This window comes from Cyprinodon tularosa, unplaced genomic scaffold (genome assembly GCF_016077235.1).
Source record: "Cyprinodon tularosa strain WSP-4 unplaced genomic scaffold, ASM1607723v1 ctg811, whole genome shotgun sequence".
Classification (NCBI taxonomy): domain Eukaryota; kingdom Metazoa; phylum Chordata; class Actinopteri; order Cyprinodontiformes; family Cyprinodontidae; genus Cyprinodon; species Cyprinodon tularosa.
In genome coordinates this window covers 1-230155 of record NW_024039576.1, presented here as the reverse complement: position 1 = coordinate 230155, position 230155 = coordinate 1, and the positions used below count along the sequence as shown (strand labels likewise).

The window sequence follows — 230155 nt, the reverse complement described above, 5'->3', positions numbered from 1 at the left end:
TATTGCTTTTCTTTTTTTTCTCAATAATCAATATACACTCACCGGCCACTTTATTAGGTACACCTGTCCAACTGCTCGTTAACACTTAATTTCTAAGCAGCCAATCACATGGCGGCAACTCAGTGCATTTAGGCATGTAGACATGGTCAAGACAATCTCCTGCAGTTCAAACCGAGCATCAGTATGGGGAAGAAAGGTGATTTGAGTGACTTTGAAAGTGGCATGATTGTTGGTGCCAGAAGGGCTGGTCTGAGTATTTCAGAAACTGCTGATCTACTGGGATTTTCACGCACAACCATCTCTAGGGTTTACAGAGAATGGTCCGAAAAAGAAAAAACATCCAGTGAGCGGCAGTTCTGTGGGCGGAAATGCCTTGTTGATGCCAGAGGTCAGAGGAGAATGGCCAGACTGGTTCGAGCTGATAGAAGGGCAACAGTGACTCAAATAACCACCCGTTACAACCAAGGTGGGCAGAAGAGCATCTCTGAACGCACAGTACGTCCAACTTTGAGGCAGATGGGCTACAGCAGCAGAAAACCACACCGGGTGCCACTCCTTTCAGCTAAGAACAGGAAACTGAGGCTACAATTTGCACAAGCTCATCGAAATTGGACAATAGAAGATTGGAAAAACGTTGCCTGGTCTGATGAGTCTTGATTTCTGCTGCGACATTCGGATGGTAGGGTCAGAATTTGGCGTCTACAACATGAAAGCATGGATCCATCCTGCCTTGTATCAACGGTTCAGGCTGGTGGTGGTGGTGTCATGGTGTGGGGAATATTTTCTTGGCACTCTTTGGGCCCCTTGGTACCAATTGAGCATTGTTGCAACGCCACAGCCTACCTGAGTATTGCTGCTGACCATGTCCATCCCTTTATGACCACAATGGACCCAACTTCTGATGGCTACTTTCAGCACGATAATGCGCCATGTCATAAAGCTGGAATCATCTCAGACTGGTTTCTTGAACATGACAATGAGTTCACTGTACTCAAATGGCCTCCACAGTCACCAGATCTCAATCCAATAGAGCATCTTTGGGATGTGGTGGAACGGGAGATTCGCATCATGGATGTGCAGCCAACAAATCTGCGGCAATTGTGTGATGCCATCATGTCAATATAGACCAAACTCCCTGAGGAATGCTTCCAGCACCTTGTTGAATCTATGCCACGAAGAATTGAGGCAGTTCTGAAGGCAAAAGGGGGTCCAACCCATTACTAGCATGGGGTACCTAATAAAGTGGCCGGTGAGTGTAGTATGTATTCAATCTCTTTAGCCACACAGTTGCGTACTATTGTGTGGCGGTTGGTCACCTAAATTATAAAGTTTGTTGTCAGAACAACATGAAATTTGACAATAAATGTTTAAGAGGTCAACATATATTCCACAAGGTTTGTTAAAGTTGTTTTCAGAGTGTTTGGTCATATTAATAGTCATTAATTCATATTAATTTAGGTGAATCAATCTGTCACTTAACAATGAACTGAGCAATAGGGTGTTATATAAGAAAGAATTTAGCAATTTGGGTTAAAATGTCCTCACATATTCTCTTTATGTAAAAGATGAACATGAGGTCTGAATACATTACTGCAAGTTTGAGCCCCTTTAACATCATATGTGGTGTTCTTAGAACAAAACAGCTCTTTACTCTGCTGAATTTGGGTTTTTGTGAGCTACATTCCAATTTTTTATTTTTACATAATTTACACCACTTTACCTCTAATTTTTAAGGCATGGAGCAGTTTACTCTAGTTTGCAAATACCAAATAGCTTCTACCAAAAGCATCTTTGGGATGAAAGAGGGTATGCTTTGGAGGAATGACAATGATGGTAACCTGTCAAATCACTACAAATAAAAAGTGTTTTAGGCCATAACCCTATTACCTTCCTAGATTTTATTTAAGCAAAAGAGAAATAACTGAATTAGATTAAAGGGGCTTATAGCTATTCAATGCCTTCAGGTGTCTGTTTATCATACAATGTGTTCATATATGAGCTGCACATTTTGTAAATTTTGTTTTGCATTTTGTAATTGCAAAATGTTTTGCATGGTGTTGTGGATCCAGTAGTATTAGCTCAGCACTTTCACAGCTATGAGAATAATGAAATGCAAGTTGTAATGCTGAACAAATTAAGCTCCTGTCAAAAAAATACATAATGCAGTTTAATATCTGTTATCTGATCAAAGTGATTCTGGGCTTTCTAAGCATTTTTACTACCTCCATCAATAAGGTTATGTTTTTAATCGAGCTTGTGTGTGTGCGTGTGTGTTTGTCTGTCTGTCTATCTAACTGTGTAAGGCTAACTTGAAAAGTTATGAACGGATTTTCATTTTTAAAAAATACCAAAGTTGCACCTCAGTCCAAGGAATGATCAATTACATTTTGGTGATATCCGCATCCTAATCCAGACCGAGGAATCTCTTAAATTAAAGGATTATTTAACATTATTTGACTGAACAAGTAGTTCCCCCCAAAACCAGAGGGTGGCAGCAGTGACTGACAGCTTCAGCATCATAATTGAACTTTATTGATCTCACACTGGAGAAATTTACCTCTGAATTTAACCCATCCCCTTGGGGAGCAGTGGGCTGCCATTGTGCTGCGCCCGGGGAGCAGTGTGGGGTTAAGGGTGTTGCTCAGAGAGCCAGAATGCAGGCTGTGGGGTTCGAACCAGGTACTTGCAACCTTCTCAGATCACAAGGGCACTGCTCTAACCACTAGGCCAACACTCCCCAGACTCAAAAAAGTTAAGTGGTATTTAACTGAAGGCAAAAACACAGGAAAGGTGAGCCATGTTTCGCTCATAGTCTCTATTTGCTGAACAGAAACAGAAAGCAGAGAGAATGAAGAAGGTGAGAGAAGAGCAAACAGCAGAGGATGCAGGCACAAACTGTGCCTTATTTATAAACTGAAAGGATTTTAAGGAAATTGTTACCAGAGGTGTGCCTCATGCTGCCTGTCTGTGCTCTCAGAGTGCTTTTCTAGTTTGTTAATGGATGAAAACCAGTATTTTCACAGTTAAAGATGCTTTCATAGCTGTTTCAAAGAGGTAATAAAAACTTTGCATTTGAACCAAGTTAAAGAATCTATTGTTTTGTTGTTTTTATGAGAAAACAAAATTACTAAGACATCACCTAACGATGGCAACCTATTTCTGGCCAACCATCACAAGCATAATCATCTGAACTTGGCTTATCTCTGCTAGCCCTCTATATGTAATTGGGTGTTAGGGTCAGAGGAGACATACAGTATAAGAACACTGTAGATCCTTAAAAAAAAAAAAAAACCAATGTAAAAGATCGCTGTTCCCACTGTTAAATATAGTTGAGTGATGTGATGCTGTGGGCCAATATCTCTTCCAAAGGTCATAGAAATGTAACTCTTTAAGGCACCAGGACTTTTAGCATGAATGTAGTTGTTGCTGTGTCATAAATTAGATGCAGATGATTGCTCTGTCTGTCAGATTGTGATTTAAACATGTGACCAAATTATTATGAATTCATTATAAGGTTTTTTCATGGGTATTGTGGTACACTACTTTGTGGGATCATATGATACTGTTTCTATTAACTCAACAAATGCAGTTAAATTAAATCTTATTTTCTTTCTTGGTTTATAATACGTTGCTGCATTTAAGTATAAAATGAATAAAGCATTTACAAATCTTACCAAGAGGTGGGAGAACACTTCAACTATCCATCTGCCTGTCTGTCCCATTTTTCATTTTAGCAAAGTCAGCATTCAAGAGTTTTTCTTCCTGCTCTCAATATGAGTTTTCAGATCCCTGTCTAACAGAGAGAGGAGCACAGAATATAAAGGAAGCATCAGAAAGAAAGAGAGCAAGAGAGAGAGGATGGAAGGATGGAGGAGTAGTTGCATGCATTAATTCAGGCTTCACAGACGATTATATGGTTACAGTTCACACCTGACTGGGAAAATGAGTACGAAAAAGCAGCACACTAACATGCATGATGCAAATGTGGGAGCGTGTATACATATATTGCATTTGTACTGTTGACTGATTCTTTCTCAGACTGAGGGTAACATAAATCAATGCAATTCCTACCATTGATGCATATTTGCAGCTGCGTTTTTAGCATTGTATTATCACATAGTGATTTACTAAGCAGCAATCCTTACTAGCTTACTTGGAAAAAGGAAAGATTCACATTTTAATCTACATGGGAACCCTGTTCTGCACACGAAAAGGTCTCAGTATGACCAAGAGCTACATTAACTTACAAATAAAGCAGCATTTCGGGAACAAGGCCGGAATATTAGTGTCACAGAATGCCATAGTGGCATAAAAAAAAATGCCAGAGGGCTCAGATAGGTCAGCACAAATACATTACTGCATATTACAGATAGAGTTCCGGTCAGAAGTATACAATATGTTTTGGTTGTGTAAAGGTAATAACTTTTTTTAATCCAAAGACTCCAAATAGGTAATACAGTCATAAATATATACTTAGACATTCATTAGGATTTGAGTTAGGACCCCTGGCAGGCTACTGAAATACCACACAATTTCTGTAGCCATCAACAAACCTCTGTAATAAACATAGCTGTTGGATTCACACAACTGGTAGAGTACATTTGACAGTTATAATAACTGTAATAATACATTTCACTTAAATTGGGATTTTTATTGAATATAGTGCTATCTTACCTAAATTAAGTCATATAAATTGAAAATCAAAAAACATAAGTAGAAAATTAGATGGTAAAATAGTGTTGAATAACCAGACTGAAAATGATTGGTTCAACTAATGCATTTTCAGCCAGGATGAGTCGCAGTGTTGGTCTCTCTGATGTTAGTAGAGAGGCAAGGGACAGATTAGCTAGACCCTAATAAACCCTATACCCCCTGTCCTGCAAGTCTTAAATATGTCTCTGCCCCAGCACACCTAAATAAAATGATTGCATTCCCTCCTCAGCAGCTACCAATGGCTGTAAAGGCCACAATCTCCAGTTCATTTAAGTCAGGTGGATGGAGACAGGAAAACACCTAAAACATACAGGAAGACAGTGGGTCCTGAAGGCCACTGCCAGAGGGGCCGGATGGGCAGGAGGCACAATGGGGCTGCTGCTAATATAAGAGGTGGTAGATTCACCAAAGAGACCAAGATGAAGTGTAAATGTGGAGGAGAAATTGGACAGATATACAAAAAAGAGATGTAACAGATGGGCAGATATGTATGGACAATGATTAGAAATTCCATGCAGAATCTGATGGGGAACTTGATGAGCTTTTTAAGTACAGGTTAAATGTGACTGGTGGGACACGAACTGGAGGTGAAATGGGTTACAGTTATCTGGATGAAGCTTATGGGTGAAACCGAAAAAGAAAGAACAGCAGTATTCAAGGAAAGACAGGATTGTGGTTGTACTGTAGCGGGAGTGAGTGATGATTACTTTATTTAAAAAAATTATGGACTCTACTTGACAATTCAGGTTAGTCCCAGGAAATCAAACATTTAATATCAAGTCCATCAATTCTGAAAAAAGTAGAGCTAAGCACTCCAGCGGAGTTATGTTGGTGTGGACAAAAGTTTTTTTTTTTTTTTATGATTTAAAGGTTGCTCATAGGGTTGGATTGGATTGTAGTTTCTTCACATTTTAAATTCCTCCCATAAACACATAAAACACAGTTCTAGTCTGAAAACAAATATCTTCTTACTGTACATCAGTGAATGAAGTAGTGTAAAACATGTGGTCTACAGGCTGGACAATCTGCTGTATCCTCTTTAGATAATGATTTGACACAAATATCTGATACAATTGTCAGCATCCAACCAGTGACCTGTTTATTCTCATCGTTTATTTTGCTTTAGGCAACAGAATATGTACAGTTTTGTCATTGGTTAAAGAGAGGGTGTAATGTACAATACTGCAAATATCACTATTTCACCATTATTATCCATTTTAAAAAGTAAACATAAAATTTCTATCAGTTGTTTAAATGCTGCCATCTTCTCAGATGTAATGACATATATGATATAAATATTATATCATATATGTCATTGTTTTCAACTGTTTTCACGGTACAGTTTTGAAAGTAGAGCCGAAATAAAAAAGTTACCATGACATTTGCCAATTTACTTTCAATGCAAATTGTAAAAGCTGAAGTATTTTAATTACCTTTTGAGTTAAATATATCTTAATATCTTCCATTTTTTATTTAAATGTTTGGTATTTTTAACTACACATTTTACTTTATGGCCATCCATTTAAGAAATCTTGACTTTTTTTTTTATTTCTCAGCTTTACAAATCAAAAGCCTTCTTGCTACAGGGAAGAAAGTCATAATGTAAGTTTGTAAGTAGATCTGCAGCTAACTTTAAAGATGATTTAGCAAGGGATGCAAAAGGAATATAGAACATGAACATTTTAGGCACAATATAATCTAATACTTCATTACAAAAAAAGGTAAACACTAAGTAATTAGCATTTAACTGTGAAAGTTACATCTATCTCCGCTCAGAGTGTTTAATATGTTGTATGTTTTTATGGGAATGGGGATCTTTTTATCATGTTTCATATTTCATTGTGACATGTGGGGCACTGGTCATGGTTGTCACTGCGTCTCACCCACCCTTGGCCTTTGGTTAGGTCAGGGGTGACAAACTGGTGCCAGAAATGGTTGTGTGGCTGCAGGTCTTCCTTCCAACCAAGCAATAGTACACCACACTCCAGTCATCTCATCAAGTGAGTCCAGTCTTGAGTTAGTCAACATGATGACTTGATGAGATGAATGGAGTCTGGTGTGCAGTTGCTTGGTTGGAAAGAAAACCTGCAGCCACAGAGCACTATTTGGAACCAGTTTGACATCCCTGGGTTAGGTGGTCTTGACAAAAAACACTGCTTTAAGGCATATGGCAAACTGCAAGCAGGCATTTGTGACTTTCTTTGTAGTCTTCTTGACATACCAGATTGTAGAATTCACCATTAACAACCTTTTTTTTCTCCATTAGATAATGGACTTAACATTGTCATTTAAAATTTTTCTAATACTGTTTTCTTTACTAAACCTGCACTAAACCTCAGCAGATCTTTTATATTTCAGGACAGCTGTAGGGAATGTTTATTTTTAGCCAACTTCACAATTATGTTTGTCTTTGTTTTGGTCTAGAACAGAATAATTCCACTTAAATACAATGAAACAGGGATAATAACATGAGTAAATCTGAAAATGTTCAGGAGGCAGTAATACTTTATTCTGTGCATGGAATTAATAAAGAAAAAATTTAGAATTTTTATGTTGCTCCAATATCTTGTTTTCTTATCATTATAGCTTCCAACTCTGATTTAGACTCTGTTAAAAGAAATTAAACTCCAATATTCCTCAGTAAGCCCTTCATACTGTATCTACAACAGGGACATGCCAACATTTGCAGCTGTCAATGCTTTCTCAGCCATAGTAATACTATTAGTAATACATACTAATGTTAAAATAAGAGCTCCTGCTCCACTTAGTATATAAGAATATTATGAAATGGCACTCTTATGCCTTTGTACTGGCTGTATTCCAGGTATTTTGGCTCCTCCCCTTTATGCTTACATACCAGAGTCAGAAAAAGAAGATTTTCATATCTTTCCTGGATCCCATGTGTAGTATAGCAGTGTTTGACCGAATGCCAAGAATGCTAAATCAGCTGTTATGATTTCTGCACAGCCTTTGCATCAGAAGTTTGCATAAACACACAAAGCTAACAGAAAACTGGGAAATATCCTTCTGTGGAATACTGATTTACAATTTGACCTACTTTAAGAATGCAAGAACCGAGGTAATTTTTTATTTATTGTAGTTTTTTTTAAGGTCTCTGCTGACCTAATTTAAGAGAGTGTTAATGTTAATACTTTCTGTATTACTCTGCAGTTTATGAGTTGAGAATTACATGTGAAGGCTAAGTGTGGAAAATAATGAAGTGTCATAGTGATTTTTATAACATATTTGTACATTTAACAAAGATTTTTAAACATATATTATTCATATAATGTTTATTTTAAGATGCCTTTGGCCGCAGAAACATTTATACTGATCATGCATATTCCCATCTAAGAGATGGATTTCTACCTCCTTTTAAAGGAGGCCATTTTATTTAAGGAAATATTGCTATGGAGTTCAGTAAAAGTCCTTTACCAGCAGAAAGTTACTTATATTTAACTATTTTGGTTATAATCTGTAACAGTTTGTAATAGTTCAATGGGATCAGAGGAACAATATGAAAAATAAGCATGTTATAAATTCTTTAATTAAAGTTGATTGAATATAATATTTCAGGATTTCTATCAGTTTTCATCACAAAAAATCCATTAAATAATTAATACAATGAGGAAAATACTTATGTGGAATTGTGAGGTTCATACACTGCAAAAAAAGTAGATCTAAATAAGTAATTTTTTCTTAAAATAAGTGCATTTTTTCTCTTGAATTGAGGACTTAAGTGAGACACTTTAAAAATGTACTTTTAAAATAAGAAAAAATAATTGTATTGCCTTATTTCAAGTGCATATTATCTTATTATCCTATTTTAAGAGTAAAAAATCTAATTCCACTGGCAAATCCTCATATTTTCCTACTCAAACAAAGGGCAAATATACTTCATGTGAAGAATTTCTACTTATTTCTAGATTGTTTTTGCGGTGTAGGTTCAAAATGGTTTGTTTAGAGATGAAAATAAAAGAGCTAAGAGCTACATGTATTGGCAAAGAGTTGAATTTGTCATAAAATGGGACAGGTGGACCCAGTATTCAGGCAAGTAAGACAAAGGAAAGTTTCAAAACATTTAATGACAAAATAAACAAACAGAACAGAAACGTGGTCGGCAGTGGATCTGTGGACCTGCAGAGGCTGCAGTGGGAAGGCGGAGCATCGCTCATCAATGGCACTCTGGGTGTGGGAGAAACAGGTATTTGGCCATGATAATCTGACAGAAGATAATTATCCATGTGAGACACTTAGCTGGTTTACCAGTTGAGTCCATCCTCTCGTCAACGGTAGGATCAGCTGAAGCACTGCCAACAAGCTGTGGCCCTTAGCAGTCCAGAGTGTCCCCGATGACGCAACCCCAATGAGCAGGCAGAAGACCGATCCTGGTCAGAGAAACAGTTTAAAACAGAACAGACCGTTCTGAGAGCCTGGAATCCCTAGCCCGACCAGGGGTTCAGATCGAACGGGAACTGGCAGAACCAGGGTTCCAGGAATCTACAGAGCGTTCAGGCATTTTCAGACTTCCAATGAGTCCAGCAGCGAGCACAGACAGACAGATGGAGACAGGTGGGCCCAATGATTCAGAGGAACAGAAAACATTGATAACTAATGATCTGGCCCTGATTGCTGGGCTGAACCGTAACTAAAGCAGTGGGAGCAGGTGAATAAGATCAATGATAATAAGAGCGTGGAGGGTACAGCAGGTGAATGAAGTGAGTGATTAGATCAGCTACCGGGGCTGCGATCATGACAGAATTGACCTATGAGATTTAAACAAATAACACGTGCCAAAAAAGTTGGTTGGTTTTTTAATTTATTATTTTTGACTATAAGTCAATTTAAATTTTTTTTGCCACAATAGCTGTATGGTTGGGCAAAGTGGCTTTCACAATTCAATTCAATTCAGTTTATTTATATAGCGCCAATTCACAATGTCATCTCACGGGTCTAAACAGAGACAATTCAACCAGAACATACAGTCAGATTTATTCAATCTATCTAGGAAAAACAATTGATTGCATTGACTTATTGACTCAAAGTCAATCCCTCACACCCAGCATTCTTGTAGCGACAGTGGAGAGGAAAAACTCCCTTTTAACAAAAAGAAACCTCCAGCAGAACCAGGCGCAATGTGAGCGCGATCTGCCGAGGCCGACTGAGGCTTTCACACTTTTTTTTATATATTTTTTTTTCTTTAACAGGTCTAAACGTTAGGAGATTTGTGAATTTATTTAGATATGGTTCCTTAAAACGTTTACGTATCTGAGTCACTTTCTGATATGCCTCCAGTTTGTTTAGTCCTTTGTTTAGTCCGAGTTGAGAAAAATGGTCAAAACTATACATTATTGCTTTTGTTAGGCTAGGGTACATTAACAACAATTTCTACAAATAAATATCCCAGTTAATACAGTAATAATGCAAAATGTTGGTAACATGAATAAGTTAAAGACTGAAATGTGTATTTCAGTCTCAGACAAGGAAAATTATGATCCCATTGTGATGCTGGGCGATATTACAACATCTGTGCAGCATCTATTTTACACAATACACCCTTTTTTGAAGAGTTTAAGTATTTTGATCTTAAATATATTTCTAAAGTGACTTTACCTGCCCTCACAGCCAGACATAATTGGAATTTAATAATCTAAAGTATAAGTAGACCCTGACTGAATTACTGTGGTTGAGCTGCAAATCCATAGCCCTCAGTCCTATTGCTCTGGTGTCTTGATCTGTTCCAGTGCTCTTCACAACAAAGATTCATGAATCACACTAGACAGTCTGTTGCGTGTCTGGCTTTGAGCCACAAAAAAATTAAAACTTTAAGCAATCTATAATGAAAATGCACTCTTGGATGAAGAATGGACTGTGTTGAATCATTAGAGTAGTGAGGGAGCCAGACTAAAGGTGTCTGTGAAAAGTCAGAGGGCCTGTGTGAATAAGATGGCTCAGGGATACAAACAGCAGCACACCAACTGGGCTGCAATTTGTATGGGAGTATGCTTAGTATGTGTGTGTGTGTTGGAATCATCACAAAATGAAGGGGAGGGGTGTTACCAGGTCAACAAACAGCTGTCTGAGAGAGGGAATAGCCGTAAGGGCTATGCCATACACAGACACATAAAACAAAAATGAAAACATTAGACAGACATACAAGAAGACAGTCACTGCTGCATTTTCTACTGATGCTTGTATGCACAGCAGAGAAACCAGACCACATAAAATTCCACCAGTTTTTCTTATATGTTTTGATCTTTTTGAAGTAGGTATGATACCAACTTCTTGGTATTTTGTATGTTCAGTTATCTGGTAATAATAAAAAAGAAATCTGCTTTGCTCCCACACACTCTTGTGCCATCCACCTTCCAATTGATGCCTTGGCTGGTCAAGGGGGACCAAGACAGTAGTCTGAGTAGTGACTACCAGACTTAACTCCTCCCAGACACCTCCCCAAGCTCTGCTGTGGGAACCTCCAGGTGCTTCCAGACCAGCAGAGAGACACAGCCCCTATAGCATGTGTTATGGGTTGTCCTCTGAGGCTCCTCCAGGAGAGACGTCCCTTGAACAACTTCTGGGGGATGTGTAAAGGGGGCACCTGGAAAAGAAATCCTAGCCATAAGCTCTACTCCAAGCCTCTCCTGAATGGCCGAGCTCCTCACCCTACCTCTAAGGAACTTCCCAGCCATCCTGTAGAGAATGCTAATTTAGGCTGCTTGTATCCATAATGTCGTTCTTTTGGTTATGACCGAGATTTCATTACCATAGCTGAGGGTAGGAATGTAGACCAACTATTAAATCGAGAGCTTTGACTGAACATTGCATCGTCTGCATTATACCAGCAGACGAACCGATTGGTCCATTGATCTCCCTCTCAATTCTCCACTTGAGGCAGGAACTCTCCTCCAACCTGAAGGGGACAACCCACAGTTTTCTGGTCGAGAACCATGACTCTGCAAACCACCCCAGTGCATGATATAAGTCTTGCCGGGAGGGAGCCAGCAGAAACACGTCATCCGCAAAAAGGAGGGACGAAATCCACAGGTCCCCTAATCCTCTTTGGCTCTTGAGGGCATCTAGAAAACTGGTCCATAAAGGCTATGAACAGGACCGGTGAAAGAGGGTAGACCTGTCTGACTTAATGGTAGCAAAGTGGCATTTTTTATTATTAATTAAATGCAAACAAACAATAATTTATGTATTCAATGAATGCATTACCTGGATCTCTGGCATCTGAATCATTTCTCCTGTCAAACCCCACTTTCTCCTACCAGGTGGGCTCCTTGGCTTTAATCTGTAAGTTTCTCTCAAGCCACATACTGTATAAGCCATTGTCTGCATTCCGGTTTAGAAAAGTCTGATTTTCATGGTTTATAAAATAAACCATGAAAATCTGACTTTTCTACTAAGTATCTGCAGGTGTCTGAGTTCTAAGTAAAACATAACAAAGATCTAGCTCCCATTTCATTGTCGATTTCTTTCAATCTCAATAGAGACTTACTAAAGAGTTAGGAGAGGGATATAAATCAATAATATTCATCCGAGGAGAGTGAGATTAGCCAAAAGAGAGTCAAACAATGAGTGAAGGTGTGCTTACTCTGTAAGAGAGTGACACAGATAAAGAAAAGCAAATAAACAGATATGAATAGAGAAACAGATTTGTGATTTAACTGTTATCAACAGAACAAGATGAATCCCCATGTTTTTGTTTGTCAGAAGTTTCAGAGCCGTCACTTCACAGCAGCTCTATCACTGCAATCGTTTTGGAAAAAAACTGCTGATCTTGCTTAGTATAGAAACTTTGGGTTCAGATTTGAGCACAAACTATTTTAGAATTTGAAACTGATTTTCATAATTACTTTGAGGATTTAGCAAAATAGTGAAATACCCTTTCTGTTTTAATATGCCTGGATTGATGACTTTTTGACCAACTGACCTCACACTTTGAGATTTGGCTCCCACCTCTCCTCCAGCACCACGCTGAGCATGGTTCCCCACAAGACTGTGTACTGAGTCCCTTCCTCCACTGCCTCTACACAGTACTGGAGACCTGCCCACAAGGACACCCTTATTGCTATAGTGGTCAAAATCATCTCCAGGGCTGATGAAGCTGCTTACAGTGAGGAAGTCCTTAAGCTGGAAGTCTGACGCCCAGAGAAATGCCCTACATTGAACACCAACAAAACTAGAGAGGTTAACCTTGACTTCAGGAAGCACATCCCTGACAAAAAAACCCTTCACATCAACAGCAAGCTTGTGGAAAGATTCAGGTATCTTGGGGTTCTCATCTCTTACAAAGTCTAGTAGTCAGAGAATGTCACATCCACATACTTCCTGAAAGTTCTCAGGAATAATGACCTCAACACTAACCTGCTGCTGACCTTTGACAATTGAACTGCTTACGTACTGCATCACAGTATGGCATGGCTCAAGGGGAGGGTCTGCAGAACATTTTTAAAGCTGCACAGAAAATCTTCTGCCACCCTCTCCCCTTGATAGACATTTACCTTCCTGTTTCTTCAGACCTAGTTCTTCAGGAAAAAAAAAAAATGTTAGAACTGTAAATTTACAGTCATTTTTACTATTTTTCAAGGCTGCACTTTTAAAAAGATGAAATTGTCCAGGGAGCTGTTTCCAAACGAAATGTCTTTTTGTTTTACACTCGTGTAAACAAAATGACAAATAAAATCTGTCTAAACTCTAAATGTCTAAAGTCTAAAGTTCAGGGAGGCAGTACAGGAACATTGAGACAAGCAAAAGCAAACTTAAGAACAGTTTTGTTTTTGTTTTTTAAAGCTATAATAATTCTAAACTCTGACATACACCATTATGTGCAATTTATATTTGTTCTTTTCATCTATATACACCATATTTATCACTCAAGACTGTGCACCTTACTCCGAAGTCCATATGTTTACATTGTACATATTTTGCATACTTTTCACATTGTCATATATTTTCTACTCTGTCTTTGCATTGGTATTGGTGGCTTTAAATCTCATTGTACTGCATATGATGACAATAAGAGCATTTTTATTCACTGATTCCGAGTCTGAATTAAACTGGCCCTGGATCTGTACTACACATCTTGCAGAAAAAAAGGCACACTTAAGAAAATGAAAATGTGGTTCCTGCAGTTTGATTGGTCAGATTACAGGCTGCGTGTCACTTGGGCAACTGAAGAAGCACCATCAACAAGCAGCACAAGTGGTGATGAAATGAACCACCATAATTTGACAGAGTTAGGGGGAAAGCCATCAAGCCAGACAGAAAGGGGAGCCTGTTGAGTGTGTGCGAATAGAAATGGATGGAAGCAGCATAACCCAGGCCGAAGTTAGTAGTAAAATCTGAATGCTGACGCTTCCCAGAATTGGATGATTATAGTTTACAGCTATTTGCTTCTTTTTACCCTGCAAGTCATAAGATGGGAGGTTTACTCTAATAAGTATCACCAGGGTGATCATGAGGGACAGAAGCAGCGGAGCTTTTATTTAAGCTAAGAGAAAAAAAAAAACATTTAATTAGACAAGATTACCACACATTTTCTTATTTCTAGAGCAAGTCCAATTCTACTAATGACAGAAAGCACAGTTTTTCTAATTAAACTTGGAACATGAAACAAAATTATTGGTACCATTAAGTCTTCCCCTCCACATTTTCTGTGCTAATTCTAAACATAGAGCTCTTGTTCGAAGGTGCAGTATTCAAAAGAAGCCATTCACTCTTTGACCACCCCTGATTAGATGCCTACAGCGAAGCCTTTTTTTTTAAAAACGGCTTGTAAACGTTGATCCCATCTAATCCTGAAAACTTAAATTATCCAGATTCATAACTAAATCCATTATCAGTCTATAAAAGAAAGCAGCTAACCAAATAAATGTCTGCACATTTCATAATAGCTGATTTTAGAAAATCAAATTTACTTAATGTGTTTCCAAAATAATTTCCAGAACTTTAGAATGCAAAATGAAAAATGAATAAATTGGAATCTCATTGTAAGCTACTAACTGAAGTGAAACAGGTGTTATTTTGTGTGTCATTTAGTTGTGGATATCATGTATTTAGCAGCATCCACTCACGCTGCTCTCTCTGTATTTCTCCACCTAGCTTGTTCAAACCTCATTAACCACCAATGGAATATGTTCAGACAAGAAATTCATCCACTCTCCTAAGATGTATGACTATATGTTGGATGCTGCTTTTTAATTTAAAATTGAATAAGTTATGAATGTTTTCTTGGACATTAGGGCACCTACTCTTGTCCCCTACATCTAGATCTACTGGTATATAGCATTGTGTTCCTAGATTGCTTCTTGGGTGCTCTAAGCAGCTCTCTGCTTGCCAAGAGATGGGTTGAAAGCAGAAAGAATATTGTAATAAACATTGGCAGTGCAGTTTATAGCTCTCCCTTATCCTCAACCTATCCTCATTTTGAATTTTCATTATTTTCCAGAATCAGTCCTATCATTTAGTGGCAAAATAAATTGCCTTGAGAAAGTTTTTATTCCAGGAAACACCAATAATTGTGCCACAATCTTACAACATCTTCTGAAGGGAAACTACATAGATGTGATAAGATGATAACGTTGCATAGAAAACTTATTGCATGCTTCATAGCATGCTGGGTAATGAGTTCTCAACACTCTTTAAATTGTTTCCTCAGTTACAAAGTTGGACAGGTGAACTGACAAATGGTCAAACATGTCCGAGTTTTCCCTTTTATATATTGCACCTTTTGCTTTTATTTAAGGTGGGCCTAATGCTAAAAGCATATTGATTGAATCTCAAATATAGCTTTAGAAAACTCCGACTGTTTGTCAAATACCAGCTTCAGCTTCGTAAGCTGCAACTGGTTTACTATACCTCCTTAGAGTGGTTACACTATTTGACCCTTTACATTTAGTTAGCCATTAGATCACTAATAAAAACCATTATAGGCCTAAATGCAATCAATATAAATATATTTTTTTCTTATGTATTTTTATTTCAGCTTGTATTCCCGATTTTGTCCTTTTGGCCATTACCCAGATCTCATGACCATAGGTGAGGGTGGGAACGTAGATTGATCGGTAAATTGAAAGCTTTGCCCCCGACTCAGCTTCCTCTTCACCACGACAGTCAGATACAGTGACAGCATCGCTGCCGACGCTGCACCAATCTGTCTATCAATCTCACGCTCCACACGTCCCGAGATACTTGAACTCCTCCACTTGAGACAAGGACTCTCCACCGACCTGAAGAGGGGAGTGCACCTTTCTCCGATGGAGAACCATGGCCACAGATTTGGAGGTGCTAATCCTCATCGTGAATACAAGCAGCCTGCGAGTGTCCTTAGCAGGGTGGCTGGGCGCACCCTTCGAGATTGGGTGAGGAGCTCAGTTCCCTGGCAGGAGCTCAGAGTCATTGCTGAAGATAATGGATGGATGGATGGATGGATGGATGGATGGATGGACGGACGGACGGACGGACGGACGGACAGACCAATGGATGGAATTTCATTATATTTGTATTGCTCTGCAGTCCTAGCAACTGCTCTCTCATGTTAAGGGCCAAATCCTGATTTGACCCAGCAGTACACAAGTACAATATCCCAGTGGAGCTGTTGAATTGCCGGGCAGCATCACATAATTATATTGTTATCTGGGGAAAACACCCTTTGGTTGATATTATGTGATGAAAATAAGAAAGGAAAAAATATCTTAAGAACATCATAATGCAAGGTGAGTAGGGGTTTCTTACATAATGGTATGTGACTGGATTTCTCCAGTCTGGTGTGAAATAACATAGAGGATTAATGTTAATGCACATCTTGACATGAATTTAGAATTATGTATTCTCATATGAGCTGAGAAATAAATTGTATTCTGTTGTATAATTTAGTACAGTTCCTGTAAATGTTATAAATTAAACCAGCTCCATAAATTATTGAAACTGATATTTTCTGTTGTCTGTTTTTATTTTCCCCTACTGTTAACACTAAACTTGATGTGAAAAAATATTGTTTCAGCTTCATATTTTCAGTTTATTATAGTATAATCACTGCCTAAAACAAAATATTGGGTTAAACTTCAACACATTTTTTGAAGATGCATACACTACATGTAAATAGTTTGCGGACGAGAATTAATACATGACATCTTTCTGCAGCGTCCTTCTTGGTTATAAAGATCTAACCCAGCTTTTATTGCTAGCTGCGGTGTGTGCTCTACTATGCCCATATAATAAGCTAATAAGAGACCAGTTCTGCATGAACACATTATGCATAAACATTAATGTTTCCACATATGGTAAATGGTAAATGGCATGTACTTATATAGCGCCTTTATTCAAGTTAGGAGACTTGACCAAAGCACTTTACACTACATTCATTCACCCATTCACACACACACTCACACACTGATGGTGGCAAGCTACATTGTAGCCACAGCTGCCCTGGGGCTCACTGACAGAAGCGAAGCATGTACACTGGCGCCACCAGGCCCTCTGACCACCATCAGTAGACAATGCAGGTGAAGTGTCTTGCCCAAGGACACAACGACAATGAAAGTCGGAGTCGGGGCTTGAACCGTCAACCCTTCGATTACAGGGCAAACTCCTCCATCCAACGCCACTGTCGCCCTTATGCTTGGATTTTGATTGAATGCGCGCCCTCATGTTTTCTAGCTACTAGCTCAATCAAAGAAAGATGAAATTAACTTAAAGTTATTGGTTTATCATTGAGCAAATCCTTCAATATAACAATGCAAACAATGTTTAATTCAAGTGTTGGATTGGATTTGCGTTTTGAATTGATTTTAACACATTCTAATTGCTCTAAATTAGCCAAAAGCTAGTTTAACCACATTCCAAAATCTTCAAGATAAAATCTGGTTCTAAAACATAAAATAAATGCTGAACTGTGATATTATTTTATTTGATCATAATTCTCAACCATGCTTTTCCTTCTTCTGTGTACATAGTAGCTTAGTTTTCTTTAGTTTCAGTATTTTAGTCAAGTGTTTTTAAACGAAATATGTTTGAGTTTGTGCCGAATGATTTTTGTTAAGCAACTCATATTTTGAATGGAAGTTGTGGTGACTTTATTCTATCTTAAAAAAAATACATGCGCAGAGTTATTTGTTTAACCATGACTTGGGCTCAATTCACACTTTTATGTGTTGTTCTAACACACAATAGGACATGTGTTTACAAGCAATATATGACTAAATACTGTATATGACCGAATATTATCTGATTAAATAACATATTTACCAGCCCTACTGGGGTGGGCAATGCATGTATTTATTATAGTTGCACAACACTGCTAACAAGGCTAGAAATGTAATCTCTTTTGCAGTTACAGAAGCACTACACTGAAGGGGTGATCCACTACTAAATTTGATCTGCATTTAGTTGTTTCAAGTTCAGAACCTGGAATACCAATAATGAATAAACCTTTTGTGAAAACATGAAAAATTTGTGTTTTATGTTTTTATTGTCATCAGAACACCCTCCAAATAAAACAAGAAATAAAAAGTATAGATTTTTTGCTAAATGCAAGGCTGGATTTAATTATTTTTAAATTCAATTCAATTCAAAAACACTTTATCGATCCCAAAAAGAAAATCAAATAAAACCAGAATTACAGGCTCTCAACAAGTGTGATCCAACACGATCATATTCGCATTGATACCTCAGAGCAGATCAGAATAACCATATCCTACCTTAAAAGATTAAAAATAGCAAAAACTCCTGAAGAGCAAAAATCATGTTACTCTATCTAAGCAGATAACCAGCAGAAATTTGTCACCAGTTTGCTCTGTAGATCAACATTACCACATCTTCTGGCATCAGCACCCGCAGAGAACCTGTACCATAGATTCAACATTTTATCTGGAAAAACAACCCTCTGAAAAACAGCCTAATCATATTCCTGCTCCACATACTGTACATGTTCTTGCTTTCCTTGCACTTTTACACCACCTACTTCTTACATAGTGCTGAATCATAATTTATTTATATTGTTCACTAAGTAAACTTGCTGAGCAAACAGCAACTTATATTTAAGGTATGTATAAAAAATAACTAAACATCAATAAAAACAAGGACTTGTAAAAAGGAAACACAACATGATCAGGTTCTAATATTATACAGTTTATGTGCGTTTTTGTGTTTTTTTCTATGCATAAAAGGCATCATATTAATGGTTAAAAAAATCATTATAGTACAGGAACCTTAAAGTAGTCAACCTTTTGAGCAATCCCCCCCCCCTCTTTTTTCATCCATCCATCCATCCATCCATCCATCCATCCATCCATCCATCCATCTTAATATTGCTGGGTTGGCAGGGTAGACTGGTACCTATCTCTGGCAGTCAATAGGTAAAAGAAGGAATAAACACTAAATGGGCTGAAAAAAAAAAGATTGTTTTTTTTTAATACATATTTGTACATGAAACACCTTTTTGTGGCAGTGTCTCCAAAAATTGTCACTGTACTAAAGAGAATGTTTGGTGCTGAATGTTTTGTTAAATAGCTATTTGAATCCACTTAAAAACAATTGAGATTTTCTCTTTTTAATTTGAGCCGATACCAATTTAAATGTACTCAGCCAAAAATCTTTTGTTGCAGCTTTTGATTTTATTATGGCAACCCTAATAGAATGAAAATCTAGATGGATGAATGGATGGATGGGTTGATGGACAGCGGACAGATGGACCGATGTCCATTCCACAAAAGGAGGTATAAGATATTGGTTTGCAATTTTTTTTTTATAATACAGACACCAGCTCCCAAATAAACATGATGTTAGCAATTGATGAGTGAAAAATCAAACGTTGTTTGTAAAAATCGAGTCTTATATTCTTGTCAGGCTTTTTAGCTGTTTAATGGAACTGTACATTATGTCATGACCTTGGCACTGACAACTGGATTATTGGCTCATTTCATCCACCTGCCTAGCTGCCTACCTTTTCATTATCACTCATCAGATACACCTGTTCAGGTTTCTATTTAAATGGCTTGGTCCCATCAGTGCCAAATTATTCAAGCCGTAGGTGAGATTTCTCTTGGTTACCCAATGTGTTTTTCTGATTGCCTGATCCTGACTAGTCTCTGCCCCTGGACTTCTGAGCCTGCCTGCCCCTTTTCTGATCTGTTTGCCTGACCTGTCTTTGGACTTACATTGGATTATGCCATGCTAGCTACCTTGGATCTGTCTCCCGACCCCGGCCTGGATTTCCTTTCGGTACCTCTTCGAGCTCTGATCTTCTGGCCTGGACTTCTGCTTCTTCATCAACACTGGCTTGGGATTCTCCTTCAGGATACTTCTGCTCTTCCTCATCAGCTGGCCACTACGCGTCATGTCTGCTCTGAAGCCTTTGGCTTCTATTCCTGGAACTCTTTGGGCGGCCTCCGCCGCATGCTGTGGAAAATGATCTGACTGGAATCTACTCCTTCCTCTCTGCTTGGACTGATCTTAATAACAAGGTTAGTGACTCACATGCTCACTACGTTCCCCGTCAGAGTTACGTGGTCGCCAGGCTTGGGGTGGGAACGATTTTCAGCCCTGGTATTTTTCCATCTACACCAGCCCATTTATACCCTGCACCCCCCACCACCCCCACACCCACCAAACAATTAACCAATCTATCTTCAATCATCACACAACAACCATCACCAATACTTCTATAATGCGGTTTTACCGGCTTTGGTTATTAACCTGGACACAACAGTGACTGCTGCTGCTGCATTACGTCCACACTCACCACATCAGCAGGGTTATCAGATGTCACTGACTCCCGTTCAGAAACTGCCTGGATATACAAAATTGTGCCCAATTTGAACCAAAGTGTATTGATCTCTTAGGCCATAAATTTAAAGAAAAAGATTTTTTACCTAGAGACGACCATCCTAAACTGCCAGATTGGGAAACATCCCAACCTGGCAACATTGCATGTAGGACAGGAAATGTTAGCCTTTAGATGCAAAACCCTATCATGCACACATTTTTGCAAAATATTCTAACATAAATTAAATAAATAAATATGAGAGGAACATCATAGCTTGGTTTAAAGAAAGCATTTTAGTTTTATCATAATTTAGTTTGTTGTAACGATTTAAAGAAAGTTAGAAGACATAGAAAGTTACACCATATGCCTACCGTCACAAAGATTTGCATGACAAGGAAGGCCTTTATACATACTGCATGCATCATTTAATATTGTATTAGTTCTTGAGCTCCTTGGGTTACGGTCACAGGTAGGAGCTTCGGCCAGAGAGTAAGTGTTGGGGCCAGTATGATTTAATATTTGCTGAAATTAGGACCGGCCCACCAGGCAAATGCCTGGAATCACAGATTACCAGGCCAAGCCTGGTGGTCACTAACCTGGGTTTCTCTCTCTACAGAGATTCCAGCAATCTAATCCTAGCTGTCTAACTCCAAGCAATTAATTAAATGCTGTTTATAAATCCCTTCAGAGTGTTTGACTTAATTCTGGTTCCTGAAACATTATTTCTGTTATTTTTACAATTTGTGTGGCATATAAAGCCATTTAAGTTAATGCAGTGTTTAGAATTTAAACTGTGATTTAGAGCTCTTTGTATTATGTAGCAGTATATAAATCTATGGCCCAGAAACAGAAAGCATCAGTTCAGTTGTAAATTTGGAATACAACATCATATAACAGAAGGTGTGCCCTGCATCTCTGTGACAGTTTCTGTTAGACCTTGCTACATATTACCTACATCACTGTCACTCACTGACACGACTAATACAGGAGGTTGCATTCTTTTGAAGACCATTTTACTGTCTTTAATCTTAGTTGCCGTTAAAGAGATATTCAGATTATTTATTTCAAGGCCTGAGTATTTTATATGTTTGTAAGGCACTATAAATTAGTTATTTGAATGAAGTGTGCTGTCCTTTAAGATGTAATTTGCATATTTTGATCTGTGGAATATTCCAGCACTGAGGAATAAAGAAAACTTTAATGGAATGGTAGCAAAAGTATTTGCTTCCATTTTAAGTGTAAGTTTCCAATCAAAAGCATTATCTTGGGAGCAGATCATTAGACAATGAAGGATAGCTGAGAGAATCAGAGTGCATAAGCATTTCAGCTGTGTTTCTGCAACTCTAAGGTTCTACTGATGTTTAATTTGAGATTAAGTTTTGATCATATTCCAAAAATCTTTTAATCTGCCGCTATAAATTAAACTTTTAAATAGTAAAGAACTCTGATATAGTTGCATTTGGAAACAACTTGTAGACTCCTATTATACATAAACAGAGTTGACATGCACAAGACAGAGGCGGTTCAAAGCACAAGCAGACTATGCAATTTCCAAAGTCATACCTGACTTAAATGTGCCACACTTTCCAATCTTGTCATAATAATATAAAAATGTTAACGTGAGTCACACTGTATGTTAATGTTAACATGTCGTATTGTAAGAGGGAAGATACCACATTGCACAGCTACTTGCTGTAGCAAAAACACGTCAGGAAAAATAATCAGAGATAGCTAAAGGCCAAACTACAATTTTACAACAAGTTCTAAGTCTTGATGCATTTTAGCCTGTAGCTGTAAAGAAGCAAAGAGAGGAGTGGGATGAAAAGGAAAATATGAGGCTCTTCATTGGCTGTATGGTTAGTGCTAAATCAGTGCTCAATGGGATGGCCAAACTAAACCACCATATGCCAGAATATCAAGCCAGTGGTGGCAAACATCTAAGAATCTAATTAATTGAAGAACATGACCCAGCTTCAGAAACCCCAACTTTTAAGCTGTTTTGTGTATTTCCAAGTTTGTTTTGTATATAACAACAGTATCATTAGTAAGAACAGATGGAAGCCAATTGATATTAATTGAATAACAAATATAAGATCCATAAGCAAGAACAGTGAACAGTTTTACATCAGAGGACTCCTTATTATTTATAAATGACACCTTATTAGGAAATTAATTTGGAAATTTACTAGTTCTGAATGAGTACCTTGCCAACATTAACAGAATTAAGATACTTACTTACCAACCCCCCCATTTAAGTCCCTATATATATATATATATATATATATATATATATATATATATATATATATATATATATATATATATATATATATTAGATTGACTGATTGCTTTGCTGCATTATTTTGCTCTATCAGATGGACTTTCACAAAGAGTAATCAAGTGAAGCAACAAAGACTGGTGTAGTTCTGTCTGAAAAGCTTTTTTAAATGCACTTTAGAGCGAACACGTGAGATGTTTCCTTAATGCTTGGAGGAAAAGTAATTCTTTGAATAAAGCTTTGATGGGCTAATTTAAATAGCTGAAAAACTGAACTGCTTTCAAAGGCTGATTTTGTTAATACATCAGAAGGCGGGGTTGTCTGACCTCAACAAAAAGCCCAGTGACTGATGGTGTTACAGCAGATGATAAATTGAAATGGAGTTTGTAAAAAGTAAAGCCAATTACTTGAAAATAGGCGTAGATAAATTTTGCCGCCTAAAAGAAAAACATTTCTAGCAGCTGCTGCTTTTGTCAAAGGAGGTGGGAATCTGTCATCTTGACCTTTACTTCTTACAGCAACATATTATAGCTGACATTGCTTCCCTATCAAACAAAGTTAAAACATATACTTGATAGTGGGCTGATGGGAGCATCTAGTAGTGTATTTTTGTCATAACCTGTAAATGTGTAACACCGATATGTACATCCAAATTTGTCTTCTATAGACATAATATCCTAAAATACATGCTAATATGTAAAAATTCATATGTAAGGTTTTGCTTTATTCTCAGAGGACAAATGACAATGACCAAATGAACCAAACCATTCCATCTGACCACTGGTTAACTGCTGAACTGCTCACACAATCACTTGTGAAAATCTGAACATTTAACCTACTAAAAGTTGATGACTATGGGAGAGTTTAAGAAATCTACAACTTGGTTTGGAAAATTTGCAGGAAAACTGATAGTTATACCTCTGACATATCTGACGTTTATCTAAGACATGCAAAAACCGCTTTAATGTTTTGGCTACAGTGTAAAAATTGTGGCAGAAATCTCACTTGCCCTGAAAAAAAATCCCTGCAGTGAAACATGAGTGTGGAAGCTGCATCTTGCTGGGATGCAGCTTTTGCAGCTACAACAGGGAGGATAATAGAGTTCAAGGGAAAACGAAGTTGCATCAAGGATTTGGAGGATGCAAATGATTTGACGCAGGGTTGAATATTCATTACTAAATAGCTTTATCGCTAAACATCTTTAACATCTAAAACTTTAATGACATACAAATGTGGCTCTAGAAATTGACCAAATATAAACCAAAACCATAATTTTGTATTATTTTTTTTTTTTCGTAATTGGGTTAACATGTTAAATGTTGTCAACTCTTTTATGTTTTTTTTTATTGTAATATAATAAATTAATAATAAAATAAAGATCAAAAACAATTATAAAAAAAATATATGTTGACTAAATACTAAATCCAGTGATGATTTCATTTTTAAGGCCAAATTATCAGGGCTCCATTGTGTGTGTACTTGTTTTTGTGCTCCTGTCTTGGTATCAGGGTGAGAACCAATGTTCTGATTTTAACATCAAATTGAGGATGGCTGTAAACTTAGGACATTTACCTGCTCCTCACGAGCTACTTTACTAACTTAAGTTCATGGCTAAGGAGAGGTATACACTGGTAATGATTAGCTTTAGCGTTATTGTCAGAGTACGAGCATAGAAAGGCTTGAAAATGACTGAGACTCAATGGAAGACAATAGGAGTCAGTACATGGTCCTCACTGAGTAATGCATTCAGTCCAGAGAAGATCGCTGTTGGTGATCCTATTGTCAACTGCTTTAGATTAGATCCTCTGTTGGAGGATCTCATCATCCTTATTAGAGGGCTGGGGATAAATGAGGCACTGAGCTTTCACTCCATGCTCGATGATTAACATCACTGACAGCCTCTCAGCCTCATCTCTTATTTCTGAGTTATCTCTCTCTACTATCTAAATTTGTTTCTTATATTCTCACCTCATTACTGAATTTTACCTGTTTGCCATTTCCAGATTCATGTCACCAGACTAACTGAAGCATTAAGGCTCCCGAGTCATTCAACCATTTGTCGGCCCATCACCTGCAGCTACTAACACACCTTTAATTCTGAGTGAAAAACATGTTTCACATATATTTCAAATCAAATATAATGCTAGAAAATGTTTTGGCCAATTTTTTTCTCTCTTTTTTTTTTTGGACCATTCAGAAATGTCCTATCAATATCTAGCCGTATAACGAAAGTTTTTGAGGTTACTGATAGCTGTATACTCATATCCTGGATTTTCAAGTAAGAGAACTTTTCTGCAATTGTAGTTTTGGTTCTAAAGCAACAACAAATCTCAAAATAATTACACCAGGAACACATTTGACAAGGTAATTGGTATTAATACAAATATAGTAGAACCCATGTCTTCTGAGTTGGTTTGCTATTGCATCAGTTGTCCACACAATACTTTGACCAAAATCTTTGGGTCATCAGGATGTTTTGTGCAAAAATGACACATACTTTTTGCTTTTTTTTGGTCAATATCAGATTTTAATTTGAAACTCTGTTATGGATGTTATTTTTTTTTTTTACTTCCATGTGTTTGAAGTGTGAAGACTTACCTTACTTGAGGCCAGTGAGTCTTTTGGCCCTTTAAATATTGTTCTACATTCTTTTGTGACTTCCAGGGAGTAAGATGGCCATCCACTCCTAAGGAGGTCCACTGCTGTTCCATGTTTTCACAAATCGTAAAAATCACCCTCACTCTGATTCCCTGAAAATGAAATGGCTTTGCAGTGTTTTCGAAACAGAAATGTGTAAGTTTAGTTCTCAAATAGATTTTATGGGGTGGGGTAAAGTGGGATGCTTTTTAAATATCCTTTTGGTTAGTTCAAGTTCTTAGATAGGCTTTGTTTAATGGAGTTCTTGAATCTACAGAAGAAGTTACCTGTAGCTATGGAAATTAGACCTTCTAGCAGGTGATCAATCACACTTATACAGTATAATGATTCAACTAGGGGAGAAACTGATTTCATTTGATAGAAGTGCTAATGATCAAATCATCATTTGAAATCTAAATACCAATGTGCATTCAGTAAATGAGAGGGGAGAATATAACATCATGATTCTAAGCCCAGTGTGTCTATACAGAAGTAGTTATAAGGCTAACTGAACTCAACCTAAAATATTGCCTTATTGACTTGTCTCAAATACAGTTCAGGGAAAACACCAATTCTTAGGACTCACCTTCAGATCATTTTATATTAGAGCGTTGCATCTTTTACGAAAAGGTTTGACATTGTTTTTGTTATTAATGCTGTATTCAATCCATTTCATGTCTTTTTCCATTGAGCGTCTCAACATTTTACAGTTGAGCGTTGCCATCTAGTGGTTACTTTATGCCATCCTCATCCCTACATGGTGCCATAACAAAGTGGAAGGATGAGATTTTGTACTTCCTGTTTGAGGAACTACACAGTACACCTTTGCACAGGCTTTCTGTCATAGGTCAACACAATTTGATTGTGATTTAGAAGAATTATTTCCAGTTTAATAAAACACATTTTGGATGTATTAGAAACATTTCTACTCCTAATTAGCAGGATGGGTTTGATAAATAACTTTCTTGATTCCTCTGTAGAGGGCCCCTAGATGACTTTAATATGAAATGGTGATTTCCAATAATCTTATTTAATTTACATTCTTGTATAACCTTGTAAAATACGTGTGCATAAGCTGCATTATTGTTCAACAAATCAAGAAAAACACAAGAGATAATTAGACTGAGTGAGAAATAAAAAAAAGAACCTTTTTTTTATACTTTTTTAATTGACAGGGAAACAACCTTCAGGACAATGGTTGGTCATCACACAGTAATCAGCAACAAGACATTTGGTAGTTTCCATTTGCTGAGCCTTAAGATGCATCCTGTCCCCTTTCTTTTCCTCTAAACATAGGAATAAAATCTTATTGCAGACAAACAGAGTCTCATCAAATAGACAAAAACAGCAGCTCCCCTTCTTGTAAGGCCTGGGGGGAAGGGATGGGGAGGGGACGCTTGGGTCAACCGCTAAAGGGCTGAAAGAAAAAACAGGCAAGCAAAAAGCAAGCAAGCAAAAGAAAACGAAAAAGCAAACAGAGAGAAAAAAAAAGAACAAGGCATTTATTTAAATAATGTCATGTTCTGTCACAGTTTAACTTTCAGGTTGTATTTGTGAAAGAATTATGCCACATAAAGAGCATGATCATCACTTCAGTGTTGACCAACAAAATGCAACTAATCTAATCGGTCCTTCAAAGAGCATCAGGGCCAAAGCTATTCCTATGTAAAATATATAAGTTTCACTATCACCAGAGTTTTAAAATGTTCAGAGTATTATAAGGAAAAGTGAAAAAAAGCTATTTTTCTTTGCTTTTCTTTCTATAAAACTGTATAAAGAGGACAATGGGCCTCCTACAGCAACTGATGACGCCATATTGCATTGGACCATAAAGAATACGGTCATTTGATCACGATCTTGTCAGATACAAATAATCAGAGCCCAAAGCAATTAGGTAATCAATCTACAAATTGTAACATCTGAAAAGTTAAATATCAAAATCTCTAAAACATCCAGATGATTCCTCCCCAAAAGTTTTTTTTTTTTTTCATCAAATCAGAACATGCAATATTTAAAAGCGCTTTCCTCAAAAACGGGATTTATATATCAAGATCCAAAGATCTGTAAATCATAAAAAAAGATTCTGCTATCTTTCTATCAAACTGTATTAATTAACAGGGCAATTATACCTTTAGAAAGGGGCTGTCTGTGCTCTAACAAAAACAGGGAGGTAGAAAAGAAGCTGTCCTAACACTACATAAAATCTCCCCATTGCAGATAATCTGTGCAGAAAAAAGGACAAGAAACAAGACGGCCACATACAGTACTGTATAAAAATGTCAGGGAGAATTAAGAACTGTGCGATGTTCAGGAAGCAATGACAATCAATCCAAGTCCATGTTCTTACCTGCCTCCCAGTTTGGAAGAACAGTTCTATAAAGGAATGCACCAGCACTCAATCCTGCTCATAGGCAACAACATGTGAGGCTGACACACTCTACTTATCAGTTACCTATGTTTATCTTTATTTAGACCTCAACATGCATACAGAGTGGGAGAGGAAATGCTAATGAGCGTGCAAAAAAGTAATGACTGAATGTAATTATGACGGCTATATTCATCTTTACTACTGATCTCTCTTTAGGATCTCCAAGTAACCTTTTTATATAAGTCACGTCTCTATAATAAGTCAGATTTTTTAAAGGTATAGTGGGGGATGTTTTTTTTCTGGGTGGATCATCAAAATTATTCAACCTCCTCATTGTCAATCATTCTGGTGATACGTTTACGTAAGGCCGTCCTATGTGCTCGTCCATATTTGTACTGGTGAATCTGACATGGTGGAAAAATTGCAAATCTTCTTTTGGAAAGTAAGCCTGTATGAGTGATGCCAACAGCAACTTTTAAACAGAGGGTGCACGAGGAGAAACAGGCTTGTGCACGCTCTCGCACGCGTTTAATAGGCGTTCCTCCTCGGGAGAGCGTACAGTGTTCTGCATGTGTAGAGGGCGGGTCTTTTCAACAATCCTCCACTATACCTTTAAATATTCATCAACTAAGATTGCTTGAAATATTTTTTTGCAATTTTCCCAAACACAAATTAGCAGATATTCTGCTCATCTTAAGGGCAAATATCATCAAAATCTAGAGTTCGGATTCGGAGGCTTAAAAATCTTGATTGTTTGAAGCATTAAATATTTTAGTTTGCAGTGACCGCCGGGATGATGACATCCAGACCAAATATCCTTAATTTTTGACTGCCATATAGACTTAGAGTAGTTACACAACCATAACCATAAAAGTTGGACTGATTTAATGTGAAAAAACATAATATTTTCAACAATTTCCCTTTACTGCTACTTTATTGTAAACATCCAATGAACAGCTCGCTAATATAAAGTATTGTGTTGATGCCAAGGGAGGATCAATTACAATGCTGGTCAGAACTAAAGCAGAAATTACAGTTAGCTAAATAACCGCGAGAAAATAACCAAATTTTAGATTCTCAAATATTTTTTCAGGGTTCATTTTGGCTGCAAATTACTGATCAACTGGATTTGACATAGAGCATTATTCTAATGTAAAACAGCACCTTGGACACCTGAATTCCTCCTCCTTATTGGATATTTACTCAATAAATGCTCACTTTAGAAGCTTGAGTTTTAGCTTTATAGTCTAGTGAAACATTACGATGGTAATTTTCAGTTGTACTTTATAAATATGGATCTAGATATAACTATCAGCTATAAGCTGAAACACAACTGAAGTAGAAAAGTTGTTAGACATGATGACATTTACCCTTTAATGTTTTGATTTGGTTGATAAATAACATTTTTAAACCTCTAATTTATTTAATCAATGACAGTATTAAAGCACTTTGGGTTTCTCTCGGGTCGCTGAGGACGTGTGCATGCATCATGCTGACCACTACAAGACATTCAAAATAAGATACATGGAAAAAATAAAATAAAACAAATGTCGCTGTCCCAGCCAGCTGTCTTTAGACATTAATGAAAGTGTACTTCTCATGCACATATGCCAAACCAGACTATGCTGAAAAACAACTGTATCAATTACAATTGTGCTGTGTCAGAGAAGAAGTATGGCTCTGTACAATAACATCCAGACTCTTTCTGTGTTTTGTCATCAACCAGTGTTAATGTAAAGCTGATGAGGGAAATAAAGATGATCTATTCTGAAAGGTGAACTGCTGGTCTACCTTGGAGGGAAAAAAAAGGAAAACAATGTTGGATGACAAATGGCTTATTGAGTCCTCAGTAGAGATGCATGTCACTCTTATGCGTACAGTAACACCTCAGGCAGGTGGGCCGGAGCTTTTGGAGAAACAAAATCTGCAGTATCCAACTCACGGCCACACCCGCCTCATCACAGCCACAATAAGGCCGTGCGTACCTATAGTAGCATGACCGCTAGAAATAGTAATACCCCTTTACCATCATATAAAAAAATTTGTTTATATATCATATACTTATAACAGTTCTACAGTATGTATGAATACAAGGATGTGGCTGTCTTATGTAGTGTGGATGTCACTATATTTTCCACATGTATATATTATTATTGCACTCTGGCTACACATATTTAGAAAGTCAGTTTGGTTGTCTTTAGATGTACAGAAACACAGGTGTCAGAGCTGATCCAGCCGAAATACAGCCACAGAAGAGAGGCTCAGTGATGCCACTTTTAAGCCTTTTTTTTTTTTTTAGTTATGCATACTCCTTCAACTTTTTCACATGTAGTCACATGACAACCACCAACTTTATTTTTTTATGATGGGATTTCATATGATAGCATTTTAAAATGAACCTTTGTAAATAAGACTCTAAAAAGTATAACAATTTTAACCTTCTAAGTAGCTGTGATGACAGATGCAAGTCTTTCAGAGTGTGTTGCTACCAGCTTTGTCCATTTTTCTTATTTTTGAAATAGCCCAAATTCAGTTTAACTGCATGGAGAAGATCTATATAAAGTTTGCTGTCAATTTGTTACATTAATCTCAATTGGATTTTGGACTTTGGGCACTATTTAGACTTTGTTTGGGCCGTTCAAATACATTTTGATTGAAACCATTCCATTAAACCTCTGGCTATATGTTTAAGACTTTAAACCTCTGACAGTTTTTTCTTTCCAGGTTTGTCCTTTTCATGGCTGCATCCATCTTCCAACAATGCCCAACTCTCTTTTCCTTAATGAAAGAAAAAAAAAAAAAACATATGCTGGTACTAATGCTACCATGGGTATAGTGGTTTCGGGGTAGGTGCAGTGTTATGTTTCTGCCAAACATTATGTTTTGCAATGATTCAGTATTTTGGCTTCATCTGATCAAACTTCCTCTTGTTCACTGTGTGGTGTGGAAAACTGGAATTAAGAACTAATGTGAAAAAGTTAAATGGATAAGAAGATTTTAGAAGGACAATACAGATGGTTCCAGATTAGGTATTTGTAATTTCATAAAGTGTGTCATAATCATTTGTTCACTAAACCCAGCTAAAAAATCCCTTATTTTAAAAATCAACTCATAAAAAGTTATTCAAACTTTACCTAAAGGATCATTTTAAATATACATCTATTTATTTCTCTATATTGATTAGACCCATCTAAATGAAACTTGTTTGCACCACTGAGCCTGCTTCTCCAGACTCTTGTTGAGACACCAGTTACACAAAAAGTCTAAGACAAAACTACAGAAAAAACACATCACACGCCAGTTCTCCTCTGATGCTTTGTCAAAATAGAAAAATAAACTCCCTCCCCTTGCAGTTTGAGAGGAGGGTCAACCGTCTTCACAACTCTCTCTAGATCTTTTACAAGAAACATACATTCACAAGAGGACACCAGAGGAAATACGAGCAACTTGAAATTCAAACTTGTGTGCAAAAACATTATATGTAGACCTCTATAAAAATATGTGCATATGGATAGAGCTATCTTTAAATCTCACCAAATACAGTATTTTTTTCCTTTTATTTACACTTGACAAAAGAAAGCTATAGCTCTGCCATGCCCCCCCCCTCTCTCTCTGTTGTCACGAGAATGAACAAGTTCGACTTGGGTGAAGATGGATCTGACAAAACTCGCACTTAGCACAGCTCATTTACACACTCGCTCTCTCTCTCTCTCTGATCAATGTGATCGAGGAGCAGAGAAGGGGTGAGCAGAACTTCTGCAAAAAACCTGAAGTTGCATATCCCACTGTTCCCCCTCCCACGTTTGCGTTTCACAAACCGCCTGCCCCGTTACAAAAAAAGGGGAAAAAAAGGGTCGACGGTCACCAGCCAGACGCTGCTTCCTGATTTGCTCACGTGGGTGAGGACAGTATGAAAAAAAACTTTGGCTACAGAGTAAGGTGGCTTCAGTCCTGTTGCGTGGTGAAGGGGATCAGCCATTGACACAGTACAGTGAGTGATACTTATAATAGTCCGGCCTCAGTGGATTTCTTTTTTTTTTTTTTTTTTCCCGCAAAAGAAAGAAAACCTTTCCCGTCAACTGTTTTTCCATAAGAAGTTTGTACCCATGTCTTTCTGCAAATATTTTTTTTTTCAACTAAACAAAATATTATCTCATTCTTTCTTCAACATGAAACACTGCTGAGGTCAGCTGAGGGGTTTCTAGTTCACCTTTAAAGACTTTATAATGCATCTCCTGAATGCAACTCTGAAAGCTCACTGGGCGGTCCTCCGATTCTTTGCGCTAAAACCAGGACTGCTTCCCAGTCTGTTGTTGAAAGGGGAAGAGCAGGCAGCAGATTCTGGCTCGCCTGTGTACCTGGACTGTGGTTGGTCATAGGTGAACCGGGGTAACGGGATGCAGTCTCCTGCGAGGGGGGAGTGCCTCATGACAGGCTGTGAGAAAGGCATAACGGTTGGTAGAAGAGGTGCATGGGGTTGAATGAAGACATTTGGGCTGATGGGGATGTGAGGCGGGGGTGTGTGTGTCTGGGTGGATCCCTTTGATGGGGTCAGTGTGTGTGACGGTGAATGTGCGTCCAGTGGCACGTGGATTGGTGTTAGTGGTGTTTGCATCTGTGTGCGGAGCTGCCCATCTGCAGGCGTGTCTGAATGCAGCGTTAAGTCGTTGGATGGTGTCCTACGCCGAAGCATCATGCTGCAGTCAGCTAGCTTTGGAGGTGAGGGTAGCAGGGGCTGTTCCTTTTCTGCAGGTGGGTGGATGGATATGCAGGGAGGGCTTGTCTTCTTCTTTCGTTGCCTACCACCAACTGATTGCACCCTCACTGGAAAGGCCTGAGTGCCTTTATCTGACCGGTGGGTCTCCAGCGTAAAACTTTGGCTGTCAGTGGTTATGACGGCCTTTGGGAGGCAAACCTCGATAGAGTGACGCCGCTGTTCATCCAAGGGACCTGCTGGCTCTGACTGAGGTTTCTCCAGGAAGCCATGGTTATCAACACTAAAGCCTTTCTTGATGTCTTTTGATCCTTCCCCGAGCAGACTGAGGGTGCTTCTGTTGGATGGAGGGGGCAGCGTGGGAATCAAATCTAGGGAGTGTGGTGAGCCGTAAGGGGACAGAGAGTGGCTGCGGCCTGCCTTCCGTCTGTTGTCCTGTTCCCCTCCCTCCTCATCCCTCCACCTATGGCGAGCGGAGCTGGTGATATGATACACCTCTGCGTCGGCCGGGTCCGAAAGTGAAATGGCAGATGGGGCCCTGGGCCTGCGAAGACTGCTGGAGCGAGAGGGCAGGCGTGTTGAGGGAGGTGGAGGGAGTAGAAAGGATGGAGTGTATGGGAGAGGCAGGAGAGAGGATGGCGATGGAGGAAGAGAAGAGGGAGATTTGGAGCATGGGGGGAGGGCTGAGGAGGAAGAGCACAGAGGGGGTAATGGGGAGAGAGAGGAAGATGAGCGGGAAGGTAGATGAGCTGAGCTGGACCTCTCCTGTTGCTCACAGCTCTGGGATTCCACAGAATCGACTTTAACTGCCCCCTGCATAACAAATAAAATGGCTTAGTTAGCAACTATCAGTGGCTTTAAACTAAACACAACTTCAAGATAATGAGTCATGGAAATCATTCCAAAGAAATAACATAAGCATTAGCATAAGCATTATGATTCAAAAGACCAATCACATAGCCCATGCAAAACAGAAGACTCCAACAATCCAGAAGAACAAGGGATGGTTATCTGATTTGCATCTGATTTGGACAGTTTGCAGGAGGATGGACCTCCATGCTGCTTAAACTCATCAGTGCTCCAACTAGAGTTTGCTTTGGTGCAAGCCAACAGAATTGATAAAGACTCCTGAATAGGTGTTGAAATGTCTTTAAAAACTGAGTGAAAGTCTGGTGCTTAACTTCAGGATAAGTTAAGAAAATGAAAGTGAATTGGAAATAAATTAAGAGCTTTACATTGACTCAGCAGTATGCTACTTTCAGTCTCATTGGCTTTATGAAAAAAATGCAAATATATTCCTATATTTAAACCTTGCAGTTGCCAATATACAGTAAATTTCAAACATGTTTTAAACATATTGGCATAGAGATCCATCTAAAAAGTGATTTAAAGGCATTTTATGAAATAAACCGCCACAAAGCAGCCCATAACTGTGTAGTGGGAGGAGAATGATTGACTGTTTTTAATTGTATGGCTACAAATCAGGAAGATTGATAGTATTTGTATTCATGACCCTGATTAAATCCTATGTGAAACCTTTTGCTCCAAATCCAAAATCTATCAACTGAATCTTATTTTTATCTATGGCTGCACTTTGAATGTGGGAAGTTGAACCTTCATTTCAAAGTTTAAAGTTGCATCTGCTGAGAAAATATTCAGCACATTATGTAGGAAAGGTTTTTGATGATTACTCTCACTGGTGATCGCTGTAGTCCAATAGCCCCAGTAGCAGCGTTGTTACCCTTTCCAGTCTGATACTGTAGATGTCAATTAAATCCATTTCACATCTGTTTTCAATTCTTTCAGTTGAGTCCTGTTGTGCTACCCTTTGACATAAATTGCCCACTTCATGCTGTTAGACAAGTTCTATTTAAGTAATTTTGGATTCTATAGCCAATCCAGTTGTCAGGCCACGAGGGTCTAGCAAAAATAAACCAAAAACATTCGGCTTGATTACAGTTAAATCGAAATGACTTAATATTCTTCTTTCCTAGAGAGTCCTGTTGGTTTGGATAGTTATTTCTTCTGATAATTGGAATCAGGTTATACATTGAATCAGGTTATACATTTTATACATGTTAAAGTTTGTTTAATAATCTAGAATTTTAACTGACAAAAATAGGAAAGCAGAATTAATCCATAAGTGGGAAAAATAACTGTTTATGATACTGCATGACACCAAATGTGTTTGCTGGTACTTTCTCACCTGTCTGTGCAGGGCCCGTGGTGAGGGGCCAGGTGTTGGCGGGGCAATGCGGGGTAAAGTGAGGGAGGGAGTAGACTGGGGATGAAGAGGGGATGCATCTGGAACCTGCAGCAAAGAGCGGCTCTCACAGGGCTGGGATTGGACCGACACTACAGAGGCTGCAGGATAAAAAAAATAAAGAGTTTATCGCTCAAGATCAGATCAGATCTATATCACTGTAGAAACATGCAACTTTGGAAAAATGTCATGCATGATTAGTACTGTGCAGAAACATATATCAGCTTCTAATAGACTGTATAAATTACACATATAAATAAACACTTTATCAAGATAGAACATCTGGATTTAGAGCAGTAGAGAGAAAGTTCAGATAAACCATTATAAAATTTTAATCATACTGTTGAAACATCAGATGTGCTATCAAAATAAGATGTTTTTTTTGGGAATAAGGGTTTCTAAAACATACAGGGCCTGATCTTCAAAGATTTCAAACATGGCAAACTAATTTGCGTGAGAAAAAAAAGTATTCCACGTGCAATAAAAGGGCAAGTTGCTGGTGATCTGCCATGATTTATTTTAATATATTCCTCAGGCCAATATACAGTGCTTGAAACTATCGATGCTATGAGCGGGGTTCCCCTCTTGAAATACTGACTATGTAGGTTTGGAGATGACACACCGTCATTAAGCAGGTCATGTGACCTGGAAGAACGTATCGCTTTATGGTCACAGGCTCTTATATAGTCATAAAGCGAAGGCCTTTGTGCTACTATTTTTTTGCCTGATTTACTTCTGGTCATGGCTGAGGCAAGGGAAAACTTTAAACCTTCTGAGGAGGCTAAAAAGAGAAAACGTGAAAGGGACTGTGCACGAGGAAAACAAGAGTCTATTTTGGAAAGGACGTTGTTCATTGGCGCAGACTGAAAGAAGAAGCTGGGTGTAAAGCTGATTATTGGTTATTATTTTCAATGTTTAGTAGAAGCTAGAATCCTACAAACAAAAGCTACGAGGGGTGTGAAAGATTTGAAAGTTATAAGTCTAGAGCCCCTAGGGGCCAAAAGTTACATGCCGTGCCTTTAAGTGTAAAAGTATTAAAATATCAGTCACAAAATCTAGAAAAGCTGATTCCGTCTGCTCATTGATCCGCCCCACCGCCCCTCCCTGACAGGGCCTGAGCTATGGTTACATTTACAAACAACTCAATGGCCAACTCCTCTCAAGCTGCTTGACCCAACATACTGAAAAACAGTGTAGATAATTTGACAAAATGCAACTTTACTTTGTGTGTAGAGCCGTTAAAGAACATTGAGGGTAAAACAAAAATCTCTCTTGCCACAAGTTAGAGACGCACACAGTTACACACCTGATATTTAAGCTAACGCAAATAAGCCCAGAAACTGTGATCGCCATTACATTGCGGTGTGATAAATGACCTTGCAGCCGGTCAGTATTTTACGTTTGCATACCCTCCACCCATATTTTTGCACATTTTGCTTATTAGAATATGCTCTGCATTATATGAAGACACACATGCCAAGAAGGTTTGCACATGCTGCAGGCTGAAATACACATGCAAATCAATTTGCATCAGACATTAAGATTGTTTTTGAATGTGCAAACAAATTGCAATGTGTGTTAATACAGAAACTTTTTGAAAATCAGGCCCATAATGGATTGCTTATCAGAACAGAAACTCTATGATGTAGTTTTTTATCAATTTAATATCCACGGATTAAAGTTTGCAAGGATAGTAATAAGGATTTAGATTCGGGTTAAACAAAATGCTTTACATTACTAAAAGTTGTAATGTTATGTTTAGCTCTTAAGAGTTTATAAAAATAAAATAATATTAAAACAAGGCCAATTTGTCAAGCACATTCTGTGTAACCAGAATCTTTACTATTTTGAACTCACATATCCATTGAACCTGTGGGTCCAGATGTAATTTAAAGCCATCATAATGTTCATTCTAATTTAATACCTTCAGATCAAGCTCCAAAGTCAATTATTTACAAAAGAATTTTGTAATTATTATTAATTAGTCTTTTTCCTTAAATACAACTTTGTGACTTTGCAACTTGCCCTGAAAGTTAACTGTTGTCCTCTTTAATATCCATCCTCTCTGAAGCTGAGCAGATGAGCCTGTGTGAAGGTTGTAGAAATTCACATGGATCGGCTCATCCACTACAGTCAGTACCTTGGGACAGAGCTCGGTCTGCCCTCAGCCTGGCCACAACATGCCCTTAGAGTCTGACTGTAGATGAAACAGTTTTTGTCAGTGAAAAAGTTTTCCCTGGGCAGTTTATTCCTGCTTCTACTTTGTTTAGAGGGGGAAAAGTATAGAAAGGAAATGAAAACACCCATGATGTTATCTAAAACTTACTTTTATGTAATGTATACTTCTAGAATTTATAAAATAAAACAGATGAAATAAGTACTGAATTGAAATGATTATTTCCGAATTATTCCTTATTCAAAATATGTTTTACTGTTATAGAAGTAGAATTTATTGTATTTACAGTTATCTCTTAATGTTATTTATCAATTTTAATAGGCCGTAAGCTTTTTTCTTTAGCTCGATTTCATCCCCACAAGAACTGTGCTCACTTCAGTCTTTTTTAATATCATCCGGTGCTGAATAATTCAGAGGCAAAACCCATACATCCATTATAAGTAATGATAATAGCAAAAATCTCTAATAGATCGAGCTTTGATCCTTTCATAATAGAGCCTATATATAAATGACATCCAATAGAAAATATATTGTTCCCCTGAAGGGGGAATTCATAAAGCAACACCAAATACAGACAAATACCAACAAAAAATGTAACAGTAAAACTGTTCCTGTGCAATCAAATAAAAAACTACCAATAATAACTAAAAACAAGTCTGCATTTATTAGTGCAGCATCTTTGTATCCACATAACTACAATGTAAAACTACAAACTTAAATCATAAGATGTTAACCTCAGGTCAACATTTATTTATAGCAGAGCTTGCAAAGCACTGCCATTGTTGAGATAAATGCACCATGGAGGAATATAATCCATATAAAGTTTAGTAATCTGTATTACTGGTAGTGCAGCAATCAGTAACGTGTTAAAACTAAGATAAGTTGAATAGAAATATCTCAAATCATGTGGGAAGATGTTTGAAATTGAAATGTTACCTGCATGCTGGTACTGGGAACTGACATCTACCTCCTTTAAAGGATAGGGGGCACTGGCAGGGCGCACAGGTTGAAACATATAGCTGTCATTTGGCAAAGAATGCATCCTAGACACAGACATCTTGCCTGACGACAGCTGGTCCTGATCGCTGTACTGCAGGTCTTCTTCCTACAGAGGGCGACAAACACCACAAGGTTAAATCAGGCCAAATTCTGTATGAAAAAAATGTCATGCTATGTTAAAACAGGCTAGGAAATTCTTTAGTTCATGCTAAAAATATTTTACAACTCTATGCTTCTACATACTGACCTCCTCAAGTGAATTTGGGCATGGCCCAATATAAGTCCCTCCCATAGAGCTATTGTTGGATCCTGTGCTTTGTCTGCGTTGCCTCTCCTCTTCCATTTCCAATGCAATTTCTGCATCCATCTCTGCATCCTCTTTGGCTTCCTAGGAGGACAGATACATTTGTAACACACATTTTGCAATCACTTTTTGGAGAATTTTACAAGAAAACTATATATTTAGTTAGCTTTTTTTCTGTGTATTTACCTTGTTGCTTTCCTCTAGATGTTTCATCAAAACAGCCACCACCACATTGACCAAAACAAACTGGGCCATGAGCACGAAGGTGACAAAGTATATCGGAGACACCCAGGGTAGGTATGATAAACAGTGGCTTTCATGTGGCTGGCACTCCCTTAAAGTGTCCTTAAGAAACCAAGAGTAGAATTTAGACATGGAAACACAAAAAAAAACACTTTTAACCTCAGATTTGAAATTTAGAAAGGACGCTGCCAGTTAAGTGTTAGCTATTTAACAGCCATAACAGGTGATCAAGTCCCCTGGCTCAAATCTATTTTGTTGGCAGATAAGCTAAGCTGCAACACATTTCAACAATTTTGGAAAAAAAATATATTTTACTTGTTCATTAAGTGTCTGTGTAATCAGTTAATCTCTTCAAATGAGTAAAAATATAGGAAGCTGCTTTTCAGAAGCTTTTGAGTTATTTGTAGTTTAAGATTTTGGGAAAAGGCCTTAATTCAAAAGGGTTTATAAATGCAGTTTTCCAGGATGATATTATGAACTGTATATTATGCTCAGTGGCGCAGTGGGTAGCACTACTGCCTTGCAGCAAGAAGGTTCTGGGTTTGGTTCAGGGTCTTTCTGCAAGGAGTTTGCATGTTCTCCCTGAGCAAGTGTGGGTTCTCTCCGGGTACTCCGGCTTCCTCCCACAGTCCAAAAAAATGACTGTTAGCTTAATTGGCTTCTCTAGATTCTCCTTAGGTGTGAATGGTTGTATGTCCGGTTTGTCTCTGTATTGCCCTGCGATGGACTGGCGACCTTTCTCATCTGTATTCACAATGGGTTTTTTTTTTGCATTGGGGCTGTTATCTTTTCCAGGTGTGGGTAAAGCATTGATCTTATCTTATAAAAATTATTTTGAAATTACTTTTGTCAATCTTCTACTTTTGTCAGCATCCTTTTTAATCAACAAACACTTAAAGTATAAACAATCTTATTAGCCAGAAAGAATTAAGATTTCTATTTTACATATTTTAAGTTTATGAACAAATATGTTTCATAAATTACCTTCTCTTATCAGACCATAACTTTCTAACAATTTCAGTTAGATACTTCAGGTAAATTGAAAAGATGTTAAATTGTTGACATTGCCATGCTCTAAGCTGCTTTACTTCCACATAATTAGTTTTAGAGGTCAGCGCTCTCTCTGAGCTTTCAGATGATCTAGTCATCAAGTATGAGAGTTCTCCTTGTGTGCATGTCTTTGTTCATACTTTCATAATCCCGTTCCAGTTGTCTCCTGTGGAAACTCGAAACAAAGTGAGGAAGGCCATCCCGAAATTCTCAAATGTGGCGTGACGACTTAGGCCCTCACATGGGTTGCTATCGCTGCACTCTAATCAACAGAGACAAAAATAAATATTTTGACATTATTAAGACAGCATTACTCTACACAAAGATTGAAAGTCTAAAGAGGTAAAATCAACAATGTATAACAGGAGTTTTTTTTAGTTTTTTTTTTTTTTATCAAGCCTAAAGTCTTTAATGACTGAAGTTATCTCTTTAACATACAAGGCTTCACTATGCTTAGGCCCACATAAACAATTATCATTTTTCTGAACATAAACATAAACAAGCAGATATATTAAATTTTTACATTAAGAACCATAAAATGTTTTTGCCTTATGAGAAAATTGAAAGAAACTGATTCACACCAGTTATTCCAACATTTCTGAATTTCTGAAAAACATTCAAATACGTCAGTTTTTTGTTTTTTTTTAGAATCAGAATAGTATTTGAGAATTTGGATATATTGTAGGTTAAATTTACTTAACATTTTTAATAGACAATTTCGTTAGGAAAACATTGACGCCGTCACTTTTATAAAGCTAACATGAACAGAACAGGAATTTGTGAGCCAACAACAGCCAAAGGTAAAAGGTAAAAAAAAATACCCCAACAACATCCAAATTCAAGATTACTAATAACCTCTGTCACTGATAAAATAGTAGCCATTCAAAATGTCCCAACTTTCCTTGGCTGGTCCCCTACAATTCCTTTTTAAACATCAATCTTTGTACTAAAATATTATTTCTGTCATGATTTGTGGATGTTAAGAACTGAGGAGAAGAGCCATCTCCCTGTAATTCAGTGAAAGGGTGGAGTCAGAGTAAAAAAAACGCACACCCAGGAGAAGGAGGGGTCACTCCAGTGGCTGGAAGTTGGAGGAGATTTTGCTGGGAGCTGCAGGGAAGTGGGCTGCCATTCAGCTAGCATTTGACTGGGAAGGGCCATGTTGAATGGCTGCTATTGCATGTACTGCTGAACAATCCAGAGAAGTAATAACTAGTACATAAATGCTATGCACAGTGTTACCATAACAACCAGTCATTATTATTCATTAAAGTAATGTGGAAGGAGAAGCATCAAATGTTCTACAAATACCGGCTTACTTTCAGATATTATTCATAAGCCTTCAGTCTCATATTTTGAGTCTAAGTGGAGTCGTAAGTCATGTGAGCATGACTGTAAGACTATACATATTTCCTAAAATTGGAATATACAAGTCTACAAATAAAGCCTCCTGTTTTTAAGTTGACAGTAATGTCTGATGTGTTTTGTAGCTTAGGTTTGACTTAAATCAATCTTACAGTACAAACTTGGGTCCCAGATCCTCCTGTGTTCTCGCGTCTGATTAATGACTGATTTTACATTAGCAAGAAAACTTTATTTAAGGCAAACATTTTATAATTTTCCATATTTTATTTTTTTGAATAAGCACAGAATGAAACATAAAAGGATTTCCCCACGATAAGGCACCCAGTCTAATAAAAATAGATTTTATAAAAGGAAAGTATGGCTTAGCCAGTCAAGTTTTGATTTTTTTTCCCCCTTCCTTGTGAGGTAATGCATAACAACCCAGCTGGTGCTGTAAATTAATGTTTAATTGAACATTACTGGCTTCATTTAGGAAAATGCATAGGCAATTCCAAACCAGTATTTAGAAAACCCATGTGGTTTAACTATATAAATAAATTAAGATTAGGAGAGAGGTGCTGAGTGTTGGACACAACAGAATGAGGGAAAATATGCATCTTTGGTGGACATAGAGCCCTTGAGTTGATTTTGAATGAAAAAAAACAACAAATTATTTTGTACAAAGAATGAAACCAAAATATATCTTTAACTGCTTCAAATGAGGGTCGGATGAATGATGAATCTTCCCTTTTTTGTTAGTTCAAAGCAGAAAACGAAGAGGACTTAACAACAAAATGATTGAGACAGTTTTGAATAAAAGGAAAACGGAATCTGGCTTCACACTGAGGTTATTTTTAATTATAACCATTTCTGTGAAAGAAATAAAAGACACCCAGCAAGGTTTTTTTTTAGATTGAATCTACAATTTCTCCGGCAGAAAAAGAGATCCTCATTTCCCTTCCTCTGTATGAGTCACACAGGAGCAGCATGAGGACAGTGTCAGAGATGATGATTCATCTGGGTGTAGATCAAAAGAGATTACTAATAAGATTTAGTTTTGGGGATCAAATGAAACAGCTTTGGTATCTGCTGTACTGAAAAAGACCTTTATAGCAATGTTGAGTCATGCATGTCATTGCTGGCATGATAAACACACAGTTAATTCCTGTAAAACTCCACTTCTAATGAAGTATTTTTTAGGATTTCCTTTAAACATCTCTGCAGGAAACTCTGAGCCTCCAGGGCTGCAACTTTTCCTTATGGCGCATAGAAATATACATAAACCTTCAAATTATATCTGCTTTACTGAAAAATAATCTCTAATTTTTTTTCTTTCAGTCAAGGTGTTGAAAAAAATGTTGTAGAAGTAGCAGCTTTTTCTAAATGTACAAATTGTTAAGAGAGCAATTGGCTGTAACGAGAAGTTAGAAATGTAGCTACAGAGAAAGCAGTAATGCCTTATTTTATAACTTTATGCAGCATTTTATTCTTTTATGTGTCTTTTATTATTTTAACCATGTTCAGGACTTTGTTTACAGCTGTAGCAGTTTTAAAAAGCTATAAAAACAAAGTTGATGATGATGATGAATACTACTTAATCAACGTACAAGTGATGCTCTATACAAGGGATCAAAGTTTCAAATGATAAATTATTATCTATAAAATTACTTTCAAAACAAGAATAACCTAATAGAAACCTTATTTTTATTTTACAAACTAATATTACCACTGCAATACAACTACTCTAGCTATAAATAAAAATTAGACAAATTTTTGTAAAAGTCTTAAAGCTACAGTGTGTAATTTTCAGCGACATCTAACGTCCAGACTGCAGACCGCAGCAACATGAACATCTCCCCCCCACCGCTTCTCCCCCCCAACAGTACGGCGAGCGTTACGGGACAAAATGTCTTCCACGACGTCCGCATCACCTACCTTCTCAAGTGATGAGGTTTGTTTACATAGATAATTTTACAGATAGTATTTCATTAGTCTGTGTAGGGTATAGATTTCATGTAGACTTAAGATAATAAATATACCGTATATATATATATATAGCGTAATGGGCGATCTCGCAATCGCTAGTTTGTTGGCTCTGCGCTGCTGTAGCGCAAAGATGTCTGCCTCCATGGCTGCGAGACCCGCTCCTATGTAATTATAAATAACGAATTCTAAGGCAACGCAAATATTAAGGTTAAGAGGCTGAGCTCGTAGATGATGATAAATAACATAGTTATGTATAATATATTACATTTCTCACTGTATATCCCTGTAATTATTACACACTGTAGCTATAAGTGATATTTGCTCCATGTTAGAGGTTGGTAGAGCAGCCAGCTTGTAATCGAAACTTTCTTTCTAAAAATCAGCACTTTATCCAAGTATTTGTTGTTAATGATATAACTTTAATTGAAATGTTAAAAAAATAACAACAATCTAATGAGATCTAGTATGATGGGAGTGGGTGGGATGTGCCTCCATAATGCTACATTCACGCCGCACTCGATTAAAGCAGCAGAAGCAGCTGGTTTCCATGCAAAGTCAATGGTTGACACACATCGAGGCGCATCAAAAGGTCCTGCAGCGCATCTCGAGCAGCAGGAGCAGCAGCGGTGTTGAGTAACGAAGTAAAAATACTTTGTTACTGTACTTAAGTAAGTCATTACATTTTCACACAAGTATCTTTACTTTCTATTTCTTACATTTTTTAAAACAAACCTTACTCATTACTCTTGGCTTTGGTTTAATGTTTATAAATATTTATTTCACGTCATGTGCTCCATCCAATGCAGATCATTGCCGCCATCCACATCTAGTGAAAACTAGTGTGATTGGATGAGTCATATAACGCAAACACTCATTGGTTAGCTAAAGGAAATCATCAGAAGCAAGCAGGTGTTCTTCAAACTGCAAACGTGAATTGTCTATGCCATGCTACGATGTAAAATTCAGAAAAAGATGTCGAAATGTCTGACAGGTTGGACACTGGAGACAGACACAGCCCTGCTGATGCAGATCGCTATGATCACTCTTCTGAAACAATTTATTAATGACTAAATTAACTTAAAATATTCAAACCTGGTGGTAAGATACATTCATTTTTATTATTCTGGTACCTGCAATTTATCCCACATACCTAAAAAACGCTAACATCTACTTCACGCTGCAACTAACAGTAACAGAAACCCCCCAGCTGCTGCTGGAGATTCCCAGTCATGGTACATGGCAGTCTGAGCGTCTCCGACAGCAAAATACATTTTCAAGGCAGGATTGTAATCTTGATTAACTAACTACACAGATGATGTTTTGAGGTTTACTTTCTCGCTTAAAAAAATATTAAAACTAGTTTTTACCCACTTATAACAGCAAATATAGCAAAGCTGCTCTCTGCCATTGAACATACAGTAGGAGCAGCAAAGGCATCCAATGCATCTGGACACACTTTACTGGACGCACTTCAGGAGCATTAAGGATGCTCTTGATGGGTGTCTGACCTTAATGTGTACAAGCTTAAAAAAATGAAGCAGCAGACACATTTTTGCTGCCCAAAACGCTTCTGGCGTGAACGTAGCATAACGGTTTTCTTAAAGACTTTGTACTCCTTTAATGTGGGTGCCATTGAAATATTTGTAGAGTTTCTTATTGTTTCCTTCAAAAGTCCTGATGATTAACAACATTCCAAATGTTTAAGTTTTTTTAGAACCCAGTAAAGATCAGATTTGCCAGTTTTTTGCCATAACCTTTATATTCTCTACAGGTACAATGAAGGTTTTTACAAACCAAAAGCTTATATTAAGACAATTCAGAAGCATCTACATAAAAATCCAGAGTTTTGCCAGCAACTCAGACCATATAAGAGTCACAAAAAATATAAAATGAAAAAATGGGAGGTTATTTTTTCACTTTAGAAAACACATTATTTTCTTCCAGCGTATGCAGCAGGCGGTATAATGACATTTCCCAGAAAGCATACTCTGTCATCAGCAAGTTGTTTCTATTTTTCATCCCGGATGAATGATGTGGCTAATCCTCTCACAGAAAATGAGCTGGATGTAGCAGGCTTATCAGTGTGCATATAAACATGATCATGCATATGGGATGTGTTCTTCCTACAGAAAAAGAAGGTCTATAATGTAACAGAGTGGTAGAGAGGCAGAGTAAGTATTCAACAAAAACGATTCAGCTGGAAAAATATACTTTGAGCTGTGACTGCAGTAAAACTGAGGGGATCTTAAACCACTTTTCGCTGAAGCATGGAGACCAGTGAGTGTGTGTTGTTTTTCTGACTGAGACGTGTGTGTGACTGACCCAGTTTGCCAAAGAGCTCCACTCCCAGAGCAGCGTAGATGAAGAAGAGCAACATGAAGAGGAGACCAAGATTTCCCACCTGGAAGCAGTACACATGTTTAGACTCCCCTCTACGCACACAGCACGACAGTGTAAATATTACTTGTTTGAAACTCAAGGGGATTCAAGGATTAGGATTTATTTCAATGTTTTCTTGAATCTAGTGCATCCACGACATATTTGACTTTATTTATGGTGAGACCACACTGAAAAGAATGCTTTCCTAGCACATAGATTCTTTGCTGTCTGACATGTTTTACAAATAGAGCAGCAGACACGTGCTCAAAATGCTGCTCAAACAAACTTTGAATAAAACTACTTGCAGTTACACTGTGTTCTATGATAAGAGAAAGACATCCTTCTTTTCTTAACAACATGCAGGGGAAAAAAAACTACCTCATAAGAACAAGGAGGAGAGCTGTTAAAAATTATACTTTTTTGTCCATCTGTAAGTTATGTGACTAACTAAGGTCTAATTGTGTCTAAGACCTCGCTATGGTACTTATTTACCTGTGGCAGCGCCTGCATGACAGTATCCAGCAGAGCTCTCATTCCTTTTGCCATCTTCAGAAGTTTTAGCACTGCAGGAAACACATAAGAAGATCTAAAGTAGTTTTTACAAGTTTCAGCCAGCATGCTTAAAAATACTGGCATAAAAATTTCCTTCTCATTATACCACACCAGAGGGATGGTAGGATGTGATTTTAAATCTTAAGGAGTCTAAGATGTCTTTTAAAACAATGTTACTAAATAATTAAATACAAAGTATATATCCTTGATTTTATTTTGTGTGTGTTTGATTGTACCTCGTGCAATCCTCAATACTCTCATGATTCGGATGATGGTAGGATTTATTGGCAAAGCAGCTTTCATCTTCAGTTCTTCCAGAGTGATACCCATTATAGACAAGGCAACTATCCCAACATCTAGTTGATTCCACCTAAAAATACATTTAAAGGCATTATTAAGACAAAAACAAACCCAAAAAACCAATAAAGTAACAAATATATATATATATATGATACAAAAAATAAAATGTTAATTTCTTGACAGTATAGGAGCTTGCAAAACATTTACAACCCTTCAACCTTCTTATTCTGTCATATTAAAGCTTCAGACTTCAGTATATTTGAATATTATATAAGTTTCAACACATTGTGGAATAAATGGGAAGTATATGGAAAATAATACATAGTTTATAAAATTTAGAATCAACAAAGAAAAATGTGAAAACACACAACAAACTGAGAGCATCCTTCCTGCTGTGAAACGTGGAATTTTGTGTGGATGCAACACGTATAGGAAAGCTAATCATGGCTGATGTTAAAATAGATGGAAACTAAATTAGGAGTAAAACTAAAGGTCCTTAAAAAACTGTAAAATAATGTAATAATCTTGATTAAAATATATTTATTCTCATAATATTCAAATATTTGAATAGAAGTTCAGACTTAAATTATATTAAAACTGTGTAATATTAAAAAATGAATAAGCAGTGTTTGTCTTTAGGTCCAGAGTTGGTAGAGAGACATCCCAAATCACTTGGCTCTGATGGTTCTACAAAGTATTGGCCATCAGGAACTAAGTGCTGTTATAAATCACACTTTTTAGTTTAATAGTTAAACATTGATACAAAGTTTAATGAAATACTTTAAATTGCTTTGTTGGTTTTTATGTTGTTGTTTTTTTACTTTTTTTGTTACTCATTTATCAGCTAAAAATAGAAAGAATCCCTAACTTTATTTTATGGAAATAAACAAGCTAAAAATACTCTGCCAGCAATTACCATTATATATATTTGATATATTTAATCCAACTAGTTTTTGGGCCCTTTCTTTGTTAGCTCAAGTAGGCAAATCATATACTTTTTTACTGTTATTGTTCTTAGAGATAGAATACATTTGACGGCCCATATGTTTTTGTATTTCTTGTATCAGGATTAACCAATATGCACATGTGTTGGTAGATTCATAAGTGCTTTTAGCACATAAGCCTTGAGATAATATGAAGTGCATGTATTGCCTCTCCCTTCATTTGCAAACCATTGCTAGGGTTTTGTTTGATCTGTTCATAAAAAACATTTTTATATAAATGTAGATTTGTGTATCATTGATGATTATTTTGTCATTTTAGTAATGTAAATGGAGGAAGAAAGAAATTCTTACCCTTAAAGAGTTAGGTAATGTGCAGAGTTCCTTTATGTCAGAGGAACTCTATAGTAAGAAAATCCTTAAAACTTCAATAAAGCATGCTAAATAACTTGCTGGGAATACTACTGGTGTTAAATAATAATGATATGAGCGACTAAGATAGTTTTTTATTAAAAGGACAGTGTTTCTTTCAAAAATAGATATTCTTCCTAAGTCTAAATAAATAATAAAAACCTTTAAAACCTTTTAAAAGTGTAAAAAATGTAATCCAGAATGAGTTATTTATAAATACATACTCTAGGTGTTGGTGCACCTTATGGAAGACAGAAAGGTTTTCTAAATGTTTCTGTGTTTTATCATTATGTCAGGGAAAAAATACTTTATCCAAGTCGGTTCCAAGCTACTCCAAAGTACTTAAGTAGCTCACATCATCTCACCAGTCAACAATGCTGGCTTACAACCAAGTGCTTTTCCAAAACATTGCTCTTAATTTTATATTGGCAAGGTATACTGTTATTGTTCACATAGAAATACTAGAAGTACAGGCCTGCTGGGTTTATTTTTTACCCTAGGATTGCCTAGGGTAAAAGGATTGTGACTCCTGTTTAATTTTATCACTGTGTTTTATTTTTTGTTGAAAGGCTTTAAAAGCATTATTTTTCAGCATTATACCTAGTCTAAATCTTTTAATCTGCATACATATACAGTTCTAAACCATCTAGTTTGCTTCATTGTTCTTTTTTATACATATAAAACAAAATAATCTAACTGTATACATAAATATTATGCAGTCTAGTCTCTACTTGTCCAAACACAGACATAACAATGGTGTAGATCACTATCAGTGTTTTAAGATAAGTACCATATTTTCCAGACTATAAGTGGCTACTTTTTTCGCATGCTTTGAACCATGTGGCTTATAATATATTTCTATGGATTTTTCCTAACCACCAGAGGGGGAAGTCAAAGTTGGAAATGAAAGAATAGGGGGGATCATTTTCATTTAGCACAAGAACATGCTAGCACCAGGCATTAGAGAGAACAATAATTCTCAAATTCACACATTTTGACATTTATGTTCCACGATAATAATACAGTGAGGTGTGCTCTATAGTCCGGAAAATATTGTAGTTATTTTTATTAAATTCATTGAGTTCGCTAATTATTGAACTCATTAATCAATATAAACATTTTAAAGTTGAACTCTTACTTGTACTTCAGGTTCCAATAACAGGAAAGTCCTCTCCAGATTTTGTTTTTTTAACAATTTAGACCACAAAACTACTTAGCTACTTTGCCTATTAACTAACCCAGGTACTACTATTATCAAGCTTACTTAAGTAGTTACTTTTTTAGTAGTTCTGTGCTGTATTGTTTTTTTAAATTTCTATAGCAGTACCTTACTCTGGTTCCTAATAAAGGCTTTCTAAAAAAAACAATACGGTGCCCCGTTGGCTTCTAATATTTTAACTCTGTGCTTTATACTTTGTCTTTGCTTTATTTGTTAGTAAGCTTGAACACTCTATGCAATTACAATGAAAAAGACCATGTGACTGATGGTACTAAACTGTGCATGTGCACAGTGTAAACAAGGAATCTATAGGGCCCAGAAAGTCACCAACTCTCAACAGAGCTGGGAAAAGAGAGGCAAAGTTCAACACTATCAGGATGAATACTTGGTGTACATTGTTTAATTTGAAGATGATTTATTATGTGTCATTTCCACAGGTATAGTATATGACTAGCCCCTATAAAAGTAATAAAGAGTTACATAACACCATGGTGCAAAACTCATCCATTTTTTTCAACAAACCACTTGTTTAAAACTGACTTTGGCAGCGTCTGCAGAGAAAACCCTATGCACCCCTAATCCTTGATGCGTTCCTTAGGGTGACAATGACCCAGGTTGGAAATCTCTGACATGAAAGCATAAACAAAGTAATAAACTCTACTTCCTTCAATATTTAAAGAGCTAAAAGAAGAACAGGGGATGGAAGACAGACCGAATATTAGTTCTGCCAGACCGTTAATGGTAAACAGTGAGCTAGGCATTTAAATTAAGGGGTAGACCACCCACTTATGTCTTCGGGAGAGAAAGCCATAAATTTAGCCCTCAGACAAGTTGAACACCCTCACCAAACATGTTGAGACTGCACTTTACTAAAGCTGAGGCCAAGAAAGTGGAATAAAATTCACGTTCCAATCAAGATATTACGTTTTAAAATGTATAACGCTTAATGGATGGAGGAATAATTAGTGATGTTCTGATCTCATATTGAAAATCTGTTTTCAGCCAAGAAAAAAATATTGGGATGAATTAGTCTAAATCTAAACTCTGCTATATGAGCAGGCTAATACAAAAATCTAGTTCATAGTTTATGTAATGATTTTGTATTCTATATTGGTAAAGGTCAGTTGTTCTCATAACTATTGTTGTTAACTAATATTCTCTGTTTGATTAATTGTCACTTATCAAGCCATATTAAACTGTCCACATAACAAGATAAATAATACAAGAATGCACTTTTTGTGCTGATCTTGTTTGAGGTCAGTATCAGTATTGGTCAATACTTAAAGCTGCAATATTGACATTAATTCGGATATTAAAAAGTTCCATCATGATATCACTAGAATAAATGTAAGGATCAGAACACAGAAAAACGGAAAATGTGTATACACACACACACACACACACATATATATATATATATATATATATATATATATATATATATATATATATATATATATATATATATATATATATATATATATATATTTACACTCATACAGTTTGACTAACCTGTCTTTGAAGAACCTGTGGAAGCCAAAGGCCACAAGTTTCAGCAGAGCCTCAATGACGAAGATGATGGTGAAAACATAGTTGCAGTACTTCAAAACCTCCTCCAAATACTGCAGAAATACCAACAGACAATTATGGTCGTTCCACTCATTGAATACGTTTCATTTTTTGACTATTGCATAAGCACTCATTTGACATCTTAAAATTTGCTTTTGTTTACAAAAACAAGTTTCAAGACAATTTAAACGTTGTAACTACAGGTGCTGGTCATAAAATTAGAATATCATGAAAAAGTAGATTGATTTCAGTAATTCCATTTAAAAAGTGAAACTTGTATATTATATTCATACATTACATACAAACTCATATATTTCAGATGTTTATTTTGTTTAATTTTGATGATTACAAATGACAACAAATGAAAATCTCAAATTCATCATATCAGAAAATTAGAATATTGTGAAAAGGTTCAAAATTGATGGCCCCTGGTGCCACACTCTAATCAGCTAATTAACTCAAACCACCTGCAAAGGCCTTTAAATGGTCTTTCAGTCTAGTTCTATAGGCTACACAATCATGGGGAAGACTGCTGACTTGACAGTTGTCCAAAAGACGACCATCGACACCTTGCACAAGGAGGGCAAGACACAAAAGGTCATCGCTAAAGAGGCTGGCTGTTCACAGAGCTCAGTGTCCAAGCACATTAATAGAGAGGCGAAGGGAAGGAAAAGATGTGGTCGAAAAAAGTGTACAAGCAAGAGAGATAACCGCACCCTGGAGAGGATTGTGAAACAAAACCCATTCAAAAATGTGGGGGAGAGGGGAGATTCACAAAGAGTGGACTGCAGCTGGAGTGAGTGCTTCAAGAACCACCACACACAGACGTATGAAAGACATGGGTTTCTGCTGTCGCATTCCTTGTGTCAAGCCACTCTTGAATCACAGACAGCGTCAGAATCGTCTTGCCTGGGCTAAAGAGAAACAGGACTGGACTGCTGGTGAGTGGTCCAAAGTCATGTTCTCTGATGAAAGTAAATTTTGCATTTCCTTTGGAAATCAAGGTCCCAGAGTCTTCATCCACGTTGCTTGAAGTCCAGTGTAAAGTTTCCACAGTCAGTGATGGTTTGGGGTGCCATGTCATCTGCTGGTGTTGGTCCATTGTGTTTTCTGAGGTCCAGGGTCAACGCAGCCACATACCAGGAAGTTTTAGAGCACTTCATGCTTCCTGCAGCTGACCAACTTTTTGGAGATGCAGATTTCATTTTCCAACAGGACTTGGCACCTGCACACAGTGCCAAAGCTACCAGTACCTGGTTGAAGGACCATGGTATCCCTGTTCTTAATTGGCCAGCAAACTCTCCTGACCTTAACCCCATAGAAAATCTATGGGGTATTGTGAAGAAGAAGATGCAATACACCAGACCCAACAATTCAGAAGAGCTAAAAGCCACTATTAGAGCAACCTGGGCTATCATAACACCTGAGCAGTGCCACAGACTGATCGACTCCATGCCACGCCGCATTGCTGCAGTAATACAGGCCAAAGGAGGCCCAACTAAATACTGAGTGCTGTACATGCTCATACTTTTCATGTTCATACTTTTCAGTTGGCCAACATTTCTATAAATCCTTTGTTTTTATTGGTCTTCAGTAATATTCTAATTTTCTGATATGATGAATTTGAGATTTTCATTTGTTGTCATTTGTAATCATCAAAATTAAACAAAATAAACATCTGAAATATATGAGTTTGTATGTAATGTATGAATATAATATACAAGTTTCACTTTTTAAATGGAATTACTGAAATCAATCTACTTTTTCATGATATTCTAATTTTATGACCAGCACCTGTAGGTTTAAAGATGCAGTTAACCCCAAAGACAGGCATCACTTAAAAGGATATTAAACTATTTAAGGGTACATTATATACACTATGTGTTCTCAATTAGAATTAAAATTTTGAAAATTGAAAACATGTTTTTACTATTACAATAGTTAAGCTATTCTTAACATGTACTTTTTAATAACTGTTTTACATGTTTCCTCTAGTATTCTTAAATATGATAATATAGCACTACTCTTACTTAAGTACATTTTCTGGCTACTACATCCATTGTCAGTGACTTCACTTAATGAAAGCAAGCTTGTTCTAAACAAATATGCACCAATAATGGTACGTTTAGACCAGAGGCAGTGAATGCAATGATTTCCACGAGCCTCGCAGGTAGTTCACAGCTCTGCATATCAGTTGCACTGTGTTTACACCCTGGATCGCATCACCAAATAGGAGAAGCTTCAGCTGCATGAAGCTGACACCCCAATGACGTGAAAAAAAATCAGAAAATAGAATGAATGCTCGTCGCTTCTTTAGTGCAGGTTTGTGCATTTTAAATTGTCATTTGTAAAAAAAAAAAAAAAACAATAACAGAAGATCAGATGTGCTGCTGTTGTTTTTGAGATATTAAAGATTATGTTTGAGGTCATCCGGAGGTCAACTATTCTCCCATTAAGCTCCAAATTGAATCAACATTATCTAGCCTAATTTTTCAGCGCTAACTTTTTTCTGCAGGTAAAACTATTGTTTGTGCTAATTTGATTTTTAAGATAGAATTATTTTTAAATACGGCCAATGACATTGCCATCCCAGCAGACGTTAGTGCTGTGGTCGTTTCTGATATAAAGTTCTTGCATAACGTCATCCCTACGCTGATAATGAATATAACAGTGGACATGCTTAACTTAATTAGTGGCTAGAATGATTATTTAATATTTAGTATATCACCTGCCTTCCAGACCCTTCATTTTGGACCTGCTGTTACCCCTGGCAACCCCATATAATTTCCTGTTAAGATCTCGCTATCTGGCCCTGCGATGGACTGGCGACCTGTCCTGCCCATTGACAACTGGAGATAGGCACCAGCACCCCTCACGACCCCACTTGGGATTAAGCGTGTTAGAAGATGGAAGGATGGATGGATCTTGCTATCTGTCGGCATTTCACAAAAAAAAGCACAGGTAAAACTAAGCATCATGGACTAATGCTAATTTGTTCAGTATAAGAAACTTTTGAATCGCCTTGGGGGACCATTAATTTTTGGAAAAGATCCAACAGTTCTGAAAAAAAAAAGTCCACTTCTGTCTATCCAGAGCTTCGTCTAGATGATTCGGCAGGACCATGGGCAGCGACAGACTGGCTCTGTGCTGGAGGTAAGTGAGGATGATTAAATGTTCCTCTAGGATATTAAAACGTCTTTTTTTAAAGCCAACTAAACACCTCTTGAGAGCATTGCTTTTTTCTACCTTTGTTACCATTATTTATCTCTGTATTCTGTTTTAAGTGAAAAAAAATTCACCTAGAAACAGTCCCTGATCGGTTGCCGTGTCACAGTTTCATAGAAAAGTTCAGCTCTGTTCAACTTCAGTGATCACCGCTCCTCTCTCTCAATGCTGTGCTGCTGTTCGACAACACTGCAGTTCTATCTAGTAGCACAATGTGAGAGTGGAGCAGTGAACGCTTTCATCACATGGAGTTCACCGCTGGCCACTTTACCGTGTGATTTGTATAGTAATTGTATGTGAATCCACTGCAGTCACTGCCTCTGGTCTGAGCACACCACTTTCTTTTTGTACTTAAGGGTTACTGGTTAAGTGTTTTTTTCATTCAATCTGCTGAGTCTGCCATGTTATTTGAAGGAAATATAGTAAACAGTATTCTGCAACTTAACCTATTCCTACATATAGTACTGCAACTGGAGATTTTGTAAGTTTTATAATTCAAACAATATAAAATCTTTTGTTATCATGAGTAGCAAATAGACCAGTTACTAAGTACCTGAATAGCCTTTCAACCAAATACTTTTTTACTTTTACTTGAGTAATTTCTTTAAAGGCTACTTTCTAATTTTACTTGTGTAAAAATATGATGAAGTAGTGCTAGTGAAGTAGTGCTCTGATTAAGTACCATTTTTTGGTATTCTACCCAACTCAGTAAACATATCAATAAGTTTTAAAGAAATCTATAAACCTAGTTTTGCCTGGATATTGAAATATTAACTATGCTTAAGGGAAATGCCCACTATGTTAAAGAACACAGTACCGTAGGTTGTAGTTCCACTGCTTTTAGGTTTAGCAGAGGACTGACTGAACAGATATTCATTTAAACATTTTTTAAGAGGCATCATTTTTGAAATACAAAGGTTAGATGGTGTAGATGTATCAAAAGCTAATTTGTGTGCAGGTGCAAACATTACCTGTGGCTGATTGTAATGCTCAATGCTCATTGTGAAGACATTAATGCAAATGATAAAGGTGATGAAGAGGTCCAGGTAGTGGCTTGTGCAAAGAGTATGGATGGTCAGCCGCAAAGGTGAGTAGTCGGCATAGTAAGGTCTCTGTTTAGCCTCTGAAATACACAAACAAACAGGACAGAAGCAGTGAGAGAGGCAAATGAGAGAAAACAGTTCTCTTTAATGACACATGTTCAGACGTGTGCACAGGGAGGCAATAACTTTATTCAGGATGTAAAAATATGATTTTTAAATCGATTTTCAATAAAAATGTATTTTGTGCCTTAAATTGAATCCAAAATCCTAATGCTTCTTGGAGTTTCACAAAACCTAAAAACCTGTGCACATGACTGTTTTCTAATATGAAAGGACATGAAAGTAACAGGTTGACTCGTCTTTTATTCACAAAGTAATATGTTGTTTTTTCAAGTGGCACATTACAGCTTTAAAATGATAGCTGATATGCTATAGATGTATTTAAACTAATACACTAAAGTGTGATTATTGGTTAAAGGGTTTCAAAGAATGTTTATATTTTGAAGAAGGTTCTTCAAAGAAGAAGGTTTTTTTTACACAAAATGTTTAAGTAAACAAATGCTCTATAAATAGAAAAAGCAGTGGATTGTTTATTCCTTATAAAGCTTTAAAATCTCTGACATAAATTCATGTTTTGCTGAGATATGAATTACAATCTCCTATTTTAACATTTATTAAAATTCAACCTTAAATTGAGCACACTCTTCTGAGGGAAAATTATGTCACAGAATACCAGATATTACAATTATTGGCATTCATAATAATTCCTCTAAAAAGTATCAATCTATTTTATTTTTGAAGTTTAAATTTGATAGACAGAAAGGTAGATATTTTCCATTGGCCACCAGGTGAAATGTTGACCATAAGATTTCATTTCATTTTAGAGTCAATCTAATGATAGGATGGTAAAAAATATTTTTAAACACTTACTGTTAGTCACCATAATTTTTGTTCTATTCTATTCTTTTCTATTCTATTCTATTATATTCACTCTACATGCTTACTACATGTTTTAAAATGCATGCCAAGAAAATAACTGTCAAATTTGAAAATTTGTTCAATTTGATGGAACTGGAAATGCATTCCTTAGTCAGGTGGGACTAAGATTGAGCCTTTCAGTAAAAAAAACACAACAGTTCTATGTGGGGTGAAAAACAAAGGATAATATGTAAAAATCCAATGATGCCTGTATTTCAAAAGTATGTGTGCCAAGGGCTTTTTTCTTTTTTCCAATTGCCATGGAAACCTTCCTAGAGAGCATATCCTTATGAACTCTTTCAAAAGCCATGGCATTTGAAATAAAACTGTTTTCTTCTTTTGGGAAACTGGGCATAAATTGTTATTTAGTATTTTAGAAGACAATGATAAGAAACACAAGGTCAGATTAATCTAGAAATGGATACAAGGCAAAAACCAACAACCTACCCTGGTCCTCTCTCATATGGGAGACATATGGGGCTACAAAAACCAAACAGACCTTAAGAAAGGATCTAGGACTCAGGACAGTCCAGAGAGCGAACTGATCTTGTAAAAAGCAGTTATTTATCACAGTGACCCCTCCATCCCACTGGATATATCTATTTCTTTAAAATATTTGATTTTCAAGATTAGGCAAAACTAAAAGAAGATAAGGCTTCTGCCATTCACATCACAATCTTCTTTCATATGTTCCTCTAAGATTAGATAAAGTGCCTTAAAAAGTAGACACAGGGTTTCCCCCCAACATTTTTTAATGTTAAAACCTAATTTATTGGGGTTTTATATGACAAACCAAATCACGCACTGGGCATTATTGGAAAGTGGAACAAAAAAGGGAAATATTCTCTTTTTTTTTATACCCAAATGTCTTATTTGTATGTAGTTTCTACCATTGTCCCTCCATAGACCTAATTCAAAATACAGATTTTGACAAAAAATAAATGATCATAAGACAAGTTCCATCTCTGAATTGTGAAACCATGTGTATTCTAGACAAACAAACAACCACCAATTAAAATCAGTAAAATATTAAACCTGTCTTGAAATTATGCTAAATACTGAATAATCCTGGAAGAGAAATTGCTAGAGATCTGTTAGAAACTTCTGAAGGGCAGTAGTTCATTTTTCTAACAGCACAAAAACCCTAAACATACACCCGTAAGTTCAGTTTAAAGTTTAGAACATGCACTCTAGATTTGTCAGATTATACGGCCCATTTAAAATTCACACTTAAATGAAGCTGGAATTTTGTCATGAAAGCTGATATATATTACCTTACTCAGCTGAAATACATAGAATGTGCAAGAGTTCCAGTTTGTCAAATAATTGATGAACCGGGCTGAAGGCAAATACAAGGTACTCCTTATCTCTTTTTTCTTCTGCTTTGCAATTATATATATTTTTGTCTGTCACAATACTATTAGGAAGCATTACTATGTGCAAACAGCTCAGCTATTCTACAATTTTGGTATAGATCTATGTTGCTATTGTACTTTGATCTGTACTTTTATTAAGACTGGAACTTAAATGTTTAAACAGCTCCATTGCTTAAGATATTACCGAAGTGATTAATAGTTAGCAGCCAAAGCGTCTGCTATGTTTCTGAGTCTGCCAGTCAAAGCATGTTTGGAGTAAATATCTTTTTTTTCTACCAGAGTCAAGAGGTATCTCAGGGTTGTACACATGCATTGGAAGGAAATGGAGGGATAAAGGCAATTCAAGGAGGAAAATTTTTACCAGATAAAAATTTTCAGGGGTGTACGAAGAAACTGATTACTGCACATGCAAAATGTTCCTCTGATTTAAATTAGACGAAAGTGATACACATGTTGAATTTGATTTAAAATTTAGAATTGAAATTTTGGTTCTTTATTCCATGCAGGGTAAAGGAAGGTTCAGGGTTGGGCTGCAGTCATGCTGTTACATGCATTAGATTGGCATAGCCGACACCCTAAAACAGTGATAAATTATATCATGTGTGAGCCAGCCAGTCTTATAATCTGTTCCTCATTCCAGTTGTCATTTTCTTTTCATAACCCTTTTTTTTTTGTTAGGATTTTTTTTTAAATTTTTTTTTTCTTTCAAGCTCTGAAAGCAGGCAGTGCTCAGAAAAATAGACTACCGACCAGCCCCTCCATTCTCCTTACTCCTGCGCTTTTTATCTATCATTTTGAGCCTCTTCTCCTCTCGTAAACGGGCCTCCTCCTCCTCCTGGTCCTGCCGGCACTTGTGGAAGTTTTCCACAACCACTCCAACAAACATGTTGAGAACGAAGAAACTGACAATCAGCAGGAAGGAGATGAAGTAGAGCAGCATCCAGGGGTTGTGGTTCCTCACAGGCTAAAGAGAGGGAAGAATAAGGACATTAACTTTCAAACTTTAAAAAGTTAGGCTTTAAAAGCTTATGAATTTTTATGAAAAGATATGTACAACAAGATATAAACGTACAATGATTTGATTAATAAATGTGGTTAAGTTGTCAGTCTATACAAGTTTTAAAGTTTGAGAATAAAACAAATACATTGGTTGGTTTTATTACATTGATGTAAAATTATTTGATACCGTATGCTACATCAAGAAAAATAGTAACATGCAGTCAGCTTTCAAAGTTACTAGTATACTATTTAAAACATTAATTTATTAAGTTTTTATATATTTATTTATATAATATATTATATATATAATATATTATATATATATATATATATATATATATATATATATATATATATATATATATATATATATATATATATATATATATATATATATATATATATATATATATATATATAATATATTTAGATTTTTAAGCCTATATTTCGGTTAACTACGAAGATGTTTTAGTTACAGCGAATGAAAGGATCCAATTTAAGTTTAGAATGTTATATTAGACCAGCAAAAAAACATTTCTGATGTTAACTGTATCATTAATATTTTAAACTTCTTAAATTCTGTTTGTGCATTATTATGATTAATTGTTCAATAATATTTTCTAATAAATTTTTTCTATTGAGAGGAATTTTTTTTCCCATTGTAATTCAAGAAGTATAAGTTATGTAAATTGGTGAATGGGTCTCAGATTTACAGATTACATAACAACAAATGTATTTTCTCTTGCTGGATGACTTAGAGGGAAGTGCAGTGGAAGCAGGGCACATATGTTAAAAGAGCCTCTGCATTTAGCAGTGTACTGCAGATAAAATGTAAAGGCCTACCTGCTGATCGACCCCAACTGCATCCAGTCCATCGTACATAATGTTGACCCAGCCATCTTTACATGACAGTACAAACAAAGACATCAAAGCCTGGAGACAAAACAAAAAAACTGTTAAAATTTATCAGACTTTCTCTGCTTTAAATGACTTTTCTTTAAAAGTGCAAAAATAAATCGAGCAAGGCTCATGTTTTAGTGTGACTGAAATATGCATATTATGAAAAAAGTCATTAAAAGCTTTATACTGTCGCAGTAAAAGAAACATTATTGTCCAGCATTCCTACATTAATAAAAGTAAAATTCTATGAGAAAAAGTTTACAGTAAAACAAAACAAAAAAAAAGACCTGTGCTGATTTTTAAGATTAATTATACAGTATATGTTTCATGCTATATTACTCATTTCATTAATTCACACCTGAATCAAGTTGTCAAAATTGTACTTCCTTCGGATCCACTTGTAGTTGGCCTGTAGACAGTCTGACTTGTTTGTGATGTTCCTGGTGTCCAGACCCTCACAGTGGTAAAACTTTCCTTTGAACAGCTAAAAAGAAATAGGCAAAAACTTGAAAATCAGACATCTTAAAGAAAATATAATCATCATGTATCAATGATCTGAGGTGGATTTAGCCAATAATGTCAACAATAACAGCACTTTTCACAAGACGTCATGGTTCAGCTGATAAGTGGTGCTAAAGTAATATATAAGGACTTTGCTTTTTTTTAACATAATGTTTTTTTTAACATATAATCTTGCTGTTTAAATTTCAAACTGGCATCCTCGATGAACATTCAAAGATTTCAGATACTTTACAATTACCTAAAGCTATGTTCCCATTTGCACTGCTTATCATTGAAATTAAGCAAAAATAAGTAAAACAGCTCAGGATAGAGGTGGAAATAGCAGGAATAATTTGTGTAGGTCTTGCAGCTGGTTCATTTTAAATTACCTGGACCCCCAAGATTCCAAACACAATGAAGAAGGCGCAGCAGATCAACACAATGTTCCCAATAGGTCTAAGAGATGTGATGAGTGTCTCCACAACCAGCTTCAGTCCTGGGGCACGGCTGATAACCCTGGAATGCACAGTCATACACTTAGGCAGAACAAGTTGAACAGAGTAGTAGCAGTTCATATCAATGAATTATAATAATGGAAACAGACAATGAATGTGCATTAAAAAAGGCTTTGTTTTTTCATTTGGTTTCTGTGGACATTCTTGCTTTAGGAGTTGATGTCATTACAGATATGGCAATATTTCCACATTCTGCCATGTTAACCTTCTCAAATCATGTTAAATCAAGTTTGGTTCTGGATTCCAAATCTTAAATTTTTCCTTCAGAGAAGTCTGTAGTTGACTCATATTGAGGCTGAATGAAATAGCTATCTATCTTTTTGGAAAGGCCACCAGTATCAAAACTTCATGAGACAACACAAGTCAGGGTAACCCAAATGCATGATGCATTGTCAAGAAATGCAGTGCTGTTTTGCTGAGCCAAACATGCCCATTAGAATTAAAACTAAAAATTAGATTTTTGTTTAATTAAATCAAATCACATTTGAGGCTAAATGATGATGCAGCACTTTTTTTTATCACTTTCAAAGAAAACTCTAAAGTTTTTTTGTATTGTACCATTAATTTCTTTACTTCCTGTATCATGGTATTCATTCAGTGTTCTGTATTTCTTTGTACCCTTCTCCTACCTAACTCTCTCAGTGTAGACTGTGACCAAAGAATGTAAATGAGCAACTATGAGCAATATCCCTTCAGGACAGATGAAGTTGCAGTTGTGAACTTGAGACTAAGTGTTGAAAATGAATTAAATAGAGGTTAATTTGATTATTAGTTCATTAGTGAAGACTATAATACCCTCAGTGCATTACAGCTTATTTGATCTTTCTGCATTTTCCCTCAAACAGCTTTGCTTGATCAGTAGTTGAACTGCACAGGGTCATTTTAATATGGAATTTAAAAAAGGTTAGGAAATTATTTATGTATATTTGTTCACCTCAAAGAATGAAATTATTACAGAATCCTGTATGTATTTCCCACAGTAAAAGCAAGTAATTTCACTGTACCTTAGAGGGCGAAGGGTGCGTAGAAGACGAAGGACTCTGAGAATCCCCAGGATCCTGTTGGTACCAGTGTAGGCCAGAGAGACCAGGATGTCCACCATGGACACAAAAACCAAAACTCCATCCAAAATGTTCCAACTTGACTTAAGGTAGCTCTGATCCCCGAAACAGAAACCAAGAGCTACAACCTGCACAAAGAGTTTAAGGGGTATGCAATTGCAGGTTTCAACTTTACCTTCAGATTTTTGCACCTCTGTAAGGTTTTATTAACACATGAAAGTAGGGCTGCTAATGTTTACCTTGACTGCCATCTCTGCCAGGAAGATCACAGTGAAAATATAGTTGGACACACTTAGAAACACTCGCTCCTAAATGGAAAAAATAAATATTCAATCCACGTATACATTAACCGAAAAAAGACTTTTAGGAAGCAGAGACTTTCTGCTCTAGAAAGCTTAATCATTTTCATTTTTTTTTACGTAAAAAAAACTTATTTGCAAGTTTAGGGCTTTATTAAGATAAGCAATCACTGTCACAGGTTTAGAAACTACAAACTATTTTTTCATGGGATGTAATTAGCTTTTTTGATATCAATAAAATATATGACACCTTTAGCTATATAAACAGGATATATGCTTTGTAAACATCACTATGTAAACATAGTTAAAAAAAATAGCATCACACAAGAAACTCCTTTCATGGCTAAACATATTTTTAGGGTGTATATAAAAACCAAATTTAAAATCAAAACATAAACTTTTTTTGTTTATTTCATCAGTAATTCACAAATTTAGACACCTCAAATGTAAAACTACATTCACACTGCAGGTTTTGAGGCTCAATTTCTATTTTCTTGTTGAAATCCCCTTTTTTTCTGCATGGTCGTTCAGAGGACCATTTAAACACTGCCGTTATCAGACTCTAGTCTGAATGTTTCACAGCCCCAACCTGACCTGCATGCGCAGAGGGACAGCTTAGACATCATACAGCAGCACACTGTTGATAGAAGTAATAGTAAATGTCAGCATCTCTGTGTTATCATAAGTTGTTGAATAATGGGAACAAAAAGAAAAAAAAAAAGAAACTGACTATTTATAATGTGTTTTTGTGAGGCAGTGACAGCTGTGCTGGAAAGGAGTCTGTATGAATGAATAGTAAGAGCCTGGATGACATAAACGTCAGATGAAATGCAAACTGCAAACACTTTGAAAACTATTGAAAACATATCTGAATCTGTACCTCATATGGAACTGACAAAATTCTGGATATTTTGGGAGGTGAAAAGATCGGAATTTGGCCGTTCTGACTGCCATTAAAAAGTCAAATAAGAGCTACATATGGGCAAAAAGGGTCCTATTTGGGCTGCATTTGCCTGCAGTGGGAACATAGCCTAAGAGAAGGCTGACTGTATGAAATACACTGTCTAAAATAAGAAGAGTGGACTGTGTGTATAAAAGCAATTATGTAAGCCATGCTTGTCTTTGGCTCACCGTGCTATGAATCTGTATATCAGGCCTCTCCAGAGCGATAGTGATGCAGTTGAGAAAGATGAAAACCAGAACCACATGGTCGAACAATTTGTGAGTGATCACCGCTTGGCACCACATACGGACTCTAAACAGACACAGAGTCATATAAAAATACCTTCTGTGGTTCTGACATATAAACCAAACATTTGTACGAAATAAAACAAGAATTTACACCTAAACTAGAAACAAATTTGTAAAAAAAAAATAAAGGTCAACAACATTAATAACAATCTGAATATATTAAATTCCTTTATTTGTGTTAAAAGGCTAAATTCACATAAAATTGGAAGGTGACTAGATTCAGGCAATTTCATCTTTATATTTAAGAAGTAACAGAAAAATCTGATGTTTTTTTTTCCAACAAATTGAATGCCTTGTATTGCATGCATTTGCATTATCCTACCACATTGTCAATGTTGTTTTGGCTTATCAACCATTCCAACCATCTTTGGTATGGCTTTGATGTTAGCCAGTTTCAACATTATTAAAGAGATAAGGATTTTTTTGAGAATAAAAGGAAATTGTATATTTTATTCTGTATGTTGACACAGGTCTGCCCTCTTCAATTCTATCAAAGGGTTGAAATCTGAGCAAACAACTAGGAAGCTGAAAATGTAAATCCAATGTTGTTTATGTAATCCCACAGTACTTCTGCTAATCACTGATGTAATAATTCCCTAATATAGTCAGCTAGCTAGCTATCTATCTATGTATCTATCTATGTATCTATCTATGTATCTATCTATCTATCTATCTATCTATCTATCTATCTATCTATCTATCTATCTATCTATCTATCTATCTATCTATCTATCTATCTATCTATCTATCTATCTATCTATCTATCTATCTATCTATCTATCTATCTATCTATCTATCTATCTATCTATCTATCTATCTATCTATCTATCTATCTATCTATCTATCTAGTTTTTCATTTACGGTTAATCATTGTGTTTCAACAAAGACCCACTGAATTTACTTACTATTTTTTTTATTTCTATGATGCAGTCAGCTTTTCATCAGAATATCACACTTGCAAATAACTCAAATAATTTAGCAGTTTAGTTTAATCTTTAACACCTGTAAATAGCTTAGATTGTGTAGTTGTGTGAGGTTGTAGGTCTTACGGGCTCTCTGGTGAGAACAAATATAGTGTCCAGTTTTCGTGTTCCTTACACCACCGGGGTTTCATGTTATGGAGCTCCCTCCTGATCCAGTAGCAGAAAGGACTCTAGAGCAATGAGAGGATGAACATCTATGTAAGTGTCAGCAGCAACAAGCATATTCTCTGTTATTCACTATTGCATTCTATAAACCTTGATCACAATCCCTATTAAAATGCTGTTAAGATCATGATAGAATGTAATTAAATCTTTGCTACAGCCACTTTTATATGGTTTATTACCATCGGTGAAAATCTACCAAATTCAGATAACATGTAAACAAACTGCTTATCAAACAAATCCCTTAAGCAGCTTGAACAGAGCTCAAACAAAGGTTTGATTCATTTACATTTGAGTGTATTGGGTGACTGCTTAATTTTTTTTCTCAATGCAATTTGAATTAAAAATAGGCACCTTGTTTTATGTAGCTAGAACGTTATATCTAGTCATGTTTTAGAAATTCTCCCTTAAAGGTATACTGGAGGATGTTCTTTTTCCGGGTGGATCATCAAAATAAGTGGTCATCCTAACTGTGAATCATCCTGGTGATATGTTTATGTAAGGCCGTCCTACGTGCTCGTCCCCATTTTCATTTACCGGTGGTGAATCTGACATAGTGGATAAATTGCAAATCTTCTTTTGGAAAGTAAGCTTGTATGAGCGATGCAAACAGCAACTTTTAAACAGAACATGCACGAGGAGAGATGGGGTTGTGAATGCTCTTGCACATGTTTAATAGGCGTTCCCTCTCAGGAGTGGTGGAGATTTTTCTTAGATGTCAAATGTGTGGGTCTTTTTTATAATTTGTGAAATCTTTATATATACCATCAAGTTACATTAAATCATCGAAAAAACTGATTATATACATAATTGTCTCGTTAAGCAAAGTTGTTTTGAGGTTCTAAAACCTCAAACACATATCATATATATAATCATATTGTATGAAACTGTACCTGCAATGTAAATTAAGGTGAATGCATGCCTTTCTCAAATGATACCTTTACATAGTTCACTTCAGAAGCCTCTTTTCCATTACTACTAGAAGCCCAGGCTTTTTAAAGCCCAGGTAGCAATTTGATACACGTTTACCTGGGTTATTTTATTCTTTTGTGCTGTTACTTTCCCGGGGCTGTGGTTCCACCAGAGACCCAGTACTTTTCAAATGACCGAGCCTTGTTAAGGTGCAGGGGGGTAGAAATATCTATCTCTATCCCCCTGCACCTTGGGGGCAAAGAAGTGAGGGTAGAGACCAATATTAGTGATGTCAACTTGGATGTGTGTGCAGAGATATGATCTATGTTAGATGTAAGACGACCTGCTGAATTTCTGTTTCTGCCTTATTTGAAAACTTTGTGGTCGGGTTACGTACAACTGCTGCAGCTTTTAGAGATTTTGATAAAACCAGTTAGAGGCAGGTTCTGATGTTCTGTTTTCTGTTGTACATATTGATACATGGAGGAACCAGCCTTGTATGGTGTCACTTGAGGATTAATAGTGTGAAAGTCTTTTGCTCAGCCCACGCTACTGTCTGTACTCCTAAAGAATGACTGTCGTCAGATGCTGCTGGAAAAATTATTATCTGTATTGAATGTTCGTTAGTAAAAGTTTAGCTTAACTTAATTTGAATAAATTCTGTCAATAATCAAGTATGTTTCTTTTTTCTCCTTTTGCAATGTTCTGAGAACACTTCTTCTCGATTAAAGAAAATGGTTTCTACAGCATGATATACTGCAGCACTTTGCTCTACCAGTGGCAACAGTACCTTTAATTTGTCAAACAAATGTTTAAAGATTTATTTTAGTAAGACAGTAAACTTAGAGAATTCATCCTTGTAGTCAGTTTAGCAGGAACTACCCTAGTTTTAAACTGTGTATTTGGGGGCAGAATCAGTCCTACAAAAAGTTATTAGACATATATAAAATATATAATACAAAAAACAAAAAAAAACTTGTTAAAAGTAGATGTATGATAACATTTCTTATGGCGCCAAGTAATAAATTAACTATACACACAATTATTTAAAAATGCTGTGAATAAACACGTTTTTCAATGTGTTTGAAAATTAAGGGACATGTGATATAATGAGTAGAGTGGAGATGCCCTAATAAAGATTGCAGCATAAAAGTAATCATAAAATTATTTTGTTTTAAAGTTCTGCTGAAGGTAGTTAGTCCATATTTACATCTATGGTGCATAATAAACATGTTCCTTTTCATTATAAGGTGTAGATAATTGGACCATAACAGGAGGAGTTTCTACTCAGGAAGTTCAAAAACTCAGAATTAGACTCATTAAAGCTTGCATTAAAATAAACAAGAAAGCTTTGGTCCACAGCTTTTGTACTTTCTGATTTTAAATAAAAAATCACCCAGAGGCAAGCAGACTATGCTTTGTGGCCACACAGGCCCTTATGTGAGCATGTGTAGTGTATATCTAAGTGTGTTCTCTGTTTAAGGAGGTAGCTGTGTTTGTGTGCTAAAGTCTGAGTGTGTAGATAAGAAAGACCTGCTACTTGGATATTCTTGGAACTGAGATGTGAAGTCTTTTAAAGCGCATCCTGCTCACATGGATTTTAGCAAACCTTATGCACAGAATAACACAGTCTCCATACATCCACACCCATACATCATATACTGGCGGTGATAAGCTGCATTCAGTGTGGATTTCATGGTATTATGAACTCAATTTGGAGGCAATAAAATCCTGAGCAATGTCAGAGCACGGGTCAAATAAAACCAACATGGGAGTAAACAGAGCTAAACATTTTCAACACGCACGCATTCATGCACACAACAATGAATGAGTTTAACTGCTTTCGACCCGTGACGAAACAATTATCTCCCAAATCAATCAAGTAAAACATGACAATAAGCCTCCCTACAGCAATTACATTATGAACACACAAACACACGTAAAGTGCAAAGCAATTCAAAGAGATCAATAAAACAACTGCCAGAAAAAAAAAAACTGAAAAGGTGTGAATGTGGTCAAGAACAAAGTTAATCTGATCCTCTACAGATTAAAATTACATCCTATGATAATAAAAAAACCGCAGTGTATTAATTACTGATACAGCACTAATTAGAAAATGATTTAAATGCATTTTCATGGTAAAGGTGGGCTGCACAGTGGTACAGTGGGTAGCACTGGGTTCAATTCCTGACCGGCGGTATTTCTGCATGGAGTTTGCATGTTCTCCCTGTGCATTTGTGGGCTCTCTCCGGGTACTGCAGCTTCCTCCAAAAGTTCAAAAACTTGGCTTCTTTAAATTGCCCTTAGGTGTGAGTGTGTTTGCATGGTTGTGTGTTTTTGTGTGTCTGTGTTGTCCTGCGACAGGCCCGGGACCTGTCCAGGGTGTACCCCACCTCTCACCCATAGACTGCCAGAGATAGGCACCAGCCCACTGCGACCCTGACAAGGACTAAGCCGGAGATGATGGATTGATGGATTTATGTAAAAGGGTAATTAACTATGATTAAAAATCTTCTAGAGTGTGCAAATGTCAATTAGCTCCTTTTTGCTACAGGGATTCTTTAGATGTTTTTTGGGGTCACAAATTCAGCCCAATACACCAGTTCTTGTGAAGTTCTATATGTTGTACAGTGGCTTTGAAAGAAACTTAAAATGTTCAGATCTTTTTTCCATATTATTACAACAACAAACCTTAATGTATTTTGAATATTTTTAAATGACAAACTGGAAATAACAATGAAAAGATTGAACATTTACTAGACTTTTTAAAAAGTGATTATGTTTGATGAAAAATCAAAGCCCTGACTATGTGTTTGTTGTCACTATTCCTGTTAGAATAGAAACCTTCAACCTAGACTCATGCTTTTTGCAACCTCTAATTGCTGTGTTCCAGGACTTCCTTTTAAATAACTCCTTCCATCTTCCCAAAACTCTGACCAGGTTTTCCATCTGAGCTTAAGAAAAGCATTCCTAAAATATAATGCTACTATTACTATGTTTATCATCGTAATAAGTTTGCTCATGATGTTTTCTTCAACTCACCATATTTTGCTTCTATACCTAAAAAAATGAAATGTTACCTCACCCTTTCTTCCAGAGGTTTGTTACTGTATGTACTCTGCAGTGCCTTCTTTTATAAAGCCAGTTTAAACACAAATAACTATTGCTTTACCAATGGATTTTTCCACCTTGTTGTATATTTATCAACGCACAACATGCTTTGAGTCATTGTGTTATTATGTAAAAATGACCAAACTATAAACAAGCTTTCGCTCTCACACCAGAGGATTCATATTCACTTCTTTTGTACATGGAGGGGCAATCTGATGAACTCAAAGATGGTTGACAAGAAGTTATTATTTCTCCACCACCATGCTTGGCAGATGGTATTATTTGTTTATACTGTTAAGTCTGCTGATAATGCCATCGTTTCAGTTCATAGGTCTGATTACTGCTGTTTTCCAGTTTGAAAGACAATATCAACCCTCCTTTTGGTTAAAAACAAATAAGTTTGGAATTGGTATTTAATTGCAATCAAGCAAACATAAGGCTGGTATAATGGAGACCTTTGAAAACTGCACAAACGTTACTGCTTAGCTCCTAAATGTTATTTTGTAAGCTGGTAGTCTTGATAACTTACATCATCATCCAAGTCATCCTCGGACGTATAGTCATCTTTAGGGTCTGAGTTTCCGTTCGGATCATATGTCACAGTTCTCCCATTGCAGTCGCCATACTCTGCCATTATGGCAGGGCAAAGAGAAGATGCTTGCAGCGGCTCCAGGTTCTCCAGCCTCAATCTGTTCTTTACCACACCTTCCTCCTGTTGATCTTGGCACTCTTCCTCTTCACCACCTTCTCCGGACAATAAACTTTCCCTCTCTCCACTGGTGTCTCGCCTTTTCAGGCTTGGTGCTCTCCCCAGACTGTTCCAGCTGGAGCGGCGACTTCCCCATGAGCTGATGGAACCACGGAGAGGAAGAGGTGAGCGCCGTCCAGGGCTTGAGAGATTCTGCAGAGGGAAGGTAGTATAAGATTCAGATTATGTATGCATTAGCTGCTGTTTCCCAGTCTTTTCTAAAATAGAATGACAAAAAACAGAATCCAAATTTCCATGCAGTCCATAAAACTTTACAGGCAACTTTAGACATTTGTTCATGTCTCTATTTTTCCTATTGTTTTTGGTTAGCTCACGGATTATCCATCCATCTTCTGACACGTGGGATTAAGGGCTGTTTGAGTACTAATTAAACAACTGCTATTACTGCTAGATACATGTATTTGTTGGTGAATTTAGTGCTCTGATCACCAGTTGTTTTTAGTGACGTGCTTTACCTTGGCCAGAACACATTTTCAAAAGAGATATTTAATAGCAATGGCATTATTCTTAAAAAAAAAAAAAAAAACAGTTACTAAAGGTACAAATAGCAAAACCAGTAAGAAATTAAAAAAGAAATCAGGTTCAATGTCACATGTTACTATAAAAAGTTTGCCATAATAACTATACATTTTCAAATGTTTTAGAAAAAAGCAGCATTCTGTTAAAAGTCCCAGATAAAAGTTCACTGAATGAAGATATAGTGGCTTTATTTTATCTTTTATTGCAAGGGTTGACCTCCAATTTACCCTACCTTTATGAAAAGCCCAGATGAGCACCATGATGCATGCACAGTTTGTACAATAAAAGGAGATGAAATGGCTAATCATTTAAAAAAAAATTTAAACATAAAATTGGTTTAACTGTAAAACTGCACTAAACAGATACAGCCTACAAAAAAAATAACTTTGAAATATTTATAATTTAAAAACAGTGAATGAGAAAGCAAGGTTTTTTGAGAGTTACATAAGACTTCTTTCCTAAAGTTTAAAACTAGGATGCGTGCACTGAAAACAGCATAAAAGACTTAAACAATGGGGATTCAGTGGCTATTCTACGCTTTGGAGACCAGTTTGCTGACATAGGTGACCTGGTTAATTTTCACTCATTCATGGTTTATGCCTTTCACTTTCTCCACGCTACCTATTAGGGACATTTTGGGCCAGAAAATATCCAGCCACTCATAGCAGTTATTGGTGGAATATCTTTAAATAAATGGGGTTTGCAGATCAAATCAGATAAAACTGCAGATTCTGTTTGAATTTTGCACTATAATAGGTTGAAATAACTTACAGGAGAGCGCTGGTCATAGGTTGATGGGTCCATTGATGTTGAGCTTCCACGCCGAGACTCCGCATGACTCCCTATTTCAGAAACGCCCAGTCCAGCTTCTCCATGTTGATTTATTCCTTCTCTGTACATCAGTTCCTCCCCTAAGACAGACTCAGGACCTAGGGAGCCCTTAGGTGTTGGCATGGGAGTGGCTGCTGTGTGCATTATTATGGGTGGAGCCATTATGCCACGAGGGTCAACATGACCGTTGGCTGTCAGCATCAGAGAGTACATTTTGAGCTCTTTGCAGAGTAGATAAAAAGAAAAGAAAAAAAGCTAACTTATTTTACAATAGATATATGATTAATTTTCAAAAGAGCAAGGAAAAACAAAGCAAAAAATTGCATCATAAATTGGGTGTCTTATCTACCTGTATCTCTGAGTTGTTCGACTTTTTCATCTTCATCAAAGTTGTCAGATTTCTTTTCGTCATCTGACTCTGACCGATTGGCATCACCCTAAGAGACACATATGTTTGTACATACAAGCAAGCAAATGTTTTTTGTATTTACATTTTCTCCTGACAGTAGAACACCAAAGAGCCTTTTGACACAGAAGAAGAGATGTTTATTTTTCATCTCTTATTCAATTTAATCAAAAATCATCCAGTCACCTCTAGGACTCGGTTATCTCATAAAAATGCTTACAATAAATGTACCTTAACGATCAAAAAAATATTTTTATATTTAGACATTTGTTGATATTCCGAAAAAGGTAAGATTTTCTAAATATAGAATGCTTATAGGGAACTTTTATTTTCTTAGGCTTTCCCTCCAAACTATTCCACACTAGCATATTACTTCAATGCATGTGTAGTAAATGTGTGTAAAGTTAGTGCATTTGTCCTACTACTCTATGAACAGGCATTGTACCTGAGTACAAGTGATGTAAGTGATGAAGTGATGTAAAATGAAATAGTTCCAACTGTCACCAAACTCCGAAAAGCAACACAGTTGTTCTCACCTCAGCCTGGAAGCCTTCAACCAAAATGGCAACCAATAAATTGAAGAGCACATAATTGCCAAACGTCATGAGAGCTACGAAGTAGAGAGCTGCCCATGGAGAGGTAGAAGCCATGCCATTATACAGCACCACGTTCCAGTCCTCCTGGGTAAGGATCTGGATGGTGGATAAAAACATAGACAGAGATCGAGGCATGAAGAAGGAGAGAAAGTAAAGAGGAAGAGATGGGTGAAAGTAGAAATAAGAAAGGACAGAAGAAAAAGGAGGTTTCAGAAGATGTTTAATTAAAAGGCAAGGAATAGTGAGATGAAAGAAAAGCAGCATGATCTAATTTTATTATACAGCCCAGAAATCAATTATATGATTTATAAAGCCCAGTAATGAGCAATTTAAATTATGACAAAATTTTATTTTAAAAAATCTATTTCAACACGTGAAAGCAGCTGGATGTAAAAAAAAAAAACAAACAAAAGAAACAAACAGTGTTTTTCTGCCTGCAGTTGGATAAATATGCCTGTTGGAAGAGTCCAAGGGTACGCATTCATGTAGGCTGGCTCTGCCTACTCATTTCCCACTCTGGGCAAAAGGCAGTCCCTCTGTGCTGTTTCTGTGAAATACGATACGCAATTCTGCACAGATCTGTTTGTTCTGCTTGCACTCCTTTATAACTATAGTAAAAGCATACAAAGTGTGAAATGAGTGGAACTTTTTCACACGACGGTTGGCTCTAGATAAAATGCTTCCTCAGCACCAAAGAAAGTCCGCTGCATTGTGTGTTCCACTCTTCTGCTGACGCATCCCGTGTGGAAAAAAAAATAACTGTGGAGCAATTGAACAATATCTCCATGGGGAGGTGGAGCAAAAAATAGAAATCATGGTGAGGCAAAGATGCTATATACAATTAGATACACTTTTTGCACTTAGGAGTAGGCTTTGGGTGACATACACATGAGGACACTTTAGAAGTGTAATGACATGGTTTGATTTGGTATGAACAACTTAAAACCAAGAGGTAAATAAGGTGGAAATACAATGACTTGAAGGGGATTTTTTGTTTTTTGTTTTTTTTATCCTGGGAAAGTCTAGATATAGGTACCGTATTTCATTTCATGACAAAAAAGAAAAAGAAAAAAGATTTTCTAAAGATATTGGCTAAAGCAATTCAAAAATTTCCTAATCCAGAATAAATCGACTCCTGTTCCATCTTCGGGAAGAAAAAACTGTCACTAGATGCTGGATAAAAAAGATTTACCAGGAACACTCAGGGTGAAATATCTTTACAAATGTGTTGTGAGGAAACCAAAATTTAAGAATATTGCTTTGTTACAAGGTGGACATTCACTTTACAATATTTTCAATCGTTGTACTCAGGTACAGCTCAAACTGCACGACGAAACCACAGGTTTTAAAAGTTCCCAGCTCACAATGTCTGTTCTTAAACTGTACTGCCCGATGCTCTGATGCTATCTACAGTAACTGCTTACGCTGTACGTCCAAAAACCACACGTTGGACGCAGTGCCAAGATATGGACTCATCAATCTGGAAGAGGAAGAATTCCCTTGTTTGCACATGTGCAGGGTGCAAGGTTCAGGTAAATCGGCTTGGAATTTTTTTTGACGAACCTCTCACGAGAGCCAACTGAATTTCAAACATGTTTGATTTTCTCCTAATCTTACAATTCCTGATCGGGAGGTGGTCATGAGAGGCTAATCTCCCCTCATTACCAGCTGTATACTACACATCGCAGGACGTATGACAAGGCTGAAATCCGGCCCGATCAAAAAAAAAATTCTCGCACAACTGGAGAATCGGCCTGAAAAAGGCAAAAACTCATACAGTGTATGCCCACATACAGAGAAAAAAAGGGAAGCTTACACACCTATGAGCTTCATCCAAAATAAAACATACAGTGGTAGACAGTTGTTAAGCTAGTGTTTTGCAGCAAATCAGTATGATAGTTATCCTGAATAGCAAGTGTAGATTTCAACCAAGATTCTGAAGCCGAAATTTCATGTAAGGTGCTATGTTACAAAGTTTATCTTTAAAAGCTTATAAAGAAGTACTGTGAAACATAAGAACTTGGACTCACCTGAAATACAGTGACGATGGCCCAGAGTAGAGAGTCAAAGTTTTTGCGATCAGGAATGGTGTCCCCGTTCTCCATTCTTAGACTAAATTTACATCCAAAAAGATGCATGCCAAGAATGCTGCAGAAACCAGAAATACATTGATGAATTATTGAATGCAAAGGAACAGACAACAGACAGACGGCACCCCTAGTTAAATCTTTTTTGCGAAATTATAGAAAGTAATAAAGAACTGCGATTACATAAAATGTCATTGCTGCAGAGTATTTTCACAGTAAAATATTACACACATAAGTACATATATAAATACACACTAATAATATTCTAAACTTATTAACAAAAACACTGGTGAAAGAATTGATTGTCCACCTAAAATCCTTTTAAAAATATGTATGTATCAATGACCTTTTTAGGTTGGTAGAATTATCTAGAACCTTTTAAAAAGTAATCTATGCTTTTTTGATTCCTTGGATTTTAAATGTGACACAGGGACCTATTTCTTTTAGCCACTGGTCATGAAGTGGAATTTGGACCATGCTCAAATTTGTCACTACTAAGATTAAGCAGGATCATGAGGGCAGTTAGGAAATGGAATATTACAAACCTGTTACTGTTAGAGAACTTTAGCAAAGAATATCTGTTGTTTTTGTTAAAATTTTTTGAGTTATTTACAGTTTAAATGTGTACAGTTGACGTAACATTTTTTTAAATGCAAATAAAAAAAATGTATAAGGATCAATTAAAATTTTCTAATGTACTTAGTTATAAGAATGTTTTGAGCAAACAGTATTTGAGAGTCTTGTTTGGGTTTACAATGAGCAATTACTTTATTAATCCAAAATGGCTGTTATGGACATATGCCTGGCCTAAAACCCTTTCTGCTTCACCACAAAAATGCGAAATTAGGAAAACACACTAAATTTGAACTCACCATCCTAAAAAAGATTTTGGACAATCTAGAGCAAAGGTTCTTAATTGTTGGCATAAGTGCTACTAATGGTGCTTTTTTAACTTTAGTGGTGAAAAGACAACTGTTTGCTTAATAAACTGTAAGCTACATTTTAAAAATATAAATTTTAAAGGAGTAAAATGACATAAAAGAAAAAAATTTGAAAGCTGCTGCGACTAAGTCTTATTTATTTAAACTCCAAAACATTGATTTTGAAAATTGCTCTAACAAAGCTTAATAAAGTACTAGTTCCAAATTGGATGGCCGTTTGCATTTTTTTACCTAGACAATCTACAGACCAGCTGACCTATTGAGAGCTATAAATATTTTGTATTTTCTAAAACTACCATCATGTCTCTAGAACATTTCGTGTTTTCAAGGTGTTTGAGGTTTGGGGGGTTCATTTGTGTTCATCATTTTAGCATGTTTCTATTATGTAGTATACCTAACAGGTCCTGCCTCATTATGTTGCTAATCTTGCAATAAGTGTTGTGTCATATTATGGATCATTCTCTTATATTTATTTTCTTAGTTTATTTTGTGTAATTTCCTTTATTTATTGGGATTTTATCTGTCTTAAATTCCTGGTTACCTGCTCCATGAGGAAATCAGGAACAAGTAAGCACAAAAAAAGTGAGAAAAACACTTAAAAAACACATTTGGGGGAATTAAGTGATGTTTTAAGTACAAATTGAAGATATCAAGCACTTTGGTAAGCACTACCTTCTGTAATTCTAAGCAAATTCTCTAGTCTGTATAAGATAATGATTAATTTCAAAATCTGTTGTCTTGACTGATGGGTATTTAATAAATATACATTATGAAGTGTAATTTAAAGAGTTTTAAAGAGATTTACTTTTTGTGTTTTCTTACTTGATTGAATGATATTCACTTTTTTGGTACATGCTATATTAAGTTTGAGAACCAGTGAACTAGAAAATCTATAGATGGTTAAAGGTTTCGTTTATGTGTATTTGAGGGAGAGACTAAGATCTAATGTGGTGTTATATGAAATATTTGTGACACTAGGATCAAATTCTTTGTTAACTAGGAAAATTCCAATATCTTGCTGGAAACTCTTGTTTTAAATGTGTCCAGTACATTTTGTTTAAAAATGTCCTTTTTTTCATTACCACGGGTAAGAACACAATTCTCTAAGTCTCAATATGTTTACAGGATGAAAGCAATGACATTTTATAGACAAGCAAGTAGGAGGTGCAGCGGATTTTTCCATTTTTGCACCTGAAAGTGAAGATGAAAAGCATCAGCAGCATGCAGAAGGTGGCCACATTGTCCATGGTCTTCATCAACACCACCAGCTGCCTCCTCAGGGCAGGTAGAAAGCGTACGAGCTTCAGCACTCGCAACAGGCGAAAAGTCCGCAGGACTGACAAACCTCCATCCGCTTGACCAATTATCTCCCACACACTAAGAAACATAAACATAAAACAATCCCATCTCCAAATTGAACAGGCTAGTATTTTCACAGCTGGAGTTTTTTTTTTTTTTACTGTTATTTGAAAAGATATTATGGAATAACCTTACCTTATGATGACAATAATGCTGTCAAAGATGTTGTAAGGGTTTCGAATGTATCCAAACAAACCGAAAGCCAGAAGCATGAAGCCCATCTCCAGCACAAACATGCTGGTGAAAACAATGTTACTAATCTCCAACACATCCGTCAGTTCTTCAGGCTGTAGGGTGAGAAAAACAAAGTGAGATTAAAAGAAAAAAGACGACTCAGGAGGAGAAAACAATTCACACAAAAACATAAACAAATGAAAAAAAAGCAAATCTTCACTGTTTTATTCCTGAACTATGGAACCCATGAAGCATTATCAATCAAATTCAGAGCCACGGTCAGGCCCAATCAATCAAATGGGACCAAGGGCGTTGATCTATCACTGCTGATCTACCTCCCTCGCCACATAGAACCTTCATTGATCCAGAAAAGATTTAACTGACCCCCCTCTGCTCCTTATAAAGCTTGTAATAAATTCTTTTACGATAAAATCAGCATTTTTTGTCCCCTGCTAAAAGCCTTGTGGTATCACCAAAATATGAACATATATTTCAGAATCCAGTAGTAGCATTTCTTTGCGTTAGTAAAGTTAAAACGTAGATACATGTAATAAAAAAATTAGAATTCAATTGCATGAGATAAAAGATGTGATATCAAACTAATCATGGGATTAAATACATTAAATAAAATCTATGTAATCTGTTAAAAATTGGAGAAACAAGCTCTTTTTTATGTATAGGTATAACCTCAATACAAATAGATCAGACTGATTAAATACATTGCAGTTAGAAAAATAAACTGAATAGCATTAATTTGGTCAACTTTAAAAAGATCAACACTATGTATTGAGAAACCCCTCAAAAGTATATTTGGGGGGAAAAAATCTTTCAGGAAATATTGTAGAATATCCTTAAAACTCAAACTCTGCTTTTGAACTTAATAAAAATACAGTGAATACCGGTAATGTTTAAAAACTTTAAAGACAATCAATATAGTTACTTCAGTTGGTGATTTTTCAAAAACATATCTATACTATACGATCTAAATGTTTTCCTTAATGAAAATAAATTTAAAATGTAAACAAATTGTTTAAAGCAGTTTACACTGAAAAAATATTTTGAACAGAAAACCTTTGGCTGGAATTTCTGTTACATTATTCTATCTTTTCTTTCTCAGCTGGACAGTATAATGATCATTAAAACAGGCCTAATGCAATTCCAAAGATTTACATGTAATGAATAATTATGACTCCCCCAAATTACTTAATCTTTCTCAATCATAAATTATTTAACTTTGTTTTCTGCTGCAAAGTGGGTGAAGCCCCCAAGCCAAGGGTTCAGAGCTTCATCTAATGTCACGCAAGGGAGACTCATTAAAAAATATTACTTTTCTTTTCATGTGGGGATCAACAGACCACTGTTGATGCTGCATCCAGACCAGTGCCCCAGAAAAGCACATGGAAAATGGTTAAAATTAAAGCTGAAGGGATCCATTTACAAAAATCCTATTATCACATGAATTCAGTTAATTCTTGTCCTATGGGTGATTTTGTTCCTTCATTACCCTGCACTATATTTCATGCATTTAACCGGCTTTAAATGTTATATTAGCTGTATGGATCTGTGCAGCATTATGAGTTTTGTGCTACAGAGCATATATAGCATTAGGGTTTCACCTAAATCTGAGTTCACTACAAACAAAACAGAATCAAAAGAAAGATTAGGGATTTGCATGATTTAACTTTCCACAATGATTTGATAATGTTTTGTATAATTTGCTTATCTGAGTCTTACTTTCTCTCTATAACAGTAGAACTAAACCCTCTGTTGCTTTCTAAATATTGACGATTTGATTCCTTTACCTTATGGTGATCTGCTTTATGATAAAAATATTCAAAAGCCTGCTTAAAAAAGCCACTGCGAATGGATTTTGAATTAGAAGTCCACTTTACAGTGTATTGACAGATACTATGGCTTACACAGTGGGTCAAATCAATACAAAATGGCTAAAAAGGCACCACCATGAGAGCTGAAGAGAAAATGACATACACTATTAATGCTTGGATAGTTTTGCTGATTTTGTCTCATCGAGAACTACACACAATAGTCACACACAATATTATTTAAAAGAGCTGGAATAGTTTAAGACAGAATTTTTTTTTTACATTGTTGAGTTTTTTATTGTCATTCATGCATATAGCTTAATTTAACACAATTTTATTAGTCCTACCAATATTATTAAGTGATCTCAGGTACTGTCTCTCTTCTTTTTATTAGACAATTGAGTCCTTACACAACAGTGTTTCTAAATAAAATACTGTTAACAGCGTACAACAGAGGAGACCTTGTTGAGAGCGCTGAATACAACTCTCAGCGTGACCTTGCCTTTCGGATATATTTTGAAGTCCCAACGAGACGAGAGATTCACACCCACACATGCAGCTTCTCTTGCATTGCAAACACTGATGATGATCATCATGTATTTGGATTTTATGGGACCAGAACCACTACGTACATCAGTCTAAAACAGAGTAAAGACAGTTGTAGTATTGAAACTCATGTTGATTTTGATGTTAAATATATTCATTTTAAAGTTATTGTAAAGTAAATGTGAAGTCACAATTCTTAAGACACTATATTTTATGTTTAAATTTAAAAGTCATTGAATATGTCATTAAAAAAAAAAATTTTCCCATATTTTTTTTGTTTTTAATGTGGTCATACAATAATACCATTATAAAGCGATTCTATCCATAAACAGATTATATCCCCCATTAAAACTTATTTATAGATCCTAAAATGGCATTTTGTATATATTTTGCATTGTGAGGTTTCCAAGAATGGTTTAAAGAAGACGTTTACAAGACAATACCAAAATCTCATAATATTATTCATGTAACATGGGTCTCAAGAAGAGCTGTCTTGTAGCTTTATTGTCACCTTATCTGCTGAAGACATTGTAAGGTAATATTATAAGCATAGGTTAAAATAATTGAAGTGCAGTATTATCCTGTACAATGTTTGAGACTGATTTTGAAGTAAAAAATATGTTAGACTTTTCAGATGCTATCTGCTAACACTTGTAAAGAAACACGATTATACAGTAGTACCCATTCAAAATTACCCTTCCCAGTCAAACGTCAGCCGAATGTGACTCACAGCAAAATCTTATTAGACTTCTAACCACTGGCCTTCTCCTGGCCATGCATTATTTTTACTCTGACACCCTTTCACTGAATTACAGGGTCTGACCAGGAGATGACGCTTCTACTTAGATATTAATGTCCACAAATCATGACAGAATATTTTAGTACAAAGATTGATGTTTAAAAAGGAATTGCAGGGGACCAGCCAAGGGCCCATCAGGGAAAGTGGGGAAATTTTGAATGGCTACGACCGTAAGTCCAGGGCTAGGGGCAACAAATGCCGGGGTTAAGACATAAACCAAAACAAACCAACAATAAAAAAATCCTGCTGTCTGTATTTTTTAATTAGCAAGTTTTTTAAGGATTTATTTATTTTCTAAAACCTATTAGGTTAAAAAGAACTTTTGCAAATAGTTTGTTCCAATGACAAAATTGTAATAAAAAAAAAATAAAAAAAATCCAAGTTTGACTCAGTCTAAACAGAACCATAATTCGCTCATGGTGAACCATCAGTTCAAGGTCTTCTACATTCATGCACACATACACCCTTAGGCTGAGAAAAATTGGCTAGGAGTCACAAATGGGGGGTTTATCAGCGCCAAAGTGAGAAGGAACTCATAAATTACACTTCACTGTGTATATCTGGATGTAGTATTGCCCTTAAAAGGCAACGGCTCACCCAGTCTCTCCCCATGTTTACACCACAGAGATACAAGTGCAGACACTTTGCCAGGAGAGAAAATCGGAGGAGACTGAGGCAAGGACAGCAAAGAGGAGAAAAGAAATGAGGACACGTCTGAGAACCCAAAGTATCCAGATCTTTGCCAGAAAAATAAAGAAGGAACATAAGCCAGGAGCCTGTGATGCTAACTTAGTCTGGATGTGTTTTTATGTATGAGAAATGGAAAATCTTTTTTTATTTTCTGTAAAGCACTTCGGTTAACAAAATTCTTCTTTTTAGGTTTCTTTTAGGTGGTTAAGTGTTCTGTACACCCAATCTGTAAAATAGCATTCTCAGACATCCAAATGCAATTTAAAGAAAATATGATGCGTACAACTTCAGTGTTAATCTTACCTGTTCATGGTACTCTATTCCCATGCTGAGGGTATTGACGAGGATGGCAATCATAATTCCCCGGTTGAAGTATTTACTTTCAACAATTCTCCTCAATTTTTCCCTAAAGTCCTTCCAGGCCCGAAACACTCCGTTTTTGTATTCCACAACTTCACACCGTCGAAACCGACGTCGCAGTCCTCTTAGATCACACCCCTGAGAATTGAGATTTGACCACATCAACACATTTCAGTTTTTACTGATCTTTCAAATGTACATGAACCAATAATTACAAATATAAGCTTATGGGCCAGAAATGAACACATATTTTGTTTTAAACTATAATTCGAGCAGATTAAGGACTATTTCTGACCTGTTGAAAGTCATGTAGTCCATCTGCCTCTGCTTTACCCCCTTCCAGGTCTCCCAGTTCCAGTTCCAGGGTCTCTAGACTGCGGGCACACATAGGGCAGCTAAGCAACTCCAAAAGCAGAGGGCTGGGCACCACGCCTGCCAGCTGAAAAAGCAGTTTCTGACGACCTTCAGGAAAACAGTGATAGAAAAGGTCAGAAATCTCCGGAAAGCATGTTTCTGGCTGTTTTCATTTTGTTGTCTTTTTGGTTTTATGTATCATTTTGCAATTGAGAAGTGTTGGCTTGGCTAATAATGGCATTTTTAAAGTTAAGTTCTGTGCTCTAAGTTGGTAAACTCACTTTTCTAACCTCAGTTTATCACTGTTAATGGTTAGATGTTGATGCATGTTTATTTAGGGCAGTCTGTGCTGGCATAAGTCAGGATATAATTGTACCTTTACCTACATTTCTCTGATAAAAACAAAAAAATATCTGGACTGAATTGATCTGTTTCAAGTCTGAGGAGATTATCTTAACTTTAGTACATAAATGGTGTACTTGATGGTAAGTCTATTTTAACAAAGTGAGCTTGCCAAGTACAAATCTCTCATTAACTTGGACATCCCAAATATCCATATGAAAATGGCTACCTATGGTGTTTAAAATAATTATAGTTTTTTGTTTTCCTTGTTTTACACTGGAGAAATGTTGCTTTAGGAAGACAACCAAGACTTACTGATTAAAGCTAATAGATCAACGACTGATAAATCAAAAATAACTAGTTATTAAGCAAAGTAACTAAGCATTTACATATCAAAATCTAAACTCACAATGAATTTGAATGCCTTTTTTGTTATGGGCTTTTTTTAATACAACTGGGAGTACAATTATTAAATATAGAACGTTTAATATTAAACATCAATACCTCCAGTTTAGAAATATTCATTGGCTGTGCAGATTTGCCCTCCCTTCACGTCTCTCCTCTCTGTTTGAGCCCCCATTGCATACATAACACCCGCCCACTTTACATCCACTCAACAAATCATAGGCCTGTATCACATCTGCTGCTTCTTCCCTGCACTGAAAGATCTTTCTCCTTGCAACAGAGAAAGTGCCTTTATGAAAAGTTGCTCCGATTGATCGAGTTACAGTAAAGTGCCAATTTGGATTGCAAGCAAAGTTACCGCGTTAAGTAATCAATTAGATTACTTTGTTACTGAAAAAATAACTCTGTTACCACGGATGTTATTATGTAACACTGTTACACCTAACACTGCTAGAAAATCAGTTATTATTACCACAAGTCTGAGAAAAAGAAAAGGTATATTTGATTTGGGTTGCAAGAATTTCACAATTACATTATTTTGCTGTATATATCATAAGATATATTGATATTTTCTATAACCTAAACATGACAGTCATATCAGAACAATATAAAAAACAGACCTTGCAAAGACAAAAGAACAGAGGAGATACAGTAAGTGAACTTTTGCACACAAAAATAAAAGGTTGGTTGGTTTCCACCAAGAGCCTGCAGACACTAGCCGTCACAGTTAGTACTGCAAGCTCACCTTTCATCATCAGTCTGGCTTACTGCTCTTACCTGCTGTTCTCTGACGGCAGACTTAAAATAAGACTAGAGAAAATGCAAAGCACACCATAAGCAGAGCTTAACGAGTGGAAACATCAGCGATTTAAAAGCAGCTTAAACAGCAGGTAATTTTCTCTAGGATGCTGCCTGACATCTAAAGGGATAAAATGTGTGAGGATAATGTGGTACACATTTCAGAGTATTTTCTTACTATAACTGTTGTAAAGTGATTGATTGCTCCATTTTTTATTAAATATCTTTAAAGACTGTGCATATTTTCAGAGATTATGGATCCAATAATACTTACTCATTAATTTTAGAACATTAATGCGTGAAATATTTGTTTATATATAAAAAAAAAACATTTTGTTTTTAACATACTTCAGAGGACAGGCTGTGCTTGTGTGCAGGACACATTCACCAAAATCTAGGATGCTTTAATGCAATTACACTATGAGGTTTATTACCAATGAGTGACCTAGCTCTGACACCTATTAACAACAGGGCTACAAAAGAAATCTGACTTGCTGAAAGAGATGTAATCTATGAACCTTTTTTCCCTATGTTTTCTTTATGCATCTGCATCTCGTTGTTTGACCCAGCTTAAAAATCCCACCATGGAGGCAAACTTTCAGAATTTAACCATTTTCTCGACTGATCCCTGATTAAATAATGGTTGTGCTACATGAGCTTTGGTTTTGTGTCTCTCATCAACTGAGGTTGCATCAAACATTTGGGAATTAGGATTTTCACTAAAAACAACACATTATATTTGGATCGACACATGGCCTTTATAAGCAACTCATCTTACAGTGCGAAGGAAAGAGTGGCTACCAAGAAGGAAATAATTGGTCCTATGAGGTTTTTAAAACTAATTAATTCCATGTCAGTCAAGTATTGTGCATTTACAACTCTATTCTCCATAAAAGGCAGACTGGAAACTGGGAAATACAAATGTTAAATCACTTTCACTACAATTCATATATCCTTGAAAATAGTTATAATTATGTAAAAAAAAAAGGGGCTAAAATCAGTACAACCTATGGTGTATTTTAGCTCCTCATTTTACTGGCTTTAGCCTTTATCACTAATGCTCCACTTAAAAGTATCACATGCCACGTCTCTTCTCTGCCAGGCACCAATCTATGTGCACTTAATTATGTTTAGAGTGTCAGCAGCGTGAAAATGAGCTTGCATATCTAAAGTGGGGGTCGTCACTGGCAGTCTCACCCCATTAGGACAGAAGAGACGAATCTATCATCCTGCTTTTGCCTTTGAAAATGTTATTATGTAACACACAAGAGCTGTTCTCCATCTTTCTCTCTCTGTCTTTCATGCTGTCTCCCGAATTAACTTGTTATTAATTAATAATTTCTCTCTTTGCATTCATCTCTTGCTTTGTCCCACTGGATAGCACATATTTCATACTACATGCTTCTTGTTTGAAGCTCTTCTGAATCATCATTTATTTTTTTGCAGATACCCTTGCATACCTGTCAGTGTTGACACTGCTTTGCACTGTCTAATTTCCCAACTCTGTGACACTCTCCCCAGACTATGTTGACCCACTCTATCCAAGCTCTTTATCCCACTCTCTGAACTGATCACTGTAACACTGGACAAATGGATTTCCTGTCACAGCTCTAAGTGCTGCTTAAGACACATGAAGAAGCATGCATTCTACCTCTGGTCGAGCTCAGGGAGAGGGCAGACAAACTTTTAAAAGATATTGAAACACAAAATGGGGATAGGTGCCATAGCTACGATATGGGACACTTTACAAAGGAATTTATGACAAAAAAAATGCTATTCAAAATCTGGCCAGTTGGTCTAATACATGGTTATAATGTGACAAAAAAAACTTAGGTAGTGATAAAATTCCTTGCAAGGCATAAAAAGTCTCTGCATTGTGTGTTATGATTTTCTTACTGTGCTGTCCCATTAGCTGGTAAAGCTTGCTCAGGGCTTCTGTGTGCTCAGACGCTGGATGGTTCAATGGATGTTGCTCTGGAATGCGCCCGCACTGCTTCGAGTGAGGGGGCGGCGTCTTACTACTGTAGCTGCACACAAAAGATGGCAGAATGGTAGGATAGTTCATCCCCCCGTTTAGTTGCCCAAGCAGGGCACCCATTCCCTGAGAGACATCAGGAGGATTATCGCCGTTTGTACTTTCTCTTGTAACAGAAAGAGACGTCATCTCCAACTCATCCCCTCTTTTAACACGGCCTTCCCGATCCGTGTGCTCAGCAGTTGTGGTGTTGATTGTGTGCTGTCCACCGTTGCTGAGACGACAGTGTTGGTGTTGATGGTGCTGCAGGAGGTTATGAATTGGCCTCAGCCATAATGCTGTGCCAGGTCCTGAACCCCTGCTGGAACCTTGGCCATGTCCGTTCCCACCACCATTACTGCCAATTCCACCGCCATTAGGGTTCACCTTTTTACGCCTTTTGCTTAAAAAAAAAAGAGACAGAAATAATTATTGATCACAGACATGCATTCTTCAATAGTACTAACTGCTGAAAAATACAAAGTGTTAAATGCTAAAGACAAAATACATTAGATTCAATAAAACTGAATTCAACAACAAAGTATTTTTGACGCCTATTTGGCAAAGTAGATGGAGTCACTTTTTTCAGAATTGGAGATTGGGTCATCAAGACAAACACAGATAATTTAGTATTATCCAAGTTTTTATATAACGAGGATTCTCTGTCTTTGTCAAACTAAACCAAACCTCTTTGTTGTACTCTTAGAAAGTGAGCTAAGAACCAATACCAGCACCAGTTTTGGAAACTACTAAAATAATTTTGGCACTTTATAAATCAAATTAATGCCATTTAGAAATGGAAAGGATAAATCTCAGCAGGACTCAGCCTACTCATACCTGTGCCATCCATAGTACATTCTCTGCAGCCTGCGCCTGAACTTCCTGTAAAGATGACTGATATATCGTAGCATCTCCTCATAGCATGAGCCTGGCTCACTGTAACTGGCTAGAGTTGAATCATTAGACAAGTAGCGAGCACGTTGCTCCCTCATCAAGGCGTTTTCTCTTTGCTTTGTCTCAGAAAACTGGGTGGCGATGACCACGAGGCACAAATTTATCATGAAGAAAGAGCCCACCTGGTTAAAAAAGAACAAATAAAACAATTAAGACCAACTACGAATATACAAAACTAGAAGAACAACTTCAAGACCTTTACGAATAAAATCAAATTTAAGACATCTTAGAATTGTCACAATTCTTATTTAAAATAACACAGTTTGCCCCACTATATACTTTACACTTGTTGTGATTTTCACTTCCATGTCTTAGACAGTATAACAGTTTCTATAAAATGATTTGATATTATAATTATGATTTGATTTTGAAAAGCTATTCAGATTATTGAAAAGGTATTTCCTCTTCTTAAGAAATAATTATTATCAGCGATTAAACCACAGTTTTTGGTAAAGTTACTATCCAAACCCAGGATCTAATTACTGCCTGGCCCTTTGAATCCAGATGACATTTAAACAGAAACTGTCTCACACGATTGAGTAGCCTAAAATTTATTTTAAAAAAAGGGTTCCCTTATTTACCATCTAAAAAAGAAATCAAGAAATGATAAGAAAGAAATCAGTCAAAAAATCAGTCAATAAAAAGATTTCAAAGTTCTTTTTAAGTTATTGTGGCTCAAACAAACCACAGAGAAAGAACAGCAATGAATGAAGAAGACATGGAATTGTGGCAAAGCTTCTGGAAAAGCAATGCTAAAAATGTCAAAGGAAGAACCACCCTACTAAAATTACTAAAGACTTTTTGTCTCTTGTTTTTCGGTTATTCTGTTGAGCTCTCATTATGTAGTTCCATCTTTTCTTAATGTTATTTACAGTAAGTTAATTTTGCCATTTTTGTATTTTGCTCTTGGCCATTTCGTCTTCCCAACACCAAATATGTTTCTCATTCCTTTGCAGTTTGTATATCAAATGTTAGGCTTATGGGGGCTTCAAGGTTTAGAACTTCTAAATATGCAAATTTTAGTAGAAGGGGATTATGATAGAAAGGAAGTTTACCTGCTCACTTTAAAAGGGTTATTCTAAATTCTCTAAAACAGAGCTGAAATGCAACACAAATGTATATTCAGTTGCTTCTGATGTAAACATGTGCTTAATGTTGTTTCCCTTCAGAGCTCTAACCATTTGTCTTAATAATCCCTTGCCCGTCTGTATTTTTCTCTGCAAATTGTCTGCCGTTTCTTTCTTGCAATATACATCAATATCCTCTTTAGCCATTCTCTAATTTGATAGACACAGATAACTACCTCCATGCCAATTTTTTCATCATCTCTGTGTTATATTTAAATCTATTCAGCCTTCTGTGTCCATCCTTATCTCCCTTATAAATGTAGGGTGCCTTACAAATGACTTCATACACTTTTTTTAGGCTTTGTCACACTAAAAGAGCAAACTTCAGTGTTTTATGAGACTTATAAGCCTGCCTTTTAGCCCTCTTTCAGGTGAAAGATATACATGAGCAATAAGCTCAAACACCCACTCAGCCCCTTTTTAGAGAAGTCTGACTCTACCTTACTACAGCTACTGAACACCTCACATTATCTCACATTATATAGATTATCTTGTATATGTTGAAATATATGTTCTTGCTACTCTCCCATGTGCCCTCTCACAGTACTAGTCTTAAAAGAGCATTTGCTACTTTCTTCTGACCTACTTTACTTTTTGTCATAACAACTTCCATCAGCATCAGCAGTGCTTCTTCTCGGCATGAAACCAAACGGCTGCCATTCAGAATCGACTACAAGGCAGAAATTGGAGCTGTCCATCCAAAGTTCTCCACCTTTTAAAGGATAACTCACAACCCATTTATTTTTTCTCAGGTACATTTTTCAGATCTATGGATAATAATTATTAACCCTTATCAGTACATGTGGTGAAGTATTTTTAGTATTTTAATACTTATCTTAAAATAACTTGCTAAAAAGGGATTCATTGAAATTTTATAATAATATCGTAATGCTTGGACTAAATAGGACCATCTAGTTTTTTTTTTTAGGTAATGTTGAGGTAAAATGATGTTGATTTATTTTTAAAATGTAAAAAGAAGTTATCCTGGATATAAAATTGGCGTGAACTGATCATAATTGAAATGAACTGAAAAATGTTTTGTTCAATTTTAGAGTATAAATTCAAATCAAACAGAACTGAATTGAAGCAAGTTTATTATAGATAAGTAAATGAGGGAGAATAACTGAAATAAATCAGACAGAATTAAGTAGTTTTTAATTAAATTAAATAGAAATTATGTAAAAAGTTTTTATCTGAGTTGAAGTGAATTTAGCAAATTTCTGTTTATTAAACGAAACGAATTTGATCACAAGGCACATTAAAGAGACAATTCAGTCAGATCATACAGTCAGATAAATTCAGTGTGAGGGGACAGCAATCCCCTCACACCAAGCATGCTTGTAGCAGCAGTGGAGAGGAAAACTCCCTTTTAACAGGAAGAAACCTCTAGCAGAACTAGGCTCAGTGTGAGCGGCGATCTGCTGAGGCCGACTGGGGTTCAAGGAGACATAAGCAGACAAACAGAAAGAAGCAGAGATACGAAAGGTAACTTTTAAACAGCTCCAGAAGTGGCCCTTCGAGCACAACTATATTAATTGCAAAAATGAACTACTGTACGATAAAATGAGTTGTATAAATCTTGAAAATAATTGAACAGAGTTAACTTGAAATCCATTCATCTGATTAATCAGATGATTGTGCGTTGAGATGATCTGAACTGACAAGCAGTTTTAGCATCTATTTAGCCCAGTTAGACCCATTATTTCAATATTTAATTAAAAGTTGGAAAACAATGTTGTCTAAAGTTAGTCACCAGTTGCAACAGCACTTTCTTATTGTTTCTTTTTTTTGTATCCCAAAAGTTAAGCCACATCTTTTAACAGAGAGTTAAATATGCAATATAGTGGGGCATATCTATTGATACATTTAGATATTTTTCATAAGATATAAAGGTGGTACTTACAATAATGAGCAGTATAAAATATATAAAATTGTAGAAGGAGTGAGCATCCATGACGTAATACATGATGTCCACCCATCCTTCCAGTGTGATGACCTGTTAACAACAAGAGGACAATGTGATATAAATATCATATACATGATTTAATAAGCTACAATATATTATTTTAATAGCAGGAGAAGCATTTCTCAGAAAAAGAAAAAACTGAAGACAAGCTTACAAGACCTTTCAAACCCTTTTGTGTGCATATGTGTTTGTGCCTGTGGACTGTAGAAACTCTTTCATGTACTGTAGCGTGTATGCTAATGAGCAAGTAAGATGTTGAAAGCATCGAGTCAGCTTAGCCACACTAGAAACACATTTGAATCTCAATTTTGACACCTTAGGCCGAAACTTACATGGCAAACTGGAAGAACATGCATAACAGCAGAGCAGTGTACAAGAAGAACATAAAAACACAAATCGAAAAGCAAGTATTAGTAAATATCTACATAACTAAAATAAAGCAAATAAACAAAGAACAGAACACGAGAAAAATCTAATAATAATTAAACATCAATGGAGGCAATTGGATTATAATAAACAACCAAAATCTTCCAAATAAATAATAAAGAAAGGACCAAAGAAAAAAGCCCTGCAAACACTATCAGCATGCTAATTTGTATATGAAGTCACGATCTATAGTTTTATAACGACATGTATAATCACATTTATTGGTCACTGGCAGAGGTGAGTAGGGTATCCACAAAAAAAATTACCCAAGTTAGAGTAGCACTACTTTAACCTTGTTTTTTAACTTAAAAGCAGAAAGGAGTCATCCAAAAAATTACTAAAGAGCAAATAAAAAGTTTTCGGTAAAATGTACTTAAGTTGTTGGATTACAACATCTAATTTAATGTTTTAAAGTTACACTGTTTATGTTTATGTGTAAATTTTATTATTTTAAAATATAGAATTAACTAAAAAAATGTAGATAATCACTAAGAAATTTGTGCATCTGTGCAATGCATCATTTTTTAAACTTGATCTTATACTAACCTTCAAAATCTATACAGCTGGTATTGCTTATGTTAGGAAATGATACAGAATTCCTATTTACTATTTACCGTATAATTACCTGATTTCCAATAGCTTAAGTATCTTGTGGCAGGTGAGGTAAACAGAAGATTAGTAGGAGTATTAATACTCTCACAAGAATATCACTTAAATGAAAGTAAAAAGTAAAGATAAGAATAACTATTCATTAAAGTTATATTTTTAATAAAAGTTTTTCAACTAAATCTAACTGAGTATATGTCATTTTAAACTTCCCATCTCTGGACACTACAAATGTACATTACATTGAAATGTGACCTCTGCATTTAGGCCATCCTTTAGAGAGCAGTCGGCAGCTTGAAGCCCATCTTGGGTAAAGGGTTTTGCTCAGGGAACCAGAGTGGAAGGCTCTGGGGTTTGAACCAGGCACAGTACTTGCAACCTCCTCAGAATGCAATCCACCACTTCACTTTTAACTCTTAATTAAATAGAATATTTATAAGTAAATAAGGAAAAGCTTAGGTTTGGATTTAAAAAACATATTATGAAATGTTTAAATGTTTAGTTGGTTCAGTTTTTTCTTATTAATAGCAAACCTATATGAGACTGCTTATATAAATATAACAACCCTGGGAGATACCAATGGTTTCTTTTTGGATTAAACTGACCAATAATGCTCCTAAAACATAACTGGCAAAAATATATAAGTTAATCATCCACAATAATTTCCTATACTGGGCTATAATTCCCCTGCTCTTCTAAATCTTCCATCTCTGTTTAGGATATTTTGTATAATTTATCTCCTTTTTTTCCTGCTGTTTACTTTTACACTCATAAAAACATGTAAGACATGTCTTGACATTTTTATGTTTAATATATTTTTCAATTTACTTTTAGAACAGGTACGGAAACAAGAGTGTTCTAATCATATGTATATCTCTATCTTCATATACTCTCCTTATCTCCCTATTCTCTGCTTTTAAATTGCAGTGCTAAAAAAGCTGATTCCCATATAAATCATAAAAGCTAGAAAATAACTAGTATGAATTGCAAGATTACAAGTTTAGGAAATTGTTACATGTTGAAAACATTATTTTCCTATTCATGTACAAGTGATTCAGTTCATTGGGCTGAGAGATGTGCCATTTATATAATTTTACTCAACATCCACAAAGCACTCTGATAATTGCTTAAAGGGAATCTTGAAATTTTAAACCTTCCCTGTGATGCTTGTGTTATATTTTATGAGTATTAATGGAATCCAAAAGTAGTCTCATCCTGGTTGGGAATGTCTGTGTACTGTAGCATGCAGAGGACCAAAACGCATATTTTGGTACATGTCCCCTGCACGAGACATTTACCAAAACATGCGTTTTGGTCCTCTGCATGCTACAGTACACAGACATTCGTCAAGCACTAGGACCAAGTGGAAAACCCCAGCTCAAGCTGAAGCCAGCTTCCCTGAATTTAGACTGCCCACAAGCTCCTCTTTGGCCCACTGTCTTTTCTTGTGTGATTGGTGGTCAAACACACTGTAGTTAGTTAAATTAAATAAAAACTTGCGTCTCCCCACTACTGAAATCAAAATTTCGTACATGCTTCAGTACAGCTGATTATGATGATTGCAGTTCAGCAAAAGGCTGTTAATCAGCAATCAATGGAAACTGAAGCAGTGCTGAAGCAGGAAAAACTTTTAAAACAGCCTCCCACAAAGACAGACTTGACATGCCTGCATAACATATTTGCCCATAGGTGACTTTAACAGGCTTTAAAAAAAAAGCACGACACATGACTTTTAAATGTCTAAATGTTTCAAAAATAGAATTGCAGCAAAAAAGTCTGAGTAAACAGCTGTATTAAAAAGTCCACATGATCACATGCTTTCCAAAAGAAAAAATGTTATCCCAAAAGACTTAAATTAGGTTTACTAAGGCGTATGTAACAAAGAGTCAAAGCACATTGGAAGAAAAGCCACATATATCGCTGTGATGTACGGTAGGTAAAATTGCAAGAGAAAGGTAAAATACAAACATCAGCAGTACAGCACAGTGTAAGTTTATAGACTGCAATGAGGAAAAGACTTTCATCGTGTCTGAGTACTTTTTACAATTACATTAGGAATGTATTTTGTTTCTCACCTGGAATATAGCTATCCATGCGTAGCCAATATTGTCAAAGTTAACTGCTCCCTTATGGGGGTTGAGGTCCCCTGGGCGGCAGACGTTGTAGTACTGGTTCCAGTTAACACAGCTGCTATTGCTCGTCCCACCTGCTCCAGGTGGTGAACCAATGAGAGAAGAACTGTGATGGGGAGCAGGTAACGAGCAATCCTCTCCTCTCTGGTTAAAGGGCGGTACATTATGGCAGCGCAGCATCCCGTTCTCTCTGGGAGCAGAGCAGATAAATGGGCTGTCTTCACCTTCCTCAGACATGTAGTATGGGTTTATGGAGAGGTTGTAAAGCCTGTGTGGAAAAGAATAATAAAAACATTTAAAAAGTGAATGTGTTAATATATCATACAGACAGCTGATTTGGGCAAAAATATATATATATGGAGTTTAATTGCCTGTCTCATTATAAATGTATGTAACTTTTACCTCTAGTATTGAAACCAAAACAAATTTTGATGTGAACATTTCCCTGGTGTGCCTAATGGAACTGGAAACCATCTTATTGGCATTAGTTATTAATTTATTTGTTATTTCCACACTTATGTGCGAGTTCTTCCCCAATTATAAGTGTACCTTAGGCAAAATATTCTAATATAATTGTGCAGAGATAGTGGACTTTAGTGTATGTACTACCTAATAAAATTAGCTTTAACTTTGTCAGCTTAGCTAGACAGTGTTATCAGTGTCATTAATTTTTTAAGTCTCATCATGGATTCTTAATTGGTTTTCGGTTTGAACTACCAGCGAGTTATTTTAACCATGAATATGTTCAGACCATTTATTTGTAGCTCTGAGTGAATGCTTGCAGGGCATAGATTTTCTGGTGTAAATAAGAATCTGTCCCCAGGATGAACAAACATGTACAGTCAGTGAATGCACAGATAAGTAGGAATTTATATTCTCCCATGAGGTATTCCTCTATCCCATAATATATTTTGCAGCATCTAATCATTGTTATAGAGGATGACATTAAATATTGCACTAGGAGGGTAAAAATCACCACCTAAATATTGTTGTTAAAATGTAACATTGAGGTAAAGGTGAAATTCCCAACATAATTTTTTTTCTTTAAGTTTTTCTTTTCTAGTTTGACTTAAAGGAAAGGTCTGGTCAGCAAGGAATAACTTCTGTGCATAGTGCACTGGTCGTTGCCATCATGGATAATAGTGTGTTGTGACAAACATCAGATACAGCACTGGGACTTGCTCAACAGCCAATACCTCACTGTGACATCGCAAACCAGTAGGTGGTAGAATTGTTCTTTGACCAACATGGATGTCTCCAGTAAAGCACGTTCAAATGAAATTTCTCTTAATTAAAAACACTTATCATTTATTGAAAAGTATATAATAAATTCTTTCCTAAAGTACTTTCAGATTTTTGTATTCTGAATGTGACTGGACTTTTCATTTAAGCCTTTTTGTGAACAGTTTGTATGTTCTCTCTATGCCAGATTGTTCATAAAGTATTGAAGGAGGTACTGTGCCCAACTATGCTAATGGTGTTTACACTTGCTTTATAGTTTGCGCCTGGTTTATTTGTTTTTCTGTTGAACGATACTCCAAATGTGCCATCTTAGAGTATTTGAAAGGATTTTACAGTTTAATATTTCTTTAAATCGACAAATTCTAATTTGAAAAATTGTAATGTAAAAAAGTGATAGTGGATTATTTATACCCACTGTCAATTTTGTGCAGACTTCAAGAGGTGGGTAGCTACCTTCAGGTGAACTTTAATAGGATTTAGACTCAGTTCAATCAAAGCAAGTTGTTTTAAAATCTGATTATTGACCCCACTAGTCAACAAATGGGTTAGCTCATCAAATGATGCACAGTACTTGCCTTAAATATTTGATTACTGGTCAGAAGATTTATTTAAAAATGCCAGACTTTTTTTTCTGACATTTCTTTTTTTTTTTTGTTGAAACCATAAATTAGGGAGAAAGGCCCTGAGGTCTTAATCAAAGGTTGTCCTGAACATAATCTAATACTGAGGCCCTTCAAGCAAACTGAATATTATCTTCTTTTATGCCACTTACCTCTTGCTCCAATCACCCTAAATTCACACAAGACATTCTCTGAATCAGGAGTAAGGAGCAGACATCTGCTTTATTGCTTATTAAACGGACATAATGTCTTTTTAACGTGCTCAAGATACCCATACAGTTTATTTGCTTCAGTAAACAATGAAACATCCTCCTCTCCATTCCGCCCACTCCCTTATTTAATAGCACTTGTTGTTAGAGAAGTTATTCGGAAATTCAAGCCAATTAGCAGATACAAATTATAAGGCCCAGTTAGGCCCACTTAGGCATATTTAGCAGTATTCACCAAATTACCTATTTTCAGAAGGGATTACAGGAAGCAAAGGCAATGAAGAGGTAAAGCAAAAAGCTCTGCTGACAGCCATGCGACAGCTTAACAGCTATGTATCTGCAAACTCTCGCTTTCTCTTAAAATATGTTTCTTTTTACAAAAATGCAAGTTTTTTCATGTATTCTGAAAAAAAGTTTTATGTTTTTCTGTTCCCTTTTCACAAAGACACAGTCAGCCACATTTTCTTTGGAACAACTTGTACCATTACTTCAAAATCACATAGTTTAAGTACCTCAACCTGACATTTTTTGCTTTAAAGCTTTCTTAGTTTCAGTTTCTAACCCAATTTCTAAGTCAGTGGATGTGAGCTTTTCTCTCCCTGCTTAATTCATTTATTGCTGTTTATCTACATGTTCTCCTAATTTTATAAGAGAATGCCACCTTGATGTTACTTCTGTAGCTGCAGGAATGTTTTGACATCCAAGATAATTTAAAGGAAGAGAAGATGTTCCTCTAATTTTCTTGATATGTTAAATATATGTTTTAGATCTAGTCAGGTTTAAAAAGAAATCTTTTTGATGAATATTGGTGAATATTGGTGTTGGATATTGCAGTTACAAGAATAGATTCATTCTTTTCAGGTTAAAACAAAAAAACTTCAGGTTAATTTGGAGGGATTTTAGGTGACTGATCAACCCAAAATCATTGTTAGCTATATCAAAAGTAAGGCATTTTCTTTTTGTTTTATTGATTTACCCACAAAACAACAAAAAAAGTATTTTTCTTATATTGAGCCCCATAGATTTTTCTTTTCTGTGCATTCTATGGTTATTGTAAGATTTTTGAGGAGCATATCTACAAGCTTTGAAATTCTAGAGCTTTAATTCATTGATTATATTTAATTAGCCCAGGAGATGACCAGGATATGATAAGGGTGAATAGCGCAAATGTCCACAAAGATTCTCAATTTTTATTATACATTGTAAAAGCCTAGATTATAATGTAGACTATGCTGTTGTTGGTCTAGCTCTATGGTTAGTGTGTATTTTCTTGGTAATGCATAACTTCTCCTAGGGTCTCTTCTTTTGCTGTTGGTAAAAGTTTATGATTATTTTTTATGAGGGGGTTTAAAAACCTGTTTAAAAATCTTCTTTTGGTTTTGTAAAGGTTTATGGGCAGTTCATGTTTTTTACTAAACATGAACAAGGTGCATTTCTTTCTTTAAACAAATGGTTTTATATTTGCTACTCTTTAGGCCCAGATGTTTGTAGTGCATAACCATAGACAACTTTTATTGTTTTTTTTTCTATACGCAGACTGTATACAAAATGAAATTTATTTTTGTACAGCGTTCAGAACATTTCCGTTTCATAAAGTTCAGCAGTGATCAAATGTACAGTAAACAGTGTGGGAGAAGGGATAGCATAACATTAGCATGCTATGCCATCTCTTAGCATTGATATGGAACCAATGCTAGTTCCTTTAGACAGAGCTCCCTCGTGCATCTCTACCACAGTTACCATGTTATGATTCTACACTTACTTTCTGGTTCTGTTTAAGTTTTCTTTTTGAGTATTCGGTTACAATTTGATTCATGTTTTTTTGTGTTTTCTAGTTTATTGGTTTTGTTTCCATTTTGTTTTGTTTTCTGGTTCTATTTGAGTTGTTATGTATTTCTTGTTTACCCTCTTTTGCCCCCTTGTGTCAGTCTCCTTTGACTAGCTCCCTTCTAGATTATTCAGTTCACACCTGCTCCCAATCAGTTGATTAGCTCATTCTTTGTTCTGTTTGACATATATACTTCTCCTTTTCAGTTACTGTTTGCTGTTTCCTCGTCGTTTCTTTTCGAGTTTTTTCTATGGTGTCTCCTGGATTTTGGTTTTCTATATTTTGTTTGTGGACCTTTGCTTAAGTTGCCACCTTTCGTTTATAAAATGTACAAGAAACCGCCTCAGCTTCTGTCTTTGCATTTGGGTCCTTTAGAAACCTTCACACAACCCGATACCATGGACATTATTGCTGCTTATCTGATCACTGCTCCTTTTGCCCATTTTACCAGTTTGGAGGGTAGGATTTGTTTTGATAGGTTTGCTCTCTTGCCATACATGATGAATTTAGGAGAGCTCAGTGAAACGTTCAAAGCTTTGGTTAGAAGCTTGACCTGTAAACTTTGTCTACAACCTTATACCAGACCTGTAAATTTAAAGGGAAGTAAAATCTTACACAAACATTTAGAAATGATCATCTATAAAAACATATTTGAAATCTTGTTTATTTCCCTCCTTTTGCATTATAGACTACTTAGACCATCACACAAAATCCTGGTAAAATGCACTTGCACTTTTAAGAGAAATATCTCAAAATTTGAAATAGTTAAAGAAACTCCAATAATTTATGATTTTTAAGGCATCTGGAATTCTTGTTTTCTTATAAGAATAAGAAATCTTTAAGATTTAAGGGTTGTTGGGTATTTTAGTTTTATAAAAAATTGAAGTAGTGAAGTCATCTTACAAAAGTCACACAGCTGAAGCTTCATTTTGCCAGAGTCCAAGAAAAAAAAACTATGTAACTTTAAGAAAAACCTGATCTGTAACCAACAAAGTGAACATTTTACCTCCAGTCTGAAAGACCAGGTGAAGAACAAGTTCTGTATTTCAGGCAAAAAACTGCTTACGTTATTATGTCTTCTCCCAGGAAGCAGCGGTTGCGCAGCAGTCCGGCCCACAGTTGGACTCCCACAATGCCAAATATAAAAAAGACAAAGAAGCAGAGAAGGAGCACATTTCCCAGCATGGGTAAGGTGTCCAGCAGCAGCGTCACCAAGATCCTCATACCTGCACAGTGGGACACAAACAGCATAGATATCATGAGAAATGAATATCCAAATCTTACATGCACTATTTGGTCTCAGGATGCTGCATGTGTTGCAACAGCGAGCCTTTTCTAATCCTCTGGTTACTCGTCATCTCTGCAAAAGTAATCAATCTGTTTGCAAAAGCCCCCTTCTAATTTCACTCAAACTGCTCATATAATCCTAACCAATGGCAATAGAGAATGTGACAGTTTCCCATTATTACAGGCTCTAAAAAACTAGCAAAATCTTCCCAATTGTGTTTTTTCCTTGAAGTCAGAAGAACCTAGGTTTGATGAATTAGAATAAAATTTTCATGTGGTATCAGGCTTACTAGATCTCAGATGATAGTTTATTTAAGAACACTTATGTAAAGATACAGTTGATTACACTACCAACATTTTTACATCAAACCATTTTTGAGTTGCTGGATGAAATTATATGAATACACACCTGAACAACACAGACAGGGGGTAAACTGATTCCAAATGTTTTTGTTTTTATTTAATTATAAAAAAAAATTTTATCTGGGAAAGCAAATTTTATTGCTTCTCTGTTTTGGACCACTAAAATGTGATCATTCCCTGTGGTTAGTCATAATTGTTAAGTCTCTTTATTTTTACTACGTTTGACTTCTTTCAATCCAATTTACCCTCTGGGTGAGAGTTGGATTTCAAAATAAGTTGCCTTTTCCACTGCGATCCCTTAAGACAGACAGTTTACAGCTGTGCACAGGGAAGTTAAAAGTAACCAACTCTGGTATATGTACACAAAGTGGAAAACCTTACATGTCTGGAGGATGCAGGCTGCTCTCATTTAGCAGTCTATTGTAGGGAAATAGGAACACACGTAGGAGTCTGCCTGTTTAAATGAAGCTCCCTACCATTAATAGAAAAAGCATAACAGAAAATATGTTTTTAGGCAACTATACATAAAACTATAACTTTTTAAATCAAGAAAATATAAAAATAATTTTTTAGATGGAACAAGATATTGTGGCAAACAACATCAAATTGTTGCACTTTCTTTGTAAACTGTACTTGAACTAAAGTTTTTGAAGCAGTACATTTTTCTATAATGAGTAGCTTCTGCTTAACAGCAAGATTTACTTTGCATTTTTTAAGGCCACAAAGGAAGCATTAGTACACTGGAGAGTAATTCTTTGTGCATGTTAACATATTTGGAGTGTATTCAATATTTAACTTTATCTATTTTTATTTTGAATATTTTATTCTTTTTCATGTTTGTAGGACTTTAAGTTAAGGTGTGAAATGCACAATGAAACATTTTTATTAACAATATCTAATAAAATATATATATAATAAATATTAACAATATCATTGTTAATATTTTTGTAGATATTGTGATCATTGCCTTCAATTAAATAGCTTAAAAAAAATCATCTTTTTTATAACTGCTAGTAGACTGAGACAGCAGACAATATTTATTCAATTAAAGTAAAACTAAAAAAGGAAGACTTAATTTAAACATTTAGACATGTTTATAAGAAAAAAAGAACATTACATAGTCCTTTAAATGAACAGCTGAGCATCTTACTGAAGCTGCCATGTTGTTTTCTGTTGTAGTTCTTTTAAATAATCAAACGAAAATATGGCTAATGGGCTCTATGCACAGCTACACTACTTCCTGAACTTAAGGAGGCTCGTTTGTTTCCTGCCTTCTCTACTGGATTAACTAATTATCGCCAGACACACCTGGATTAATTAGTTAATCCAGTAGAGAAGGCAGGAAATGAAAAAGCTGCCTTGCCTCCCTGGTACAAAGAAACACACTATTAAATACAATGTAAGGAACTAATTTTTTTACTGGTATGAAATGATAGACACGTCAGTTTACAAGTTTAGAACCAGTATCAATAATTGTTGTGAACATGTTATTAAAATGATTAAATTAGAGAATTTTACTTTCCAACTAAGCTATGCTAATTAGTCTTAAAAGAGTTCCTATTTTCGCTATCAGTGGGTAATAAGAAGATTGAGTTTTATTGTTTGTGTCCATGCATATCATCATAGACAAAAAAGACTCATCACTTTGAATCCAAACTTTGAATCAAAACCAAAAGGTCAAAGACCAAGTGGACAAAAATTACCATGGTTTATCAACTTTATGGATTCAAGGTATGGGCCCTGAGTTTTTAAATGTTATTTCCTCATGACAGTGTTAGCTAAGCTCCCAGCTTGTGATCTCATTATTTTACAAGTTCTCATTTTGTTTCCCTTGGAATAATCCAAATCAAACCGCAGGAAACAACAAAACATGCTGATTTTTCAAAGTTGGTCCTGCAGTCAAAACAGGAAGGGTGTCCAAATAACTTGCTATTAGATCCAGCAGGATATTTCTAGGTGTTGCACACAACACTCAAGAATTCTGATGACTTATTCAAGCAATCAGAGAGAAAGAATGCGTGTGTGTATGTGTGTGCATGGAGTGTGTACACACAGTGTACAAACACAACTGCAAATTATCTACAGTTGGCAGATAATTTGCAAAAGCCCCCTGCAAGCAGTGGCCCTGATAATATGAAATAAATAGTCGGTAGCTCACTGTATCTATGCTACAGAACAGAAACACAGCGTAACAACTCCCAACAAGAAGATAGAAAGACAAACAAAGATAAAGAATAACGAGGGAGACTGAAGGAAAGAGAAACATTAGCCTTTGTGTGAGCGCTGCTTCCTGGGAACTTGACATGTTAGCTGAAAAATAAGAAGCGATAATGTAAAATAGTGTTAGATGACCTCCAGATGTCCCTGAGTTTGTCTTACCTAGGAGTTTTAAGCTATAGGGGATGTCTGCTATTTATCTGTCCTGACTTTGCTTTTTAGCCTATGGTTATAGCCATCACTGTTACATCCAATACAAATGCACCATTACGTCCTCTTTCAAGCCTCATTCATAAGATACATTTCATTTAAAAACTCCTTATAGTACTTTTATAAAATTTTTCTTTCTCTATTAAATACTAAGACTTAAGGAAACAACATTTCAACCTTGCTTTTGTATGCATCTGAACGAGAAAAACTAATGTTATCCAAACATTTTTTTTTTTACTTCTCTAATACTTCTGTTAAGAGAGTGTCAACACTCTGAGGCACTATACATATAACACATAAACATCACTTATATTAAATTTAATCAGGTGAGGCATGTAAAACATAGCAATGAAACGATAATAATATTTCCTTTTCATGTCTATTTTTAAAATCCCATGCCATTCTGGGATGCTGTAACTGTATCATACAAGTGAGTGACTTGGCTGGGACACCCACTGAAGTACCTGAATAATTGAACTACTGTTTTTTTTAACCTCCTGAAGGCACAAATAAACTGTTATAGAGCACCAAAGGGTTACTTTTGATATTTCAAGTAATCTGTGAAGTTGTTGTTGTAACAGCCCTAATAACTGTAGAAAAAAATGACAGTAAGTAATCAGCATAGTAATGGGTGATTAGAAGGCAGTTTTGTCAGACCGAAAGTCTGACAGAGATGCTCAAGTCTGAAATATGACCCTGCAGGCATGTTTCAATGAAACCTATGAAACTGCATTATCAATATTCTGGCTGATTAATTGCAAGAGCTGGACTTCCCCTCAACTAGTTTTCTAAATATCCTTTATCTACCATAATAATTGATAGAAGAGATTGGTTGAATTTCCTCCTTCTCCCTTTTCTACTTTTTCCTGCTCTGCATCGATCCTTTCAATTATTTTGTGACTTGGGAGTGTAGTTGTGTTGTACAGTATTACTTTAGCTTTTGAGTTATTAATAAAATTCTTCAGGTTCTAAAATCCAAATGATTGTTATGGTTATGCATCGTAGCACATTTCATAGAAAATAAAAGATATCAGCAAAAATCTTTCCAGTTGCACAGCATTCAACTCCAGAGGGAAAAAAAAAACATCCAAAAAAGAAACTGATCCTCAAAAGGAGAAACTACTGTAAGGCTCTTTTAAAGGATAGATCTGTTCTTAGTCCCGCCTGTTTGTTTTTGGGTTGGCTGGCTGTTACCATTCTCTTTTCTTCTCTACTCTGCTAATTCCACTCTCCAATCACCCTCATTCCTCCCCGCTTTTACTCTATCTATTTATACCAACCTCTCTCAGTTATTTCCAAACAAAATGTATCCTTTGTACCAATATATGACAAACAATCCAGTGTCAGCATGCTTGTCATGTGCTCTGCCTACTCTCACTGGATTCTCATTGGTGTCTGATGCTGGTTATGTCCGGACTGTTTGCCTGTCACCAGTTTATTCTGCCTGGTTCCTGTCAACTCAAAACCAGCTTCCAGCCAGTCAACCATCATCCATTCTGCTCAAAACCAGTGTCCAGTCCGTCAGCCATCATCCAGTTTTCTCAGAGCCTGCCTCTACTTGTTCAGTCATTGTCTGCCTTCTCAGGTCTGCTATCACAGAGTTTAGTCTTTCACTAGCAGGATTCTGAGATTGAGCATGGTTCCGCCAATCACATTTAAGTGAATGATATCTGTGAAGATTCTCAGTCCTCCATGTCATGGTCAAGCTTGAAAAAGTTTAGTCTAGGCAACTGGACGTGCATTTTTTAAGAAGACGATTTGCCTATCATCAAAGAGGCTTCTACAGTTGTAACAAGTGGTGGAGAGCACTGATATTAATATACTGGGGTGTTAACAAAGAATTAGGGGAAACAGGGTGCTGAACATGATCCCTCCCACTGGATTGGCCAATGGGAGCAATTGGGAGGGATCGTTGCTTTTTTAATGTGTCCGTTGTCTATTTTTTTCCTGAGGCATATAGAGCCCGGTAGTCTTCACTGTAAAACACTTGCCAACAGCTCAACATATATCCTATTTTCTCAATTACTAATCTCATCTGATGGTGTACACCTAGAAATGTGCTTCTTCCTATTCACGTCCACTATTTGTTTTTGAGGAAGTAGTAGACTATCGAGAGCAAATTGGATGAGTAGAATCTGGCTCTAGGCAGCAACCATAGCATCTCCACAGTGCTGAGGAGTTCTGCCTGCATCCTGACAGGGCATATAACTGGTCTTAGTATTTCTTGCATTTTAATTCGTAATTCAGTCTAAGCAATAGTGTTTCTGTTTTTGTGAAACATTTAAAGTGCCACTGAACCACTGCCCCACAGCTTCACAACTGTGTTATCCAAAGTAATGTCGATCATGAACAGTCCAATGAGGCAGCATTGTACGCAGGCAGAGCTTATGGGAGTTGTGTCATAGTTTCACATTTTAATTTTTTTTTAAATAACTCAGATTCCATTTGCAAAAACTACAAGTACAGAAGTGTATTTAGAATGAAATGCTCCAAAGTGGATAGTCAGAGTGGCATTGTTACCCACCACTGCTGAAATTCATCCACATTTGGTGGGTTCTGGTGTCCAGTTCTTTTGACGAACAATAGGGACTCTATCAGGAACTTCGAAATTGATGCTTCTGTGAGGCTTTTATTAGCCTAAAGTTTACAGTACTTAAAGCTTTGATTTTAGAAACTATATCCTCTACCCTGGAGCTTATTATGTGATATGTCTTTGGTTATATACAATTCAAAGATGAAAATAAGCTTGGCCTCTTGCTAATGTATGGTACTTAGTAATGCTGTAAGCTGTTATGACACTTTTGTCTAGAGAATCTCTTTAGCTCTAGATTCATTGCCACTTCTACCAGAGCGCTTTAGGAACCTGACAAATTATGTGTGAGATCTACAGTACTGAGCTGAAAGCAAACGCCAAACTCTGTTGGGTCATATATCATCTTACCACACCATGGTGTGAACACGCAAAACAAAATACAGTCCTGCTCTGCTCAAGCAAACAAACTGAAGAAAAGGGAGCCAAGTGAAATGCTTTATACAAACAGAGATGGAGTAATTTAATAATAAAACACTGAAAAAGGGAGACGATGCAGCAGGTGTAATGTATAAGTTTACAGAATGAACCGAGGTGATTTGAAATTTAGGCAAGGTGCCTTCAGGATACCATGAAGAAGAAACGGTTGTCTTGGTAATGACTGAATTCCCCTAGAGTCAGGGAAACTAAACATCAACGTACACTTATAACACTGAAGGGACATTGCATTTATATCTTTTTGTTCTGGCAACAGTAACAAACTTTTGAAATTTATTGATATCAAAGACTTTACAAAATCCGCCACTCTTAACTTTTGTTTTCCTCACTTAATGTTTCTTTCCATGACTCTCTGATTTGTCGTCTTGTTTGCTGTCATCCCCAAGCACACACATAGACACACAGAACTTTTTTATCTACCGCTTTTGTATTATTTGTCAATCCAAACTAGGCTAAGTATTAAATTATGGGATATAAAATGTTATATATGTCTATACATTATAATCAAATATTGTAAAACCATAAGTTAGATCCTAATAGTTAAGCAAACAAATTGTATTCACATCTTTATTGCTTTAAATAATATTCCTCTTTTCTTCTTTTATGGACAACCTGTAATACATTGTCTAAAGTTGTCTTTTATATTTATCTATCCAGCAAACTAACTAACTATTATGTATGTTTTGATGATGAAGCAGAAACTATACGTAAATCCAAATTATCATTTGCTTCTATATAGTCAGCTGTTAGAATCCAATTTCTCTCTTCATAGTTCATGTCTTGCTTTTTTTTCTTCTTCTTTTAACTCAAAATAATTTAAAAAAAGTTATCATTCACAAAATCATTCTTCAAAAACAGTGTTCTGCTAAAGTTCGACCATGGCACTTTTCTTTTCTTTCTTTTATTGTAAGAACTGACATGCATAAAGAAGATCTGATAATTACAGTATATCTATACCTATATCTGATACAAATCAATTTGCATAGATTGCTTTACAGAATAAGCATATGCATAGCATTAGTTCAAAGAGTTACATGTAATTCAATTAATCTATTGGACTTACTTGGTACTCTGTTGATAGCCCGCAGTGGCCTGAGTACTCGAACAGTACGGATTGCTGACAGACTGGCATTGTGGCCATCCAGGGAATACTCCATCACCCTGATAATAAAGATGCAGTATACACAGAACAAAGTTTTAATTGTCATAACAAAAAAGAAAAATTGAGCATTAAAGAACCAACAAGATACATGTACTCAAAAACAACATAAAGAAAGGTTGTTGATTGAAAATCTGTGAATTTGGAGCTTGACCTGCCCTTACCGGTCACCAGCTACTTGGAAATAGAAGAATCCCAGTGTTTAGCAATTGCACAGTTTATAAATGCCATTTGCCCTGGTAGATATAAAGCCTTAATGGGGCCAAACCTCAAGCTGTAAAATCTGCTTTTACAGTAGCCTATAATACCCTTTACAGCTCTGCTCTTGTTGTCTCTCCCATATGCTGTCAAGATCACTGGCAAAGATGATAATATAAATGCCAATTCATAAAAAGGGTAAATTCTGATAAATAACAATATATAATAACAATAAAATATTTCTTTATTCATAGCGAATGCATGCTCTTAATCAGGCTCACTCTTTTTAGAACAAATTCACAAATTATCGTCTTTGTCAAATTTCCCATTTTTTAAGTCTCCTTCAACACTGCGTCCATCATAATGACTGATGTGTCACACCTGTGTGTTTTTTTTCCCCAAATGAAAATACAGCATCCTGTCTGAACAACCATTTTACTCTAATCCGGAATTATTTGTTCTTGGGTATGTAAATGGGAGTTTCTATCATCTTGTCTTGGTAATATTTTCCCTAATCTACCTTTGAAAAGTTTCAAAATCTATCAAATTCATGGAACAACTTTTGACCACAACTCACATCAGTTGACTTAATGGATATCTGTCGGATTTAGTTTTGAACTCTAGCTTTTATTCTTTACAGGTGATGTTGTTATTTTGCTGACTTTGAAACATGCTTTGACCTAGGTTCAAATAAAATCCCTCTTCATCTTCAGAACACAGGTTTCTGCCACATATAAAAACAGCCAAAGCTCTTTAGTGATGTTCTCAGTTTGTTGGTCACGTCCCAAACAAGTGAAGTTTAATATTTATTTTTGTCATCAAATATGGAAAAACAAGTGGTCACTGTTGTTCCATTTTATCTCCAATAATTAATAACTTTCTCTTCTGCCATTGTATACAATGCTATCTAATGTATTTGTATTTTCTTCTTACTTGTTAATTGGTCCTGTAACACTGACAACTGGAATTGAATCAAGAGGAGGTTCAAGAATGTATAAGTTTGAGGGTGTGCACACTTATTAAAATGGTTTGTTTTATTATTTTCATTATTATTATTTTAGTTAAGATTGATTCTTTCTGCATGTGATGTTTAACTTTCTGCAAAATGCTTCATAGGAGACTTATGTCTGATTCCTTCCTGTTTGTACATAAGAAAGAATAGAAAAGGAAATAGGAATGTTTATTTGATGAAAAGAAAGGTATCATGCTTTATTCTACGAAAATATTACATGAACTTGAAAAACATTTATCCATCATCCAAATTTATACATTGAATCTGCATCTGAATATCTTGCTTGATTTCTGTCATGTCAGAGTAACATTTAATCCCAACTCTGCATATGACACCTCAGATGCAAACCTTTAAACTAAGGACTAAAAGCACAGGTAAAAAAAAAAAATTATGCACTCTGTGTTTGTATTTGTGTCATATAAAAAAATAATGCTCTAAAATTATTTATTTCCTAAAACAGATCATCATACCAATTGTGTTGCAAATGTGTGAATTTAGTTCATTTATAATTAGGTTTATAATAATGACATCAATGGAATACAGACCCTGCCATAACAATGACGAAGTCGAGCTGGTTCCATTTGTCGCCGAGGTAACAATTGGGGCCAAAAATTCCAAGAGCCACCATCTTTATGACCATTTCCAACGCAAAGAAAGCGAAGATGCAATCATCCAGTACCTAATTGAAAAAAAGATAAATACATTAAAAGTAACCTCTTCTATAGCACAGGCATGTTTATTTTATAAAAGCAAAATACAATGAGAACAGGGTGTTGATAACAAAAATGAATCTATTGAATAAATAAATTAGTTAGTTAATTCTGGCAATGAAATGTTCAGCCTCACCATGATTGGTTATGGTTGTGTCTCATTTAATAAGACGTCTCATACAGCTGTGAGAATTTCTCTATTTGAGGATAATGAGTCTATCTCTATGTGCAATGAATCAGTGCTTCTCCAAAACAAGTATGTATGAATAAAATGTCAATTAGACAAGCAGAAAATATGTAATTCAATTATTCACTTCAAAGATATATTTGTGGAATCAAAGTCATAACATTAAACAAATGCAGCTAATATGAGAAATGAAAAATTATAACAAGTTAGAACTGTCAAGATTTTACATTTAGTTATTATCTCTATCCTGATGTTGTTGAAAGGTTGCGATCTATAAAATTAGAGTGTGGAATTTAGAAAGCTGATGTGTTCTTTTTTCTGCCTGTCCTTTGGCATGATTTATAATTTATAGATAGTAAAGGGATACTCTTTAACTTTAAGAAAACTAATGACCTGTTAAGGCAGGCGTTAAGACAGCTTTTTAAAAAATATATATATATATTTTTTTTTTTTTGCTATTTTATGCACTGTGCTATGCAGTAACATATGTGTATTGTCATTTTCCTTCATTTGATTTTCTCTCTATCGAGCTGCTGCTTGACTAAACACTTTGGGCCAATACATAAACAGCGTTCTGTACATGCTACTTTAGCCTCAGTAAGCACTGCTTCAAATCAGATCTAGAGTAGGACTAAAAATGCCACCCTTTGTGCAGGAAGAATAAAAAAAAAAATCATGAAAACGCTATTACAAAACGGCTAAGTGCCACAAGCCAGATAAGACCCAGTGGAAAAAGGGCAATAGCAATATGACAAAATGTGTAAGCTTTTAACTGAGAATGTAAAAGAACATGGTGAAAGTTTCCCAAAGGGAGCATTCTAACACAGCATCACATTTAGAAAAACAGAATTTAGAATCTTTACGTTAGCCCATCTAATGGAGTAAGACACTCACCTGCAAGATACGACACCACTCTGACAGGCAGCTAACATCCTCGCAAGGCTGAAACATCCCCAGGGTCACACAGTTTAACAGGATCACCAGCATAGACACGTGCTCGAACCACGTGCAAGAGGAAGGTTAAGGTCAAAACAAGATATGGCATTACAAATGATGAACAGAGAGACAGAGAGAGAGGCTTTGGTTAATTCATAAGCAGCTATATAATGCTGTTTATGTCGTCAGATCAACATGATAAAGGACAACAATAACTGAGCTTGTAAGCACATTAGACAGGTATCAGCGCAGCTGATGCAATGTGATCACGCAGAAGGAAAAGTAAGCAATTACTTCATCAATCCAACTGATCCCAGTAGAAATTATTGCATGTACCTAATGCAGTAAATGGGCCCAATGGTGACAACTGCTGCTAATATAATTGTAATGCTCTTTGCCTAATTCATAAAAAGAACATGTTAATGGGTTGATGTGTGCTGCAGATCATGTTGCAGCTTTTACCAGTGCTGATCAACAGCAGGGTCTAAAGCATCAGGAAAAGTGATGAAAAGAAACAGATCAGAATGTCACCAAGCAAAATATAATCCGTTTTTGTCAATTAACCTGAAGGTTGAAATAGATCAGCATAACAAGTATGATGCAGAAAACCCTTAGTGTAGTTAAAGATTTGCATAATGAAATCCTGTTATCTTGTCAGAAGAAAGTAGCTTAGTTTGATGAGTACAAATCTCTAGTATTGTCTCTCTGACCTGACTAAAAGAATCTCGGACAAATAAATGTATTTAAAATTGTTGTTTTATAATCTTCTGAAGAGGATTTTCACTGTTGTCCATAATGTTTCCTTCCTTTATGAAGAATTATTCTTTGTGAAATAATCTCCAGAGTTCCTAGATGAGCAGAGGACTTTCCAGAACAGAGCCGGACTTGTTTATTAGCTTGTAGAGCTTTTTTAAGTAGTTTTCTCTGGTGGCGTTACCCCAGCATACTGTATAATGGAGGAAGAGATCACCCTCTCCACAAAACACTTTTAGAAGATATGAAATATTACAGATAGATATTACATGCAAAGTACAATCTGAATTGTCCTTTCTTGTAGACAGCTTCAGTATATATATATATATATATATATATATATATATATATACACACACACACACACACATATATATAGTGCTTTAACTAATAACATACAGAAAATATTTCTCTCTTGCCTTTAAAATTTACTTACTATTTTTCTGTTTACGTTTTGTGTTCTGCATTGTCTGACTATCCAGCACAGTTAATGTAACCCCAGGAAAAGATGTACAAAAAGCTTTTTATGACAGAAGCATTATGTCATACAGGGAAAAACAATTAAATTATCATAAAACTATTGCATCCCCTCCTAAGCAGCCACCAAGAGCTGCAAAGGCTCACTAATCACCCAGATGTAACTAAAACTTGCAGAACAACAGCTCCTACACACTAAGTTTGAAGACAACGGTGGTTACACCACATTCGGTCATTAAAGCATTAACAGTAGCAAACTACACTATTGCCACATAGCCCTTAGGCAAACTCACAGAAAAAAAAAGTGTCACCAGTGTATGACAACCCTCATGCTAGTTGCAATTTGGGTGTATCATGCCAAAGGACACATCAGCTAAGATAGACAGAGCTGGGCTTTCAACTGGTGACACTGATTGCAGGAAAAACTCCTGGATCCTATGCCACCCTTGCCCTGTCAATCATTTTTCTCTTAAACAGAAAGTTTAGGCTTTTTGGAGTTATTTGAAAAACACATGAGGAGCTGACGCTTATGTGTTTAAGCTGATGTATTACATATTAACAGCAATGAAACCTATGTTTGGAGACATGAGAGAATTTTAATGCAGCCAATCTCACTGAAAATTAGACCCCATCTATTAAGTTTGACAGGTTAGAAGAAGCTTAAACATTAGAATGCAGCAGACAACCGGTTGTTATTCCTGCTGCTTACTTTGAAGCAGAAAATATAAATACAAAATGGAGGACAAACAAAACGCAGCAGAACAACATGTAAATAAGTCTTAGACGTTGCACTGTTGAATCACTGCACAATTGAATGGAGAAACAATAATAATGAACTATGCAAAGGTCATAATCAAAAGCAATGCAAGTATATATTGCATATGCCGTAGATGTATACAAGTAGACATTCATCTAGATAATATGATAAGCTACACATGATTTAATAATATGACAGTGATAGAAAGAAACTAAGGTAGATCTTATGGAGGAGAGCCAGCAGAAGTTCCTGGGAGTGAAATAACAAGCTGTCAAGGAAACAATTCAATAAGACAGCAGACTCCTGAAAGTCTTAAGTCAGTGAGTTTAAAGTTAACAACTACAATACTTTTCTAAAAAAAATTATGTTCTGGCCTTACTTTATTCCTCAGTTCTAAGGCTTTTTTAATATACTTATACTCTCTTCTTCATCCTGTATAAAAATTCTGATTTGTCTTGTAGTCTTTATTAACTACCCTAAGAGCTTGAATTGCATGTGCAAACTAAAACATGTTAAATGCAGGGCATACTGTCAGTAAGGAATGAATGTGGATTAATGACAGTTTTTAAAGTCTAGTGGATAACTCTATTTAAATGTGCTATGGAATATATCCATGAAGCATTGTAGATAGTCCTCGGGTTTGCCTCTAATTCCATAAAAAAAATGTGTGAAGAGAAAAATTCAAACACTAAAAAACTGAGTAAACCCAGAATGATCAAGGGAATGGAAGGAATAGTTGAGTTTTGGCTCTGTAAAAGCTTTGCTTCCTCCAACAGCTGTCAACACTGCACCATATTAGTGACAGACCTCTCTTGAGAGTCTTCTTACTCTAACAGCAAAGTTGAACAGCAGAATTGGTTGTGCTCTAGTCAATCTTTGCTGCTCCTTGCAGTCCTGTCCCTATATGCAACACACCAAGGAGTGCAAGAATTAAGGAATGAACCAGTTATCAATTTCTCCTACTAAACTGGCCTTGCTCCTTTGTGTACATTTCCTATTTTTTCTCTTAAAAGTGCTCTCTTAAAAGTCATCAGATTTTTTTCTTTACTCACAATCTCCAATTGAAGAAGATGTTGGTTGTTCTTCTGTAGTTGCATATTATTCAGTGATAGACCCTGCTAGTAAAACTTCACAGACCATTCTAAAAATATTATGTTAGCTAATGTTAAATTGCTAAACAAAAAACAGAAGTAGAAAAATAGTGAAAGCTAATGCTATCCACTATTTTCATTAAGATTAGTGTTACTCATGGTTACCAGATCCATTTGCAGCCCAAACACAATATAAAATCTGCACATCAAAATAACAACCATGCCAAATCTCATACTAGCCCAGCCTTTCTGGAACTCATGCTACATGCTTACAATGGAGGGGCAGGCTTCCCACTAAGTGTTCAATTAATTTAACTCCACTCAAAAATATGTTTTTGATCCCAGGGAAATATTGAATCCTGCTCTCTTATAGGATTTCTACAACATATAAGGCAACTTTGTACACACACAAGTTGTTGTAGATGCTGTTGGTTGAACCAGGAAGGACCTCCTATAGTGGTCTGTCAGCTGATCCAGAGAAGCCTCTGAATGAAGACACTGCAATGTCAATTGAAAAGGATGCTTAGAGTTGCCCATAGTTTTATTTTATGAAACATTCTTTTTTGTAAAATCATCAGAAGAGCATATAGAGAAGAACCTACATAAAATACTTTCTCTCACGCCAAACCATAACACATTTGTAATTTGAGCAGCTAGAATGAGTCTTGGCATCTTTGTCACAGTGATTAACATGTTTTTGAAGATATGATCTAAGGTCCTTCAGTCCATAAAAGTGCTTCTGTTCCCACAGCTGATATTTTTCACTTGTCTTTACTTTCATATTTTATAAAGCATTTGGTTTTATCAATAATAATTAGCTTTCATATTTGACCTGAATAACAGTAAAAACAATTAAAAGAAGCTGCTGCACACTGTTCGTTTTCAGCACCACTGATGTGTGAACAGCGACGATAAGAGTGAAACATAAAAAGAAACTATTTTTTTCGCCATCATTAACTTTTACAACTGCTAAACACTGAAACGCACGTATCCACTCCTCCCTTTAGAAAAAAGACATATTTATTTTCATTGTTACTGCTCTTAAATGCATAAAATATTTTTGTTTTCCAAAGAAAGACTAGATGCAAATTTTATACCTCTGTGAGAGGATACAAAAATAACTATGCCAGTACATCACTATCAAGTAACAATGTGTTGTGCATGCAATGACACAAAAAATGGAACATCTTTTGCTATCCCTCTGTATACATGGTTCAAACTTGTATCAGCACATATAGCAACTCAAGTAACATAAGGTCCACCTCTGTTGCAAAGATGAAAACGCAATAATCTTTAGCAGCATTAAAAAAAGATTTGAATACTAAGAAAAAGAGTCTCTCTCATCTGGTTCTCTGTGCCTTCTTGTGTTCTGCTTTCTCCAATTCCTCTTTAATCTCTAGTCAATACCTCATAAGCTCCCTTCTGTCTTCAGTTCTCAACAAACACACATGCACACATACAAACACAATAGTATAATATGTCACTCTTCAACTCAAAGCTTGACTGTTCCTGGAGATCACACACAAATGGCAGTAAATTGAAGTACGTCTTTGGGGGGATGGTAATACGTATTTTGTGCAGTATTACCATTAGGAAGGTTAAGTAAATCTAGAAGCAAAGGACTCCTGCTTGGTTGTTAAGGTCAGTCTGTGTTGCCACATGCATTAAACTGACCAAACAAGATCTGCTTTGTGTCAATCTTAATGAAAATGCTTGCCATCAGTTTAAGGTACAGAGACTACATGAAAACAAACCCAGCTTCTGAGAGCTGGTGGAAATTTTGAAAAAAGGGAAGACAAGTTAAAAAATCCATTTGCTAAAAGACTGGCCTGGCCAGCCAGATGGACTTAAAAGAGAGGTAAGTCAGCCTGGTAAGGCTCAAAACTCTGGTCTGAAACAGACTGGATCAATCACAGTGCGGTAGGTGGGCCAATGATAAAACAGCACAGTCCTTTAACCATTACAGCTAATATTGAATTGCAGCATTATAATGATGCCCTTTATTATGTCCCAAAACAGTTGTTTATATTGTTCCAATTTCAACAACTGACTGCTGTTTTTATCTTTAAAAGAACACCACGGACTTTGTGATCTAATGAGTTGATGCATGTAAGTTATTTTAATTTGTTCTTCTTACTTACATATCGACTATGTAAGTTGGAAGAAGATGTACCGTCCTTGGCCAGGTCATGTGACCTGGAAGAACGTATCGCTTTACGGCCGCAGGCTCTTATAGTCATGGTGGCTTTAGCTCTACTGTTTTTCCACCTGATCTACTACTGGTCATGTCTGAAGCAAGAAAAAAGTTTAAACCTTCTGAGGAGTCTAAAAAGAGAAAATGTGAAAGGGATCGTGTATGAGGAAAGGTCAATCATGGAAAGGAGTTTGTTCGTTGGCACGGGCTGAAAGAATAAGCCAGATTTAAGACTGATTCTGTTCTCTCAATTTTAATATTAGACTGGTAAGTTAACACTTTGCTTCTAGTATGCAGTCATATATCTTTGTTATTATTTTCTTTGTTTAGTCAAAGCAAAATATGGGCAGTTACAGGTCTAGCACCCCTAGTGGGCAAACGTTACACAGAGTGCATTTAAAAAATATATTTTGGCATTTTAGCTTCCATAGTAATCTGATTGGTTCTAAACAGTTTCTGCTGACTGTTAGTCCCTCCTTTGAAATCAGGATGCACTGTAAGTCTGTAGGACTGTAAGTCAGTGTGGCTGACCAGGCTACTGGATCACTGTATTGAAACTGATCTTGCGTATCACATACATATGTTGTTAATTCAAAACATGGTATACAACAAATAGGCCTTTATGGAGTAACATTTCTAAAGCGTTCTGTCCTCTTAACCTTTCAGCTAGGATAGGGAAAATGGTAAAACAGGATGGGAGGATGTGCGGTTTAAGAACTAAGTGAGTACTTTAAAATTTAGATATTATTTTTTTAACTGATACAATTTTGTCCTCAAAATGACTTTTTATTATCTCTTAATAAATATTCTAAAGGGGATGGATCATTCGCTGGTTTTAATCCATAAACAATTAACATTTATCAACACACCCACACAATTATCATTAGAATCTTCCAGTCAGATGTCCTTTATGCAATTGGAGGAATGTCTGCACAGGCCAGACATCTGATGGACCTTTCAATGAGTGCAATTTGTGTAACATTGATTAAACGCTTTAGGAACAGAAATAGAGAAAGGTTAAAACTTCAGAATTGTGTTTATCAAAAATAATAGTTTTTCTTTATGTAATTAAGACTTGGCAGTGTTTGTTTTTGGGGTGGTCTTTCTACATCACCCCATCAGTGCAATCATTTCCCAGTGGAAAATAAAGATGAATGACTAAATATCTGTAATTGAAATATTTAAGAGTCGGACTTATATGGTAAACAAGACAGAAATATTACAATGTTGTATAAAGTATCCTCAGGAGCCTGCAAAATGTGTACCACATTCTGTCATGGTAACGTCTCACACCTGCAGACAACTGTGATCACACTTACACACATTCACAAAGTCAATGTTCACACAAAGTCAGAGCAGTAGTATGTCAGAGCATGAATGCCCTGGATTTGATCATTTTCACAAAGACATACAAAAACTAATTGTTGTTTGTCTCCTAATTTAAAATAGCAAATTATTAAGGTAAATTTTAGATATTTATAAATATACATACATTTACTATATATATATATATATATATATATATATATATATATATATATATATATATATATATATATATATAAATTGACTCATTCAAGTAAAAGCTTAATTTTTTTATACAATTTTATACAAACCACGCAATTAAAAGAAGGACCTATTGACACATAATGTCCCGTCTTTTATGCAATGCATGCAGTGTCAGGCCTGATTACTAGATTGTTTCTTCATCAGACCACTGATTCGTGCTAATGGAATCGGTACGCCAAGATGAGTTGGTTAATGATACTTATCTTGTTTGATTAGCACTACATTTTGCTTGTTTGGCTGTTTATTTGTTATATATATATATATATATATATATATATATATATATATATATATATATATATATATATATATATATATATATATATATATATATATATATATATATATATGTTTGCATGTTCCTAATTTTATGAGACCTTTCCCTTTCAGATCTTATTTCACTACAGTTTATATGAATGAAAGAAAAACTATTAAAGCCTAGCTCAGAGGCACAACTTCTCATTGTCTGCTTTCTGGCTAAGTGCTCCTGCTCTGCAATAACATTCCAATTTAAGATGTGCCATCTGGCCACTGCGCTTAAACAACCATTTGCAACAGCATAAAAGATATTTTAACAATTTGTTACTTCTCACTGTTCTCACAAAATCTTACTGTTTCAGATTTAAGCAAACGGCACTAAAATAAATTGGTGCAATGGTCTGCAGCTTCAGTGCATTTTTGTATTGTCCTTACCGTAAACCAATAGGATATAACACCATCAGAGCCCGTGGGGTGCTATATTTCTAGCTGTGCAGCGGGTCACATCAAGCAGTTACAGATTATATACTAACACAGGGTTTATCTTGAATGTATTGGTTGTTTCAGGTGATCATTATTTTTTTTCCTTTCAGAATGGATGCATTTCAGAAAGTCTTGTTTGCCTCATTCCTCTAAATAAATTGAGGATGAGAGGTATTAGTTGTCTAAGGTTTGGATCAGTGACCAGTCACAGCACTTAGGTCTGTCATGAAAATAGATTGCTCAGGGAAGGCAAATTTATGCATCCACACACAGAGACAATACGAGCTGGAGAATGAAACAAGCTTTGTAGCAAGAAAGGGATCCCTTTATTTTAAGATTTGGAGTTTATTGATGCTGCGTTGGGTGGTGAAGAAAGACTGAATAATCAAAACAATGAGCTATGTTGTGTTACAAAACTACACTGTCTTTTTTAACCTGCTAAACTGCAACATGCAGAAAGCAATATTGGGCTACATTAGGAAGTTTGTTTCAACAAGTATCTGCAACCGGTATTCAATTAGGGTCTTTATAGTTCAAATGGCATTTTTAGAGTAAGTAAATGTCAGAATCATGTAAAAAAATAAAAATAAACCCATGAAACAGGCCTAGACAAAAATGATGTTAACCCTTGAAAACACTGAAAATAATGTGTCTGCTAATTACAGGTGTTAAAATCTGAAATCTTGAAATCTGTTAGTGGCCCTTTATACAGGGCAACAGATAGACACTGTGCTGTTTGGTTAGGGCTGTTTTATCACTGGCCCGTGTTCCGCTCTGTGATTGGTCCAGTCTTTTTTAGGCCACGAAGTATTGACCAGAGGAAGTGAAGGAAGGACCTATCTCAGTAGATTAGAAAGGAAATTATACACATCATGTTAAAAGTAAATGCTGTAAGACCAGCTCCAGGCAGCATAATCTTCCTGTGACTACAGTCACACATATCACTCAGAAGTTTTACCTCCATGAGACTGTAGCCATGCTTTCTAGACGTGGCACAAACCGATGACAAATCAAAGAGATTGATCTTATAATAGGTAGCAATAGAGCCCCAGAAGAAATTCTAATCAGATTAAAGGTGAACTTTAAGCTCAGAGAACATCAGTGTCAGAACTCACCATCCAACGTTGCTTGGGCAAAAATGGACTTGAACAAAGACGATCAAGGAGAACACGATTAGTGAAAACAAATAAAAAAAAAACAAGGCTCAAATTTTCCAGACTACATGTTGACAATCCAAAAAACCTCTACGAGAATAGTCTTTGGAGAGATGAAACACACATGTAACTTTTTCCCAGGACACATCAGCTCTATATTCACAGACAAAGACCTAAAGCTTGTCAAGAAAAGAAAACTGTCCCTAGTGTGAAACATGGAGGAGGCTCTGTTATGCTCTGGGGCTGTTTTGCTTCATCTGGCACAGGGCATATTGAAGTGTGACTTTCATTTGTATTGAACTTTTATTTATGATAACTTGTCACATTTCTCTGACGATTATGGGTTTTTCTTCTAATAAACGAAGGGTTCCAATATTTTGTCCTTGGCTTGGGCTCTCACTCCTGGATAAAATCTAACCCAAGTGAATGTTGACACATTAGACTTCTACAGTTAACCTCTTAAATATCCACCTATGGCTGGTGAACGTTTTTATAGCATTTACAACTAACAACTCAGAAAGCATAAAAATTACAACGGTAAAATTTTGACCAATATAGACATGTTAGACATTGTTAGAAAGCTTAGATTCTCCACAATTCAACCACAAGTGTATTTTATGGACACAGTGAGCACCAGAGCACAATTTTCACAGAGTCACAGCAGCAGGTAAGCTATAAATATGACAAAGGAGCCACGACAACCTACCTTTGAAGGCGTCCAGAAGCTGTTTTATAAATCAACAAACAAATATGTCTCTGATGCAGCATAGGAGTGATTTAAGTATTTCCTAAACTTCTTGAAGTTGTCTTATGTTTATTTTCCCACTACTTTGCAAAAAAAACTTACCTATAGACCAAACAATAAACTTAAAATTGCACTTTTATCGCATACATTTGATAGTAATTACTGAAAAGAATAGTTTGTATCAAACTACCACTTGCAATTACTATTAATATAATACATGTCTGTACAAATTCAGTCATTATCGTTAAAGCAACCACAAAACGGGCTGAAAGCAAAGGAAACCAGGCTTTTGCTTCAGACTTCTTTCTTAATACAATACCATCATGTATAATACACACACCATAAAACTTCTTACTCCGGTCCTCTTGCTGAACAACAAAAGGTCAAAATTTACAAGCATGTGTGGATGCTCAGTTGGCTCAACCTCATGAAGCAATAAATTGCTTTTGCCTGTTTTCTGGCTTACAACAGTATGTATGAGTTGCAGTATCCTCTTTAGAGTCCATTCAGATTTACATAATTGCTCTGTCCCAGTTAGGGTTATAAAACTTACATGAGAATGGTTCACAATTGCATATTTAACCCTTGCTACATGTTATAGCTGAAATACAAAATATGAGTCCGCTGTAACTGATGGATGGATGGACGGATGGACAGACAGATAGACAGAATTTTTTTTTTTTTACAAGTTCAGCTATTAATACACCCTAAAATATCCAACAGGTAAGACTGCACCCTTAAATCAGGTTCAACAACATAGTCCATAGCGCTATGTGCTCATTTTGAATGTCGGTTTAGAAAAAGAGCTTCAGTTTGAAAATAGACCAACTTTTTCTGCCTATTAGTAAGTTGAGTCTGCTTGAATTGGGTCTAATATAATTTTCACAAAAAATAAACAGATCGTCCCTATACCACTGAGTAAGAGTTGAGCAAATCTCGGTGGAACTTATTTCTACTTCAACCAGCGTGAAGCTTTGAAGAGCGCTGTAGGATTCAGAGCATCTCCAACTCCTGGCATCGCAGGGCTGACCGTCACAAGCTGTTGGTCCTCTTTCCTTCACCACTCCTTTCCCTGTTAATGAGCACTCTCTCCCCTCTTCTATCTTGGGATTTTCTTTCGTTTATCTCCAAGCACTGCTGTGAATCTCTGCCCAAAATCCAAAACCAATTCAACTACATTTCTCCTACAGAACTCTGATTCTCTTCACACGTTACTGATCTGCCTATCTCTGTCAAAGAGGCAATGGAGCACTTCCAATCGAGATTCAAAGCCTTCTTTTGACTGAGATGATTTTTCATTTATTTCACCATCTGCCACAGTGAAAATATGCAACATGGCTATTACCTCAAATATATAAGATCCTCTATCCCCCCCTACCAGTGCAATTGCTAGTTTAAGGATTCTGCCAGCAGGGTGACAACTTACAGAGCTGTGGAGTGTCTTGTGTCTGCTGTGTGAGCATGTTTTGAGTCTGTGTTATGTGTGAACTCCAGATTGGCTCATCTTGGGTGAGTCCCTGAGGAGAGCCTGATTCAGAAACAGAAACTCATAAATCAGCCTGTCCCTAAACTCGCTCCGTTATTCCTCCGTCGCCCTGCTCTGTCTTTCATCTTTATCCTCAAATCCTATTGTCCCTCCTCCAGCAGTGTCTCTGAGAGAAGGCTGAGGCATCGATGACGCAGATACATCAGGATTCCCTCCGTCCGCCTGATATATTCTCCCTTCATACTTATTTGATGTCTGTAATATAATGCTTTTTAATCACAACTGTTTTATTGTCATTTAATAAAACTATTTGATCCCAAATAAAATTTACACATTTTTAAGGTTTTGCATCAAAACGGTAATAGATCAGATCTTTGGTCTGGTGGTGTCTAGTACATATAAGACAGAATGCAATGAATGTTATGATTAAAAAATGAGAATTAATTTAGTGGTACATCATATATATATATATATATATATATATATATATATATATATATATATATATATATATATATATATATATATATATATATATATATATATATATATATATATATATATATATATATATATATATATATAATATATATATATATATATATGTTCCAACACTCTTTAAGTCTCAAGTAGTATACTAAAGGAGAAGAACAGAGACAAAGAAGGCACGGGGCCCTAAATAGAACAGCTGCATCTTATGGGGCTTGGCTTTAAATCTGCACTGCATCACACACACACCACAGATATAAAACATGCCTGAAACAGTAAGAACACCATCCTAAGGTACCATACTCCTCATGTGTGCACTTATCTATTCTGGAACCATTAAATTTAGTATTATTTTACTCAACCCATAATGAGCCCAACAAAAAGACCAATGAAAACAACAAGTAAAAATCAGTAAGAAACTCACACATAACAATAGGAAATTGCGTGTATTCAACCAAAATGAAAGTTCACTTTTCATAACAATGTAAGGGAATGGATGGACATGCTTATAGCTACCTGACTTATAGGATGTTAGTCTTATATGTCCTTCCCATATATACATGGGTTTTTCCAGTTTTCATAAACTGTTTGGCTTGCTCAAAAACAAATTAGCCTTAAAAAGAGATTTAAAATCAGAAAGTCATTATCATTATCTCCCTTTTATCTCCTCTTTCTTTCATCCTTTCTCCTTTTTTCCCTTTCCTTTCCTTTTTTCCTTTCTCCTGTTTTTCCTTTCCTGTTCAACCTACATTGCAGTGTCCATTAGATCTGTAAAACTCCACTTGTGAAAGTAAAATCTAATGGTCTCTTTTTGGAATCAAGACAATTATTCTTATTGCCACATTGCCAGACAGTACACTTTAAAAAAAAAGAAAGAAAGAAAGAAAGTGAAGAGCATATCCTTGCCTTATCTGTGAAAGCATGGAGGTTTTCAAAGAAGATACACCCTTACCAGTGATTCTGAGTTTGACCACGGCTCTTTCCTACAGAAATAGATTTACCAAGCTGTTACTTCCATTACCTTTGCACAGTATTTGTTAGTTGTGTGTCAAAGCTTTTATTTCCACCTGTGTGTGTTCATTATCTGTATCCTGTCCTTTCAACTTCAACTGCAAACTCAACGACAAATGTATAAAAATTTTGAAAAGGAAGGCATTTACGTACACAGCCTCTGCAGCCATTTGTCAAAAATTTGCCATGGAGCAAAAGTCATATCAGACCGTCATGAAAGCTGAACAATCACATCATCTAAAAATGTAAAGCTATGTATGTGAAACAGACTAGATTAAAGACTTAGATAATTAACGAAGGATAAAGTTATGTATATATTTGAACCAACAATGTTGTCTACATGTTTATATATGAATTGTATCATTGTTCATTAAAACTAGCAAGACATATTTTTGAAAGGTGCTATAATAAACCTAAAAAATGCATATCAATTTAACATCCAGAGTAACAATGCTAAGATTTTTATTAAACTTCCTCCTTTTAACACTTGCCAAAACCATTAAACAAGTCCCTTCAAATCAGACATAGACATCCCCCATAGCGAAACAAATTACAGCAGCTGGAAATAAAAAACAGGTTTATTTTTACAGCATATGTTGTGCTATTACTGTTGTGATTTTTTGCAGCTATTTAGCAGCTGTTGGTTTCAGTGCTGCTGCTCAATATGGAGTCTTTCACCCTAAAACAACTACTGTAATTAGTACAACATTTCTAGGTCAGAAAAAAAGCTTGTCTCTAACTACAAGAAATTTTTCAGCTTCAGCAAAATTGTATTTTCTTTGGTAGAATGGATAACTTGGAAGTTTCTAATGCGTTTTCTAAAAATTAATCAAAGTCATGCAAAGTTTATTAATATAGCACTTTAAAAAAATCCATATGGTGCACATTGAACTTTACAAGCTAATGCATGCTTTATGCATGCATAAAGAAAATGAGATCAGATAAAAAAAAAAAAAGGGATAGGAAAACAGCGCAGAAGCAGGAAGAAAACAACTATTGCGGTTGATTGCCTTTCTTTTAGATCCTGCTGAAAAGATTGCATTATTAATGTACTGGCTTCTCCTAAAAATATATAAAAGATTGCAAGATGAGCTCTAGCACACCATCCATGTTTACTTAAGTAAACACAGAGCACAATCTCTACTTGTGACATCATTGCATCCTCTACTGCGCCTACGGGACACTTGAGTTTTATAAATGCAGTTTACAAAGGAGATCACATATAAGACGCATTTATTTGGAAATGTGAATGACTACAGAAAACAATTGGATTTCACTAATAAAATTGGAATTGATTAGCCTGAAGTGTGAATGTAGCTTGAGGGTTGATTGTGACATCACTTCGTTTTCATGAGGTTAACTAAAAGGTGGTTATTATAGCAACAGAAAGCTATTTTATATCTTTTAAATGACTGGGACTTGGCTATATAGCATGATAAAAATGAATTAATCAGCAGTAGCTTCCTGAAATAGGAAAGTTCATGCTCTGTAAACACGTTCCTGTAAACCAGTGTAAATCATATCCTTGTTTTATCTTCATGGGCCTAAGAGCTGGGTCTAACTGTCAGACATAAACATTCTGGCTGATCGCGGCGATTACGAGGGCCACTTTCATCCTACGAGCTACTCTCTTTCAGTCTCTGACACAATTTTTAAAGGATTCTGGTTGCTTAGTAACCAGACACAGTCCGAGGATTCCAGCGTCCGCAGAGAGAAAGGAAGAGGGGAGAGTTGAGGACAGGAAGGTGGAGTGTTTAGTGTTCCTTTTCTTCATTTTAGACACTTTGTTAAGAATCGATTTGATCCCCCCCCCCTTGATTTCTTAAGTCTGTTTCCCTATCTTTCTCCCATTCCTCCTCTTCAGACCTCCCTATCTCCTTCTCCTCTCTCCAAACAAGTCTCACGCTCTAAATTGTCAAGGGAGAGGCAGGGAAAAAAATGACTCCCCCTCATTTCCCTTCTCCTTTTGCCTTTTTCTGCCTTCCTGTTTCTATCTCTGCATGCCAGCTTCTCCACAAACACAAATAACATAATGCCAGTGTAATCCAGTACATAAGTTTTAATCTCTTCACATACAATCATCTAAATTGATCATCCTATTTATCTTAAAATGTTAAACACTTAGATGATTAACATAATTGTAACAACACAGTTTAGATTTAATCTTTCCAAAATGAAATAAAATGACAAAAATTCAACTCACATCGTCTCGAATAGAGGCTACTGTAACAATGTATAAAGTGTTTCACTGATTGGGTCAAATGTTTCTCTGGGGGCTGATAGTGCTCTGGGGAATTATGTGGTGCTGACCCAACTGCACTGCTTTACTGCTTCTGTGTGTTTTATAGATCAGTCTCTCCTGAGTGATTTTACTACTGTGGAAAACAGTGGAGTTAAATTTAAACAATAGAGTGCTGGCAAAAGAAAGGAGCAGAGGATAACATAAAGACTACTGGAATAAATTACAGAGCAATGGTAATCAGAACATACCATGTGTAAGGAACGCTATGAACATATATATTTTTTAGTTTTCCTTTTTCATTTAATGTTTTTTAAATAAAAATTAGTTTTATTTTTCTTTCTTTCAAATAAACTGCCTCTATACACGGATAGATTCTGATCAGTGCTGCTGAAATATGTAAGTATAAGATATTCTTTGGAAAAAAGGAATAAAAAAAACAGAAAACTGAAGAAGAAATCTCAAATGATGTGAACTGATACAGCTTAAATATCCAACTCACTTAGAATCCATCACATGAACCAAACAAAAAAAGGTCAAAGCTTGCCGCTTGTATTTCTCTGCACCAGCAGATGGCCATATGCCCGGTCCTGCCTGGCAGCATATGGGCATCTGGACACACACCAAGTCATGAGTGGTAAGTACACCCTGAGAGACATCATAACACATTGTATGATTTCACATATTGGTGATACTCCTAAATAAGCATTGATTTAGTAAAAACTGCAACATATTCATCTATCAACAGCCAGTTCAACACAAGTACCAAAGAAATCAGCTAGTAGAATATCCCCAAACTCTGCTCAATATGGTTATGCACCTAGGAATATGTGTTGTATCTCTGCACGAACTGTAATTTTTGTTGCATGTACATATTTGCACACCATCCATATTATTCTATGTTTTTGTATGTGTGTGGGGTATGCAGACTGAAGTGTAGCGATGCATGAAAAGTAGATTTTGGCAGCATTCTCTATGAGCTCACCTGATTCACTTGCACAGATTGGCCTCCAATGACCAGGCACATTCTCAAGTTACTATTATATAAGCAGTGCCTCAAGGCTTTTATCTCTCTTCTCTGTTGCATTAGAACCAAAGACACAGACTGTTTAACATTTTATATGAGAAGAGAAGATATTCTGAGTTGTGCTTTTCATCTACCAAGGAAGAAACATAATTAGTGGTTAAGGAGGGTAAATTAAGTGCATTGATAAGCAAATGATTTTTTAGTAATTCATCTATTTGGTTTTCAAGAAATAATTTCAATGTAATTTTCTGCTTGATTCATTTTCAATCTCACTTTGACTCATATATGAAATTTTAAACTCCATCTATTATCTCAAAGAGCTTACAGTATGTTTATAAGAGAGTTTGTTTGTGTGTGTTTTATTTTCTTTTAGCGGAGGTGTCCCTCATAACAAGGAAAAATCCATTACATTTTGGTGAAGATCCAGATTATAATCTGAACACAGGATTTTTTTTAGATTCTCTAACATTGTGTGATAAAAGTATTCGGTGGACCAAGTAGTTACACACTAAACTAAAGGTTGGCAGCAGTGCCTATTGACAGCCTCAGCATCGGACTCAAAAAGTCCAAAGCAACTTTACTGAAGGCAAAAACACAAGAAAAAGGGAACCTTGTTAGTTTGTTAGCAGGATCAGTTGAAAAAGGATGAATTTTATTGATTTTATGGACTTTTTTCACCAGAGTTGCGCCTCATGCCAAGGAACAATTAATTTAAAATTGGTAATCATCCAGATCATGTGCTTGTTTTAGCTGTATATGTAATTCACAACTTTGAGCAAACTTTGCTGCTTGCCGGAGCTCTGTGCTCTCTGAGTGATTTCTAGTTATATCTAATAAAAACAAAAACAAATTTTTGTGTTTGGGCTAGAGCTTTAACTCATGTCAGAATAGCTTCTACAGTATTTCAAGACTCTGGTCCAGAGATGATAGAATAGAACTTTATTATCATAACACTTTCACAAGCACAAAGCAACGGAATGAACACTGCATTTAACCCATCCCTTTAGGGAGCAGTGGACTGCCATTGTGCGGTGCTCTGGAGCAGTGTGGGGTTAAAGGTCTTGCTCAGGGAGCCAAGATGGCAGTCTGTGGGAGTGGGGCTTAAACTCAGAAGAATCCCCAAACACAATGCCCTAACCAGTAGGCCACCACTACCCCTTTATGCTAACTTCTGCTGATGATAACTTCTGTCCTCCCTGAATTCAAAAGCAGATCATTTTAAATCATTCAGATTTGTATGTCTTCAAGACATGCCTCTGGTCTATCTAATGGGCTATATTAATCAGGATTAAAGTACAAATATAGCTTAATATCATCAGAATAATGTGGGAAAGTTAGTCCCATGCTGTCTGATAATTTATCAATTGGAAGCATGTGCATAGTGAAGAGAATAGGCCCTTCCATTGATCCCTGTGGTACTCCACAGGAAGCAATGGTTCTTGAAGATGATTTATGATTAACATGAACTAACTGCTATCTGTCGGGCAGTTAAGACAAGCCTAGTGCTTCTCCATAGTAGCACTTCAAGCACTGATGTATCAACTGTATTAAATGCAGCGCTGAGATAACAACAAGTACAGACACACGTCCATTACTACGGCCATTTATTAGTGCTGTTTAAGTATTATAATAATGAGTTCTAAATCCTGACAGAAACTCTTCAGACTGGTGTAAGTAATCACAAACTTGATTAGAAACTACTCTCTAAAGAAGTAAAAAAATAAAAATAAAAATTAGATATTTATTTATTTGTTGTAGTTGAAAGAAACACAGTAATATATCTGCAACAAATACAGCTGCACCAAAAAAGCCGTTTGCTGTCATGAGGAATCAGATCTGATGTCTTCACCAAATTATATAAGCAAAAGCTGTGGTGAGCTCACTGATATAACTGTCTGCAAGTTTTCTGTTCTGAACCTGTCCTCCAGTATTGGCTGGTGCTTCTCTTCTGATTTAAACTTTCACTCATTTCCGCTCATGACACATTCCTAGCAAAAGACTTCCCTGGTAAAAATCACTTACCTAGGTTAAGCTTAAGTTGAGTATTACAAATTTGATTTAATAATGTTCCTATTTGTTTGGCTTCTCAAAACCCCATAAAAATACAGAAATGTCCCCCAATTGTGCTCAAGTATACAAATTATTTTCAGCATAATGGCTAAAAGCTAGCAAGCTCCCTTCTAGTTACTTCTATCCCCACCTGCTCCCTATCAGCTCCTTATTCCATTTGTTTTCTGTTCCCCTGAAGTCTCCTGTTTTTTGGTTTCCTGTATTTTAGTTCTTGGATTTTGTTTCTGTTGCCTTTTTTAATTTCATTAAACCTGCAAGAACCCATCTCTGCCTCCCTCATCTCTGAATTTGAGTCATCAACCAAACTTCATCCTATTTTGACACTTATTGAATTGCATCGGTATGAAATGGTTGTTTAGAGGTCAGAAATAAAAGCAGAAAGGTGGAAGAAATGGCATTGCAAAACAGTGGTATGAATTGTAAAAAAGGTGAGCTGACCAAGAGCCACTGATTCTCTTTGTAGATGCCTTTGACCTACAGTTGGACTCTTGGACACAGTCACATGACCTTACATTGCTCCAACCCTGATCCAGTCAGAGTTGTCAGAAAGCGTCAAGTTGCTGATGTAATACAGTATCTGCAGTAATATACTTTTTACTCTCACTGGTAATAAGAAGTAGAAAAAGTAAGCAGTGGTTAGAAGAATGCATTGAACAAACTGTGTTCCGTGCTGAAATACAAAGACATTATGGAGTGTTGTGCATATGACAGATGGGAAAAGCAGAGGCATTGCCACTCATTGTTGTGTCAATTTTGGCATACCACATACACAAACTGTGCAGGAGCTTATTTGTTTATAACCATATGGTACCCTTTGATCAGTTGATGTGTCATATCTGCCGCACATCTGGTAAAACTGAACAATATGCAACCAATGACTCCATCTGCATTTATGTTTTCATTGCCACACCTTCTCCTCTCCTCAGCAACAGCTCCTTAGGCATAATCTTAGTTCCAAAAGGTTGGAATTTCTCTTACGTCTGAGAAACCTTTTTATTCTCACTATCAGGAGCCTCCCTTTTTTTAATTTATTAAAAAAGAGCTTAAGATCTGTAGTAGAGTGGGTGGATAATGCTGTAGGTAGTGAATGACAGGGGGGCATAGACTGAGAATAGAATGGGCATTGAGAGAGAGAGCAAAAAGAAACAAAAGAGAAAGAAAAGAAACGAAAATCCAATGGTATACCTTTAAGATAGTAATAATAGAAGCAAGAGCTTTCAATATTTCCACAAACGTTTTACTCAAAATCATGAAAAAATAATGTTCCGCAAATTGCCTCAGAGCTTGAACATAATTTATATTCACTACACTCACTCCAGGCACAACTAAACATAAACAAACCAACACATCTACACACACAGCACCAAATTCCAGCAGATTGTTGAATGTCATGTTTTCCTGCCCCCTTTCAGTTACAACCTAAATAAGTGAGAATCCGTTGTAACTACTTCCTTCCAGAGAATTTTCTCCAAATTAGTAGTGCTTCAAAGAGACAGACAGATATCTGTACAATATGAGTCAAGAAATATAATCTGACATGTAAAGCGGTGCAATTTGAGAGATATTACAGTGTCAAGATAGTTTTTTTATTTTATCCATTTGCAAAGAAACATTTAGGTTTTCTATAAATTCTTAGTTATTGCTTAGAACAAGACTTTTTAGCATGGTTAGGGGGTAGATTACCCCCACAGGAAACTGTAGCATATATCTGGAGCTGTAATTGGTTTTTATTAGGAGCAATTAATCGAATTGATGCAATTAGAGAGGGCACTCCAATTTCCCAGCCTTGGCTCTATGGTTTTCTGATTATGATCAGCAATGACCTGCACACTGAGAGAAATGCTTTCAAAGAGGGAGAGGATAGTGGTAGAATGTACTTTAGCACACATCATAAAAAAATGCATTGTAAGAAACCTGATATGTTTGCAATGATTCTTTATGTCTAAAGAACAAGCATCAGGGATCTAATTTAGAGTGTTGTTTTTTCATAGAATGGAATGAAATCTGGTCAAATGTCTGGCAGAGGGCATGCTTTACATATCTGGCAGCTATGATTTATGGATTACTACTTAGTATAAGTGCACCCATATTTTCTGAGTTAATTTCCATGCCACCAATAAAGTGTGCACTTCAAATATTATGCAACAACAAAATGAGTCGACACAATTTGATTCGATAAAAAAAGTAATTCAAAGATAGTACTAACAGAAAAACAAGTTGTGCAAATACTTAAAAATGACTTTATTTGTCCATTCTTCTGTTAGCCACTTCTTTATTTTGTCTTCAGTGGCAATGTAAAATAATACACACAATGCACATCAATTTTAAGAAAGTCTACCATTTGCTGTGAACGGCTTTGGTGAAAGGGAAACTAATAAAAAGAAATTGATTTATGGTTTAGGAGAAACAATGGTGTGGGTGGAGGGTTTAGTGTAACACAGCCATTACCTTTACAAATGAAAAATAAAAACAGCTTTGGAGAAATAATAACAATAAGCACAACAAGAAAGGATTCGACTTTATAAAAAAAGAACATTTTAGAAAAGAAATTGTTAGCTCTGTCTGAAATGGAACCCAGCTATTCTGCACTTTTCTTATTTTGTTTTAAACTATCATATATATATATATATATATATATATATATATATATATATATAACCCTGAAACTTTGGCTTTTTTTTTTTACAAAATGAGTCAAGTTAGGTAAAGTGGGTGGATACTATCTATTAGTAATTCATCTTTAACATTGAACCTTGATTCTGCCTTTCTGAAACATAAATTTACTAACTTCTCACAGAAATAATTTTAAGGTGGCACTGCCTTTCTGTTTGTCTTGCATAAGATTGCACGTCTTCCAGTCATAAGTTGTCTGTGGGCCGAAACAGGGATTTAGCTCTTTGCCTCCCACATTTGTCCCCTTCATGGATTGTAGCAAACCACAAACTGGCTGCTTATGACTTTCTGTTGAGGACAGCTCCCTTCTTGTCTTTTACATAACAGCCGAGTTTTAAGAGCATAACTCATAGTCATCAACAGTTTACTCTAACTGCTCCAGCTCTGAATCTCCTAAGCTCATTCAAGGTTCCTTGGCCACTTTTCATAATGGCAGGCCTGGTGGTTCAGGTGGATTGCTGCATTGTAGTAGCAACATGTATGCAACTGTGCCACGCTTTTCTCTATTTGAAGAATATGGGTAAACCAGACGTGGATATCGGTTTACAACCTAATCCTGTCTAAATTTCCTCTGATCAGTTTGTTTTCTTTAGGCTTTTATGATCTTTTTAGGTTCTGTTGTACATCTCTGGGACATTCGCAGAAGGACTGGATTCACACTAAAATTAATTTATACATGAGTGAGCTCTGTTACCTAATAAGGTGACTTTTACTTAGTTGTGGGCCTGCAGGGACAAATGTGCACTACAGGAATGAGTAGCCAAAAAACTGATAGTCACAGTAACCACAGTCAGTTTACTTATTCTAGTAATTCCAGAATACCAATTGGAAAATTAATGAGCATAAAATTTTTTATAAGTAAAATAAATATACACATATCAACACATCTACTCTAAATCAATAATTTATGGTTCTGCTGAATGACATACAGAATCATTTTATTAATAATTTTAGTTGCCATGGTGACACAAACAGATACAGCAGTCTCTCCAAGGATTAAGCACTTTTTCAGTTCCTTTGATTTAGGCATTAGAATTGTATAGTTTTAAATTCATGACTGCAGCTTATCTGAATTTATGGCGATCAGTTTTTATTATATCACCAGGGTTAAAATCAGCACTGAGTAGACAGAGGCTCCTGAGCACAATGAACTCCCACAGAATGGGGAGAATGGGGAGCAATGGTCAAGAGCAAACATTGTGCCTAAAAACAGAAGAGGGAGAAGTAGGCAGGCGTGTTAGCCCAGCAAAAAACTCGGAAGCCAACAATACAGCTGTATCAGAACATTAACTCTCTGCCAGAGATGGTGGATCTGATGTCAACAAGTCATCTCTATGTCAGGTATTTGTTCTGCCCTGTCACTGAACCAGGTGACTCCAATCTGCACAGGTTAGTTCACCCTACAGATTAGACACACTTGGTTCAGTGATTTGGCAGAACAAACACATGACATAGAGATGACTTGTTGACTCCATATCCCCCATCTCTGCTCTGCAGATCAAGCACACCGAGGTGTTTCACGTGATTGCAAGGAAATTAAAAAATAATTAAACTACCAAACACTCTGTCTAGTTTTCACCAGATTATTTTGCAAATCGAATAATCTGTTGACTATTGTTCTAATTAATAGATTAATAATCAGATATGGTATGCCAATGGTTCTTTGAAGGAGAGTTTTTATAGCCTGGGTGCCATTCCGAACTTAGTCTCGCCCACAAGGTTTGAGGTCGGGAAGTTCGGTCTGGCTCTGCTCCATAGTAGCGTGAGTATGATCGCCCACTCTCTGGCGATCCAATCAAATTGTCAGGGCGGGCTTCATACGATGATGGACAGATGATGAACAGTAACGTAATCAACCATGTGACCAAAGCGCACTTGGGTGACAACAACAATGGCTGCCGCCGGAGAGTTGAGGTGAGTAGATTCTGCTATTAGGTCTGTTCTAGAAGATATCGACAGCAATTTAATTTTAAAAGAGGAACAGAGAAACGCGATCAAGGCTCATCTTCTTATTCTAGGCGTGCAACTGCACACTTTGATTTTTGTTGACAACAACTATGTGTCGCTTAACATACGTCACGCACTCCGTTGCTCTTATTGGTTGTAGGTCTATCCAATTGAGTGCAGAGGCATTTTTTTTCCTGGGTCGTTCGAAACACGCCCCATAATCAAAGCTCTATGGAACAGTATCAGACTCATATTCTGACTAGAGTTGAGTAGGACTACGTCAGGCTAGATTTTTTTACTAAGTTAAAGCAGTAAGGTAGGGTATGTTGAAGAGTTCTGGATAGAGCATATTGACAGATGAAAAAGTTTTTTTTAATCTTAAATCCAAAGTATTAATTAATTAATTAATTTGATATAATTCCTTTTAAATCTGAGAATACACATTTTGTAGTCTTTAAAATTGATCAAAGACTAAATTGATTAATCAGGGATAATCTAATTAATTGTTTCAGCCCTAAATTTCACCTTTCCCAAGTGGGAAGATAACAGTTTGTACACTGACATTCAAGGTGTGTACAGAGCTCTTCCTTTATGAGCGGATGATGTTTATAATTATTATTATTATAATGTCACAGCTACCAGGACAGTAACCTGTTATCCAAACCAGAAACCGTGTCTGAATGCTGAAGTAAGAGTTCTGCAAAAACCTAGAGATGCTGTGTTCAGGAAGGGCCAAAGCCACATACAAAATGGTAAACTGCATGATTAAGTGTTAATGTTAGTATGTGAACAATTCATTACTGTATTTTTTCTCAGTGAATGGTTAATATGGTTTTAATTAAATTGGCTACCCTGGCCACCCCATACTGTGACATATGAAGATATGCATGCTGGAAAAAAGGGGAGAGAAACAAACATTATTTTTCTCCTACTTTCTAATTGTGCTTTAAATTGAGTTTTATGGTTACAGAAGATGAAAAGATTAAAGATGTGGCTATATATTCTAGGCACCGTGATAAAAAAAAAAAAAAAAAGAATTAGCTGCTTTTTAAGGCAAGAAAGCATGGAGAAAATGATTTATTGATTTTTGTGGTAAATCCAACTGGTCAATACTCTAGTTTGGTCAGTAGGGTAATCCTATTGATCTATCAGTATCAGCAGTCTTTTTCATGTGCTGCCCAATAAGTATTAGCTTAACAATGACCTAATTGTCAGCTTCAGAGACTGGACTCCTTGACAACTGCAGGATTGGCTGGACTGATATTTTTTCAATGTCATTGCAACAAAGGATTTTACACTCATCAGCTTTTCATCAAAAGAGACAACTTAACCCTTTCATCTTAAAACACGAGGCCAATCTGTCACCATCTTAAGGTACTGTGCAAATTAAGTAAATATCTACGATATATATAATTTTGAACGTTGATGGTCATTCTATCAGCTACACAGATGCTGAATCAGCTTGTAATCTGAAATACAAAACAACCCCACTTTTACTTCTCAACCATTTTTTTAAATGTGGCCTATTTTTATAATTGTGATGTGGTGTGATCAAGAAAGCGATTTTACACAGTGAACAAACAAGAAAAGGTTATATACCTCTTTTAATGGTATTTCTTGGAAATATCTGCCATTCATCTTAAAGAGAGACGGAGACAGCATCATGCACAGGAGTCTCACTTGGTCAGAGGTGCTGCACCTCTTTTATGGCACAATAACAGGGGAGCATGAAGGACTGTATCATTTTATTTGTCTAGACAGGTGCAAAAATAGATGAGTCCTAATATTTACGTCTAATACCTTCTAATAGAAGGAAAACCTAAAAGAAATTCATGCAAATTTAAAAAAACAAATACAAAATTCACAGTTGTAAAACAAAAAGAGTTTGAAGCACTTATGCTGTGGAGAATTATGGCTGCTTAATACATCATGTATTGAGGATTAGATAAACCAGTTGAACCCAAGAACCTGTGATGGTTTATATATATATATATATATATATATATATATATATATATATATATATATATATATATATATATATATATATATAATACCAACCATTATTGTCTTAGAAGAAAATGTTGCAGTGATTCAACTGTACAAATGGCTCAGCGGTACACATTGTTCAGTAAACAATCATAAAGTTGTATTTAATGTAGCGACAGCAACAGCTAAAAACACAAGATGTACCTTGAACACACTTGTAAAACCTTCCATGGCAACTAATTCATGACAGGATGGAGGGTGTATATATATATATTTTTTACAATAAGTACAAGGGTTAATATTAACTTGTGCACATGCAGAAGGTAGATATTATTTCAGGAAATTAGATTTTCCTACGTAAAAGCCAATAAATCATGTGTATCCTGAGTCATTATACTGGGAGAGCATTCCGTATGCATCCTAATAAATAAATGAAACACACCCCAATATACTGTATTGCATATTAACAACCAGACTACGAGGCCTACTGAAAATTACCATGGAAACAGAGCTCACATGGGCCGCAGTGAACCCAAAGCAAAAAGCATTTCTCTGGATTGTATATTTTTTTTTTTCAAATTAAGATTTATGTTTTTCCTTGCTCAGGAAATGTAATATCGGGTTATGAGTTGTTAGTTAAAATCTTTAGAAATATTTACTGTGTGCCCAAAGTTTTGCAGCCCTTTATCTCCAAATCGCTGTCAAATTCTTGTTTTGATGTACATTTGCATTTACAGTAATACCCATGTAAGGGTTATTACTTAGCTAATCAAGGCTTTTCTAAGACCGGCTTCTTACGCTAATTAACAGAACAGGAAAATGTGTTGCTTAGAATGTTTTTAATTCTCTTTACACCAATTATACACTTATTCACTCCCTATTCTCAATGTCAAATACACAAGCTACAACATTGTTAAACAATTTAAATGTGATGTATTTACTTTGTGTTCTTTTTCTCTGACCTCTTTTAATTACTTTGTTCAGCGTAATCTATCCGTCTTTGTTTCATTCATCCTCCACTTTATTCACTCCTTTTCTTCCTCTTCTACTCAAAACACAGAGCCAAGGAAGGTATGCAGTGTTTCCCCCCCCTGGGAATGGAGCATCGTGAAGCTCTAGCAGTGGAAATAGAAAGTGACAATACTTAAATTACTTTTTACAACACAATTTATGGCACTCCTGTACATCACTAGAAATTTTGCATTATCACTTCAGAGGATGTGGTGTAACCGTAAACTAATCCTCTGTATGAATTTTTTTTAAACATTTTCTTAAAATGCCTCAGAAACCAATAGGAAATTTATATATCACTAATCATTAGTGAGCTAATATTTGTCTGATTTCTATTAATTACAATTATTATTGGTTTAAGGTAATTACTTTTAGTAAAATGATGTAGTTATCAATTAACTCCATAGATAGAAAAAAATAAAATAAACTATAGTCAAGAGTAAAAGTGTAGATGGGCGGGATTTATCCATGGAGGGCTTCAGCTCAAACCACTTAATTCATCTCCTTGCTCTTTAAAATGTGCCCTCTATTTATGGCACCAGGAGTATTACTTTATTGAGAACTAAAACTGATGCTATTTTTAAAAAGCCATATATGCAATTTTTAACAACCACATACATACATATATATATATATATATATATATATATATATATATATATATATATATATATATATATATATATATATATATATATATATATATATATATATATATATATATATATATATATATATATATATATATATATATATATATATATATATATACTACCGTTCAAAAGTTTGGGGTCACATTGAAATGTCCTTATTTTTTAAGGAAAAGCACTGTACTTTTCAATGAAGATAACTTTCACTTTAAAGAAATACAATTATAGCTGTCTGGTTTTTGGTGCAATATCTACATAGGTGTATAGAGGCCCATTTCCAGCAACTATCACTCCAGTGTTCTAATGAAACAATGTGTTTGCTCATTGGCTCAGAAGGCTAATTGATGATTAGAAGACCCTTGTGCAATTATGTTCACACATCTGAAAACAGTTTAACTCGTTACAGAAGCTACAAAACTGAGCTTCCTTTGAGCAGACTGAGTTTCTGGAGCATCACATTTGTGAGGTCAATTAAACGCTCGAAAAGGCCAGGAAAAGAGAACTTTCATCTGAAACTCGACAGTCTATTCTTGTTCTTAGAAATGAAGGCTATTCCATGCGAGAAATTGTTAAGAAATTGAAGATTTCCTACAACGGTGTGTACTACTTGCTTCAGAGGACAGCACAAACAGGCTGTAACCAGAGTAGAAAAAGAAGTGGGAGGCCGCATTGCACAACTGAGCAAGAAGATAAGTACATTAGAGTCTCTAGTTTGAGAAACAGACGCCTCACAGGTCCCCAACTGGCATCTTCATTAAATAGTACCCGCAAAACACCAGTGTCAACATCTACAGTGAATAGGCGGCTGCGGGATTCTGGGCTTCAGGGCAAAGTGGCAAAGAAAAAGCCATATCTGAGACTGGCCAATTAAAGAAAAAGATTAAGATGGGCAAAAGAACACAGACATTGGACAGAGGGAGACTGGAAAAAAGTGTTGTGGACGGATGAATCCAAGTTTGAGGTGTTTGGATCACAAAGAAGAATGTTTGTGAGATGCAGAACAAATGAAAAGATGCTGGAAGAATGCCTGATGCCATCTGTTAAGCATGGTGGAGGTAATGTGATGGTCTGGGGTTGCTTTGGTGCTGGTAAGGTGGGAGATTTGTACAGGGTAAAAGGGATTCTGAATAAGGAAGGCTATCACTCTGTCAGGTCTAACACCTAAAACACTGTAAAACAAGGAAAGAAAGGCACAGAGTCAGAATTCTTTTTACTCGAGTTTTTTTGTTTTGTAAAACATACAGATATGTCGATATGCCACACCGACCTTTCCAAGTTTACTTCACCGTTAGCCAGTTGAGAAAGGCAGACCACGTACTATCATACTGATGCATTTTACCTAGAATACTGTATGTAACTTTCTCATAAGCAGCCAGTTTAACTCTGCGCTATTTATTAAAGTCAGAGGGGGGTCCCTAGTTACAAAAGCTGAGGTTGCACTAAAAGAATAGGAAACAAGAAATACAATAAAATTTGCAGCCTCAGTGAACAGGTCAATTTGCATTTAAATGTCTTGCGGTCAAATGGTCTGAGAACCTCCTGGTTTATTAAAGCTTGAGCAATACTTCCTGAGAGTTGACCTATACTGCTTGTGCAACACCTCTCTTGAACAGTAATATGTCACTCATTATACATCATAAGAACAAACATTAAGTATCTTAAACATAATTATTCCAACACACTCCGTTTTTCAATGTCATGCCATACCCAGTGGACAGCGCTTCATTGGAGCCAATTTCATTCTACAACAGGACAATGACCCTAAACACACCTCCAAATTGTGCAAGAACTATTTAGAGCAGAAGCAGGTAACTGGTATTCTATCTGTAATGGAGTGGCCAGTGCAGTCATCAAATCTGAACCCCATTAAGCTGTTGTGGGAGTAGCTTGACCATATAGTACGCAAGAAGTACCCATCCAACCAATCCAACTTGTGGGAGCTGCAAGCGTGGGGTGCAATTTCTCCAGATTACCTCAACAAATTAACTTCTAGAATGCCAATGGTCTGCAATGCTGTAATTGCTGCAAATGGAGGATTATTTGACGAAAGCAAAGTTTGATGTAAAAAAAATCTTATTTAAAATACAAATCATTATTTGAAATAAACTTTTGAACTATATATATATATATATATATATATATATATATATATATATATATATATATATACTAGGGTTGTCAAAAGTATCGATACTCAAAAAAGTATTGATACTAAAACGTTGTATCCGGAAACAATACTCATTTTCGAAAGTATCGATACAGCCATCTAAAGTGCAGAATAGTTGAAAATGCACTTTCTGAACACTGTGTGATTGAATAATTCTGTGCTTTTTTCAGTTTCAGACTTTTTTTAACAGGTGCAGCTGCTGAGAATTATTTTTGTTGAACTGGTTTGGCTAGTGTCATTGTTATGTCTGCAAAACATAGCCAAGGAAGGAACACTTAAGTTTAATTTTGTAAGTTTTTTATCAAGCTTGCTTAATATTGTGCACAGCATACAACCTCAAAATATTATTCTTATTCTTTTTTATTATTATTATTTATTGTATTTTTTTAGTAATGAAAATATTTCTGTTGAATTTTACAGTCTTTGTTTTTATTCTTGTGGTATCGAAAAGGGTATCGAATATCGAATATTTTCCTTAGTACCCGTATCGAGTTGAAAAGTTTAGTATCGTGACAACCCTAATATATATATATATATATATATATATATATATATATATATATATATATATATATATATATATATTTTTTTTTTTTTTTTTTTTTTTTTTTTTTTTTGCTTTTCATTTCCATATATATGAAACCTGCACAAGTGCAGTATACAGTACATGCACTGATTTAGAAATGTATATACTTTCTTTTTACCTTTACCTTGTTCACACTTTGTTCTTGCTAAATTTCCTTGCCTCTTCTTTTAACTTTATCCTTTGCATTTCTGCCTCCTCCTTTTGTGCCTCTTCTTTCTCCGTCATCATTTTACGAAAGGCTTTCAGAATTGAGATGGAGACTAAATTTGCTGAAGTGGAGACTGCAGTATGTGTTTGAGGATAATATACAACTAAAGTTATCCGTGTGCAAATCACGAATACTTGCTGTTTTCAAATAAAACTGAATAATGCCTTAGCTCTGATAACCTCATGGTAGGTAGCCTTCTTTGTTATAACTGTGGCTGGCCTGGTAGCATCTAGATGCAGTCTCATGAACCAATTGGCAGAAGCTGTCCCCTTAAGACCAGCCCCTCTTTTACATAATGAGGAAGAAATGCTAATTATAAAGAAAACGGAGGAGGCATAAAAAGGGGAAGCATGACTACACATCTGTCTGTCTGCCTGTCTGTCTGTCTGTCTGTCTGTCTGTCTATCTATCTATGTATCTATCTGTAGTGTGTGAAGATTTATCTGCAATGTTGCACCATGTCTGCCAATCCTCATCGACAGTCTTTTGAGTGTGACTGCATGTTTTGGGAGTCAAAGCATCAGTATCTGTATCTGTTTGATGGAAGCACAGTGCAAACTTACACTGTTTTTATCTTGACTGTAAGCCAGGTAAATGTCATAGATTTTGTCGATAATTGGGTCTGAAGTTGCGGTTTCCATGGAAACAGATAACGTATGTACAGTAGTCTTTCTATCTCTGTGAATGAGCTATACCATGATGTTCAAAGTGGTGTGGGTGGGCAGAAGTATCTTCACTGCGTAACACAAAGCTGTCTGCATAAGCAATGCCAATTTTTTCAAAACAGCAACATATTTTTTCGGAAAAAAAATTTTTTTTATTCTGATTCAAACTAAAAAAGTGGATAAAAAATAATACATCATAGTATTAAAGATATATATATATATATATATATATATATATATATATATATATATATATATATATATATATATATATATATATATATATATATATATATATATAAAAAAAGGATGAGGCTTTCAGGCGTTACTCATATATTTCACAGTGAGTGTGATCCAACACACAAATGCATTAATTTGTATGTCTCATATAACAATATTGCAGTCTAGTGTAGGTGTAGGACAACAGGACAATTAGCTGCCTAATAACAACACGTTTACTGTTTGGTCAGCTAATTAATTTATAGCAGTTATACAGTTATATTATAATTTGGCTACAGAAATAATGGATTTTTATGAGTTTTGATGAAATGGATACAAATGAAATCAAGTAAATTGGTTACTCTTCCAATAGTGATAATGCAGCACAATTACATTCTTCTATCAGTTTGTTAGTTTTAGTGGAATAAATGCTTTTTAAAGTAGATTTGAACAATTAAAGACTTTACACACATATAAATGTTTCCACATCTTTTGCGTATGTGCAGGGCAAAATAATTTTTCTCTTTGGACAGCAACCTGACTCTAAAATAACATGGAGTAGCCTCAGCTGAGATGTAACTCCACAAGAAATGATGCTATCCACTTCCCTCTTTCTAAAGCTTACATGAACAAATGCTTTGTCTTTTGAGAGAAAGTGGTTGGATAAGCTCATTAGGAAGTTCAGCACTATCCTAGGATGCCCCCAGTGAGACACAGGGAGGAAAGGAGACAGAAGGGCTGCAAGAAATATAACATCACTGTAGAACAATGTCTCCCACTCCATGCATAAAGCTGGTGCAGAGCAGGATAACTCTGTCAATAAAAAGACTTTTGGAGCCTCAATGCAACCAGGACCCCTTCTGAAGACCTCTGTTAAGTCGCTGTAACATTTTATAATCTACGCCACTCCTAACAGGTCCAAAAAGTATTTACAGAAATGCTACTAGCTGCATGGTTTCTTAACCTAAAGGAGAAATATTTGCAGCATTTCTATTTTAACTTAAAATTTGCACAGTTTTTTAACCTCAGGAAGTGTTGCTTCTATCATAATACGTATTGTTCAGAGAACTGGCTAAAGTTTTTGATTTTTTTCTGGTAAATTAATATTTCTTGAATTTTTTAAAAACTATTTCTTTAGCTATTTCTTTATGTATATTGAAAATTGAGCAGTATCTTTTCCTATTTGTGACGTGTTTCCTTTCTTTTCTGCCACAGAGCTTACCTTTACTTTTAACCTTTACTTTTTTTTTCATATCAGTTAGTCTCGTGTGTAGGTTTTATATTTTCTGTCTAGTTGTTTTTGTCACTTTTATACCTAAATTTCCATGGAATAAAAAAGCATATCTTATCCTGTCTTTTCTTGTCATAACTTCAATTACCGGCAATCTGATAAAATATGGGCTAACCAGCCTTATGAAACTAGAGCTCAGACATAAGATGTTTGAAATTACAGAAATTGGAAACAAATCTGCATTTTTTTATGCATACAGATATAAAGCAGATAAGGTGAAAAATAAATGAACGGAACAGAATAAAATAGAATAGAATAGAAAAATCTTTATTACAACACATTTGGGAAATTGTAACTGGACGGTATAAGCAATAACTTGTTATAGTAATGAAATATAATAATTTGAAAGTATTCACAGGTATATCTCTGCTCTCTAACCCTCCATTTGCAGTTTAGTTCATCTCTTCTACCAGCGAGCTGCTTGGCAGCAGAGCTCTCCATCGTCTCCCTCCTGTTATCCAACCTTATCTCTCTCCAAACGTCTGTAGGGCCTGTCACATGCTTGAAGAAACCCAGCAGCCCACTACGGCCCTGCTTGACAGCCTCCTGCTGTACACCCATGTGTGTGCATAAATGGGTTTGTCCAATGGGTATATGAAGCGATTATTGTACAGCAGTGCATGACAGTACACAAGCGTCCCACTCCCACCTCTGCCTGTGAGTATGCGTAAAAACAAAATATTTTCCTATCTGCATTGACATTCTTTTTATGTATTTGCGCTTACTAAGTGCTATGTGGAGACGTTAGTCTAATCTCTGGATCACTTTCTACAACTACAGCTTAGACACCAACTTTGATCCAGTTGAGTGCAACTGTGGCTTAAAGCCTTTACGCATATAGATACCCACTTTGTACCTAACAGACACACACAACTGAAAAACAATAAAAGAATAAACAACCGTCTTTTTAATTGGTCTCTGTTGTCTAGCCTCTGTTGATACATTCATCTTAGGACTGAATTTTTTCTTGAACACAATAATGCTGATTCTTAAAACATCATTGTAGATCAAATATATTGAACTTGTTGTTAACATATCTTCAATTATGTTTTCAACTCCCAGAGACAAAAGTGATTTCCCTCGCTTGAAAATATTTCATTTCCTCTTTTTGATAATTAGATCCTCTGGGTTTAAGATGGCTTCCTTGTACACTTTACAAGCAGTTTTACAACATTTCACATAAATAAACATAAAGAAAATTCCCTGTAAACGCATAACATAAGGAAAAAGGAAACAGCACCATGTAAATAATCCATGCAATGGCACTGTTTCAAAAATTTAACCGGCAGGGATTTATTTGAACAAAAACAGCATGTTTGCACGGCAAAAACCTACATCCTTTTCTTCACACTGTCAACCAACTGGAATATGTTTTGCGTGTTGTTAAACAAACTATTCTATATAAAAACATGAGAGTAAATGGAAAATTAAAATGTCAATTAGTAGTTTTGGTTTTGTAAAAATAGTATTAGCAAAACTCTTTTTACAGGGAACCTCTCTGACACATTGTTTTTAAAACTATTAGTCTACTAATGATAAAAATACATGTCAATACTCATGGTCAGAAGGTTTGAAAAAAAATATTAAAAAATATTAAATGCTGCTTTTGTATGTTCTTATATCATAGTTTCTTAAAAGATATCATAATTGGACAAAATTTGTGTTTTTAGGTCAAAGCTTAACAAATGCCACAATGAAAAATCTGTAACAAAAGTCTGATAATTTTTTGACAAAACATTTAGACTGCTGAATCTTGCACACTGGGGTCAAGATCATATAGATATACAGTAAGTTAAGCCATATGATTAAGTTAGCACATAAAATATAACATATAACATATAAATATATAAAATATAACATATAAAATATAAAATTATTTTGTTTGATTAATTTTCTTTTGGTTTGTGTATGGGTATTATTATAAAAGGTCTATACTTCTCTGTAGCCTTTTGTTTTTGTTTAGAAAAAAATCGACTGCTGCTATGGTTTTCCTCTTGGATTTTTCCACACATGACCCAATTTTAGGTAAGAGAAAATCATTGGATGGATGGATGGATGGATGGATGGATGGATGGATGGATGGATGGATGGATGGATGGATGGATGGATGGATGGATGGATGGATGGATGGATGGATGGATGGATGGACATGAAAAACTGGCAACCATTGCAGGTACAACTGTGTCTTTATAAACACTAACGTAACCTGTTTAATTTCTCAATATACCCCTCAATTTTCTAAACACTGAGCTTCACTGCCTGTCATATTTTTCCATTTTCTACTGCTCCGACAGGCATTTAATTAAGTGGATCATTATCATGTTTGTGCCAAGCTACAAGAAGCACTGACAACTCAGCCATTTTTTTTCAAATGTGCCCTCTGTTCCAGGAGACTTTGATAGACAGAGGTCTCTTCTAAAAAAAAAAAAAAAACATATTGCAGAATTGGAGATTTCTTTTGGACATTTGTATCATTGTTGACTTTAATTCAGTATCTATGTAATTTATTAAATTTCCATTTTTTTTTAATATGTAAAAGTGTATTTTTACCAAGGAAAGACTCATATTATCACAATCCATCTGATTATTTTTCATTTTGCTACACATTTTCATATGTATTCCTTTCTTTCTTCATTGGTAAAGGTCAAACTTTACTCTTTTTCATAAAAAAGCTGCTCTGATCGCATGACTATACTTACATCTTTATCCCAAACCAGCATTAAAAAAAGTAAACAAACTCAAACACAGATCCCCTAACTTGAGTGGCATGTAGAGTTGCATGAAATAAGAGGAACATTGCGGAGACATGATTAAGGGAGTTATTTTCCATATTCCTGTCAGCTCAGAGTAACACACACATACACAGACGCACATATTTGTGCACAGGGCTGGCCATTTAACATCACAGCATTACAAAGAGCTTAATATCAAATTTATCATGTCAGAGGCAGTTACTGCTGATTACAGTTTTTTGTGCTTTTCTCTTCATTTGGACAATTTTTTTCTAGGTACACTAAACAAAAGGACACTATTTTTTTATGGTGGTGCTGTTAGTACTAATAAGATGGAATATACCACTTTGCATCTTTTGAATATATGGAATCTTTGAGTAGGACTGAATATTTAATAAAAAGGGAGACAACTGAGGAAGGTTTAAGTAAAGGCAGATGGACAACTACTTAAAGTACCATGTCATATCTGGACATGGTCAGAAAGAAACAAGGCCTTGACTAGTAGATTGTTGGGCGCTGGAGAAATCCCATCTTTCTCCAGCAGAGTCCGCCGTGGATCCTCTGAGGGAGCCTCCTGCACAGCTGCAGCTCGTCAAAGATCATCAGAGGATCCACTATATAAGCTGTCTTCAGACCTTGCCTCAACGCCGCAGTGTTGTTCCAGTTGGTCAGCGCTAAAGCCTAGATCCTCAGTGTATCTCCATGACTTTGAATCCAGTCTGGATTCTAACTACTGTCTCTGTTTTCCAGGAAACCCGTGCCTCCTCTGTGAGATCTCTGGAAGAGCTAACCTGCCGAGCCGACCCTCTGAGCCAAACCCTGAAGATTCACAGAGAACCCCCAAGCAGCTCAGGACTAGAGCTGGGAAATCTAAGCCAAGGTCTGTTCAAGCTAAGACGTGAGACGCTGAAGCAGCAAACGGACTCTGCTGACAAACCCTTCTCCAGAACCAACAGTGACTCTCCCAAGGTTAACCTGAAGAACCCTCAAGGTACAATCAGTGAACCAGTGGAAATCAAACCCTGTCAGCAGTCACTAACTGTGCTGTCTCTCACGCAGACTCCGGTGAACCAGTTCCCAGGCCCGAACCAGAATCAGTACATTCTGTGTGTTTTGTGCTTTAATAAACTGTTCAACTTTTCATCCTTGTGTCCGTCAGTGGTGTTCTGCATAACTGGGTCTCCTTCAGTGAACCCATCATGACAGAACACTGCGGCCAAACTCAAGGCCCAGCAGATCACCTTACCCGTCGTTTGGAGGAGCAGGATGCCCAACTTCAGGGACAAACCCAAACGCTCCGTGAGTTATACCATCTAGTTGGAACTCATAACCAAATGCTACAGAGTTGTGCTAATTTTTTGAACAGCGCTAATGCTGCACCACAATCATTTCCGGGTCCAGTCCCACCTCCGAGGTCACAGGCTGTGACGTCATCAGAGTTCCGTCCTAGTCTCCCAGAAAGATTTTCTGGCAACATGAAGGATTGCAAAGGATTTTTATTTCAATGTCGGTTGATCTTTCAGAACTCCCCTGGCTGTTTTTCCACGGATCACAAGAAGATAACTTTCATTCTCTCTCAGTTAACAGGAAGAGCCTTGGAATGGGCTCAGGCAAGATTTGCCGCTGACGACAGTTTAAATTGCTATTACTCTGATTGCATTGCTGAATTTACCCAGGTCTTCAACCAAGAAACTGACCAAACAATTGATTCTAGAGCTCTTTTCAACCTTAAACAGGGAAATTCTTCGGTGGCTGAATTTTCAATTAACTTCCGGGTTAAGGCGGCAGCTTCCGGATGGAACCAAAGCGCCTTGAAAGGAGCCTTTTTCATGGCATTGAACGAGCAGATTAAAGAGGAACTCGCAACCCTCGATGAACCTGCCACCCTCGGAGATCTAATTCGCCTCTCCATCAGATTAGATAATAGAATTCGAGCCAGAAACAGTTCTAAGAAGCAGAGTACATTTTCTTCTGCCTCACATAACGTGACTGTTTGTTCTCCCTCTACAGATCAGTTGCCCACTCAGAGGTCTAAGCCCCAGTCTCTACCGTTGCCTGTTCAGGCCTCTCATTCGGGCGAAAGGGATGTCGAACCCATGCAGGTGGGACACACCAGGCTCACTCCAGAGGAGAGACAGAGGCGTTTTCTTAGCAAACTATGTATCTACTGTGGTGAGAGTGGACACTTCATCGCCTCCTGCCCGGCTAAATCAAAAGCCGGGGCCCGCCAGAGGATCTGAGGAGTCTGGCGGGCCAAATAAACACGAAGAAATCTCCTCGACTGTTACTGCCTGCCACGCTTTTTTGTGATAATCAAAGCCTCTCCTTCTCTGCTTTCGTCGACTCAGGCTGTGAAAGTAACCTAATCGACTCTAACCTCGTCCAGCAACTCCAGATTAAAACCATTCCTCTCTCTCAGCCTCTCTGTGTATCCGCTATTGACGGGAAAAGACTCCATCGAGTTACCCACCAAACCCAGCCCCTCGAGCTACTTCTGTCAGGTAACCATCGAGAAACAATAACAATTTTTGTTTTTCCCTCTGCATGTTCCCCGCTGGTTCTCTGGTTCGAATGGTTGGAGAAGCATAACCCTCACATTAACTGGACTAAACGTCATCTGGAATCATGGTCCACTACGTGCCACGAAACATGCCTTCGTTCTGCTGCCCCCGTGTTGGGGTCTCCTAGAGGTGGGGGGGAGATGGACTCTCCTGACCTTTCTTCAGTCCCCTCTGAGTACCATGACTTAGCCCCTGTCTTCAGTAACGTCAATGCGACGTCCCTACCTCCACACAGACCATACGATTGTGCCATAGAACTTTTACCTGGTGCTCCTCTTCCTAGCAGCAGATTGTATAACATTTCCAAGCCCGAAAGAGAAACTATGGAAAAATACATCAACGAATCATTAGCTGCTGGAATAAATCGTCCTTCATCCTCTCCATTGGGCGCCGGGTTCTTCTTCGTGGGGAAGAAGGATGGTTCCCTGAGGCCTTGTATAGACTATCGAGGTTTGAACCAGATTACAATCAAAAACAAATACCCACTGCCTCTTCTCGCCTCTGCCTTTGAACCATTACAGGGTGCAACAGTGTTTTCCAAACTGGATTTACGAAACGCTTATCATCTCCTCAGGATCCGCGAGGGCGATGAATGGAAAACTGCCTTCAAGACACCCTTGGGCCAATTCGAATACCTAGTGATGCCCTTTGGTTTAACTAATGCTCCAGCCTGCTTCCAGGCTCTAGTAAATGATGTTCTCAGAGACTTTCTCAACGTGTTTGTTTTCGTGTACATTGATGACATTCTCATTTACTCCAAGAACCTCGATGAACACAAGAGACATGTCCGTCTTGTCTTACAGAGACTTCTGGAGAATAAGCTGTTTGTGAAAGCCGAGAAGTGCGAATTTCATCAATCTTCTGTCACCTTTTTGGGGTTTGTGCTAGAGGGCGGCCAGGTAAAACCTTCAGAGGACAAGATCAAGGCAGTCTTAGACTGGCCAGTTCCTGAGAACCGAAAACAACTTCAGAGGTTTTTAGGATTCGCAAACTTCTATCGTCGGTTCATTAGAAACTACAGCCAGACCGCCCTTCCTCTAACCTCCCTGACCTCTGTTAAACGCACATTTCAGTGGACTCCCGAGGCTCAAGCAGCATTTGAAAAATTAAAATCCTTGTTTTCCAGAGCACCTGTCCTTATTCAACCTGATCCTGCGAAGCAGTTTATCCTAGAGGTGGATGCTTCAGATTCCGGTGTTGAAGCTGTCCTATCCCAGAGGCTCGACTCAGACCAGAAAATACACCCTTGTGCTTTCTTCTCCCGTAGGCTCTCTTCCGGTGAACAAAACTATGATGTGGGTGACCGAGAGCTCCTGGCTATCAAACTGGCGTTGGAAGAATGGAGGCATTGGCTGGAGGGAGCTGAGCACCCGGTTCTTGTGTGGACCGACCATAAGAACCTGGCTTACATCCAGTCAACAAAACAAGCTAATCCTCGCCAATCCAGGTGGTCAATCTTCTTCTCTCGTTTCAACCTAATCATCTCCTACAGACCCGGATCCAAGAACGTGAAGCCCGATTCTCTCTCTCGTCTCTACTCCGTCGATCATCCCGAGACTCCTGAACCTGTTCTTCCGGCTTCCTGTACCGTAGGGGTGGTCAACTGGGAAATAACTGACCTCATCAACTCAGCTCTGGCCACTGAACCCGATCCAGGTAACGGTCCCTCTAATCGTACCTATGTCCCATCTTCCGTCAGGTCCCGTCTCACCAGTGGATGCATGCCGCCAAATTCTCTGCTCATCCAGGAGTCAGTAGAACCATAGCTCTCATCTCCAGACGCTTCTGGTGGCCCACTCTCCACAGGGACGTTAAGGAGTATGTATTGGCTTGCCCCACATGTGCCCGTAACAAAGCCTCACACCAACTTCCTTCTGGCCTGCTTCAACCACTTCCTGTTCCCTCGCGTCCATGGTCCCATATCGCCATTGATTTTGTCACCGGTCTCCCTGTCTCCCGAGGTATGTCCACTATACTCACCATTGTTGACCGCTTCTCGAAGTCCTGCCACCTTGTTCCCCTCAGAAAGCTTCCCACGGCCTTCCAGACTGCTCAACTTCTAATTAAACATGTTTTCCGGCTTCATGGCATCCCCCAAGAGATCCTCTCGGACAGAGGTCCTCAATTCATCTCCCAGGTATGGAAGACTTTTTGCTCTGCTCTCGGCTGCAAACCCTCTCTCACCTCAGGTTACCACCCCCAATCGAATGGTCAGACAGAACGCATGAACCAACAGTTGGAATCCACCCTCCGCTGCCTCACGTCAAATAACCCCGTGGACTGGAGTCAATTTCTTCCATGGATTGAATATGCCCACAACTCCCTCCGTTCTGCATCCACTGGACAATCCCCATTCCAGGTCAGTCTCGGGTATCAACCGCCTCTTTTCCCCGCAGATGAGAGAGAGATATCGGTGCTGTCCGTCAATCATCACATCCGTCGTTGTCAGAGGATCTGGAGGGAAACCATCGCCACACTCAACCAGTCTTCAGCATCTGCAAAACGTTTCGCCGACGCCAAGAGACGTCCCGCCCCCGAGTACTCTGAGGGCCAGGAGGTATGGCTCCTTCACAGTCCGCCGTGGATCCTCTGAGGGAGCCTCCTGCACAGCTGCAGCTCGTCAAAGATCATCAGAGGATCCACTATATAAGCTGTCTACAGACCTTGCCTCAACGCCGCAGTGTTGTTCCAGTTGGTCAGACATCCGGCCTTCACAGTGCGCCGCATTGTGGACTCCCGTCGACGAGGTCGCGGATGGCAGTACCTCGTCGACTGGGAGGGCTACGGACCGGAGGATCACCAGTGGGTCCCAGGCTCGTACATCCTCGATCCTGCACTCATCGAGGAGTACGAGCGTTCCTGCCCATCTACCTCTTCCGGACTGCCAAGGGGCGGTCGTTGAGGGGGGGTACTGATGGGAGCTGGAGAAATCCAATCTTTCTCCAGCAGAGTCCGCCGTGGATCCTCTGAGGGAGCCTCCTGCACAGCTGCAGCTCGTCAAAGATCATCAGAGGATCCACTATATAAGCTGTCTTCAGACCTTGCCTCAACGCCGCAGTGTTGTTCCAGTTGGTCAGCGCTAAAGCCTAGATCCTCAGTGTATCTCCATGACTTTGAATCCAGTCTGGATTCTAACTACTGTCTCTGTTTTCCAGGAAACCCGTGCCTCCTCTGTGAGATCTCTGGAAGAGCTAACCTGCCGAGCCGACCCTCTGAGCCAAACCCTGAAGATTCACAGAGAACCCCCAAGCAGCTCAGGATTAGAGCTGGGAAATCTAAGCCAAGGTCTGTTCAAGCTAAGACGTGAGATGCTGAAGCAGCAAATGGACTCTGCTGACAAACCCTTCTCCAGAACCAAGAGTGACTCTCCCAAGGTTAACCTGAAGAACCCTCAAGGTACAATCAGTGAACCAGTGGAAATCAAACCCTGTCAGCAGTCACTAACTGTGCTGTCTCTCACGCAGACTCCAGTGAACCAGTTCCCAGGCCCGAACCAGAATCAGTACATTCTGTGTGTTTTGTGCTTTAATAAACTGTTCAACTTTTCATCCTTGTGTCCGTCAGTGGTGTTCTGCATAACTGGGTCTCCTTCAGTGAACCCATCATGACAGAGATGCTGTCTCTTTGACTTTCAAAACTGTTAAAGTCCTCCAAGGTAAACTCCTCCTCCCTAATGTATTTTTCTTTAATTAGATTTAATTAATTGATCAAAAACAACTGAGGCAGGAATCCAAAAAATCCAACTTAAAATGTAACACAAAACAGAACCATGGAGACATCAGAGGAAAAGAGCATGTGGAGTCAGGGAACGGTGAGAAGAGACAAGGTAAGACGAGGAACCAGCACTGAGGAACTGCACAAGGAGACTATTTATGGTAGACTGAACAAACAGAGGACTAAACAGCAGATTGGGAGCAGCTATGAAAAGAGGAGTTTAGAAAGTAGCTAGAGAAAAAGAGACCAACACATGAGGGTAACAGAGGGCAACAAATAAAAACCTAAGAACTCAAATATAACCAGACAGCACAACAAAATAGGAATTAAACCAATAAAACTAGAAAACATAGACCAAAGTAAAACTGAACACTAAAAGAAGACATAACAGAACCAAGACCGTAACATGAGCGACCAGGGTTTGAACTCTGCAAGGAACATTTGTATCATGGGCCGGCTTATAACATCATCCTAGGATGCTACTTGGCAAAACCATCAAGGCTACTGGAACAAGAAGACAATGGAAATGAGAACAAGACAAGGCAATATTAGAATGCTAACACTCCAATAATCCTGACCAATGTAGTTATATGAAAAGACAAAGAACTATTCAGAACAAACAGCTGAACACCTAGCAGCAAAATGTTCCAGCATTTACAAATGGCAGTTAATGTCATACCTGAGGCCCAGGAAACTACCAAACAAAGACTCCAAGCCTTGGTTGCCTGACTAAAAAGAAACACCAAAGAGATGGAGGCCAAACTGGCTGTTCTCCTCCAAACCAGCTAAGGTGTACGTACTCCCAGTGGTGGGTTAACAACACATAGGCCAGAGGGCTAAAAAAAATATGTGGAGAAATAATCATCACATAAAAATGATGCACAGTGGCTAAAAAACCTAAGAGCTGACCATGCAAACCTCCCTGAACAAGGTTCAGTGAACATCACAATGACACCCAACAAAGGCTATCACGTATGAAGGACTGGACAGCAGCAGACCCAGACATGATCCACACCTAGCAGGACAAATGACCTGGTTGTTGAAGAGCGGGAAACACCCTGAATGGCTGACTGAGGGATAAACAGTCATGATTATGAAAGACCCCCAACCAACTATTGGCCAATAACCTTTCTTTCCACAACATGGAAGCTCCTCATAGCATCAAAGATAAGCGGGTACATTAATCAACAAATGGCAGAGGCACATAAAGGCATTGGCATAAACACCAGAGGAGCCAAACACCAACCACTGGTTGACAGAACAGTCACTTGAGACTGTAAACCCAGACAATACAAACCTCTGCACAGCCTACTGTAGGTTGATTACAAGTAAGGCCTATGACTCAATGCCACACATATGGATCCTGGAATGCCTAAAGCTGTAAAAGATCAACTGCACTCTAAGAGGCTTCATCAGAAACTCCATTGGGCTGTAAAAAACCACACTTGAGGCCAACTTTAAGCCACTTGCAAAAATCTCCATCATGTGTGGAGTATACCAAGGAGAAGCTCTGTTCCTCCTGCAGTGCTGTACAGATTGAACCCCCAAAGGCAAATAATCAACAAGACTAGCTATGGATACTGACTCAGAAATGGCGCCATTATCAGCCTCCTCTTGTACATGTGGCTGTACAAGCTGTATGCTAAGAGTGAACGAGACATTGACTTGCTTATCCACACTGCCATAATCTACAGCAGGGAGACTGGAATTGTGTTTGGGCTGGAGAAATGCTGCTGGATGGTGACAAGGAGAGGGAAGTTAAACCATACAGAGGGAATCACAAAACCAGAAAGGAGAATAGCAGATCTAGAAGAGAGCTACAAGTGAAATACCACAGGCAAATGGCAACCACGAAAGAGGCCACAAGAAGAGCAGCAACACCCAAATACCTGTGAGGAGTAAGGCAAGTTCTGAGAAGTCAGCTCAATGTAAGAACAAGGTACAGGGAATCAACAGCTATACCTAGCTAGTAAACCGTGCTGGGATAAATAGTTGCTCTAAGGAGGTTATTCGGGCCACTGATGTTAAAACATCGAAGCTACTCACCATAAATGGTGGATTCCACCCCAAAGCCAATATCCACAGACTGTATATTAAGCAAAAAAAGAGGAGGCAGAGGCCTAGTGAGCATCAGAGCCACCATTAAAGAAGTAACACGCAAGCAATAGTTGGAGAGGGCCGTGCTGAAGGACAAAACAGAAGCACTGATCATGGCAGCACAGGAACGGGTCTTGAGTACCTGAGCAATAAAGGCTTGAATCTACCACACCAGGCAAGATCCTAGATGCAGGCCATGCAAAAAGGCCCCGGATACAATCCAGCATCTCAGAGCAGGGTGTAAGATATTGGCAGGAACAGAATACATGGAACACCCTAACCAAGTGGCTGGTACAGTGTTAAGAAACATCTGTTCAGGATAGAAACTGGTGATCCCAAAATAGGAACAACCTCACAAGGTGGTGGGAGAATGACAGAGATAATGTACTATGGGAACTCCAGATACAAACAGACAAAATGGTTCTGGCCAACCAACCAGACATTGTGATCATTGATAAGCAGTAGAGGACAGCCGTAGTGATCGATACGGCCATCCCAAATTATGGAAACATCAGGAAAAAAGAATATGAGAAATTGAAAAAAAAACAAGGTCTCAGGGGAGAACTAGAGAGCCTGGAAGGTGAAGGCAACTGTAGTGCATGGTTACTTGACCACTCAGGGCAGTAACACTCATACTGGAGAAGTGGCTCCAACAGATACCTGTAGAAACATCAGATATCTCAGTCCAGAAATGTGCACTTCTAGGGACAGCTAAGAACTGCAAAGAACCCTCAAGCTACCAGGGTAGAGGACCCGAGCTTAACAACAATCAGAGAGAAAAGGATCACCTGTCTTATCTATTAAAACCCATGAAAACAGTGTACAGATATACACCAAAGCAGCAGGCATTAAGTTTATTCTCAGACCCACCCTCTTACCATCTGTTTTTTTTCTTCTTTTTTTTCTTACAGTTAATAAATACCTTTTCAAAACTCAGCAATCTTTATCTTTAACACAATGTATTTTTCTAATTTTATCAAAAGCAGCGGACAACTATCAACATAATATTAAAGGTGGAAAATGTCTGGATTGGATTCACTTTTTTCATTGGTGTGCCACAGATGAGCCAAGATAATACATATATACCATGTATATGGTATGGCAACACCAGCATGGAGACACAAATTTACTACTTTAACTGGGGTTGAACTCAAACATTTAAAGGTCAGCCCAGATGGTCTTAAATTACTTACATTAATATTGGCTAGTCCCCATTTGTGAAATTGTAATTTACATTCTCTCTCAAACATTCGCATTATTTGCTGCTGATATGTTTACCTGAATAGATGTTTCCCTTAAATTAAATGTCATTAATCCACCTTAAAGCCTTGCTCTTTGCTGCTCTCACAAAATTCATATGTGTTTTTGTCTGGATGAGCATCGTTGTGTGCCGCCAAATCCTTTTACAGTGGCCCTACATTACTCTTAATCAGGAAGCATGCAAAAGGAATGTCATTTCATTAACCTCATGAGTGTCTTTTCCCACTGAAAAACATACACAGTGAAAAAACAAACGCTCACTGCAAAGCTTGGTTGTTCATTTAAATCTATCAATACAGCATTCACCAGACTGATTAGGCTGAGCTCTATGGCATCAGTTAAGACTGTGCTCCTTAAACAGAGGATTTATAGGGTTATGCAAAAAGTAACAAAACTGATGTGTCATCAGACTAATTATTTTTAGCAATTAAAAATTTCAAAGTAAGGAAACAAAGCTCTAACTCAAATCCAAATTTGGTTTTATTCGTGTCTTCAAACCAGAACTGAGTCATCATTTTGTGATTTCACAACCAGGTATATGATCCACCAAGTACTCTAAAGTGTCCATGGTCATGTATTTCACATACAGATTGAAAAACCTTTGTTAACTATTATGGGAACAGCTGTGCAGAAGGTGGGTGAGTAATAACCAAATTCTTCTTCGATAAGCCATTCCCAATAAAACAAGACTTAGGAAAGTATTAAAGCAGAATTTATACATCAAAGGATTTAAAGATGTCAGAGGAATTAAGATATGTTGTCCATTCTATTTCAAGGAAACCTGATGAAAACTTAAAGTTAGGGATCCCATACCCAATTACTGCTGAAGGAAACTTTGTGCAAACATGTCAAATTCAAATCACATATCATTCATAAGCTGTCAATTAATACCACAAACCAATACCTCCATCATTGTGCCGAGTCCAAATGTTCTCAAACATTCTTGACAACATAGGTGCTGGAGTGGAGAAAGCTTGAGGTTGCATTTCTGCAAATGGAGATAGAAATATCGGAATTTATGTAACCATTATACCATATGATCAAGGATAATAATATGGTGCTTTTTATTTTGGCAATTTATTTGGAGAATGACCCTAAAGACAATATTAGGACAACACAATATCATCACCGCGCCTAAGCTGTTCGAGCTTGTTAGAAGTTGTGGTGTTAGAGCTAGTCAAAGGTTCAAATGGCACTTGCATGTTCATGTTCAGAAATCCAGCACAAGTTGCAGATGAGAATATACAACATTGTTCAGATAACCAAAGTGGTTATAAGGCATGTTTTGCATTTAGGTCTCCTATGTCACTGCAGCATCTTCATAGTTGCTATAGAAACGCTATCCCACAAAAAGCTACAAAACAGCACATGTTAAGGTAGGGCCATTCATCTTTCACTCCACTCAGGATGGTTTTAATTATACATTTTGTCCTATAATCTAACCCAACTTTAAAATTCTTTACCTGATCTGTCAGTCATGTTTCTGGGTCTTTATGAGGTTCTTTATTTATTAATGCTCTCTAAAAAAAATTGTCTAAAGCATTCAAAGAAGAGCTGGGTGTATAGTACATTTAATTGACAGAATTTAACTTTTTCTGCTAACTTTCACTGCCATCTCAAGGTAATCGGTTTCATTGTTGAGTTGGCAAACAAATACATACCACAGTTTTCACATTTTTTTTGTAAGAAATGTTAACCCTCATAATATACTGTGTTTGGCTTAATCTAGGATGTAGTATTAGGATAAAATTCTTTGAGATCTTTAGTAAAGTGGCAAAATATAAAAAAAAAGTTCAAGAGAGAGGAAACGTTTTGCTTGGCAATCACTGAGAATTGTTAGTAATTCTCTTTGGATTAGATACATTTCCCAGTTAAAAAAAGGCATTATTTGTCTGGGAAACAATGGCAGCATTGTGCAATAATAAGAAAGACCACTGCAACAGACTCATGAGATGCATTTTTACATTGATCCAGTACCGTTTGCCTTTACTGACATCAGTCTTGCTTTTCTACAAAACAATACATACATATTTTTCAAGTTGCTTCTTTGTAAGACACACAGAACGTTTTGAAAATAATGTTTCACCATAAGAAAATATTACAGTGTCGTAAATAGGGCACCAAACTACTCTATTTAGGGTTTTATGATTTGTGTCCCTGGCCTGGGGTCTTTCTGCATTGAGTTTGCATGTTCTCCCCGTGCATGTACAGGTTCTCTCTGGGTACTCCCACTTCCTTCCACAGTCCAAAAACATGATGGTTAGGTTAATTGGCATCTCTAAATTGTCTTAAGGTGGGTGTGTTTGTTTGTGTGCATGGTTTTATGTCTCTGTGCGTCTCTGTGTTGCCCTGCAACAGACTGGTCACCTGTCCAGGCTGTACCCCGCCTCTCGCTTATCTCGGCAGCCTGAGATAGGCACCGACCCCCACCGTGACCCTGATGGAAAAGGTGGATAGATGTTTCTTTTTTTTATTCAACCTAAATAATCTTTTTTTCTCCTCTGCTGTGTCATTCTCTGTCTGTTGGCATCAACAAACAATAGGTTTTCAGTAATGATTTTAGATCCTTCACAGTTTCTTACATCATATTCTGGCTCTCGTCCACGCTTTCCCTCTTTTGAATGACTTTGTTTTGCGGTGTGTTTCATTAGTTGTTGGCACTTATATGCCTGTGCATTTCTAGACACTGCTTTGACCTTGTAAATTTATGACAGTTTGGGATCACTGAGGATGTTTAGAAAGCATTAAAAAGGAACACATCAGCTGCTAATTAAAAAGAGAGTATCAGGTGTGTCAGAGGTATTGCTCATTGTTTAAGGGCCATCTGGAGCCTTGCATCGTGGGACTCAGAGGTATATACACATGAAAAAACTTCACTGAAAAGGAGGCAAACATACAAAGATTCCCTCCGGTGTAACGTTTTTCAAAATAAAGTTTCAGGAGGTGTTGCTGCATCACAGCTGAGACACACAAAAAGTTATTTTTAAAAATGTGTACTTCTCATACTGGTAGTTCTATGGTAGGTACAAAATAAAACATCTCTTGGCTTTGTGCTCTGCTGCAGTACTACTGCAAAAGACTCACCTCTCTTTCCCTTTCTTCCTCCCCCTCATCCTCTCGTGTTTGTTCTCTTTTTATCTCTAATCTTCTTCATTTTCTTTCTAGTTTTAAAAGTACTTTTGTTTGCCTTTCCCTGCCAGAGTTTTTCAATCCTTTCTCATTTTTTGTTTGTGCTTTATTACCCAGTTTTCTCTAAATATCTGCTTTTTGTGTTTTTCTTTGTGTATGTTTTTTAGTGATCTTGTTATTTTTGAATTTATTGTCTCATATCACTTTATCTTTTTGCTTTTTTTCCCTAAAACAAAGACTCTCTCCTTGTTTTGCCTCATCTTTTCCTTGGTGTTCCATCTTTATGCTCAGGCTGTTACTCTATTAATAAAGTCCAATTTAGAAATTGCATCAACTCATTCAAGCAATTTAATCAAAATAATAATTAAATTTCATTTAATTAAGTATTATTGTAGTTTTATAAATGACAGTTTTGTTATGTAACTATTATTACTCCCTGTTTTCAACTAAAGAAGCAATCTGTGTCAAGTCAAATAAAGTTGTTTCCGTTGTTTAATACCCCTGTCATACAAGTAAGGAAAATGGACTTAGAGGCATGGACGGTTCTAGACAGAGGCCAACGGGGGCCAGTACCCCTGTAGATAATGTCCTGGCTCCTGTCATGGCCCCTGTACTGAAGACGTGATACTTTGTTTTTGGTTTTTTTTCTGTACAAATCTGTTTTAACTAATAATTTTTAAAACAATAGGGTGATAATAAGGCTTCAGTGGTATTGAAATAATATCCCAGTTTTCATCTACTAAATGTTTTGTTTTTTTCTCTGCTCTACTTTTCTCAGGTGAATTTATCCGCTTTTCTTGAGTTCTAATTCAGATTCAGATTTTAACTTAAATCAAGTGAAAAATATGTAAAATCCCTAAATCCTGAACCTAATAAGAAATAGAATTTTAATTAAACCTAATTGAATGTAAATTTTTACATGATGCAGCTCTCAATATATTTGAATCCCTTGTCCTGTTTTTTATTTCATGCTTTTTTGTTCCCCCATGAAAACAACGCTGGCTCCATGCTGGCCCCCTGGTACATTTGATCTAGAACCACCACTGCTTAGAGGACATTGAATACCATGTTTCGGCGCAACTATAAGTCGTACAAATTAAAACAATTAGAAGAGCTTTATTTCATAATGAACCATATTCACAAATACGTAAAGTAACAATCCTGTGTAGGGATTGTGAAATCAAAACCAAATGACCATCCTGCATTTTTTTACCCTGCAAACTTATTATTTTCTTTCAGATGAATTCCAGATATATCAGTATTTGACCTAATACATGTAGCATTAGCACAATTGATCATTTTGGAACAAATTAAATATATGGCAGGTGGAAAATGGACAGACTTACAGAAAATTGACCAAGGTTTTGACCGCCATGATTGGGAAGTAATGTGCTTTCAGTGCCGACATACAGTAAGAGGCCGTAATTTATGGACTAATGCATTAGTCTGGTATCATCAGCATCATATTTCAGCTATGTAGCCATTTATCTTGTACTCTGTTTCTTTCTTCAATAATTTTTTGACTTTGAAAAATTTTATGAATACGTAACTATAATCAAGATGATTGATGCCTTTAATGATTGAATGCAACAAACATAATTACACATGTAGAAATACTTTGGATGTTCAACGAAAAAATTCTTAAAATGCATTTGTTTTTGTTTCTTTAGCAAGTAAATCAAATAAATTATTGAAATAATCGTCAACTAATTTAGTAATCGAACTGTAAAACATGTCTTTAGCTGACAGAACGACCCACTCAGAGCAGCAACAATACCAAACTTGTAAAAAACTATGTAAACATTTTGCATTTAAGTTTAAAATAAAGGTTTTTGTCTGTCAATATGCTCCATCCAGAATTCCTCAAGTGGAAAAGTTTTGGTTTCACCTGGTTTAATTTTGTAAAAAAAAGCCTTTTCCCGATATAAAATACCTGTTTGTAAATTTTTTATATTTCTTTACAGTTTACTGGTACTGGTAAAAATACCAGTAGATCAAGCTTATTCTTTAGTAAGGTCTACAGCAGTGGGCAGATGAGCTGATGAGTCAACATTGCTATAAAAATGTAGAGGTATTTTTTTAAATCACTGCAGTAGGTCTAACCTTATAAAAATTTATCTTGGTTGAGAAAAACTGCAACAACACTCTGCACATGTCAAAATTCACAAAATGACCAATTTGCTCACATTTTGTAAAGAAAAAAGACCCTATTTAATCTGTCCTAAAACACAATTACTCTTTTTAGCTCGAGCAAGTAGTTTAGAACCATTATTTTCCATTAGTCATATGGACACACGTTTATCTAGCATTTCATTTTTAATTATTTCCTCCCACTGTGAGTAATGCATGTGAAAATCCCATTGTGTTGGAAAAATAAGCAACAAATATGATTTTATATGATGTTTCCACATCCGCTGGATCATTGATTCCCCTCCAACCACCATTTCTTCTTGTTAAACCTCACATGACAGTCTCCTCTTTAGATAAGCACGCCCTTTAAATAAATGCACGTACAAAGCCAAGTGAACCAGCATGAGTGGAAAATAAATGCCACATAACTCCTCCCATGGCTGAAATTGTTTTAGCCATCAGAGGGGGTTATTATCAAACCCTTTCAACAAAGGTAGGTGCATTATAAGGAGAGTGCTCATTCTTTAGTAGAGCTTAATCCCAGCAAATTAAACACACTGATATCTTTTCTTCAAATAAAAACAAGGCTATGACCTCTTTCTTTTGAGCAAAATTGAATTACAGAGTAAAAAAAAAAAACTGCAACATACAATAAAGATTAATGGAAAACATGACTATAAACATACAGTACATCTCTACTAGGGGTGTAAATCACATCCATCATGGCGATTCGATTCAGTATCGATTTCCTGACCCAACGATTCGATTATTTTCGATACTTAAGAATACACCACGATTCGATTCGATTCGATTAATCGATTAATCGATTAATCGATTAATCGGTTAATTTTTTTTTAATTATTATTATTATTTTTTTTTTACACCTTACAGGCTAAACAAAGTTTCAAGTTTGAAATAAATCAATGAAAGCTGTAATATCGTTATGCATTTTCTTTAGAAACAACAGCAAATAACAGAAGTAGAAAAGCTGCATCAAAAAATACTGTAAAAATACTGCACAATATCAGTGTAATGAGTTCAATGCAATACCTCGGCTCCAAAGAAACTGTCCAACATATTTTTTTAGAATTTAATAAATATACTCAGGAAAGAGAGATGTTGTGTAGAGAGTTAGACAGGAATAAAAGTAAACTAGATATAAGGGAATTGTTTCAAAGGTCATCTGGGGATGTAGTTTTTGGTAGTATTTTTAATTTTCTAAGAAGAACGGGTATTTTAGGGAGAGAATATAATAGTTTGTCTGGTCCATACTCCATTCTGGAAGGTGGCGGTAATGCACCTATAAGTTGTTTGCCAACCGCCATTAAAAAAAAGAAGAAGAAGAAGGCTCCAGAGTGTTGACGTCACCGACCCCTTGAGAGACGCTCTGCTGCTCCTCTCCCAGATTGTAGCTGACCGCAAACAGTGCACCAGACAGGAGGGCGGCTTGTTTTGTTTTTATGACCGAAATTGCGGAAAACAACTCGTGAAGTTTGACCCGCTAGAAGAGCGAGGGGCGCGAGAACGCTGGGAGCCTTTTTCCAGCTGAATCTCCGCTCTTTTTGCCCCATTGTCCCTCCGTCGTCGGACTAAACTCGCCCCCACTTCCTCGCCGCCTCGGCCGTATCTAGACCCACAGCGTGTAGCTCAGACCACGCTGCAATATTGAGCATAATTTAAAAATGTCTGTGTGAAGCTTGCTGCAACAAACTGCTGTAAGAGTATAACCAGGAAGCGCGGTAGGAGGGCAAAATAAGTTTAGCGGCACCGCAGGGAGGGAGGAGAGTTACGCCCAGGAGAAAATGGATAAAAATAGACCGGAGGGAAAAAAAAAAAAACATTAATCGATTATCTTGCGGACGTGTCGATGCATCGGATCGTCGGCTTTTGGATCGATGCATCGATACAAAACGATTATTATTTACACCCCTAATCTCTACTCTGTTCACCCATATTCAATATCTATTTCCCAGAACACAAACAACCACATACAAAAACAAAAAGTTAAGTTCTTCATGAAAGTTACCAAATTAGGAAAAATATTCAGTGCTATGCGAACATCATGCAATCTCATACTCATGCAATTTATCCACACAGAAAAGCCTGTTAGGGATAGAAACATTTAGGAAAGGAGCAATAACCAGCAGTCTGGTGAAAACACACACATAGATAGAATTGGCGGTACCAATCATAAACAAAAAAAAAAAAACAACTTGAATTTGAGTAAAGTAATAGTAAAAAAAAAAACTTTATAAAAAAAAGGAATGAACTAATGAAATCTATAAATTGCTTTTGAAACCACTCTTAAACATAAAGCTTTTAAAAAACAAACTCATGAAGCTAAAAATGGTTTAGAATAATGCGACCAAAGGGTTACAGTATTATTTTAAGATGTGTCAACTATTAAGCATTACACGTGTTTACAACCTTCTAATCTGTAAACAAGCCTATAATGCTGGTAGTCACTGTGCTGTTTGGTGACATGGTGTGTACCACACTCAACACGGACCAGAGAGAAGAAAGAGTTGTCTCGGGAGATTAGAAATAAAATTATAGAGCAGCGTGTTAAAGATAGAGGCTAAAAGATCATCCCCAAGCAGTTTGATGTTCCTGTAACTACGGTTCCATATACTCAGAAAATTAAGATCCATGAGACTGTAGCCAACCACCCTGGATGTGGCCATAGGAGGAAAATTGATGACCAACCATAGAGATTCAAAGATTTCATTAAACAAGAGTTTTGTCCATCAGTGTTGTCCATGTGTGTATGAAAGTCTATTCTCTTCCAGAGGAAACACTTTTTAACAGACTTAAGTTGGAATCAGGTCCCCTGCAATGTGCAATGTAGGGTAAAATAATGGATTTGCTTTTATGCCCAAATAATCTTTCTGTTTACATAGTTAACAAAAGAGGTTATGGTCATTTAAGTTTTTTTTTCTTTTTTTAACCCAAGTACACTTCCAATGTGTAGAGAAAATTCAATGCAGCACAAAATCATTGGTGTGACACGTTGTGGTGGCATTTTGGTCAAACTTTTCTTCCCCAGGGTTTGGATTTATGGGAGAAGAGTTGAAGCCAAAAACAGTATTGGGATATTGATATACAGGTTTGTTTTCAAAATACTCTAGATTAAATCTGTCCATTTTCCTGTTTAAAATGTGTCTGTTTAAAACTACTTATATGCTTCGGTTTCAATAGGACATTGTGTGCAATGGATAGGTGCTAAACTACTGTAGTCTGCAGTTTTGCCATGGAGGAAGATATTCCTGCCTTCAAATCCCAACCAGAGCATTTTTTCATGGAGTTTGGTTCTTTTAACCAATTCTGAGGGGGTACTCTTCAGGTACTCTGATTTCCTCCACGCATGCAAGTCAAAAACTTGCATTTCCTGTTTCTTCTAAGTTTCCCTTGTATCTATAAGCTCATGCATCGTATTTATTTGTCTTAATTTCTATAGCCCGGTGATGACTCTAAGCCACTAAAACTGGATAGATATGTTTGCTCTCTACAGAAGAAATCTTAGATATTTTTTGGACTACATTACAAACAGAAAAGAATATCAATATTACAGACAGAAAAAGGAACCACTATATTGTAACTGAAAACTACAAATATCCGGAACACATAACATTATCTGTAAACTTACAGAAGAGACCACCGATTCATCTTTTAACAGATCAAGGGCGAGATAAAAGATTGTAAGATACAATAAGGTTTCATTAAATGAGTCTGCACCTCCAAAATAACAGCGCATTTAGCAATGAAGCTTAATTTGTAGAACACCTTGCAACCCTCATGTTTTATTGCAGTATCCAGTTGTGTAGAACTTTGTTTTGGTCAATCGAATAAAAAGAAAAGGGGTTCTGAACTGATAAACTAAAAACTAGAAAACTTTAAAAACAACAGCAATCTAAATTAATAAAACATTAATATGAATATCATTTTTCTGTCTTAAATAAAAGACATTGCCTATACAAGTAAAGCATATATTTAATTTAGTTTTTTCATAATAAAAAAAATGGCCTTGTACTTAGTGGTTGATTTGAAAAAGGGTTGTTTATAACTTGAGCTTGACTATTATATTGCATTAGCCATTATCCGCATGACGACGGTCATATTTATGCCTGAGCCCAATCAAATTTTTCTCAGCAGCCACAAAAAACCCCTGAAGTTTCCTCTGAGTTAAACAAAACACTGGACTATTACTGGCCTAAAAGATCTGTTTGATGCTCAGAAGCTTGGGAAATCATCTAGAAGGCTGCTGATCTGTTGCTGGTGGCAAAAACAGACATTACTCTCTTTGAGCAATTAACATAGCATGAAAAACTACATTTTTTTAAGAGTTCTATCAGGAGTTACTCTAATTTTCTCCCAGGCTAAAAAAAGCAGAGTTTGTACAGTCAATGCTCCTGCCGCTGGCGTCACTATCATTGGATAGGAGTTAGTAAGTTTGTTCATAAGCGCTCCGATCAGACAAGCATCCTCATCAAGCTTCCTCTTCCTCACACATACCCACACATTGCCCCTCAGCCCCTGTCTCTCTGATCTGTTTGTTAGCACAGCATCTCATTAAGTCTGTGCTCCGGGTATTTAGCACTGCCAAAACAGAAGCCTGTCCAGCGTCCGTGGCCATGCTGACACAGGGCCGCCAACCGGAACAAACCAGATCAGCGTTTAATGCGTAGGAGGTCCATCACACACATTTGTGTTGTAACCCCCCCTCCTGCCCGCAGAGCTCTGTAAATACACACTATTTATAATATACTAGAAATACTGAGAGCCAGACACAGGGAGACATAACTTACAAGCCTATCAACAAATTAACTGATCTAAAAGTGATTGCATTTCAACATTTAGGTGATCATAACTGCTCGCTAAGAACCTCTTTCACTTTTAAAAAGCCAATCGCCTACGTTGCTTCTTAGTCGCATCCGTAGCTGGAGTTTTTAAACTAAATCATTGCTCTGCAGGTGAAATTGAGATTTTTTTTTTTTCTTTTTTCTAGAGGACAAAGAACATGAAGTATCTCAAATATCTACATTGCAAACATGCAATGATTTGAAAGTGGGAAAAAAAAAATTTATTTTTTTTTCACCTTGTAATTCCCTCCATCCATTTCCTCCCTACAGCTTCACAACACTTTCAAGAGGACTTTGTCAGTTGCTAATACTTTAAACCTCCACTCTAATGTCCATCTATCTGCCGAGTTTAGTGGCTCAGTAAAGAAGAAAAAACAGTAGAAGGATAAAAAGAGCAAATGTTTTTGTATGATATCACTTCACTATTTCAATTGTTTTTGCAAATTTCTGACTGTTATTATCTGTTATCAAATATTTCACAAAAAATAAAGTGCAAATTTTTTTTTTTTTTTTTATTTTGATAAATATTAGAAAGCTTGAAAAAGAAAACATATTTTCTTACAGAGACAGCTGCTCTATTGCTTTGTCTTTTTTTTCACTGAGAAATTGAAGATTTTAAAAGCTGCAAGCATTTGCATGTCCATGAAATCATTACGTACCACTAAATTTTGTGTGAAATAGTGTTTTTTTATATTTTTGATATGGATCTCTGCCCAGGGTGCCAATTGGTCTGTGGGTAGCATGAGAACTCAATGAAGAAAACTAAAATAAAGTCAGCTACTCCAAAAACAAGCCTTTGGCCTGGGCTGCCTGTCACAACTCCAGTCCGGTGCGCGAATGACGTCATACAAACTCTGCTTTGTTTTAAAAATATATAAATATAAAAAATATAACCACGGATGTCTGGGGGACAGTGATTCGCCTACATGTAATGAATGCTGATGTACCATAATGAATAAATTATGAACAGTTTAGTTTGTGCCTTCGAGTCGTTGCACATAGGAAGACGTTACTTCGATATAACCTAACCAAATATCTTCGGAACAGCTCCAAATGACACAAAACTTATATGGGTGAGTAGAAGATGATGTAATAACGTAAAATGAAGGACCAAATGTAAAAAAAATAGCATTCCCCTTTAAGAGTTTTCGGTAAACCCGCTTCGTGAAACAGACCCAAGATGGCCGATCACACTAAGCCTGGTTCTGCTGGAGGTTTCTTCCTATTGATATTGAGTTTTTCTCTCCACTGTCGCTACAAGCATGCTTAGTGTGAGGGATTGCCTCCGAGTCATTGCATCAATGTAATTAGCTGTTTTTCCTTAGATAGAAAACTTTGAACCAATCTGACTGTATGATGTGGTTGAACTGTAAAGTGCCTTGAGATGACGTGTTGTGAATTGGTGCCATATAAATGTTCTTAACTAAATTGAATTTAAATCTCGTATATTTTCAAAAGAACCTGGATATCAGGCAGCTCATTCATGATGACAACACGACATCAAGCTTGATTCTACAGTATCTAGTTTTAAGCTAAACACCCCATCCATGCCCTTCTTCTGTCATACACATTTGTTGTATATTGAGTGGTGTAGATGGTTAGAAAGATGAACGAAGGTTGACAAAGATCAGCCCACGGTGGCTTCAGGTCAGGTGCAGCATAAGATCCACAAACTTGGAACTCTAATCCACCTCAGTGGGACTTGTACCTGGCCAACTCTAGGGTTTGCATGCGGAAAAAAAAGCTGTTTCCCATATTTGTAAAGCCTTTTGATTGGTGTTGAAATTATGGTCTGGTACTGTGTACCTGTAAAGTTTGGGTGGTACGCAGTACCATGAAGACCTGCTGTCTGCTTTGTGAAACCGACTTCAGCACACAGTTACCAATCTGATCACAGTGAGATAGTTGCACTGTGTCTAAACCTTGCACATGCTTTTCAAAAGGTGTGTTTGATGTGCATTACATTGAGAAACTTATCTGTGTCTGCACTCATGCTTCACTCAGCAGCTCATTGCTTTCGCTTTATCCTCTCTGCCCTCGGCTGTCCCTGCACTTGCTTCTTAATACATATACGTGGCTGAAAAGAAGCATCTGCAGATTTTGTCTAACTTTAAGAATTTTATTTCTTCCACCTCATGAGATTTGCTTTAAACTTATATATTCCTATATTATATCCAAAATCCATATCTCCTTATCCTTTTTTTTTTAGTTGTTTATAAAGACCCAAATGAAAAGGCACATAGACCTTCTTGGAATATTGATGTCTTGTAATTTCTCTTTTTTTATCCATCAAATTAGGATACTGGATTCTTGTATTGTCATAGAAAAGGATTTATTTCCTCGAATGCTCAAGAAGGCCCTTTTTCACAGATACATTTACTGTGATTTCCCACTAGGGTTTAGGCTCAGCCCCCAATGTTCCCAGGTACTGGAAACACCCCTAATTTTAATAGCACTGTATTTTTTCTTAATGCTGCTGGTGTGTTTGAGAGATCAGCTGATCAGGATTGCAACATGTCAGAATACATGGTTGGTTATTTAAGTGTTCATAAAACATGCTGGGGATAATAATGGATCTATTTGCTGCAGTGTTGTTTTTGACAGCCATCTTACATTTAGTCTTTAGGACGAAAGCTATTATTAGTTTTAATCGCATTTTAGTCAAAATAAAGAAAATAGTAAAACCTAAGTATAACTATAACGAAAAACAACAGCATGCAATGTAGAGCTTTTTATTTTCTATATATAAAAATGAACAAATATCTGGATCTGGATTGGAAATAGGGCTTAGTTAAAAAATAGTTAATACCTAAGTTAATCCAAGTTTGATGCCTATCTTTAAAGAATATCTCAATTCACTTGAAATTCTACCTTAAAGTAAATTTAAAGCTGGCCTTTTCCAGCAATCTTTATTTAGATTTATAACTTTCACTTAAAGCCTAAGAGATCTTTAGGTGCTTGCACTGTTTGCCTATTTTCCTATGTTGGCCTCTGGAATTAAAGTCCCCCCCTCTCCATTTCTCTTCGCCAACTTTAATGGTTGTTTTAATATTTCATGGAGTACCTTATTGCTGGCTGCATTTAAATGTTTTAGTAACGTGAATTCTTGAATGTGTTGAGCAAATAAATCAGGAATTGATTGTAGACATTAACGTTATCTTTTGTTTGTTAAATCCAAATGGAAAGTCATTTCCTAAGAATTCTTCTCCTAAGTGTTCAACATAATTCCTCCAAAAAATGTAAGCAGCTCAACAAACGCCAGGGCACCTGCACCTAAGCTAGTTCAGCTGTCCCGTATCCATCTTTGATCTTTTACAAAGGCAGTGTGTGTGTGTGTGTGTGTGTGTGTGTGGAGGAGGTTTTGGGGATGTGTGTGTGTGTATGGGGTGCAGTTTTAATGTGTGTTTGAACTCTGATAATAGAGGTCCATTAGAAAGCAAACAAGAGGCCACGGAGACGAGCGTTCCTTCATTACAGCCTAATGGATGTTAAACGGCAATGTCCCAAATGTACTACAAATTCAAAGCGGCAGCAAATGGAAAATGCCTCCAACAAACCTGACTCCTTTCCGAGACATAATTAAAGATCATCCTAAATGTCAGAATTGTTATCCATTTATATTGACCTGGTGCTGTCTACAAGAGTGTACGCTTGTTGAGCTTGGAAAAACAATGTCAAATTGAAAGTGGAGAAGAATATATAAGTTACAAGGAGGATTGCTTTTTTTTTTATCATGTTAGGACAGAGATGTATAGTTCCACCCTTTCTTTACAGGATAACCTCTCACCTTTCTTAACTTCTTTGTAAAAAATTAACCAAAAGTTCAATCGAGGACTACTTACATCTATGAAGTTTAATTAAACAGGCCAAGGCAATGCAGAAATTTGAAGTTGAAAGAAAATATAAGATGGTTTTAAAGGTTTCTAAGGACGCAAATGTATGAGGCCACTCTTGAAGCGTGGTCAGCTGGATGCTTCCCTAAAATATGCGGCTGGTCCAATTGACGCTTCAAGTCCTTATCAATCTGGAGTAGAGCGGATCGTTCTGGCAGGAAGTCAGTTGCTAAAAAGCAAAGTGGATCTGGAGGAGTTTCAAACAGTTTGCCCTGCAACCAGAGGGTTGTCGGTTAAATCACCAGCTAATGCTTTCAGTGTCATTTTTGTCCTTGGGCAAGACACTTCACATGTATTGTCCACTGATGATGGTCAGAGAGCCCGGTGGCGCAAGAGTGCAGCAGCCTAGCTTTGCTGTCAGTGAGTGTAGCTTACCACCATTAGCATGCCTTGGGGAGCAGTGGGCTTCCATTGTGGGGTTAAGGGTCTTTGCTCAGTCTGTGGGAGTGGGTTTTGAACTCACACTTAGACTTAGTGTTTAAGTCAAGTACTTTGGTCAAGTACTCTGACTTGAAAAAGCAGTATATAAGTACAGGCCATTTGAGTACAGGCTATTTACCATTTACTGTAAAACAACATTACTTGCGGCTCCAGCTCAGAGCCAACGGAGAACCTTATTTCATAGGACATCATGAACCACCAAATTTTTTTTGGAGGTGAAAAAACCCCCACTATTTTATATGTCTTATAAAGAGAACACCAGATAGGAAAATGCACAACCTGAGGGGTCCAGTGACCAAATAAAGAGCGGGCATGCGAGACGCCATTTCTAGCAGCCAAATAACAACTCTATTGTTCTGCTGAAATCCTCGTGTGATCTAAGTCTAATTGCTCTGAAATGCTACCAGTGAAATAGGGAACTTTTTATCTGCAGCAAGGACCTTCTGTGGACAATCTGCAGCGTATATGCTTTCAGTGGATCCCATTTCACTGCACCATTTGAGTTTAGACTCAAACATTAAATTATAGCTCTGGCTGTATATTTGGGGGGGTTAATCCTTCTGAAAGGGATCTATTTCCTTTTTATTTTACAATATATCGTTGGTTGTTTTATGGGTGATAGAAAAAAATCCAAACCTTGGCTCGACTTTCAGTGGTCAGATGCCTTTATTGAGTCATGCAGCATAAAACAAGAAGATGCAATGGCTCCTCTAACATTACAGATATCTTTGGGAGTTCACTAGCAGTTCAGTTATCTCCTTCAATGGGTATGAATTCAGCCAAAGAAATCAGACATGAGCAGCAGTTTGGGCTCCGAGAATGAAGGTCGAAACAGCCAAAAACCTCCCACCTCCATCTTTTATGTCATGTGTTCTGTGCTGTGCTGCACCTCTCTATCAGATCTCCATCAGGGACTTCAAAGAGAAGCTTAACCTGATTTAAATCGTTTTGGGTGAGTGGGCAAGACTGACACAAATGTGTTTCCTGTGTATTTTTCCTCCTTATTACCAACATTTAGATCTTAAATTTACAGCAAAATGAACGACAAAAACTAACAACCTAAGTATCTTCTTTATCTCCCCTCCCCCTATGAACACACATTCTTACTACAGAACAGTCATAAATAATAGAGATATTGACTCAGCACTCAAACATGGACATGTACAGCCCCGCACACACATGTAGGCCAGCAAACCTTCCCCTCCCCGACACTCTAACATGCAGCAGTGCTGTTCTGTTGCCTAGAAACCAGGTAGAGTTTTCAGCGAGAGATTCGCTGCTGAGAGAATCCCGTCGTCCCAACTTTTCCCTCTTACTCCCTCCATGCAAGCACTCGTTTATTCACCTGGGATTGTAAAGTTGCTGTCATTACATGTACACAAACTCTTAATTCTGCCCCTTTGGAAGTCATCAATTACCATCCTATGCAAAACTCAACTGCTTTATCTCTCTCTGCAGTCTTTTAAATCCGTCTATGCACTTTTGCGTAGATTTAGTTTCACTATCAAATGCATTAAGAGTCACTTCTGTAGACAGCAAGGACACAGAGCAGAAACAGATCAAGAAAAACTAGGCAGCAGATTTGGGGTCTCTGAAGGGAATGCAGAAGTGTACCCAGATAAATCCATTATACACAACTGTGCTAAAAGCATCTCTAATCTAATGTGCACAAGCATGCAGGGGTAAGTACATCTGGCACAAGAAGTTGTGTTAAAAAAAAAAAAAGGATTTTCTTAATTTTTTTCCCCCCAAACTGCAAAAACATGCAAATATTATCCAAATCCATAACCTCATTTCTTCTATAGTTAAATAAATTAAACTGCAGTCCTTTTTGTGCTTTTAAGTTATTCCAAACCCTTGAGGACCAGAAATAGAAAAATAACCAGCCTTTTTTGTTGTTGCAGAGAACAAAGATTCTTTAAAAAAGTTAATTGTTCTTGCTAAAACATTGCAGTGATATGATTTGATCTACAATTCACTCATAAACAAGCACAGGAAAAGACTCACTTTGCCGTGCTGTCTGCATTGCCATGACAACCCAGTGCGGATTGCTGATGGGTTTCCCAGATCTTTTATTTATTCATCCATCTTGACATTACTCTTTCATTCGCACGCAAATGTATCTTCAAACACATGAGCATCCATGCATACAGGCCTTACTTCCTTGGGTACACAGACATTGGTTTTACAAGCTCGTCTAAACAGTAGAGTTGATGTCACCAAGGAACTCTGCTTTCCTACAGGCTTTAGGGAGAGATAATTAGCTCTTGTGTAGATCTGCTGACCTCTATCCATATTATCAAGAACATCCCTCACAATGAAGGCCGTGACAGTGAAATGCTATCTCTTTCCTTCGTTCTTTTTAATTTTGTTTATCATTACACCCATCTTTCAGTCAGTTAATGAATTAGTAGCAACATTACAGCTGCTGTGGTGTTCATTGCCATGCAAGCTCTGCACTGCAGGCGTAAAGAGGCAATCTGACCTAAACACATAGGCTGAACATAAGATGGGTGAACAGAAAAGCATTAAACACGCTGCAAAGAAATTCTAGGGAATGATTGCCAACCCTGTAGAAAACTCTAAGGTGACCTCTGCCAATCTGCTTTAATTAAAGAAAAAGGAAGAAATAAAATTCCCACGTTACCCATTCTTCAGATCAAACATATCTTCCAAACTTAATTCGATTGAATTGTATTGGGAAGTTTTGAGGACAAAATCACATTTTGCTGTAGATCAGGAAAACTATGTAATTCAATCTTCATGCTATTCAAGACTATGTATTAAAGCAAGACTGTGTAACCATTAGCCACCGGGCAGCGCTTGATCATTAACCATCAGGTTTACCCCCCCCTTAACGTCACAAAATAAGACAAATGAATTTCTTCTGATCCAAACCGCTACTGATATCTTGGCTAATTGTATCTCCCGATATCAGATACTGATCCACTTCAACTGTTAAAGGAATTAGACATACACACACATATATATATATACATATATATATATATATATATATATATATATATATATATATATATATATATATATATATATATATATATATATATATATATATATATATATATATATATATATATATATATGTATATATATATATATATATATATATATGTTAATATATATTACAATTGAAATGAAGGCTTTAGCCTTGACATAAACATTTAAAAAGTTCATAAATGAACACAGATATAAATTAACTTTATATTATTTATTTTTAAAAAAAGAAGCAAAAAAGAAAGAAATAACAATTAAATTTCACGCTCACTGCTGGATCTCCGATATCAAAGCAGCAATATCCAATCTAGCAATAGGTCAGTATCGGAAGAGATATCTGATCCAGCTATCAGATCAGTGCATCTCTAATCATGACCACATTCACCACTCTGGATCAAATTTTAAATCCAGGAAAGTGTCATATCTGTTTTGTTGTAACAACAACTTTTAGCTTAGCTCTTCTGTTTAACTGAAGCTCATACTGCTGCAAAGCAGCACTCTAGGTACCATGACTCACTTAGTGACAGATTGGACCCACTCAACTTACATATGTTTTTGAGGAGGGCCGCCCAATACATGCCAACTGCTATAAATTGACCTGAAAAATCATTTAACATATCTGAAATTAGGAATCGCATAATGCTGCTTTAAACCTGCTTGCACCACTGTCTTTTTGGAATATGCTAGAATCCTAAACCACTTGGTTTTCTACCTACATATATTGACACTATTATCTTCTCACCTCCTGTTTTATAGAAAAGATAAATCTAATTTTGCAGAGCTCAATCATCTCCTTCCTCAACCTTTGCAATCAGGACATCACACACCAATGGCCCCCATATCCGTGCATTTAGATCAATAAACCACTAGAGCCCAGACCACTTCAAACACTGAGACACTGGCTGGAATGATAAGAGAAAGAAAACTACCCTTACAATTCATTTCAGCGAGTGGTCTCATGTGAAAGTGATCTATTTGCCTGGATGTTTCAGTGTATGAGTGCATGCAAATAGAATGCAATATCCTGAAAATGAAGAAAATAAAAACATGAAAGATAGCAATAAATCAGTGCTCATAAATGTTTGAGCAAAATTGGAAGACCTAAAAAGGAGAGGTAAAGGAAACAAGGGCAAAGAAAAGGAAAACATTATTCAGCTGAAGCCAGGACAGGAGATGTGGGAGGAATAAGGGGAGAGGGGGTCGCTTGAGAGTGGAATTATGTCTTGATGTTGGAACACCACAGCATCCCTACTGCAGCATCCATCAAAGAGCAGAAAAAGACAAAAGGAAGCAAAATAGAAAAGGGTGAGCGCAGTGCATGCACCTCTTACACCTGTGATTGGTTGAAAGCCTTGTCCAACTGTAGGATGACAGCAAAAGCTGCTTGTTAAAGCACACAAACTTAACCAAAAGGACTTCAATTAAATGGCTCTTTTTCACTGCTCACATTCCCCCTGATTATCTTCCTCAGCTCTGCTCAGCCTTTGCACCATTCTTCTGAATGCTCTAATTCTTCCCTTTATCCTGTTTATCCATTTCATTCTTCCCTCCTGTCCTTGTTCTTGCCTCTGTTTTTGACTTCCTGTCCTTTCTCTTTGAACTCTCTTGTCTGTTTTTCATCTTAGACTTCCGTTTTTTCCTCAGCTTTTAGTCATCAATCTATCTTTGGCTTTCTTGTTCCTCTTTTTACTTTTCTCAGCCAACTATTCAGCAGTGCAAATATCCCCTGGCAGGAATAGTCAAACAGAGTAATTTTCCATCATCAGAGTTGTGAATTTGTTTGAGCGTGTAACATGTTCAGTTAACAAGTTTTATAAAGAAGATTTTATTGTGGGTTTAGAGGTGGACTGGTACATGAAAACATACTTGCAGACCAGCACCAAAAGGATAGACTCCCATAGCAACTGCTGCTGAAACACCCGTTCCCACATATCGGATGGCCAATCACCTCAGCAATGATACTATAGGGAACCTAAGTGATGACTTGAGTTAAAAGACGAACTTAGTAGACAGAGCAAAAACTCTATAGTGAGCCTCTTGTTTTTGTCTAGTTTAACGCAAGAATTAGCTTATAGTTTATCTTACATCACTTCACTGCAGTAAATGATTTCAGAGCTGTGATATACAACCACAAGCACCTGGAATATGTCAAAGTAGGACGCAGGCTCATTCAGGCTTCTAATTCACACTGTATGGGGGGTGAAAAAAAGTGCCAGCTAGCTCCTCCCTAAAATTTTTAGAGGACGGTTAATAGGATTTGATAGGACAGTAAATGGAGTGTTTTTGTTTCACGGTTATTGTATAAGATATAGTTAGACAGCAGAGAAATTTGAAAAGTAAAGAAGATCTAAAAACTGACATAAGGCATGCTGAAAAGTGAAAAGGGCATTGAACAAGGATTTTAGTTACCTGAATAAAAAAAAACATATAATATCAATTATGTTTGATCAATCTGAAAATATTGAGGAGGATATTTCCAGCCTAACAAAACATGTTTGTCAAGTAGCTCCAGAGAAGCTGCAGAAATCCAGCAAGATTGTAGAAACTTATAGTCCTGCTCTTCACAGGTCTGTAAGCCACAGAAATTAAACTATTACAATGCTATTATTACAAGAAGGCCAAAATACTTCATCTAAAGAGTAAGCTGCTAGCCATACACAAAATGCAGTAAGCACATATGAATGTGCTCCAGTCAGATGAGAGCAAAATGTCACTTGTTGGCCCTAATGCAAAATGGAAACAAAAATATATATCCAATGTTGTAAATACTGTGAATGAATATTAAATTAATATTAAAACAATGGAACAAAAAGCTAATGCTGGACACATGCTTTGTGAATATTTGCTGTCAGAGCGAAAATATTTCATTGTAAGACAACTATAGGAAAATTTTTAGTTATGGGCATTTATTAGTGATCTGTGACCATCATACCAACAGCCAATTTAGCATTTTACCATGCCCTATAGGAAATCAGTGTGAACTCAATGCTACGTTAACCATGCAGCGGGATCAGCGGTGAAACAAACATCTATATGTTGCCCTTTTGTCTCCTGGTCATGACTGCAGTATCTGTTTTTGCTCCACTTTCATTTTTCAGAATCAAGTGGCGATAATGCACCCTTAAAAAGGAACATTTTCCCTCACTGTCATGGAGTCTGATACCTCTATATACCAGCAGATTGAGAAAGTTGTATAATTATTTATAAAGACAAGGCAATGTACTGTACATACTAGAACCTAAAAAAATGTTTGATCAGGTAAGTGTCATATCTGTTTCGCTAAGTAGAAAGTCTTTTAGCCTAGTTAGCACTCCTGACTCATCCGGGGACAGCTTCAGCCTTGCACATTACAAGTAAACATTGTTTAAATATGTTGTGTCTTTTGTTAAGGTTCATATTTTCTGTGTCAATAAGTTTCATTTTCTCAAATGTTACCCTGAGGTCAGTATTGCGAAGCAAAATTGTTAGCTTAAAGCAACACTTTAACTTTAGACCCAAATGTTACCTCTTATACAATTTCCATCCATCCAGTTTCATAAACACTTATCCCTGCTGGGGTCATGAGAAGTGCTGGTACCTTTCTCCAGCTGTCAATGGGCTAGAAGCGGGGTACACCCTGGACAGGTCGCCAGTCTATCGCAAGGCAACGCAGAGAGAAACAGGAAAAACAACCATACACGTACACAGTCACATTTAAGGAGAATTTAGAGAAGCCAATCAACCTCACAGTCATGTTTTAAGACTTTGGGAGGAAGCCGGAGTACCTGGAGAGAAGCCACACATGGACAGGGAGAAAATGCAAACTCCATGCAGAAAGACCACGGGCCAGGCATCAAAATCTTCTTGCTGCAAGGCAGCAGTGCATTTAAATTAAAAAGGAGAGACAAGATTTTCTTCAAGGCCTCACTATACTAATAAATATGATTATAGCTATATATCTACACTGTCTAGGTTAATCATTTATGGTTATCCATAACAGATTCATTTAATGCACAATAATGGGCCAAAATAACAACAACAAAAAAACACCTAAGTAAAGCTTGTCTGTACATTGCAATCAATATTGTGATGCAATATAAACATCTGCAAGAAGCCAGTGTCTCACGTCCATTTTACAATTGTCTTGGTGGAACTTTAACATTGATTACTGGCCCTTATTGTGTGCATTCTACTTGGAGCATCTCCAGCCTTTGCAGCAGGAGAGGATCAGAGAGCTCTTCCGAGGTAAATTAGGACTGAAGCAAATGTCAGCGAAGAGTAGAGCAGACCAATGCAGCAAGCACAGTACATTTACTCTAATAAAACCCAAAAGAATAAAATAACCAAAAATTTTCTACAAAGAACTAAGCGATAAGATAAAAAAGAAAAAACTTTGTTAAAGCCCAGACGCTAAAGCTGAGGTGTGCTAAGCAGTTGTTACATCATTATTCAGAATCTGGAACCCCAGAAACAAGAAGCCACGTTCCTTATTAAGAATTTCCTTAAACCTTTAACTTAAAACAGTTGAGGACTTACAGGAGATTTTATCAGCCCTAACCCTTCATCAGTCAAGTCCAGGGAGATATGCCTCTCTTCTTTATTCTTACTATTGTTTAAAAAAAATCTAACTTGTCACTCTGCCTATATCATTTGACCAAACGCACTGAAAATAGACCATAGTCATGTAAAAATCAGACGTGCACTTTGGGCAAAAGTAGTTGTGACAGCCTTGATGTGTGTGTGTGTGAATATGCTTAACACTTGTACAGTTACATGTAAGCACTTAAGGCACACATGCACACAGCATTTACACAAATAAGAAGAGGCACTATTAGTTCCAGATCATTCTGTGATGCAGTCTGTAAACATAGAGCTGAGGGATAAACAAAGATCTTACTGCACTTGAAGTAATCCCACAATACACACGCCTTAACACCCAGCACACAGGGCAGGCTGGTTTGCCAAATGGCTTCCATGCATACTTTGACGTAAACATTAATAAACACCTAGAGGGGCCACAGACCTATTTGTTTATGTATCGTTTCTAGCTAAAGAACTAAAAACAGAAATAATGTTCTATAAGTAAGGGGATATCAGCAAGAAAAGACAAGACAGAATTAATTCCTACAAAAGATTTTTTTTCTAACTTTTTAAAATTTCATTAAGTATAAAACGCAAACTTTAAAGGTTAATAGGGTGCTATTTATTAGTATTAATATAAATTTGCTGTAATGCTACAAAACACAATCACCTGCCACCTGTATCAGTTCACACTCAGTATAAATCTGCTGTTATACCTTTAAGTGTTGGGAAATATTAATGGATGACAGTCATGATTAAAACAAAAAGAACACGGCCAACACGTCAGAGGTAAATGTACTATATTCCAAGATTTTGTAATTCTGAAATGCAAAAAAAAAAAAAAAATATGCCTTTATAAAATAAGAAGATAGTAAAGACATCCAAGAAATTACAATGATAGTTTTTTATAAAACAATACACTTTGGGGAACTGCAAAGGAGTGGCTGAGATTCATACGTCACAGAAACAGGATCCCTCGGTCTCTGCAGAGAAATGCACCTAACGACCCTCAATCTGCTGTTATGATGAGCACAGGCCAAATATAATGAGTCATCAAGCAAGCTGACAAACCCACATAAATGCAGTGCCTAATATAAATATAGAAAGACAAGGAGTGATATTCAAAGCCTGTCTTTTGTTTACAAACGCCTCCATCCTCTCACTTGAACCTCAGGAGGCACGTCTGGGTGGCAAGAGAGGGACAACCCACTGACATCAAGGCTAGCTATTATCATTCCTTACACTAAGGAGATAAAATTAGTTTAGGATGTAGAAAAAAAGAATAACATCTCTGTTATGATTTCAGTGAATCATGATTGACAGGAGGTGGGTATGTCGAATTTGGCACCTGAGGGCACAGTTGTTTAAAATTTCCCTCAAGACTGCTGTGGTCTGAAAGAAACAACCACCTTTACATTGAATATTCCTATTTAAAGGATTTTAATTATTTCATTAATCTTTATAAACGTGTCCAATTTATAAAAGTTTTAAATTATTCTTGAAATTATCAAGGCTTGAAATATTATTTTGTCATGCTCTTGGTGCTGATGAATGGCTTAATTGCTAACTGCATTCACGTGTCTAACTCTACCCGGTTTCTAATCACTGCTAATCTGATCCACCTGCTCCTGCCTCTATTTAAGGTGCTTGCATCAAGTTATAAGGGCCAGATTATACTTGCTTCTCGACCATTGAGCCTCCCTGTTCATGTCTAATCTCAGTGGTGAGAGTGTTTTTAGCGTATCTGAGTGTTTTTGATTACCTGATCCTGACCTGTTCTGCCTCTCAACCACTGACCTGCCTTTTTCGGGTCTGAACGGTTTGCCTGAACTGTCTTTGGACTTCTGAACCTATAAACCTGCCTGTTCCAGTTCTGATCTGTTTACCTGATCTGTCTCCGAACTCCTGCTGCTTCTCCTTTCCCCGGGGCTGCAGCGTCTGGGACAATCTAGCTGCGCCCGCTGCATCTTGTTGGCAGCCCACCAACTAGATCCTACCTTGCTCTCAAGACACAGGCTGAACTGTTAAACCAGTTTGGTGACTCACGTTCATATCATCCTCTGTTGGACTTACGTGGTCACTAACCTGTGTTTCCTTTTACAGAGTTTTCTTTGATAGACGCCGTAGCCGCTCCTACTCCAATCATCCGTGTTTTTAAATAAATGCTTTTTAATTATCCCTTTGTCTGTCTTGCCTTGAATACTGTGTCCTCTGTTCTGAGTCATGACATATTTCTTGATTAATTATGGATTTCTTCTTAATGAACCGAGGTGTAATTACAGACATTCAGTTGTTCCATCTGTGGGAGTTAGCATTTATGCAAACAAATTAGAATAAATCCAGCAGCACAGTTTAAGGTAAGCATATTATCTTTAATGGGATAGATGACATGATTAATTTACCCAACAATAATAAATTAAAGTAGTTGAGCCCTGCATATGGATTTGAGTTTGCATTAATAAGGATCCCAGCATTAAAGCTATCATTCTTCAATATAGTGGTATGGATAATAGTTTTAAATCAGTAGGGATTCCTAAATATAAAAAAAGTAGATAAGCATTTTCTTTTTCCCAGACAGCAAAGCTCAGGTTCAATAAATTGGACCAGAAAAAAAGATTTATTTGAATGAATTCACATTTAAATAATTTAATACTGGACATTGTGTGCTTTATTTATGAGAAATGCAACTAGTGAAAATATTAGGGTGACTCTGGCTTATAATTTAAAAGACAAAGGAAAATAAATGGAACAAAATCCTGAAAGAGGAACTGAGAAGCATCAAGGATCAGTCGGTCCAGTATCTATTTCTCGCTGTTTCTGTAAGCATAGAGGAACCTTTCTCAAACAGAATGACGAAAGTCGGTTTATGATAGAATAAAAGAGGTTAGAGGTTAAAACAGGTTAGACAAGGATCTGAATGTTTCAAACGAAATTAATCTATAATAAATAATATCTAATAATAAGACAATGCATTCAATTTTCTTTTACAGCAACAATTGATCACAAGTTGTATATCCAATGCTTGCCAACCTTTTGCATCTAGATCTGAAATTGCAGCAATTTCTGATACAGAGCAGCATGTGGTGCTAAAGGAATTACTATAATTTAACAGGAATAAATCCCCAAGCAGTATTTTGTTGAAAACACACAGAAACAACAGTGCCTTGTGCTTAAATGTCAAAAGAGGTTTGTAATATTAAAAAAAGGAAAAACCTTCACATAAGGACATGTGTTGATGCCAGAATGGGGCCATAATGATGTCTGAGCTGATAAAATAAACAATCCTGACTTTTGTTAGACGCCTTAATGCTTGGGTCATTTCAGCTGCTCCCATATTTAAGATCAACTACAGCTTGACATTATGACTTTTTCACAGATTTGGCAAATGTTTTTCACAGGATGTGATGCAACACAATCAAACCTGTATCCCCCAAACAGAGTAAAAGATCTAAATCACTTCACCATGGGGACTTCACCTTTGGACTCACAGTAATCCACTGACTAAAATGATATAACTTAATCTTCTGAGCTAAATAGGGCCAAAGACTGGCAAACCTCACATGTTCATAACAAAATATCCATGGATGTTTAGTGTTTTGAGGCTACACATAACCCTGCTTATATTTTGTTAGTTGAAAGAAAAAAATCTAATTAGGCTCTCAAAGCCCATGTCTGCCAGTCATCTTTTCATAAAATGTTTCATAAACACATTGGATACTTGTAAGGTCTGTGATTACAGTTGTGATGAAAATGTGATCAACTTTACCCTTGGTAGGAAACAGGAAAAGTAGGCATAGGCAAGGCAGAACAGTCCAGAATCAAGGCTACCACAAGTCTCTTAGATGATAGACATGTTCAGAACATGTAAGCATGAAATGACACTCTGCATGTTTTTATATCCTACCCGGAGAAGTCTGACTACATTCAAAGATTGCTGATTGGAGAGATTGAAGTGTCAGATTAGTAAGAGAGGAGAGGACACAGTGATTCTTTCAATTATTTTTCATAATTATATATGCAACATTACACCAAAAACATATGCTTTGCCCCTTATCACATAATATAATGATATTCCAGACATCTGTATAGACTGTGGACAAATAAAACCTGATGGTACTCACTTGGCCCCTCTTCAGTTGTATTCTCGCTGAGCACAATGGTTCGCTTGGCGTTGGTCTCTTGACAATTCGCTTTTCTCTCCAATACAATCCATGCAGACAAAGCCAATGCAACTGTAAAATTCTACCCAGTTAACTTCATCCCTTCATCAGACAGGACAGTCTTGCCAGTTCTTGTTGTCGGATCCACAGACCCTAGGTGAATGTGATATGGAAAGCCAGACAACAGCTCCCAATTCTGCAAGTATCACCATCTGCCTTAGAAGTTGTGACTTCTACCCTCACTTCATTGTTTACAAGACATAAGTAAAGTTGCCTAAGCATGTGCTTGACACCTTGTTGATCTCTTCAGGCAGCTACTTTTGTTGATCCAGGATCCGGTATAAGAATACTGCTGTGCAGCAGCATCTAGAAATATCAACCTCTAGAGAGCTTTGGACTGAAAACACTCTGTCTGAAATAAGCACCCTGTGTCACAAGCACATCCAGTCCCTGATTGATTAACACACCAAGAATGGACAAAAATTCTGCTTTGCTCTATCTGTGTCCACCATGCCTTTCGTCAATCCACTTCACTTCGATTCCCTAATTTGCAACATACACATCAGCTGAAACGTGTCTTTTCCATTGCATAATGTGTTCCAAACATGCCTTCTCATAAGGATAACATGTAAATCACTTGCTCCGCTCACTGCATTCATTTTCATAGTGAATGCACCTTTATGCTACATTCAAATCTTGAGCCTCTTTGTCCAAATGGTTCTCTAGGGCTGTGTGAATACAAAGCCCCACAAGCCTTGCTCTGTCATTCACATATGTGTGGGCTTTTTACTGAGAGGTAGTGAACAGTTATACTCACTTCATGGTTTATAAGGCATCATTAAAATTACCTGAGCATATATTTAACACCTTTTTGAATCTGTGACAGAAGAACTGTGGGAGCTCTGAGGGCAGGAACCAGTACGTAATCAGTGCCTTAAGAAAACAAGAGATTTTTCTAGAAAACTTATGTTGTTACTGTACAGTTCTGAGTACATTCAGCTGATTATTGATGACGCACATGTCGAAAAAGATTAATGACATAGGCTGTTATGCTGAAATGCCATTGTGCTAATTGTGGGCAACTGTTGACCGCGTTTAATTGCCACACTGAATTAATGACTCACACGTTTGATATTTTACAACCACTCCTATCTAATTTTGACTTACGCTTGTACTGTCATTAACTTGATTTGCACCAAGGATGCAGGTGAAGGATAAGGTTCAGACCATTACCAATTTCTCTGTTCCTCTGTCCTGCTGAGTGATACTGTGTTTACACCTCAAGTAATATTTACAGTCTACTATGGACCACCAGGTTTGTACTGTTTAAAACTGACAATGAACACGCACCCATTTATGTAGAGACACAGAGGAATTAAAACACAGCTTGATGTCCTGTAAAGTCAGCTCATATGGCATAAGCTGGTAGCCTTATTATACAAACTGTTATAAAAGTACTAGGCATGTAACAGAGTGAACCTTATTCTCTCTCATGCCAATCAAATCTCTTAAAAAATATGGGCAAAAAAGGACTAAACTTATTTCTCCATTCTATATACAGTAGGAAAGAGAGCATCTACTATTTTAAAACAAAAAGCCATATTAACTAGGAACCAGTCTTAACAGTGCTGTGAACGACAGAGACATGGATTGTGTTCAATTTACGAATCCTAAACTACAATTTGACGAGGTATACTGTAGATATAACTAACTGGCATATCATTCCCATGTTCAGATAGAATTGAATGTATGGTGGTAAAAGAAAATATAAGTCCATGTAACACAAATGCTTTTAACCTATCAACTAACTTAAAAAAGACTGTTTGAAAAACTTTGAGTCATGACTTTGAAGCAGTTGTTCAACACTTAAAGGTTCAGTTGGGAGATTAGAATGCAAAATGTCAAAGTTTCCATTTTCATAATATCTTTAGTATTTCAGGATTCATTAAAAAAAAAAAAACAATGCTGTCAGCTTGAAAGTGTGTCCTGAGTAGGCCTAGGCAATGAACCACATTTTACTGTTATCGTCATTCACTACAATAACCGGCGATAATTTTGCCATGTCATTGTAAGAAATAAACGTAATTTTTTGCCTATGTGCACTGGTGGCTGGTTCCTTCCCATTTAAGTTACTGCTGCATGTGGGAAATCACATGACTCCACTAATCCAGTCAGAAGCATAAACAAAGAGAAGAAACACCCTGTGGAGCTGAGCAAGAGTGCAGAGAAGAAGTAGAGCGCGTGATGTCAAAGTGGAGTGTTAGGACTCCAGTCTGTGTGGTCTGTGTTTTTGTGTTTGTCTTCCTTCCTCCACCAGGCGGCACCTGGTTCTGATTCTCCTCCTCACACACCTGCAAGGGGTTACCCCGTTAACGGAGTGTTCTTAAGCTGATGACTGCCACTAGCTCGAGGCCAGAGTGATTGCCAGTTTGGGGTACTGTAGCCATGCTTAGTTTAGCAGAATCTAACCTGAGTTTTTGTTTTGCCAGTTTTGGGTATTCTAGCCAAGCTGAGTTTTGCTGAGTCAAACTGAGTTTTTGTCAACCTGAGTCTTTTTTTTTACTTTGCCTCCCAGCAGGAAGTAATACTGCAAACTGGATTTTTCGGACCTTCTCTCACTGGAAGGATCAACTGAGCTTCAAACTGAGCTAAGGATACAAACCGGAAGTTTGGATCCACTTTTTCCCAAGGAAACATTTGAGCTTCACACTGAGCAAGGGATTTATCTGCACAACAGTCCGTTCAAGTACCGCAGGAAATCTGAGTGGCAGTCAGTCTTTCTCCGTTCATCTACAAGCAACCGCATTCTGGGTAACCCTGTCCACCCTCCTCCGTATGAGACAAACACCGGAACACATTCCTCACCTGCTGGAGTCTAAAAGTAAACCTAATCTCTGGAAACGCGAGTCTGCCAACCTTTTCTCCTCTACAAGTCCGAGAATCAATTCTCCCACTGAACCTGAACTAACCGCAGTGTCTTCCCCTCACCTTTCAGTTCCGGTTGAGCAGTGTTCAGAACACTGGAACCTCCACAAAACTTCTCAATAAACCTGTTAAACTTTTTCCCTTGTCTCTCTGGACTGGTTTATCTGCATGTGGGTCCGAGCTCTTGACAAAATCATGACATGGAGCGCATGGCAGACCAGTTTTAAGAGAGTGTGTGAAAGTTTTAACAATGCACATTGTTATCACTGCACGCTCAGTTCGGTGACAACAAAATTACACCACAGATGTTGAGCAAAAGACAAAGTTAGTCTGAAAACTGTCGGAACTACCCAAAGTAACACATCTCACCTCCACCACCTACAGCACAACCACGCTATTGAGTTCAAAGATGTGCAAAAGGCTCCATTAAAAATGTTTTCAAGAGAGGTAACATTTTTCACGTGTTCAATGAGACATTTCTGAATGTTTAAACTTCAATGGCTACAATACTTTAATATTTGATTAAAAGTAATATGTAATGTGATTTATTCAATAAATAAATTATAAATAGATCAGTTGCATTTCCTGCACATGCCTTTATTTCTCATAGAGCACTTGGAGCATTTACACTATATTGCCAAAAGTATTTGCTCACCTGCCTTGACTCACATATGAGCTTAAGTGACATCCCGTTCCTAATCCATAGGGTTCAATATGACGTCGGTCCACCCTTTGCAGCTAGAACAGCTTCAACTCTTCTGGGAAGGCTGTCCACAAGGTTTAGGAGTGTGTTTATGGGAATTTTTGACCATTCTTCCAGAAGCGCATTTGTGAGGTCGCACACTGATGTTGGACGAGAAGGCCTGGCTATCAGTCTCCGCTCTAATTCATCCCAAAGGTGTTCTATCGGGTTGAGGTCAGGACTCTGTGCAGGCCAGTCAAGTTCATCCACACCAGACTCTGTCATCCATGTCTTTATGGACCTTGCTTTGTGCACTGGTGCACAGTCATGTTGGAAGAGGAAGGGGCCAGCTCCAAACTGTTCCCACAAAGTTGGGAGCATGGAATTGTCCAAAATGTCTTGGTATGCTGAAGCATTCAGAGTTCCTTTCACTGGAACTAAGGGGCCAAGCCCAGCTCCTGAAAAACAACCTCACACCATAATCCCCCCTCCACCAAACTTTACACTTGGCACAATGCAGTCAGACAAGTACCGTTCTCCTGGCAACCGCCAAACCCAGACCCGTCCATCAGATTGCCAGATGGAGAAGCGCGATTCGTCACTCCAGAGAACGCGTCTCCACTGCTCTAGAGTCCAGTGGCGGCGTGCTTTACACCACCGCATCCGACGCTTTGCATTGCACTTGGTGATGTATGGCTTGGATGCAGCTGCTCGACCATGGAAACCCATTCCATGAAGCTCTCTGCGCACTGTTCTTGAGCTAATCTGAAGGCCACATGAAGTTTGGAGGTCTGTAGTGATTGACTCTGCAGAAAGTTGGCGACCTCTTCGCACTATGCGCGTCAGCATCCGCTGACCCCGCTCCGTCAGTTTACGTGGCCTACCACTTCGTGGCTGAGTTGCTGTCGTTCCCAAACACTTCCATTTTCTTATAATACAGCTGACAGTTGACTGTGGAATATTTAGGAGCGAGGAAATTTCACGACTGGATTTGTTGCACAGGTGGCATCCTATCACAGTTCCACGCTGGAATTCACTGAGCTCCTGAGAGCGACCCATTCTTTCACAAATGTTTGTAAAAACAGTCTGCATGCCTAGGTGCTTGAATTTATACACCTGTGGCCATGGAAGTGATTGGAACACCTGATTCCAATAATTTGGATGGGTGAGCAAATACTTTTGGCAATATAGTGTATCGTGCAAAAAAATTATATTTTATATTTCAAACCAACCATTTCTATACCCATGTATCCTTGCAAAGTTTTGCCAATTTATCCTCCTATGTACAGCAATCTTCGGGCCATAGGCAGAATAAACCCCGGACAGGTTTTTTGTAGTGTCTTTTGAACTTTAAGAGGAAACTAGTACATAGGAAGAAAAATCATGCAGGCAAAATGAAAACATGGATATTTAATCATTTATAATATATTTTTTAACATGTAGCTGTGTTGTTTAGATTTAACTTAGACTATATGTGCATCTCATAGAAAGATTGGTGCTCCACTGATTGACCTTTAATGAGCTCATTAAAACCTGATTGATCTAAATGGGTTGTATAAGATATGAATCATCCAAAGACCTTTAGAATAAAGGTACATTTAATAACACATCTTCCAACCAGAGGACCTCATATATAGAATGTGTAAATTCTGGACAGCTAAAAAACGTACAAGGAATGACAGAACCTGTCAATCACATACCCTCTCTCCTATAGATGCACACAATCAATTCAGGTACTGCCTGAGGAATCAAAACATTGAAGCCAGGAAGCAGCGTATCTATACTGAGCTGTTCGCAAGATGAGGGTCGTGAGGAAGAGTCGGCTGACGCACATTGACCTATTCAGGCAGATCAGCAATTTGAGTTTTTGACCTGCGTCACGGCTTGTCGTGCTGAAAAGGGTATGATTCATCAGCTTCGCTTGCAAGAGCTAATCAACGTAAGTAAACAGGATTTTGCAAGCAGTTTTGATCTGTTGTAACTGCTGCTATATAAGGGTGTTTCAAATTTTTTTTGTTTTGTTTTATTCTAGGGGAAGTTGCTTATGATAAACATGTGGAGACACACAGGATATAAGAGTCCTTCACTCCATATTTACCCTTGTTTGTAGTATCTATGTCTTCTCAAACTTCTAACGCATTACCAATTTATCTCCAAAGCATTTAAGTCCATTAAAATATCCGGAATGTTATTAAGATAAAACTACAAACCCACACAAATGGGCATGTACAGAAAAAAAGTGGTATCATTATAGAAGGACCTCTTAATATTGCTGTAATCTATAGCATTTAGGTGCTACAATTACCTACTGTACAGTAGCAAGAAAAAAAAGAGAAATTTGAATAAAAAGAAGACATCTGGTTTGCATTCTACTAACGTGCATCTAAGAAGTAAAAGTTATGATTTTAATTTAATTTACCCACAGAAGCATAAGTGTTGCTTTTCTGTTGTAACTAAGAACAATTATGTTACAGCAGAAAAGAATTTCCATTTATTTAAATACAGTGAAAACCACCCATGCATACATAGTTGTATAGCTACGCTTCAAATTATTCATATTGCAGGCAGATTTTGGTGTAGAATGGTCCTACAATTTGCTCAACATGTTTCTCTGATTGTAAGTAATTTTAACATTTAAAGAAGCACAGCCAGAATCCCTGAATTTTACAGAATCTTTGAAGGATGCTGAAAATTTGGAAAATGGCCTTCCAATTTTGACGAATAGAAGCTAACAAGAAAAGTGTAAAAAAAAAAAAAAAAAAAAAAAAACTGTAAAAAATGCAAAATGCTATTCTCCAATTATAAAAAGGGTTCTTTTTCTGGGCTTAAAGTGACAATTGTGTAGCTGGGGTCCTGATCCAGAGCAGACTTGCTGCAAAAAGTCACTCATACTGGCGCTGCAGTCAGCCAGGCCAAGATACGATTATGCATACAGAAACTGTTCAGAAAAAATTAGGCTCTTTCTGAGTCTTCCAGGGGATCCCTGTGCATAAACATATTTTTTATGCTCCAATAACCCCTCTATTTCCTTATGTTTCCATTTTGCAGGGTTGATTTTATTGTGAAAATCACAAGAATGCTTTAATATCTGGTATCTGACCTTTTCCTTTTTTGGCTCTTGAAAATCAGGAGATCCAGGAACATCCTGTTGATCCTGTCAAACTTCTTTCCACACTCCATCACGGATAATGTGAGTTTACACACTGATTTTCGTGACTTTAGTTCCTTGCAATGCTCACACAGCAGTCGCACCTCTGATAGTGTGAACCAATTTGCCAATTTGTTAAATATAAAATACATGTATATAAATGCTAATAAGAGACAATACAAAATCTGTTCTAAAAGAAAACAGATTTATTTTTTTATAATGCCCTTTTATATTGTCTTATGTTTTAGGAGATGGCTATACTATTGACAAGTAGGTATAAACCTACAGCTTTTAATGAAAGAAGCTTTACATATAGCTCTCCCCCGGGTTGCCACACAGAGGGAAAGATCCTGACCCATAAGGTAGCCCTCTGGATGTCTGGCACAAAAGCCATAGTCCTTGACAAGTTCCTTGACCTGGGTTCAAGTCCTGGACTCCTTCGCTGCATATCTACCCTTCTCAGTCTGTCAATTACCAGTCAGACAATTTTTAAAATAAAAGTTGTAAGTCCCAAGAAAAGAAAACCTACATACACTATATTGCCAAAAGTATTTGCTCACCCATCCAAATTATTGGAATCAGGTGTTCCAATCACTTCCATGGCCACAGGTGTATAAATTCAAGCACCTAGGCATGCAGACTGTTTTTACAAACATTTGTGAAAGAATGGGTCGCTCTCAGGAGCTCAGTGAATTCCAGCGTGGAACTGTGATAGGATGCCACCTGTGCAACAAATCCAGTCGTGAAATTTCCTCGCTCCTAAATATTCCACAGTCAACTGTCAGCTGTATTATAAGAAAATGGAAGTGTTTGGGAACGACAGCAACTCAGCCACGAAGTGGTAGGCCACGTAAACTGACGGAGCGGGGTCAGCGGATGCTGACGCGCATAGTGCGAAGAGGTCGCCAACTTTCTGCAGAGTCAATCACTACAGACCTCCAAACTTCATGTGGCCTTCAGATTAGCTCAAGAACAGTGCGCAGAGAGCTTCATGGAATGGGTTTCCATGGTCGAGCAGCTGCATCCAAGCCATACATCACCAAGTGCAATGCAAAGCGTCGGATGCGGTGGTGTAAAGCACGCCGCCACTGGACTCTAGAGCAGTGGAGACGCGTTCTCTGGAGTGACGAATCGCGCTTCTCCATCTGGCAATCTGATGGACGGGTCTGGGTTTGGCGGTTGCCAGGAGAACGGTACTTGTCTGACTGCATTGTGCCAAGTGTAAAGTTTGGTGGAGGGGGGATTATGGTGTGAGGTTGTTTTTCAGGAGCTGGGCTTGGCCCCTTAGTTCCAGTGAAAGGAACTCTGAATGCTTCAGCATACCAAGACATTTTGGACAATTCCATGCTCCCAACTTTGTGGGAACAGTTTGGAGCTGGCCCCTTCCTCTTCCAACATGACTGTGCACCAGTGCACAAAGCAAGGTCCATAAAGACATGGATGACAGAGTCTGGTGTGGATGAACTTGACTGGCCTGCACAGAGTCCTGACCTCAACCCGATAGAACACCTTTGGGATGAATTAGAGCGGAGACTGATAGCCAGGCCTTCTCGTCCAACATCAGTGTGCGACCTCACAAATGCGCTTCTGGAAGAATGGTCAAAAATTCCCATAAACACACTCCTAAACCTTGTGGACAGCCTTCCCAGAAGAGTTGAAGCTGTTCTAGCTGCAAAGGGTGGACCGACGTCATATTGAACCCTATGGATTAGGAACGGGATGTCACTTAAGCTCATATGTGAGTCAAGGCAGGTGAGCAAATACTTTTGGCAATATAGTGTAACTCTGCCAGGTATTGAAATAACTTTGTGAGTAACTGTATGCACTTAAATCGCAAACACTAAAATGGCAGACACACTACAAAGTAAGTGTGTCAAAAACTTTCATCCACTACCCACATAGTGCATTCTGTGTGTAATCAATACTTTTTTGCTTCTTTTTGAGTACCTTCTTTCTTCTTTTTTTATCTCTGCTAGATTATAGTGAAAAATCCCACAGCTGGATATTACAAAGATGCTTCAGTTAGAACAATCCACAAAAGTTTGAGAGTAATAAATGTAATAAATGTGATAATCTTATAATCCTGCATGAGTGAAAGCATCTGGTCAGGTAACGTGTTAAAACATGTTACAAGCAGGTCAACCATGTATTGAATCACGAAAAGAAACTTGTATTACGTTGATCTATTCCTTCTGAAGAGAGGGAAGACATCAACCCCTGTTACCCATGTCAATCAACTAAAATAAATGATGAAGCCCATTAGGTGGCTATGTAGTTGCCTGATCAAAATGTTGCAGATGTAAATAAACGGGTTTGAAGAAATGGCTGTCGATTCTGCCATAAGCTCAGTCCAACAGGTATATTCCACCAGTAACACATTCATATACAGGTATTTTATATGGCATCCTCCTATGCATGCACCCATACCTATGTACTTATAAACAACTGTTTCTAAGCTATGGGACAGCTTTCATTTTTATATATGACTGTTATTGGGATTTGGCAGAATATGTATTTATGAAAGCAAGACTTTTTTTTTTTGCTAAAATGGAAAAAAGCCTAACAAATTACAAACTGCAGCTTTAAACAGCCCCATGACAGTTTTCTCAAACACCTTAATAGATCCAAGTTATGATCAGTATCACCTGGTTCCCATGTTGACCTGATTTTTAAGCATTACAGTAGCAAACTCATGGATATGTTTGTCATAAGAGTTACCTAAATCATTGTAGGCATCAAGTGGTTAATGGAATCAGGGTACTTGGATATTGTAATTAAAACCTGCTGAATTTTTCTAAACATTAAGGCAGCTTAGATATTGACTGATATTGATAAAAACGTCACCTCAGAACCAAATAATGCCAATACAAGTCAATTAGGGACAGACCTGTAAATTAAATTCTGACAATAATGATTACATGTCCAATATTGATTTGGGGTGTGATGGGATGCTTTCCCACCAGATCTAAAAAAAACAACTGCAAGGTTTCTGGTCAAAGAGAAGTCTGCATTTTGAAATGTTATCAACTTGTTGTTAATGTAGGACTTTAGTAAAGTCTGGTAGCGACGCCTCATTGTCCTAAATGTTTGTACAGGTTAATACATAATGCCTAAATTTATTAGCATAATATGTCATCAGCATGTAATTGCAATGGACATTGTGAAATGCTGTGTAATGTAGTAGGAGAGATAAGTGATTTCCAAAATGCATATGTTTAAAATACATTTATAGACTTTGTTCTGTCAAATCTTAATGTTTTTGTGTCACAACTTAGACTGCTTTTTGTTTTTTCTTTTCTTGTGTTGTTTTTTCTTTGTTTTAAGGGATTGTTTCATATAGATATATTCATTTTTTATTTCCAGTTTGTTTTTTTTACAGTTTTTTCTTTTATGTCTTTATAGAATCTAAGTTAAAGTTTCAATTTCATAAAAACAGGATTCCAGAAATTCACTGATTTACTTTAGTGCACTGATTTATTCTAGATTGATAAAATATTGTACAATATTATTATTACATAATATTGTACAAATATATTACATTTATTGGTAGAGGGAGGAGCCCCCAACTTCAGGACAGACTGCAGTGCAAGGACTGCAAAGCCTTTCAGTACTTTGGGTTGAGGTAGTGGCCCACAGCACTACTCTTTGAAAGAATGTTGGGCAGCATTTAATTAAATATGGGATTGTTTTTCCATTTCTATGAACATATCGATATCTTCTTAGCTGCAAATTTCACTTTTTTTTCTCACTTCGGCTAAGAAGTATATATTTATTTGCCGGATGGATGGACAGATGGATTGAACATTCACCAAAGCCAGTTTGTTGGATCCTAACTGATGGGATACTTTTAATAAAGTATATAGATATGTATGTTTAAGACTGCATCCATTGATCTTTTGTCAAGGACCAAGTTCTTCTTTACACTCCGCAAACATGATTTAGACAACCTGAAATTCAGCATATTCAAGAAATAAGTCAGCAAGGCACAACCACTCCACAAAAGGATCATCCAAGGAAAGGCAACAACCAAGCAAATAATATACCCCACCAGATGAAAGTGAAACACCTTATTGCTGATTTCTACACCCCTAAAAGTTTAACCCATTAGTTCAGACAGTTGACATGTATACTGTATCACCAGTGTAATGCCTTGTGAATGCTCTACCCATGCAAGTTGGTCCAGTATAGAATCTTTCAGGGGTTTGAGGGGTTTTTTGACATATAAGCAGCTTTCCATTTAAAGGTTATCTAGTGTTGTGGGAACACAGGAGCCACAGGTTATTAAAAATAAAAATAGACATCTTTTTCTGATGGCTTTCCCCTTAGCAGACTTTCTACTGCTTTTCCGTCTGTTAACAAGGCACCCTCTGCATTTTACCATGAAAGTTTCAATTAAATGGTTAAATACTTTTGCAGCCTGCACCCCATCCCAACCTGGGTGCTCAGGGGGCAAAACATCCAAAAACCACCACTAATTCACACAACTGTCAACATAAGAGCTCATATTTGGCCTTACCAGTTGTCAGAGTTATCTCCAGCATATGAAAGGATATGGGTTACAGACCATGCGAAGACACCAGTTGCGGGGTCTTGTTGTTTGCTTCAGGCAAAAGAAAGCCACAGAAGCCAGGGCCGGATATGGCTGCTGCTCCTCCTCCTCGGACACACAGTCCGGGTCACGGATTGGTGCTGTGATACGGACTCCCAGCGTAGGCCCAGCTTCTACTTCCAGCTCTGGCTCCTGCTCCTCCTCACATTCCTGAACTTCAGCTCTCCATTCGTCTCTCCTTTCTCCTCGAACACTACAGCTCTGTCTCCTTTCCTTCTCCACCTCCTCCTTCTCCTCCTCCTGTTTTTGCTCCTCTTCTTGGCCTTCTCCTTTTTGTCTATCTTGGTCAACATCATGACCTGGGGAGTCGGTCCAGTGGGCTGCTGATACAGAAAGCCTCACGTCCTCCAGCACCTCCCTCTGCTCTGGGCACTCTTCGTACTGAAACCGCGCTCTCCCCTCGCCATCAGTCATGATAGAGCATCAGGCAGAGCCACTCTAGAGGGGAGGTCAGAGGATGAGGGGTTGGAGGGGTATAGGAAGTGGTTGATGTTGAGATTGACACCCAACATGCAGGTTGGTTGTTTGCAATGAAGAAACAGATGTGGAGAAAAAAAAGAAAGTGAAATAGTGAACAAAAAATGACACAATGAGCTAAACCACCAACACTTTCTCTTTCTCTTTCTATCAGCCCCTAAGCAACATAAGTGGCTAATTGAAGGGAATCTAATTAGTTGCATAATTTGCTTCCAGTGTCTGTACACAATAACAGAATTTTACTTTTCAAGGCAAATCTACCAACTTAGTAAGATAACACTTTTAAAGCAAATATGGTCCTAAAATAAACTGTATAATAAGTATTACATACAGTGCTTTGCATAGACTTTACTGGGGCATCTTAACTTTTTTTTTTTCATTTAAAAACACAGATGAGAAACCATAGAAAAGTGTTTGAAAAAACATAAAAACTGCTAAGTAAAAGCACCACCACCACATGTTGTTAAAATTTGCTATACAACAAAAAAATCTGAAAAGTGTGGCAAGCATTTATTAGTGTAAAACCAGTCCATTTTAAATGTAAGCCATGTAAGGGATATACTATAAGAGTGAAATTTGCCTACATGGTGAATACAATTTCTGATGGAAGGATATCATGGTGTGTCCAATTAATATTACCAAAAATTTGAAGTTACAGCCTGTGGCGATGCTTTTTTTTTCACGTTAGATGAAAAAATTGGTCAAGCTTAATGGGATAGGGATAGGTGGAGCTAAAGACAGGGCAGCCATGAAAACAAATATGTTAGTATGCAAAAGATTTAGGACCAGACAGAGGTTTACCTTCCTGCAGAACGATCCTAACTAAACAGAATATTCAAACACCCAGTTAAAGCACTGACCCAAAACCAACTTAAATTTATCCAATCTGACTAAATCAAAGCTATTTTCTATATGGCAATGATAGAATTGTTTAATCTTTAATTATGCCAAGTTCCTGGGCATATATTGCAAAAGATCTGCAGCTGCAATATCATAGGTGGTCAAAACATGTATATATATATGTATATATATTCTGTGGAAAAATTGTCACTCTTTAGATATTTATTTGTCATCAATGATTTAACTTTTAGCTTTTTTGTTAAATTTGTGATCATTATTGACAAAAAAGATATAAGAAAAGTTTGAAATAGCTTGTTTCATTAAAATAAATTACACATATTCATTCCGGTATCATATGGAAATGGCTGAAAAAAGTGAATGTGTATTTAGAATTCATAGACATATTCAGTGCAGTAATGAAAGACTTCTTACCCCCACAGATGTACACTGAGAATTTTTAAGGTTTTTTGTGTTTTTTTCCCTAACTCTCTTTCTCTTCCTGTTGCTATGTGATTGAACAGATGGTCCACTCTGTCTGGTATACTGAAGGTTTTTAGCCCACACCATTCAGTGGTAGGCATACGGGAGTATGCGGCAAAAAATGAGGAAAAAAGCCATTTACGCCACACTAATCCTGATTATTAAAATAAATGGAATGGCATAGAGAATGAAACATTAGTCCTGATAATCCAGGAAAGTAGACTTTACTCCTTTTTGAAGCTTTCCTTAAATGTGCTTTTTGTGCACACATGAGAAAATAAAATTCAATTTTCCAATCATTTCATAAAGGATTTGGGGAATATTATTAAAGAATAGAATACTGCAGCTTTTAAAGTACTGTGAGAAAGAAAGAAAAAAAAACCCATTGGAGGTAAGAGAGCGCTCATCTTCTCTCTTTTTGATTCTTTTCTCCTATGAAGTAAATCCTGAAAAACTTCTTTGTGTTAAAATACCTTATCAATATGGAATCGAGAGTTCCCATAAGCATGATCCGTGACTTTCCGACGCACCCAGCCTTTCTCAGCAACCTGTACCTTCCCTCTCCTTTCTTCCTTCCTTTTCTCTCCACACAATCAGTTTAATTCCTTTGCTCGTAAGTGATCAAATAAAATGAGCAACTCCTTAAAAAAAGAAAATAAAATCACTGTGTGAAGTCACAGGAGTGGCTTGAAGTGGTCCTCATCCGCGCAGTCGATTGTTGAAAGACAGAACATCTCTCCATGCCTTCTATTTGCTACCCGTTCATCCTTGCTGAGGAGTTGGTTACGCAGCGTGGAATGGAGATGCGCGCGCGGGTGGGTTGGGTCGCGTGGGCTGCCTTTGCCTGAATCCCCGTGGATGGTCTGACACGAAGAAACTTGGCCCAGGACGCGGAAAGCCCTGGCACGTGATTCGATGTCCGCTAAGAAGAAGAAAAAACAAATAAATAAATAACTGAGACGCACAATTACGCGCGCACAGAGGCGCGCATGAAATACACGCACCAAACGGACACGCAGCGCGATGGATCAGGGATGGAAAGCAGTCAGCAGACCGTTATGCATCTCTTAGTTATTATACTTATTAGCAATAAGAGAAAAAAAAAAACATTTTTAAACTAATATAGTCCATAAATGCACATTTGGGCGTAAAAAAGGGAGGTGGATAAAAGAGAAATGAAGCAGAGAGAGGGCTTAGCAGACTATAATTTGGAGTGGGTTTGTTTTGTGTTTTACTTCGTCCTATTTATATTATTCAAAAATAATATGTTATATATAATATATATTCTCCTTCTTTCTCTTTTTTTTTGCCTAAAAAAACTAAATGAGCTGAATTATCTTCATTGCTCTATATAGATACAAAATGAAGACATCAAAATTATACAATACATAGTATATTACATGATGCACAAGTAGGTAGTAATGAAAACAAAAGCATTGCATGAGAGGGTGCGTGGAAGTGTACAATATTTATTAATTTTGTTTTCCAACGATAAACCTCTGATCCAAAAAGTTCAATCATATTTTGGGAAAATAACTGATATTTTCCTCTTGATTAAAAACATTTTCTTCCACTTTATTACACTTTCTGGCCAGTGTTTTTGATTTTGTGTTTAAAGCTTTCACGTAAAATGCAGATAGCAGAATTAGGCTGTAATGTAATAAGTGAGAAAGTTAGAAAATATTTACTTTGGCAAGGTGCAGTAAGTAACTGGAAATTCCTTCTTTTAAATTGATTTCCAGCAGTACCTGCAGAAGTACTTTCTGGTGTGAAGTGTGGCATGCATGCTTTCATTTATTCTCAGCTGTGAACAAAAGCTTAGAGAGTGCTGACAGATCAAGCCCTGCAACACCCACCCCCTGACACCTGTCTTTCTCCCCCACTGGTCTGTCTTTCCTGACTGCTTCTAGTTTATGCACAGTTGGAGTCATATCCTCATTACTGAAGTGTTGGTCCAAAAATGCCTCCTATGAGGTTCTAGCTAATGTTGCCTTTAGTGCCACGCCCTGCTCAGCTGTTCATGGTATCCTCATCTAAAACCTGTGAGCTTTCGTTGATTGAGGCATGGATGTGATGCGTACTTTAGTTTGAGTAAATGAAAAGACATGTTATGTCAGTGGGCTTCAAACAAAGTAGATTCAAAAATTGCTCTGAGCTCATATCTATCTAAATTTTAAAGTTTGTTGAAAGACCAAGAGGATGCACAGGATGTCCGTGTTTGCTGTGCATTTTCTTTGTTTATCCCACATTTTAAAACAGAGGGAATATTGCTCACACATTTAATAATTGTCTTCCCTCAGCTGGAACTCTCAGTCTACAATTTCCTAGTACTTCCAATCACTTCCCTACCTCACCCACCCCCATCCCATCATAGACCATTCTCGTCTCCACTCCAACTCCCACGCTTTCATCATTCAGCCTTTTCCCATTGCGTTACTCATCTCCCTCTCATCTCTCATCAGTTGATCCTTTTTAGTTGGATCTATGAAGTAAGGAAGCAAAGAAATGACATTTTTTATGCACAGAAATTGGACTTCATTTAAGGTAAAACATAAACATAAGGTCAAGCATGTAGTGCTACGCATTTACTCCAACATTTGCATTGGAAAAGATAAATTATGTTAGGAGATGCTAATTTTCTTTCTGCACAATGCTTTGCATTTTTTACGACCTTGAGGTATCTGTGTATTATTCGGGGTGGGGGCTTCTATAATAGACAAATACAGAAAATAGGTTGCACATGAAGGTTTATCTCTTTTTACTTTGAAACCCCTAAATAAAATGCAGCACAATCAGTTGATCAGAGGTTCATCAGAGAATTGGCAAGTCTCAAGGAGCTGTAGAGATCAACAGCACATGAGGGAGACATTTATTACCGGAATGGCTTTTAGCATTAGCTATTCGTAAGACAAAAGGCGGTTTGAGAAAAGCCATAAAGATTCCTCTTTGCAACTTACCCCAAGCCCTATAGGAACTGAGCAAATATATATATATGATATGATAACATAATGGAACTGTGAATGCTATACAGGATGGAAAGCTACAGTAACACCAACCATCAACCTCAGCACACATTACCAATGGAACAGATTGCAGTGGGGGAATTATGCTGTGATGCTTTTATTCAGCAGGGACTCAAATGTTGGTATCAAAAGAAGATTAATAATATAAAGATTGAAATAAACTTGGAATTGTTTTATTTTGGGGTACAGCCTATCAATAAGTAATTATTTTAGAAAGGATGAAAAAAAAAACACTGTTTCTAAAGATCTATTTACTATATTACCCTCTAAAATTGTGCATTTGTACTTAAGGAGAATTTAAAAAAACATGTATTTTGCTGTTTACTTCACAACTATGCATTACTTCTACAGCCACATTAAAATGTTGTGGCTTTAATGTTCAAAATGTGAGTACTTTGCAAGGAACGGCAAATATTCTGTGAAAACCGCTTATGTCACAAGAAAAATCATACCCTTTTAAGAATAGAACAAACACAATGCTGACAGAAACTGCAAGCACCAACCTGTCAAAGTAACTGTGTTTGACAAGTGATGTCTGCAGAGGCATGAGCCAAAAACAACAGAGACAATAAAGTTATTTCCAAAGTCATAAATAAGAATAAATACCAATACAACAACTAGTAAAGATTCTGCAATATTTTCTATTTTATGTCAGGTCTTAGTTCAGTCTGTGTCCATGTGTGCCTCGTTCACTCCTCCCACTCATGTATCTGCTAGCTGGTGTCTTCACTTTTGGTCTGCTGACGTAAGATGAAGAGGGGGAGACCCTCCATGACAAATCTCTTTCTAGGTGCTTTCTTGGGAAATAGGAGCTGCAAAGGAGGTTGCATTAAGCTTATTTTTTGCATAAACATGCTAAAAAACACATTTTTGATGTTTCATCTAATTTGAAAAGAGTCCAATGCTCTATAGGGGAATGAGCGATGCCAAAAATGGATAGTTTTCTGGAGATTTCTTTTGTTGTTGTTTTTTTTTATTTCCTCTTCAAGCAGAATGCCAAGCTAATCTTTCTAATTAGGGTAAGGGGAGGAAAAAATAGCCGTGCATTCATAAACATACAACAAGAACAGAGGAAACAGTTATATAATCATGCACTAACACACACATACACACACACACACACAGTCAGCAGGCACTCTGCTGCTTGAGAAGGGAATCTGTTACACTAGATAGTGAACCTAAACTGCTCTTTTAAAGATACCTGAGTAAGGCTTAGAAAAGAGCAGTGCTTATACTTCCAGGCAAATATGAGTTCCTTCAAGCTTCTGTTTTTATGTACTTTTTTTTTATCCTTTCCAGTCTGGGTTTCGAGTTGGAATAAAGTAGGAATACGTCGACAGGTGAAATGTTTTTGACTGATATCATTTTTTGTATCTGTATCAGCCAATATGTGGATGCTTTGGTCGATTTATTGGCTCATTCAGCAGTCAATGCTTGAGATCACATGAAGGACATACCTTGCATGCTCCCTTCATTAGCTATCCATTGTTACCTTAAAAAACCATTGGTGGATCTCTACTAATAAATTCTGATATTAAAAATTAATGAAAGGCATATTGAAAGGTTCCTTTTGAATATCGATATATCACCAATCAGAACTGGTCTTCTTCAAATCTGATAATAGCTCCAGATGGCCTTACTCTGTTTGCGGTAATCTAGTTTACCTTTCAGTTTTGTTCAATGAGAGTGGAATCACTCACCTGTTGTTCTCTAAAGCTTTGACCTATTTACCTGTGTTTCTATTGGAAGGATAGTGCTCTTCTTGTGTTAGTTCTGGTTCTAGTCTATCTTTTGACGAGGCAAAAACCTATTTTCTTAGTTTTTTTGTCAAAAATTTCTAATGCTTAATTTTAATGCAACCGATTCATAAAAACACAGTTCATCAAAAACAACTTAGCTGTTTATTTATGATTTTATGGCTTAGAACTGAAAAAGTTGTGGTTAATAAGCATTTCATCTTTTTTGAGACTGTATTATATTATGGCACAGTATGCTGCCTTGGATGAAGTACATATGTGATAACATAACCTCTGTGTGATCTAATCTTTAGCTTTTTAATAACTCACCCTCAGTCAGTATGTGGGCCACATCGGCGCTCCAATCTTTGTGTTATGAAACTTCTGAGCCTCTTGAGAATTGCTCCACAGTTATTCACCTTAGAAAGTCTGCTAATTAATAAAAGGTTTCTGAAGGGCATGTGATGGATCGGTGAAATAGTCACCACTTTACCAGTACCAACAAAAATGTTAGAATGGATAAGAAAGAAAGATTAAAAAAAAGTAGAATGGACAAGTATCATAATTTAAATGCCAGAATTTTTTTCTGAAGAGTTTAGTAGCCTTTATTTGACGGTTGCCTGAAGGAAAGAGGACAAATGTTAAAAGAACACAATGCAGCAACTGAACCATTTTCATCCCTTAATGACGCTCCCAAAAAGAACCAAATGTTTAAGCTTTACAGTGTTGCAGTTTATCATGCAGCCCAGGACATTTGAAGTTCCCTAAATAATTTTTGGTTCGGCTGTGGGCTTGGGCGGCAGCTCTTGTTTCCCATCACACCTATATGTCCAGCATTAAATCACAATGCTGCAATGTTATTGGCCAACGCATTTTCAAGCCAGGCTTTAATGGTTGAAGCTGGAGGCAAGAAGGACTCTCACGTCTTTGTAAACGCACAAATACAGCAACAATTCAGCTTGCAGGCAAAATTTATCTTACCACAGACTCCTGGGAAGTGACATTCAGTACCTTCAACTTTGAAGGACGTTTGTTGTGCCAACAAGCTTTACCTCTACATTCTTTGCTAATGATCTATGGTTCCTGTAGTTAATGTATACATGCTGTAATATCTTGATATTGGTTGACTTGTAGTTATCTAGCACTAATATTTGTTTATTTTTGTAAAAATAAAACTTAACAAAGGTGAACACCTCTTTTCTGAACTCTAGTTTATGTAGACTGTTGTCTCCCTGCAATCTGCAGTAACCTGCTTACTCTGTGTATTTGTTCATGTGTTACTTTAAGACAGCCAATTTCAGGTTAATTCATTAATCTGCTATCTTCTTTTGCACTTTTTCAAAAGGAACTGGAATTCTAAATGTTTTTCAGGGACAGTGGTATAAAATATGGAGGCCCACCCAAATGTTTTACTAAAGCTGCTAAATTCTTAGGTCACATGAATTGTTTTTTTCTGTTCCGTTTCCTAGTTTTACCAAAGATTTTAAAGTTTGCATTTTTGCCTCTGTGTAGAGCCCGAAATTTTTTTACTTCAGCTTACTTCAGCTACTTAAATCACGTTAACTGAGAAATTAAATGTTGATGTTGCAATTATCAAAATCAGTCAGATTAAAATAAGAAAAGTTCCTTATCAAGGTTTTTGTGCAGACATGTAAATTATGTTTCCATCTGCTCAAGGATAATAAAAATAAAAGTTGCTGCTCAGAGACAAAGGCTGGTGAACATATCAGTTAGTGAATGCAGTTATATAGGGGAGTTTAAGACTTGTCATAATTTGCACAAGCACAGAGGTTTGCCAACTTTCCTCAAAATCAATAGCTGCTGTATGTGCCTCTTAAGTTTATCAGCTCCTTAGATTAGCTCAAGAACAGTGTGCATTGGGCTCTGTATTGTCAGTAGAATTTGTCATTAATAAAGGCTTGTTAAATATAATACACATCTATACTTATTTATTATTTTTAGTTTTTCCCTACCCATACTACTAATAAAATCCTACAAAAAAAGTTTGTATGCCAAAATGGCTCTTGCATGCTTTTTGTAGTCTCACTATATTAAATGTTATTAATGTCAGGTAAAAAGAAAAATCTATAAACCAAGACATAAATCCAACATTCTACCAATAGGCGAAATCATTGATCCTCCAGAAGGCTGTCATCTGCCCTTTGAAGACCATTTGTCTTATTCTCACTTTTTTTTTTCTTATTCTCACTGAAGCGCAGTAGGGCTAGTAAATGGCTGTTCCTTTGGTCAAATTATTAGTAAAGTGACATCCAGGGTGCAAACACAGCAGACAGTGATCCTGATATAGAAGTTACAACACAAGGTAGTAATATTTTTTTTCTTTCTCACCTTAGGGGTTTTTAATATTTTATCTGTACATTGCCAGTGGGCAGTTGATTATTTTGGATGCCTTTACAAAGATCTTTATTCTATAAACTGTTTATGCTTAATAACCTGTTTTGAATCATCTTTAAGCTGTAAGATTTATGAAAATGTCTTTCTCGTCAATCAGGGCATAGAGCATGGAATCCTGAGGTTGTGAGTTCGAAACCCACTCCCACAGACTGCTACTCTGGGTCTCTGAGCAGGACCCTTAACCTCATACTGCTAACAGGGGGGCCCATGATCATACATACATGAAAAATATGTTGCAAGTACAGAAATAAAGGGAACATTTAATTTGTAGAGAAAAAACAGAATACATTCATTTAGTTTTTCTTACATTTCTTTTGGTCTTTCACAGTTTGGTTATGTGTCAAATATCTTATAATCAGACCTGTTTGCATTTCATTCAGTGTCAAATGCAGGTAATTTGATCGTGCCCAGTCTCATTTGGTATTTTGTATACTTTATTTTGATTGTTTACACTCATTTAGTAGCATGCACCATTGTCTCTGATCAGTCTTGCGCATTTCGTCAAGCTTTTAGCACTTTGGCTCTTCATATAGGACAACAGGGGGCTCAGGACAAGGCCATGGGGGAGCCAGACCTCAGATGAGAGGACTCTAGAGGTGTAGCTATTCACTTGGACAAACTGGGTCTTTTTATTAAGGAAGTCCAGCATGCAATTACAAAGGGAGGTGTCGGCGTCAATTTGGCCCTTTTGCATACCATGTGCTAGGGGCATGATTATGTTAAATTTTGAGCTGAATTCCAGAACACAATCGGTACGTGGTTGCTCTCTTCTCCAGGTGCTTCAGGCTTACATGGAGAGCAGAGGAAGTGGCATTCGTCGTGGAGTGGTTGGGCTGGTATGCAAACTGGAACAGGCTGTGTGATGGAGGGAGAAGGGAGGGAATGTGGTGCAAACCCATTGGGGCTTTGAAATGCTGTATGTTAGTGTGACAGAGAGAGTTCTTTTTTGGGGGTTCTAGGGTAATTGGGATGCTCCTTCGATCTGTATAAGATATTGATGAAGTGGGTTTATGGGGGGTTGACTAAGGTAATTTGGGTACACATAGGCCCCGGAATTTCTGCTATGTAACAGGCATCATTGTAAAGTAGCTCTGGCTTTTTTTATTTGCTGTGTAGCTAAAGATGATAAATTCCCGCACACTGAAACTCCAACTGCAAAACAGAAACCTCCTAAGAAGTATAATGGCAACATTTTGCTATATTTACCCATCATACATCTAGTAGACTATGAAAATATTAATCCTGCCCTTTTCTTTTGGAAAGTGGCAGCAGAAAGAAATATGTTTAGTTGAACAAAGATATTTAGTAAAATTCTCATCAGTTCTCTCATCAAATGTTCAGTGAAGATTTATCCAAAGTAAAAGGAATTCATGTTTTTGGATTTTAGTCAGTATTTAACGTGTTTAAACTTATGTTACATTTTAAAATATATTCCTTTGTATTTTTTTACTGTAACTTTACCCTGATGTGTGACAAATATTTTGGTTTTGTCTGTAAAAAAATCACTTATTTCACACATTTACTTTCAGATCATGAAATGGAAATTATCTTAGACTGTTTATGAAAAAATAACAAAAATCGACACTCAGAATGTTGTGACAGTTGTTTGGTTTTGATTTTTTTCGGGAGTCTTTATAAACAGTAGAGTGAGGTAATTTTTCTGCAACAATTGTTTGATCTACTGACTTTTTTTTTCTTAATTTGCATTTTTGGCTATTTTTGTCTAAAACAGCTGCTATATGTTCAGGGCTGAACACAGTATTGAGTTTTCAGGATTCTCCTGGCATAAAGACACAATGTGAGTTATGACACCTGAGAAAAAAATCAGAAACTAATGGAAGCGAGCAACTTAAAGAGTGCTAAAGATGGAGATGACACAAAGATGAACAGCAAACATTAGCAGACAGACCAAAACACATAGACTTCCAATGCTGACTCATAAAGCTCTGTTAAGTCTCATAACTACAAACCTCTTTGCAATCCTCACATTCTCAGCTGTGACAGTATGCATGTGCATTTTTGTGTGTGCATATGTGTGTAAATGTGTGTCCTTGTGCAGCTGTGCATTCCAATCAGAGATTTAACCCCCTTGCCTTCTCTCAGAAAGCTCTATGTTTCCTTCCCCAATCTTTGTTAATATCCTTGGCTTTCCTACCATCTGGAAGAGTCCCTGGTACCATTCAAGAGATGAGTTTGTTATTCTCCTTTTTATAGACATTATAATATACAACCAATTTATCTTCAAAGTTTGTAACAAGTTGCATTCAACAAATAGACTGCAAAGGCATGAATAATGAATTTAAATACACACCCTATAAAGCTCAGGTGGATCTCATGAAGTCTGTCTTGAATAATGTACAGGGCCTTAAAAAGCAATTACACTAATTAGAATTTGTTGATTATTGGTTGCTGGATATTGATTGGGTAATTCCAACAAATGAATATACTCCGTATTTAGCTATTTAAATTTTGCACAGGCTAGGCTATGTGGCTGTCATACCATATTAGTTTTAATACTGTAGAAGGTAAATCTCCACATTAGCGTCTTGCTGTCTCTTTTCCTATTTCTTTTTAATGTACAACCTCAACTAAAATTCTTTATTCTAGATTATGGGAGGAGATCATCTATGGTCAGTTTGCATTTTGAATGTAGACCAAATATTTCTTCTCATCAGTCCAAAGTACTTTTTATCACGTTTTCTTTGCCCTTGTGACAAACTGCAAAATGTGTTATCATGGCTCTCTTTCGACTAGGAATTTCTTCCTTCCATGTTTACAAAAGGCCACATTTGTAAATGCCCCACTAATAGTTGTTCTGTCAATTAAGTATGGATTTCTAAGAATCCTCCAGAACCATGTAACTGTTAGCTGGTTTTCTAATTAATTATCAGTCTTGAAACATTTACCATACAGTTCTCTCTCTACATTTTATGTTACTGGTTAAACAGTGCTCATTTAAAAGTTGAAAACATGACATATTATTTTTTTATTAACACTTATATTAACACTTATAAAAGAAAAAAAATGAAAACCTTTTAATGTCAAACATTTCTCTTAGTTCATAAGAATAATAGAATTAGTTTTTACTGCATTCTTACAAGTTGTACATTTTAAGATAAAGGCAGATTCTTAAAGATCAAAGGTGTCAAATGTACTCGCATTATTTACTAAAGTAAAAGAAAAGATACCTGTGTAAAAAAAGTTAAGTAAACCACTATGTAAATGGGTTAACCAAGACAGTTGACTTAGGAAACGAGAAATGCTCCTTCACTACTCCGGAATCAAAGGACTGTTTTGCTTTGTTCCATCGGGTTCATATAGAATAAGGTTTTGAGATCAGCAGACAAGCCATTTAATCAGATTCCGAGGTGGAACAAGCTTCTTCTTCTAAAGAAATGATGAGGAATTGGTAGATGTGCAGCTTCAGCCAGTGAGGATGGAGCATGCTACGAAATGACCTGTGTAGAATCACAAAAGGTCCTTTCAAAGCAATGTAGAGAATTGGGGCTTTGAGAAATCTGTCCTTTAGCTTAGAAAAAGCCTTTTTTGCTTCTAAGGACAAGATGAAAGTCTTCTTGCAAGTGTGAGACTAGTGAGGGGTAGGGCAGTTTGACTATAATTCCTGAATAATCTGCTGTAGAAGTTTACAAATTCTAAAAAATGTTGTAGCTGTTGATTGAGTGGGCCTCTTGAGACTGGCCTAGACCTTTTGAGAAGAATAGAACAGATAGAAAATAATTACTTCTCAATGGTTGCCAGACCTGATGTCTAACTGGTTCAGTTCTATGAGTGATAACAGGAGCCTGATTTACAATACCCTCCTGGATCAGTTAGCCATGCCAAGCTGGGTTCCTTACGACTGTTTACACATCACGCTGGCATGCTTCCTCCGTAGTGACGATCTATGGTACTACTAATGTCCAGAGGGAAACAAGCAAATCAAGATAGCGGTGCCTGTAACATTCAGGAAGTTTGGTTATAATTGTGATATTTCGTTGTTTGCGGAGGGTCAGATGAAGATGGCAGCCTTTGCTGAATTAACTTGACAGTAGGGTTTTTGGTTGTTATTCTTTTAGATGCCCACCAGTTCCTTCCTTACCGCTGGCTCTCCCTTTTAACTATTTAGGCCAAGAGGAGATGCAATGCCAGTTCTCAACACAATACTGGCAAACTCCAGACCTTATACGGCGAGGTTGCTCTTCTGGGGATAAATCAGTATAACCTATCTGCATATTTCCACAGTATCCAGGTCAGCAGAGCTACAATTAATAGGTAGACCTGGAGGAGTTGAAGTGGGATAAATATCGCCATTGTTTAGTTTTGGTTCTCTCCCCTATTATCTATTTGGATTGCCATTAAAAGCAGTTTGTCCAAAGTCTTGGGCCAGCTCATCCTTGAGTCTTTCAACTACAAGATGAAAGTGGTGGATGACATACTCAACAGTAGTACTTGAGTTAAAGTATTGATACAATAGTCAAATCTTACTCAACTACAACTAAACCAATACCCAATAATCTACTCAAGTTCAAGTATTGAAGTAGTCACGTTTGAAAATACTTACGTATTCAAAAGCACATGCATTTTAAAGTATTTATATATTCAAAAACAAAAATAAAATTTTTGAATATCAGTACATTTGATTTGAGAAGTAGTATCTTCTGGGATGGCAGTTGGGCCAATTGGATATCCTGCAGGGGAGATTTTTATACCTATTAATTGACCTTGAGAAGCTCATTGTAAATCCAGGAAGTCTTTACAGGTGTTGCATAGAATCTAAACCATTTGAAAAGAACTTCAGCATAAAAATGCCACAAAAACAAGGTCAGCTATTTTGATTATTATTTCTTATTAAAAAACATTAAAAAAGAAAACAGGAGAGTCTTGATCCATCTCACTTTCTCTATGGAATGAAGTTGAATCTATTACCAGACATAAACTACAACTGTGCTTTAAGAAGTCATTCTACTAAACAATTTGGCTGCATGGCAACAACAAATGTCTTAACAAATGTATAAACTTCAAATATCTCCCCTGAGTTTCTCACATTTGTGGAACATCATGCAAATCTCTAAAGCAGTGGTCTACCACATTTCACGAAAGAATAACAGCAACAGTGTATTACAAAGGTAAACTGAGTCAAAAGGACAAAGTAACTAGTAGTGTTGCATTGATACCGATATCAGTATCAGGCGGGGCCCCGATTATGCACTAAAATAGTGGTACTGGTATCGGCGAGTACCAACAAATAGTACACCGATACCATTTTGAGAGCAAAAAGTTTATTAAACTATTGTCACCCAATCCAGGTAGGCAATAAAAAGTTCTACTGGTTTCACTTTGTATTAGTCTTTTTCACAAAGGATAGACAGCAGCTTGACAAACCCACGATGGCAATTATTTTACATCCAAGTAGTATGTTTTTAAGCAGTCAGTTCTTCATATATACACACACACATTAATTTCAAATTTCAAAAACTTTGTTACTTTCTACCACTGCATGCAGCAGATGTTGCTAGGGTACAGAACTGAATAGCAAAGTGTGCTACAGATCTGTTATCTTGTTTAAGAATACAAATCTTTTGGACAGAGTCGGAATCTGCATAACCAAATGTTTGTTTGAACTCAGAAATAAACCAATTGAAAGTGGTTTGAAGCTGTAGGTCTCTATTGACTTTGCTTCGGCCCACTGAAGTGCGGGTCCTTTTAATAACACAATCGCAAAGGATAGAATAGAATTCAACTTTGTTGTCATTCCACTGTCACAAGTACAGAGCAACGAAATGATGGCCTCATACATGCAAAGCATGCGCTCTACCACTGCGCTACATCCCCAACAGCAGGATCTTATCTTTTTGAAAGTAATGAAGAAAAAGGTTCAACACAGGAGGGCATTGGAAAAGGAATCTGTCACATTTCCCAATCTCACCAGAATAAGGCTCAGGAGAGAGCAATGATGCTTGCTGTCAGTGGGAAATTATGGAAGGAGTATGTTCTGCAACGTCAGTTAGGCCAGTTGGAGGAGACACACACAGAATCCAGAATGGTCAGCACAATATCACAGGAGGGTTGAGTTTTCAGCATTCTTCTTTATGGATTGTCTACAGAGAAGTGAGGCTGAAGGATGGATAGCTGTAAAGGTAACTACCAGAGAGGGGAGGCAAAACAAGGCAGAGTGCAGAAACGCAATTCTCCTAGGAAAATAAAAATCAATACAAAATGGAAATTGAAGTTGCTCAATGAGATACAATTCACAAAATTCAATATAGCATCAATTAAAAATCTTACCTAGAAAAACGTCTCTGATGGTAAGGGTTAGTAGAGGTCTGTAAGATGAGGGTTTGTTTTTTTAAGCAATCCACTGGAGCAGCTTGATAAAGTGGCTGAGGACACCACTGCACTCAGGTAAGTTTCTCCATTGGGATGTCAGAGAATACTCAAAGGTTTCAGGTAGTCTGAAACACGGCAACAAAGCAGCATGAGAATTCACTCGGGTAACATTATACGTGATCATCAGGTAAGGAAACAATAATCCTGCAGCTCCTTATAAGAACCTGACAGCCTGGTGAGAAGAATCTACTGTAGGTGTCAGCAACACTGAGCTGGTGGAGCTCTCTAACAGAGATCCTCTCTTGAACAGTACACACGCTCTTAGGCTATGTTCACACTGCAAATCAGAATGCTTAATTCCATTTTAGTTCTTTTTTGTTTGTGAAATCAGATTATTTTGCGAGTTCCTTCATATTTCCAAAAAAATGCTACTTTTATTTGATCTCCAGTGCGAACTGCGTTTTCTTCAACTTACAGGTGCAGTAGGAGATCTTTTTTGACGCATTTTTTACCATGCGACTTCAAGATGTCCCCCCAGTTGCGTAGCAAGCAGTAAAATAGAAGGTCTGGAAGTGAAACAAAAATAAATGGTCCGCTACAGTATGAAATTAATGAGTAATGTCCACCAATCACAAAACACTGTCTGTTGTACACAATTGGTTCCTGACATGTCAATCATGGTCATCTGCTTGTCCCTCCCCCCTGTGCTTGTACCCTGACACATTAACAAATCAACCCCCCAATGCTCGCGCAGGACGCCATGGCCGGAAGCTAGCCACTGTTATGGTACGTTCACACCTAAAGCAGCAAGAGCAGCAAAAACATGTGTGCTGCTTCATTTATGATGCTTGTACAAGTTTAGCTCTGATGTGCGGCTGAAGCATCTCTGCTGCTCTAGCTGTGTGGTGGAAAAAGTGGGTCTGATGCGCATTGGGCGGAGCTACCCTATCCGTTCTTTGCCTGTAACAATGGCAGCTATATACCACGGGATTTCTTAAACACAGATTCAATCCACTGCCTATAATATTTCCCATGTTCTATGGCCCCAGTTGGTTTTATTCAATTAAGTGGATCATTATCAAGTTTGTGCTGAGCAACAAGAAGCATTGCCAAGCTCATTCATTTTAATTATGTCTTCTGTACCAGGAAATGTAATACCTGTCAGACAAACGTGCTTGACTACCAGACAATACTAAACTACAGAGGTCTTGTCCACCAAAACACATATTTGTTGAATCTCATAATGTTTCTAATGATTTGTCACACCTCACCCTACCTGTAGTCATTCATCACACATTTATGTCATTCATATCTTGATAGAGTATATAGGCTACTGATAAATATCTTACAACCATAAATACTGGATGTGAAATCTAGCTTGGGGCCTTCCTACATCAACATTACATGTAATATCTATGTGTCTCTTCTATTGACATAACTTTCCCTCAACAACCCTAAATAGTACATATAAGATTAACAGAAATTGAAAAGACTAAATGCCTTTGGTGTAAATAAGGATGGCAGGATGGATGGAAGGATGGACGGACAGACGGATGGACAAATGGGTGGGTGTTTGTCTTGTACGTCTCTTGAGTTAGCTTATCAGTGCAGTATAAACACATTTAAGGGAAAAGTATTAAGACTCCATGATTCTATGCTTCATAGATGGCAAAAGCCACAAGTAGGGGTCATATGCTTACTGATAGAGTACTAATAAATCCATGGCAGCTCTTAGTTTATAACAATTAGACAACAAGAAGTTAGAATCAATAGAAATTATATAGTCACTTCAACAAAAGGGAGCAGCAGCATCAACAACAGTGTTTGGTTTATGAACCTATTGGTCTGATCTTTGTCTTTTACAGGCCGTTTGGTTCCAGGGAGCAGTGATTCCAGGACCCTGAGCTCCGAATTCTCAACTAGAAAAAAAAACAAAAAACAAGCCCTCCCCTGAAGGTTAGGGGTTCAGTCCCAAACTCAAAAAGGATTCCGGTATCTGGACAGGAGGAAGCAATATATAGATGGGTATTTATTTATTTATTTATTTATTTATAAATAAAGTATTAAATGCTTAACCCAAGCTCTCAATTCACTCTCTCATAATTCCAACTTTCATATTTGGTCAGTGGACTTTATGTAAGTTATGGTCTGTATGATGGCTGGTATCTGCTTTGGAGAAAAGTGGAGGAACTAACCTGTCCAGCCAGACTGATATGACGTATCCATGTTGTATCCATCTGGTAAAGAGCTGGTAGAGATCGATTTCAAACAGGCTCAGTCTCTTTAGGTTAGAACTATTCAGATAAGTACGGATGTGACACAAATACTCTGTGTGCACGCTCTGTTTTTGTTATTTTGTGGTCGTGAAACACGTCACGCTGTCGAAGAAACTCTCGCTTTCTGCCGGTTTTACCTAAAATGTAAGGATATAAGACGTGCCTTCTGGAACATTTTTTTTAGTTTCATTGCAGCATTGGTTCATTGTGGTCGCTATCTTAAATTCCTGCTCCTTCCCTAAGAATAAAGTCAAGCTGAGATTGTTTATGTAATTGATTAGGATAGCTTTTATTTTTCCTCAAGAAGCTGTCCCATTGGAAGAAGACCCCAGGGCAGACCAAGAACTCAGTGGACTGCATACCAGGACTGGCCATAGGGAGAACCGGGAGTATTTCTGAAGCTCCGGCTTGGGATTGGCGTGCTGGCCTCCGTCTCTCTCTCTTTTTTTATTTTTAAGTCTGCTGGAGCAGCAGCGGCGTGTCTGTCAGAGTGCAAGTGAGGATAAGACGCAATGGACCCGGTCTTCGAACATAGCAAAAGGAAGAAGAAAGGTGGCACAGAGAGGGAGGGAGAGAAAAAAAAAGAAAGGCGATGGAGGAGGAGGATGCACCCAAATGTAGAAAAGTAACAGATTTATTACAGCCGTAAAGTTACTGTATATTCCAACATTAGAAAATACAATAGGGTCCTCTAGATCAGTGTTTCACAAAAATTTTTTTGACTTGTGTTCCCCTTGGGCAATTTTTCGTACCATGACTCCCCCTCTCAGTCAAAAGTTTTGATTATTGTCCAAAATGTAAAGCACAATAACTGAAGTAAAGACTATTTTACTTAATCTTTTAATTTGAGCATTTAATTTTTTATAAATGTATGCTTTCCTTCGGAAATAAAAAACAACATAAATATGTTGCCCGAAAGTTAGTAAGGATTGTATTTTCAATTATTGAGCTTCCCTATAATCGCATTTAAACTTGATGAATTGAAAAAAAATTATAGTCAGACAGACTTAATTAATTTTGCTTTGTTTTCATCAAGACACCTGGGATGCTTTTATGAGCTCCGATAGCTCATTGTGAAAACCAACTGATCCCAGGCTGTTCTCTACATCCAGTCTGTTCCTCTGCTTGGTTTGATGTGTGTCAAAGCTGAAGGTGAATTTAAAAATACAATAAAATCTTACTATTAGGTTGATAAAAGCTTGTTTAATTTTTCAGTTGTGTCCTCACAAAGCCAAACAGATCCTAGCCCTATTTTATTTTACTACCAAAGAAAGCAGTCATGTCAGACTGGCCATGGTGGCCTGGTTGCATGACTGACTCCTGGCCTGAAAAGATCTCCCAGTGCAGCCCTGCTGGACTGACTCTACATGCACTGCCTTATGGCCTGTTAACAACTTGGGCTTCATAGGGTGAGCTGTAGAGTATTGATGAGAAGAAAGACCCCATAAGCATAAATTGTTGGATGTGTTCAAATTTTTAATTAAAGAAAAGCAAACCAATGTCTGTGTATTGTTTTTTTCATGGTTGGATTGAGCATAAGTAAGTTATTACCCAGCAAAACTGCTTGAACAGTAACAGGAATATTATTTGCTGCCCTTTCTCTATTTTGTTTGTTGTATATTGACTCAGTTTTCACCTTAGTTACATTACCCTCACTCCTATTCAAAAAGTGGAAATACAAACATATAAACAAATAACTTTTCACAAAATAAATACATAACAACTGGGTGTCAGCTATTATGCACTGTAGCAAAATGAAATATCTGTCACTGCACCAACATGTGTGCTTGTGTGTGCGCTTGTGAGTTTGCGTGTCAAGAGGGTTGCAAGGTTGGTGAAATCTTAACAAGATCTGTTGCAACCTCGCTCCCATGGAGTTGGCCTGACTCCGCTTATTAATGAGGCCAACACACAAACATGTACAGGAGCTGCTCTTTGAAAATCTCAAATATCGGATATCAGTATTTTCTTCAAGCTGTCTGAGAACAACCTGGATCTTCAGTAATTTGCTGGGATCAAGCTTGCAGGGAAAAGTTGCATGTATGAGGCCAGAAGGCCCATGCCCTCCAGTTCTTCTTAGCTAATCCTTGCAATTTTTCCCTGTGACCCAAATTCTCCCTCTTAAATCATTTAGATTTTAGGTTTCAGGAAGGAAAGCTGTAACCAATTTCCTTCCACATTCTTTACCTTTGTAAAGTTCCTATCAGATGTAGATTATTTGTGTAATTTTAATTCTCTGCAAGATTTAAACAGTTTGTTGAAGATGGATTAAAGTGATCTAATCTCTGCACTGCCCCAGTGACATCCTGCTGATAGAAATCTTACATGCACACTTCTGATCTACAGATGTTATGAGGTTGAATGAGGTAGAACAGGAAACGTTTGAATCAGTCAAGATTAATCACTTTCTCAACCTGCCAACCAATCAGTAAGCTGATACCAAGATCTGATGACAGATGTGAGACACTAGTGGTAAAATTTTACTTTGGGCATTTTTATTTTGTCATATATATATATATATATATATATATATATATATATATATATATATATATATATATATCAGAAGAAAATATATGTATATGTGTGTATGTGTATATTTGTCTCTGTTTTTCGTACAGTACAGTACAGAGCAACGAAATGAACTCTCTGAATTTAACCCATCCCCTTGGGGTGCAGTGAGCTGCCATTGTGCGGTGCCCGGGGAGCAGTGTGGGATTAAGGATCTTTGGTCAGGGACCAAGAGTGGGAGTCTGTGGGAGTGGGGCTTGAACTCAGAAACTCTGGATTCCAAGCACAATGCCTTAACCAATAGCCCACCATTACCCATTTACTACCATTCCAAGGACCAAAAGGCCTTTTTGGGACTAAAAGCTGATCCTAATATGGTGGATCCCTATTTTTTATGTTAGGGAGTCAGTTTATAGGTATGGTGTGAATTAATTTTAAGCTTAGGGTTAGGAATATACAAGTAATTGTTAAGATAGATGTCGGGGTTGGACTTAATTCAATAACTAAAATTGATGTAAAGCGTTGTTATGGATAGAAATACAAACTTGTGTGTGCGTGTATGTGTGTGTGTGTGTAGCGGGGGGTATGTGTGAGGTTGCATGGGTTACGAACAGAGACATTCATGCCGTATGTGTGTGTATTTGTATCATGAACTCTTTATGGGTTATTAAGGATTGTGGAAAATTACACCGCAGCTACACTGCATTGCAGCTGTCATACCTCAGATAAAGAAAGAGCATCAGACAGGCTAATTAGAGAAAAGAGGGGATTGTCATGATGGGTTCTCAAATGGAGACCCAGTTATGCAGAACACCACAAGGCGGACACGAGGATAAAAGTTCAACAGTTTATTAAGCACAACACAATATGAACTGGGATCTGGTTCGGGCCTGGGTCCTGGTTTCACTGGAGTCTGCGTGAGAGACAGAGCTGTTATGAACTGCTGGCAGGGCTTGGTTTTCAAGTGAGCTCAGATAGTACCTTGAGGGTTCTTGAGTAATTCTCCTTGGGGGAGTTTCTGTTGGTTCTGGAGAAGAGTTTATCAGCAGAGTCCGTAGCTGCTTCAGCGTCTCACGTCTAGCTTGGACAGACCTTAGTTTGGTTCTTCCAGCTCTAGTCCTGAGCTGCTTGGGATTTCTCAGAAAGTCTTCAGGGTTTGGCTCAGAGGGTCGGCTCGGCAGGTTAGCTCTCCAAGAGCTTTCACAGAAGAGACTCGGGTTTCCTGGGAACACAGAGAGAGAAGTTAGAATCCTATCTGGATTCAAGGTCATGGAGATTCACAAGGAGCAAGGCTTTAGCGCTGACCAACTGGAACAACACTGCGGCGTTGAGGTAAGGTCTGAAGACAGCTTATGTAGTGGATCCTCTGATGGTCTTGATGAGCTGCACCTGTGCAGGAGGCTCCCTCAGAGGATATACGGCGGACTCTGCTGGAGAAAGATGGGATTTTCTCCAGCTCCCAACAGGGATGACAGAGAACTAGTGAGTTGGAAAAGGAGTGGATGCCAATGCTTTGATTCCAAAAGGGAATACTACATTGTTGGAATGATGAGGAGGAAATAGAAACAGATTTGCTGAAGCACAGTAAACTACATGAATTCAGACTTCATTGACAGGGAAGGGTGATTTTCTTTCTTTATTTTTTATTCTCAAGTTTGAAGGGTGGACTTTTAAAATCTAAAAGCTTTTTTTTATTTTAGTTTTTTTATAACCTCTCCTTCTTTCCTGCATGTGTCTTCACTATTTTCTGGGGCTCCGGGAGTCAGCAGTGTCTTCATGTTTGGGTGCTAAGATAAATATCTCCAACTGCAGAGAGAGTGTGATTATGAGAAGTACCTTTAACTGGTTGAGTTGTAGTAAACCATCATGGCAGATTCCAAAAGAAGTAAAAAAAACATTCCACAAGACTTTGTTTTCAAATTTGAAGACGTTTAAAAAAAATGCATGTTTTTAAAACAAAAACAAGGTTTTGATGGGCAACTGTATAAAACCTCAAACTCAACGCTATTCCTGACATTTTTAATTGGAAAAAGATTAATGTATGGGAAGCAAATGCCTTCAAACTTGGAAATAAGGTGGATTTTTTTTTTACTTGTTTCTGGAATGACTATGACTTGGATGACTGACTGCTGTTACCAATATGTTAAAAGTAATTAGATTACTCCAATATTGAAAAAATAACACCAATACTAACAATGTTATTATGTAACACCATTATTCCCAACTCTGTCTACCAGTTTGTTGTTCCAGTACTCGCCGTATTAGGACTCCCCAGCCTATTTCACAAAAACTGAATTTAGAAATATTATTATTATGTATATAATCCTATTATTATTTATATAATCCTTAATAATCCTATTTATAATAGGATTATTATTTTCATTATTGTGAGAGAAAAAAATGCTATGAAATTAAAAGTTAATATTGAGATTATTTTTATTATCTCAGTATGGTGAGATAAAACAACTTTTTTCGTGAAGTTAAGAAGAAATGAAGCCCTATATTCTACAAATTTCATATCTGTCCTAATATTAGGCATGTAAAAGTTTTAAAAGCAACAATGGGAAGCAAAATAAGCAAAAATATACATGACGGAATATAAAAGTGTGTAAGAGGTGTCATAACAGCAAAAGTGAACAATAAATGATAAGTACTCATGTTAACATTGCACTTCTTGTGTTAAACCATTTCTATTTTAGGCCATCAGTCTAAATGTATATGAAGAAGCCCACAGAGGGCGTAACAAATGCACTGTGCTTGGGTGACATTCCTCTCACCTTTGACATTTTCTGGTTTTATTTTTCCTGAAATGTAGTCAAACCTTTTAACACTTTATGAGGTCACGACCATGTTGACCCAAGCATTTTATTAGCATTTAGCCAGGTGGGTATTTTTTGTTTTGTTTTGTTTTAACTAGCCCAACTCATGCTGAATTTTATGAGTTCCAAACCAACCCAGAAAAGAGGTTATCTAGGTGTAGTGTTTCATGAGAGGCCTTTGATCTGTACACAGTTTAGCCTGCAGTTCAAAAACTTTTGTTTCCATTTTTGGGGGCTGTTAATAATCTGAACCATTCTAAAACATCTGAAGGTCTTAACTTATCTGTGAGCTTTGATTTGCTTCCACCAGATTGGTCATTAGATAATTTAAAACATCACATGGGCCCCATGCTAAGATTGCACCATAATCCCACCCACAACTCAGCCGTAGTACTTAAAGTAGTTTTTTTTACTATGCTCTAAGATAATCTTAGCAAACAGAAATCCTTAAACCAACAAAACACATATTTTTTTTGTAGATTGCATTTTATTTTTGCAGTTACCACAACAATATAAAATTGAGCTTGAGGAACTTCTGATCAATTGGAAATCCTTTTAGCAGATGTATTTTTGTAAAACTAGAAAGTATTTTTTTTATTTATACATGAAATGTTTGTGCATTATAAAGTAAAGCTGATTTTCAACTAGTTTTGTCAGCATCTGAAAGATCTATCAATAGGATGGTAACAAACTATAAATGGGTAAGAACAGCATGAAGTTTGATGATGAGATCAAATAAAACTTTACTACTGAAAACCAGGTTAGATTCATAGCCAACAGAGGAAAATGGAGGAAATAAGGTACAAAGAACGAAGACATGAGCAGGGGGCAAGTGTCAGGACAACTGTCAAGACAGATATGGGAGTGTGGAATAACTAGCAGTCAGCAAAAAGAAGATGAGTCAGATGAATGGGGTCACTTAGGCTCAGTGGGTGCATAAAAGGGTATTTAAAAACAAGCCCTGAAGATAACGATAACAAAATACTTGTTTCATTAATCAAGATATACTGACAAATTTAATTCACTTATAAAAGAGACAGGAACCAAAACACGGAAATGGAAAACTGACTGTAAGAAAGAAAGAAGGAAAGCAACTGATGGTCAGGTCCAATTACCAGGAAAAATGACCCTCTAACAGATGACACTGTGTGCAAACGCAGGCCTCTGACAGGTGTGTCTTTATATGTGTGTGTGTGTATTGTTGTGTCAGGGTTAAATTGTGCATGTGGTAGGTAGAGCCAGCAGAAAACGTGCATCCATGGGGTTTCTTGCTTTCAGTTAAAATACATTACGTTTATTTCTTCCATCTGACACGAAACACTTTGCATAATTTCCTCTGACATAGTCAATGTACTCTGTTAAATGACGGGATTGTAATTCAGAGCATGGCACATTAGTGTTTGACTCCAGCTAAAAAAAAAAAAAGGAGCAGCTTCTGATGAATTACATTAGTCTTTTGAACCACGCGGGTTCAGATTACTTTATAATGTAGTAATGGATGTTTAAAGTATTGCCTAAGCCTTTATTTGCCCAACAGAAAATGGCTTATCAAGATAAACATTGTTTGTTCTATTGCCAGTACACTGGTTACTTGGCAACCTGTTGTTGCTTTACTCATTGAAAGGATTTTCACCCTTTCATGTTTCGAATGATATAAAAACTGTGTTGGGCAAAATTGTGTATATATATTTATTTTATTTATTTATTTATTTATTTTGCTGTACAGTTTTCTATGTTACTGCTTTATGTAAGACCAAATTGATCCGTAATTAAACCAGAATATTCTGAAAATCAGGCCTTAATCTTGGTTTTGTAAAACAGGCCTCTGGTTCTAAACGCATCTAAACCCACAAATACAAAAATACATACCTCAGATTCCACAGTATTACCATGCCTTTGTCAACCACTTCATTGGGAACACCTGTTCAAGTGATTCAGGGATGAAGATCAATTGGTTTTAGGGTTCGTGTACAGATGCTGTGATAAAGAAAAAAAAATTATCTCCTTTCAGAACAGCATAAAGACTAGACAGTGTTTTGCTGTTTCATACCTGTAAACAAAATTTAAAATAAGAGTCACTTTCAAGTTGGAAAAGACATTCTACCTAAGGACAAAACAAAACATTTTAGTATGATTCAGTAAATTAGGGGAATAATGTTATTTTTATTCTTTTTTATTGTACTTAAATATCTGTTTTCAGCTGTGCACATCTGTGTCCTCTGTAGAGCTTATGAGATTCTTTTGTGCTGCTTCAGTGCCTTGAATATGTAATGATGAGATTTAAGCACATTGTTAAGTACTCACAACAAAAGGATGCTCTAACTAATTCCTTCTCCCCTCTTTTGACCTTTCTGCTCCAACGGACAGTCATGCTAAACAATAATCCTCTACATCTATGATGCCAGATGAGTTCACGGAAACTGGCATCTAGGCTCAAGGCACTGCTACTTGGAGCTAAATCACTCTCCCTGAAGTGGATGGTAAGCAGTTTTCATTTCAGTCAGCTTGATTATATGTCTACTGCTTAATCGGTTGGTTAAAAAAAAAAAAAAAGAGATACAGTACAACAAATCCTAACAAAAGCCTTAAAACAAACATAAAAAATGTGCCTAAGAAATCGAATCGGACTTCAAGCTGTGTTGCACAAAGAGTGAGAGTATTAACAACAGCTCAGGATTTACGTGTCCCCTTGAGAAGCTGTCGGCCTGCTGTGACACAATTCCACTGGCATCACACATACGGAACACCTGCACGCATGAAGGTCATCCCCATGATAAAAGACTCACGTGTACACCGACTCGTGCACATGCCAACAAATTGCCTATCCCAGAATTTTCCCTTCCACCCAAAAGGGCATTTGTCTGTTTAGTTTTTTTTTTTTTTACAGTCAAACTGTATTTAGTGTGACTGCCCACCCTATCAATATGAAAGAAACTGAGTAGACGCAACACATCACTGCACAAGGCTGCAAGTGGAAACAAATCTCTGTCATTCAGACTGCCTACTAGTGTTCCATCACTAGCCTTTTGACATGATAAGCTTCAGTGAGCAGAACTAAGAAGGAGATGAGTGGAGTTCAGTGGCTAAATGTCGTGTGAATGCCAGAGAACCACTGGGAAGTAGCAAATCTGTCTGTGCCAATTACATTGCTTTAAATTAGAAACACATCATCAAAGCAATTTATTTAAGCCTTACTGGCCTTATATATTATAATAAGGATAACATTTGAAACAGAGTTTGATCACTATCAATGACCTTTTTCTTACACTTGTTATGCTGGTTTTGGAAAACAGCCTTGTGACATCCCAGTGAAACCTGCCCATGTAGCCAGAAGCATCCGATAACATTTTATAGGCAACTTGCCTTAGCTTCCAAAGCCTAGAAAAATCAAATCAATCAAGCCTGTGATGTTGCAACAGTCTATCAGATTACAAAAGTAACCCAATTGTATTTGCAGTAACTCTGCAGCTCTCTCCACTCTTTGCGTGTTTGTCTCTGAGACCCAGCCCTGTCCTAGCAATTACCCATAGAAAGAGTAATCCCTAAAGATGGTATGAGATAAAGACAGCCTTAAATAAAGATTCTTTAAGAGGTATTTTCTGTGGTGACCGGGTATCTTTATACAGAATACCTAAAAAGGATTCAGACCAAAACATTTGTTTTTTCTTTTTTTTATTATCCTGTCACACTATCCCAATTCAAACATACGTTAATGTGGAGTATAAAGCTGTTTTCATTTCCAGGACAGTCAGTTCACACATAAGATACTTAATGAGCATATGTAATCTGATATCTTGCTAAAACCAGGTTGGCTTAGTGAAAGATCATAAAGAACACCATGACACAAACACCATAGCAATGACCTGTTAATGAATATATGTAATCCCTTCCAACACCATGTAGACGTTTGGTCTAAAGTGATAAAGGATAAATTTAATCATCATGGTAAAGGCTTTAAGTTCTCCACAAGAAAACAGATTTGACCCTGTCTTTCCAGACGTAAGGTTAGGGAAGAAAAGGGGAAATAAACATTAAACAATGTATAGAGTTGAAAAGGTTAGGGTTAAGTTTATAAAAAATGTTGCATAAAATTCAGCATAAATGTAGGATATATAACAGTGTTCTCGTGTTTTAAGAGACTTTGCCTCCACTGGCTAGATTAGCAATGCTGATCAGTTTTTTGGGAGACAATGACTGTTGCTTTGGCAAAGAGATAACTGAAAACAGTAACTCTAAAAGAAGAAAATATACAGCTGCTGCAGCATGTAAATGCAGAAAAGCAGCATGCGTAGGGTGACCATATTTTCATTTGGGAAAACCAGGACACCTTGGAGCGCGGGGTGGAGGGTGGGGGGGGGGTGGGGGGGTGGGGGGGGTTGATTGAAAGAACAAATGTCTCATCATCGGGATTTGCTCCGTGATCAAAGGAAATGTTACTTGGCGCAGAACAGTGGTGAAAATTGGAAGTTCAGTTTAATATAATACAACTCTGTGAATAGTTCCGTCTGAAATGAATGAAAATAGTTGTTTTAATGGTTATTGAGTCAGATATTTGGCAGTAATGTTGAGTTTGGCTGTAATTTAAGGACAGATTCTAATAGATCTGCAGAGTGGGAACTATAAATCTGATAGGAGTTTAATTTTTTTATTGTTGTTTTGCACAATATGCTTAACTAAGTATTTTTTGTTGTTGAATATTAGAGATTTTGCAGATATTTTTTTATACATTGTTTAGATTTACTTATATATTTCTACCCCTTTTTTAGAATAGAATAGAAAATCCCCCAAATTTACAGCAGCAGAAAGATTATTGAAAATGGTCACACAAATGAGGACCTTAGAAAAATGTATAAGAATAACATAATAGGGAAGAGTTAAAATATAAAAAATAAAATTCTGTAAAGTGATTTAACAATATAAAACCGGAGAATTAATAACCAATATGCAGCTATGGACATTTTTACAGTAATGGATATTTGAAAATAGCAGCAACATCAGAGATGTGCAGAATGACAGCAGCAGGTTATTTAACTGACTAAGGTTTCTATCATTACATCAGATTTTATTGGTTCCTGCTCCCAGTGGTTGGAACCTTTATTCCACTCTGGATTCTTGTGAGTGTAGTCTTTGTTCACTTTAACTTTTTTTAAAATAAATAAAAAACAAACAGTTTTGAAAACCTCGGTATTCATTCTTTTCCTGCTTTGTGTGTCAACTTTCACGGTTGCCAAGCAACAGAGCATACGGCGGTAAAACCCGCTGAAGGGTGGATCTGTTCGAATTCACAGCCTAAACTCTTCCAGCCTCCCTATTTTCAAGGACTTTCGAATGATCCAGTCTAGGTAGATCGCGTCCTTGGAGGATGCAGCCCAGGTTTTCGAACAGAACCTCTGATTAAGAACAGGGCTGCCCGCACTGACGCGGCTCAGGGATTACGTCACACGGAGCGTCGTGCGCAGTGAAATCAGGACATTTCCTCACTTTCTAAAAAAAACCCGGGACGCCCGGGACAGGACGTGAAATACGGATATGTCCCGGGAAATACGGACGTTTGGTCACCCTAAGCATGCGTGCATCTTAGACTTGGCTATGTTATTGGTAGCTTTCTGTCTTGATCAGTTGACATATTTACACAAGGAACTTATACACACATTCAATGTGTATTTATGCTACTCTGGACCTAAATTAGGTTAAAGGTCTAGTTTCAGACAGTTATAGACTCCTGTTTGGCAAGAAATAAACAAAACAGAAAAGTTTGTGTCAAATCAATGAACAGTTTTTGACTGAATATGCTGAAATATGCAATTTCTAATAAGATGGTCAAGAAACAAATTGATCAAAACAAGATTTACTACTGGTATTGTAATAACTTGCCAATTTTAAAAGCAAAAGTTCTTTAATTGATCAGTGAGAGGGCAGATTGCTAGGTGATTGAAGTTACTCTGAGGTGCGGGCTGGGTCAGCTGCTGAAGGCTAGACAAATCCATTTCACATCGGAACATTTCTAGCCTTTATTTGTTTTTGAGATTTTCTATGGACCTGGTCTACGTGGGCCAGGTCATCCAAAGCATGCAGCCCCTGAATTGGGACAACATACTTTGCATCTGTTGTAAACTCCACTATTTGAAACATAAGTTGCACCACTTGTCTCAACCACTCATTGTATTTACAGCTTTAAGATACTGGCAAACCTTATTCTGCATGGATCAAAGTAATAAAAACATCCACTCTGAAATCTTCAACGCTTTATGTAGAGTGAAGCTCTATGTTAACCCTGCTATGGGTGTCTGAGGGTTTTGCAAAGAAAACATCTTATGAGGAAGCAAACCTCTGATGTTTACAACATTCCATGTATGGTTTACTTTAAAGTCTGAATAGTGTGCTGAAGATACAACACATGTGGTTGTTTGGGCTAACAAAAAGTGAAAAAAAACCCCACCAAACTATTAAATTTTTTTTATTTTGAAATGGAAATACCAAAAACAAATTCATACTTAGATTTGCAAACAATGCCTTACTCATTATTTTTGGTGATACTAAAGATATTACATTTCTTACTGACTTACAGGCCACAGCATATCAGCATATATTTTACAGTGTAAAACAGCATCTAATTCAAAGTATATATATTTCTTAAGAAATATGTAAATTTATATATTTCCTTGTTTTATCTCTGATACAGAGAGGGATTTACCTACAGATCAACAACCAAAATTACCTACCACCATTAGTAAAAAAAAAATAAAAGTTAAAACAGAAAGGTTGATGAAAGGGGATATTTATGCCCACCAGGCATCGAATTTTGCTCAACAACTCCCAGGAAAAACATGGACTGCGTAAACTTTTTTCTCTTGAGTGCTGCTTGTACAGCAGAAGCTGCATCCTGGTCACAGCGTTCAATGTGTGGGATGTATTCTGCCTTTTAAACTATAGTTTGGAATCAAGTTTCTGTATGTCGGCGTTTTCCTTTTTTTAACACCCCACAAATGGTATTCCTGAGGTTCTTCTCAAGGTCTTCCTTGAAAGAGTGTACACATTTTTTATAACAAGCACCAAGACCCAGCTTTAGGTCTCATTGTTACATTCTTTAACCATCTTGTGGTTTCCTTTTAAGGTAAAGTTGCTTTGACTGCCAGACCTTGGCATGACGGCAGTTGTTTAAATGTCCTCTACTTGTTGAATTCTTTCATGTGCTCTACAATGGCTGATTTCATACTCTTTTGAAAACTCTTTCAGCACATCTATTAAATGTTTGAGGACTAAATAGGGAAAACCTCCTTGAAAAGGCTAAGAAGCATTGTTTTTTATCATGTGGATGTGATGTGATGTGATTTTCCAGTGTTTTGTAAAAGAGGATGCATTTGGGGGTGTCCCAACTTATTTTCATGAGAAATTCGATTTTTTTTTTTTGTTCATTAATTAAAAAAATAATAATAATATAAGTTTTTTTCTGTTTTTCTGTTGTTTTCAATATTGCTTGAATTTTTCATTACTCTTAATATTTATATGATAGTTGCTCTTTTAAGGTAAGAAAAAATGTATTCATTTGGGGATGTCTTCTTAGAGTAAAGCTTTAAATCTTGGCTTGAGTCTTTGCTTTAGAGATTTAAAACCTGACAGTGAAGTCACCAGAGCTCAGGACACACAGCCTGACAGCTTTCCCTGCCTCCAGTCACTTTATTTATGTTCTTATACTCAGTGTCAAATCGAATCAATCGCTCTCTTATTTGCTCTCTCCTTTTGCTCACGCAAGCACACATACATAAATGCAAAGTAATTCAGTTTCATGAAGCTGAACACTTGTACAAAGAGTGCAAATTAAACCAGACGAGGTGGGTGTTGTCAACAGGTCCTATAGGGGATCTGTCATTGAACCTTGAGGGTCCAATTTACCGAAGATGAACCCAAATGTGATCATTCAGCTATCAATGACTACTGAACCTTAAATAATGGTGTGTACAGACTACATTATTCTAGGTGCACATCGGGAAATTAAATGTGAGGTGTATTGAATGGGAAATGCCTGCAAGCTTTACAGGCTTGACATAATTAATGCTAAAGGTGGATGCCTGCTATGTTAGATGGCTCCTTTTACACAGACATATACCTCTGATTACTGAAACATTTCTAGTTGGATCAACATAAATACTGTATATTAATATAGATCTGTCTTGTTGGATGAAAAATTGTGTAAACAAGAAATAAATCTGAAGGTTTTCAAATATAGGTTCAATTTAGAGCACATGGTTCAAATCAGTGAAATTAAAAGCTGTATTGTTGTCTGAGGTTTTAGACTCAAATGACTAATATGTGCTTGTGTATTTCATTGTTTTAGGAACATGCTGAATTGTATTAAACTAATATTGTTCTTCTTCATCTTTTGGCTTTTTTTCAGGGGTCACCACATCAAATGATTTCTTTCACACCAGCTACCTGTATGTACTCTTTAATTGCATCCATAAATACCTTCCTTGGTATCTTTTTGGCCTCCATCACTACAATGCACCTTATTTCATGAGTATGTTGCCCATTAATCAGCTGTTTAATCTGCTCTTGGATGCGTGAGGATAAACTCTTCCCTTAATAGACACCCTCTTTGCCAACTTTATGACCCGGTCCTGCCCGGACCTGATGGTGTTTGGCAAACATACTTAAGGATTTTTGACTGACAGTGGAAAGACAGTGAGGAGGTTTTACTCATGAGAGAAAAGTGATCATTCATTCATCTATTGCTGTGGTTTGTGGAGTTTATTCACCCGTCGTAGTGATGTGTTTTATGTGTTTCAACATTTATTAATGCAATACGTGACGTTTTGATTTCATCAACACCCTTGTGCCTCCCCTGTTTCATCCTTTTAGCCAGACATTTTACTCAAGTAAGATTAGTGATACTTTAGCATATTTTTGATAAGGTAAAGGTAAAAAGTACAATGCAAAAACAACACTCCTTAAAGTGCAGTTTTCTTAAAAAGTTAATCAAGTAAATGTAACTTGTTACTAACCACCTCTGGTTATATTTAAGCTATAAGAATCAAAACAACAGAAATAGATTTTTAAAAGATTGCAAGTGTTTAAACAAGTTAAGCTTTCAATGTTCTAATATTTGAAGATGCACTAGTAGACACACAGTAAAATTAAAGGTAAAGAGTCGGATATTTGCACATTTTTGAAAAGAACTGCCCTTTGTTAACTGTGCGCTGCAAGCTGGATCGTCGCGAGATCTGAGTTTTCTGTCTCATAACAAATCCATTTTGCAAGACTCTTGCTATTATGTCTGACTCTCTGATTGTTATGAGACAGATGCCAGCAGAGTTTTTTGGGGCAGAACATGTAGGAATGACGACGGTCAGAAGGGCGTTACCAGGGCATTACATACATGGCTACACTGGAGGACTCAGCTGTTGATGCTTGACCTGTCATCTCGTTTTCAGCCACTTTCCATTTGTTTAAAATGGCAAATCCCGCCTCTATTCTTTCCAGTTGTCGGAAACATGACTTGCACATTTTAAGCGCAGGTTTGTGTTGCAAATTCTAAAAAAATCGCCAGATGATGACATGATGAGTTATCCATAAACATGCACATGATCTACATTTCAGTACACACGTCCCACCTGTCACTCATGATGCACGTCTCAAACGTCACGATTTGCTGCTACAATTGTCTGAAAGCATATAATGGAAGGCGGACACCAGCTTTCATATCACCCAATCAGCTCAAAGTATTGTTAAACGTCCCTGACTGAACGTCAGCCATCCCAGATTGGTAACCTAGAACTCAACTCAGTTCTATGCATATTAATCAGATTACTGCCAAGTTAGCCCTCTCCACTTGAAAAAAAGATGCAGAAGCAAAACCCTGTACCCGCTCCCGAGAGGGAACGCCTACTAAACACATGCAAGAGCATGCACAAGCCCGTTTCTCCTTGTGCACGCTCTGTTAAAAAGTTGCTGTTTGCATCACTCATAGAAAATTTACTTTCCAAAAGAAGATTTGTAATTTTTCCACTATGTCAGACTTACCACCGGTAAGTTAAAATGGGGAAGAGCACGTACCTGTAGGACAGCCTTACCTAAACATATCACTAGAATGATTGACAATTAGGACCACTTATTTTGATGGTCCACCAGTAAAAAGAACTTCCTCCACTATATCTTTAACAAAAACAATCTAACCTCACGTTAACAACTTTAATTTCTGATTTACCTACACATCTACAGTTTGTCTTGTCAACATTTGATTGTTGTAAGTCTTAGTGTAGAGTTGAGTCATTCAATGTTAAAGCAAACATGGGCAATAACATGGAGCTATGTTTTCTCGGCTGCCTTCTTGGAGCAGCAGAGCAACCTAATTCTACACGATCTGTCACTAAAGTATTAATCCTCTACATGTAACTGTCATGAGCCAGATTAGGATAAAACAAAGGAGCCCAGGAAATCTGCTTTTTGTTCTTCCTGCTCTCCGTGACAGTGATTACATAAGCCTGCCCTTACTTACATAAGCGTCATTAGTCAGCAGTAAATTTCAACCTGTTAAAATGCATTAGAGAAACATTTGTTTGAAAGAGATTTAGTGTGCAACATAAATACATTTTTCTCTGGCAGTAATCCTCATAACCATCTTTGAGGGGCAGGGCATCATTGGGAAGCATTACAACAGAATGTTTGTTCTGTTCCTGGTTTTCTTTTGTTTGTTTAAAATAGCTATAGTGTTAAATATTGGACTTTATGGCTTAAATATTGTGTCTAGAAATGTCTGGATGAGTTACAGCAACAGTTATATTTTGCTTTGGTTTTTGCTTTTGCCAAACAACCTTTTAGAACTTCAACATTTTAATTAAATGTAATATATCAGCATAAAATAGAGGTTTTCTGTGCTTCCAATTGATATAAAATTGTAATTTACAACCATAGCATAGCTCTTAGACTAAATGAAATTGTGCATGTCATTGTGAGTCAGTCGCCACTACTAGGCAACCATGCCAAGGCTGCGAAACAGCCAGCTGGTGCAAAGAACATTACATTCAAAAGTGTGTTGCCAAGACATTTTGCATTTTGCATGTGAAATTATCTAATTCCTCTCCCTAGTATGCACTCTGTTAGCCGGTATCATTTACAAATGGCCAGAAACACAACTCAATGCTTGGCAGGTATTCAGAAGAGAGGGAATAAATTTGAATTTCTTTTCTTTCTTTTTGTTGCATTTAAATTCTTATCAGGGAAAAGGTTTAGAGCGGACTTTAAGAGCATATCTCTTCAAAGAACAAAGCAAACAGCTAATATAGCACCTTTTTATCAAGCTTTTCAGGGTGGCACTATAAGGAATTCCTTCAACACTAAACAAAGTGAAACTTTGTTCAAATGCTCAAAGCATTAGGTGGCAAATAACATCTGCAGTGGAACCCTTAATAATATTCTAACTGCATTCATTTTGTTTAGATTTGGGAGATCTTGAGCACAAATCGTTTCAAGGACATGGATTATTCTTCCCCTGTGACATTAATAAAAATAAAATCTATTTATGGTACATACAGCTTGATGTCGGCATCCCAGCTCGCAGAAACAGGTTTCACTGCTGCAGTCTTTGCAAACAGTAAGTTACAGTGAGCGTAGACTTCTTTCAAGTGGATTATTGTGCATTTATGTACACTCAAGCCTTGAATGATTCATATCTTTGTCCTATTCAGAGTTGGAGAAGATCCTTTTATTTTGAAAGACACATTCTCTTTGCTACTGAATGCACCATCCTGTCTTAAAATGGAAGATTTTAAAGTTCAAGCATGTGCAGTGTTTCATTACCATTTGCTCTAAGTCCCCTATGGCGTTATGACTCTTGGCTGCCCTGGATCAGGGGTCGGCAACCCCAACTGTTCAAAGAGCCAAAAAGGACAAAAAACAAAAAAAAAAAAAACAATCTGTCTGTCTCATATGGCAACACAGGCTCTAAGTATACTATATAGAAAAGGACTATTTGGGCTTAAATATATAATAAGCATTAATGATCACATGTTTATCCTGAAACAAATGTCACATAGTAGCATGAGGTGAGGGAAGAGCAGTGAACGCTTTCACCGCACACTGCTTCACCGCCCTTTACTGTGTGGTTTAGGTTTTGTTGCATTGATGAAATTATAGAAACACTAAAAAGGAATCTTTTTATGGTGGACGTGTTTCTGTTGGGAGAAGTTGATTGGGTCATGAGGAACCAAGCAGGAACTGGCATCCATCAGAGCAGTGCTCTCTAACCCCGAAATAACACATCCTCCATCATCAGCGTTCCTTGGTGTTTTTTTTTCATTTTTAGAATTTGGGGAAAAATGAAAGAAAATTCCTATATGTGCATCAGAGCACATATAGGAAGACACACCCCGCCGCTTTGTTTGGGTGGCACAGCGCTGAAACGTGTGTTGCAGGCTATGATCACTGATCTCTAATGGCTATAACGCAAATTTTTGTTGAAAGAAATATTTACATTTATTGTTAACATTTATTTATTATACAAATGTTTACAGCATTGGAAAACATAATGAAGGTTTGTTTGACCTCCCGCACACCATATTAAAATAAACAAACAAACAAAAAAAAATTTCATACATTTTTGAAAAAGTTCCAGGGAGCCGCAAGGGTGGCGCTAAAGAGTAGCATGCGGCTCAGGAGCCATGATTTGCTGACCCCTGCTACAGATATTTAAAAAAAAAAATGTACATGTTGGATGAACACCCATGTAAGTTTTTCACATTGTTGAAATGTAAGAACAAAGGAGTTCATCTATTCCTCTTGCACCAAGTCACAAATGTTGGGTGGTCATTACACACTAATACATTGACATACAGTAAAATTTATATTATAACTTCTATATCATCTAAATATGTGTGCTCACATTTTTTAATAAACAAAAATTGAAAAATAACAAACGATTTTTTTTATTATTTTACTTTCTATTCTTGTTCCTTTCCAGGTGTAGCTTATGTATCTTGTTTGCTGAGTACTGCACCTGTTTTCTCATTTAATAGTGTTTTTGATTCAGCTTATAAATTATTTTAGGTGTGTTGAACAGAGAGAATATTATTTTATGCTACAGTCTGAACTTCTATTTCACATATTCATGTGTTCATGCACAATTCATCATAAATAGGGCTTGATTTAGTATTTTCTATAGGATTTTAGAAATGTGTCCTTTTATTCCATTATCATTTTTATATAAATCCCATTTCCAGCCTGGGGTCAGGCAAAATTCACTCTCTGCTCTTTTTCACCTCAGTAACTCAAATTGACTTTAATAAGAAGCAATTATTTAACAAATCAAAAAAAAAACAAAAAAAACCTCACACTTAAGTCACGGAAGGCATCATCTAACCCAGGAGCATTCATCTTAAATGTGATATAATTTAAAATTTTGCTTTGCATTGATGAGCTAATTGGACAGAAGTGTAGCATATGGCAGATCACTGAAATGAACCACAGGTGAGCAGAAAGCAAAGCCGTAAACCGCATTGTGAAATGAACAGGGAGAGACGACATGGGGGACACGGAGTGGAACCATTCTAAGGAGGAAAAAAAAGACGAATAGAGAGAGGAGAAATCAAGAAAACTTTCCCCGTCCTGACTGATTCCTACTGGGCTTTCTATTTTGTGTATCTATCATATAGTATTCTGGAACTGGGGATGAATCACAAATAACTGAAACATAATTGGCAGTTTACGTCAGCCGTTTTGAATAGACTTAACTTTATTGTCTTTCTATCTTATGTTAGGTTAAATGCCTGAAATTGCAATTATACTGTTTGAGAAAAGAACTTTGCACGAAGAACAGAGGAATTCTTAAAGAAAACTCCATTTTAAATTTTTTTTTTTTATCTAATAACTTAGGCAAAGGTTATCTGTCAAAGCTTAAATGCTTTAATATTGGTAAACAAATTTGAAATATGGATAATTTCTGAACTTTTTTACAGTTCGTAATGCTTTTCATAGTTTGTATAGTTTTCCATTGTTTACCACAGTTGCCTCTGTTGGCAGAGTTAGTTGATGAGAGAGTTAGCTTATTATTTTGGTGTGAAAGAATTTTGAGCACTGCTTGCTCTCATTCAACTGTTTTTTTTTTTTTTTTTTTGTAATACCTTTGGTGCCATTGACGCATCACCAAGAGAACAGGTGTGACTGTTTTTGTAGTTGGATCACAAAAGAACAGCCCCGAGTGCACCTCAAATGGTAGGCTATGTCCCATGTCACATGGCCTACCGTAGTACGCAATCAAGCAGCTATCAGACTCTCTGTAATTTGATTATTGCTGGGGATTTAGCAATCACCTGCTTCAACAAACCATCAGTAATCTGGATGGAAGGTTCACTGCCAGGATTGTATTCTTTGATGTCTACAGAGCCTTTTACACATCTCTGCCTGATTTTTTATTTATTTATTAGTTTTTTAGCAGAGGCTCCAGAGGACTCAAGTGTAGACCTAAACAATCACCTGGATGAAAAACTTCCTTACAATGAGACCACAGCTTGTAAGACTAAAGCAATGTGTTTATCCTGGGAGTCAGCAGCTCAGAAGCACCATGGGGAGCTTTTCAAATGTACACCTCAGACAGCCAGTATAAAACTGATTCCTACAACCTGTAAAAATCCTCAGATGATTCTGCAGTCATGCGGTGAACCAGAGATGGACAAGAAGCTGAGAATAGGCACGTGGTGGACTACTTTGTGGGATGGTGTTGTAAATAATCTACTCTAAAAAAAGGGAATAGGTCAAACATTATTTCATCACAAGGTGGATGTAGATTACAAATATATATTCCTAACATATCTTCTATAAATCTGTTATGAGAGGTATGATCTCTGCCATTATCTGTTAGCAGCTTCATAGGAAACAATTTAAAGAAGCTCAACAGGGTAATAAAGAAGAACAGCTCTGTTCAGGAAACCCCTTCAGAATTTCTGAAGATGATTTTAAAGAACTTTTATTAATTAGAAATCATTTAAAACAGACTGCTATAGGAAATCCTTCCTGTCCTCAGTCATCAGCATCCAAACTGTTTATATCAACTGTATGTTTGCATGTCTGTGTGCAGCACCTTATCACCTAACAAGTAAAAAAAAACAAATGATCTGTAGCTGCAAAACACTATTTACCCATAAAGGATTTTTTTGTCTGATTCTGATCTTTCTTCTCTTTGAAGAAACCTGCATAATATGAGTCACAACATTTACCTTAATCTTTTAGATTAACAATAATTTTCCAGTTGAATTTGTTTTTAATTGGGTAGGTGGTCAAAAACACATGGAAACAAATACTATTGGCATGGAAGGGAATTGAAAAAAACGTAAATAGTGGGGTATACATATGGCTTGAGATGTTATCCAGTTTATCAATAACAGGAACATAAAACCCTCATTATAAGTGGAGCTTTTCTGTTATAGCTCATGAGGTCTGTTAAAGGAAATTAGTGAACTAACAGTATAATTTAACCCAAGAAACTCAGCAACGAGTCAGTGATGAAGTTATGGAGAGGCTTAAAGCAGGCACAGGCTGTAAAATAAGATCCTACATCTCACATAGTTTGTTCAGTCCTGAATGCGATCATGGAAAGTTTGGCACAGCTGCAAACCTACCAAGACATGGCTGCCCACTTCAGTAAGGCTGTACAAGGAGAAGGTTAACCAGAGAAGGTTAATAAAAAAAATAAAAGAATCCTTTTATTGAATAATTGATTCCTGAACTTTCAGAAACCCTTATTCGGGAGTGTAAATTCATGGAAAGGACTGAACATTGATGTTTACAGCCCCTCTTCCTCCAATTTGAGCAAACCTGAGAATTTAAAAAATATGCATGTGTGAATTTTGTTGGTAATAAGATGTCCGTTAAAAATTCTGTGTTCATTTGTGTTGATTTGTCACATAAATTTCCAAAAAACACATTGAAGTGTTTAATTGGACTATTAGAAAATGTTTCAAAAAGTTGGTATGGGTATTAATACACTGTTAATGGCTGTCACTCTATGTAGGCACATTCTTTCCTAAATCCTAAAACAATGTACTTTCCATTTAGGACCTAATAAAACAGTTTCTTTCAGCGACTAGGTCTGAATGGTGGGATATCAGAAAAATAAATTGTTAAAATGTTAAATAATTTGAACAACATCAGTTCCTAGCTGTTATCAACCATGTCACTCAGAGAGCTTGCCTTTATGCAGAGGAATGTCCCTGGCAGCATTAGCATCCACCAGCACCGCTTTGTTTCGCCTTTCTCTGGCAGGATTTAAGTTTTTATTAATGTTTGGATTATCGGGTCATAACAATCTGTCTCTGCTGGCTGCACAGCAAGATACCACATTACAGTTGTGTTTATCCAAATCTAATCGTCTCACATTGTCAACCACATAAAACTGCATTCGCCCCAGCAGCCACTGACATTGGGGGGCTGCTTCACATCGGCGCTCTCTGCTTAAACAGTTCAAGGAGATGCATGCAGTGAAACATCTGCACATGCTGAATTACAGCACAAATATGGTAGAGGATGTTGTTTTAAATCGTGTCATGATTACTGTTCAATATGGAGATGATGCCTACTGACTGCCCATGTAACACACACCAATAAATCAGCGTGTTGTCTAAGACAGTAACACAGTGCAACATCAGGTTATCACAGCAGTGGAGTGGGTAATAAAACTCAGCTCTGTCGCATCTGTTGGTAAAGAGAATTATCTGGTGTACTCCTGCATCTGCAGTGGTAAATGAAGGAGTTATGCACATTTCCCTAACTAGGCCACAGGGGAAGAAGGGAGGGCGCACGATGCAGTTGAAGGAGGTAATGTGATTGTCAAGACATGCAGAATTCCCACTTTAGCTGCTGTTGTGTGTATTGGAGAGAAGAAAGGGAAAGAAAAAAAAAGATGGATGAAGAAAGACACAGGAAGGCAAAAAAGCAGCCAACATTATAAGAAGACTTTAAAGCACTAACTGATATATGACCAAAAACATGAAGCTTGAATTATTTTTCGCCCCTTTACTTGTTTCTTTCTCTAACTGCCAATAACACAGCAGATGCACAAGTTCTCATTTTCTGTGTATGGTTTTCTCAACCCTTTGCTGCACAAACGTGCACATCTGTTTCGTTGCGCTGCGAGAAAGGTGCTGAGGCTAGTTTGTGGATTACGTATGGATGCTTTCAGGTGAAGCTGCAGTTCAGACGCTCATATGGAGGAAAGGCAAAAGAAGAGGAAAAGGGGGACTAGAGAGACGGGGTGCTTTAGTTGCTATGCAACCAGGCTGCGCTGTTTCAGAGCATAAGCATTCACTCTGATTTGACTTAATGCATGTGTACACAGACTCATGCTCACCCAAACATGCATGCACCCCCGCACATGCAGCAAATGCTTTAATCTGACAGACAAGAGTTCAGAAGAATCCTTCATTTAATCTATGTAGCTCTATTGTATCAAAATATCTCTCTCCTCTCTCCCACTTTGCCTTTTGATTTTCAAGGTTTTTTTTGCTGTTTTTCCTCTAATTGTTCGATTGGGCCGTTCTCGCTTAAATAACACCTAAGGGATGAATCATAAATAGGAATATTAATCTATTTTGTTGTCAGAAGTTTTGTTCTGCCTCTTTGTGACTCACCATAGTAGTCTCACAATTGCATGAAGTAGTTCGTAGGTAAACCAAGTAGCAGCCCAGGTTTCCACATTAAAGAACATTATACACATGTATCTGAGAAAAATCTTCTTACCATCAACACAAGTTTTTGATTTTATGAGCATGTTGAAAATATTTTTAAGTAGTTTAACATAAAGCAAAGAATTAGAATTAGTATTGCTGTTATAAAGAAGTGATTTAAACATTTGATGAATTTTCTTTGGGGGTAAGTTACCACACAGAGACAAACATACAGCATTTCAAATGGTTAATTGTAAATAAAAAGACATGCTAACTGTATGGGAATGTTATGAAAAAGAGGAAAATACTGCAACATCTTGCAGAGGAAGATAACCATGGCAAATCTTAACTACAACAAAAACTAAAAACCAGCTCCTGGGATTAAGCCTTATTTTAATTTGAGACTGTTTTAGGCTCTAGTTCAGAGCTAAACTCATGGCTAGAAAACAACTCAACCAAACTGATTATCATCAACCGAACTGATGATAATCAGAGACAGTTTGGTTTTAATAAATCACTAAGGCTGAAATCAGCACTGGGTAGACAGGAACTCCTGAGGACAATAGATTAGTGCAGCACAATGTGGGGTGCATTGGTCAAGAGGACACGTCGTGCCTGAAAATAGAAGGCTAGCGTTGGCCCAACTAAAGAATAGGAAGCCACCAATTTCAACTCCTTTTCTGGCAAATGTCACTGGATAACAGAGTGGACTTGTTACATGAGAGGCTAAGTGTTTCTACTGAAAAACTGGTGCTGTGTTTTTGCCTAGCCGAAGCCTGGCATAACAGTAACATGCCAGACTCAACCTTCCAGATCAATGACCTTTAGTGATTCAGAGTGGACAGCAAGCAACGGTTGGAGATGGGATGAAAGACTGTAGGTATGCGAATCAAAGTTGGTCCGAACTGTGGAATGGTAAAAAGCCAATGCTCTGTGGCAATAGAACAAGAAAGTTAAATGGCTACTATCTGCCATGGAGTTTTACTTTTAAACTCCATTGTTTAGATCCTTCAGGGAGCTAATGCAAACAAAGTATCATGGAAGCTGTATGACACCATTAGCTCACTGCAGATCAAACACCAGAGGAGTTCTAAGTGCTTGCACAAGATTTTTCAATATAATAAAACTCACGGACACTCTGTCCAGCTTTTACCAGCATGTCACCTTTCCCAATTGGAGAAACAACACTCTGGACTGCATATACACAAATGTTCACGGGTATACAAAGGTTTTACTGGATCCCCTTTTGGCATCTATGACCACATCTCCCATCTGTTGGTGTAATCATATCGATTGCTGAAGAGACAGATTTGACCAAGTATGAAAACAATTACTGTTTGACCGAGGAATGAGCCACTGTTCTACAAGACTGTTTTAAATGCACAGATTGGCAGACCTGCAGAGAGGTCGACCTAGTGTAACACACCTCGTCTGATTTGAGCTTCATCTCCAAGTGTGCTGTCGACGGTACCACGGCAAGGAATCTTTTCTGAACCAGAGACCCTGGCTGAATGCTGAGGTGAGAGCTCTGCTGAAACCTAGGGATGCTGTGTTCAGGACATGTCAAGACAGGACAATCAGAACTGAGAAGTGAGAAAAAGACTGACTGCAGGCAATGTGAGGTCACATGCAAAGCCACATACACTAATTTTCACTTCAATTCATTTTCACTTCACCACCAATGACCTGCAGCTCACGTTGAAAGGCATCAAGTGTATCACAGGTTAGCACAGATGACCAAAGACCCCTCACTGTCAGATGTATTCAACACATTCCTTGTCTGATTTGAGGATCAGACAAGGAACGGAACACTCCCATCAGCACCAGACTTATATCATGAACCACTGACACGCCCCTCTGAGTGATTACAGCAGACGTGAGGAACATCCTCTAGAGAGTCAACCCCTGACAACTGTAAAGGAAGAAAATATTCTAACATAGTTAACTTTGGAAAAAGGTTGGCTTCTGATTCTTCCCTTCCCCAGGTCCACTCGGCGAGCTGCGTTTGGTAATAAAACCAACATTGCGTGTTGACATCACAGAATTACAGAGTTTAATCCAATATAAGACAATGCATAAACTTAGAAATAAGACAATGCACAAACCTACACCAGAAACTGCAGAACAACAGAGACATACATTCCATTACCTGACATAGGAGGAAAGAAAGCAAAGACGTACAAGACATCTTTGGAGAGTTTGCAAGAGCAAAATCTGATCTTTTTCTTCTAATTAGAAAGCTTTATCCTCTTGTATCTAATCCATTCAAAAAGGGGCTGGCCCTCGGTCCTCCAATCAAACGCCATCTCTGACACTGCTAGGGCTTCCCCTTATTTACTGCAAACATCTGGGGTCATTTGCTTCTTTGTTTTAACAAGAAAAGGCGGAAAGCTTGTCCTGGCATCTAGCATTCCTAAAGTCATAAAACACAAGATAAGCTCTCACAGACAGCTTGTGGAATGCGGGGGGCCTCACTTTTGACCTTCTGTAAACCAAGCAGAAATCTCTCCTGCAGGCTTAACTGTTATTCACCCCCCAAGAGATACTCATTCTATGGGCTGGTGGTCTAAATACTTATCCATTAGTAGTTTTAAATCATTAACACAGCCTTGTTCAAAATTAAGAAATATGTTCAAGTGAGAGTGTTTACACATGCCATAAGATTAACTGTATTAAAGTCTAAAAAATAATCATTTTCTTTAACGTCCCGTT

At 37.0% G+C, this 230155-nt stretch overlaps 1 protein-coding gene across 3 annotated transcripts; it reads right to left on the bottom strand.

The window, feature by feature from the left end:
• Positions 1 to 26545: 26545 nt before the first annotated feature.
• On the bottom strand, positions 26546 to 189594 carry LOC119774425 (voltage-dependent T-type calcium channel subunit alpha-1H-like). Of its 3 annotated transcripts, none has more exons than XM_038271941.1 (38): positions 189159 to 189594; positions 186833 to 187326; positions 105720 to 105831; positions 104474 to 104607; positions 102623 to 102720; positions 95521 to 95680; positions 90499 to 90823; positions 87329 to 87421; positions 84182 to 84420; positions 83227 to 83747; positions 79727 to 79893; positions 79375 to 79569; positions 75175 to 75326; positions 74872 to 75057; positions 72683 to 72800; positions 70593 to 70748; positions 70000 to 70087; positions 69591 to 69871; positions 68061 to 68432; positions 63413 to 63516; positions 62244 to 62367; positions 61053 to 61121; positions 60757 to 60941; positions 59627 to 59753; positions 59095 to 59220; positions 58680 to 58769; positions 57609 to 57801; positions 54412 to 54563; positions 50159 to 50268; positions 46012 to 46145; positions 45716 to 45786; positions 45167 to 45245; positions 39655 to 39776; positions 38408 to 38566; positions 38165 to 38305; positions 37855 to 38023; positions 34686 to 34843; positions 26546 to 33292 (listed from the first exon to the last, which is right to left on the bottom strand). In XM_038271941.1, the coding sequence occupies exons 2-38, from the start codon at positions 187300 to 187302 to the stop codon at positions 32021 to 32023; spliced, it is 7452 nt and encodes a 2483-aa protein (XP_038127869.1). In that variant the 5' UTR covers positions 187303 to 187326; positions 189159 to 189594; the 3' UTR covers positions 26546 to 32020. The 3 variants fall into 3 exon arrangements, with proteins under 3 accessions (XP_038127869.1, XP_038127868.1, XP_038127867.1); XM_038271939.1 differs by having other exon boundaries at positions 32021 to 33292; positions 57588 to 57801; XM_038271940.1 differs by lacking the exon at positions 189159 to 189594 and having other exon boundaries at positions 57588 to 57801; positions 186833 to 187302.
• Positions 189595 to 230155: the final 40561 nt, after the last annotated feature.

Coding starts and splice junctions, on each gene's coding strand:
- LOC119774425 (XM_038271939.1), bottom strand. CDS start 187,302: ATGACTGATGGCGAGGGGAGAGCGCGGTTTCAGTACGAAGAGTGCCCA. Junction 50,269..54,411: donor AGCATTACAATCAGCCACAG/GTAATGTTTGCA, acceptor GTATTTCTGCAG/TATTTGGAGGAGGTTTTGAA. Junction 46,146..50,158: donor CACAGGTTCTTCAAAGACAG/GTTAGTCAAACT, acceptor ATGTATTTTTAG/GTGGAATCAACTAGATGTTG.